At 53.9% G+C, this 226,934-nt stretch overlaps 8 protein-coding genes and 1 pseudogene across 25 annotated transcripts; 4 read left to right on the top strand and 5 right to left on the bottom strand.

Moving 5' to 3' along the window:
- The first annotated feature begins 7,173 nt into the window (after window positions 1–7,173).
- On the top strand, window positions 7,174–39,080 carry ANKLE2 (ankyrin repeat and LEM domain containing 2). Of its 2 annotated transcripts, none has more exons than XM_009004930.5 (13): window positions 7,174–7,388; window positions 13,987–14,454; window positions 19,447–19,653; window positions 22,624–22,817; window positions 22,919–23,107; window positions 24,178–24,300; window positions 26,325–26,391; window positions 30,455–30,627; window positions 32,010–32,116; window positions 32,969–33,156; window positions 36,823–37,420; window positions 38,282–38,413; window positions 38,770–39,080. In XM_009004930.5, the coding sequence occupies exons 1-13, from the start codon at window positions 7,208–7,210 to the stop codon at window positions 38,969–38,971; spliced, it is 2,829 nt and encodes a 942-aa protein (XP_009003178.2). In that variant the 5' UTR covers window positions 7,174–7,207; the 3' UTR covers window positions 38,972–39,080. The 2 variants fall into 2 exon arrangements, with proteins under 2 accessions (XP_009003178.2, XP_078193957.1); XM_078337831.1 differs by lacking the exon at window positions 7,174–7,388 and adding an exon at window positions 7,536–7,940.
- A 1,416-nt stretch (window positions 39,081–40,496) lies between these two features.
- On the bottom strand, window positions 40,497–62,786 carry PGAM5 (PGAM family member 5, mitochondrial serine/threonine protein phosphatase). Of its 6 annotated transcripts, none has more exons than XM_078337859.1 (6): window positions 62,563–62,786; window positions 49,626–49,804; window positions 46,998–47,123; window positions 46,785–46,873; window positions 46,494–46,624; window positions 40,497–43,583 (listed from the first exon to the last, which is right to left on the bottom strand). In XM_078337859.1, exons 1-6 carry the CDS (start codon window positions 62,751–62,753, stop codon window positions 43,472–43,474), a joined length of 828 nt encoding a protein of 275 aa, XP_078193985.1. In that variant the 5' UTR covers window positions 62,754–62,786; the 3' UTR covers window positions 40,497–43,471. The 6 variants fall into 6 exon arrangements, with proteins under 6 accessions (XP_078193985.1, XP_035114168.1, XP_017832010.1 ...); XM_035258277.3 differs by having other exon boundaries at window positions 42,541–43,583; window positions 46,494–46,627; XM_017976521.4 differs by lacking the exon at window positions 40,497–43,583 and adding an exon at window positions 43,585–44,893 and having other exon boundaries at window positions 46,494–46,627.
- LOC100410483 (uncharacterized) lies at window positions 62,220–72,848 on the top strand. The gene is made up of 2 exons (XM_078337862.1): window positions 62,220–62,969; window positions 68,950–72,848. Exons 1-2 carry the CDS (start codon window positions 62,752–62,754, stop codon window positions 69,206–69,208), a joined length of 477 nt encoding a protein of 158 aa, XP_078193988.1. The 5' UTR covers window positions 62,220–62,751; the 3' UTR covers window positions 69,209–72,848.
- Window positions 69,809–88,333, bottom strand: PXMP2 (peroxisomal membrane protein 2). Of its 4 annotated transcripts, XR_004729215.3 has the most exons (6): window positions 87,837–88,152; window positions 85,740–85,853; window positions 83,592–83,754; window positions 78,779–78,898; window positions 73,034–73,210; window positions 69,811–69,904 (listed from the first exon to the last, which is right to left on the bottom strand). XR_004729215.3 is itself a non-coding variant. In XM_035258279.3 (5 exons), the coding sequence occupies exons 1-5, from the start codon at window positions 87,956–87,958 to the stop codon at window positions 69,893–69,895; spliced, it is 531 nt and encodes a 176-aa protein (XP_035114170.1). In that variant the 5' UTR covers window positions 87,959–88,152; the 3' UTR covers window positions 69,809–69,892. The 4 variants fall into 4 exon arrangements, 3 of the variants coding, with proteins under 3 accessions (XP_035114170.1, XP_078193986.1, XP_035114169.1); XM_035258279.3 differs by lacking the exon at window positions 73,034–73,210 and having other exon boundaries at window positions 69,809–69,904; XM_035258278.3 differs by lacking the exon at window positions 69,811–69,904 and having other exon boundaries at window positions 72,976–73,210.
- On the top strand, window positions 88,280–144,902 carry POLE (DNA polymerase epsilon, catalytic subunit). Of its 5 annotated transcripts, none has more exons than XM_035258266.3 (49): window positions 88,280–88,370; window positions 90,980–91,121; window positions 91,587–91,667; window positions 92,075–92,119; window positions 92,254–92,346; window positions 92,624–92,778; window positions 94,835–94,976; window positions 95,110–95,190; window positions 95,883–95,990; window positions 96,835–96,945; window positions 97,212–97,297; window positions 97,512–97,631; window positions 99,187–99,319; window positions 99,545–99,658; window positions 99,986–100,198; window positions 100,490–100,597; window positions 101,828–101,956; window positions 102,030–102,132; window positions 102,222–102,368; window positions 103,072–103,217; window positions 105,817–105,965; window positions 107,522–107,614; window positions 107,801–107,945; window positions 110,168–110,325; window positions 110,678–110,873; window positions 112,282–112,496; window positions 114,414–114,516; window positions 114,934–115,014; window positions 115,103–115,225; window positions 120,069–120,281; window positions 120,446–120,655; window positions 120,888–121,031; window positions 125,316–125,456; window positions 125,714–125,867; window positions 125,944–126,050; window positions 126,235–126,411; window positions 126,502–126,725; window positions 126,873–127,093; window positions 127,416–127,620; window positions 129,920–130,093; window positions 131,027–131,152; window positions 133,088–133,220; window positions 134,792–134,981; window positions 136,492–136,623; window positions 136,771–136,964; window positions 142,412–142,612; window positions 142,960–143,085; window positions 143,725–143,814; window positions 143,909–144,902. In XM_035258266.3, the coding sequence occupies exons 1-49, from the start codon at window positions 88,309–88,311 to the stop codon at window positions 144,020–144,022; spliced, it is 6,858 nt and encodes a 2,285-aa protein (XP_035114157.3). In that variant the 5' UTR covers window positions 88,280–88,308; the 3' UTR covers window positions 144,023–144,902. The 5 variants fall into 5 exon arrangements, with proteins under 5 accessions (XP_035114157.3, XP_054095133.2, XP_035114158.3 ...); XM_054239158.2 differs by lacking the exon at window positions 88,280–88,370 and adding an exon at window positions 88,388–88,671; XM_035258267.3 differs by lacking the exon at window positions 88,280–88,370 and adding an exon at window positions 89,381–89,475.
- A 1,336-nt stretch (window positions 144,903–146,238) lies between these two features.
- P2RX2 (purinergic receptor P2X 2) lies at window positions 146,239–150,636 on the bottom strand. Of its 5 annotated transcripts, none has more exons than XM_035258275.3 (12): window positions 150,403–150,636; window positions 149,012–149,147; window positions 148,835–148,906; window positions 148,666–148,741; window positions 148,475–148,571; window positions 148,238–148,318; window positions 148,002–148,140; window positions 147,518–147,648; window positions 147,260–147,350; window positions 147,103–147,168; window positions 146,941–147,018; window positions 146,239–146,739 (listed from the first exon to the last, which is right to left on the bottom strand). In XM_035258275.3, the coding sequence occupies exons 1-12, from the start codon at window positions 150,573–150,575 to the stop codon at window positions 146,662–146,664; spliced, it is 1,218 nt and encodes a 405-aa protein (XP_035114166.2). In that variant the 5' UTR covers window positions 150,576–150,636; the 3' UTR covers window positions 146,239–146,661. The 5 variants fall into 5 exon arrangements, with proteins under 5 accessions (XP_035114166.2, XP_078193983.1, XP_078193980.1 ...); XM_078337857.1 differs by having other exon boundaries at window positions 146,455–146,644; XM_078337854.1 differs by having other exon boundaries at window positions 146,534–147,018.
- A 9,948-nt stretch (window positions 150,637–160,584) lies between these two features.
- On the bottom strand, window positions 160,585–161,546 carry LOC118144476 (small ribosomal subunit protein uS15 pseudogene; annotated as a pseudogene).
- An 815-nt stretch (window positions 161,547–162,361) lies between these two features.
- Window positions 162,362–164,267, top strand: LRCOL1 (leucine rich colipase like 1). Its single transcript, XM_078338172.1, is given in 7 exon segments — window positions 162,362–162,451; window positions 162,557–162,696; window positions 163,340–163,395; window positions 163,600–163,727; window positions 163,844–163,898; window positions 163,901–163,935; window positions 164,055–164,267. Coding segments are annotated over 7 exon segments (717 nt in total).
- A 14,982-nt stretch (window positions 164,268–179,249) lies between these two features.
- LOC118144403 (uncharacterized) lies at window positions 179,250–192,225 on the bottom strand. Its single transcript, XM_078338171.1, has 7 exons — window positions 192,195–192,225; window positions 188,881–189,094; window positions 188,006–188,410; window positions 181,564–186,964; window positions 179,921–179,976; window positions 179,477–179,626; window positions 179,250–179,362 (listed from the first exon to the last, which is right to left on the bottom strand). Exons 4-7 carry the CDS (start codon window positions 182,709–182,711, stop codon window positions 179,250–179,252), a joined length of 1,467 nt encoding a protein of 488 aa, XP_078194297.1. The 5' UTR covers window positions 182,712–186,964; window positions 188,006–188,410; window positions 188,881–189,094; window positions 192,195–192,225.
- Window positions 192,226–226,934: the final 34,709 nt, after the last annotated feature.

Raw genomic sequence — 226,934 nt, 5'->3', positions numbered from 1 at the left:
TGGTAGCTCATGCCTGTAATCCCCACTACTCAAGAGGCTGAGGCAGGAAAATCACTTGAACTCGGGGGACAGAGGTTGCAGTGAGCTGAGATTTTGCCACTGCACTCCAGCCTGGGTGACAGAGTGAGACTACATAAAAAAAAAATTAACAAGGTGTAGAGTTTTCAGTTTGCCGTTATTAGAGGCCACCATGGTTTAAAAAGGACAGAAAAGGGGCAGGAAGCAGTGGTTGCAGGGTTTGGCCTGCTGGGATTCATGTATTTTTTTCTAGTGACTGCATTAGCAGCTTCTGTACACAGGGAATTAATACACAGATCAGAATGAAAATTCCCTGACCACCTTCGTTTGTGGCTTTAACTTTCTGAAATATGAAATATTAAGGATATGATTTTTTTCTTTTTTGTTTATAGTAACCCTTCAGGGGACATGTTTGTATCTGAACTTTTTCCCTTTCTCCATGGAGTTGCTAAGTGTTTGCAGTTGCTGCACTGACGGGCTGACAGGTGGATTTTAAGCTGTGTCTGTTTGCTTAAGTAGCTCAGTGCTGCACGCTGCATCCTGCTACGGGGCTGAGCAGTGGGTCTCACGAGTGGTTTTGGCAGAGATGGATGGGTCACTACTTTTGGCTTAGAGGTAGCAGGTACTGTTGGGAATTTGGGTTGAGTGTACTACCAAGGATGTATGGCTGATGGGAGGCTCAGGATTTAAAAATCACTAAGTCACTGAGAAATCTGAGACCTCACGTAGTATTAGGAAGCAGGCTGGGTGGTGGCTCACGCCTGAAAACCCAGCAGTTTGGGAGTCACTTGAGGTCAGGAGTTTGAAACCAGCCTGGCTGATATGGTGAAACCCAATCTCTACTAAAAATACAAAAATTAGCTGGGCCTGGTGGTGAGCACCTGTAATCCCAGCTACTTGGGAGGCTGAGGCAGGCGAACTGCTTGAACCCCGGAGGTGGAGGTTGCAGTGAGTAGAGTTTGTGCCGTTGTACTCCCGCCTGGGTTACAGAGGAAGACAAAAAAAAAAAAAGAGGAAGCAATTACAGGGGACACTAAGATGATTGTTTACACTCCTGTCATGTAGTTTGGTGGGTAAACGTGATAGTTGCCGGCAGCGTCCCAAGCCTTTCCGAGATGAGGGGAATTCCAGCACTCGGGGGCATCCACAGTCAGAAGCGTTTGTTGGAACTCAGCTGCCTCTACACATGCTTCGTCTGAGGGTGAATGTTCCAGGTTGCGGTAAAAGGTGTGCTTGGACAGAGGCCTTTCTCCTGGACGCAGGGCGATGTGAAACTGCTGCTGAGCCGCCTCTGCCATTGTCTGCAGTGCCCTCTGTTCACTGTGTGGGGGGTGGGGGCGTCTACAGCCCTCCAGCTGGCTCCATTACCCGCTGGGAATGACCTTGGCAGTGTCCACGTCTCTAAGGTCTGACTGCAGCGGAAGTGAGGGCTGAAGGTGATGGAGCCTCTGGGAGACGTGAGGGCCGATCGTGGGTGCCTGAGGTAGCTGAGGGCTTGGGGACACCTCAGTTACTGATGAGGTGGGCACCTCCAGCCCCAAAAGCAGAGTATCCTCCAGAGCACCTGGGGAGCAGCTCCGGGGCACCACCGCGATGGTTGTCTCTGCAGCCCACGGCCCGGAGGTTTCTGCAGATTTGTGGGCTTTTCTACACACGGCGGGGATACCACCTTCACAGTGAAATACGCATATATATGTATATACACATTTTTTTTTTTGAGATGATTTCATGCTTGTTGCCCAGGCTGGAGTGCAGTGGCGTGATCTCAGCTCACTGCAACCTCTGCCTCTCAGGTTCAAGTGATTCTACTACCTCAGCCTCCCAAGCAGCTGGGATTACAGGTGCCCGCCACCACGCTCAGCTAATTTTGTATTTTTAGTAAAGATGGTTTCACTGTGTTGGTCAGGCTGGTCTCAAACTCTGACCTCAGGTGATTCACCTGCCTTGGCCTCCCAAAATGCTGGAATTACAGGCGTAAGCCACCGCGCCTGGCTGAAATATTTTTGGATGTCATGTCTAAATGCCCTGAATCCCAGAGAGGGTCAGTTCTCGTCTCCCTCACAGAGCCTCTCCCACAGCATTTCAATTGTTGCAAGATTCCTTCTGAACATTAAACATGCATTTCTGGAGACTAGATAGATATGTCAAGTGGATCTTCCCAAAAACTTTTAAAAATGCCCCCATCTTCACCCAGAAAGCCCTCCCGCCGCCACCTGCCTGTGTCGGGCAGTCCCTCTGGCTGGGCGTCTGACGGTCACGGCTGCAGCTCCCCTGGTGTCCCTCATTCCCTGCATCAGCCCAGGTCCTGCCTGGTTGTGGAGTGTGTGCCTTTCTACTTGGGGCCCGTGACCTCCTCCAGCTGAGGATCTCCGGCATCCCGCTGGTGCGGTCCCTGTGCCTGTACTTCCTCTGCTGAACCACCTGGACTGGGCTCTTTTCCTGACCAGACCCTACTGCATGTAACACAGGCCATTCCACAAACAGCCCTTGATAGCAGTCTTAATGGCCTTTAAAGTAAGGTAACCCAATTAATATTGAAAAAAGAAGAGGAAGGAAAAAATAGCTAATCCCTGTTAATCTAGGGCTTATTCCTGGGGCTGTTTTTCTCAGTAAGTGGGATAGTATCACATTGTTCCACCTACCTGGGTCTTTTATGAAGATAAAATTGAAATATAAGCTGGGTGCGGTGGCTCATGCTTGTAATCCCAGCACTTGTGAGGCTGAGGCGTGAGGATCGCTGGAGTGCAGGAGGTCAAGGCTGCAGTGAGCAGTGATCACGCCCATGAGACCCTGTGTCAGAAAAACAAAAAATCTATCGAAATTTGGCCTGTAAAGTGTAAATTCTAGAGCTGTGAAAGACTGCTGGAGATTTGGCTTCCTCCGTCTCACATTGCCCAGTTCACAGCAGTTACTGGGCAACTGGGATGCGTTCGCCTCTGGTCATTCCTCCTGTTACGGGAGCCTGCTCTCAGGTGCTATGAAGACTGAAGGTGCTGGCATGTGTGTCCGGGGGCATTTTACAGCCAGGCCTGGGGGCTAGCCTGTAGGCTTATTTTACAAGAACTCGCTGCCTCGACTCCACACCTTTCCAATGCGTTCCTCACGCTACAGCAGTGGCCTCCCTTGAAAACGCGGATCAGACCCTCTTACTCCTCCAGTTAAACCTTTCTGTGGCCGGTGGGAAGTTGGTCTCATGGTCAAATCCTCACCAACCGAAGTAGCAGTGCTTGCCACCCTCTGGGCAGACCTCCATCCTCATCTCCTGCCCTCCAGAATGTCTCGATTCCCCAAACAAGCAGGTTCTCACTCTTCTCTCACTGAAGGATGTTCGAGACAGGTGTGGATTAGACCTCCCCACTCAATCCCTGGGGCTCACACGGCCCCCTTGTGACCTGGGATCAGACATGAAGTGAAGTTAAGCTACACTTAGCAATAAAATCAGAACTGCTCTCAGAAAAGGCCGCTGATTCTAGTAAGTTTCATTTCGTTCATTCATTGGGAGTCTACTTCTATCTGCAGAAGTTTACATCTCAAATGTTTTCATTTTTACCTAAACAGCGGTCAGTATAGGGTTGGCAGCTGAACAGTGGAGTTTTTCTCCACGTTTTCCTGTGATTATTCTCTTCTCATTTAACTGAGTGTGAATGCATTAGATGGGGGTGAGGGCACAGCCCAGCAGGAGCCTAGCTGCTTTCCTGGATTCCACAGAAGTCCTGGTGTCATGATCTGCTCAGGCTGGTGGAATTGCTGCACCAGAGCCCTCAAGCATGAAAACAGGACTAACCAGGACAGCTTCACAGTGCGAGAACAAAAATGCCATCCATCCCTGCTGATCCTCAGCGTCCGCCTGCTGAGAACAGCTCTCCCGGTCCCACTTCCAGTCCCCCTCCAAGGTGAGAAGGGAGAGGAAGGACGGGGACGCACACTGTGGATGCTCCTGTAAGGTCAGCTTCGGGGCTGCATCCGTCACCGTCCGTCCACCCTCCATCGCCTTTGCTTAGTCACGTGGCCGCTGGATGTGTTCAGGGGATGGCAGCGTGTCCACTGCCCACTGGGAGGTTCTGTTATTAAGGCTGGAGTGTGGACACTGTGGCAGCAGTTGACCACAGCTGACCACTTTCCAAGTCAGTTCTCAGGTCTCCCAGAGCTACTTGGGTTTATGATTCAGATGACAAAGTCCCTATGATGGGCAGGAACCCTGCCACCCCTGTATAGCATGCATCTATGTAACACTTGAATTTAAGGTTTAAACTATCAAAGTAGTGTAAAAACTTGTGTATGGAGCGCTCTGTGGCAAGGACTTATGTAATTACCTTTTTATTTATGTATGTATATGTTTGTTTCTTTTTTAGACAGGGTCTCCCTCTGTCTCTCTCTCTCCCACGCTGGAGTGCAGTGGCGCAATCTTGGCTCACTGCAGCCTTGACCTCCCAGGCTCAAGTGATCCTCCCTCCACAAAGCATGTGCCACCACATCCAGCTAATTTTTTAATTTTTAGTACAGACAGTGTCTTGCCATGTTGCCCAGGCTGGTCTCCACCTCCTAGGCTCAAGTGATGCTCCATTCGCCTCCCAGGATGCTGGGATTATACGTATAAACCACCATGACCAGCCAGGTAGACACTATGATCATCCTCATTTTACCAGTAAGAAGCCTGAGGCTCAGGGAAGTAAGTAATTCACCCAGTTACCCAGAGGCAGGCAGCGGAGATGGCACATGTTCGTAGAAGTCAAAGCTGGGAGGTGCTGAGGACAGTACTAACCAAAAATGGCAGTGGCAAGCTTTCCCTCTAACAAGGTACTCCTTATTCTGTTTTTAAATTTAGGTAGATTTTTTTTTTTTTTGGAGACAGTCTCGCTCTTGTTGCCTAGGCTAGAGTGCAATTGCGCCATCTGGGCGCATCGCAACCTCCGCCTCCTTGGTTCAAGCGATTCTCCTACCTCAGCCTCCAAAGTAGCTGGGATTACAGGCATGCGCTACCATGCTTGGCTAATTTTGTATTTTTAGTAGAGACAGGGTTTCTCCATGTTATCAGGCTGATCTCGAACTCCTGACCTCAGGTGATCCGCCTCCGTTGGCCTCTCAAAGTGCTGGGATTACGGTGTGAGCCATCATGCCCAGCTAGGCAGATTTTACAGTTTAATAAATTTTTCTTCCCATTTATCAACCTTGTATCCAAAACTTTGATGAGTTTTGACAAATGTGTGCCCAGTTTATTATCAACCCACACAAGATATAGAGCATCTCCTTGAGAAAGCTCCTCATGCCCCTTTCCATGTAACCACCCCGTTAGAGTCAGCGGCCGTTCTGAGTTCTCTCACCATAAGCTTTCCTGTGCTTAAGACATAAATGGCAGCCGGATGGGATGGCTCATGTTTGTAATCCCAGCACTTTGGGAGGCCGGGTGGCAGGGGGAGGGGTGCATCACCAGAGGTCTGGAGTTCGAGACCAGCCCGGCCAATATGGCAAAACCCTGTCTCTACTCAAAATACAAAAATTAGCCAGGCGTGGTGGCATGCACCTATAATCCCAGCTACTTGGGAGGCTGAGGTAAGAGAACCACTTTAACCCCAGGGGAGCGGAGGTTGCAGTGAGGTGAGACCGTACCACTGCACTCCAGCCTGGGAAACACAGAGACTCCATCTCAAAAAAAAACAAAACAAAAAAACACAACCAAATGAAATTGTATAGTATGCATTCTTTTATATTTGGTTTCTTTTGCATGGTGTATTTTTGAGATTCAGCCATGTTGTTCCTGAATAGTATATGACTATGTGATGACAGCATGTGCCTATGACAATTTCACAATTTGTCTGTTTACCTACTGACATTCTTTTGGGGTGTTCCCAGTTTGAGGCTACCATATTTTGAACAAAGCTGCTATGAACAAATCTCTGTGGATTTCCAAGTTCGTTGCTCTAGGGTAAATCCCTAGGGCTGCACGGCTGTGCCACTGGAAGGTTGTCTCAATCCGTTTAGTCGTTGTGGCTGCTCTAATAAAATACTGTAAACTGGGAGATTACGATTAGCGGAGATCTCTCAGTTCTGCAGGCTTGGAAATGCAAAATCAGGTGCCTGCAGATTGAGTAGGTGGTGAGGACCCACTTCTAGTGTATCGAGGGGCCTTCCCGAGTCTCGCTCTGTCCCCAGGCTGGAGCGCAGTGGCGCGATCTTGGCTCACTGCAACCTCCGCCTCCCGGGTTCAAGCGATTCTCTCGCCTCAGCCTCCTAAGTAGCTGGGATTACAAGCGCGTGCCACCGCACCCGGCTAGTTTTTGTATTTTTAGTAGAGATGGGGTTTCGCCATGTTGCCCAGGCTGGTCTCGAACTCCTGACCTCCGGTGATCCGCCCGCCTCGGCCTCCCAAAGTGTTGGGGTTACAGGGTTTACATACAGTAAAATCCTCCTGCACCTTTTTTCGAGACAGGGTCTATTAGGTTGGTGCAAAAGTAACTGCGGCTTTTGCCATGACTTTAAAAATATTTGCCCAGGCTGGTCTCAAACTCCTAGGTCCAGGAGATCCGCCCGCCTGGACTCCCAAGGCGCTAGGACTCCGGACGTAGCCGCTGCGCCCGGCAAAATCCACGCTTTCGACAGCTTGGTGAAGAAACGTAAACTGGAAGCTCCAGCGGCCTCCCCCGCGCCGCGTCCTGCCGGTTCGCGTGGAAGTGAGAGGCGCCTCCTCACTCCTGCCCCGGGACTGGGCGGCGGCCGCAAGCGGTCCTCGGGCTCGGAGCACACGAACCTGGCGGCCGCACGCCCAGAAGGCCGCTCTGCTCTCGTAGCCACGGAGCGCCGCAGGGAGGCCAGGTCCAGGCCCCGAAGGCAGCGGACAACCACCGTCCCAATCCCAGCCCCGGCGGCCTCCGTGGCCCCCGCCCCCGCCTGCACTTTACGCTCCGCGCGACGCGCAGGTCCCAGGACCCCGCGTCGGGCTGCCCGCGACCCGCCTGCCACGCCCGCCCGTGCGCTCGCCTGTCCCCGCCCGCTTGGGTCCCCGAGCCGGGACCGCGCCCTAGCTGGGCCTCCGTGAGTGGGGCCGCTGCTCGTGTCCCCGCGCCGCCCGGGCTGCCCCTGCCGCCCCGAGCGCGGCGCCGTCAGGCAGGGCGCGGGCAGCCCGGCGCGGGGTCCTGGGACGGGCGCGGCGCGGGGCGCGGGCTCTGAGGCGGCTGTGGCCCGGGTGGTTGCGATGCTGTGGCCGCGGTTGGCGGCGGCCGAGTGGGCAGCTCTGGCCTGGGAGCTGCTGGGCGCCTCGGTGCTGCTGATCGCTGTGCGGTGGCTGGTGCGGCGGCTGGGCCCGCGGCCGGGGGTCCTGGGCCGCAGCGGGACCCCCGTCCCTCCGCCGCGCGCGGCCGCGGCCCTAGCCTCAGGTAAGGCCCGGGCAGTCGCTGGGCCCCGGCACCCCGGCCCGTTCCCCGCCCTGACCCTGTCCCCTGGCTCCGGCCCGGCCGCGCTCCTCCAGCTCCCAGCGCCGGCTGCAGTTGGGCGAGGCCACCGCGAGAACCGGAGCGCGGCGCGAGACGCTCGGGACCTGGCGGGAGGGTGGCCGGCCCGCGGACGCTCGGGAAAGGCCATTCCGACCGCGGAAAGGGCAGTTGGGGGGACCTGGCTTCCCGGGCTGGGGTCGGGGGATCGGGAGCAGCCTCCGGGGAGGGCTGCGAGGTAGCGGCGCGTCGGGGGCCAGGAGGCGGCGGGGCTCGGCGAGGCGTTGGCGTAGACGCTTGCCGTGGCAGATGGAGACCTGGGAGGGACGGCTCGGGTGGGGGTGGCCGGGGGAGGAAGCCCCTGGATCCCGGTTGTGTTTGGAGTGTGAAGCCACCGCAGTTACTCGCCACTGAACGTAAGGTAGAGACGTCAAGGCGAGTGTGACTTCGGCGTTTGCGGCTGGAGGACACGGAGACGTGGGTGTTCATTGCTTTGGGGTAGGCTGTCGGGTCTGGGGGTGTGGAGAGCAGAAGTGGGTTTGGGTCATTTTAAGTTTGAGGTAACTGATATTGTGAACTGTATATTACTCCATTTCTATTCCCTTTTCCCGGAGCACAACTCCTAAAGTCCCTGGAACCTCCAAACTGATGTCCTTTGTGGGCTGAGTGGACTGGTGGCTGGTCGCAGGAAAGACCAAGGCAGGGTTAGAGGTTTTGGGGACTTTCAGTCCCATCCCCAACCTCCGGGGAGGGCTGAAGGTGGAGCTGATCACCAATGGCTGATGAATCATGCCTGTGAAATGAAGATTCTGTAAAAACCAGAAAGGGCTGGGTTCAGGGAGCTTCCACATAGCACGCGGGGGTTCCTGGGGGCGGTGCCCGAGAGGCCCTGAATCTCCAAGCCCTTTCCCCCAGTTTTCCCTCACGCATCTCTCCACCTGTGTTCTATGTAACCCTTTATATTTTGCTGATTAGTGTAAGTAAATAAAACATGTCTGAGTTCGGGAGCCACTCTAGCAAATTAATGGAACTGGAGAAGGGGATTGTGGGGACCCCAGTTGTGCTCCGTCGGAAGCGCAGGTCAAAAAGCCTTGGCCCTGGGGGTGGGGGGCGGTCTTGTGGGGCTGAGCCCTTAACCTGTGGGGTCTGAGGCTGTCTCCAGGAAGATGCTCTCAGAAGAGATTACCGAATTAGAATGGAACTGGACATGCCGGGCGCGGTGGCTCACACCTGTAATCCCAGCACTTTGGGAGGCCGAGGCGGGTGGATCACGAGGTCTAGAGATGGAGACCATCCTGGTCAACAAGGTGAAACCCCGTCTCTACTAAAAATACAAAAAATTAGCTGGGCATGGTGGCACGTGCCTGTAATCCCAACTACTCAGGAGGCTGAGGCAGGAGAATTGCCTGAACCCAGGAGGCGGAGGTTGCGGTGAGCCAAGATCGTGCCATTGCACTCCAGCCTGGGTAACAAGAGCGAAACTCCATCTCAAAAAAAAAAAAAGAATGGAACTGCACAGACCACACCCAGCCTGTGTCCACAGCAGAACTGATCACCTCGTGATTTGTGGGGAGAAAACCCCACATATCTGGCGTCTGAAGCATGGTGCTAGACTCCAGTGGGGGACGCTGAGTTTGTTTTTACTCTGAATTGTCAGACTGTGAGTTGCTGGAGAGCAGTGCTTTCTGATGATTGAGTGGGGATTCCTGTACGATTGTGTGAGTTTGTGTCCTGGCCCTACCACTTATTTATTTATTTATTTTTGAGACCGAGTCTCGCTCTGTTGCCCAGGCTGGAGTGCAGTGGTGCGAACTTGACTCACTACAGCCTCCATCTCCCGGGCTCAAGTGATTCTCCTGCCTCAGCCTCCCGACTAGCTGGGACTATAGGTGCCTGCTGCCATGCCCGGCTAATTTTTGTAATTTTAGTAGAAACGGGGCTTCACCATGTTGGTCAGGCTGGTCTTGAACTCCTGACCTCAGGTGATCCTCCTCCCTCGGCCTCCCAAAGTGCTGGGATTACAGACATGAGCCACCACACCGGCCTTACCACTTATTGCTGTGGGTTTAATGTGTCTGTTTTTAGCCTGCTGGGTTAGGAATAGGGATGATGATGCTGCCTGGTCAGTAGGATACTTTGGGAGTTGGGCAAGTGCAGCACTTGGTATGTGTGAAGCACCACTAAGTGCTCTATTACTGTCACCAGTGGCATCCTCCAAGCAGAGCTCTGGACCAGTTGGCTGGGGGTGAGGCTGGTGTTCTGAGAATGGCTGAAATTAAAAACACTGATACTGTCACAAGTCAGCAGAGCTGTAGAGAAACTGGGTCTCATGCATTGCGGGTGGGCATGGTAAGTAGTGCAGCTACTCTGGAAGTCAGCCTGGCAGGTTTCTAGGAAGTTAACCCTGCCCTGCACTCCTGAGCTCTTAGACAAATTAAAACTATTTTCACACAAAAACCTAAGTTTGATGTTCATAGGCACTCTATTTGTAATTGCCAGAAAGTGAAATAACCCAAATGTCCCTCTAGGGGTGAATGGTTAAACGTACATGTTGATGCCACAGGGTGCCACACGTTAGCCATCCACTCTGCCACGTGGTGGATCTAAAGGGCATTATGCTGAATGGGAAAAGCCAATCTCAAAAGCTGTGTACTGTAAGATTCCATTTCTGTAACATTCTTAAAATGACACAGTTGTGGGATAGAGCAAATTCGTGGTTGCCAGAGGCTGGGGGTCATGGGGGAGATGGGACTTGTCTCTAGAACGGCAGAGGGAGGTCTTTGTGGCAGTGGGACCATTTTGTATTTGATTGTTACAGTGATTAATACAAGTCTGTACGTGTGATAAACTGCCATAGAATTATACACCAAGACACCTACACAAAGGCCTGCGGGGACTGGTGAGGTCCGAGGATGTTGTGTTGTGCTAGTGCCAGTTTCCTGGTTTTGGTAATGTTTTAGTTACATAAGATGTCAACCACTGGGGGAAGCTGGGCGGTGGGCTCACAGGATCTCTCTGTTCAGTTTTTGCAACATTTAGATGTTATAGACTTAGGTCTGTAATTATTGCCAAATGAGAAGTTAAATCCTGTGGGCCAGGCAGGGTGGCTGACACCTGTAATCCTAAACTTTTGGGAGGCCGAGGCAGGTGTATTGCCTGAGCTCAGGAGTTTGAGACCAGCCTGGGCAACACAGTGAAACCCGTCTCTACTAAAATAGAAAAAATTAGCTGGGTGTGGTGGCGAATGCCTATAGTCCCAGCTACTCGGGAGGCTGAGGCAGGAGAATCGCTTGAACTTGGAAGAGGGAGGTTGCAGTCGAGATTGCACCACTGTACTCCAGGCTGGGTGACAGAGAGAGACTCCGTCTCAAAAAAGAAAAAGAAATCTTGTGTATCAGGGCTTACATTCCCCAAATGTTAATGTCTTACCTAATCACGCCGCAGATGTGCAAACCAGGAAATAACATTAACGGACGGCCTGGCACCGTGATTCACGTGCCACCATGTCCGGCTAATGTTTGTGTTTTTAGTAGAGACGGGGTTTTACCATGTTGGTCAGGCTGGTTTCAAACTCCTTACCTCAAGTGATCCACCAGCCTTGGCCTCCCAAAGTGCTATGATTGCAGGTGTGAGTCACTGCACCTGGCTTTACTTATTTCTTGAGTATGTAAATCACGAACATGATTTTAAGAGTCAGAACCCTATAGAAACTTAAATTCAGAAGTATTACTCCCCCATCCCTCCTTCTTCTTCTTTTTTATTTTTTTTTGAGACAGGGTCTGATTCTGTCACCCAGGATGAACTGCAGGGGTGCTGTCTTGGCTCACTGTGGCCTCCATCTCCTAGACTCAAGTGATTCTCCTGGCTTAGCCCCCTGAGTAGCTGGGACCATAGGTACGCACCTTTGTGCTCAGCTAATTTTTTTGGTAGAGACCAGGTTTTACTATGTTGCCCACCCAGGCTGGTCTCAAACTTCTGAACTCAAGTGATCTGCGCACCTCAGCCTCCCACCATGCTGGAATGACAGGCTTGTGCCACAGCACCCGCCCCATCTCTTCTGCTCCATTTGTTTTATTCCGTTCTTGCCATCTGGTTCCCACCCAGTTTCCACTTTCTCCTCTCTTTGTGCACACATGAATAGACGTTTGCGTTTTGTATTAAGAGTGTTAGTAACAGCATACATTTTTTTATTCAAGCCGACTTTCTAACATGTTATGTGCTTACTCTGAAGGATTAATAAGTTTGTATCCCTTGACAGCATAGCAGCAGCTGCTAACATTTGTGGTCATTTGTCAGTGCCAGGCACAGTGTCATAGACCTCCTGCGTTATTTTATACAATTTTCACTATGCCCTAAGGAGGAGAGCTGTTAGTATGTCCATTTTATTTATTTTATTTTTTTGAGATGCAGTCTCACTCTGTCACCCAGGCTGGAGTGCAGTGGTGTGATCTTGGCTCACTGTAGCCTCTGCCTCCTGGGTTCAAGTGATACTTGGCCTCAGCCTCCCAAGTAGCTGGGAATACAGGCATCTACCACCACGCCTGGCTAATGTTTTTGTATATTTAGTAGAGATGGGATTTCGCCATGTTTGCCAGGCTGGTCTCAAACATCTGACCTCAGGTGATTCACCCTCCTTGCCTTCCCAAAGTGTTGGGATTACAGGCGTGAGCCACCCTGCCCAGCAATATGTCCATTTTATAGATGAGGAAACCGAGGTCTAAAGTTTTAAATAACTTGGCTAAGGCTGCACAATTAGTGATGCCAAATAATGTACTTTTTCTATTTAGGGCTTGCTTGGTTGCAGGGACAAAACCTCCCTCCAGTTAGCTCATGTTAAAAAGGTGGCATTAGGCTGGGTGTGATGGCTCATGCCTATAATCCCAACACTTTGGGAGGCTGAGGTGGATGGATCACCTGAGATCAGGAGTTGGAAACTAACCTGGCCAACATAGTGAAACCCTCTCTCTACTAAAAATACCAAAATTAGCCAGTCATGATGGCGGGTGCCTATAATCCCACCTATTTGGGAGGCCGAGGCAGGAGAATTGCTTGAACCCAAGAGGCAGAGGTTGTAGTTCCGCAACTACACTGAGTGGCAGAGTGAGACTCTGTCTCAACAAAAACCCAAAAAGGTGACATTAGAGTAAGGACAGAGTTCGTATGAAAAGTGGAACACTGCCTGGGACTGAGACAGACCCTCTCTGTTTATTCATAATTATTCTCCACTTGTCCGCAGCCCTCAAACTGTGCCCTGCACATGGCTTTGACCTACTGTGTGCCTGCTCCACTGTAGATTGCTAGAGCCCTTCACAGCAGTTCCTCAACACCACACTGTCTCTGCGTAGAGAACCTGGTGACATGCTTATGCCTGGGCAGAATTTTGGGATCACGAGGTTCCCTCTCCGGGGTCTTTCGCAGATTTCATTCATTGTTGAAAAGACCATCCCCTCTGCCAATAAATAACAGCATTTTAAAAATTTTCTTGGCCAGGTACGGTGGTTCACTCCTGTAATCCCAGCACTTTGGGAAGCCAAGGCGGGCGGATCAAGAGGTCAAGAAGACCGAGACCATCCTGGGCAGCATGGTGAAACCCTGTCTCTACTAAAAATACAAAAATTAGCTGGGCGTGGTAGCATGCGCCTGTAGTCCCAGCTACTTGGGAGGCTGAGGCAGAATTGCTTGAACTCGGGAGGTGGAGGTTGCAGTGAATTGAGATCGCGCCACTGCACTCCAGCCTGGCGTCTGATGACAGTGAGACTCTGTCTCAAAAAAAAAAAATGTTCTTGGAATTGCGCAGGTTAGGGGTTGGCATCATAAAAATGTTTTTTGCCGGGCATGGTGGCTTACGCCTCTAATCCCAACATTTTGGGAGGGGAAGGTGGGCAGATCACTTGAAGTCAGCGGTTTGAGACCAGCCTGGCCAACATGGTGAAATCCTGTCTCTACTAAAAATACAAAAATTAGCAGGGCATGGTGGTACACACCTGTAATCTCAGCTACTTGGGAGGCTGAGGCAGAATTGCTTGAACCGGGAGGTGGAGGTGGCAGTGAACCAAGGTCCTGCCACTGCACTCCAGACTTGGTGAAAGAGTGAGACTCCGTCTTAAAAAATAAAAGAAAGTTTTTTTTTTCTTAAGGGATGGAGTTTTGCTCTTGCTGACCAAGCTGGAGTGCAGTGGTGCGATCTCAACTCACTACAACCTCTGCCTCCCAGATTTAAGTGATTCTCCTGCCTCAGCCTCCCAAGTAGCTGGGACTACAGGCACGTGCCACCACACCCGTCTAACTTTTTGTATTTTCAGTAGAGATAGAGTTTCACCGTGTTAGCCAGGATTGTCTCTATCTCCTGACCTCGTGATCTGCCCACCTTGGCCTCCCAAAGTACTAGGTTTGTACTAGGCTTGAGCCACCGCGCCTGGCTGAGAACTTTTTGATGGAATACACAGAAATTGATACAAGAATAATGAACCCTAGTACCCATCACCAGCTTTAGCACGTGCTAGTGTTTTGTGACTCTGTTTGACTTTTGTTGTCTTGGCCCTAGGTGAAATGACAATGGATGCCGTCTTGGCTCAATTGAAACTTCTGAATCCAGATGACCTTAGAGAGGAAATCATCAAAGCTGGATTGAAATGTGGACCCATTACATCAACTACAAGGTTTATTTTTGAGAAAAAATTGGCTCAGGCTTTACTGGAGCAAGGAGGAAGGCTGTCTTCTTTTGACCACCATGAGGCAGCTGCCATAGCTCTCAGACAAGACACACAAAGGATTTTGAAGGCAGCTGAAGGGAACCCAACTGATCAGGCTGGTTTTTCTGAAGACAGAGATTTTGATTACAGTGTGGGCCTGAATCCTCCAGAGGAGGAAGCTCTGACGTCCAAGACCTGCTCGTTGCCCCCCAGCACTGTGGCGGGGGCCGGGACCCCCAGAGCTGGGGCGACTGAGTTTACGGAGCCTCCTCTGTACTATGGGGTGTGTCCAGTGTATGAGGACGTTCCAGCGAAAAATGGTAATGGGACCGTTGTCTAGTATTTCCTTGCACAGATGGCACATGCGGGGAGGGGCAGAATGAGGTTTCAAAATGGAAAAATAGAGATTAAAGAAAAGATCCAATCACCATAATCTCTTTGTCCCAGTCAACCACTGTTAACATTTTTATATAGAAGTTTTCTGAAATATTTGTGAATGTGTGTGAGAATTTTTTTTAAGAGACAGAGTCTTGCTTTGTTGTCCAGGCTGGAGCACGGAGGCATGATCTCAGCTCAAGCAGTTCTTCTGCCTCAGCCTCCCGAGTAGCTGGGACTACAGGCATGTGCCACCACGCCCGGCGAATTTTTATATTTTAGTAGAGACGGGGTTTCACCATATTGGCCAGGCTGGTCTTGAATTCCTGACCTCATGATCCACCCGCCTCAGTCTCCTGAAGTGCTGGGATTACAGGCATGAGCCACCGCGTGTGGCTCTACATGAGAACTTTTTTTTTTGAGATGGAGTTTCGCTCTTGTTACCCAGGCTGGAGTGCAATGGTGTGATCTCAGCTCACCACAACCTCCGCCTCCTGGGTTCAGGCAATTCTCCTGCCTCAGCCTCCCGAGCAGTTGGGATTACAGGCACACGCCACCATGCCCGGCTAATTTTTTGTATTTTTAGTAGAGACGGGGTTTCACCATGTTGACCAGGATGGTCTCGATCTCTTGACCTCGTGATCTACCTGTTTGGCCTCCCAATACATGAGAACTTTTAAAGTGTGTTAGGTAAATTGGATTCTGTGAGATGTCCTGGGCTTAGAGATATTACTATTCATATTAACTGACTGTGAGACGTCCTGGGCTTAGAGATATTACTATTCATATTAACTGACTGTGAGACGTCCTGGGCTTAGAGATATTACTATTCATATTAACTGACTGTGAGACGTCCTGGGCTTAGAGATATTACTATTCATATTAACTGACTGCTGCTGTTGGCTGGGAACTTTGTTATCTCTCCCTTTTTAAAATTCATTGTAACCTGAACACCTTTTATGATAATGAATGCAAATGGCCGGTGATTGTATAAGTAATTTTCAGCATCAAATAATCGTAATTTATTGTTTTTATTTATTCATTCATCTGAGACAGGGTCTCACTTTGTCACCTAGGCTGTAACGCAGTGGTGCAGTCATGGCTTACTGCAGCCTCAACCTCTCTGGGCTCAGGTGATCCTCCCAACTCAGCCTCCTGAGTAGCTGGGATCGCAGGCAGGCAGCCACTACACCCAGCTAATTGTTGTCTTTTTCATAGAGCTAGGGTTTCGCCATGTTGCCCAGGCTGCTCTCGAACTCCTGGCCTTGAGCAGTCCACCCATCTTGGCCTCCCAAACTGCCAAGATTATAGGCACACACCACCATGCCTAGCTAATTGGGTTGTTTTTATTTTTGAAACTGGGGTCTCACTCTCATCCAGGTTGGGTGCAGTGGTGTGATCTCAACTACTCACTGCAATGTCTGCCTCCCAGGCTCAAGTAATCCTCCCATGTCAGCCTCCTGAGTAGCTGGGATCGCAGGCATGGGCCAGTATGCTGGCCATTTTTGTGTGTTTGGTAGAGATGAGGTTTCCCCATGTTGCCCAATCTGGTCTCCAACTCCTGGGCTCAAGTGATCTGCCCACTGTGGCCACCCAAAATGCTGGGATTACAGGCATGAGCCACCTGGTTAATTTAAAATTTTTTGGGGGGGGATGAATGTTGCTCTTGACCCCCAGGCTGGAGTGAAATGGTGCATTTCAACTCACTGCAACCTCTGCTTGCCGGGTTCAAGCCTCAGCCTTCCAAGTAGCTGGGATTACAGGTGCCTGCTACCACACCTGGCTAATTTTTGTGTTTTTAGTAGAGACGGGGTTTCACCATGTTGGCCAGAATGGTCTTGTTCTCTTGACCTCGTAATCTGCCCACCTTGGCCACCCGAAGTGCTGGGATTATAGGCGTGAGCCACTGTGCCTGGCCATTTTTTTTTTTTTTTAAAGAGACTGGTCTTGAACTCCTGACTTAAAGCAGTTCTCCCATGTGAGCCTCCCAAAGTACTGCGATTACAGGTGTGACCCACTGTGACCAGCCCAAGAATTGTAATTTTAAACAAGATTTAGCACTGAAAAAAATGAGAACTCAATATCGATTGGAATGCCAGAAACCGCACACTGTCATTAGTAGTAGTAGTATTACTGTGATGTCATTTGTGGTGATGTCTGTGAACACCATGAATAGAATGGAATATTACTCTTCCATAAGATTTTTTTTTTTTTTTTTTTTTTTTGAGAGATGAGGTCCTGCTATGTTGCCCAGGCGGGAGTGCAGTGGCTGTTCACAGGTTTGATCCCACTGCTGATCAGCACGGGAGTTTTGACCTACTCCGTGTTCGACCTGGGTCAGTTCACCCCTCCTTAGGCAACCTGGTGGTCCCCTGCTCCCGGGGGGTCAGCATATTGATGCCAAACTTAGTGTGGACACTTGATCGGCATAGTACACTACAGACCAGAACTCCTGGGCTCAAGCATCCTCCAGCCAGCCTCCTGAGTAGCTGGGACTACAGGCACGTGCCACCACACCCAGCTCCATAAGATCCTTTTTTTTTTTCACTGATAAGGCTTATAAATTTTTATTATTATCATTATTTTTTTAGAGGCACTTTGGGAGGCAGAGGCAAGTGGATCATGAGGTCAGGAGTTCAAGACCATCCTGGCCAACATGGTGAAACCCCGTCACTACTAGAAATAGCACAAAATTAGGTGGGTGTGGTGGCATGTGCCTTTAGTCCCAGCTACTTGGGAGGCTGAGGCAGGAGAATTCCTTGAACCCTGGAGGCAGAGGTTGCAGTGAGCCGAGATCACGCCACTGCACTCCAACCTGGGTAACGGAGTGAGACACTGTCTCAAAAAAAAAAAAAAAAAAAAAAAAAAAAACTTTAGTAACACTGGGAAATGGTCATTGTTTCCACGCTTTCCACCAGAGTGTGCGTTGGTAAATGTTACCTTTCATCTTTTGAAGGGACGCCCGCCTTCCTGTGTGAGGTTGGTTACCTTTGTTCATGCCTTTAGTCTTTTGTGTCGGATGATTGCTTGGTCATATTACCATGGCCATTTTTATCCAGTAGTGGACAGTAACTATTCTTTTGTTATATTGCTTATAAATTTCTGTCTGCTGGCCAATTGTTTATATTTTATGTATTTATGATAGTCTCATACAAAACTTGATTGTGATAGTTTCACTACAGAGCTTTAATATTTTTGTAAAATATTATTATCTTATTTTAGATGGTTTCTTGGCACATTAAGAAAGCCATTCTCAGCCAGAATGGCTAATCTAATTAAAAATAATTGTGGCCAGGGACTCTGGCTCACGCCTGTAATCCCAGCACTTTGGGAGGCCTAGGTGGGTGGATCACCTGAGGTCGGGAGTTCAAGACCAGCCTGACCAGCATGGGGAAACCCTGTCTCTATTAAAATGCAAAAATCAGCTGAGCATGATGTGGCGGGTGCCTGTAATCCCGGCTACTCGGCAGGCTAAGACAGGAGAATCGCTTGAACCCAAGAGACGATAGTTGCAGTGAGCTGAGATTGCGCCACTGCACTCAAGCCTAGGAAACAGAGCGAGACACTTTCTCAAAGAAAAAAAAAGGCATTCCTGGGTGGGCGAGGTGGTTCACGTCTGTAATCCCAGCACTTTGGGAGGGTGAGGCAGGTGGATCACCTGAGGTTAGGCATTTAAGAGCAGCCTGTGCAACATGGTGAAACCCCGTCTCTAGTAAAAATACAAAAAATTAGTGGGGCATGGTAGTGAAGGCCTGTAATCTCAGCTGCCTGGGAGGCTGAGGCAGGAGAATCACTTGAATTTGGGAGGCGGAGGTTGCAGTGAGCAGAGATCACACCATTGTACCCCACCATGGGCAACAAGAGCAAAACTCCATCTCAAAAAAATAAAAAGGCATTTCCCATCCAAAATTATGTTTAAAATTCTCTTATGTTCTTGGCTGACATCTTCATAGTTTTGTTTTATTTTGTTTTGTTTTTAAGAGATGGGGTTTCACCTTGTTGGTCAGGCTGGTTTCGAACTCCGTACCTCGGGTGATCCACCCACTTCGGCCTCCCAAAATGCTGGGATTACAGGTGTGAACCGCTGCACCTTCATAGTTTTTTTTTTTTTTTTAACTTGCCTTTCAATTATTTATTTATTTATGTTTTTGAAATGAAGTTTCGCTCTTATCGCCCAGGCTGTAGTGCAGTGGCGTGATCTTGGCTCACTGCAACCTCTGCCTCCTAGGTTCAAGTGATTCTCCTGCCTCAGCTTCCCAAGTAGTTGGGGTTACAGCCATGCGCCACCACGCTCAGCTAGTTTTTGTATTTTTAATGGAGATGGGGTTTCACCATGTTGGCCAGGTTGGTCTTGAACTCCTGACCTCAGGTGATCCTCCCACCCTGGCCTCCCAAAGTGTTGGGATTACAGGTGTGAGCCACAGTCCCTGGCCTTAATTATTTTTAATTATATATATATATATATTCTCATGCCTCAGCCTCCCGAGTAGCTGGGATTACAGGCGTGCACCACCATGCCAAGCTAATTTTTTGTATTTTCAGTAGAGGCGGGGTTTCACCAGGATGACCAGGATGGTCTCGATGTCTTGACCTTGTGATCCACCCGCCTCGGCCTCCCAAAATGCTAGGATTACAGGCTTGAGCCACTGCGCCCGGCCAATTAGATCTTTATATGAAATTTATTTTTCAAGGTAGAATCTTGGGATGTATAATTGCATACGTGTCTATAATATGTATCATGTTATTCACGTGCCTCTACATACATGATCCAGCTTGTTTATTGTGTTATTTTGGCTAGCTAAGGCCCTTTTTCTTCAGGATTAAAGGTTTGAACTAAGCCTGGTGACTGGGTAGCAGACATGTGAGCTGATGATGAAAGGGCGTGACCTGCTACAGACACTCCTTTCTGATTTTCGTTTGTTACTTTTCCTACCCAGAAAGGATCCATGTTTACGTAAATAAAAAGGAAGCACTGCAAGCTGTCAAAATGATCAAAGGGTCCCGATTTAAAGCTTTTTCAACCAGAGAAGATGCTGAGAAATTTGCTAGAGGAATTTGTGATTATTTCCCTTCGCCAAGCAAAACATCCTTACCACTTTCTCCTGTGAAAACCTCACCACTCTCTAGCAGTGATGGGTCAAAAGGTAAATGATGCAGCAGTTCACGTCTTTTAGCCCACACTGTTTTGTGCCTTCTTACCTCCTCTGCTGTAACTTGTTTTCTCCATGAGGGTAGAGTCAGTGGGGTCTGAGCAGACCAGGAAGCCACTCTAGCTCGGATGCTGATGTGCCAGTATTTAGCATCTTGACTGTGGAGAAGTGCTGAAAAGGACGCTGCGGCCCATCCAACTGCCCTGTGTCTCTCCCTCCTGCCTGTTGGATGCTTTGTTCTTTTGTCTTTTTGTAAACAGACAGGGTCTTGTTCTTTTGCCAGCCTGGAGTGCACTCTTGTGCGCTCACTGCAGCCTTGAACTCCTGGGCTTAAGCAGTCCATGTGCTTCAGCCTCCCAAGTGGCTAAGAAATGGGTGTGCACCACCACACCCAGCAAATTAAATTTTTTTTTTTTTTGATGGAGTCTCACTCTGTTGCCCAGGCTGGAGTGCAGTGGCACGATCTTGACTCACTGCAACCTCTGCCTCCCGGGTTCAAGTAATTCTCCTGCCTCAGCTTCCTGAGTAGCTGGGATTACAGGTGCCCACCACTATGCCAAGCCAATTTTTGTATTTTTAGGAGAGACGGGTTTCACCTTGTTGACCAGGCTGGAATTAAAATTTTTTTTTTCTTTTTTGACTTCCATGAAGAGTGTGGAAGGGGACTCCAGAGAGCTGGAAATCCCCTCCTCCTTTTTTTTTTTTTAAATAAGAGTCTCGTTCTGTTGCCCAGGGTGGAGTGCAGTGGCACAATTTCAGCTCACTGCTGCCTACAACCTCTGCCTCCCAGGTTCAAGCGATTCTCCTGCCTCAGCCTCTTGAGTACTTGGGGCTGCAGGTGCACGCCACCATGCTCAGCTAATTTTTTGTATTTTTAGTAGAGATGGGGTTTCACTGTGTTAGGCTGGTCTTGAACTCCTGATCTTGTGATCCCCCCCACCTGTGCAGGGATTACAGGCATGAGCCACCATGCCTCGCCATGGAATTTAAAAATGCTTTATGGAGACAGGGTTTTGCCATGTTGCCCAGGCTGGTTGAATTGCTGGCATCAAGCAATTCATGTACTCACATGCCTCTACATTGCTATTGAGTCCTCCCGTCTCAGCCTCCCGAAGTGCTGAGATTACAGGCATGAGCCCCTACGCCTGGGCTCGGGTCTTTTTTGATACTGAGATCAGTCTACTTCCCCACCTGAAGCTATACCTACTTCTAGGACTGGGACATCTGCACAATCAGGCTCATCTGTAGGAGCGTCCAGCCGGAAGTCTGACCCATACCCACCTCCCAGCTGAGAACGAGGCTTTTGTTTGAAGGTGCGTGTTACAGATCATTGGCTTTCCCTTTTGTCTGGCCTCAGTTCCCCAGCTGAGTGTCTTCAAACAAAACCCTCGTTCTGAGCTGGGAGGTGGGTATGGGTCAGACTTCCGGCTCGACGCTCCTACAGATGAGCCTGATTGTGCAGATGCCCCAGTCCTGGAAGGAGGTATAACTTCAGGTGGGGAAGCTTCCTCAGAAGGAAATCACTTTAAGACATAAATCGGGCCGGGCATGGTGGCTCACATACCTGTAATCTCAGCACTTTGGGAGGCCGAAGCGGGCGGATCATGAGGTCCGGAGTTCGAGACCAGCCTGGCTAATATGGTGAAATCCCATCTCTACTAAAAATACAAAAATTAGCTGGGTGTGGTGGCAGGCACCTGTAATCCCAGCTACTTAGGAGGCTGAGGCAAGAGAACCGGTTGAAACCAGAAGACGGAAGTGCAGTGAGCCAATATAGCGCCACTGCACTTCCAGCCTGGGTGAAAGAGCAAACTCTGTCCCACCCCCCAAAAAAATAGCTGGGCATGGTGGCCTGCACCTGTAATCCCAGCTACTCAGGAGGCTGAGGCAGGAGAATTGCTCGAACCTGGGAGGCAGAGGTTCCAGTGAGCTGAGATTGTGCCATTGCACTCCAGCCTGGGCGACAGAGCGAGACTCCGTCTCAAAAAAACCAGACAGAAATCACTTGTGGAGCACTCGGCCTTTGCAGGGACCCTGTGCACACTGGAGGTCTCCTGGTGTGACTCGGCCTCTGCAGGGACACTGCACACATGTGACAAGTCTTGTGTGATTGCTGGTCTAATGCTGCAGCTGCCATTATTCCTTCTCTACCTACTGACCAAGCTTTCAAAGTTCACTGGCCGGGTGTGGTGACTCATGCCTGTAATTCTAACGCTTTTGGGAACTGAGGCAGAAGGATCTCTTGAAGCCAGGAGTTTGAGACCATTCTGGGCAACATAGTGAGACCCCATCTCTAAAAATACATACATATATATACACATATATAACCAGGTATGCTGGCATACAACTGTAGTCCCAGCTACTTGAGAGGCTGAGGTGGGAAGATCACTTGAGCCCAGGAGGGTCGAGGCTGCAGTGAGCTATGATCGTGCCACCACACTCCAGCCTTGGAGACAGAGCCAGACCCTGTCTCTGAAAAAAAAAAAAAATTCACCAAACTTTGCCTCATTCACACAGCCTTTCCTAGCAAGATAGCAGCCAGGTCTGGCTGCTCTCCCAGCTTGCTCTGCTCACAGGGGTGCGCTGACTGCCTTTGCGGGCTGGGGTTGGTGGCCATGAGCCCATCTCGTTATTTCTCACCTGTGCCTCCCCTCAGCTCACTGCAGCCTCTGCCTCCCGGGTTCAAGCAATTCTCCTGCCTCAGCCTCCCCAGTAGCTGGAATTAAGGCACTTAACACCACACCCTGCTAATTTTTGTATTTTTAGTAGAGATGGGGTTTCAGCACGTTGGCCACGCTGGTCTTGAACTCTTGACCTTGTGATCTGCCCGCCTCAACCTCAAAGTGTTGGGATTACAGGCATGAGCCAGCCCTGGAAGCTCTTTATCCCTCATTACAGGGTGTGTGGGTGATCAGTGACTTTTGGTGAAACTAATCATTCTTAAATTCTGTCTCTTACTGTCAGATGGTTTGTGCTTATCTGAATCAGAAACAGTCAACAAAGAGCGAGCCAACAGTTACAAAAATCCCCGCACGCAGGACCTCACTGCCAAGCTTCGGAAAGCTGTGGAGAAGGGAGAGGAGGACACCTTTTCTGATCTCATCTGGAGCAACCCCCGGTATCTGATTGGCTCAGGCGACAACCCAACCATCGTGCAGGTGGGTGTGCAGTGTCGCTGCTTCCTTCATGGCCATGGCACTTTCCACGGGGTGCGTCCACGAGACAGGGAGGAAGCTCAGAGCACATGGTTCTCTTTCAGGAAGGGTGTAGGTACAACGTGATGCATGTTGCCGCCAAGGAGGATCAGGCTTCCATCTGCCAGCTGACTCTGGACGTCCTGGAGAACCCTGACTTCATGAGGCTGATGTACCCCGATGATGACGAGGCCATGCTGCAGAAGCGCATCCGCTATGTTGTCGACCTCTACCTGAACACCCCCGACAAGATGGTGCGTGCCCACCCTCCACTCGCGCTTTTATGTTTTAACTTTGTAAAGTTTTTTTTTTAAAAGAATGCTTTATCGACAGGTGACTCATTAGAATGACTTTAAGGGAAAGATACATCAGTTACACCCCTGTGACTTGCCTTCTTGCCAAATCCCACAGGCTGATTTTAACCCTGGATGAAGGGTACCACGTGCTGGGGTTCCCTGGCCCCTGTGTCTTTGTCGTGTGTGGAATGTCGTCCCCAAGGGTGTCTAAACTGTCTGGGGACATGGTTGTCAGAGGACACACACACACTACTGAGCAGAAAACCTTGAGCTGAGCAGCTCTTCCCCCTGGGAGTGGCAGAGCCATGCACACGGCAAGCAAGTCCTCAGCATCCTGCCAAGAGCCTCTAAGGCACAGAGCTGCCCCTGCAGATCATGCCACCTGACACCCTGGCACACAGGGCCCTGGTGTAGGATACACGCTGCTGGGGTGTGACCGCTCACAAACAGGAAGGATCTTCGTAGCTCCTGAGGAAAGGTGGCAGCAATCCTATCCTGGCTGATGCCCACGCCCCACCCTCCACCTGACCTGTGGGGTTGTTTGATCTTAAGTGCACCTAACAGGCAGGTTGGAGTCACTGATGAGTGCCAGCCAGCCGGGCCAGGCCCACGCAGAGGCAGCACTGTGAAGGGGGACACCCCTCTTTTAAAGGTTACTAAAGACAGGCTTTTCCTTCTCTTGACCCATCCTACCCCCGGAAGCTTTTTCTTCACTATGGTTTATTTCACTGTTTGGGCATGTGTTATGTGACATTATAGTAGGCCCTGAAAGATTAAAACTACTGTTCACTGTTTGTGGAGAATGTAAGCTCCTCCAGGGCCTGATCACCCAGGTCCATGGCTGAGCTCAAGCCTTGGCATGAAGTGGGTATGTGCTAGAATGCCAATTATTTTTCCATTATACAAGCAGTGTCTTTTATGGCTGTTTTGTTTGTGAGTCTTTTTTAAAAAAATGCGTAAGTATTTTCAGCCTAGAGCCACCTTAGGAGACAAGTGTAAATAATTGTTTCCTCTGCACCTTTTTCCAGGGCTATGACACACCGTTGCACTTTGCTTGTAAGTTTGGAAATGCAGACGTGGTCAGTGTGCTTTCATCACATCATTTGACTGTAAAAAACCCAAGGAACAAATATGATAAAACACCTGAAGATGTAAGTACTTGTTAAGATGCAGTCACTCTCTAGACTTAGAGATCAAAATATGTAACTTTAGGCCGGGCGCAGTGGCTCAAGCCTGTAATCCCAGCACTTTGGGAGGCCGAGGCGGGTGGATCACGAGGTCAAGAGATCGAGACCATCCTGGTCAACATGGTGAAACCCCGTCTCTACTAAAAATGCAAAAAATTAGTTGGGCATGGTGACTGCACCATTGCACTCCAGCCTGGGTAACAAAGAGCGAAACTCCGTCTCAAAAAAAAAAAAAAGAAAAGGAAAAGAAAAGATGTAACTTTACAGTCTGTGGTCACAGACAGGCACAGTGAAGCCACATGGAGCTCTGTATGAGTTGTGTTTGCCCTACGGGCACACGTTAGAGTCCTGCTGTTGAGTAAGATGCATTTTGTGAAGATGATGCATCTGTAGAACCCGGAGGGGAGGAAGTCACACAGTTTGGTGATTTTATTTTTCTAAAACTGGCAGTCAGTTGCTCTGAACAGCTTACAGTCTTTTACCAAGTTCCCTCTCTGAACACATCAGTTGGCCAGAGTCAGAGAGAACCGAGGTGGTAATGGTGGTGCTGATGGTGATTTTGATGGTGATGATGGTGATGATGGTGATGGTGAGGATGAGGGTGCTGGTGATGGGGATGATGGTGGTGAGGATAATGGCGATGGTGGTGGTTGTGATGCTGATGAGGATGGTGGTGGTGCTGAAGGTAGTGACGGTGAAGATGATGGTGATGATGGGGATGATGATGGTGAGGAGGAGGGTGGTGGTGATGGTGGTGATGGGGATGATGATGGTGAGGAGGAGGGTGGTGGTGATGGTGGTGATGGGGATGATGATGGTGGGGATGGTGGTGCTGAAAGCAGCCAAATTGTATTCAGCTCAGTGTGTACTAGACGCTGTGCTAAGCTGCTCACGCACTTAAACTCACCTGACCCAGACAAGCCTTGTCAGTCAAGCATTATGAACTGAGCAAAGTGCACCTTACAGGGGGCAGATGTGTGCTTTATGCCCAGAAGGTGCAAGAGGGATCTGGACGCTCTGAGAACTGAAGGACGAGTTTGATTTGTTCTGTAGCACAGCTGTGAGCTGCTCACGGTCTCCCAACCTTTTAGAAAGAAAAGCTGTAAGGGTCTTCTGGTGGCAGTGTTCTCTCCCACACCCCCTCTGTAATTCCTGTTACTACATAGGCATAAGCAATACCCACTTGCTGTAGAAAAGTTAAAATACCACATGACCAGAAAGAATAAAATTCACCAGAAAATTCTACAGCTGAGAAATTGCCATTATTTTGCATGTATGTGATTCAGTTTTGTGTGTATATGTGTGTATCTGCCCTTCTTCAACATAAAAATGTTATTTAGTAACCAACTTAACATTCTTGGCATTTTAAAAAGCATTTGACTTTTTCAAGCTCACAACTAGTTACAGACTCAAAAATGTAATTGCATTGATAGTTTTAGTTAGTTTTTCTCAGAGGCTGGTTCCTTTCTTTCCTCTTATTTGAAGGTTGTTGGTTTTCCTATAGTTTCTAGCAAAAATGCTTATTGCTGCAATTCTCCAAGGGCCAAGAAAGCTGATTTCTGTCATCTATAGTTGCAAAAATATAACTTTTGTGTTTCGTGTTAGGAGCTCCGCCTTGACACAGCCTCACAACAGAAAGTTTATATATGACCAGGCTTCCTGTAAGCGAAACTCAGACAACTGAGGAAGTGCAGACGTGCTCACATGCTTCTGGTTTGACTGGATGGTGCACTTTTCAATTTCCTCTCCTCGCAGACCTTAGAAACTGTAGGGCAGCACGAAGAAAAGGGAAATATACGCAGAGTCCCACAGTGTTCTCTTACCTGTCCCCTGAGACTTTTAGAAATATTTTTTGTGTGAGCTTTATTAAATCTTTAGCATTAAGATACTATTCCACTTCACTGACTTTAGCTCACTTTCTAAAATCATTGTAATGATAAGGAAATGTTACGATAAGATAAGATTTAGACACTTTTTTTTTTCAATAGGTAATTTGTGAAAGAAGCAAAAACAAATCTGTGGAACTGAAGGAACGGATCAGAGAGTATTTGAAGGGTAAGATGGGGAGTCAGTGCCTGGATTTTGGGGTCCACGCTGGGAAGGGCCTTGGAGTGTTGTGGGAACGGAGCACAGCTTTCTTAGGAGCTCCCGGGCGTTTGCGGGCTTTCCTCGGAAGCCTCTTCTCGGACACCCTTTCTTTTTAGCTCTCCCAGCTCGCTTTCCACCTCTTTTCCTATTATCCCTTCTTTGAAGTCTTGTTATCTGTCCCTTGAGTTTTTTGCAAGAGAACTTTCTCTGAGGTTGTGTGTTGCTGACTGTGGCCACGGTCTCACCCCTGGATGTCTAGGGCTGTTTCGTGGCAGCTTCACTGTGATGACTTACTTCTCTTCAGGCGGAGCCTACGGTTGGCAAAGAACAGCTTAGGGAGAGGCAGGGCACATAGCTCCTCAGTTGGCTGGCTGGCTGGCTTGGGTTTTATGTGTGTGTGTGTGTCGGGTGGGGGTTGCTCCCTGTCACTCTCTTTGTTCTGACACTGTCTCCTTCCTCCTCCTGTCCCTCTTTGGTGCACTCCCAGGACGGCTCCTGCCTTGGCTCTGGACACACCCTGCCCACTCGCCTCTGGGAAGGAGGCCTTTGCTTTCTGGGCCGCCCTCCTCTGATCAGGAGCTTCCTGTCGGCCACTGTGTTGTGGTTTGTAGGCGCCAGGCATGTGAAAATGGCTGGTTTCAGGGAGGCTTTTCCCTGCCATCTTCCTGTTTTCGGTGAATTTTGGAAGATGACACTTCTAGAAGCGCCTTTTTTTTTTTTTTAAGTTAGAGTCTTGCTCCGTCACCAGGCTGGAGTGCAGTGGCGCAATCTCGGCTCACTGCAACCTCTGCCTCCTGGGTTCAACTGATTCTTCCGCCTCAGCCTCCTGAGTAGCTGGGACCACAGGCGTGTGCCACCACGCCTGGCTAATTTTTGTATTTTTAGTAGAGACGGGGTTTCACCATGTTGGCCAGGATGGCCTCCATCTTTTGACCTTGTGATCCGCCCACCTCAGCCTCACAAAGTGCTGGGATTACAGGAGTGAGCCACTGCGCCTGGCCAGGAGCGCCTCTTCTTTGCCATCTTAGCTTGAAGTCTGGTGCTTCTGCAGCAGGCACTGACATCCTCTCATTCTCCTGCCTGCTTTTCTCTCTCTCGGATTCCATTCCTGTCCAAAATTCAGTCTCTGTTTCAAGCAGGGTCTGCAGATAACTGGCCCAGCACCAATTTTATAAATACTGGCATGAAGCTGTGACCACCGTTTGAACACTGTCTGGGCTCTTTGCCAGCACACAGTGACTTGTGGCCCCTTGAGCCTGGTTATTTACTGTCTGACCTTGTGTAGAAGTCTACCACCCGGTCTCAGGTATCAGGAGCCTCTCCTTGTCCCCGGATCCCTTCCAGTCCTAAGTACAATTTGTGAATGATACTTCTTCAGCTTCTGTGGATGTGCACAGGAAATGTTCCGCACTTCATGCAGGGAATTGAATCCTGCTGGAAGTGGTGAGAGTTCCTCCTCAGAGCCATTGGGGTATTGCTCCACAGGCCCAGCTGGAACCTTTGGAAGCCCTCGGAACACACAGCTGTGTTGCCAGAATATCCTAAAGAACCAAGAGTCTGCTCTGTATTTGCAAACCATACTGTCAGGAATGCTTTACGGCATTGACATGTTAAACACTGCTTTGTGACGGTATTGAGGAAGCAGTTGTCTGAGAAGTCCTTGCCTGTCTGTGACAGTAGCACACTGTCACCTCTAGGTCTGCCCCGGCAGCTGTTTGCTGAGGAGAAGGCAGCACTGTGATGTTCGTGCTCCTGAGGGCTGAGCTACTCGGCCCTCCAGAGCTCCCGTACCTCCTTCCTGGTCCTTCTGAGGCTCATGCAAAGCCCAGGCATGGGCCAGCGCCCGTGGTTACGCTGTGGCCTCAGTCACATGCCACAGAGCCTGCTGCAGGCCTGGCTGCATTCTGTGTCCTGCCCAGTTCCTCAGAGACAGACCCATGCTTGTGTGAAGATGAGGAGGGACTCTAATGTGTTAGGAGGGAGGACCAGAGAGCCAGCCACAAAACCGTCCAGAGACCATGAGTCCAATCTGTAGACAGAAATTTTTAAAAGGGACTTCAATACGCCAAAAAAGTAAACAGTAGTTTTTTATGAGTAAATTACAGGTGAATTTAACCGTATACTTGCTGTCTACTGTGTACGGTATGTTTTCTTTTCATGTACCACTAAGAGAAGAAAAAACTGCCAGTTCCCTGTAAAAAGCCAGTGGACATACGAAGCATCCAGATATATGATGTTAAAATGTGAGATACAGTATTTGAATTGCCCTGATTTTCACTATGGAAAATTAGTACTCTTGAATGGAAATTATAGTACTCTTTTTAAACTTTACTTTTAGGTTCAGGGGTACGTGTGCAGGTTCCTTATTAGGTAACCTGCATGTCAGGGGTTTGACATGGGGATTATTTCCCAGGTGATAGCATAGTACCCAATAAGCAGCTTTTCCATTTTCCCCCTCCTCCTCCCTCCTCCCTCAGGCAGGCCCTGGTGACTGCTCCTCCTCCTTCGTGTCCATGTGTGCTCAGCGTTTAGTTCCTACTCATAAGTGAGAGCATGTGGTGTTTGGTTTTCTGTTCTATGTCAGTTCCTATAGAATAATGGCCTCCAGCTCCATCCACGTTGCTGCAAAGGACATGATCTTGTTCTTTTTTATGGCTACATAATATCCCATGGTATAGATGTACCACATTTTCTTTTATCTAATATACGTTGATGGCCATACAGTACTTTTATAACTAGAAAAAAATTAGAAGCATAAAAACTGTAATAAGCATTTAACATAAGAAATGCCCAGGCGTTCATGAGCAGCGTGACGACTTTAAAGGAAGCCTCTTGACGGTGGGTCTCCTGGGGCTAGGTCTGAAAGCAGGATGAGGTGGTGTGTGACCTCCACGCAGTCCTGCAGAATCTCATGACACTATCCCATAGGACTCTGCTGCGCCGTCCCATGGGACCTTAAGACGCTACTTTTCCTCATGCCTTCCATACCTCACACCCAAGTGCTGTGTGATTCCAGATCTGTTGAGAGATGTGTATTCAGTGATACAAACTGAAAAGTACAACAGAAGCAAGGAATTGAGAAGTAGAGGATGCTGGGCACAGTAGCTCACACCTGTGATCCCAGCACTTTTGGAGGCAGAGGTAGAATGATCACTTGCATCCTGGAGTTAGAGACCAGCCTGGGCAACATAGCAAGATCCTGTCTCTACAAAAAAGTACAAAATTAGCTGGGTATGGTGGCGCGTGCTTGTGGTCCCAGCTACTCAAGAGGCTGAGGTGGGAGGATTGAGGGAGTTTAAGGGCGTAGTGAGCCATGGTTGCCCCATAGCACTCCAGCCTGGGTGACAGTGAGATACCTGAAACTAAGAGGGAAAAAAAAGGAGAGATGGAATGAAATACAACTTTTTTTTTTGAGACAGAGTCTCTCTCGCCCAGGCTAGACTGCAGTGGCGCAATCTCAACTCACTGCAACCCGGGTTCAAGTGATTCTCCTACCTCAGCCTCCTGAGTAGCTGGGATTACAGGTACGCACCATCATGCCCAGCTAATTTTTATTTTGTTAGTAGAGACGGGGTTTCACCATGTTGGCCAGGCTGGTCTCGAACTCCTGATGTCAATTGATTCACCCACCTCAGCCTCCCAAAGAGTTGGAATGAATTACAGGGGTGAGCCACCACACTTGGCCAGAATGAAATATAACTTATTTTAAAAATGTATTAAGCTCTTGCTGTGTGCTAATCTTATTCCCTCAGGTCTGACCCCTCAGTCCTTTAACTACCTGGGGCTTCCTTTTCTTTTCTTCTTTCTTTTAGCAATGGAGGACAGTGAGGCTGGTTAGGTGAAGTCAGCTCTGGCACACGCTGGCCTCTGCCCTGTCCGTCGGTTGCAGACCTTGTGTGACTTGCTGTTTCCATGGCATCCATTTGCAGAGGCCGTGGCAGGGGCTTGTGTGATCCCTGTGCTGATCATCCAGACCTGACCTAGGGAGTGGGGGGTGGGGCCTACAGCCAGTGCCTGTCTCCTCCCGTAGGTCACTACTATGTGCCACTCCTGAGAGCAGAAGACACATCTTCTCCAGTCATTGGGGAGCTGTGGTCCCCAGATCAGACGGCTGAGGCCTCTCACGTCGGCCGTTACGGAGGCAGCCCCCGAGACCCTGTGCTGACCCTGAGAGCCTTCGCGGGGCCCCTGAGTCCAGCCAAGGTGAGCTGCTGTGGAAGCTTCTGGAAGCAGCGCCTAACTGTCCCTACGCTGCAGTGCTGGGTGTTCTAGCCTGTTGCTTTGTGCTTGGTCTCAGGGACTGTGTCCTGTGGAACTCCAAGGTTGTCCTCATCTCAAACCATCCAGCAGTGAGCTTGTGATGAGAACGTTTCCAGAGAAACGTGTGTTCTTGGGTGTATGGCCTGCTCGCCAGGGCCAATGTGCTGGGGCCACACATCTCAGCAAAGTCCTGTCCTAGGCGTGCGCTGCCCGTTCTTTCTGTATGGCTGGCCCTTCTCAGGGCTACTGGCTGGTCTAGCAAGGCTGCCCGCTGTGACTAGGAAACCTCCGTGCGCATGTTCACTTCCTGAGTCTCCGCAGCTGAGCTCCCACTGGCTTCCTCAGACAAAGTGCGTCAGTTCAATCCCTCTCCTGGAGGCTTCAGCCCCCTTGGGTTCCACTTATCCCTGATGTTCAAAGAAGTTCTTTTTTTTTTTTTGAGACGGAGTTTTTCGCCCTTGTTACCCAGGCTGGAGTGCAATGGCGCGATCTCGGCTCACCGCAACCTCCGCCTCCTGGGTTCAGGCAATTCTCCTGCCTCAGCCTCCCGAGTAGCTGGGATTACAGGCACGTGCCACCACGCCCGGCTAATTTTTTGTATTTTTAGTAGAGACGGGGTTTCTCCATGTTGACCAGGATGGTCTTGATCTCTTGACCTCATGATCCACACGCCTTGGCCTCCCAAAGTGCTGGGATTACAGGTTTGAGCCACTGCGCCTGGCCTCAAAGAAGTTCTTAATGGTGGTGGTGTGGGGTCAGAGCTTATACACATTTTTTTGTTTACAGTTGACAATTCTTTCTACTGTTGAAATATTTCATATACTGACTTATACATACAATATTGTGCTAAAAACTTTCTAAATAAGTTATTATGAGGAAAATGGCTTCAAAATTAGGTGGTATCAGGTAGGGTTAGGTCAGATCCATAAAACAAAATTTGAGGAAGCGTAACTCAGAAAGATCAACGTTGGTTTCTTCTCCTGTGATGGGAACAGTGTTAATTCTGCTGTCGGGTGGCAGCTCTAAGCTGTCGGCTGTCCTCAGGGCGAGGCCTCATGCTCGGGTCCCCCTGGTTCTGAACCTCACAGCCCAGACCAGGCTGCAGGAAGGAAGACTGCCTCCCCTCACCCAGGTCGGAGTGCAATCACATAGCCACTCTCAGCCATGCCACAGGTGGGCATGCAGCCCAGGGATCTGTTGGTGAAAGGAGAGGAGGAAGGGTGTCGGGAGACGGCAGCTGCTGCTGCGACCCTGTTGCTCTTCAGGCTTCCCCAGTGAAGGGCGCGATGCCTGTCATAGCTCAGTACATTTTGTTTTCCTCATAGGCGGAAGATTTTCGCAAACTCTGGAAAACTCCACCTCGAGAGAAAGCAGGCTTCCTTCACAACATCAAGAAATCAGACCCGGAAAGAGGCTTTGAGAGAGTGGGGAGGTACTGAAAGAGGCCGAGCTGTGGCGCCGTGGAGCGCACTGTTGGTTATGTTTTGATTAATGAGAGAAAATCACATTACAGCTTCAAAATGCCAATTCCCAGGAAGCCTTTCCTGGGAGAGCTGGTCGTTTTCACGAAGGTCCAGTTCCTTGCAGATGCTGGGCACATTGCAGTTTGTGCAGAATTAGAGCTTAAGCCGGTCTGGCCTCAGACCTGGAGCATGTCTGCAGCGCTGCCTTTCCCTTTTCAAAGTGCCATTCCTTGTTGATTTGGGGACATGTTTCTAAGGAACCTTGATATTTTATAGAAGGTACCATAGAATGGTACAGTTTCTTTGGGAATGAAAGGTCCACAGTCACAAAGCTAAATTAGTTGTAATCAAATAAAGCTTTGTGGAATTGTTAAGTATTTTCTCAAAATATGTGCCCAGCATCATGTGTACAACCAGAAACCAGGAAGAACCTCTAGGCTTTCCTGTGCCTGGCCATGACTAGCGCCACGGGGAAGCCCACAGCGCTGTTCCACGGACATGAACAAGCCTGTCTGGGTGAAGGTGAACTGTGTGGCCTCCCAGCACAAGGTTGCTGGTGGGAGGGTCCATGTAGGCAGAGGTCTCCTTTCGTCCTGCCACTGGTTCGCTGCTCGTGAGAACTCTGCGGGCTCCTGCTTACCCTATGAGGAGGAGTGCTGGTTCAGAAAATGCAAAGTATCGTTTCAGCTGCAGATTCGGGAATAAAGTTACAACCATGATTGCAGACATTTCTTTGGTACTTGAAGCATTAGTGGCTGTTTTCTGTGTAGTTGAGCCTTTTCTGGTTTTACAACTGGTTAATTGTGTTTTATTTCTTACAGGGAGCTAGCTCATGAGCTTGGGTATCCCTGGGTTGAATACTGGGAATTTCTGGGCTGTTTTGTTGATCTGTCTTCCCAGGAAGGCCTGCAAAGACTGGAAGATTATCTTACTCAGCAGGAAATAGGCAAAAAGGCTCAACAAGAAACAGGAGAAAGGGAAGCCTGCCGAGATAAAGCCACCACATCTGGTAAGTACACACAGGCACGGCCGTGGCAGCTGGGACTGGGCATCTGTGGCCGGGGTCCGACAGGAAGCGCACATCTGTTTCTTATCTCTGTCTGTGTTTTTAATGTAAAGGTGGGAACTGTTCCTTAGGTTTACGTTCAGTGGGGTATGCGTTGGGGGGGAGATATGAAAAATGTGGCATCGCTTGGAGCAGTATTGCTATTTCTGCTTGTGGTTTCAGTGCCCAGAATGTAATATTACTTCATTCTGTGCCATTTTCTCAAAACTCATAATAGCTGAACTACAGTGGCTGAGACTATAATATTGTAGGTTTGGTATAATTGTCAGGAAAAAGACAAGGAGGACTGCACACCAGAATACTGGTATATATCAGACACCACGGCACAAAGCACTTCACAAGGTGTATATGAGACGCCAGGACACAAAGCCCTTCACGAGGTGTGTATCAGACGCCAGGACGCAAAGCCCTTCATGAGGTGTGTATCAGACGCCAGGATGCAAAGCCCTTCACGGTGTGTATCAGACGCCAGGATGCAAAGCCCTTCACGAGGTGTATATGAGACGCCAGGACGCAAAGCCCTTCACGAGGTGTGTATCAGACGCCAGGACGCAAAGCCCTTCACAAGGTGTGTATCAGACGCCAGGACCCAAAGCCCTTCACGAGGTGTGTATCAGATGCCGGGACGCAAAGCCCTTCACAAGGTGTGTATCAGATGCCAGGACCCAAAGCCCTTCACGAGGTGTGTATCAGACGCCAGGACGCAAAGCCCTTCACGGTGTGTATGAGACGCCAGGACGCAAAGCCCTTCACGAGGTGTGTATGAGACACCCGGATTCGAAGCCCTTCACAAAGTGTGTATCAGATGCCAGGACGCAAAGCCCTTCACAAGGTGTATATGAGACACCAGGACGCAAAGCCCTTCACAAGGTGTGTATCAGACACCAGGACGCAAAGCCCTTCACAAGGTGTATATGAGACACCAGGACGCAAAGCCCTTCACAAGGTGTGTATCAGACACCAGGACGCAAAGCCCTTCACAAGGTGTATATGAGACACCAGGACGCAAAGCCCTTCACAAGGTGTATATGAGACGCCAGGACCCAAAGCCCTTCACAAGGTGTGTATGAGACGCCAGGACGCAAAGCCCTTCACAAGGTGTATATGAGACACCAGGACCCAAAGCCCTTCACAAGGTGTATATGAGAAGCCAGGACCCAAAGCCCTTCACGAGGTGTGTATCAGACGCCAGGATGCAAAGCCTTTCACAAGATTTATATCAGATGCCAGCATGCAAAGCCCTTCACAAGGTGTGTATGAGACACCCGGATTCGAAGCCCTTCACAAGGTGTGTATCAGACGCCAGGACGCAAAGCCCTTCACAAGGTGTGTATCAGACGCCAGGATGCAAAGCCCTTCACAAGGTTTATATCAGATGCCAGGACGCAAAGCCCTTCACAAGGTTTATATCAGATGCCAGGACGCAAAGCCCTTCACAAGGTTTATATCAGATGCCAGGACGCAAAGCCCTTCACAAGGTTTATATCAGATGCCAGGACGCAAAGCCCTTCACAAGGTTTATATCAGATGCCAGGACGCAAAGCCCTTCACAAGGTTTATATCAGATGCCAGGACGCAAAGCCCTTCACAAGGTGTGTATCAGACGCCAGGATCCAAAGCCCTTCACAAGGTGTGTATCAGACGCCAGGACGCAAAGTGCTCCCAAAGCACAGACACAGTGAATGGAAATATAACGATGGAAGAGATTACACAGAATATAAAAGTCATTCATAAAAACATGAATGGCCGAGTGCGATGGCTCATGCCTGTAATCTCAGCACTTTGGGAGGCCAAGGTGGGTAGATTACAAGGTCACACGTTCAAGACCAGCCCCATCTCTACTAAAAAATACAAAAATTAGCCAGGCGTGGTGACGGGTGCCAATAGTTCCAGCTACTTTGGAGGCTGTGGCAGGAGAATCGCTTAAACCTGGGAGATGGAGGTTGCAGTGAGCCGAGATCACACCCCTGTGCTCCAGCCTGGGCGACAGTGCAAGTCTGTCTGCAAAAGAAACAGAAAACATCACCGAAGGCCGGGTGTGGTGGCTCACACCTGTAATCCCAGCACCTTGGGAGGCCAATGTAGGGGGTTGCTGAAGCCCAGGAGTTCGACAGCAGCCTGAGCAACATAGTGAGACTCCGTCTCTATTTATTAAAAGCAAAAATTTTCTGATAACTAGAGATTTGAATTTGCCAAAATCAAAATTAAAGAAGATACTACATTTAAACGTGTGTGTGTGTGTGTGTGTTTTTAAGGCCAAAATAGGACCATTAGCCCGTAAGACACTTCATTTATAAAACAAACTCCCTGGAATGATAGGAAAAAAATGAGAATCTGGCCTTGCTGGGTTGTAGCTGACAGTGGTACATAACTAACTTCTGTAAAGTGGCCTCATTTACTCTGTTGTCTTGTGACTATTTAAATTTTAATTAGTAAATATTAAATAAAGTTGACTAATTTCAAAAGTAGCATGAGCCACAGTTAAAGTGTTCCGGATGCACCTGTGGCGCCGGGGTCACCGTCGTGAACACCAAACAGGGCAGTGCTGCTCTCAGGACCTCTCTTGTGTTGTGGTCACAGAATGAAGTGCAGCAGTGCTATTTCATGGAGTTGTTCTGGACAGGCTTCCAGGACCCTGCGGGGCACTGTGACACTCAGAGCCCCTGGGGTCCCAGTAGGTCAGAGCCGGAGGGTGGCTGGAAGTATACGGTGGTCATCTTGCCCATCACCTGGGCTGCCCTTGGCCTGTTCATTTCCCTGCCTTTGAAAGAAAAGCAGTCGGTCTGGCACCTTCCCCGCCCCTTCTGAAATAGGGTTTCACTGTGTGGCCCAAGCTGGAGAGTAGTGGCACGAGCACAGCACACTGCAGCCTCAACCTCCTGGGCTCAGGCCGTCCTACCACTTGAGCCTCCCAAATAGCTGAAACTACAGGTGCATACCACCATGCCAGCTCGTTTTTCTTTTTTTTTTTTTTTTTTGAGATGGAGTTTCGCTCTTGTTACCCAGGCTGGAGTGCAATGGCGCGATCTCTGCTCACCGCAACCACCGCCTCCTGGGTTCAGGCAATTCTCCTGCCTCAGCCTCCTGAGTAGCTGGGATTATAGGCATGCACCACCATGCCCAGCTAATTTTCTGTATTTTTAGTAGAGATAGGGTCTCACCATGTTGACCAGGATGGTCTCGATTTCTTGACGTCATGATCCACCCGCCTTGGCCTCCCAAAGGGCTGGGATTACAGGCTTGAGCCACCGTGCCTGGCCGTCGTTTTTCTATTTTTTTGTAGTGAATGGGGTTTCGCTATGTTGCCCAGGTGGTCTTGAACTACTGATCCAGCAACCCTCCTGCCATGGCCTCCCAGAGTGCTGGAATTATAGGCGAGAGCTGCTGCGCCAGGCCCCAGCAGCCTGATTCTGTCTGCAGGCTTCTGTTTGCCATTTTCCAGGGAGTTGTGCTGGTGGCTTTCTGTCTTAAGTCTGAAGAGGAGGTTCTGGATGTGGGGGTCACTGCTGAGGAGGTTCTGGATATGGGGGGGGGTCATGCTTGGAGCAGAGCAGCTCCGTGTCCTCCTATCATCCCCATCACTGACATGCTCCTTTTTTGTCCTCACAGGCAGCAATTCCATTTCTGTGAGGGCGTTTCTAGATGAAGATGACATGAGCTTGGAAGAAATAAAAAATCGGCAAAATACAGCTCGAAACAATGGCCAGCCCAGGTTGGGTGCTTTTGGAAACACGGGGTGCAGCGCCTTCCCCTTGGAGCAGGAGGCAGACCTCATAGAAACCTCAGAGCCAGGTGGTCTGCACAGCGGCAGAAATGGGTTCTGCCCTCCTCTGAGTCACAGCAAGACTATGGAGAGCAAGAAAGCAAAGGCACCCCGTGGGGAGGAAGCTCATTTGCCACCTGTCGCCGGTTTATCTGCTGAGTTTGATAAACTGACTTTGCAAAATCTAGGAAGTAGCGTTTCTAAGACACCAGATGAAAATATGAAAACTAAAGATAAGATCCCGACTTCAAGAATCGATGCAGTAGGAAGTGACTTGTTGGAGGTTGCTTCTCCTGCAGACCAACTCGGGAATGACCAGGGGAGGACAGAGTGGGAAACGTCAGCCAATATTGCTAGAATGTCCTTGGGCCCCAGCTGCCCCGGGCACGAGGATCAGCAGCTAGAGCCCACGAGAGAATCGGCCAGGCGGCTCTTCCTTTTTGGGTAACCGTGTGCATGCCTGCAGCACTGTTTTTAAACCTCTTCCTTTCCCACACACACTTTGTTTTTGGTTGAGAGGGAATCTCACTCAGTCACCCAGGCTGGAGTGCGGTGATGCCATCTCAGCTCCCTGCAACCTCCACCTCCCGGCTTCTAGCGATTCTCCTGCCTCAGCCTCCTGAGTAGCTGGGACTACAGGTGCCCACCACCATGCCTGGCTAATTTTTATACTTTTGGTAGAGACAGGCTGACCTCAGGTGATCTGCCCACCTCGGCCTCCCACAGTGCTGGGATGACAGGCCTGACCACAGCACCCAGTCCCCACATAAACCTCCGTGTGGACTTGACGTGTGCTTTCAGCTCACATGTTTGAGTTTGTAGCTTCTAGGTGTCCTTCAGGGTTTCCTTCCACTTGGACTGTGGCTGGTCCTAGTGTTTGCTGTTATTTGCTAGGGAAGTGCCTGCCACCAGTGTCATTGATCTGCTCTATGAATTAGATTATTTTAAGAAGAAAGCTGGCTGGTGTGGTGGCTCACGCCTGTAATCCCCGCACTTTGGGAGGCCAAGGTGGGCGGATCACTTGAAGTCAAGAGATCAAGACCATCCTGGTCAACATGGTGAAACCCCTGTCTCTACTAAAAATACAAAAATTAGCTGGGTATTGTGGCATGTGCCTGTAACTCTTAGCTACTCAGGAGGCTGAGGCAGAGAATCGCTTGAACCCGGGAGGCGGTGGTTGCAGTGAGCTGAGATGGCACCATCGCAACAGAGTGAGACTCCGTCTCAAAAAAAAAAATGTGATATTTTAGAATTCTTTATTTTTTTTACCAAAGATATTTGAGCTTCTTGTATTGTGCTTTCTAGAGAGGAGCCGTCAAAACTAGATCAGGATGTTTTTGCTGCTCTTGAATGTGTGGATGTCGACCCCCATCAGTTCCCGGCTGTGCACAGATGGAAGAGTGCTGTCCTGTGCTACTCACCCTCCAACAGACAGAGGTACATGGGACCCACCCAGAGAGCCGCGCCACTTCACACGAATGTATCAGTGGCTCTTGCCTAATGCTGCCAGGCCCATCAGCCAGGCTGTCGGTTTGCGTGTTGTGGCTCTGCACCCAGGACAGGTCTCGAGTTGGGTGGAAACTAGGACGGGTCTGCTGCTGAGAAGCTGAGGGCTGTGGGGGCGGAAACAGGATTTATACTCAGGGTCACACAAGACTCTCCTGGGAACCCCATGAGCTTGACTCTCCCAGTGCCGCGGTGCCGGGACTCTGCTGGGCCTCGACCCCCCACCGTTCTCACTGTTCATCTCCAGGCCTGCCTGTCTGCTGACTGTTCTTTCTTGCTTTCTGTAGTTGGCCCAGCCTCGCGCTAAAAGGAAAGTTCAAGTCTTGGCTGCCGGATGTCAGCGGACCTCACAGCTACAGTCCAGGGAGAAATGGTGCGGCCGGGAGCAGCCCCAGAAAGCCGGGCCCGGGCAGCCCTGGGCGCTACAGCCCCGCGCACGGGAGCCAGCTCCGTAGGATGACGCGCCTGGCCGAGCTCACTGCCCTGTAGGCTCACAGCTGGGGCTCCCTTCGGTCTTCATTTTTAAAGGAAGAAGGGTCATATGTTTATTGCTAAAATGTCACAAAGGAGTATATTCTGATTAAATTATTAATCCTCACTTTGAGGGTGTGAGAATTTTAGAAAATTTAAATGTTCTCTATAAAACTTAGATTTCTGATATTTTGGAAGAAGTTATAAGTTGCTGAAACTCAGATACCAGTTTTCTGGAAAATGTCAGTGTGGTAATGGTAGACTTCAGGGGGCAATTTCTAGGTCTGAAATGTAGCAGAGGAAACAGCAGGGAGGGCAGGCAGCCACGCACTCACTACAGTATCCCATACACTGTGGACGGGGAGGGGCTTGATGGAGGCCTTAGCACTGATGTCCCCGAAATACCTGAACTGTATGCCTCCTTGCCTTGTCTGATGGTAGCAGAGTCCCTGCTGGCTCGCCTGTGGGTCTCATGGGTTAGACAAAGTGAGAAGGTGGCTGGCAGAGAGCAGGGAGCCTGAGTGCACCTCAGAGTTGCAGTAACCGCAATATTTAAATCACTGATGAGAAGATAAAAATAGCTTCTCCTGGGAAGTCTTGTATCCCGTGGGAGTGATGCCAGCAGCCACACAAAGTTCCCAGCAGTGATACCCAAGTGTTTCTAGGTTTCATCAGCCCTTGAGCTTTCTCACCCACCTCGTTTAGATGCCAGTGGAGCAGTCATAAAACCCGTCGATTGTTTTGTGTGACATTTATCCTGAGGATCCGTTGAGCATAAATGATGATATGGTAAGGTTATCCTTTATTTTGGAGTTGGTTTCATTTGGGATTTTTGTTGCGTTACGGTACAGAAGCTAGAGGTTTGAGCCGCGTTTCAATTCCCGGCAGTGCTTATTGTAGCCTTCACCTAGACTTTCATGGAGGTCTGGTCAGAATGTGTGAGGAGCTGGGAACGCAGCAGCCGTGAGTGCCACCGAGGTGACCAGGAGGCACTAACGGGGGTCAGTGTCTTCCTGGGTGTTATGGACAGCCGCTCACACAGTGGTTACTCTGTGGACATTTCCAATGTTTAATCCAAAATGAAAGCCCACCAGTGCTTTTGCTAACTTCAGTGCCTTTTGTAAATCATTTTAAAATTTCCTGAACTTGCTGAGAATATATAGTGATATTAAGTAGGTGTAAGATTGTTTTGTTCATAAAAAATCTAAATTGAAACTTTCTTTAAAAAAAAAAAAAAAAAAAAGCTTGGCCAGGGGCAGTGGCTCACGCCTGTAATCGCAGCACTTTGGGAGGCCGAGGCGGGTGGATCACAAGGTCAGGAGTTTGAGACCAGCATGGCCAATATGGTGAAACCCCATCTCTATTAAAAAAAAAAAATTTAGCTGGGTGTGGTGGCGCATGCCTGTAGTCCCAAATACTCGGGAGGCAGAGGTTGCAGTGAACTGAGATTGCCCGACAGCCTTCCAGCCTGGCAACAGAGCGAGACTCCGTCTCAAAAAAAAAAGCTTATTTCTTTTACATGACAAAAGATAGGTCAGGAATATTGGAATCAAGATTTAAATGTTAAAATTCAAGTTTGTTACACAGGCTGTAGCATACAAGATCTAGATACCAGACAGAAACAACACATTTTGTTCTAAAAAGCAGCCTTTTCAAAAGCCATCTTGGTTCTCAAAAGAAATCAGATTGTGGATATTCATAGTGATGATGTGTTTTCTCTAAAATCTTACCATATTGTCTGTATATTGTTGTAAATTCTAATAGAAAGTAAAAGTTTCTTGCCCTCATTTTGTATGTAGACTGCTGCTGTGATTGCCCACGGCTTAGGCCGCCTGTGACTTTCTCTGTTTGTGGGAGGTGATTCTGGTCCCAGCAAAGGCATTCTTGTGTGTCCCAGGGGGTTTATGTCCTTTACGAAACACTTAAAGAAATGAATTACTTCTAAACCATGTGGTAATAATTCTAAGCTTTCAGAAGGATCCATCCCTCTCACCTGTGCCCGCCCGGGCACACTGCAGTATGTTGGTTACGTGGCGTGTCATCCCGGGCGCCCTCACATTTACCTGCTGTTTTTAGGCCCCTTTCTTGACTAGCTCAGTTGTGAAAGACTTTCTGGCATCAGTTAAAGGAGCAGAAGGAGCACAGATGTTATCGTGGCTCTCGGCAGCGGGAACCTTTGTGGCGTTAACAGTTGGTATGATGGTTTTGGTTTGAAAGCGTGATGCCCGGCACCCTGAGTGGGGCAGGTGGTGACAGCTGTGAGGGAGACTCCTGGTGAGTCTGCTGCTCGTTTCTAGGGTAAAAGCAACTATGGTGCCTCGTGCCAGCTGTGGGAGTGCCAGCAGTGCCATGGCAGGGACCACAGCCAGGTCCTCCTGAGTTATCTGGATGTTTCCAGAAGCCAGCAGCGCTTTGTCAGGGAAGGGCTGGGGCAGAACGAACCCTCACTGAGGCCAGGCTGTGTGCGTGTGCAGGGCGCAGGTGTCTGCTTGGCGTGGTTGGAAACCCCGTGACCACTCTAGCTGCTGATTGCCCTGCCGGTGCTCTTTTCTCAGCTGTCTTGAGAAAAGGCTGTGGATAAACATCAGCAGGACAGTCCCTGGCAGCTGGCTGCCATCTGGTGGCACGCCGTTCCCGCCGGTCTCAATCAGGCTTCTGATGTGCAGTTTCACTTTGGCCAGACTGAGGGTATTGTTACTTCTCCAACACTGGAGAAGTCTTCAGTCATTTGTCCCAGACTAGGGGACAGTTTCCATCATTGGCGTCCCTGGGCCCCTGTGACTGGCCCAGTCCAGATGCTCTCAGCCCTCCCCTCCTGCAGGCTCCCTCCACAAAGACGTTCACAACACACAACACGCACACTCACGTGCTGAGATCCCTGGGGGCTGCCCTGATGTCCGTCGGCTCCCCACTCCCTGGTCTCCCCAACTGCACCTGCCCTGAGTCTGGCATTCAGAAATTAGACCCCACCAGGTACTGGCCAAGCCAGAAGCCATCCTCTCACTTGGCTGAATCTACGTCTGTCCCAAATGCAGAAGACTGAAAAGGCCGTTGATGGAGGGACCACATGGAACAGCAGGTATTTGAGAATGGAAAAGCCTGCCAGGTGCAGTGGCTCATATGCTTGGGAGGCTGAGGTGGGCAGATCACTTGAGGCCAGGAGCTTGAGACTGGCCTGGCCAACATAATGAAACCCCATCTCTACTAAAAATACAAAAATTAGCCAGATGCAGTGATGCACACCCGTAGAACAAGCTGCTTGGGAGGCTGAGCCATGAGGATTGCTTTAGCCTCGAAAGCAGAGGTTGTAGTGAGCCAAGATTATGGCACTGCACTCCCACCTGGGTGACGGAGCTAGACTACGTCTCAAAAAAAAAAAAAAGCATGCTGGGAATTTGCACTAGAGAAAGAAACTGAAAATTATTTTAAATTTAACTTAGGTAATCATCTGTGGCCACACCACCCTGAACGCTCTCAATCTCTGATTTTGGCAGATAAGCAGCAGGGCAGGGCCTGGTTGGGGCGTGGATTGGAGGCTGCCTGGGAATACCAAGGGCTGTAGACTTGAAAAAGAAAAATACAGGTCGTCATTGCTATGTGCTCTTAAAAAATAATTAAACATTGGTTAATCCTTGATGAGCTTAACTTTTCAAAATCTGAAAGCCCATTTCACATCCTGGACTTTAAATCTGACTTAAGCAGCATAATCAGGTTTTCTTTCCTTCTGGGTCCCTGGTTTCTTGTAATCCATTTGAGAACTGCTCAGGTTCTCCCTCCTGCTCCCCCTTTGACCAGGTTGTCCATCCAGATCTTCACACCTGTGACGTGAGCGATGGCAGTGGCCGCAGGGTGGGTGGGGGGTGGCAGCCAGCTGCGTGTGGTCTTTTCCACATAGTGATGAGCTTTGCTGCCCAGCAAACCTGCTGGCCCAGCCCCTATCTGCAAGCTTTCCCCCTTTACAGAGGAGCCGGGGCCCTAAGCAAAACAAAGGCTCAGCCCTGCAGCGCGGCCCCATCCCTACAGGCCCAGTGTGGGGCCTGCATGCAGGCATGAGCCTTGCTCCCATCTGAGGTCCAACGTGAGTGTGCCTGGTATTTGTTTTTGGAGTTGGTGCGGCCCTGGCTTACCAGACTGTTTCTAGACAGCTGTGTACGGTTGCTGTGGCTGTCGGCTATCATCTCCACAGCCACCGGTCAGGGATTCAGAGGGCCCAGGCCGCTGGCAGAAGTCCTGTGAGCAGGCAGTTGGTGCGACGCAGGCAGAGGTTCAGCCAAGGGGAGGCAGGACTCTGTGCAAAGTGTTCCTTTGTCACACTGCATGTTTCCGTTTTTTTGAGATGGAAGTCTCGCTCTGTCACCCAGGCTGGAGTGCAATGGCAAGATTTCACTGCAACCTCCGCCTCTTGGGTTCAAGCAATTCTCCTGCCTCGGTCTCCTAAGTAGCTGGGATAGCACCATGCCCAGCTAGTTTCTGTATTTTTAGTAGAGACAGGGTTTCACCATGTTGGTTAGGCTGGTCTCAAACTCCTGACCTGGTGATCTGCCTGCCTTGGCCTCCTGTAGTGCTGGGATTATAGGAGTGAGCCACTGCACCCAGCCAGTTTCCCATTTTAACACAGTCGAAACTAGTCCTTTAAAAAAAAAAAAAAACAGTAAAATTTTATTATGTAATTATTTCCAAAGTGGACAGAGAAATAGATCAAATATCCCACTTGTATTGACTACAGAAAATACAACCACTTTATAGAAATTGTACAGCTTTTCCTGAATTAACAGAATACCTGGGATATACATGTTTAAGTATTTTAATCCTTAAGGTAAGACTGAGCTGTCAATTTGGAATATTTTACTGAATAAGGAAGACCCCCTGCTGGGCTATCTCCAGCGTGTCACCTCAACTTTGAGAGCAGCATGAAGGCCAAAGACCCGGCCACTCTTCCCTGTCCAGAGTCACTTGTGTAGCTGGCTAGTCCTTCAGCCCTGAAATGCCTAATCAAATTGGTGGGGTCAGATCCAACATCACCAGGAATCTGTAAATTTGGAGAAACTTTTTCCTGTCTCCCTTGGTTGCCCAGGCCGGAGTGCCGTGACACAATCACAGCTCACTGCAGCCTCCAACTCCCGGGCCCATGACCTGGACACCTCAGCCTCCCGTCACTGGGACTACAGAGGCCCACCACCACACCCAGCTCACTTTTGTACTGTTAGTAGAGGTGGGGTCTTGCTGTTGCCTTGTCCAGGCTGGTTTTGAACTCCTGGGCTCAAGTGATCCTCCCACCTTGGCCTCCCGAGCAGCTGGGAATACAGGTGTGCACCACTGTGCCCAGCCAGAAAAGCTTTAATTGACAAACATTTAAGTGACAGGAGGGTTTTAAGAAATTAAGAGGATGTATGAAGTGCAGTGAGTTGTGAACAGAACCCCAGTGCCCTCATCCGTGTGCCTTGGTTGCCTGTGCCTGTCCGGCTTTGCCAGCGGAGCATGGACCCTCAGCAAGGGTGGGCTGTGGCTGCCAACATGGTGGTCTGGTCCAGGCCTGACTTCTGTACGAGAGGCGTTCACCTTGAACCCCATGCCATGCTGGCAGGTCACGGCCAGGTGGAAAACCTTGCAGAGAAGTCAGGCCATCTGACCCAAACTCTCCCCTTTCCAGCCTGGCCAGAAGTCAGTCCCCAGGTGCAGCATCGTGGGTTTCTACTTCCTGCCGGCCTCCTCAGGAACAAGACGTGACCTCGGTGCAGCCGGTGCAGGGAGGGCAGAGGGACGGAGAGGCCGCAGCCTGACGGGCACCCTCAGGACCGGGTGATTTTGTCGGGGGGCATGAACCCTGTGTCCCCGAGGGTCCTGAGTGCAACTCGGCCGTTGGGTCGGATGACTAGGTGGGTGATGCTGCCGTTGTTGAGGGAGAGCCGGAGCCAGCCTTCCGGGGGGAACTGCAGTGCTCTGAGGAGGGAGAAAGCACGCTAGAACCAGGGGCTCTGTCCTATGCACGGGGGCTGAGCCCCTCAGTAACAAGTCTCAGGGCAGCCTCAGGGCTGGGGTGCGCATTAGCTTCTCGGGAAAGAGCTGCATGGGATCCACGTTAATCGAGCGGTCACACTTGGGGACCTGCCCTCTTAAGGACAAGGGCCCAACCCCAACTCAAGATTTGCACAAATCAGAAAACTACTTTCTTACAAATAAACAATTTAATTTCTGCTTTTTCCATATAAAAAAAGCAGGGGGCAGCCAGTTAGTGCAGCAGGTCCCTTCCTGGGAAAGCGAAGGACAGTAATGTGAGCCGCAGCCCGAGGTATCTTCACACACGTCTTAGGCACAGTCCGCATTTGCGGAAACGCTCCATGCTGGCATCACCGCCTCCAGCTGCCCACCACCCTCTGCCACAGTGGACGGCGAAGCCACCCTCACACTATGGCCTGCTGCTCTGCAGTGCTGGTGGCCGTGGGGTGACAGTGTCATGGGACACACAAGGTGGTGTTAGCAGCACAGAAACCACCCATGTGGCTCCTTCACACTCTCACACGTACACGAGGCAGTGGACGACCCACAGCAAACAGATGCTCACTTAGCACAGCAGCCCGAGACCACATCAACCGGAGGCTCCAAGCCAACTCCCAACCTCCTGGAGTTCCTGGGTGCTCCTGCCAGCCAGCCCCACCCCTGGTGAAAGGCCAAGGGGACAGGTGGGCAGAAACCAGGGCCTCAGGTGGCATCACTGACCAGTGGCATCCCGCCCCCACCGCAGGACTCGCCACACCTGAGGGGCCCTCACTGTGAAGCCCACACACATATTCCTGATGGATCTGGAGAGAGGCACATTTACTTCAAATTTGCATTTAGTGAGGTTTGGTCAACACTCTGACTGCTCCAAGTACGTAACCATAGAGCTGGCCCTGTTCCCGGAGGGGCCTCTAATGTGACTGCATAAGGAGCTCCTTAAAGTGGCTGATTGCGGAGCAGTGGCAAGGGACATGCGACCTGCTCCCATATCACCACTTCCGTGGTGTACCAGAGTGGGGGGCTGGGGGAGCAGCCTGAGCAGCAACGAGCCTCAGCCCTGGGCCTCAACCCAAAGGGAGTGGCCGTCCCGTGCCATCACACCAGCACACAGGTGGGAGCACCTACAGATGGGCAAGTGAACGAGACAGGATCCCCAGCCGGAGGCAGAGGAGGCTGAGTGTGGGGGGAAACGGGGTCTCCCGAGATGCTCAATTACAACCAGGTAAACAACCAGGGCCGTGCGGATGCCCAGCGCACGCCCTAGGCCCTAGCCGAGGCACCACAGGGTAGAAGCACACCTGCACCTTCCGCGTCTGCCCAAAACACATACTCATGAGAAACTCCAAATAACAGGCCTACTGCGTAAGTGCCCTGGACTCACTGGGAGCGGAAGCCTGTGGGCTGGAGGGGCCTCACTAGGGTGGCATAGGCAGCAGAGGGGCAGGGGAGGGGAGGCTCGCTCAGCTTTTCCATCCTTCCTCAGGCTTTCCTAGAGGTCTGAAATCACTTGAGGCCACACCCAGCCCAGCCGGCAGCTGCCCACCTGCACACAATGTAGCGGATGACGTTGGCGTGACAGATGAAGATCTCATAACTGTCCTCCTCCTGCCTGGCGTCTGCCCGGTGGATATAGTTCCGGAAGGCGGCCTCGATCCGGGCTCCATCTTCGTAATACTGCTGGGGGCAGAGTGGAGAACCGTCAGTGTGGAATACAGGGTAAGGCAGGGATCGGAAGGACGAAGCCCATCACTGCCCGGGAAGCATGGGACAGCTGGGCCTGTGGATGCTGAGCCCAGCAGAGCTGCAAAGCCAGGGGAGCTGGGGAGGTTTTTACCACAGCTTCTGGCTTCCAGTGAGACACAGGTGGGTCCGGCTCGATGGGGGCGCCTTCCCGTAGCAGGTCTGTGCTGACTTTGCAGACGCCTGGGGAGAAGCATGGGGGCTCTGAATGCAGCCATCATCATGCCCAGGCCCTGCCGGAGGAGCTGCCGTGACCACCCAGCGACCAGGAGCCCACTGCAGGCACAGGCCCCGCGCTGCAGCTCACCTGGCAGGTGCCGGCTGATGATGTCAGTGGTCTCTACAGCTCGGGTCATAGAGGAATGGACGATTTTATTAAACTTCAACCCCAGACTTGCGAGGCGGAGCCCAGTGAGTTCAGCCTGCTCCCGACCTGGAGGCAAAACACGCCTGAGAGGGATGCACACAGGCACACCCTCCTCTGCTCCACAGACAGGGCGACCAGTGCATCGGAGGGCTCCTGCCCTCCTGGGGCTTGGGCCTGAGGGGCCGGCCCTCAGAACAAGCAGCAAGATCGCAAGATCATCCAGTTGTCTTCACCCACCGTACAGGAAAAAAAAATGCAGAGGCCGGGCGTGGTGGCTCACGCCTGTAATCCCAGCACTTTGGGAGGCCGAGGCGGGTGGATCACGAGGTCTAGAGATGGAGACCATCCTGGTCAACATGGTGAAACCCCGTCTCTACTAAAAATACAAAAAATTAGCTGGGCATGGTGGCGCGTGCCTGTAATCCCAGCTACTCAGGAGGCTGAGGCGGGAGAATTGCCTGAACCCACTCCAGCCTGGGTAACAAGAGCAAAACTCCGTCTCAAAAAAAAAAAAAAAATGCATCGGATTCCATCAGTAGCAGCAGCGAGCAAACCAGGTGGCAGCCCAAAACCTGAGCCTCGGTGGCCCACCAGCCAAGCAACATTCAGAGGCCAGCACAGCGGAACCTGAGCACCCGCGCTGGTATGTGGGGGCCAACGCCAGTGCTGACGCCTTTTCTCTTGTGAACTTTGGCACCCAGGTGAAAACGTCCTCAGGAAGGCCGGGTCCACTCGGTGCAGCCGCACCTGCGTCCCCTTCACTTCCCATTTTCCACAAGCAGCCGGGACAGCTCTTGGGGCTGGGGGAGGCGTCTGCTGGAGGACAGGCCTATAAATGCTGTAATTTTTAATATGTGCCTGATGGACACTACCCCATTCAGAACTTGAAAACTCCACCTCAGCCCAGCGTGCGTTTCCTTTCCTAGGCATTTATCCTACAGCTCCGCCGGCACACAGACACAAGGACAAAGGCGGAAGGACCTCCTGGCGCTGTCTGCCAGCATCTGCCCGTGGGGACGGGCGGGATCCCTTCGCTGAGTCGCCCGCTCGGCAGCGTTAGGAGGCAGGTGCCAAATAGCAGGCCCGTGAGTGCAGAAGGGACGGTCTTTGGTAGCAGATCCAGGAGAGCAGCAGAGGGCACAAAGCCCCTGCTGGGATATGCACTCAATTTGGTCTCATGCAGACAAGATCTAACATTTGCTAAAAGGTAAGGACATTTGTTTTTTGAGACAGTCTCTCGCTCTGTCGCCCAGGCCAGAGTGCAATGGCATAATCTCGGCTCATTGCAACCTCCCCCTCCTGGCTTCAAGCGATTCTCCTGCCTGCCTCTCGAGTAGCTGGGATTACAGGCACGTACCACCATGCCTAGCTAATTTTTTGTATTTTCAGTAGAGCCGGGGTTTCACCATGTTGGTCAGCCTGGTCTCGAACACTTTACCTTGTGATCCACCGCGCCTGGCCTGACATTGCTGGAGTGCAATGGCGTGAACTCGGCTCACTGCAACCTCCACCTCCCAGGTTCAAGCAATTCTCTTGCCTGTGCCTCCCGAATAGCTGGGACTACAGGCATGCGCCATCACACCTGGCTAATTTTTGTACTTTAGTAGAGATGAGAGTTCACCATGTTGGCCAGGCTGGTTTCAAACTCCTGACCTCAGGCGATCTGCCTGCCTCGGCCTCCCAAAATGCTGGGATTTCAGGCGTGAACCCCACATTTTAAAAAGCTTGTCTTCTGTCCAAGTGCAGCTGACAGTTACTGGTAATGACAACGTTTGATTCAGGGGTGATGGTCTCGGACACAGGCTCCAGGAGGCCCCGTGCCCCAAGCACTTTCAAAAAGGCCGACCAGGGGATCTCTGGAGACCTGTGCCCAGTCACATAACCCAGGGGGTTCATGGAGGATCTGACCCCCCGCACATAACCAAGGGAGGGTCCGTGGAGGATCTGACCCCCCCACCCCACATAACCAAGGGGGTCCGTGGAGAATCTGACCCCCCCACCCCACATAACCAAGGGGGTCCGTGGAGGATCTGACCCCTCCCACAACCAACGGGGGGGTCCATGGAGGATCTGACCCCCCCCCACATAACCAAGGGGGTCCGTGGAGGATTGACCCCCCCCCACATAACCAAGGGGGTCTGTGGAGGATCTGACCCCTCCCACATAACCAAGGGGGTCCGTGGAGGATCTGAACCCCCCCCCCACATAACCAAGGGGGTACGTGGAGGATCTGACCCCTCCCACAGCCAAGGGGGTGGTCCACGGAGGATCTGACCCCCCCCCACATAACCAAGGGGGTCCGTGGAGGATCTGAACCCCCCCCCACATAACCAAGGGGGTCCGTGGAGGATCTGACCCCTCCCACAACCAAGGGGGTGGTCCATGGAGGATCTGACCCCCCCCACGTAACCAAGGGGGTCCGTGGAGGATCTGACGCTCCCCACATAACCAAGGGGGTCTGTGGAGGATCTGACCCCCCCCACATAACCAAGAGTGATCTTTGGAGGATCTGATTCCCCCCACTACATAACCAAGGGGGCTGTAGATTATCTGACTCCCTCCACATACCCAGCGGGGTCAGAGTGCGGTCCTTCTCCTGGGAACCATCCACATGGTACTGGGAGTGCCTAATGAGGAAGATGTGCCGTGTGGCCTTCGCTTTGTAGTGGTCCAGCTTAGACGCCAGCTCCTCTTCCCCAGATTCCACGTTCCTCTTCCGCAGGTTGATCAGAGACAGTGGTTCTCGCCTAATGTTGAAATACAAGATTCGTCCTTACGACCTCTGTTCCCAAATCACTTTTGAGTTTTTCTGACAAGATGTTATTTCCAAATTGTCAGACTACTTGGGAAGAGCCTGGAGAGAAGACAAGGCTCTTGGCGCAGCCCCAGGAAGGCGTCTCAAGGACACCACCTCTCTCCCCGACAAAGCTAGTTCCTGCCTGTTCTGAGTGAAAAAGCACTGAAGAATAAAACACCCAAGTCCTGTGCACCTTCTTCTCTAACAAAGGGAGGGAGACCGTGAACAGCAGGAGGAGACAGACCACCCAGAACGCAACCCCGGGCGTGGAGAACGCCAGGCCAGGAAAGAGGACAGGAGGCGGGAAGTGCCCACGGGGCCAGGATGGTCTCCCTGACCATGATGCGCCAGCACAAGCTAGAACCGTGATGCCCAACAGCAGCTACCAGCTATGCGGCTGTTTCAGTTCAAAATAAGCAAAATTAAGTAAAACACCATGTCCTCAGTCATACTAAGTACATTTTAGACACTCAGGGCTGAGTGCAGTGGCTCACACCTGTATTCCCAACGCTCTGGGAGGCTGAGGCGGGTGGATCACTTGCGGTCAGGAGTTTGAGACTATCCTGGCTGACATGGTAAAACCCCGTCACTACTAAAAATACAAAAATTAGCCAAGGCATGGTGGCGCGTGCCTGTATTCCCAGCTACTTGGAAGGCTGAGGCATGAGAATCCCTTGAACCCAGGAGGCAAAGGTTGCAGTGAGCCGTGATTGTGCCACTGCACTCCAGCCTGGGCAACAGAGTGAGACTCTGTCTCCACAAAATATAAAACAAACGCTCAGTAGCTACATGGGGTAGTGACTATCAAATCAGACAGTGAGAAGGAAACATTCCCATTACGAAGCCCTGTTCCAGAGCTGCTGGAATCTGAAAGAGCTGCTCAGCTGGGGGCCAGGGATCACCACCTCATGGCTCACACCTGGAATCCTAGCACTTTGGAAGACAAAGATGGGTGGATAGCTTGGGCCCAGGAGTTCAAGATCAGCCTGGGCAAGACAGGAAGACCCCGTCCCTACAAAAACAGGAAAATTAGCCAGGCAAGGTGGCCTGCAGCTGTAGTCCTAGCTACTCAGGCTGAGGTGAGAGTACTGCTTGAGCCTGGGAAGGAGCCATGATCTCACCATTGCACTGCACTGTGCTCCATCCTAGGAAACAGAGCAAGACCCTGTCTCAACGACCAAAAAAGTCCAATAGCACAGGTCACACCGGCGACAGCGGCGGAAAAGGAAGCTTTGGAAGGACACAGTGGTCACTCAAGGGCCATGGCCAGCCTGTCACAAACCAGGCCAAGACTCACACTGGCAGGTACGGGGGAGTCAGGCTGAGCCAGAGAAAACATTTGGGAGCTGTAGGCTCCGAGACAGGAAGCCCAGCACTGCATGGGGCTCTGGAACTTCCCAGCATGGGGAAGTGAGACGCAGGAGGAAACATGCTGTCTTCTAGCACCTTGCTGTAGTAGTTCGTGCCTTCTGTCCGTACGAGTCCTTCCCCAGCCCACAAAGCCCAGTTCACTTCTCCCCGGACGTGGCAAGCAAATACAGAATACCTGCTTCAGTGACAAAAGGCTGGGCTCAACTCCCGGTTCTACTTCAAGTTACGCGTTTATTTATTTTTGAGACAGGGTCTTGCTCTATCACCCAGGCTGGAGTGTGGTGGCACGATCTCGGCTCACTACAGCCTCAGCCTCCCAAGTAGCTGGGATTACAGGTGACTGCCACCATGCCTGGCTAGGTTTTGTATTTTTAGTAGAGACGGGGTTTTGCCATGTTGGCCAGGCTGGTCTTGAATTCCTGACCTCAAGTGATCCGCCTGCCTCAGCCTCCCAAAGTGCCGGGATTACAGGCGTGAGCCACCGTGCCCGGCCTACTTCAAGTTCTTTTTTTTTGAGATGGAGTCTCGTTCTGTCACCAGGCTGAGTGCAGTGATGGGATCCCAGGTAGCTGGGACTACGGGTGTGCACCACCATGCACAGCTAATTTTTGTATTTTTAGTAGAGATGGGGTTTCACCATGTTGGCCAGAATGGCCTTGATCTCTTGACTTTGTGATCCCCCCGCCTTGGCCTCCCAAAGTGCTGGGATTACAGGTGTGAGGCACCGCGCCCGGCCTCAAATTCTTTAACCTCAGAGTGAATCTGTTTCCTTAGAAATTCAGAATATTGTACTGATTTTTTAAAAAAGAATACAACTCCAGGCACGGTGGCTCATGCCTATAATCCCAGCACTTTGGGCGACAGAGGTAGGCGGATCACAAAGTTAGGAGTTTGAGACCAGCCTGGCCAATATGGTGAAACCCTGTCTCTACTAAAAATACAAAAGTTAGCCAGGCATGGTGGTGGGCACCTGTAGTACCAGCTACTCAGGAGGATGAGGCAGGAGAATTGCCTGAACCTGGGACATGGAGGCTGCAGTGAGCAGAGACTGCTCCACTGCACTCCAGCCTGGATGACAGAGCGAGACTCGGTCTCAAAAATAAATAAATAAATAAATAACTCCAGTGTAATCATGAGAAAAACATTAGACTTAATCTCAACTGAGGGACCTTCTACGAAATACCCAACCAGGAGGCCACGATCATCAGGAGTCTGAGAAACTGTCATAGCCATAATGTGCCTAAGGGCTGGGTGTGGTCGTTCACAAGTGTAATCACAGCACTTTGGGAGGCCGAGGTTGGCGGATCACGTGGTGAGGAGTTCCAGACCAGCCTGACTAACACGGTGGAACCCCATCTCTACTAAAAACACAAAAATTAGCCGGGTATGGTGGTGCCTGCCTGTAATCCCAGCTACTCAAGAGGCTGAGGCAGGATAGGAGGTGAAGGGTTCACCTCCCACTACACTCCAGCCTGCGTGACAGAGAGACTCCATCTCAAAAGAAAAAAAAAGGCCTAAGGAAGCATGAAAACTACTTGTTATATGGGTCCTGGAACAGAGGACAGTAGGTAAGAGCCGAGGAACTCTCAATGAAGCGGTGGCTCATTAGTTGTGATATTTATACTGAAGAGGGAGACCCAGGCATCTCAGACCAGCTTCTCCTTTTCATTCCTGAGACTGTAAACTTCCCCTTTTCATTCCTAAGATTGTAAACCAAAGCCCTTTTCACATGTAATTCCTGAGACTGTAAACTGAGACCCTTTTCACATGTAATTCCTGAGACTGTAAACCGAGACCCTTTTCATATGTTAAGCTATAAACCTAAGATTCTTTCACGTGTAACATCTAAAGTATAAGTCTATATAAAGACGGAGCCTTCCTTTGTTAGGGGAGCTTGGCTCTTAGGCACCTATGCCACCTGGCTCCTGGCCCAATAAACCCTCCTCCCTCCTGTATTCGGTGTCCCAGAGATCCGTTTCCTGCGGCCGCTCCTGCTACATTTTGGTGCATTGGCTGGGAAGTGAGTCTCAGATAGCAGACGGTGGGGAAAAGTCTCTTAGGTGGTTTCCCGAGCTCTGTGGGGCATCCCTTCAGGGGACTCCTGCTCGCTGGGGTGGCGCATCCTCAGAGCGCTCCCGGGCAGGTATTTGCCCGGTGGAAAAGCCTCGCCAGAGTGGAGCAGGGAGGCCCTGCACTGAGGATCAACCCGGTGGCTGAACACTGAGGAGGAACGATTATTTGAATTTGGTAAGATTGAACCCGGGAAAGCAGCCCACCCCATTTTGGGTGGAAGCGTGGCCTGATCACCCACGGGTGCCCAGATCGGCACTTTTGAAGGTAGCTCTCTCTGTAGCCAACCTTGGAAGCTTTTGCCTATGGTTTTGAATTGCAAGGAGAGCGATCAGATGTGTGTCTGTGTGTAGATGTGTCCGACTGGACTCATCAGTCGTGAGAGGTATCGGCCCGTTAGGAAGGGCCTCATGCGTCGAGCAATTTGTAAGAATTGGAGTCCACAGAATACTCCAAGTCCACAGAAGGCTGAGTGAAGAAGCCTGTGGGCATTGTGAAAGAACTGAAGTGAATGTAAGTCGGTGCTTCTGCTGTGAGTGAAGTGACAGGCTCCTAACTGTGGGAACTGTTTCTCTGAAGTGTTAATACGGGTCACTCCCATAGCCATCCCACCCCTTTAGAAACCATGCTGAAAACTTTCAAGAAGGGATTTGGTGGGAATTATAGAGTAACTATGACCCCAGAGAAATCAAGGCTTTATGTAGGGAAGACTGGCCAGCATTTAGGGTAGGTTTGCCCCCAGAGGGGACCCTAGACAGGCCCCTTGTCTCCAGAGTAAGGCATGAGGTTGTATATGGCAAGCTAGAACACCTCGATCAGTTTCCATACATAGACTCATGGGTGCAGTTAGTGTTACACCCTCCTAAGTGGCTAAGAGAGCAGGCAGCGACTGTTTTAGTAGCCAAGGGACAGACCGCTGGAAACCACCATCCCCCTCACCGCCAAGAAAAGCGGACTCCCAAGGCCCGGGCGAATTCAGTGCCAGAAACAATGACTCCCAAGGTTTTGGTCCACCCAGTGGCAGAAGACTTTTTGTCGATAATGCCTCCTGCTCCTTCTCAAGGACTCCCTGCCCCAGGGCCACAAGCCTCAGCATCCCCACCAGAGCTGCACACTCCTAAATCCTCCAGTGCAGACAAAAGAAAATGTAAAAAACTGTGCCCATTGCTGCCGGCTTCCCAGAGGGAACTCCCCCTCTGGCAGCTTGTCTGTGACCCAAGGCTGCGGTGCAGATGCCTTTGAGAGAGCAGCGGTACACGGGAGTGGACAAGGATGGCCACAAGGTAGAAAGGCGTGTTTTCACATACCTGCTGTTCACCTCGGCCGATCTTATCAATTGGAAAAATAACAACCCGTCTTATACCGAGAAACCCCAAGCTCTCATTGATCTACTGCAAACCGTTATTCAGGCTCATAACCCCATCTGGGCTGACTGCCATCAGCTGCTCATCCATCTTTTTAACACAGATGAAAGGCGGAGAATACTCCAAGTCGCTTCTAATTGGCTGGGGGACCATGCTCCTGCAGATTACCAGAACCCCCAAGAGTATGTCAGGGTCCAGTTACCAGGAACTGACCCCGCAGTGGGATCCAAACACCTTGGAGGGCATGCAAAGGCTAATCCGGTACAGAGAAGCCTTGCTCGAAGGAATTAAAAAAAAAAAAAAAGGGCCCAGAGAGTTACAAACATTAAACAGTAAGTCTCTGAGGTTCTTCAAGGATAAGAGGAAAGCCCTACCCAATTCTATGAGAGCCTGCGTGAAGCTTACCGCATGTACAGTCCTTTTGATCCTGAGAGCACGAAAATCAGCGTATGATAAATACGGCATTAGTCAGTCCGTGTGCAGAAGACATTAGACAAAAATTGCAGAAACCGGCGGGATTTGCATGGTGCTTGTAAACTGAGAAATGGTGAGCCAGAGGGAAAGTCATAAAAAAACAGAGCGCCAGGGTCGGTGAAACGCCGACTTGATAGCTCTCGGTATTAAAGGAGCGCCCCCAAGAGGGCGGGAAAAGGGGGGTTCCTGGAAAGCCCCACAGTCTGCCCGCCCGCGCCTGCAATGCAATCAGTGTGCATTTTGTCAAGAAATAGGACACTGGAAGAAAAAGAAATGTCCACAGTTAACCGAGGAACAGGACGATCCTAAGCAGGAGGATCCAGATGCGCGTGAAGGGGCTCTGTTCAATCTAATGGAAGGGCCAGTGGACGAACCGAGAGGGGGGCTGGACTCATATACCCCCAAAGAGCCCACGGTCCGGACGACAGCCCTGTAACCCCCATGGAAAGGAACAAGGCCAGTGTTGTTAAATCGATTAAGGTGTTCAGAGGACAGACTTTCTTGTACTTAATGAACTGCCCCTGCCCCCCTTATTGGGCAAAACCTGTCGTGCAAAGCGAGGGCCACTATCCCATTCGACAAAAGAGACTCCCTGCAGCTAAAACTGCCTCAGTTCAGGGTCATCCAGGCTCTCACTGTCCCTTGGGAAGGAGGGTGGAGCCTTCCTAGCCAGAAGCAGAGGACTGATTATCACCCAGGCCACGGCAGGGCTTGCGTGGCTTTGCACCCAACTCATACAGGCAGTTGGGATTACTGCCAGCAGAGGATGGTTGGTTCATTCAATTGGATTTAAAGAATACCTCCTTAGCATTGGACTGGCCTCGGAGGATCAAAAACTATTTGCATTTCAATGGGAGAAACCCAGAAGCAGGTGTAACCACTCAATACACCAGGAGCCAGCTTCCCAGGGGCTCAGAAACTCTCTCATCATTGTTAGGGAGGCATCAGCCTGTGACCATCCCCCCGGAAGCTTCTTGCTGGCATGCTGCCCCCGTATGCTGATAACCTTCTACTGGGACACCCCACGGCAGTCAGGTGCTTACTTCGGCACCAGGAGAACTGTGGGTACAACGTATCTAAAAGGAAAGCCCTAATTTGCCAAAAAGCAAATGCAGCATCTGAGGCTCGCCATCTGGAAGAGGAAACGCAGCCTAGAAGCAGAGAGGAAGCAGGCTGCCTGCAAAGTAACAGAACCTGAGACTAAAAAGCAGGTGAGAGAGCTCCTGGGAGCGGTTTTATAAATTGTGGATTTCCAAACTTTGCAGTACTGGCCAGACCCTTACACAAAGTGACAAAGTGCGGAGGGGAGAAGACAAAACACCCTTCAAATGGGGCAGAAGCTAAAAGTAAAACTTCTGTTAGCCCTGGCTTTGAGGTTAGCCAATTTTAACACAGCCTTTTCATGCTGTCAAAAAGAAAAAAAAGGAAAGAGAAAAATGGCAATCAAAAATTCTAGAACTCAACTCTAGGAAGAATTTAAATATCAAAGCACCCCACACAGCGGTGACCCTAATAAACACCAAAAAACCTGATTGGTAAGCCTGCCAAATACCAGGGCCCGCTATGTGCAGTGGCTGTACAAGCCATACATGAGACCACTCATTTAGGTCAAGAGTCACTTAAAAAGATGCTGGGTCAGTACCAGCTTTAACTAAAACTGCAGCACATGTCGGTAGCACAACGTGAGGCAGGGTCCCGACTATTCTCCCTAGCATTCGAGCTTATGAAGCAGCTCCGTTTAAAAATCTCCAGGTAAAATTTACTGACATGTCCAAGTGTGAGGAACATGAATATTTGTTAGTCCTGGTGTGCACGTGCTCTGGGTGGAACTAAAAGGGCCCATGAAGTGAGCTGTGTGCTGCTTCAAGACCTTATCCCTAGGTTTAAGCTGCCACTATGCATCAAATCAAACAATAAACCAGCATTTGTAAAAAGTTTAGTCCAAAAACAGTAGCCTTAAGTGTCACCTAAAAACTGCAGGCTGCCTACCTCAGAGTTCCGGAAAAGTGGGAAAATGAATCGGACCATCAAAAACAGCTTAGGGAAAGTGTGTCAGGAAACAAGATTAATGTAAGTGCAGGCAATTCCACTGGTGTAATTCAAAATTAAAGATACCCCTTTATAAAAAACAAAATATTCCCCTATAAAGTCTTATAGCACAGGCCCCCTCCCCTAATCTAGGCATCCTAGGAACTCCTCGGGAGTGAGAAAAAATTAAGTTAAAATGCTAGTTACTAGCCCTAGGAAAAATTGCTTAGAGTACTTCAATGTAAGTAAATAACGGTTCTGTAAGCCTTTTTCTCCCCAGTTCACCCTTTCTCACTAAGTAATCATCTATAAATAAAGGACAAAAGTACAGTCCCTCTAAAGCCACAAAGGAGAGGACCTCAGACCTAATCCTAACCAACCCCACAGCTATAAAGGTAAAGGGAATCCCAGCCTGAATCCACCACAGCCGTGTAAAAAACCAGCAACACCCGAAACTTGGACCAAGGCAAGGACTGCAGAATCACTGTAAAGAGGACAAGCCTTGCTCCGGCCACATCCTGGAGGCTGGCTGGTCCACGCACAGCTGAAGCATGAGGAGATTCATCGTGGGACTTGTTCTTCTTAATATTTGAACTTGTGCAGCAGGAACATTAATTTTTAAAAATGCCCTCAGTATGTACACCAGGTGGGGTGTACGAGTTACTGCCATCCTTTTGTCCTACAGTTCTTATAAATGTACATTTATGCAGGGACACAGAAGGGAACCTGCGTATATAATGGTATCAATATGAGGTGTGTAATCCAGAAAATGGACAGGTAGCCGTGTCATACGCATCATTATCTCTTTCTTCCTATTACCTGTTTAGGCAGGTGGGCTGTTAATGTATTCAGCTTACTCTGCAAAAAAAAAAAAGAAACCTAAAAATAGGAAAATGGACAAATAATCAGTGGCCACTGGAGAAAACTATTAAGTATTACGGGCAGAGGATGGCTCGCGGCGATACCAGACCCCTATTCACATGCTCAACCGATCATCCGGCTGCAGGCTGTTTTGAAAATACTCACTATTAGGCAAAGCTCTGTCCCTTTAGGCCAACAGCAAAAACTCAAATAAAACACGTGATTTATCAGAACCGACTGGCCCTAGATTATTTACTAGCAGCCAGAGGAGGAGTCTGTGGAAAATTCAATCTAACCAGCTGCTGTCTGCACATGATAACCAGGGGCAAGGCGTGGCCAAACTGGCACGCACACCTGGACAGGTGTGGCACGGATCTAACCCTGAGTCCTTATTCGAAGGCTGGTTCTCAGCTTTGGGAGGACTCGAAACCCTCATCATCCATGTTATAATAATAATAGGTGTCGTTTGTTGCTCCCTAGTCTACTCCCCGTGTCCTTCAAATAATTAGGGGCTTCATCACTACTGCAGTTAGCCAAAAATGACATCACAAGTGTATTATATAAAACATCAGTTTCTTCAAAAAATCTGGAAAGTGGAAATGAAAGTGAGACCTCTCACTGATATTATAAAATGCTGAGGGTCTCAGTGCGGGGGACGAGGAAGTGGCTTCTCAGGTCCACTTCCCCTTTGCCTGTCATGCTGCGTTTCAGCAGAAGAAAAGGTTGACCGACTGGCGCCTCCGGTTTTACCTTCCTATAGGTGACAGGCTAGGCCCTGGGGAAACTCTCCAGAAGGCACTATTTTTACTTAAAACAAGATCAAACCAGAAACCTTTTCACATGTGAGTCCTAAAACTGTAAACCGGAACCCTTTCCGGTATAATTCCTGAAACTATAAAGTAAAACCTTTTCACACGTTGAGTCCTAAAACTATGAACCTAAGATTCTTCCACGTGTAACATCTAAAGTATAAACCTATATAAAGGCTGAACCTCCCTTTGTTAAACAAGCTTGGCTGTTAGGCAGCTATGCTACCTTGCTCCCAGCTGAATAAACCTTCCTCCCGTAGTCGGTGTCCCAGAGATCCGTTTCCCACGGCCGCTCCTGCTACACAGTGATGCATCACATGTCGGCAACACAACCTGAGGCGGCGTCCAACTATTCCCCCTGGAATCAAGCTCACGGAGCAGCTCCGTTTGAAGACTTCCAGAGAGACTTTATTGAACTGTCCAAGTGTGGGGGACATAAGTATTTGTTGGTCCTGGTGTGCACATACTCTGGGTGGGACTGAAAGAGCCCATGAAGTCTTAACTAACCCGTGTGCTGCTTCGAGAGCTTATCCCCAGGTTTGGACTGCCGCTGCGCATGGAATCAGACAACGGACCAGCATTTGCGGCAGATTTAGTACGGAAAACAGCAACGGGCTTGGGTATCACCTGGGAACTGCACGCTGCCTACCGACCTCAGAGTTCTGGAAAAATGGAAAAAATGAACTGGACCATCAGAAACAGCTTAGGGAAAGTGTGTCAGGAAACAAGATTAGAGTGGGTGCAGGCACTTCCCTTGGTGTTATTCAAAATTAGAGGCACCCACTTTAGGAAAAACAGGATATTCCCCTTATGAAGTCTTATATCATAGGCACCCTCCCATACTCCAGGCACTCCCGGGAACTCCTCGGGAGTGGGGGGAGATTGAGTTAGGACGCCAGTTACGAGCTCTAGGGAAAATCGTCCAGGGTATTTCAATCTGGGTAAATGACATGTCCTGTAAGCTTATTCTCCCCAGCTCACCCTTTCTCACTAGGGAATCACGTGTGGATAAATGATGGGAGTACAGCCCCTCTAAAGACACAACGGAAAGCACCTCCGACCTAATCCTGACCAGTCCCACAGCGGTGAAGATAGAGGGACTCCCAGCCTGAATCCACCACAGCTGTGTAAAAACCAGCAACGGCTGAGACTTAGACCAAGGCAAGGACTGCAGAATCACCTTAAAAAGAACAAGCCTTGCTCCGGCCACATCCCGGAAGCTGGCTGGTGCACACATGGCTGAAGCATGAGCAGATTCATCGTGGGACTCGTTCTTCTTAATATTTTGACTTGTACAGTCGGAACATTAACTAATTTTTAAGAATGCCCCCAGTATGGCATTAAGCCCCATACCAGGTATGAGGTGTGGAATCCATGAGCCGGACAGGTAGCCGTGTCATAGGCAACATTAAGCCCTCTTTCTTCCTGTTACCTGTTAAGACAGTGAGCTGTTAGGGCATCCAGTCTACTCCGCTAGGGGACTGGACAGATGATGAGTGGCCACCGGAGAGAATTATTGAGTACTCTGGGCCGGCCACATGGGCTGAGGGTGGCTCAAAGGGATACCGGACCCCTATTTACATGCTCAACCGGATCATCCGGTTGCAAGCCGTTTTGGAAATACTAATGAAACGGGCAAAGCTGTCCCTCTTGGCCCAACAAGAAACTCAAATGAGAAACGCGATTTATCAGAACCGACTGGCCCTAGATTATTTGCTAGTGGCCAAAGGAGGAGTCTGTGGAAAATTCAATCTAACCAACTGCCACCTGCACATCGATGACCAGGGCAAGCAGTGGAGGATACTGTGCGAGACATCACCAAACTGGCTCACGTGCCTGTACAGGTGTGGCACGGATTTAACCCTGAGTCCTTATCTGGAGGTTTGTCTCATCCTTGGGAGGATTCAAAACCCTTTTATCATAATAATATAATAGCTGTTTGTTTGCTGCTCCCTTGTCTACTCCCCCTGTTCCTTCAGATGACTAGGGGATTCATCACTACTGTGGTTAACCAAAACATGACATCACAAGTGTATTATATGAAACATTATCAGTCGGTTTCTTCAGAAAATCTGGAAAGTGAGAATGAAAATGAGACCTCTCACTAATATTATAAGGTGGTGAGGGTCTCAAAGGTGGGGGGTGAAGAGGGAGACCCAGGCATCTCAGATCAACTTCCCCTTTCATTCCTAAGACTGTAAACTGAAACCTTTTCACATGTAATTCCTGAGACTGTAAACCAAGACCCCTTTCATATGTTAAGCTATAAACCTAAGATTCTTCCACGTGTAACATCTAAAGTATAAGCCTATATAAAGAGGGAGGCTTCCTTTGTTAGGGAGCTTGGCTGTTAGGCAACAATGCCACCCGGCTCCCAGCCCAATAAACCCTCCTTCCTCCTGTATTCAGTGTCCGAGAGATCCATTTCCCAAGGCCGCTCCTGCTACACTACCATACTTAGTGTAAGATGCTAATAACAGAAGAAACTAGGTATGAAATATAGAGGGAGAGGCCGGGTGCTGTGGCTCATACCTGTAATCCCAGCACTTTGGGAGGCTGAGATAGGTGGATCACCTGAGGTCAGGAGTTCAAGACCAGCCTGGCCAACTTGGTGAAACCCTGTCTCTTAAAAGAAAAAAAATATATATGGAAATATAGAGGGAGTCTATTATCTTTGCAACTTTTCTGTAACTGCAAAACTAACGTTTACTTTAAAAAAACTAAAGGTTAGCAAAAGAAAAAATCTTTGAAGCACCTAACTACAACCATTGCAGTTTGATTCTGTGCCCCTCTCAAAGTAGCAAGTATAATGAGTTAGCGCTGGGCAAACCATCCCTTCCTGTAGAGCAGTCCTGGCCAACAGAAACAATGCCAGCAACATGTGACATTATAAATTTTCCAACAGCAACATTAGCAAAGTAAACAGGTGAATTTCGATCACACTTTACACTCAATATGCTAAAAATACTATCATTTCAAAACATAATCAATATTAAAAACCTGCACTACTCTTGTTTTTTTTCTTTGAGACAGGCTCTGTGGCTCAGGCTGGAGTGAAGTGGCGGGATCTTGGCTCACACACTGCAGCCTGGGACTCCTGGACTCAAGGGATCCTCCTACCCCAGCCTCCCGAGGAGATGGGACCACAGGCGCGTGCCACCTCGCTCGGCTGTTTTTTTTTTTTTTTTTTTAAGAGATGGGGTCTCACTATGTTGCCCGGGCTGGTTTCAAATTCCTGGGCTCAAGGGATCCTCCGGCTTCGGCCTCCCAAAAGCTGGGATTACAGGCGTGGGCTACCGCACTCGGCCTTGCTTTGGTTGTTAAATTGAGGTAAACTAAGCATTGCCTTCAGGAATCGCACGAGCCATATTTCAAACGCTCAATAACCACACAAGGCTCAAGGGCGCGCTCCCGGAAAGGACCCTGGAGGAGGCCGGGCTTCCACCCCAGCCTCGCTCCGGCGACGGCACCCAGGGTGGACTCGCAGGGGAGAAGGGCGAGGACGCGGCGGAGCCCGGCCCCCACAAGCCGGCAGGAAGGGCCCGCCGCCCCCAGAACCCTCAGCGCAGAGCGGCCCCCGGAGGCGGCCCCAGCCTCGACCCGATCCCGACCCCGATCGCAACCTTATCTCCGGCCCCGACGGATCCTGACCCAGGTCCCGATCGCGATCCCAACGGTAACATCAGCCCTGAACCCATCCCGGCCCCGGCACCGACCAGCCCAGCACGCACCTGTCCCAGTTGGGGTCCCAGACGCCCGGGCTCGGCCGCGCGCCCCCCGCCCAGGCCGGCGGCTCAGCCGGACGTGGTTCCGCGTCCCCGCCCGCACGCGGCTTTCCTACCGCCACGGCCGAGAAGAGCACGGCCGCCGAGCCTCCTGCCAGCCCGCAGGCCGCCAGCTGCAGCGCCTGCCGGAACGCCATGCTGCCAGCTCCCGCGCGGGCGCTCACGGCCCCGACGGCGCGGCGCGAGGGACACGCTTCCCCGAGCCACCGCTTCCGAACGGCGGGGGGCGGAAGTCCCGCCTCCCGGGGCGTGGCGCGCGGTGCCGCCTTCCGGGAAAGGGGTGTTTTCACTGAGCCACGGCCCCGCCACCCTCCGGTCGGGTCACTTGTGCCCGCGAGCGTTTGGGGGTGCAGGTACGGACCGGGTTCTGGGGACGCGGGGCTTTCCAGAAGGTTCCGCACCGAAGTGCCTGCCCAGGCGGGAGGCTGGGTGCCGGGGTGGAGACGCGGAGAACCTGGGACCCTGGATTAAGGGACTGGGAAACCACCGCAGGTTTAAACAGGATTTGTTTGGTGGCGGAACATGAAATGAAGGTTTTCGTAGGCGCCCTTCCTGCGTGTACGGTTCAAGTGGCGTGAAGTGCTCGCAGGTTCTGCCGGGCTGTTCCTTTCCCAACCCCGGCCCAGCCCCGCCCTTTCCTGCGGGACTGTCCCTCTGCGGCCGGCGCGTTTCGCTTAGCAGTGTCCTCAGAGGGACCGCGTTCGAGCCTGGGTTTCCTTCCGGGGGATCAGCGCTCCCTGCGTGGACCGACCCCGCTGTCTTGTTGCCCCTCCTGGCCACGATGGCCTGCAGATCTCTCTGACTCATTCTTTTGTGTCTGTACCCCGAAATGGGGTTGCCGGACCATCTCTGCACATTTTCAACTTGGGAAATGACATGATCCGATTTAAGCTTTTTAAAAATCACGCTGGACGCAGTGGCTCACACCTGTAATCCCAGGACTTTGGGAGGCCGAGGCGGGTGGATCACGACGTTAAGAGTTCAAGACCAGCCTGGCCAACATGGTGAAACCCCGTCTCTACTAAAGATACAAAAATTAGCCAGGCGAGGTGGCGCGTGCCTGTGATCCCAGCTACTCGGGAGGCTGAGGCGGAGAACTGCTTAAACCTGGGAGGAGGAAGTTGCAGTGAGCCGAGATCGCGCCACTGAACTCCAGCCTGGGCGACAGAGCAAGACTCCATCTCAGACAAAAAAAAAGAAAAAATCACTTAGGGCCGGACATGGTGGCTCACGAATGTAATCCCTACACTTTTTTTTTTTTTTTGAGACGGAGTTTCGCTCGTTACCCAGGCTGGAGTGCAATGGCGTGATCTCGGCTCACCACAACCTCCACCCGCTGGGTTCAGGCAATTCTCCAGCCTCAGCCCCCTGAGTAGCTGGGATTACAGGCACACGCCACCATGCCCAGCTATTTTTTTTTTTTTTTGTATTTTTAGTAGAGACGGGGTTTCACCATGTTGACCAGGATGGTCTCAATCTCTTGACCTCATGATCCACCCGCCTCGGCCTCCCAAAGTGCTGGGATTACAGATGTGAGCCACTGCGCCCGGCCCCTAATCTCTACACTTTGAAAGGAGGCTGAGGCAGGTGGATCACCCGAGGTCAGAAGTTCGAGACTACCCTGGCCAACATGGTGAAACCCGGTTTCTACTAAAAATTACAAAATTAGCCAGGCGTGGGGACCGGAGCCTGTAATACTAGATACTCAGGAGGCTGAGGCAGGAGAATCGCTTGAACCTGGCAGGTGTAGGCTGCTGTGAGCTCAGATTATGCCACTGCACTCTAGTCTGGGCAACAGAGTGAGACTCTGTCTCAAAAAGAAAAAAATTAGCTGGGCATGGTGGCAGGCACCTCTAGTCCCAGCTGCTCTGGAGGCTGAGGCTGGAGGATCACCTCAGCCCAGGTGAAAGCTGCAGTGAGCCATGATGGCACCACTGCACTCTAGCTTGGTCAACAGTGTTAAGACCCTGTCTCAAAAAATGAAAATCACCTGGAGTTTGAAGACTAAGTTGGTATAAAATTAGCCAGGCATGGTAGCTCATGCCTGTAATCCCAGCTACTTGGGAGGCTGAGACAGGAGAATCACTTGAAACCACGAGGTAGAGGCTGCAGTGAGCCGATCGTGCCACTGCACTCCAACCTGGGCAACAGAGCGAGACTCTGTTTCAAAAGTAAAATTTAAACATTTTTACAAAATGTATTTTTTTAGAGACAGGGTGTCACTCTCCTGTCCAGGCTGGAGTGCAGTGGTGCAATCACAGCTCACTGAAGCCTCCAATTCCTGCGCTCAAGTGATTATCCTGCCTCAGCCTCTGGAGTAACTGGAACTACAGATGTGTGCCACCATACTTGGCTGATTTCTGTATTTTCTGTAGAGACGGGGGTCTGTGTTGCCCCGAAAAAAAGGGACCTTGAACTCCTGGGCTCAAGTGATCCTCCCACCTTGGCCTCCCTTGATAATGTGTGATCCTCAACAAACTGGGTCCCTGCTTGATTGGCCCACAGCGAAGGCACCACTTGACAAGTGCAGCCCACAATAAGCTTCCGAAGAATGTCTTAGTGACACTGATTTTTAAAAACAAATGAACCGGACCACGCATGGTGGCTGATGCCTGTAATCGCAGCACTTTGGGAGGCCAAGGCGGGTGGATCACGAGGTCAGGAGATCGAGACTATCCTGGCCAACATGGTGAAACCCCATCTCTACTAAAAATACAAAAATTAGCTGGGTGTGGTGGCACGTGCCTGTAATCCCAGCTACAGAGTGAGCAGAGGCGTGCCACCGCACTCTAGCCTGGTGACAGAGTGAGACTGTCTCAAAAATAAATAAATGAACCATCAAGCATCAAGAGACATTTACGGAAAACCTAATCAAGAAGACAGAGCCAGGCATAGGGGCACACCCCACAGTCCCAGCTATTGGGGAGGCGGAGGTGAGAACTGCTTGAGCCCAGGGCTTGTGAGCTATATTGTGCTTTGCTCATTGGGTATCCACAAGAATTTCAGCACCACTATAGTGACCTGGAGCAGCAGAGCACTAGCGTTAGGGTTAGCGTGGAAACGGAGCAGGTCAGAACTCCCATGTCGGTTAGTGAGAGCTGTGAATAGCTACGGCACTTCAGCCTGGGTAACACGGCAAGACCCTTTCTCTAAAAAGAAAGAGATCAAAATGAATAAATAAAAACCTAACTCAGAAAACAGAAACAGTATATGAGATACAAGACTTCCAAATTTACGTAACTAAATTTTTTTTTTTAAAGACAGAGTCTCACTCTGTTGCCTGGCTGGAGTGCAGTGGTGCCATCTCAGCTCACTGCAACCTCTGCCTCCCAGGTTCAAGTGATTCTCCTGCCTCAGCCTCCTGAGTAGCTGGGATTACAGGCACGTGCCACCATGCCTGGCTAATTTTTGTATTTTAGTAGAGAGGGGGTTTCACCATGTTGGCCAGGATGCTCTCAATCTCTTGACCTTGTGATCTACCTGCCTCAGTCTCCCAAAGTGCTGGGATTACAGGTATGAGCCACCACACCCGATCTGTAACTAAGATCTTAAAGGGTAATTGTACTTATGAAACAAGAATGGAATACTATCAAGGAGGAGTTGGCTGGGCATGGTGGCTCACACCTTTAATCCCAGCATTTTGGGAGGCTGAGGCAGGTGGATCACCTCAGGTCAGGAGTTGGGAGACCAAACTGGCCAACGTGGTGAAACCGTCTCTACTAAAAATACAATAATCAGCTGGGCATGGTGGTACATGCCTGTAATTCCAGCTACTCAGGAGGCTGAGGCAGAATTGCTTGAACCAAGACCCAGGAGGTGAGGTTGCAGTGAGCCAAGATCACACCACTGTACTCTAGCCTGGGCTGCAGAGACTCCGTCTAAAAGAAAAAAAAATTAGCTGGATGTGGTGGTGAGCACCTGTAGTCCCAGCTACTCAGGAGGCTGAGGCAGGAAAATCACTTGAACCCAGGAGGCAGAGGTTGCAATGGGCCAAGACTACACCACGGTACTCCAGCCCGGGTGTTAGAGTGAGACAGTCTTAAAAAAAAAAAAAAAGGCTGGGCGCAGTGGCTCACCTGTAATTCTAGCAGTTTGGAAGGCCAAGGAGGGCAGATCACCTGAGGTCAGAAGTTCAAGACCAGGCTGGCCAACATGGTGAAACCCTGTCTCTTCTTAAAAAATATAAAAATTAGCCTGGCAGGGTGATGTGCACCTGAAGTCCCAGCTACTTGGGAGGCTGAGGCAGGAGAATCACTTGAACCCGGGAGGTAGAAGTTGGAGTGACCTGAGATCATGCCACTGCACTCCAGCAAAAGAACACAGAAAAAAAAAAAATCAGCTGAAAGGTTGGGATATAAAACTGAGATTAGGGCGGGTGCAATGGCTCACTCCTGTAGTCACAGCACTTTGAGGGCCAAGGTGGGCAGGTCACCTGAGGTCAGGAGTTCAAGACCAGCCTAGACAACATGGTGAAACCCCATTTCTACTAAAATACAAGCTGGGTTGTAGTGGTGTGTGCCTGTAACCCCAGCTACTTGGGTGAACCCAGGAGGTGGATGTCCACTGCAGTGAGTGGAAATAGCACTGCTGCACTCCAGTCTAGGTGACAGAGCAAGACTGTCTCCAAAAAAAAAGGAGATTGTCCAGAAAATAAAAGGGAAAAAAAAATTAATGGGAGAGGAAAACTAGAACACAAATACAGGAGACCCATGAAGAGATAAGAAAATAATGAGAAAATTACCAAAGAAATGATGCAAGACAGTTTCCAGGAATTGAAGGAAATAGTTTTCAGGAAGAAGCAGCTTGTCAAGTGCCTCATCTAATGAATAAAAAAGAACCATGTGGAGACACATTATCCTGAAATTGCAGAACCCGAATGATAGAGATGATCCTTATGATCCTTCTGTCTTGACCTCCCAAAAGCTGGGATTACAGGCATGAGCCACCATGCTCCACGTGGGAGGCTGAGGCTGTGGTGAGCTGTGATTTCATCATTTGCACCCCGACCCGTGTGGGAAAAAAAGCATAGGTCTTTAAAATTGTAAGTGAAAAATGATGTAGAACATGTACACAGTACTGAAATTTAGGAAACAGTTTGAAATAATTGTGATTTGAAGAAAACAAAATTTTACAAACTTGGGCTTTTGTACATAAATCCTACCCTACTCCTACCTCAGCCAGCTTCAATTCAACTCACAGGAGGGCCTACAAGAAGCCATGCTTTGGAGATGCACACTAAGGGTCTTGCCTTCAAAAAGCACTCACTATTGAGGGAGAAAGAGAGAGGTGACTGCCCTGGTTCCTGCAAGGATACATGTGTGTACCAGGGAAGGCTCTGTGCTGCCTGGGGCAGCCACTCTGAGCCCACTGACTGCTTACCGCAGAAGATACTGCCTCGCTCACCAAACAGCCACTCCTGCCCCATTTCTAGACACTGCCTGGGTGCTGGGGGAAACAGAAATGCAAGAAAGGCTGCTCTGAAGATGCCCGCGCAGGCTGACTGCAGGAACGGCAACAGGCCCAGAACACGATTCCCACGTGGCTGCCAGCTGGCACAAAGCCTGAGGGAGGCTGCTGCATGCTGGGTAACACAGTCCAGTGAGCAACCGCACCCTTTTGTTGGCTGCTTTTTCTACAAGTTATGGAAGACCTTTGGGAGAATCCCCCTTGAGACACTAGGGCCGGGTGTAGTCCCAGAGTAGTTGCAGCAGGCCTTAGGGAGGGAGGAAGTCCAGAGGGAGGAGATGAGGGGGTAGAAGCGGAGGCTGGAGTGATACCAGGCCTCTAGAAGCCGAAGAGGAAGGACATGGGTTTTCCCCGGAGCCTCCTGCAGGAACAGCACGTTGCCATCTCCTGATTTTTTAAACTTTTTCTTGAGACGGAGTCTTGCTGTCACCAAGTGGAGTGCAATGGTGCCATCTCAGCTCACTGCAACCTCTGCCTCCCAGGTTCAAGTGATTCTCCCGCCTCAGCCTCCCCAGTAGCTGGGATTACAGGCACCTGCCACCACTCCTGGCTAATTTTTTTTGTATTTTTAGTAGAGATGGGGTTTCACCATGTTGTATTCCCAACTCCTGACCTCAAGTGACCTCCCCACCTCGGCCTCCCAAAGTGCTGGGATTACAGGCGTGAACCACTATGCCCAGCCTTTTTTTCCCCAAATAGACAGGGCCTTGCTCTGTCACCCAGACTGGAGTGCAGTGACACAGTCACAGCTCACTGCAGCCTCGATCTCCTGAACTCAAAGTGAGCCTCCTGCCTCAGCCTCTGAGTAGCTGGGACCACAGGTGCATGCCACCACATCCAGCTAGTTATTTTAAAATTTTTTTGTAGAAATAGGGTCTCCTGCTTCCTGAGGATCCATCAGAATGGCAGATGTAGAGCCAAAGCAGACCCTCTGCAAGTCCACCTGCCGGACACGCCCCAAGAGCAGCTGATGCTGCTGTACCGGGAGCACCAGCGGCAGCAGCTGAACCCGGGCCTGCGGGGAAAGCCACACTCACTGCTGAAGCACCGCAAGGCCAAGGAGGCACCGCCCATGGAGAAGCCGGAAGTGAAGAAGCACCTGTGGGACATCATCATCCTGCCTTAGATGGTGGGTGTCTACGACAGCAAGACCTTCAACCAGCTGGAGATCAAGCCGAAGATGATCAGCCACTACCTTGGTGGGCGAGCTCTCCATCACCTACAAGCCCAGGAAGCATGGCTGGCCTGGCATCAGGCCACCCACGCCTCCCACTTCATCCCCTCAAGTAGTGTCTCTGCTAACAGAGGCACACAGATCTCCAAAAAATAAAAAAAGAAAGAAATGCGGTCGCCCTAATTTATCCAGGCTGGTCTCAAACTCAAGTGACCTCCCCACCTCGGCCTCCCAAAGTGCTCGGACTGCAGGTGCAGGTGTGAGCCACTGTGCCCAGCTGCCCTGATTTTAGCCTCATGAAACCCATTCTGGACTTCTGACCACCAGAATCTTGATACTAAGCTTGTGTTGTTTTAGGCTGTTGAGTTTGTGGTAATTTATGTGTGCATTGTAGGGAATAAACATGCTGGGTGACAGCACAGCTCACATTCCCATCCCCCAGAAACCAATAGGGTCACAGTGCCAGAGAGCAAGAGATGCCACTGCCCTGGCCATTTCACAGGAACGACAGGGAAGGATGAATCCCCTGCCCTGGTCCCCTGCTTAGAAAACACGCAAACTTGCCTTGTGTTTCTCTAAGAATCCCGATCCTCAGTATCCCAGCAAGGTGAGGCTTGTCATTGTCACAGCTGGTGTTCATTTTCTGCCCTGAGGAAATCAGATGAAGAGGTCACCTTGCCACACCCACTTTCCCACACACTTGGGGCAGGGCCTCTGCTGTGCCAGGGGCTCTGGCCGAAGCAGCTGCAACTGTGTTGGCTCCTCCACTTGTGGCTGAGCTGAGTTGGACTTGGGGCTCTGGACCATCTTTAACTATGCGCAGCTTCTCTTCCAGGCAAAGAGCAATGCTGTATGAGCCATAGCTGCATGTTGCAGGCACTACATTTCTTAGTAATAAACCCTTTCCTCTGTCTCCAGAGACCATTTTTGTTCCTTGAAGTCTCTCAATTTCCATCTCATTTCAAAAAAAAAAAGGGGTCAAAGGATGGCGTGCTTGGAGGGAAGGAAGCCCTAGGGTGACACGTGGAGAATTCTGGTCCTCTGGAACTTGGTGCAGTTTTAGAAGCTGATGGAACACTAGGATTTGTTCAAGGCAGTCAGACCTACATACAGGAAGAAGTGCTTTTCTTCCTTGAACTATTTCCAGCTCATTTAACCACTCACAGTGGGTTTTCTAGTGACTGTTCAAGTAGTTGAGACTGAAAACTCCTGGTCTCTGCTCTCCCGTGTGTGTGCTGGCAGCACTGGGTAAAGGGCTGCTCAGCGAACTGACCAGATGCAGGCTGTGGTAGCCCACATACATGATGCAGAATCCTCCCCAGCGCATTCTCTTGACTTGCCGTGACACTCTGAGGCCATGGTGGTGAAGATGGTGGCTCTGGACCTGGCTTACTGCCTCTGAATCAGGACTCGTGTCTCTTGCTAGCTGAGGGGTCTTGCGCTCCCCATATGTGGAGCACAGAAAACAATGGCACCTCCCTCAGGGCTGATGCAGGATCAAATCATGCTAATTCCTCGAAGCTCTCAGAAGAGTTCCAGCACAAAGCAACCCTCAGCGACGTCAGTACTGTGATCTCTGGGGTCTAATCCAGAATCTGCTCTGAGCTCCAGATCCTTAATCCTCTGTCATGGCAGGGGGGTGGGACTCACTGGGAAACGGCAACTTAGAGGGACAGTCAGAATTGTCACCTTCTGCACCAACTGCAGGAGCATCTGTTACTTTTGCAAATGCCCTAAACTTCCTTTGGGAACAATCCCACCGTAAAGATTCGGAACTGAAAGAGCAGTTCTTTGAACACCCAAGGGCAAGCAGGACAGGAGCAGGTATTGGTGCTGCTGCCTTCACCACCGCATCCTTCACAGCACTGGGAGCTGGAAACAGTCTAGCCACTGACGGACGAACGGACACGCAAAATGCAGTCCATGCACATGGGAATGTTCAGCCTTTTCAGTTTTCAAATTAAATTTTTTTAGATGGAGTCTCGCTCTGTCACCCAGGCTGGAGTGCAGTGGTGTGATCTCGGCTAACTGCAACCTCTGCCTCCCAGGTTCAAGTGATTCTCCTGCCTCGGCCTCCTGAGTAGCTGGGATTACAGGCGCACACCACCATACCCAGCTACTTTTTTGTATTTTTAGTAGAGACAGGGTTTCACCATATTGGCCAGGCTGGTCTCGAACTCCTGACCCTGTGATTCTCCTACGTTGGCCTCCCAAAGTGCTAGGATTATAGGTGTGAGCCACTGTGCCTGGCCCTATTTTTATTTTATTTATTTATTTATTTATTTTGAGACAGAGTCTTGCTCTGTCGCCCAGGCTGGAGTGCAGTGGCACAATCTTGGCTCATTGCAACCTCTACTTCCAGGTTCAAGCTTTTCTCCTGCCTCAGCCTCCTGGGCAGCTGGGACTACAAGTGCACATCACCACGCCTGGCTAATTTTTGCATTTTTAATAGAGATGAGGATTCACTGTGTTGGCCAGGATGGTCTCAGTATCTTGACCTCACCTACCTTGGCCTCCCAAAGTGCTGGGATTATAGGCGTGAGCCACTGAGCCTGGCTTATTTTTATTTTTATTTTTTAAAGAATCTTAGGACAGTCAAAATTCAGCCTTTTTTTTTTTTTTTTTTTTTTTTTTTAATTCAGTCTTTTTTTTTTGGAGATGGAGTCTAGCACTGTCACCCAGGCTGTAGTGCAGTGGTGCCATCTCGGCTCACTGCAATCTCTGCCTCCTGGGTTTAAGCAATCCTCATGCTTCAGTCTCCTGAGTAGCTGGGACTACAGGCATGTGCCACCACACCCAGCTAATTTTTTTTGTATTTTTAGTAGAGACGGGGTTTCACCATTTTGGCCAGGATGGTCTCGATCTCCTGACCTCCTGATCTGCCTGCCTCAGCCTCCCAAAGTGCTGGGATTACAGGTGTTAGCCACGGCGCCCAGCCTAATTCAGCCTTTTTATAAAAGGAAAGAGCCCAGTGCAGTTGCTTCCACCTGTAATCCCAGCAGTTCAAATACCAGCCTGGGCAACACAGAAAGACTCCATCTCTCTAAATAATAATTGGCTGGGTGTAAGTGGGTGTGGTGGTAGGCACTTATAATCCTAGCTACTTGGGAGGCTGTAGCAGGAAGATGGCCCAGGAGTTTGTGTGTGTGTGTGTGTGTGTGTGTGTGTGTGTATGTGTATGCACAGAGATGTGTTTTTTTTTTTTCTTATAGAAATGAGGTCTCACTGTGTTGCTCAGGCTGGTCTCAAATTCCTGGCCTCAAGCAATCCTCCTGCCTTGGCTTTCTAAAGTACTGGGATTACAGGCATGAGCCACCATGACCAGCTACATGGTAAATTGTGTGTTTTATGTACTTTACCACATACAAAAAAGTTTTTTTTTTTTTAAAGATGGGGTTTCACCATGATGGCCAGGATGGTCTGGAACTCCTGACCTCAGGTGATCCACCCACCTCGGCCTCCCAAAGTGCTAGGATTACAGGTATGAGCCACTGTGCCCGGCCTACAAAAAAAATTTTTTTAAACATATGGCTATGCATTTCTTTCAAAGCAACAGCAACTGTTCTGAGATTAAACTCACTATTAAAGAACCTACATATTTTTGCATTTATTGTGACCCTAATTTGGTCCACAGTAATAACTGAAATTGTCTCTACTAAACTTTAAGTTTCTAGGGCAACACCAGCTGATGTCAGCTACTGCCTTTTTAAAACACAAGGTTCTGACAATAAGGGATTTCTATTTCTCCATCCATCATTTTAGGGCATCTTGAATCACCTGATTTAGTCAGTGGAGTCCTGACTGGGTTCGTTCTGCTCTCTCACTACGTGGGTGAGACCCCCTAGACCCACGTCCACAGTGCACCTGATGTTCTCCCAGTGGTCTTCACTTCCCCAGGGAGGCCAGGTAGGCATACCAGAACAGAGCCACCAGGTTGGCGAAGAGCACCCGGAACTGCCAAAGAGAAGAGTCAGACGCCACAGTCAGTGGCAGGCTGTGGCCACAGCTACCCAGCCTCAGTCGCCCAGAACAAAGTTCTTTCATTCACCCGTTTGTTGGTGGGTAGGTCCATCCACCATCCACTATTGCATTTACTGAGCCTTGAGTTTGTGCCACACACGGTGCTGGGCCCCAGCAGAGAGGGTGGAGAAGAAAAATGGTTCTACGGGCTACAGCGACCCAGGAACACAAAGCCAAGTCTCTCGCTTTTTTCCCCCTTCACGGCACACCTGAGCTCCTGGTTCAGCCTCCCTCACTCTAGGACCAGCCATCCTGCAGGTGGCTGCACCCTCCCCAGGGGACCCAGCTGATGAACAGAGGAGGGGCCCCTGACCTTCCCTCCACTCTAACCTGTCACTGTCTCACTGCCCTGCTTCGGTGACTCAGCAGCTTCACCCTCCCGAAGAATCCTCTGACCTGGTGCTGAGTCTCCCCATGGCACGTGGTGCCATCAAAGTAGAGCCCTGTCTGTCTGGTTAATCACTGTGTCCTAGAGCCTAGCAGCATGGTACAGTCACTGCTCAGTCAATGCTTGCTGAATGAATGCCACTGCCACATCCACACTCACCTGCAGCCACCCCCTAGCCACAGCCGCCCAGTACTCTGCCCCATGCTGCTCAGAGGCCTGGCTTCCCTGCCCCCCACCTTCCATCCCAGCTGCTTTCATGTGCCCGGTCAGTCTGTCTTCTCACCTGTCCCTACTTCCTTTATATTTCTGAGAACTGGTGGCCCATGGCTGTAGCTTCCTTAGCCTCCTGTTCTGTGGTCACTGTCCCTGGAAAACCCTTTATCCTTCCTGCCTTCTCACCTCCCCGGTGCTGACCACAGCTGGACAAGCCCCAGCGCCCTCTGCCCAGAAGTCTTGTCTCTCCAGTCAGTGTGCTCTCCCTTCCTCCACATGGCCAAACTTGCCCCTTCTGTATCCCCTCAACATACCGACCTGGCCTTCTCTCCCCTCAGTCCCTAGCAGAGAGGGGTGGAGGGGCCTCTCAAAATGCCCACTGGCCTCCTCTCCCCTCAGTCCCAGCCCCTGGGCCACCCGAGGAGAGGCAGGTAGGGGCTTGAGGCAGGATGTCCCACTCCCCTCTCCACTCAGCTGTCACCTTCTCTCTCCTCTCTCACCACAGAGGGCGGGGCCTCTATCCCAGGCGCTGCCGTGTGTGTGCTGGGAGCTCCCATCCACCTGCCTTCTGAGGGGACCCTGCAGAGCTGCTTTCTGGACGCACATTTGCCCATCCCACAAGTAGCCTCATGTCTGTACCCACCACAGCTGCGCATCGAGTATCAGAACCCCTTCTGCCACCCGGCCTTCTTCCATTGCTTCTCCCCACCTCCTCTCAAACTTTTAAAAATTTATTTATTTATTTTCACTTTATTTTTGAGACAGAGTCTCACTCTGCCAGCAGGCTGGAGTGCAGTGGTGCAATCTTGGCTCACTGCAACCTCCACCTCCCTGGTTCAAGCAATTCTCCTGCCCCAGCCTCTCGAGTAGCTGGGATTATAGGCGACCATCACTATGTCCAGCTAATTTTTGTTTTAGTAGAGATGATGTTTCACCACTTTGGTCAGGCTGCTCTCAAAATCCTGACCTTGTGATCCGCCTGCCTCAGCCTCCCAAAGTGCTGAATTACAGGTGTGAGCCACTGCACCCAGCCTAAAATTTATTTTCATAAAATAGAGATGGGAACGACTGAGTGCAGTGGCTCATGCCTGTAATCCCAGCACTTTAGGAGGCAGATCATGAGGTCAGGAGTTCAAGACCAGGCTGACCAAAATGGCGAAACCCCATCTCTACTAAAAATTCAAAAAATTAGCTGGGCGTGGTGATAGGCACCTGTAATCCCAGCTACTTGGGAGGCTGAGGCAGGAGAATCACTTGAACTGGGGAGGTGGAGGTTTGCAGTGGGCCAAGATCACACCATTGTACTCCAGCACAGGCAACAATGAGACTCTGTCTCAAAAAAAAAAAAAATAGAGATGGGGTTTTGCCATTTTGGTGATGTTGTCCAGGCTGGTCTCAAACTCCTGGTTTCGAGTGATCCTTTTGCCTTGGCCTCTCAAAGTTCTGGGATTACAGGCATGAGCCACCACACCTGGCCCTCACAAACTTAGAGCGTGTTTTAGACTTGTGATTTTTAAAATAATTCCCACCCACTCTTGAAAGCAACCTGGCGTCAGCCCCATGGAGCTGAAGTTGCTCTGGGAAGGGCCACTGTTAAAGCCAAAGGAAATTCTGTTCTTATTTTGCTTTAACTCCTGGCAGCTCTGGCTAGGGGTGAGCAGCACTTTGTCCTGGCAGTGTGCGCCCTGGTTGCCTGCTGCTTCCTGGTGTGTGTGTGTGTGTGTGTGTGGTGTGTGCAGTGTGTTTGGTATGTGTGGTGTGTACAGTGTGGTGTGTGCAGTGTTTGGTGTGTGTGGTATGTGCAGTTTGGTGTGTGCAGTGTGTGCTGTGTGCAGTGTGTTTGATGTGTGTGTGGTGTTTGCGGTGTGTGCAGTGTGTGTGGTGTGTGCAGTGTTTCGTGTGTGTGGTGTGTGCAGTGTTTGGTGTGTGCAGTGTGTGGTGTGTACAGTGTGCTTGGTGTGTGTGTGGTATGTGCAGTTTGGTGTGTGCAGTGTGTGGTGTGTGCAGTGTGTTTGATGTGTGTGTGGTGTGTGCAGTGTGTGTGGTGTGTGCAGTGTGTCTGGTGTATAGTGTTTTGGGGTGTGTAGGGTGTGTGCAGTGTTTGGTGTGTAGAGTGTGCTTGGTGTGTGTGTGGTGTATGCAGTGTGGTTCCTGTGTGTGTGGTATGTACAGTGTGTTTGGTGTGTGCAGTGTGTTTGGTGTGTGTGTGGTGTGTACAGTGTGTTTGGGAGGTGTGTGGTATGTGCAGTGTTTGCTGTCTGGTTTGTGCAGTGTGTGTGGTATGTGCAGTGTGTTTGGGGTGTGTGTGTGTGCAATATACAGTATGGTGTGTGTAGTGTGTTTGGTGCGTACTCTGTGGTGTGTGCAGTGTTTGGTGTGTGCATGTGGTGTGTGCAGTGTATTTGGTGTGTGTGTGCGCAGCGTGCTTGGGGTGTGTGTGTGCAATGTACAGTGTGTTTGGTGTGTGTGTGTGGTGAGTACTCTGTGGTGTGTGCAGTGTTTGGTGTGTGCGTGTGGTGTGTGCAGTGTTTGGTGTGTGCAGTGTGTTTGGTGTGTGTGATGTGTGCAGTGTTTGGTGTGTGCAGTGTACAGTGTGTTTGGTGTGTGTGGTATGTGTAGTGTTTGGTGCGTAGTGTGGTGTGTGCAGTGTACAGTGTGGTATGTGTAGTGTGCTTGGGGTGTGTGGTGTGTGTGCAATGTACAGTGTTTGGTGTGTGCATGTGCAATGTACAGTGTGTTTGGTGTGTGCATGTGCAATGTACAGTGTGTTTGGTGTGTGCATGTGCAATGTACAGTGTGTTTGGTGTGTGTAGTATGGTGTGTGTGTAGTGTGTCTGGTGTGTGCGTGTGCAACGTACAGTGTTTGGTGTGTGTGAAATGTAGTGTGTTTAGTGTGTGCAGTGTTTTGCATGTGGTATGTGTGTGCAATGTACGGTGTGTTTGGTGTGTGCAGTGTTTGGTGTGTGCGTGTGCAATGTACAGCGTTTGGTGTGTGTGTGTGTGCAATGTACAGTGTGTTTGTTGTATGTGTGCTGTGTGTGGTGTGTTTGTTGTGTGCGTTTTATGTGTGGTGTGTGCAGTGTGTCTGGTATGTGTGTGGTATGTGCAGTGTGTTTGCTATGTGCAGTGTGTGTGTGTGTATGGTGTGCAGTGTGCACGTGTGTGTGTGGTGTGCAATGTGCACACACTGGGCCACCTCCCTCCTGGGCAGGGCTCAGAGCTCGTGCTCATGCAGGAAGGCTCTCAGTAGCTGAGGTGCTGCCCCTGCAGGCCTGTCTAGGTCCTCCCTAGTGGCAGCTTGGGCTGATATGGCACCCACCTTTCCCAGAAGGGCCACCTGCCCTGTGCCTGGACTGTTCACACCAACCACATAGGCTTCACACAGCTGCTCTCCTTCTGGGGGTCTGAAGCTTTGGTGCAGAGATGCTCACCCACCAGCGCCAGTAAAACCCTGATGGGCTGCATGCCTTGTAGGGGAGGGAAGCATGTGGCCCCTGCAGGCTCTGCGAGGTCTCCTCCTGCAGCACCTGGGGGTGTCCTGCCATGCTGCAGGGGGTGCTGAGCCCCATCCTCTCAGCATGGGAGTGGTCCTGGGGACCCTGATTGTGCATAAAGACAGCTGATCCCAGTGGCAGAGCCTGGGGCTCTGGCCTTTGCTCCACCAGCGCAGAGCCAAGCCCCATTCCGACACCTTTGACTCAGCCCCCACAGCAGCTCCTTCATGCACAGGACAGCAGAAAGGCTCAGGTTCCCCAGAAGGCCTTCACTCCACACCTGGACAGGCTCATCCCTCACCCGGGTGTGGCTGCCATGGCTCCTGTGAGGCAGCCCTTCCAGGTCAGCGGTAGGACCCATGACTACATAGCACCTGTCTTCAGCCTCAGCTATAATTCATGAGCCCAAGGACCAGGAATGTTTTTTTTTTTTCCTTTTAACATCTTGTTTATTTTTTTGAGGCATGTTCTTACTCTGTTGTCCAGGCTAGAGTGCAGTGGTGCGATCTCAGCTCACTGCAACCTCCATCTCCTGCGTTCAAGTGATTCTTGTGCCTCAGCCACCTGAGTAGCTGGGACTACAGGTGTACACCCACCCAGCTAATTTTTGTATTTTTTTTTTTCTGAGACAGAGTCTTGCTCTGTTATCCAGGCTGGAGTGCAGTGGCTCAATCTCGGCTCACTGCAACCTCCATATACCGGGTTCAAGCGATTCTCCTGCCTCAGCCCCCCAAGTAGCTGGAATTACAGGCACCCACCACCACACCCAGCTGACTTTCTGTATTTTTAGTAGAGATGGGGTTTCACTGTGTTGGCCAGGATGGTCTTGATCTCTTGACCTCGTGATCTGCCCACCTTGGCCTTCCATAGTGATGGGATTACAGGTGTGAACCACTGCACGTGGCCCTTTTATTCCCCCCTAAGTATAACTAGAGTTTATTTGGGCCAAGTTTGAGGACTGCAACCCAGGAGCAGAGATTCACATTGCCTGACTGTACACTCCTGGGACTGGGAATGTTTCAAATGCTAGAAAACCCAAGGGCAGCCCTGGCATGGGGGCTTTTAATGAGAATTTGCTGAATGAACGGAAGAGGCAAAGACAACCACTTGGGACACCCTTGTGTGTTGCTTCCTGAATCCAGAACTATCAATGTTTCAGGGTCATGAGCAAAGCCCAAGGGCATTTGAGGAGTATAGACACAGGTGAAACCAAGTCTGGAGGAAAACTACAGAAGAAAAGAAAGAAAGAAAGAGAAAGAAAGGTAGGGAGGGGGAGAGAGAGAAAGAAAGAAAAAGGAAAGAGGGAAGGGAAGGGGAAGGGAGGGAAGGAAGGAGGAAAGAAGGAAGGGTGGAGGGAGGCCTGACAGAAAGTAATGTTTGGCGGTGGCTGAGCCCTGTGGCCCTCACCTGCAGAGGGACGTAGTTGACGTTGATGAACTGTACTGGCGTCCACACCTTCCAGTTCATCTTCAGGGCTGGCCAGAAGCCCCCCCTCATCTTGGTTGCGAATGCTGAGGCGTCTTTCCCCTGCAAAGGAGGAAAGTTAGGTGGTGAACATTCTCACTGCCCATCGGAATTGAATTCCAGGCACCAAAACCCTAACAGGATGATATTTAGACTGCTATTTGACTTTGTTCTGTTTATATGCAGACAGCAGACGCATTACTCAGCGTTGCAGCTCTCAGGAGCCAACCGGCGAGATAGAAAACAATCCGTGAGATGCCAGGCAGCAGCCTGCTCACGCTGGCTGTGGTGTGCCAGCCCATCATTCCTTTCGGACGACCAGAGGAGGTGATTCCCAAGGCTGGCCCTGGGCACCAGAACTGCTATCAGAGCTACGCGGACAGTTCTTCCCAAATAACTGCCAAAGTTATGTCTTTCTGATCAAAACTTGTTAGGAGTTATAAAAAAAAAAAAAAGGACCCCAGTAAGTTGATTCTAAATTGAGCTGGTGCATTAAAGACCTGAACCCATAAAGATCCTGGGAGCAACTCCTCTAGACGTCGGCCAAGAAAAAGAATTTGTGACCAAGTCCTCAAAAGCAAATGCAGTGAAACCAAAAATACACAAATGGGACTCATTAAACAAAGAAGCTTCTGCACAGCAAAAGAAACAATCAGCAATCTACAGCATGGGAAAAACATATGCAAATTACACACCCTACAAAGGGCTGGTACCCAGAATCCACAGGGAACTCAAAACAACTCAACAAGAAAGAAATGAATAAACCACATTTAAAAAGTGGGCAAAGGACATGAACATTTTTTTTTTTTTTTGAGACAGAGTCTTTTCCCGTCACCCAGGCTGGAGTGCAGTGGCACAATCGTGGCTCACAGCAACCACTGCCTCCTGGGTTCAAGCGATTCTCCTGCCTCAGCCTCCTGAGTAGCTGGGATTACAGGGGTATGCCACCATGCCTGGCTAATTTTTTGTATCTTTAGAAGAGACAGGGTTTCACCATGTTGGTTAGGCTGGTCTTGAACTCCTGACCTTGTGATCCCGCTTGCCTCAGCCTCTGAAAAGTGCTGGGATTACAGGTATGAACCACTGCACCCCGCCCGAACATTTTTCAAAAGAAGAAAAACAAGTGGCCAAAAAACATATGAAAAATGTTCAACATCACTAATCATCAGAGAAATGCAAATTAAAAACACAGAATATACCACTTCACACCAGTCAGAATGGCCATTATTAAAAAGTCAAGTGGCTGGGCGCAGTGGCTCACACCTGTAATCTCAGCACTTTGGCAGGCCGAGGAGGGTGGATCATGAGGTCAGCAGTTCAAGACCAGCCTGGCCAACATGTTGAAACACCATCTCTACTAAAAAATACAAAAATCAGGCAGGCATGGTAGCGCGTGCCTATAGTCCCAGCTACTTGGGAAGCTGAGGCAGGAGAATCGTTGAACCTACGGGGTAGAGGTTGCAGTGAGCTGAGATCACGCTGCTGCACTCCAGCCTGGGTGAAAGAGTAGGACTCTGTCTCAAAAACAAACAAACAAAAAACATAGATTCAACCAGAGGCCATTAAGCCAAGTGAAACAGCTCACAAATGGGAAGTCAAATGCTGCACGTTCTCACTTTGTTTTTTTCCAGACAGGGTCTTGCCGTCTCACTGCTACCCAGGCTGGAATGCAGTCCTATGATCTCAACTCACTTAGGCTCAACCTCCTGGGATCAGGCCTCAGTCTCAGCTTCCTCAGTAGCTGGGACTATAGGCATGTGCCACTGCAATGGTCTGAACATCTCAACATCCTGGGATCAAGTGACCTTGTCTCAGCTGATGTTCTCACTGTCAAGTGGGGGTTAAACAGAGGGCACACACGGACCAACAGAGGAAAATAACAGACACAGACTCCAAAAGGTGGTGGTGGGGGAAGGAGGGCTGGAATCACCATTGGGTACTACTTAGGTGATGGGACCTAAAAGCTCAGACTTCACCACAACGCAGTCACGTAAGAAATCTGCACTAACGGCCAGGCATGGTGGCTCGCATCTGTAATCCCAGCATTTTGCTGAGGCGGTGGATCACTAGGTCAGGAGTTCAAGACCAGCCTGGCTAACATGGTGAAACCCTGTCTCTACTAAAGATACAAAAAATTAGCCAGGTGTGGCTGCGTGCCCCTGTAATCCCAGCTACTCGGGAGGCTGAGATAGGAGAATCACTAGAGCCCAGGAGGTGGAGACTGCAGTGAGCTGAGATTGCGCCACCGCACTCCAGCCTGAAGACAGAGTGAGACTCTGGCTCAAGAAAAAAAAAAGAAATCTGCACACGTACTCTCTAAATATATACAAACTAAAAAAACAATTTTAAAGCAATGCTTAACTTTTTTCTTGTTTAAAGTAAGGGGAGAGCTGGGTGTGGTGGCTCATGCCTGTAATCCTCACGCCTGTAATGCCAAAGTAGGCATATCACTGGAGGCCAGGAGTTCAAGACCAGTCTGGCCAACACAGAGGAACCCCATCTCTATTAAAAATAAAAAAAATTAGCCAGGTGTGGTGGCAGGTGTCTATAGTCCCAGCTATTCAGGAGGCTGAGGCACAAAAATCACTTGAAGGTTGGGCATGGTCGCTCACGCCTGTAACCCCAACACTTTGGGAGGCTGAGGTGGGCGGATCACCTGAGGCCGGGAGTTTGAGACCAGCCTGATCAACATGGAGAAACCTCATCTCTACTAAAAAGACAAAATTAGCCGGTTGTGATGGTGTATGCCTGTTATCTCCTGAGGTGGGAGAATTGCTTGAACCCAGGCAGTGGAGGTGTGGTGAGCTGATATCATGCCATTGCACTCCAGCTTGGGCAACAAGAGTGAAACTCCATCTCAAAAAAATTTTAAAAAATCACTTGAGCCCAAGAGGCAGAGGTTGCAGTGAGGCTGAGATTGTGCCACTGCATTCCATCTCAAAAAAAAAAAAAAAGAACCGAGCAAAAGAACAAAGAGTCCAGGTAATGGCCTGTACAGATGGAAATGAGAGTAGTTCAGAATACTGGGGATTGTCCCATAAATGGTAATGAGAAAATCTGCTATGTAAGTAGAAAAATCAAGGCAGAAGTCTATCTCCTACTGTAAACAAATAAAACCATAAGGATACTGGAGAAAAGTATAGAAGAATATTTCTATTATCTTCCTGTAAGGAAAGGCATGTTTGAATATATGAACCTTTAGAACTTCTGTATGGAGAAGTGGTAAGTTAAAACAAATTACTTTCAGGGCAGAAGGTGACACAACCCAGCTGGTGCTCCTAGAGACAGTGAGGATTTGAAGGTGCTCATGAATGGGGAAGGCAGGATAGTCAGAACAGACGTGCCTGCTGAGTACAGGTGAGCACGCCTCCCGCGCGGTGGATTCTGACTGGGATTATGCCAGTAGGTTTACCTCCAGTCCCAGAACTCGCACAGGCTTCTGTGTTATCCTTAGGAGTCTTCGACTTCTTGTGCCACATATCTCCTTGACAGTTTAGTGAAGCCTGCGGCCCCCACCTTCTCAAAATCGTTTTATAATGCATAAAATAAAATACATAGGACTACAAAGGAACCAATAATACTGACATACAGTTATCAAAGTATTCAGAAAAAATTTTGACAGACTAATGTGTTTATTTCTATTTTTTAATTTTGTTTTTTGAACCAGGGTCTTGCTCTGTTGCCCAGGCTGGAGTGTAGTGGTGCGATCTCAGCTCACTGTAGCCTCTACCTCCTGGGCTCAAGAGATACTCTCACCTCAGCTTCCTGAATAGCTAGAACTACAGGTGCACACCATCACACTGGCTCATTTTTTATTTTTGGAGAGATGGGATTTCGCCATGTTGCCCAGGCTGGTCTCGAACTCCTGGCCTCAAGCTATCCACTGGCCTTGGCCTCCCAAAGTGCTGGGATTACAGGTATGCACCACCACACCCGGCCCTGTTCCTTCCTTCCTTCCCTTCTTCCTCCCTTCCTCCCTCCGTCCTTCCCTCCCGCCTTCCTTCCCTTCCTTCTTTCTTTTGAGACAGTCTTGCTCTGTCACCCAGGTTGGAGTGCAATGGCGCGATCTCAGCTCACTGCAACCTCCGCCTCCTGGGTTAAAGCGATTCTTCTGCCTCAGCCTCCCCAGTAGCTGGGATTACAGGTGTGCGCCACCATGCCCAGTTAATTTTTGTATTTTTTAGTAGAGACGGGATTTCACCATGTTGGCCAGGCTAGTCTTGAACTCTTGACCTCATGATCCACCCATCTCGGCCTCCCAAAGTGCTAGGATTACAGGTATGAGCCACAGCGCCCAGCCCGTTTCTTTCCTTACACAGTGACAAGACCTCTAATGGCAGGTCCAAGTAGTAAAGAGCATAACTGACATTTTGAGGTATCTGTTACAACTGATAATGTGATTTAGCTGGGTGTGGTGGCACACACATGTAGTCCCAGCTACTTGGGAGGCTGAGGAAAGAGGATCACTTGAACCCAGGAGTTTGAGTCTGCAACGAGTTATGATTGTGCTACTACACTGCAGCCTGGGTGACAGACTGAAACCCTGCCTTTAAATAAATAAAGTGACTCTACTGGGTACAAACAGGTCCTGCCAATACTAGACGTTTACTTCCTATATTCATAAAGGAAAATGCAAAATTTTAATTTGAGTGTAGTGAAAAGTCTGCAGACCCTCTGAATTCTGCCCAGGAATGTCAGGTGAAGAATCCCTGTGCTAAATGAAGACATGCAGTTAAGTGCTGTGGCAGACACCCACCTCCAGAAAGTTCATGATGAGGAAGAACAACATGAGGAAGGCTGGTGCAAAGATGAGGCGGTCCAGGAGGAGCCTTTTGAGCCCTGCCAGGGGGACCTCGGGAGGGATCCAGTGTTCCATGAAGAGGTAGAAGAAGTGACTCAGTGGCCCTGTGAAGAAGAACCTGAGGCCCCACAGGGTGTGAACCAGGCTGTGATTCTCTGGACATGCCCTTCTCTGGTCCAGCTTCACCCACAAATCCCAGGTCCTAAATCCTGCCTCCCTGATGTCCCTCAGTCCTGGCCACACAGGTCTGTATAGACAAGTCAGCTTCAGGGGCGCTCTGCTACCCTAACAGGCCAGAGCTGCTCCCACCGTGGGCCCTCTGCTCCCATCTGCACCCCGCCTTGCCTGGTGGCTCACTCCTCCTCACGCTGTCAGCTTCCAGGTGGCCCCAGCACACGTGCAGACCTGTGCTAGCAGTCTTTACTCCAGGCCCTGACTCACTGTCTGCCCAGCATCGTCCTAATCTCATCTGTTAGGTTGGTCTGTGCCTCTCTTCACCCTGAGAAGGCAGGCTCCATCTTCTGTCCACTGCAATGCCCACAACAGGGCCTGGCCTTCAGAAGGTCCTCCAAAATAAACCATTGGACATGTCCCTGTTTATAGAGCTTGTCATCAAACTCTCTAGACTAACGGGCAAGGGTAGGAGCTGGTGCTACACTTCGGCTTGCCTGCATTGCTGCTAGTCATTCCCGTGTGCTTGGGAGAGAATGGAACCCAGCTGCTACATCTGCTGGGACTGTAGTTCCAAAAAATTCAGCAACAAAAAGAGGGATCTTTCAACTTGTGACACTGACAGTCTTTGAACAAGTGGTTCTCAGTGTGTTTTTCCCACCTGGTCATAAGGTGCTGTGTGGATTCTCAGTGGGGAAGGGAAAACTGTGCTTAGATGAGGCCTGCTAGCTGATCTTGTTACCCGCCCTCTTGGGGGGATTACTGCTCTAAATACATTATGGAATAATCCATGATGATTCAAGTTATCAAGCTTGCAAGAATAAAAATGATCCTCATGAAGTCTGAATTTAAAAAAATCAGGCCGGGTGTGGTGGCTCACACCTGTAATCCTAGCATTTCAGGAGGCCGAGGCAAGCAGATCACAAGGTCTGGAGTTCAAGACCAGCCTGGCCAACATGGTGAAAACCCAAATCTACTAAAAACACAACAATTAGCTGGATGTGGTGGTGTGTGCCTGTAGTCCCAGCTACTAGGGAGGTTGAGGCTGACAAGGCAGAGGTTGCAGCGAGCCGAGATTGCGCCACTGCACTCCAACCTGGGCAACAGAGACTCTGTCCCAAGAAAAAAAAAAAAATCACTCTAGTTGCAAAATACTTCAAATAATCCATCTATGACACTATTGTTGGCCAAGATCTCAGGGTGGATTAAGGTAAAACTCTTGAATCACTGTGCTTTTGCAATTCAGACAGTGGTTCAGAAACTGGACATTTTTTGGGATACCTAAGCATTTCTTTTCTGGATATTTACACCATGAAAATAACAACAGAAACTAACTGGTCACATTGAGTCAGTTTTCCTCTTCCATGAGCCTGGTCTAGGATGCCTCCAGGGTTTTTGAATCCTGAAGTCTGACTTTAGGTTTGGATGAGTTACTTGCTCTCAGGTCTGCCTCTCAGCCAAATTAAGACAACCACCCCCATCCATGGAATTAAAAAGAAACATAATAAAATCACATATGGGAGGTTGAGGCAGGTGGATCACTTGAGGTCAGGAGTTCGAGACCAGCCTGGCCAACATGGTAAAACCCCATTTCTACTAAAAATACAAAAATTAGCTGGGTCTGGTGGCATGTGCCTATAATCCCAGCTATTCAGGAGGCTGAGGCAGGAGAATCTCTTGAACCCGAGAGGCAGAGGTTGCCGTGAGCCTGAGTGATAGAGTGAGACTCTGTCTCCAAAACAACAACAAGAAGAAAACCACATGTGTATATATACAAACTATATGAACCATTTGAATTTTTCCCCATAATTACTGCAATGTTTTAAAAAAAGTTATATTTCCAAATCAGAGTAGTCCAACCACTTGGTTTTGGTGCCCAGCTTAGCCGCACTCAGTGGCTACAGAATAAACTGACCCTTGTACAGCACTCACCCATAAACAGCATATCTCAGAGGCCCACTGACATCTAGACTTCGAGAGTTTTCTTTTTTCCGCTTCTTCTCCATCATCTGGGCCAGAAAGTTCCCAAGTGCTGACAAAATGCCACTGTGGAGAGGGAGGTCATCAGAAAACAGGAGTGACCAGCAGGAGGGTGTCCCTTTCCCACAGGTGAATGAGCAGGGCCGCTCTGAGGCCGTGCAGTAGATGGGCGGGCAGGAATCCTTGTTAAAGCGGCTGCAATGTATAGTTCCTGTGTCAAAAGGTGGAGACGGTGGACTTACACACACACAGGCAAGGACAGGGGTTGGTGGACTGATCAGTGTCAACATCCTGGCTGTGACGTTGTACTACAATTTTGCAGTTTGGGAGTAGGGAAGCTGTGTGGCTAGGAAAGGGTAACAGGCCAGCCCTATCGTGACACTGTTCTGTATTTTGACTGTGGGAGTCAACACATGAACCTACAGATGTGATAAAGCTGCACAGAACAGGTACGACTAGGAAAAGAATGAAGAAATCTGCATACGATCTGTGGACCATGTCCACGCCAATGCCCTGGCTGTGACACTGCACTAGTTTCACAAATTCTGACCAATGGGGGAACCTGGGAAGGTGTACAAGGGATCTCTCCAGATTTACCACAATAAAAATGTCCACAAAAAGGTGGAACAGACGCAGTGGCTCCCGCCAGGGCTTGGTTTGTATTTGCCTTCTGAGAGGATCTCTGGACGTTAAAATCCAAAATTTCTAGCACAGACAGACTCAGACGCGTGGATCCCTGGCGACTCCCTTCTCATCTCCTGCCCCTTGCTCAGGGTTCACGTTCTCCACACAGTCTCCCCTCCCTCGGGACTGTGAGTCCAGCCTACGCCCCTGTCTGTCTTTCCCCGCCTTCCCTTCAAAACCTAACAGAACCTTTGCCCAGCTGTGCCTGTGCCAGGAGAGCCTATGCTCGGCTTCTTTACAAGCCTGTTCAATGTCACCTTCTCAAAAAACAGCTCCCCCCGCCGCGTCTCCACCCTTGCCCCGCACACCCTTGCCCCGCACACCCGCTCCCCTGGCCGCGTCTCCACCCTTGCCCCGCACACCGGCTCCCCTGGCCGCGTCTCCACCCTTGCCCCGCACACCCGCTCCCCTGGCCGCGTCTCCACCCGCGCCCCGCACACCCGCTCCCCTGGCCGCGTCTCCACCCTTGCCCCGCACACCCTTGCCCCGCACACCCTTGCCCCGCACACCCGCTCCCCTGGCCGCGTCTCCACCCTTGCCCCGCACACCCGCTCCCCTGGCCGCGTCTCCACCCGCGCCCCGCACACCCTTGCCCCGCACACCCTTGCCCCGCACACCCTTGCCCCGCACACCCGCTCCCCTGGCCGCGTCTCCACCCTTGCCCCGCACACCCTTGCCCCGCACACCCTTGCCCCGCACACCCGCTCCCCTGGCCGCGTCTCCACCCTTGCCCCGCACACCCGCTCCCCTGGCCGCGTCTCCACCCGCGCCCCGCACACCCTTGCCCCGCACACCCTTGCCCCGCACACCCTTGCCCCGCACACCCGCTCCCCTGGCCGCGTCTCCACCCTTGCCCCGCACACCCTTGCCCCGCACACCCGCTCCCCTGGCCGCGTCTCCACCCGCGCCCCGCACACCCGCTCCCCTGGCCGCGTCTCCACCCGCGCCCCGCACACCCGCTCCCCGCACACCCGCGCCCCGCACACCCGCTCCCCGCACACCCGCTCCCCTGGCCGCGTCTCCACCCGCTCCCCGCACACCCGCTCCCCTGGCCGCGTCTCCACCCGCTCCCCTGGCCGTGTCATCCCCGGGCGCGCGGGGCCCCTGTCGGGTCCTTGGGTGAACTGAGCGCCGAGCCCCGGGGTCCCGGCGGGCCCTCCCCACGCTGGGAGGGCGGGATCCGCGAGGCGCCTCATGGCCGCTGACTGGGGACGCGGGCGACGCCGCGGGAAGTTCAGAGCCGGGTCGGAGGGCGCCCGCTGCGGCGGGTTCAGACCCCGGCGCGCCCGTCCAGGCCCCGCGCCGCTGCAGCCACCTGCGCCCGGGGCGGCGTCGGATTCCCGCGCAGGCCGCGCCCCCGCTCACCTGGTGGCCGCCTTGGTGAGCACCGGGTAGAGCCGCAGGAGGAGCAGGTACCGGGAGAGCGCCCGCCGCGGGAGCGTCCCAAGCCTGGCCTCGGCCCGCAGCCTGGACGCCGCCGGCGCCATCCCCACCCCAGCGCCGCGCCGCCGGGGACGCCGACTCTACCTCAGGCGGGCCGGTAGCAGAGCGCGAGGCGCGGGGCGCGGGCGGGGACGGCCTGATATTTCCGGCCCCACCACGGCCCGCAGAGCCGCCAGGTCCCGACCCCACGGTGCGTCCCGCACGCCTCCGCACTTTTCCCCGGTCCCTGCCGGCCACCTCCCCCGTCGGGCGCCTGCTCCCATTGGCGCGCTGCAGGGGGCGGGCGAGGGGCGGGGCACGCCTCTTGATTGACGGCGGCATTTTCGGCTCTCGCGAGACTGGTGGGAGCGCGCCAAATTTCTCCCGCGAAGCAGAGGTTGTCGCCGGCGGCTCCATGGCTCTCAAGAGCGGCGGGCGGCGGCGCGCGGACCCGGGCGTGGACGGCGAGGCCGGCAGGTGAGGGGCGCCCTCCTGAGGCCTTGGGGCCGGCCCTGCTGAGGGTGCGGTGGATCCGGGCGCGGGTGGCGCCGCCGAGGCGAGAGAGGCCGGGGTCCCGCAGCCGCCCCCTCTCGCCGCGCCTGACAGGGGTGGGGCGGCGCGCCCGGACCGCCGGCGGAGGGACCTGGGGCGAGTGGCGGCTCCGTGTGTGCAGCTTCTCCGCGGGGGAACGAGGCGCGCCGCGCGGTCTTCTTCCCCGGGCTTTTCGGGCCTCGCCTGGCGCGCAGCTGCGTTTGGGACCTGCCGCGCGGCGGGGGCGGTGCGAGCTGCGGGAGCGGGGCTGGGCCCTGCGGGGCGGACGCGCGGGGGGTGGGGGCCGGGCCGGGGACCCGGTCTGGAGGCCCAGCGCTGGGGGAGGCCGCGGCGGGCGGATCGCTTGAGCCTGGGATCCTGATCCAGCGAGACCCTTCCTCCTCTGTTTTATTATTTTATTCGTTTGGAGACGGTCCTGCCGTGTCGCCCAGGCTGGAGTGCGGAGGCGCCATCTCGGCTCCCTGCAGCCTCCGCTCCCGGGTTCCAGCGACTCTCCTGCCTCACTCAGTCTCCCGAGTAGCCGGGATGACAGGCGCGCGCCATCGCGCCGGCTACATTTTGTAGTTTTAGTAGAAACGGGGTTTCACCGTTTTGGCCAGGCTGGTCTCGAACTCCTGACCTCAGGTGATCCGCCCGCCTCGGCTTCCCAAAGTGCTGGGATTACAGGTGTGAGCCACCACGCCCGGCCCTTCTGTTCTAAAAAGAAGAAAAAGTAGCGAGGCTGGTGGCCTGCGCTTGAAGTCCTAGCTATTAATTCTCGGGAGGCCGAGGCCGGAGGTTCACCTGAGCCCCGCAGGTGGGCGCCGCTGTGAGCCGGGATCGCGCCACAGCCCTCCGGCCTGAGTGAGGGAGCCAGACCCCGTCTAAAAAAAAAATAGAAAACGGGTAAGATGCGGCCGCTCGGTGGCCGGAGCAAAAGGTAAACATGACAGAGGCCTGGCCTTCTGCCATAAGCAGAAAACGTGTAAGAATGCGAAGGTTTTTTGGACACTTAGCTGAACACAATTCTTCACGGAGGAGAAACCAAGTGGTGAGGGTCCCTAACTGCTGTTGTGCTAATCACCGTCTATCCTTAGCCCCGTTTGGTCCTCAGGCAAGCCCCGGAGAGGCAGGTGCCCTTAGTATGTATAATGTATGTGTGCTGGAACGTGGGGCTCAGGTTCAGGACGCAGGACGTGCCCACACCTACTCCACTCCATTGCCCTGCCCCAAGCTCAGTGACAGCCTCCAGGCGGGGGATAAGTATGAGTGCTGGCTTTTTTTTTTTTTTTTTTTTTTTTTTTTTTTTTTGAGACGGAGTTTCGCTGTTGTTACCCAGGCTGGAGTGCAATGGCACGATCTCGGCTCACCGCAACCTCCGCCCCCTGGGTTCAGGCAATTCTCCTGCCTCAGCCTCCCGAGCAGCTGGGATTACAGGCACGCACCACCGTGCCCAGCTAATTTTTTTGTAATTTTAGTAGAGACGGGGTTTCACCATGTTGACCCAGATGGTCTCGATCTGTTGACCTCGTGATCCACCCGCCTCGGCCTCCCAAAGTGCTGGGATTACAGGCTTGAGCCACCGCGCCCGGCCCGAGTGCTGCCTTTTAACTTGCATGCTTTACGTGGTTAACTCATCTCATCTTTAAAACAGCCCCAGGAGGTGAGTGTGCCACAGGAAGCAGTGGGTGGTAGATGTGCCTGCATTTCTTCTTCTGGGAAATGGGGACACCAGTGCCTCCCTCACAGGGGTTGTCATGAAAACTGAATGAGACTGTGTGTGGAGTACTGGCACGATGGACATAGTAACCAGTAAACCGCTGTCTGTCTGTGTGTTATCCCCATTTTTCTGATGTTTTACTGTTGCTGGTTTAAAAGTCAGATACACGGCTCAGACAAAACAGTTTTGGGAGGAAATATGCTCCCAGTGAGGAGTTTTCTAGTCCACTGAATCCAACATATATTAATAATATATAAATGTATATAATTATGATTACTGTTTATGTTAGTATTCTGGTTAGAAAGTTGAACAAGTTTTGAAGGGCCTGCCCTAATTGTATTTTTCCCATGAGTCCTTTCATTTTAATACGCCTTTTTACCAAACTCGGGGTTTTTCAGGAATACATATCTGAAACACACTAGGTGGGTTCAGTGTTGCAGAAGTAGGTGGGATTGGCCAGGCATGGTGGCTTTACCACCTGTAATCCTAGCACTTCGGGATTTACCCCTGTAATCCTTGCACTTTGGGATTCCGATATGGGCGGATCACCTGAGGTCAGGAGTTCAAGACCAGCCTGGCCAACATGGTGAAACCCCATCTCCACTAAAAAATACAAAAATGTCAGATGTGGTGGCGGGCACCTGTAATCCCAGCTACTTGGGAGGCCAAGGCAGAAGAAGCACTTGAACCTGGGAGGCAGAGGTTGCGGCAAGCCAAGACCGTGCCGCTGCACTCCAGCTTGGGTGACAGAGTAAGACTCTGTCTCAAAAAAAAAAAAAGAGAGAAGTAGGTGGCATTTCAAACTGTAACCACTGGGTTTCTTTCTTTCACTCAGGGATGATGGCCCCACTTCCTCAGTCTCCGCACTCAAGCGCCTGGAAAGGAGTCAGTGGACGGATAAGATGGATTTGCGGTTTGGTTTTGAGCGGCTGAAGGAGCCTGGTGAGAAGACAGGCTGGCTCATTAACATGCATCCTGTAAGCACTGGCGCTTTCCCTTGGTCCTTCTCCCTCCCAGGAGTGTGGCTGTATCCCTTCTTGTCATAGCATGGTCCTTGTCCAAAGCGGGACACTTTGGGGAACTTGTCTGGTGAAGCAGTAGGGAGATGTGATGGCTTCCAGCTCTCCTCCTTTCCTCTTTAACATCATTGAGGGCCATGAAAAAGTCACTGTGAGAAGCCGGAGGTGATGGCCCTCGCTTTTAGCCATCAGAATAAAGCTTTCAAGGATTATAAGGGGAAAATTCCAAGAAATCCCCATTTGGAGGCTCTTAACGACGTGGTTCTTGTGAATAAGGTGGTAGTGTTAATGTAGGGGTGGAATGAAGACCTAGATGAGGGGCTTTGTTTCTAAAGTGCTCAGTTTCCCAAAAGGTAGGAGGAAAAGGGTCCTTACACTGTGTAGAGGGCGATCTTGTGCCTATGTTGACCAATTCTCTTGTAGACCGAGATTTTAGATGAAGATAAACGCTTAGTCAGTGCAGTGGATTACTACTTCATTCAAGATGATGGAAGCAGATTTAAGGTAAGCCCAAGAAGCTAAAACCCACTTGCAGCAAGCAGCTGGATCCAAAATGAGGGGTGTTCATTTAGCTCTGTGACTGTCAGGGAGGTCGTGGGAGGTTTCTAGTACACAGCTGCCCATAGCCCACCAAAACTCAGGCCCCCGGAGGCCCCATCCTTCATCATTTAAGATGTCCTGAGAGAGATCAGTTTAGGAAGACTCTGAACGGTGAGCAGTATTGTGTCTTAGATTCTTGCCCCATGATAAGTGCACATCCTAACTTCCTGTTATGCTTTAAGAGCTACCAAGGTCAAGGCTACCCTGGCTCTAGGCTGTTCGTGGACTATAGGAGCAAGCAGTCTGTTTTCATTTTTCTCTCCTTTTTTTTTTTCTCTCATCATTCCTGGATGGGTTGGTGACTCTTACAGGTGGCCTTGCCCTATAAACCATATTTCTACATTGCAACCAGAAAGGTAAGTGTGTTGTATAGATTCAGGTCTGATGACCTGTGTGTGTCATTCTGTGGTGGGCTTTGCAACTGGGAAATAGTCAAGGAAGGAAATGTGTTTTACCAACGGAAAGCTTTTTTATTCTGATCCTCATTTAGGGTTGTGAGCGAGAAGTTTCATCTTTTCTTTCCAAGAAGTTTCAGGGCAAAATTGCAAAAGTGGAGACTGTCCCCAAAGAGGATCTGGATTTGGTGAGTATCACCCAGACTTTCCAGGGGTAAATGAGTCCAGGTTCCACATTGTCCATGGCAGGTGAGATTGGAAGAGGTGGAAATTCAGGTCATCTGTTGGGTGATGGGGCAGTATGGGGAGCATCTATAAAACTTCTTTCAAAGAGCTCTAGTGGTGTTAATTGGTACCACATGCAAAGTTGGACAAAGTGCCTGGGAGTCGTCAACTGTTTGACTTGTGTGTTTACCTTTGAGTGTTTGCCCTCTAAACAGTGAGCACAATCTCTTCACATTGTAGCCAAATCACTTGGTGGGTTTGAAGCGAAATTACATCAAACTGTCCTTCCACACTGTGGAGGATCTTGTCAAAGTGAGGAAGGAGATCTTCCCTGCAGTGAAGAAGAACAGGGAGCAGGATCATGCCAGTGACACGTACACAGCTATGCTTTCCAGGTAAACTTTGTTCTTGTGAGCAAAGTATCAGCTGGTTGAGAATGACAAGATGGGTAGGAGACAGGAACAATTAGCAATAAAGTTACCTTAATGGCTGGCTCTGTTTGATACGGAAAACTTGAGCAATTAGGTAGAGATTTCTATATGTTCTATGGTAAATAAATAGCTGCTTCGCCTATAATCCTAGCACTTTGGGAGGCCGAGGCGGGTGGATCACGAGGTCAGGATATCGAGACCATTCTGGTCAACATGATGAAAACCCGTCTCTACTAAAAATACAAAAAAAATTAGCTGGGTATGGTGGCGCGTGCCTGTAATCCCAGCTACTCAGGAGGCTGAGGCAGGAGAATTGCCTGAACCCAGGAGGCGGAGGTTGCGGTGAGCCGAGATGGCACCATTGCACTCCAGCCTGGGTAATGAGAGCGAAACTCTATCTCAAAATAAATAAACAAACAGCGGCTTCACAGGTTATGTTTTATTTTATGTGTTAGCTCTCTTTTCCCATGTAGGGGTGGGTTTAATGGCTCTAAAATTGAGTGCTTGTAACAGTAAAGTCATTTTACAGGGAAATGATCCTTCATCCTACTGCCCTAACACAATCCATCTATGAATTTCATTAAGTGCTAAGATTTACACAACACAGCTTCTCCAGAGAACCTTGGATATTGTCTATAGAAATGTAAGTTTAGAACACCAAATGCTGTTCGTCAAGTATTTGAGCATCAACAGTAATAGGATGCGAAGTAACAGATTAGCAAGAGAAAATCTTGAGTAATTAAGTTTGGATGACTTCAGAAGAACCTACCTTATCCTCTGACGAGAGAAGATCAATTTGGGATCCTGAACAGCTCTACAGTCCCTACTCTGATTCCACCTTCCCTGGCAATGCCATAAGTTACTTTTGAAATATTGGAAGGTGTAATCAGAGACTTGAGTCTTCAGAGTCCTGAGTCATATCTGAGACTCATCTGTCTTTTCCCCCTGAATAGGTCATTCAGTATTTGAGCTTATGAGCTGATAGTGGCTGCCAGGGTGGGCCACATCTTTGGATGTGGCAGAGACCCATGCATAGGCTGTACAGTGCCGAGGCCTGCTCTTCAGCCTGCATGAGGCAGCCTCCTCAGTAACAGGACCGTAGTCAGATGGTCATGCCTGGGTGCTCTCCTGACTGGCAGTACTTAATGTTTTCTTTCTTTTTTCTTCTATTATTTATTTCGAGACAGGGTTTTGCTCTGTTCCCCAGGCTGGAGTACAGTGGTGCAATCATAGCTCACTGTGGCCTTGAGCTCCTGGGCTCAAGCAATCCTTCCACCTCAGCGTCCTGAGTAGCTGGGATCACAGGTGTGTACCCCGTGCCTGGCTAATTATTATTATTATTGTTATTTTTTGTAGAGGTGAGTCTCCCTATGTTGCCCAGGCCTGTCTTGAACTCCTGGGATCCAGCAGTCCTCCTGCCTCCCAAAGTGCTGGGATTAGAGGCATAAGCCCCCATGCTTGGCCGTGTGTATATATTGTTTTTTTTTAGCTGGGGTGTAACTCACATCATATAAAATGCATACATCTTACACTGAATTTTCTCCTGTCTGTATAGTTATCACCCCAGCCATTCTTTTTTCTCTCTCTCTTTTTTTTTTGAGACAGTCTTGCTCTGTTGCCCAGGCTGGAGTGCAGTGGCGCAATCTCTGCTCACTGGAACCTCCGCCTTCCAGGTTCAAGTGATTCTTCTGTCTTAGCCTCCCAGGTAGCTGGGATTACAGGCGTGTACTGCCACACCTGGCTAATTTTTGTATTTTCAGTAGAGACAGGGTTTCATCGTGTTGGCCAGGCTGGTGTCGACCTCCTACCTCAGGTATCTGCCCTCCTTGGCCTCCCAAAGTTCTTTGATTGCAGATGTGAACCACCGCACCCAGCCCAACCCAAGCCATTCTTAAAGGAAGGACTGCCCTGGTCATTGAAACCACCTCAGTTTACCTTTTGTGTTTATTCACTTTGAACTCTGGCCTCACCTCTTCCAGGCTGTGGCAGTTGAGTTAGTTGCTCTCTTTTTAATTCCTAGTGTTCTGCAAAGGACCAGTGTCATTACTGATGAAGAGGAAGCCTCTAAGAAGATAGCTGATCAGTTGGACAACATTGTGGACATGCGCGAGTACGATGTCCCCTACCACATCCGCCTCTCCATTGACCTGAAGATACATGTGGTGAGTAGGGGGCGTGGTTGGGTTGCTGCTCATGAATTTCCTAACAGCCAGGAGATGATCACTATGGATGAATCCACAGAGGAAGAGACTTCCCTGGAGTATAACTCTAGTTAACACGCTGTGTGTTTTGCAGGCTCACTGGTACAATGTCAGATACCGAGGAAATGCTTTTCCAGTGGAAATCACCCGCCGAGATGACCTCGTTGAACGACCTGTACGTTTTGGCTTATATTACCTTCATCCTAAACTTCCTTGTTCTGTGGAGAGAATACTCTTCAGTGCAGAAAAGTGAATTTGACTCAGATATGTTTGCTGCTGTTTCCCGCAAATACTTTCTTAAAGGAATTAGAGTTTCATCAGAACATCATTTCGTTTTTTGTTGTATGTCACCGCATGACATCAGTATTTGAGCTAAGCAGGATTTGGACATTTGAGGGAAAGCTGGGACTTCCATTTGAGTCGTTGATAGTGAAGTGACATCGTAACAATGGATTTGTAACTAGAAGGCCTTGGTTTGAGTACAACTTTGTGATCTTGGGAAAGTTTCTGTATTCAGTTTTCTCTTTTCCAAAATGAAGATATCATCTCTGTGCCACAGTGACCTTTCAGGATTGTGGTAACATCAGAATGAGGTGATGCCTTTTAAAGAATTTGTCTACTGAAGTTCTGTAATTTTAGACTTGTCCTGTGATCAGCTGATCTTTTTGGTATGTAAGTTTTCATACCATAGAGAGTCGTGATACTCTTGATATAGGTTGGTCAGTCTCAAGGTCCCTGTCCCAGCTCTTTCAGAGCCCCTTGACTCTTTTAGCGACCAGAGGGAGGTGGAGCAGGCCAGGGGTGGGTGTTCAGGGAAACCTAATGGGGAGCTCAGAGCTTGGCTTTATGCTTATTTTGTCACCACAGGACCCTGTGGTTTTGGCATTTGACATTGAGACAACGAAACTGCCCCTCAAGTTTCCTGATGCTGAGACGGACCAGATTATGATGGTTTCCTACATGATCGACGGCCAGGTAAGCATGTGGCAGGCTCCTGGGGTGGGGGCCTTGTCTGCTCCCCAAACTAGAGCAGCATCTGCCCCACAGTTAGTGTTTGTTGAGTGAATAATAAGTTAGTGAGTCCAGGAATGGGAGCAAGGAAGCTGTTCCGACATCAAACTGTACCCTCTCCTTTCCAGTGGGACTCCAGACATGGAGGGTCTCTTCTTGGGAAGCTTAAGGCGCTTTCACGTTGCTGTGGACTTCTTTGTAGTGAGACTCTTGACAGAGTGTCTGGGCAGTGTGGGGAGGCCATGTCTGGGCTCTGCTGTGGACTTCTTTGTAGTGAGAGTCTCTAGGCAGAGTGTCTGGGCAGTGTGGGGAGGCCATGTCTGGGCTCTGCTGTGGACTTCTTTGTAGTGAGAGTCTCTAGGCAGAGTGTCTGGGCAGTGTGGGGAGGCCGTGTCTGGGCTCTGCTGTGGACTTCTTTGTAGTGAGACTCTTGACAGAGTGGGCAGTGTGGGGAGGCCATGTCTGGGCTCTGCTGTGGACTTCTTTGCAGTGAGAGTCTCTAGGCAGAGTGTCTGGGCAGTGTGGGGAGGCCATGTCTGGGCTCTGCTGTGGACTTCTTTGTAGTGAGAGTCTCTAGGCAGAGTGTCTGGGCAGTGTGGGGAGGCCATGTCTGGGCTCTGCTGTGGACTTCTTTGTAGTGAGAGTCTCTAGGCAGAGTGTCTGGGCAGTGTGGGGAGGCCATGTCTGGGCTCTGCTGTGGACTTCTTTGTAGTGAGAGTCTCTAGGCAGAGTGTCTGGGCAGTCTGGGGAGGCCGTGTCTTGGCTCTGCGGCCTCTGACTTGTGTTGATTGCTAATGAACTTCCCTAGGGCTACCTCATCACCAACAGGGAGATTGTTTCAGAAGATATTGAAGACTTTGAGTTCACCCCCAAGCCAGAATATGAAGGGCCCTTTTGTGTGTTCAATGAGCCTGATGAGGTGAGGAGGTAGCACTTGAGACACTGCCTGGTATTTTGGGAAGGAGGGGCATGCGGCTCTTCCAAGGCCTCAGGTATTCCGTTGGATCAGAACTATAGCTCCACGAGCTTTGTGCTTAGGCTGTGACCCTCTTTCCTGCCAGAGACTAGGGCGGGGGGAGGGAATAAGGGCCAACATGAGGCTGCTGCTTCTGAATTTTGGGAGAGGAATGTGGAAATAACTTGAAGACAAAGAGTAGACCTCGGACTGCTGTGACTTGGGTTTAGGCTCATCTGATCCAGAGGTGGTTTGAGCATGTCCAGGAGACCAGACCCACCGTTATGGTCACCTACAACGGGGACTTTTTTGACTGGTGAGTCTCTGTCTTCTCTGAGTAACTGGACAGCATTTGGGAGGGAGGGCATTGCCTGGTATGGATGGGCTTCCCATGCCGACTGAGAAGGTGGCTCCAGGTTCACTCTGTACCTCCCATGTCTGGTTTCCTCCCTGGGTCTGAGGGAGGAATGGAGGAAGGGGAATTAGAGTCTGACTTGCCCACTTGCTTATCTGTCCTCTTTTGAACCCAGGCCATTTGTGGAGGCCCGGGCAGCCGTCCACGGGCTGAGCATGCAGCAGGAGATAGGCTTCCAGAAGGACAGCCAGGGGGAGTACAAGGCACCCCAGTGCATCCACATGGACTGCCTCAGGTAGGGGCCACAGGGCAGCATGGCTCGTCACTGCCATCTGTGAGCAAGATCCAAAGTCCGCTTGCAGACTGTGCAGTTGACACATCTCTTATGGGAGGAGGGTGGCCTCTGAGAGGCCATTTCAGGTCACCAAGAGGACGGCAGCTGCAACCCTGCTGGGGCCCGGGATGGGCTGTCTTTGACTGTTGGCTGACAATTCGTCAGTGTCCAGGCACATGGAGTATCAGTCTCTGGGCTGGGGAGGCTGCTGGGAAGACACACTCAGCAGACAGGTCCCCAGCTAGGACCTCATGGAGGGACCTGCTCTGCCAGGCGAGGTTGGGATGTGGCAGCCAGGCTGTCCCACAGGACAAGCCCCACAGGACAAGCACAGATTCCAGATGAGCAGGGGTGTGCAGCCAAGAGGTGGAGACAATCACGGCTCCTGGGGGCTCTGGCATGTCTGGTTGCGAGGACAGGTGGATGTGGAATTTCCAAGAGAAGGAGGCTGGAAGGGAAGGGTCTCCATGGGCCTCTATACTGGTGGGAGGTGGATTCATCCTGACCATCACGGTGCCAGTAGAGCACTTGAAGCCTGAATGCGTTTCTATTTAGCTCTGATGTTTGGCTCTTAGGTTGGAGAGGGAGGCCAGGAGGCTGGGGCTGGTTTAGGGTGACAGTGTGACAGTCGTGATCCAAGGCAGGGGGTGAGTGGCCCGAGGATGCAGAGTCTGTCATGTGGGGCAGGGACAGAGGGAGGCCCAGGATTGCTGGTTCTCAGGAACAGTGTGGCACCTGGGGTTTTTGTGGCATGCGTGGAGATGGAATGTGTATAGAATGGGCTTGAGGTGAGAGGTGACCCTGCTACTGATATGCTAGCCTGGAAGTTCCACCCAGATAGGGGCCCTGAAGATCACCACGAGGCTTGGTTTGGGCTTGCACTGTGGATTGGGACTCACTGGCACGCACGTCTTGGTGAAAGCTTGGGTAGTGGATGAACTCTGAAGGCAAGAGGAGGAGGCCGCAGGGGCAGAGACTGGACGTGGCCCCCGAACAGCTGCCCCAGGGAAAGCATCTGTAGGGAGGAGGTGGAGACAGGTTCCGGGTAGAGTGTGGGGGCCTTCTTTTCTTCATTTTTATTTTGCATTTATTTTATTTTATTCTTCTTCACGTCTGATCACATGTTGCCTTCTATTAAAGGACGGTGGGCTTGAGTGTTTCGGTGCTGAAGGGACAGTGTGAGGAGAGAAGCTCAGTGTGGTTGACAACTAGGCCCCAAGGCTGCAGGCCTGAGGTTTTGGGGAGAGGCCATGGGCTCTGCCAAGGGTGGGAGGAAGGCGAGGGCCTGAAGGACCGGTCCTGGGGCTTCCTTGTGTCGTGGATAGGCCTTTGAGATTAACTAGATCTGCATGAAGGGTTTTCACGAGGGGCCTACACCATGTGCGTCCTTGGTGTGAGGCTCCTGGGTACCTGTTAGGACCTTGCATCCGTCTGTGTGGTGCCCAGTTTTGCTGGTTCTCAGGGGTTCCCTGGCTGCGTGTTAGAATCCTGGTTTCTGTTCTCATTCTCCTTCCAGGTGGGTGAAGAGGGACAGTTATCTTCCCGTGGGCAGCCATAACCTCAAGGCGGCTGCCAAGGCCAAGCTAGGCTATGATCCTGTGGAGCTGGACCCGGAGGACATGTGCCGGATGGCCACCGAGCAGCCCCAGGCACGTGAGCCACATCCCGGCTCCCCTTTCTGCCGTGTGTGTGCACGTGTGCCAGCCCACTCCACCCAGCAGGCTGCGCCTCCAGGACACACGTGTTTTGTCCTGTGCCCATCTCCTTGCTGTGTGTGCAGCAGGCTGGCCAGGCCAGGCTTTGCTTTCTGTGCTTCACACTTGACCGTGGGCTCCTGGCTTTGATGACTCTGTTCTCTGGCGTTCTCTCCTTAGACACTGGCCACATACTCCGTGTCAGATGCTGTCGCCACTTACTACCTGTACATGAAGTACGTCCACCCCTTTATCTTCGCTCTGTGCACCATTATTCCCATGGAGCCCGACGAGGTTAGTATCTCCTCTCCTCTCCTGTCAGCACCCTGGCCTCCTCAGCCCTTGCCCCACTGTGCATGCACCGGAGCTGAATGGAGCTGGGTGTCCCAGGAGTGCTGGTGCCAAAGGCAGCAGTAGAATTCTGGTGTGTGATGTCAGGGATGTCCTTTGGGAATTCTTGGGCCCTGGTGTGAGGAAGGAACCACAGGAGGCAGAATTTGCAGCCATTTACTACGAGATTTCCTCCTTTCATGCCGAAGTTCACTTTAGGTTCCTGGCCTTTGCCTGTGAATCAGGGCCTTTGGTGCAGCTTTTGGCTGGAACCTCTGGTTTCTCTTGTAGGTGCTGCGGAAAGGCTCTGGCACACTGTGTGAGGCCTTGCTGATGGTGCAGGCCTTCCACGCCAACATCATCTTCCCCAACAAGCAGGAGCAGGAGTTCAATAAGCTAACGGACGACGGACACGTGCTGGACTCCGAGACCTACGTGGGGGGCCACGTGGAGGCCCTCGAGTCTGGGGTCTTCCGCAGTGATATCCCTTGCCGGTTTAGGATGGTGTGCTTCTTCCCCGGATTCCGTTTCTTCTGTGGTGGGACCCAGAAGCCCCAGGGGCTTAAATAAAGCCCCTTCTCCCCATTCTATCCCATGGCCCCCTCACTGGGTGTGGCTTATCTGGCCCAGCTCCCCGCGGGGTTTCTTTAGGGCAGTGCACTGCAGAGTGCGCACATGAGTCCTTCCAGAGCTTTCTCAGGCACATCCGGCCGCTTGCAGCCACAGCGTCAGACCTGAGGTGGGCTAGTGGGGGTGTGTTCCCCTCTGACCTGTTGTCTCACCATTGTCTGCCAGAATCCCGCTGCCTTTGATTTCCTGCTGCAGCGGGTTGAGAAGACCTTGCGTCATGCCATTGAGGAAGAGGAGAAGGTGCCCGTGGAACAAGTCACCAACTTTCAAGAGGTAACCGTCCAGGAGGCAGGAAGAGCTAGTCTGTGTTCGTGCGCCTTCTTCACAAACCACATCTTTCAGCAGCACATTTGTTGTGCACCTGCTGCGAATGGTGCTGTGGACGGATGACACAGGGTCTCTGGTGGGACAGGGCAGTCATGGTTGTGACGTGCTGTGGACGGATGACACAGGATCTCTGGTGGGACAGGGCAGTCATGGTTGTGACGTGCTGTGGACGGATGACACAGGATCTCTGGTGGGACGGGACAGTCATGGTTGTGACGTGCGATGCTGTCTACCGAGGTCGGAGGGCTTCATGAGAAGGTGGGGTGTGAGCTGCTCCTGAAATGTGGTCACATGGCAGGTGGGCCCTGGTGAGATGTGTCCATGCCCCGTTTTAAGGCATTGGGACTTTATTTCGGAGGCATTGAAGGTTTTTAATTTTATTTACTTTTTGTTGTTGAGACTTAAAAATGACAGTACATTCCTGCAAATGACAGGATTAGTGACTAAAATCTGTTCACATAATGGTTGGAGAAAGCACCACTTAGGAAGTGTGTTATTTGACTGGAGAGGGAGGCACCAGTTTTTTTGTGTGGTCTGCGCTCCTCAGGATGTGGCGCATCTCATTTCTTTTGAGATGGAGTCTCACTATTGTCAGCCCGGGCTGGAGTGCAATGGCACGATCTCCGCTCACTGCAGCCTCTGCCTCCCGGGTTCCAGCAGTTCTCCTGCCTCAGCTTCCCGAGTAGCTGGCCTTGACCTCATGGGCTCAAGCAATTCTTCTACTCCAACCTTCCGAGTAGCTGGGACTACAGGTGCTACCATCACATACAGCTAATTTTTTATTTTTATTTTTGTAGAGATGGGGTCCCACTGTGTTGCTCAGGCTGGTCTCAAGCTCCTGGGCTCAAGTGGTCCTCTGGCCTTGGTCTCCCAAAGTGCTGGGTAAATTGTAGGCATGAGCCACTGCACCTAAAAAATCCTTGGCCTAAGGGATTTTTTTAATACTGAGGATAATTTGGTGTTCAAGTGATTTTCTTGTAAGACTCTACCAAATTTAATGTATTTCATAGAAGCAATGGCAGCCCTTCTTAACTTTTTTCTTGTGGTTAATTTTTGCTTTATTTAGATATTTTTCAGTGTTTTCTACTCCTGAATGTCTAACATAGGATCCGGTAAACTGTAGCACATGAGAGAAGCTTGGTCACCAGCCTCCACTGAGTTTCACTTTCTCTGCAGTTGTGTGATCAGATTAAGAGCAAGCTCGCCTCCCTGAAGGAGGTTCCCAACCGCATCGAGTGTCCACTCATCTACCACCTGGACGTGGGCGCCATGTACCCCAACATCATCCTGACCAACCGCCTGCAGGTGAGGCTTACTTCCTGCGTCAGAGATGGAGCTCTCTCTGCCCGAGCCCTAAGTGCTTTCTCACCCCTCGCAGCCCTCTGCGATGGTGGACGAAGCCACCTGTGCTGCCTGTGACTTCAATAAGCCTGGAGCGAACTGCCAGCGGAAGATGGCCTGGCAGTGGAGGGGCGAGTTCAGTGAGTGGCGGCCGCCTGGGTGGGCACTCAGTGGGAAACGGGTGCATCTGTGTCTCCTTTTGAACTTGCTCCCATTGGCTTCTTCCCAGTGCCGGCCAGCCGCAGCGAATACCACCGGATCCAGCACCAGCTGGAGTCAGAGAAGTTCCCCTCCTTGTTCCCAGAGGGGCCAGCTCGGGCCTTTCATGAACTGTCCCGTGAGGAGCAGGCGAAATATGAGAAGAGGAGGCTGGCGGGTGAGTGCCTGGGCGTGCTCGTGGCTGTCAGATGTGGCTCCTGCTCCCACTTTTTGTTCTCGCTGGACTGCATTGTTCATCCCAGCTGGGGTGCAGAGGTGTGGTCAGAGCAGACCAGAAGCCGCTCTGGGTCACTGTAAGCTGTGCTCTCGCTGCAGGGTCCTTGATTTGCTTCTCCTTCAGCAGGTGTTCGACACTGCTGTTCTGTGGTCTTGGTGTTCTTGGCCTATTGCTACACCTGGGCTGTCCTATTTCTTTCTTTTCTTTTTTTTAAACGGGGTCTCACTGTCACCTAGGCTGGAGTGCAGTGGTGCGATCTTGGCTCACTGCAGCCTTGACCTCCCAGGCTCCGGCAATCCTCCCATCTCAGCCTCCTAAGTAGCTGGGACTACAGGTGCGTGCCATCATGCCTGGCTTATTTTTTGTATTTTTTGTAGAGATGGGGTCTTAACCATGTTGTCCAGGCTGGTCTCAAACTTCTGGGCTCAAGTGGTTCACCTGCCTTGGCCTCCCAAAGTGCTGGGATTGCAGGTGTGAGCCACTGTGTCTGGTCACCTTTTTCAATATGAGGAACTAGCAGTGTATCTGAGCTGTTGCTCCTTTGTGGTAACATAGAAGTCATGTTCTTCAGCACCCCTGTACCCCAGCTCCCTCTGCTCTGGGAGACCTCACCCACCTGCTCCACCCTCTCCATTGTGCTTAGATTACTGCCGGAAAGCCTACAAGAAAATCCACATCACCAAGGTGGAAGAGCGCCTCACCACCATTTGCCAGCGGGAAAACTCCTTCTACGTGGACACCGTGCGTGCCTTCCGGGACAGGCGCTATGAGTTCAAAGGGCTCCACAAGGTGAGCTCTGAGGTGCTGCACGCTTTGGCCTCTGAGGGCAGTTTAGGTCAGCTTGTGAAGTACATTCTTGGCTCCCTGCCTGGGATCCTCTGAGCAGGCACTTGCACTTGGATGATAACATGCCGTTGTTTTTCACTTGGAAGAGGTGATGGTCATGAAGGACGCAGGCCATTCGTCTGCCCTGGTCCCAGGCCCCAGAAGGATCCTGAATGATGGTAATTCCTGAAGTGATTCTTTAGAGCAGGGGTCAGCAAGCTACAGCCGGCCACCGTTCGAGTAAATCACATCTTAGGGAACCCAATCGCCTTTGCCTATTGTTTGTCTCTTTTTGGCTATCATGGGAGGTGAGGAGTTCTGAGAAACTGTAAGGCCATCACACCTGTGGTCTTTACCATCCGGCCCTTTATTTTGCTGACCCCTGATTAGACCAAGTAGAGGGAATTTTAACTGACATATTTCAGCCTGTAGGAGCAAGGAAAATGCATAGCAACACCTCAGTTTTGATACCAGCGGGTCATTGTGTTGTATTTTTTTTTTTGAAATGGAGTCTTGCTCTGTTGCCCAGGCTGGAGTGCAATGGTGGGATGTCGGCTCACTGCAACCTCCACCTCCTGGGTTCAAGCAGTTCTTTGCCTCAGCTTCCTGAGTAGCTGAAATTATAGGTGCCCACCACCACACCTATCTTGGCCAGGCTGGTCTTGAACTCCTGACCTTGGCCTCCCAAAGTGCTGGGATTACAGGTGTGAGCCACTGCACCAGCCACAGGTTATTGTTTTATATCTGATCAGATTGAGTCATTTTTTTCTGAGAGACCTTCACTATAGACTCAGCACGGCCCCTGCTGTGTGGCCCCCGGCATCCTGCACTGCCCTGCTGAACTCACTGTCACATGTTCTTTTTTATAAATAGATATAGTGTGACATTTCGTGTTTTTTTTTTTTTTGGAGGGGGGATGGAGTCTCACTCTGTCACCCAGGTTGGAGTGCAGTGGCATGATATTGGCTCACTGCAACCTCTGCCTCCTAGGTTCAGGCGATTCTTCTGCCTCAGCCTTCCGAGTATAGCTGGGACTGCAGGCGCGTACCACCACCCCCAGCTAATTTTTGTGTGTTTTTAGTAGAGACGAGGTTTCACCATCTTGGCCAGGCTGGTCTCAAACTCCTGACCTTGTGATCTGCCCACCTCTGCCTCCCAAAGTGCTGGGATTACAGGTGTGAGTCACCGTGCCCGGCTGACATTGAGTGTTTTTAAGTGCTCAGTTCAGGGGCAGGAAGCATATTCACATTGTTGTACAACTGTCACCACCATCTTTCTCTAGAACTCTTCACCTTCTTCAATTGAAACTCTTGTCTGTATTAAGCAATGGCTCCCCACCTCCTCCCCCAGCCCCTGGCAACCCCCATTCTCCTTTTTGTCTCTGAATTCCACAACTCTAGGGATGTCCTGTAAGTGAGCCATGCAGTATTTTTTATCTTTGTGGCCTTTTCACTTACATGATGCTTTCTCTTTCTGAGACGGGATCTCTATCACCCCAGTTGCAGTACAGTGGTATGATCTTGGCTCACTGCAGTCTCTACCTCCCAGGCTCAAGTGATCCTCCCACCTCAGCCTCTCCAATAGCTGGACTACAGGCGTGCCACCACGCCCAGCTGGTTTTTGTAATTTTGGTAGAGACAGAGTTTTACCATGTTGCCTGGGCTGGTCTCAAACTCCTGAACTCAGGTCCTCTACCCACCTCAGCCTCCCACAGTACTGAGATCACAGGCATGAGCCGCTGCACCCAGCCTTAGCATGATGTTTTCAAGATGTATCCATGCTGCATTTCTGTAAATGGCTGAGTAACATTAATTGTGTGGATTTGTCACATTTTGTTTATCCCTTCGTTCATTGATGTTCACTTAGGTTGCTTCCCCCCTTTGGCTATTTTGAGTAATCCTGGTTTGAACATGGGATGCAAATATGTCTTCCCATCTCTGTGTTTGGTTATTTTGGATGTGGTACCCAGCAGTAGAGTAGTTAGATCGTATAATTCCACATTTAGCTTTTAAGGAGCTGCGGTACCATCTCACTTTATTTTAATTGAGCAATTGCTAAGTTACTTGTTCATCTGTCTTGCTCATCAAATAAACACCAAAGGTGTAGCAGTTGTGCCTCAGAGTACAGTGGAGTTCCCAGCACATAACAGGAACTCAGTAATTATCTTCATGAATTTGTTTTTGTTCTTTAAATACCAAGCCTTTGAAAACCTTTTCTCCTGTTGGGTGGGGAATTTGCTAAGACATCTGCGGTCTTAGCTGCATTTCTTTATTGATTGATTTTACCAGGGATCTCCTGAATAGCTCTTGTTTCCTAGAAAGTGTGCTGAAGTGTTTAGAGACATCAGGCCGTGAAATCTACAGTGTTCAAGTGATTCTGTCAACACAGAGACAGACAGAAGAAAGGAAATGTGACAGTTGGCCAGTCTAGGAGAAGAGTGTACAGTCTTCATTGTACTGGTTTTTAAGGTTTTCTATAGATTTGAAAATTTGCAAAATATTGAAAACCTGGACCATCGACTTTGTAGAATCTGTGGTGTGCTCCATGTTCATGTGCTTCTCAGGTGTGGAAAAAGAAGCTTTCCGCGGCTGTGGAGGTGGGCGACGCGGCCGAGGTGAAGCGCTGCAAGAACATGGAGGTGCTGTATGACTCGTTGCAGCTGGCCCACAAGTGCATCCTGAATTCCTTCTATGGCTACGTCATGCGCAAGGGGTAGGCGGGGCCCGGGGCTGGGAGAGGCTTACAGGAGGAGTGGGTGAGTCAGCATTCTGGGCGGCTTCAGCTGTAGGAGGCGGTGCTTGGAGGGCCCTTCATCCCATTCAAGGAATATTGGAGGAAGGAGGCTTTGGGCTTGGGGGGTTGCTGAGAGGTTGATGAGAGTTGGAGAAATGTTGGAGGAAGGAGGCTTTGGGCTGGGATGGGGCTGAGAGGTTGGGGAGAGTTGGAGAAATGGAGGAAGGAGGCTTTGGGCTGGGGTGGGGCTGGGAGGCTGGGGAGAGTTGGAGAAATGTTGGAGGAAGGAGGCTTTGGGCTGGGGGGAGCTGAGAGGTTGGGGAGAGTTGGAGAAATGTTGGAGGAAGGAGGCTTTGGGCCGGGATGGGGCTGGGAGGTTGGGGAGAGTTGGAGAAATGTTGGAGGAAGGAGGCTTTGGGCTGGGGGTGCTGAGAGGTTGAGGAGAGTTGGAGAAATGTTGGAGGAAGGAGGCTTTGGGCTGGGATGGGGCTGAGAGGTTGGGGAGAGTTGGAGAAATGGAGGAAGGAGGCTTTGGGCTGGGGGTGCTGGGAGGTTGGGGAGAGTTGGAGAAATGTTGGAGGAAGGAGGCTTTGGGCCGGGATGGGGCTGGGAGGTTGGGGAGAGTTGGAGAAATGTTGGAGGAAGGAGGCTTTGGGCCGGGATGGGGCTGGGAGGTTGGGGAGAGTTGGAGAAATGTTGGAGGAAGGAGGCTTTGGGCTGGGGGTGCTGAGAGGTTGAGGAGAGTTGGAGAAATGTTGGAGGAAGGAGGCTTTGGGCTGGGATGGGGCTGAGAGGTTGGGGAGAGTTGGAGAAATGGAGGAAGGAGGCTTTGGGCTGGGGGGTGCTGGGAGGTTGGGGAGAGTTGGAGAAATGTTGGAGGAAGGAGGCTTTGGGCTGGGGGGAGCTGAGAGGTTGGGGAGAGTGGGGTCCACTGACTTTGAGGGTCTGGGTGTCCGTGAGCCATGTGTGCTGTGGGATGTATGTTCAGTTGCCATTTTCCAGTGTGTTTATGTCTCACAGTGTGGATCCTCACTCGGGGACTTGGAGAGTGTCAGTCAGTTGCTTCACAGCATGTCTGTGTGTCAGGGAGGGGCAGAGAAGTGACTGCCAGGAGGGGAGGGTGGGACCCAGGCTGGAGGAAGGTGGGGCCTGGCAGGTGGGCCTCGGCTTTCTCTGAGAAGCTCAAGGTGAGTGTGGGGCTTGGGAGAAGGTGTGAAGATGGTAGAGAAGACATGAATGGGCCTGGGTGGTATTGAGAGTCCTGCTGAGGCAGGAGTCCTGAGCAGATGCAGTGGCGCACCCTGCACCCTTCCAGATCCTTCCTGAGCCATGCTGCCTACGAGTGGGGACAGAGAAGTGTCTTTGGGCAGAGCCAGATTCCACCTTAGTTTTGTCCTGGTTCACGCACATTTGGCTGCTTCCTTTATCTGTCCATGTCTTGTCTCTGCCTTCCTCCTCCCCACTCCTCACTGCCTCTCATACTCTCTGGAGGGAGCCACACCAACCCCACCCACCAGGCTGTGATGTCTTCTCAGGGCTCGCTGGTACTCCATGGAGATGGCCGGTATCGTCTGCTTCACCGGGGCCAACATCATCACCCAGGCGCGGGAGCTAATCGAGCAGATTGGGTGAGTGCGGAAGGGCAGCAGTGGGGCTGGGAGCAGATCCTGTGGGCAGGCGTGGTCAGGAAGGAGGGAGGGAAGGCTGGAAGGCACACAGTGGGTGGGAAGGAAGGAGAGAGGGAAGACTGGAGGCTGCACACTGGGCAGGAAGGAGAGGGGAATTCATGACCTTGCTCCTCTCTTTCTCTGAAGGAGGCCTTTGGAGCTGGACACAGATGGCATATGGTGTGTCCTGCCTAACAGCTTCCCAGAAAATTTTGTCTTCAAGACAACCAACGTGAAGAAGCCCAAGGTGACCATCTCCTACCCAGGTGCCATGTTGAACCTCATGGTCAAGGTGAGTCTGGGGCATGTGGTCCTGGACCACCGGCTGGCCTGATGCCAGTGCCCTGATGTCACTGACTCTGTAGCGCCTCACAGTGTACGTGCCTTCCTGGCACCCAGCACCGCCCACATTGCTTTTCTGTAGCCTGAAGACCATGGTCAGAAGGCATCAAGTGATTCTACTCCTTTCTCTCAGCATGTATCACCCAGACTTTTTTGCTTTTAGCTTTTTATTTTGAAATCAATTTAAACTTGCAGGAAGTCACAAAAATGGGACAGAGAATTTCTGTATTCCCTTCAACCTGCTTCCCCTAACACCAACCTCGCCTAAACCATGGTGTGCTTGTCAAAACTAAGAAATCTGCATTGGTGCCCCTGTAAGTGCACCACAGGCCTCACCTGGGTTTCCCGTGTTCCCAACACAGCCCCTCCTCTGTCCCTGGACCCCGGCAAGGACCCACGTGGCTCCGACTTGTCCTGTCCTGCTCCATGCTCACGTCACAGCCTCACACTTCAGTGCTGCTGGCCAGGCGGTGGTTGGCTGTGCCTCGATTTGGGGTTAGGTGTGATTTCTCTTGATTAGACTGAGGTGATTTGGGTTTTTGGAGTTACTCCACAGGGGCAACTGGGCACCTCCCCACGTTCTCGGGTGCATCGTGCTGGGTTTGTGGTTGTGTGCCTGTGGGGCACATTAGTGTCCTGTTTGAGGGGCTTCTGCAGGCCTTGCTGTGGCGTTCCTGTGCCCCCTCCTTCTGCGGCCCTTCAGTTGTAAAGACACACCTGATAGGGAGGAATAAGCATCCCTGGAGCAGCCTGTGTTTCTGGACATGCATTAGAGCCACTGCAGCAGCAAACACATAATGGTGGAGCGGGTGCTTTGAGACTGAGCGTCTGCAGTTGCCCCGTAAGCTTCTGCCCACGGTGTTAGCGTTGCTGGTGGGCTGCGCCTACAGCAGTTATGCCTGGGGTTGCCTGTGGTGGTTTTTCTCTGGCGGTTTCTGTTTCCTCTATTCCTTCTGCTGTATGGATTGAGATCCTGTAGGGAAGTGTTATCCTTCTCTCCCATTTGCTTTCATTGTCAGAGTGGACATCCCGGGGTTGTCGTTCATAGGACCAGAGGGGCTTGCTGCTGGGGCCTCCTCCTGGCTTGTCATGTGTTCTCGGGACCCGCCCTCTTCTGGTGTTTGTTTCTGGAGCACTTTCCTACTTCTTGGAGCTGTAAGATTCACCAGCCTCATCTTGTGTTTTCCCTGCTCAAACCTGGAATCAGCCAGTTCTCCAAGAAGAATGGTGTAAAACGCGAGATGGGGCGCCGCCTGGGCTCACTGTTCATGGGATGTCATAGCCTCCAGCCTCTCACAGTGGAGGGAGCCAGGAAATACGTCTCTAGTAACGCATGCACACAGAGCTGTTTGTTTCTGCGTCTGCCTGCCTGTCTGCATGGATGCGTTTAAACACGTAACGTGAGTCTGTGCCCCTTTCCTCGGTAGTGACTTCTTTCTCCTCAGTGATGAACCTGTCTCTGATTTCTCAGTACATGTATTTCTTCAATCCTAGTGTACATGTAAAGTAGTTTTAGAATTGCTGGCAGACTTGTGCGCTGTGAGAAATAGTTTCACCAGCGTTTGTAGACGGTTACTTTTGTTTTCAGCCTTATCCTGTCCAGTCAGCAGAGTTCACAGGGCAGCTCCTTCCTCTGTCGACGTGGTTCTTCTGTACGTCTGCGGTGCCGGTGGACTCATTTGGCCGTCTGCACCCTTCTCGGGATCCCGACACCCTGGTTGGATGGTTTTTCATTTGTACGCAGTGACGTTCACTCTGCGCACAGCCCTGTGGGTTTGGACAGGTGCATAGTGTTGTGCTGCTTGTGTGCACTACAGAGCAACACGGAACAGCTGCAATCCTTCGTCAGCAAACCCTCTCCCTACCCTGAAACCCTGGCAGCCCCCAGTGTGTGTTTTGTGCTCTGGTTTTGCTTTGTTGAAAATGCCATGTAAATGGAAGCATACGGCCTGTAACCTTTCGGGTCTGGCTTCTTGGACCTATGAAGTACACCTGAGTTCTACCACTTGGTTGTGTGCATCAAAATTTCCTTCCTTCCCACTGCCAAGTTGTGTCAGTTGTTTGGAAAAGCCTCAGTTTGCTGATCCATCCACTCCTGGAGGGACACCAGGTGGTTTCCAGGTTTGGGCCGACAGGAGTGAAGCTGCCCCCTCTTCGCTCTTTTTTTCTCAGGAAGGCTTCACCAATGACCAGTACCAGGAGCTGGCCGAGCCATCGTCACTCACGTACGTCACCCGCTCAGAGAACAGCATTTTTTTTGAGGTTGATGGGCCCTACCTTGCCATGATCCTTCCAGCCTCCAAGGAAGAAGGCAAGAAACTGAAGAAGAGGTGGGACTCTCACAGCTTTTGTGCTTTAGAAAGGTCATGGATCGAGATGAATTAGATTTGACAACCCAGAAAGGAGGGTGGATCAGGAGCCAAGGTAGAAACAGACATGGGTTCTTGTGGCCTTGCTGATTCCATTTGTACCAGCTCTGTCTGCCTCCTGCTTGTTCTGGCCCTGTGGCTACAGGCCCTTGTCATTTTCCTTTTAGAGAAGCATCGGCCTGAGGGAGAGATGTTTGCTGCCTGGTGGATGACAGGCTGAGGGTTGGAAAGGGAAGAGGAAGGCAGAGAGGATGAGCAGAGCTGGTGGCTCCCCAGTGCTCCTTCCCACTGCTGTGTTTGCCTTACCTTTCAGATATGCTGTGTTCAACGAAGATGGTTCCCTGGCTGAGCTCAAGGGCTTTGAGGTCAAACGCCGCGGGGAGCTGCAGCTGATTAAGATCTTCCAGTCCTCGGTGTTTGAGGCCTTCCTCAAGGGCAGCACGCTGGAGGAGGTGTATGCCTCTGTAGCCAAGGTGGCCGACTACTGGCTGGATGTGCTGTACAGCAAGGTAAGGGCCTACCCTGCCTCCTCACCTGCTCTGAGGGACAAAGGACCCTGCAAGAAGGGGGCTCCGTGCTTCCTGGGCTCCCAGAGACCAAGGTGACCGTTGAACTCAGGGCCAATCCTAATGAAATCCCAAGACCTCCTGAGCACAATTGCCCCTTGGAGTTCCCCTCAGCGTCTGTATCCAAGGACACAACTCCGTGAAGGAAATGTTTTTTTAAAGCGCGTGATAAACCGGGCATGGTGATATATTCCTATGGTCCCAGCTACCTGGGAGGCTTTGCTGGGAGGATCACTTGAGCCCAGGACGTGGAGGCCACAGTGAGCTGTGATTGCACCACTGCACTCCAGCCTGGAATATTTGCTTATTTCTATGTATTTTTTATATTTTTCAGGCTACATAACATTTGATCAGTTTACATACCTTAATTTACATAACTAGTCCACAATTATTTACTACCAGCTAGGTTTTACATTTTCATCATTATAAATGGTGTTGCATTGAATGTCTCGGGTGGAAGAAATGCTAGGACACTCTACAGTGCTTTCCTGGCTTGCTTTGCTGTGTGGGCTTCTGTTTCTTGGCATGTTGTCTTATATAGAGCGACACACGTGCAAGGGAGCGCTGGGGCCATCACACAGAATATTCCCGAGCCCAGCACCCTTTACAGGATGTGGGGGCCTGTGGTCAGGAGCACGTGTACAGAGCAGCAGCTCCAGCTGGATGTGGGTGCCACACTGTGGAACTGCTCAGGCTGTTCTTCAGCAGGCTGGAGTCTTCTCTTTCCTCTCTTCTGGCTCTTCCTGCCCCTTCTTTCTCCTCCTGTCAAGGAGAAACACGTCCTGTCTCAGGCAGAGCAGCTTTCTTTTCTGCAGCCGTGGCGCTCATCAGTGAATTCTTCTTGATGTTTTGTGCAGTTAAATAAAATAAAAGCTAGGCCAGGCATGGCAGTTCATGCCTGTAATCTCAGCACTTGGGAGGCCTAAACAGGCAGATAACTTGAGGTCAGGAGTTGGAGACCAGCCTGGCCAACATTACAAAACCCCTTCTTTACTAAAAATACAAAAATTAGCTGGATGTGGTGGCATGTGCCTGTAATTCCAGCTACTTGGGAGGCTGAGGCATAAGAATTTCTTGAACCTGGGAGGCGGGGTTTTAGTGAGCTGAGATTGCACTGCTGTACTCCAGTCTGGGTGACAGAATGAGACTCTGTCTCAAAAAATAATAATAAAAGCTAAAGTGCTGTGTGTGTTTTAAAGTACTGCCATGAAAGCATATGAGAGAGCTCTTTGTAACTGCAGCCTTCTACATCTCAGGCTAGAGGAGGGCATGGCCTACAGGAGCACATTCTGCGGTGAGCCCAAACTGTGCTCCTTGATTCCTGCAGTGTTTTACCATTGCCTTTCTCTAGGCAGCCAACATGCCTGACTCCGAGCTCTTTGAGCTCATCTCTGAGAACCGTTCCATGTCTCGGAAGCTGGAGGATTACGGGGAGCAGAAGTCCACGTCCATCAGCACAGCAAAGCGCCTGGCCGAGTTCCTGGGAGACCAGATGGTCAAGGATGCAGGGCTGAGCTGCCGCTACATCATCTCCCGCAAGCCCGAGGGCTCCCCTGTCACAGAGAGGTGAAGCCTTCCTTACAGATTTGGGCTGTGTTTCATACCAAGTTTGTGATGGCATAAGTGTCATCAACCAGAAATGGATAATTGTTATTTTATAGGCAATGAGATACACTATACCAGAGTTCAAAGGGTTGAATTGCAGCTACAGGTTATGGCGCTGACAGTTTGAAACCATCTTGGAGAAAAAAGCAAAAATCAGGTTGAAGAAAGACCCTTATCCCTCCATGTACATGAAACGTAAAAACATGGAAACTGTTCTTTTTTGTGTGGTCACATACACATAGGACCAGTACACATGCCTCCATGGGATTGATAAATACCCGAATAAGAGTTGTCTTTACTTCTATGTGTGGAAGGGACAGGTTGGGGCCATACAGAGCTTCACTCTAATATCTCACACTGGAAGTCAAAGTGGCCAAGTGTTGGAGCTTGATAGAGCTGAGTGGACACATAGAGTGCGTCCACTTTCAGTCTCCTTATATTTGCCGTGTTCACCACAGATGTTTCCTCCAGTGAAAGAGGCACTGACCGTTGCTAGTTGCTTTGCTATTGACATGAAAACAGGCTTATTCTTTCTAGAAAGCAGCCTAGTCTTCTGTGTGTTACTCAGCGGGGAACATGTAGACATGGTTGTGAACACGTGTGTGTTTACGTGTACGGATGCAAGTGGTTACTCAGTGAGAAATGTAGACATGTTTACATATGCACGTGCACATGTTTATACGCAGGCACATGGTTACTCATGAGGATCATGTAGACGTTTATACACATGCATGCATGTGTTTATATGCAAACACATGGTTACTCAGAGGGGAACATGTAGACATGTTTACACACAAATGCACATTTTATACACAGGCACACGGTTACTCATGAAGATCATGCAGATATGTTTATACACACATGCACATGTTTATACACAAACACATGGTTACTCAGGAACATGTAGACATGTTTACACACACATGCATGTGTTTATACACATGCACATGGTTACTCAGGAACATGTAGACATTTACACACATACATGCACGTTTATATGCAGGCACATGGTTACTCCAAGGAACATTAGACATGTTTACACACACACATGCATGTGTTTATACACAGGCACATGGTTACTCAGGAACATGTATACATGTTTACACACATGTATTTACATGCAGACACATGGTTACACATGGAGGGTAGACATGTTTATGCACATGCATGCACATATTTATACCAAGCACATGGTTACTCAGAGAGGAACATTAGACCATGTTTACACACACATGCATGTGTTTATACACAGGCACATGGTTACTCATGAGGAACTTGACATGTTTACACACATGTATTTACATGCAGACACATGGTTACACATGGAGGGTAGACATGTTTATGCACATGCATGCACATATACCAAGCACATGGTTACTCAGAGAGGAACATTAGACCATGTTTACACACGCATGCATGTGTTTATACACAGGCACATGGTTATTCATGAGGAACTTGTAGACATGTTTACACACACGTGCATGTTTATATGCAGGCACATGGTTACACATGAGGAACATGTAGACATGTTTACGTAGATACATGTACGTGTTTATACACATGCACATGGTTGCTCAGAGGAACATGTAGACATGTTTACACACACACCTGCCACACCTGCACGTTTTTATAGCAGGCACATGGTTACTCATGAGGAACACGTAGACATGTTTACACACATGCATGCATGTCTGTTACTTACTGAGGAACCCGTAGACGTGTTTGTGCGTTTGTATGCATGCAAATGTATACATTATATGAGGATGTTTGTGAACAGCTATTACAAGTCCTCATTTCCATGTTCATTTGATAAGAATTATGATCAGATTTTGGGTGATTTTTACTGTTCCTGAGCTGTGCACCTGTCTCCTCACCTAGGGCCATTCCACTTGCCATTTTCCAAGCAGAGCCCACAGTGAGGAAGCACTTTCTCCGGAAATGGCTCAAGAGCTCTTCCCTTCAAGACTTTGATATTCGGGCAGTGAGTGCCGCTTGTGTTTTCTACTCTTAAAATTAAGTGTACGAGGAGAGCTAGACAGAGCAGAATGTGTCTGAGTTGGATTATGTTTTTTGTCTGGAGTCTTCACTCTTGACTTCCTCCTTTCTGATAAGTAGTAGGTAAGCAACTAATAACCCTTTAAGGCAAAACTGAAAACATGAAGTACCTGGGGCCCTTTAGCTGTTCTATTAGATGGACTAAGGCCAGGGGTGTTGGCTCAGCCACTTACCAGCTCTGTGATCTGTTGGAGTCAGTTAAGCTTCCTGCCTCTGTCCTCTGCTGTGCAGTGGGCACCTTTCATCATAGAAGACACTGAGTGTTTAGCTCTGTGCTCAGCATAAGGTGAGCACATGGCTGCTGCCACCTGCTATTCTCTGTGCCCGTTTCCTGCACACGCAGATTCTGGATTGGGATTACTACATTGAGCGGCTGGGAAGTGCCATCCAGAAGATCATCACCATTCCTGCAGCCCTGCAGCAGGTGAGGGCGGGTTCAGCAGCATGGGCCCTGGGGCTAAAAACTGGAGTTAGATAAGGGTCTCTCCCTTACGGGTACTGGCCTCACACAGGTGAAGAATCCAGTGCCACGCGTCAAACACCCTGACTGGCTGCACAAAAAACTGCTGGAGAAGAATGATGTCTACAAGCAGAAGAAGATCAGCGAGCTCTTCACCCTGGAGGGCAGGAGACAGGTGATGGTAGGGCCCCTGAGGCCGAGCCGTCTGGGATCCCTGTGATACGCAGGACGCCCGTGTCCTTTTGTTGCTCTGTGTACTGTAGTGAAGCTTCTGTGCAAGCATCTAACGGATTTTTTCGGAAAACGTGCCCCTCGGCACTTTGCTCTCTAACTCTGAGTGTCACTCTTGTGAATAGGACACACGTCGTGAGCTTCAGGTGAAGGGGAGGAACTGTCTCCTTACATGAAAACATTGGGATATACTAGTTAGACTCAGTGCCTTGGGCAAATCACTGTCTCTTGGGGCCCCAGTTTTCTGAATGTGAAATGAAAATCTTTCCCATGGAAACACTTAGAAACACAGGACTCACCTGATAAGAAAAAGACACTCAGCTAGATTGTATTTAAAAATTTAACTGCCTTATTTCTAAGAGTTAATATACATATATATACATATCCCTCTCCACCACCGCTACCTGAGACGGGGTCTTGCTCTGTTGCCAAGGCTGGAGTGCAGTGGCACAATCTTGGCTCACTGCAACCTCTGCCTCCCAGGTTTAAGCAATTCTCCTGCCTCAGCTTCCAGTGTAGCTGGGATTATAGGCACGTGCCACCACGCCCAGCTAATTTTTTTTTTTTTTAATTTTTAATTTTTAGTAGAAATAGGGTTTTACCATGTTGGCCAGGCTGGTCTCGAATTTCTGACCTCAGGTGATCCACCTGCCTTGGCCTCCCAAAGTGCTGGTATTACAGGCATGAGCCACTGTGCTAAGCCAAGAATTCTATTTAAAAGACACAGAAAAAGTAAAAGGACTAAAAATATTTACATATACCAGGTAAATTTTAACCAAAAGAAAGCTGATGTGGCTGTGTTAATACCAGACAAAACAATCTTTAAGCCAAAAGCATTAGGAAACATCAAGATGGTTGTTAAATAATACTGAAAGTCACAATTCTCTGGATATATATGCTAATTATAACAATGCAGCCTTACATTAAATAATGTAAACGTTTACCTGATTCTAAGAATTTACCTCCAATCAGTTTGGGAGATGTTAACACTCCTCCCTCCCTCAATTGATAGTTGGGGCAGACCAAAAATCAGCAAAAATGCGTTTGGAATGACAACTAACTGGATTTAGTCACTAACCAGAATACATTCAGTGAACAAATGCACTCTTGCACTAAAATTAGAGAGTACCTGTCCTTTTTAAGGATGTGTCAAGGAATGACCATATATATACCACAAAGTAAGCTGCAGCCAATTCTGGGTAACTTAAATACAGAGTTTGGACATTTAAGAAAAAACACATGTATAAATAACTTGTGGATCAAAGTCATAGAACTTAGACAATACTTAGAACTAAATGTAAATACAGACACTATCCAACTTTGTAGTATGCAATTAAATAGGACTTGTGTGCACAATTATATATCTAAATGCATGTATTAGTAAAGAAAAACAAATAGAAAAATAGGTTTCCAACTGAAGAAGTTAGAGAACAGAGCCATCGGAGGAAGTAGACAGAAGTCATAAAGGTAACAGGCATGGTGGTGCACGGCTGTAGTCCTGGCTACTCGCAAGGCTGAGGCAGGAGGTTTGCTTGAGCCCAGGACTTTGAGGCCATAGTGGGCTATGATGGCATCTGTGAATAGGCACTTCACCCCACCCTAGGCAACACAGGGAGGGAGACCCCATCTCAAGAAAGAAAAGAAAGAAGTTACAAAGGTGAGCAAGAATGAGCGAAACAAGCAATATAACCAAAATGTTGTTCTTTGAAAAGACTTAGGAAATAGTCATATCTTTTTCTTTTCTTTTGAGACAGGGTCTCATTGTGTCACCCAGGCTGGAGTACGGTGGTGGGATCACGGCTCACTGCATCCTTGACCTCCTGGGCTCAGTTGATCACCTGCCTCAGCCTCCTGCGTAGCTGGGACTGTAGGCGTGTCCCACCACACCCAGCTAATTTTTGTATTTTTTTTGGTAGAGACAAGGTTTTGTCATGTTACCCAGGCTGGTCATATCTTTTTCAGGATAGAGTTTTTAAATTTTTATTTTAATGGAAACATACATTATTATAGATAAAGTATAAAAAAAAAAAAATGAAAGGATACCCATTTTTTCCTAAATTGGAAAACTTGGAACGGACAGTATCCTCAAGTAAGGTACTGACCTAAGAAGCAGTGAAAACCTGAATAGAACTTTAACCATTACAGAAATTGAATCATACTTAAAAAGAAACAAACACCAAACCCAAATGGTTTTCAAGAGGAATAAGAACAAAAACACTCCTTAGCTCGTTTGGTAACCTCCTGAGTAGCTGGGACTACAGGTATGCACCACCACACCTGGCCACTTTTTTTTTTTTGTAGAGATTGGATCTTGCTGTGTTGCTCAGGCTGATATTAGACTCTTGGGCTCAAGTGATCCTCCTGCCTGGGCCTCCAAAGCACTGGCATTACAGGTGTGAGCCACCATGCCTGGCCTATATACAACTTTAATGAACATATAAAAATTTACTTAAGTAATAAAAAGAGGTACCATCTTTACAGATGAAAGGACTCAGATTAAAATATGGCAGTTTGCCCCAAATTAATTCATAAAATTCAGTGTAATTCCAATAGAAAAATCTGCAAAAAGTTTTTTGGATAGAACTTGACAGACAAATCCTAAAATTCATAGAAAGAGTAAGGATAAGAATAACGAAAGAATTTTGAAGAACAAGGAGGGGATGTTTATCTTTCTATGTAACAAGACACACTATGTCATGGCATCTTTACAAGATGAGAGCAGTAGAGTTGATTGGGAGCCTAGGAACGGACCCTGCTGTAAGTAGGAAGTTGGTAGGTCACAGAGGAACCATTTTAGATTATTAGGGGGAGAGTAGACTGCAGTGAGTGATGCTGGTGAAAATGGTTTTTCATATTTGAAGAAGTTACAGTCTCATAGTATAAAACTAAGGCTAGATGTGATGGCTCATGCCTGTAATTGTAGTGCTTTGGGAGGCCAAGGAGGGAGGATCAGTTGAGCCCAGGAGTTCCAGACCAGCCTGGGCAACACAGGGAGACCTCATCTCTACCAAAAAAAAAAACCGAAAAAACTACACAACAAAATTAGGCATGGTTGTGCATGCCTGTAGTCCCAGCTACTTAGGAGGCTGAGGTGGGAGGATTACTTGAGCTTAGAAGGTTGCAGCTGCAATGAGCCAAGATGATGCCACTGCACTTCAGCCTGGGTGACAGAGGGAGATCCTGTGTCTTTAAAAAAGACGGCCGGGCACGATGGCTCACACCTGTAATCCCAGCACTTTGGGAGGCCAAGATGGGTCGATCACTTGAGGTCAGGAGTTCAAGACCAGCCTCGCCAACATGGTGAAACCCCGTCTCTACTAAAAATACCACAAAAAATTAGCTGGGCTTGGTGGCAGGTGCTTGTCATCCTAGCCTCTCAGGAGGCTGAGGCAGGAGAATTGCTTGAACCCGGGAGTGGAGGTTGCAGTGAGGGGAGATCCTGCCATTACACTCCAGGCTGGGCAACAGAGTGAGACTCCATCTCAAAAAATAAAAATAAAAATAGGCAGGGTGTGGTGGCTCACGCTTGTAATCCCAGCACTTTGGGAGGCTGAGGTGGGCGGATCACAAGGTCAGATCGAGACCATCCTGGCTAACATGGTGAAACCCCATCTCTACTCAAAATACAAAAATTACTGGGTGTGGTGGCATGTGCCTGTAGTCTCAGCTACTTGGGAGGCTTAGCTTAGGCAGGAAAATACCCTGAACCCAGGAGGTGGAGGGTGCAGTGAGCCAAGGTCGCACCACTGCACTCCAGCTTGGGTGACAGAGTGAGACTTCATCTCAAAAAAAATAAAAAAGGGGACCAGTTGTATACTCAGGTGTGTACTGCATGGTACTATTTAGGTTAGATTAAAACTTAACAGCTGTGGCATGTGTCTGTCAACATGTGGTAAAAATTTAAAGATGTGTGGGGGATGAGGGTGTAGGTGCAGATACAATTATTTGCAATATTTTCTTTCTTATGAAAAGAGCATTCTGGAGCAAACATGGGAAAATGCAAACATTTACTTATTCGTAGTCTTGAGTGACATTTATTTTTTGGTTTGATCTTTTCATTTTTTTTTTTTCTCTTTTGGAAACGGTCTCACTCTGTTACCCAGCCTCGAATGCAGTGGTATAACCTCGGCTCACTGCAACCTCCACCTCCTGGGCTCAATGATCTTCCCACCTCAGCCTCCCAAGTAGCTGGGACCACAGGTGTACACTACCACACCCGGCTAATTTTTCTATTTTTTATAGAGACGGGGTTTCACCATGTTGGCCAAGCTAGTCTCAAACTCCTGGGCTCAAGTGGTCCTCCCACCTCGGCCTCTTAAAGTGCTGGGATTACAGGTGCGAGCCACCGCACCTGGCCTTCACGATTAAAAATTAAATAAACTTGTGTAAATGAACTTCCCATTTCAGGTGATATATTAGATTTTGAGAAGTAGAATTTATGGGGATGAGGTCCTGAGATTTTTGTTTTTATGAGGCAATGTCTCACTCTTGCCCGGGCTGCTGTGCAGTGGTGTGATCATAGCTCACTGCAGCCTCCACCTCCTGGGTTCAAGTGATCCTCCTGCCTCAGCTTCCCAGGTAGCTGGGACTACAGGCACACTACCACACTTGGCTAATTTGTAATATATTTTGTAGAGGTAGGGTCTTGCTATTTTACCTAGGCTGGTCCCAAATTCCTGGCCCCAAGCAATTCTCCTGCCTTGGCCTCCCAAAGTGTTTGGATGAGGTGTGAGCCACCGTGCCCAGCCCATGATCCTGAGACTTAAGGCTTCATTGGGTCTTTCCAGGTTATGATGGCCCAGGCCCCAGGAGACAGTCTGAGGCCAAGTGCTCCCGACATGGAGGACTTTGGCCTGGTGAAGCCACCTCACCCACCAGCCCATATTGCTGTGAAGAGGAAGCGAGTCCTTTGGGAGAGCCAAGAGGAATCCCAGGACCTCACGCCAACTGTGCCCTGGCAGGAGATCTTGGGGCAGCCTCCTGCCCTGGGAACCACCCAGGTAAGGTACATGGCTGTGACACAGTCTGTCTATGAGGGCTCTGCTGCACAGCCCAGGGAGCCCGAGACGTGTCCTGACCCCTAGGGAGGATACTTTTGAGAAAGTTGCTGCAGGCATTCCTGTCTCACCACTTGCGCGTTGGCTGTGCTCACCGTCCGTCCCAGGAAGAGTGGCTTGTCTGGCTCCGGTTCCACAAGAAGAAGTGGCAGCTGCAGGCCCGGCAGCGCCTTGCCCGCAGGAAGAGGCAGCGTCTGGAGTCAGCAGAAGGCGTGCCGAGGCCTGGGGCCATCCGAGATGGGCCTGCCACTGGGCTGGGGAGCTTCTTGCGAAGAACTGCCCGTAGCATCCTGGACCTTCCATGGCAGATTGTGCAGGTGTAGACCTTGATCCAAGGGGGAGGACAGTGGTTCTGCCGAACCGCAGGGACGGGGTGTCCAGCTGGGCCTTGGGGTCCTGGATGGGAGGGTTAGAGCGGGCCTGGAGTTTCCTGCCCATCGTAGGGAGGCCTGAGGCCCTGTGCTGGGGGCTGGAAGCTACCTGGGAGGTGGCCCTGTCTGTGTGTTCAGCGGGTCCTGTGACGTGCCGTCTGTCTGCCTGGCCTTTCAGATCAGCGAGACCAGCCAACCCGGCCTGTTCAGGCTCTGGGCACTCATTGGCAGTGACTTGCACTGCATCAGGCTGAGCATCCCCCGTGTGTTCTACGTGAACCAGCGAGTTGCCAAAGCAGAGGAGGGTGCCTCGTATCGCAAGGTAGGGAGGCGGCTGGTGCTGGCCTCTGCAGTCATCTGCCTGGGCAGCTCTGAGGTGGCGTTCCACGATCTATGTGGCCTTCTGCCTCCATCTCCTCAGTACTTCATTGGGATGTTGTAGGAGTCCCTCAAAACCATGTGTGTGAGCACTGAGTGCAGAGCCTGGGGCAGAGTGAGTGCTGGGGATGGAGCTGCTGGGGTCCTTGTCATGAACAGCCTGTCTGCCTGCAAGGTCCACGAATGGCGTTGATTAGAGGTCGTGAACTCTGTCCCCACAGGCTCTTTGATTAACAGCTTTATTGGGATGTAAAGTTGCACGCCATCCAACTCACCCATGTACACTGCACAATTCAGTGGTTTTGATGGCATGACTATTGCCAATCGATTTTGACATTTTCTTTTTTTTTTTTAATTTTACTGTAATTCCCAGGATCCATGTGCAGAGCGTGCAGGCTTGTTACATAGGTGAACATGTGCCCTGGCGGTTTGCTGCTGACCCCGTCACCTAGGTATTAGGCCCTGTATACACTAGCCATTTGTCCTGATGCTCTCCCTCTCCTCGCCCCCCATTTTGACATTTTCATCACCCCAAAAAGAAACCTTGCATCCCTTAGCCGCCACCATCCTCCTAAAACCCTCAGCCATTGATCCACTTCCTGTCACCATGGGTTTGCCTGTTTGGGCATTAGATATAACGAACCCTACAGTAGATAGTTCCTTGTGCTGGCTCCTTCCACATGCAGAAAGTCTTCCAGGGTTTTCGTGTTGCCATGAGTGCTCCAAGGCTCTTAGGTGGCATCTCGGCCCGAACCCCACGTTCAGGATCAGCTCAGCACATTTCTCTAATAGATGCTGTGAATCACATAAGAAGTGACACATAGTTGGGGAGACGAGGTGTGCCTATTTATACCTAGAGGTGGTTTTCTGGAGAAGGTCAAACTCGATTCCAGCCAGGTGATTCAGTAGAATGTGCATCTGGAAAGTGGACGCAGAGCCAGGTGCGATGGTTCACACCCGTAATCCCAGCACTTGGGAGATTGAGGTTGGCGGACAGAAAAAGGAAAGTGGACGCAGAGTCGTGGGGACCAGAGAGAACAGGGGGCACTGTGGGATTTTCACAGGTCCTGGAGGTGCTGTGCTGTGCTGTGCTGTGTAGAAGCGTGCTTGCTTTTGGATGACTGCCAGCTCATCTCTGGAGGGAGGCTCTGGCGCCGTGTGAGCATTCTGTCCTGGTGTCTGACTGCACTGCGTCAGGAGCCATGTCTCACAGCGCACGGCGGGGCTCCAGGATGATACCTTCTCATTCTGTTCCCTGTGTCTTAGCTATTTCCTTTTACAGTGAAGAGCTTTGTGCACATCAGGTGGAAGTGAACTCTAGTTTAGTCCTTAAAAAGCAAGAGACAAGAGGTATAATATGCTGAGGTGTTTTTTTTAAAGCAAGATAAATGCTTTTTCCCCTTTAAATTAGTTTTAATTTTCAAGGTAGGGCATGGCAAATGGGTTTATTCCTTTCACTTTTTCTCTTTTTAAAGTATTACTATGGATTTGTGGATTTTTGTTGTTTATGTTTTTTGAGACAGTCTCACTGTCACCCAGGCTGGACTGCGGTGCTGTGGTCTTGCCTCGCTGCAGCCTGGTACTCGTGGGCTCAAGCGATCCTCCTGCCTCAGTGTTCAATGTTTAAGATCAACTGTAGCCAAATCCCACCCAACACACGTTAGGTCTGTCAGGGTACACGGTAGGCCCTCGCTTTATGTCGTTGATAGGTTCTTAAAATCTGCAACTTTAAGTGAAATGACTTTAAAATGATGTATAATGAGACAGATTTTTTTCTTCTTGGCAACATTACAATGAAACTGTGTTGGCCAGACGCAATGGTGCATGCCTATAACCCCAGCAATTTGGGAGGCTGAGGCCAGTGGATTGCTTGAGCTCAGGGGTTTGAGACTAGTGTGGGCAACATGGCAAAACCCCTTCTCTGTAGAATTGTCTTTTTTAAAAAAGGAAGAAACTACATTGAACAAAATGACGTTATTCGAGTACCTGCTATACATCGTTTCACTTAACATCGTAGTTTCCAAGAATCTATTGCTGTTAAATGAGGACTTACTGTAATTTACATATAGTTAAATGTGTAATTTACATATAGTTAAATGTGGAGTTGATTGGGTTTTTGGACACATGACTGTGCCTGTGTCGCCCACATCCCCACCCAAGTGCAGAACATTTCCATCACCCTAGAGGGTGCTCTTGTCTACTCCACCCAACCATCTGCTGACCTGGCTTCTGTATTTCTGTAACTTCGTGTGTGTGTGATTTTCTAGAACTTCGTATTAATGGCACCAGACAGTAGACTCTTCGGTGGTCAATATCTTTTTGAGGCTCAAATTATCCCACATTGGGCTGGCAGGATCCCTTCAAGTTGGCACCTGAGTCCTTTTGACATGCCCTGTTGGTTTTTGAACACTTCCTTGCTGTCTGGCCACTGAGAGATGCCAGGCTCATCTTGAACCTCCAGACATGGAAAATGCTGTTCCTCTAAAGAGCTGAGCCTTGTTGGGAGATTATGTTGAGAAACCCAGATTAGAGCTCAAGGGGTATCATTTCATCTAGATTCCTTCAGTGGAAGGTCAGGAAAGAAAAAGATACATATAAAGTATGTAATTACACTAGTTGCTCCAGTTCATATTTACCATAACATAGTTTTTCACTTTGATTTTTGTGTCAGTCTAATTTCATATTACTGGAAAAATCTAACCCTGCTGGTTCTCTTCTCCCTTGAGAATTATTCAGATTTTCCTGGTTGTTGTTATGCCAAGAAATGCTTTATTGCAACCTGGACGTTTTACATATTTGAGACTTGGATTTAAAAAAAAAAAAATCCTTTGGAGAGTATTGATTTTTTTGTTTGTTTGTTTTAGCAACAACTGATACGGTTAATTCCAGTGCCCAAGCTCTGCCTTGCCTCTTTTGTGCAAAGCCTCCAGCGTCAGCTCAGCCTCCAGAGCCTCTGCTGCACTGTTTTGGGTCACCTGTACAAGTGCAGCTTATAGTGAGCCTGGGACTTGTGCTGATTCATGCATGAAGCTAGGGTGCTCCTCTCCAGCTTTCCTCTCTGGGACTCCCCTATCCCCCCTCCATGCACAAAGCTAGGGTGCTCCTCTCCAGCTCTCCTCTCTGGGAGAATGCCAGCCCCTCATGCATGAAGCTAGGGTGCTCCTCTCCAGCTCTCCCCTCTGGGACTCCCCTATCCCCCCCATGCACAAAGCTAGGGTGCCCTCTCCAGCTCTCCTCTCCAGGAGAATCCCAGCCCCCCCATGCACAAAGCTAGGATGCCCTCTCCAGCTCTCCTCTCTGGGAGAATCCCAGCCCCCCCATGCACAAAGCTAGGGTGCCCTCTCCAGCTCTCCTCTCTGGGAGAATCCCAGCCCCCCCATGCACAAAGCTAGGTGCCCTCTCCAGCTCTCCTCTCTGGGAGAATCCCAGCCCCACCATGCACAAAGCCAGGGTTCCCCTTCCAGCTCTCCTCTTTGGGACTCCCCCAGCCCCATTTACTAAGCTAGGGTGCCCCTCTCCAGTTCTCCTCTCTGGGATTCCCCCAGCCCTCCATACACATCCCAGGGGTTCCTTTTTCATTCCTCTGACCAGAAAAATGTGGTTTATGTCCGTTTTCGCCACCTATACCCTCAGGTTAAACCCATGAGAGAATGAAGGAAGATGAACCGGGAAGCTCCCCAGACCAGTGTTGACTGCTATATTCCGAGAGTTCTCGTCTACTCTCATAGACTGCAGGTTGCTTTTCAAAATTGCGCCCAGAGACCAGCCATGGTGGCTCACATCTGCAGTTCCAGCAATTTGGGCGGCTGAGGTTGGGGGGTCGTTTGAGACCAGGCTGGGCCACATAGCAAGACCTCCTTTCTACAAAAAAACAAAAAAGTTAGCCATGTGTGGTGGGGCATTCCTGTTGTCCCAGCTACTCAGGAGGCTGATGCTGGAGGACCACTTGAGCCCTGGAGTTGGAGGCTGCAATGAGCTGTGATCACACTGCTGCACTCCAGCCTGGGCAACAGAGTGAGACCCTGTCTGTAAAAAAATAAATGACATAAAAATTACTTCCAGAGTCTTTAATTGTAATCATTGGGAGAAGTGGACTGTGGCATGGTGGGTGGACCCAATCATTAGGGGCTCTGGAAGTCCTAGGCCTCCGAACAGTCTGTGCATGTGTGTGCACCACAGACATTGCCACCTGCACCCTATGACGAGATCCTCGCTGTATTCTTGCCAGGTAAATCGGGTCCTTCCTCGCTCCAATGTGGTCTACAATCTCTATGAGTATTCAGTGCCGGAGGACATGTACCAGGAACACATCAATGAGATCAACACTGAGCTGTCAGCACCAGACATCGAGGGCGTATACGAGACTCAGGTGAGTCCCCAGCCACCCTCAGCTGGACTGGGGGAGGCTTTTTCAGGGTGGAATAGAGGAAAGAAACCTGGCCAGGGTGTGGGCTGAGGAACAGCAGCGATTGTGGACTTGTACCCACAGGTGAGGTGAATGTCGGCAGCGTGTCTGCCAAAGGTGGCCTATAGGCAATGGGCACAGCCACAACCCAGGCATGAATCAGGTGGGCAACTGGAGCCCCCCATCCAGTCCTTGCTGGCTTGTCTGCCTGCCTCTTCCAGGTTCCGTTACTGTTCCGGGCCCTGGTGCACCTGGGCTGTGTGTGTGTGGTCAATAAACAGCTGGTGAGGCACCTTTCAGGCTGGGAAGCAGAGACCTTTGCTCTTGAGCACCTGGAGATGCGCTCTCTGGCCCAGTTCAGCTACCTGGAACCAGGTATGACCTGCACCAGCCGCCCACCATGTGCCTGCCTCTCACACTTGTGGGGTAACAGTCTTGTTTCCTTCTGCAGGGAGTATCCGCCATATCTACCTGTACCACCACATGCAGGGCCACAAAGCGCTCTTCGGGATCTTCATCCCCTCACAGCACAGGGCGTCCGTGTTTGTGCTGGACACTGTGAGTCCCTGGGCCCTCCATGGCAGCACATTGGTTGGGGCAGGGTCTGGGGAAGGAGGATATCTTTGCCCATGAGTGTCTGTCCATTGAATTGGCAGTGCAGTGGCAGAGGCAGAGTCTGCCCCAGGGCTTCCCCCGCTTCCTCCCGTACAGGGTGAGGCCGACGTGGCTTGCATTTGTCTAGGTGCGCAGCAACCAGATGCCCAGCCTTGGTGCCCTGTACTCGGCGGAGCATGGCCTCCTCCTGGAGAAGGTGGGCCCTGAGCTCCTGCCGTCCCCAAAACATACCTTTGAAGTTCGGGCAGAAACCGACCTGAAGACCATCTGCAGAGCCATCCAGCGCTTCCTGCTTGCCTACAAGGTGAGGGTGGTTGAGATCTTGCTGTGTGAGCCCCCTCTCCTTTGACTCTGGGTCCATCTGGGTCTTTTCTTCCATTTTACCCTGACCCAGGAGGAGCGCCGGGGGCCCACACTCATTGCCGTTCAGTCCAACTGGGAGCTGAAGAGGCTGGCCAGGGAGATTCCTGTCTTGGAGGAATTCCCGCTGGTGCCTATCTGTGTGGCTGACAAGATCAACTATGGGGTTCTGGACTGGCAGCGGCATGGAGCCCGGCGCATGATCCGGCACTACCTGAACCTGGACACCTGCCTGTCGCAGGCCTTCGAAATGAGCAGGTGAGCACAGCACTGCCATCACGGGCAAGTGTCCCAGGAAGGGCCCTTGGTAGGGCACTTGGTAGGATGGTATGACAAGTGCCCTGCCTGTGTCACCGTCTCTGTGATACGGTGATGTTTCCCGGTGCTGACCTGTGCCCGGTACAGGTACTTCCACATTCCCATCGGAAACCTGCCAGAGGACATCTCCACCTTTGGCTCCGACCTCTTCTTTGCCCGCCACCTCCAGCGCCACAACCACCTGCTCTGGCTGTCCCCTACAGCCCGCCCTGACCTGGGTGGAAAGGAGGCTGATGACAACCGCCTTGTCATGGAGTTTGATGACCAAGCCACAGTTGAGATCAACAGTTCAGGCTGTTACTCCACAGGCAAGTGGGTAGGAGGACAAGGCCCAAGAAACCTGACTGGTGTTTCTGCCATTCTGTGACATCTTAAGGCAAGAGCGCCCAAGGATGGGCTCAGAGCTTGAACTCGCAGGTCAGAGCTGAGGCTGCAGGAGAGTGTCTTGGGGTCAAGGGCCAGGTGGGGCCTCCCGTGCCCTCAGGAATCTGAATAGCCTGGCAGATGTGAGGATGGGTGTAGGCAGGTTTGATGCTGGTTCCGGAGGTGGTGTTGGCTAGAGTCAGGCCTCGGGGACTGGTGGTGCTTGAGCTGGCAGGATGTTGGCTGAGCATGGCGTCTCCTCTGCAGTGTGTATGGAGCTGGATCTTCAGAACCTGGCCGTCAACACCATCCTCCAGTCTCACCACGTCAATGACATGGAGGGGGCCGACAGCATGGGCATCAGCTTCGACGTGATCCAGCAGGCCTCCCTGGAGGACATGATCACGGGCGGTCAGGCTGCCAGTGCCCCGGCCAGCTACGATGAGACAGCTCTGTGCTCTAACACCTTCAGGTGCCACCCTCTCCTGGAAGGAATGCTACTCATAGATGGTGGCTTATCCTTTGCCCCTAATTTGGAAAGCTAAGGTCTAAGACAGTGTTCCTTGGGCTTCCCTTAATCTTGGTGGCAGAGCCAGAAACCACCGTGGCGTTTCCCCTCTTCAGTCTATTGTCTTTACCACCATGTGGGTCTAGTCTGGTTCCAGGCAACTGTGCCAGGTGCTGCCTCTGACCTCCCTGTGGCCGGAGGTGCTTCACACAAAGAGTCTTTCTAACCGGGGCTGCTTCTCGAAGTAAACAAAGGTGCATCATGGGAATCTCCAGCTAGCTGTGCTGAGTGTGACGCATGAGGCATTGGCCCTGAGGTGTCAGGAGCCGTCAGTCTGCCGCTGAGGGGGTTGGGGGCAGCTTCGCGCCCTGCTCGCCCATGGTGGTTCATGCTGGGGAACGCTTGCTTTGCAGCAGAGGTGGGCCAAGCACTTCACTGCCTCATTCCCCACAGCAGTCCTGGGACGGGCAGCGGTTATTGTCCATTTTCAGATGAGGAAACTGAGGTCAGAGGGGCTGCCTTTGTGGTTCTGGTCATACCACAAATTAATGGAAGGGCTTGCGCTCAAAACCAAGTCTTTGTGATTCCGGATCCTGTCCTTAGCCGTAGTTTTAATGACTCCACACAAAAGGGGAGAGGGAACATGTCAGAGCTGGGAAGTGAGGCAGGGAGAAGACCGGTGGAAAGAGGCAAGGAGGCAGTCAGGAGCCTGGAGCAGGGTCTTGGCAGAAAGACAGGCAGCCCAGGCCTGAGAGGTAGAGGGAGTCTGACAGCAGGTGGCAGGAACCGCCGCTCTGAGGAACGTGGGCTTTGCAGAATTGTTGAGTCTGTGATGAAAGGGAGTTTGAGGAATAGGACTTGGACCTCTGTAGGTTCCATTGTGGCATTCTGTTGCTGACCCCATTGAAGTTCCCACTTCTGTAGGGTGACGTGCAGTTTTGGGACCCCCCCTTTAGCTGAATTGGGGTTTCACTACCAGAGCAGCTGGCATCTCTGCCCTAAGGGGAAGTGAAGGGGGCCGGAGAGGGCGTGTACAGTGCACTGCCCAGTGCCCAGTTGTCTTACCTGTGGCCGGGGCCCCCGCCACAGGAAACTTGTTCACACTGGCACACACCCTTGTGGCTTTTGTGTGAGCTGTGTCCAAGCCCCACCTGCCTGACCATTGCTCCACTGTAGGGCCCAGCCTTGTGTTCCCCCTAGTGTTGTAGGGAAGACCCAATACGGCCCCTGCTTCCTCAGTGGGAAGGCACCAAATCAGTAATCAGCTCAGTAGGGAACAGGTGCAAAGATGTGTTCCTTACAGCTTCTGCACAGGGAGGGTGCTGTGAGTGGGGAGGCCACCCTCTGTCCCTGGGTCATGAGAGGCAGAACCGAAGAGTCAGTCGGGGAGGGTGCCCAGGGCACTAGCCGAGTGAGGGAATGGGATGTGTGCCCGTTCAGTTCATGCACAAGCACCCTGAATGGTCCTTTTAAAGGTAGTGGTGGGAAGGCAGGGAGCCCAGCCTGCTAGGCAGGAGGGAGCCTCTAAATTCTTGTCTCTGGCCACTGGCTAGAGACATGTGGATGTGGATATGACGTGGACATGGTGTTCTTTTTTTTTTTGGAGACGGAGTCTCACTCTGTCCCCAAGGCTGGAGTGCAGTGGCACAATCTCGGTGTACTGCAGCCTCTGCCTCCCAGGTTCAAGCGATTCTCCTGTTTTAGCCTCCCAAGTAAAGTAGCTGGGATGGCAGACACATCCCAGCCCAGGTAATTTTTTGGTATTTTTAGTAGAGATGGGGTTTCACCATGTTGGCTAGGCTGCTCTGCAACTCGACCTGAGGTGATCTGCCCACCCTGGCCTCCCAAAGTGCTGGGTTACAGGTGTGAGCCACCACGCCTGGCCTAGTGTGGTGTTCTGATGTCTAGGCAGTGGCTTTGCTGTGTCCTTCCCGTTAGGGCTCTGCCCTGTCACACACTTGCTGCCCTCAGAGGGCCAGGGCCGTCTTGCCAGTCCATCTGTCCTGCTTCATAGCACACAGAGTTTGGGTTATGTTGAGGGATGTGGTGAAGCCTGAGCTAGTTTAAGGAATGACATGGAAAGAAACACATTAGACGTGAGGGTAAGGGATGGTGATGTAAGGTGGGGACAGTGAGAAGGGGCGGTGACCACAAGATTTGGACCCAGCTGTGTAGGGAAAACCTGTGCCCGTGACAGAGCGTCCAGCATGACGGCACTGTGGGAGGGCTGAGGGCATGAGGGTGTCCTGTACTTCTCTTCCAGAATCCTGAAGAGCATGGTGGTGGGCTGGGTGAAGGAGATCACCCAGTACCACAACATCTACGCAGACAACCAGGTGATGCACTTCTACCGCTGGCTTCGGTCACCGTCCTCTCTGCTGTACGACCCTGCCCTGCACCGCACGCTCCACAACATGATGAAGAAGCTCTTCCTGCAGTGAGTGTGCTTCACCTCTGGGCTGCCCACCGCATCCTCAGCTGGGCTCGTCCCTTAGTCCCCAAAACTAGAGACGTGGCCAGCCAGTGCCTCTGGGATAAGTAGTCTGTTTCTGGATTTGTGGAGCATAACAATCCAAAGGATCCCAGGGAAACACAGAGCTGCTGCTGCAGCTTTGCCTGTCATCCTGAAGAGAATGCTGGGCGGCACCTCGCTCCTGCCCCTTTCCTGCACAAGTCATGCTGCGGCTTATTGCTGTGTGCCTTGCTTGTTTTAGGGAAAATTGGAGATCTATGCCATATGAAAGAACATTTAGCCTCTTTCCAGCCTTGTGCTGTCGTTACAAATAGCAGATCAGTGAGAGGCTTCGTGCATGAGCTGATGCAGATAGATCCGTGCGGTGGTTTCTGTGGAGTAGCCCAGTTGCAGGCCTGACAGGTGTTATAACTGGGATGAATGCTGATTTGACGGACATCACCAAAGCGGTCCCACAGGGGCTCATGCTCACCAGTGTGGCTGGGGGTTATTACCCAGCTGCTAGGATAAAAGTGCTTCTTGGTGTGGTCTTAACTTAGGATCCTTGTCATGAATGAAGTCGAATTTTCTCATCTAGTTCTTTGTCTATTTCTCTGTAGTTTTGTTGGTTTTTCTCTTACTGAGCATCGAATAAGTTGTCTCCATACAAAAAGTTGCCATTTTTCTGTGATAAGAGTTTGTTAATTTTTTCCTCAGTTTTGGTTATCTTTTGCCTTCGTTTGTGGTGGATTTTTGCCATGCAGAAATCATTGCTCTTCATTGCTTCTGGGTTCTAGTGTGTCTTGGAGGCTTTTCCGCTTCAGGACCCTGAGGTCTCTTCCCTCGTGGATTTTTGAGTGCCCTCTGGCTCTGCATGGCTGTGGCGTCTCCACCACAGACTCTGAACTTGCTCCGCAGGCTCATCGCTGAGTTCAAGCGCCTGGGGTCATCAGTCATCTACGCCAACTTCAACCGCATCATCCTCTGTACAAAGAAGCGCCGTGTCGAAGACGCCATTGCCTACGTGGAGTACATCACCAGCAGGTGCGGCTGGCTGGTCCTGTGGCTTTGAGAGGGATGCTAAAAATGACCCCCTGCGGTGTCAGTGGTCCTCCTGGGTGGACCGGGAGGTGCTTAGAAGCACCATGGTGAATCGACGGCAGCATGCAAAGGGGGCTACCACCACCTGCATGCTGAGCAGATCAGAGGCCAGGCAGGTGTGGAGCTTGAGTTTAGCAAGTTCAGGAAGTGGCCTGCCTTTGCTAAGAAGGTTCCACAGAGTGTCTTTTTTTTTCCTCCCATGGGAGACACAGATTCAAGGTGCCCTGAATATATTCACCCCGTAAGTGTTGACATGTAAACCCTTCATAGGCGTCAGTGTTGGCAACTAGGAGTGTGTGGTTCCAGGGTGCTCAGGTGTGCACAGCTCTCAGCTGTCAGCCTGGTGTTGTGGTCTTGACTTCCTGCCTTCCAGGCTGTGTTCCTGAGGCTCCCTCATGGGCCTCGCTGTACTCCTCACACACTCAGCACTATTTAATCTAACTAGAAGACAAAGCAGCAGAGAAGTGTCCACTGGCTCCTTTGGTTCGATGGACAATAGGAAGCTCCCCTCCCACGTGCACTCACCCTGGGCATGAGTGCAGCCCTTTCCGAGCACAGAGAGGAGTTGCTTGTGGAGGCAGAGAGTCTGGAAGGGTCTGGTCTTCACATGGTTCCAGGGGCAGCATCCGGGGGTGCTGCAGAAAAGGCTGACACTAAGTTGATAATAGGTCTTATGACTGAGTAATAGGAAGATAGAGTTTATAAGACTGTCATTCCTAATCAAAACATATGCACTGGATTAATTTGAAACACAAAACCGCTGCTGACCTCCTGCAGACTAGTTGTGGCCTCTTGTGTCTATCTATCCAAGATGACCTCTGATGGTCAGTGGTCATGATGTGTGCCTGGCAGAGCTGGCTCCTGCTGGAAGTGTATTTCAGAACGTGGCTGAGATGATGGGAAGGGTGTGCCTCTCCTCCACATTGGCCTAGGCAGCTCCAGGGGCGCCCTTTGCCTGAGGAGTCCGGGGTTACTCATGTCGGGAACAGCTGCCATTCTGTTTCCCGACAGAATGAAGTGCAAAGTCAGAGAGAACCTCAGGTCCTCCTGTGGAGCTGCGATATGGGTTACTCAGCTGAATTTTAAAGTTGTTACTTAGGATGTCCTTCCTTCCTTCCTTCCTTTGTTTATTCTTACATTTTTTGTTTTTTGTTTGTTGGTTTTTTAAGAGATGGAGTCTTGCTCTGTCACCCAGGCTGGAGTGCAGTGGTGTAATCATGGCTCACTGCAGCCTCAGCCTCTGGGCTCAAGCTATCTGCCCACCTCAGCCCACTGAGTAAATGGGACTAGAGGTGCATGCCAGCAAGTCCAGCCAGTTTTTGTATTTTTTTGTAGAGACAGGGTTTTGCCACGTTGCCCAGGGCGATCTTGAACTCCTGAGCTCAGGCGATCCTCCTACCTCAGCCTCCCAAAGTGCTGGGATTATAGGCGTGAGCCACCGCACCCAGCCTGTTACTTTTGTTCTTTCCTTAATTGGAGGTAATGTGCACAGGAATGGGTCAGCTGTAGGGAGGCTTAACTGAGGAGTGACAAGGATAACGATAGCTTAGAAGAGCTTGGCAGTGGGAAGCGCTGTGGTTGGTTACCTGCAGCTGCAGGTCATCGGAGGCTGCAGAGCAGAGGTAGGGGCTGTCCCAAGCACAAGGAGGCACCCAGCTCCCTTTGTGGGGCCAGCTCCCAGGGTCCTGGCGGGGCCCCTTAGTTTTATGTTTATCACATTTCCCTAGGAAGCCTAAGGGATGATTTGATCTGAACTTTCAAATTCAATGTTAAGTAAGTAGAGGATAAGTAGACAGATACAAGGGGAAAAAAGGAACGTTGAGAGCAAGGTGGATTTCATGTAATGAATGAAATGTGTCTTCAATGCTTCCTCTGCAGCATCCATTCTAAGGAGATCTTCCATTCCTTGACGATTTCTTTCTCTCGATGCTGGGAATTTCTTCTCTGGATGGACCCATCTAACTATGGCGGAATCAAAGGAAAAGTTTCATCTCGTATTCACTGTGGACTGGTAAGAGCTGCAGTGTGGCACCCGAGCCAGCTTTGGGGGCCACATTCATTCCTGCAGCGAGTGCTGAGTGCTCAGGGCCCCAGCAGGCCTGGCTGTGCTGCAGCAGACACCGCAGCTGCGTCTTGCCCTCATGAACAAGCGAGGAGACCATATGCAGACAGGCACGCCAGTGTGGAGTGCAGCATCAGCCCTGGTGAAGGCTTGCCATGGGCAGGAGGGACGTAGAGGCCCGTGAGACGGTGACAGGGAAGCAGGGAGCTGATGGAGTGCACCGGAGTTGTGCAAGCTGAGGCGCCTCCAGTGGGTGGGGGGGCACCAGGGAGGCTGAGCACAGTGAGTGGGGGTCCTCCCTGATGCAGGCAGAGAGCTGGGGGGCACCAGGGAGGCTGAGCACAGTGAGTGGGGGTGCTCCCAGATGCAGGCAGAGAGCTGGCAGGTCCAGGCAACTTGGGCATGGCAGGTCAGGGCCTTGGTTTTCATGGGGATGGGAGGTTCTGTGTGTGTGATGTTGGAGCTGTCTTGGCCCCCATGTGGATAACCCATCCGAGGGCACAGGCAGGTAAAGCTAGTTAGTGCCTGTCCCAGGGAGACGCCGGGCAGCTGAGGTTGATGAGAAGGGCCTAGGTGGGCTTTGAGGTGGGGCCGAGGGGCCAGTGGATTGGATATGGGCAAATGCCCAAGTGTGGGCCAGGCTGTGGGTGAATGGAGGTGGCTGTCAGGAGCAGTGTGGGGAAGGAGTTATAACTGGCTGGGACTCATGGTCTTATGGTGTTTGCAAACTTGAGACATGGGTGGTCAGCTGATGCAGAAGTGGACAGAGAGTGGCTGGGTGGGTTTCGAGAGGCCTGTGTCCTCCACAGGGGTCCTCACAGAGGGCTGAGAGGAAGCTGCTAGGGCCAGGGCCTCAGACGTCGGAGGGAAAGCCCTTCCATAAGGAGGTGGGCGTTTCTCAGAGCTGGCAGGATGAAGCCAAGGCTGCCCAGGACCTGGATGGGAGTGATTCTGGTTGGAGTTGACTTGATTGGAGGGGTTCAGAAGAAAGTGGGAGGGCAGAAATGCAGGTGGTGTAGACAGCACTGAGGAAGGGATCAGCATGTGGTCACAGCAGGTGGCAGTGGGTGTCTGTGTCTACACAGATGTGGTCGGCGTCATGGCACGAACATGGGTTGCGCGGGAGGGCTGCCCACAGTGAGGCTGGGCCTGTGATGGGGTCGTGCCACCAGAAGATTGGTAGATTCAGAAGAAAGAACCATCACCAGGAATCTCTGGCTGTTTTTCTCATCCTGCGGGGTGGGAGTTCACTAATTTTCAAGTGAAACTTGAAAGAGCAGAATGAGGCTCACAGTCCCAGGTAATGAGCACTTCTGTGCACCAGGCACGTCTCACAAAGCGCTCTGTGCTGGGAGCCACCCTGCAGGATTCACGCAGGCTCCGGGAAACACAGCGACTGCGGGGAAGGCCTCTGTCAAATGGGGCAGATGGACCCAGGTTGGAGGAGCCTTCCCTGCGGCATCCTACCCCTCTACAGGCTGCAGAGGTGCAAACACAGCCACGTTGTCTCTGTGTTACAGCAAGACTCCCAGAAAGCAGGGGGAGCAGCGGATGAGCAGGAAGATGAGGATGAGGAGGAGGAAAGGGAAGGAGAGGAGGAGGATGCGGAGGAGTCTGATGTGGAGGATTTACTGGAAAACAGCTGGAACATTTTGCAGTTTTTGCCACAGGCAGCCTCTTGCCAGAGCTACTTTCTCATGATTGTTTCAGGTGAGCCCAAATCCCACGAGGGGAACTCACGGTTCATAGATGCGGCTCCTGTGCTGTGGCATCGAAAGAAGGGAGACAGTGGGAAAATCAGGTCAGGTGGAGTGTGTCCAGCAGTCGGGACTTTGTGAGCCAAGGTGCCTCCTCTTCCCTGCTCCAGCTGTGTTCCACTGGAGGACCCGGAGAGGGGTGACTGTCTTCACTTCATGGCTTACTCTCAGGAAACCCCCTGGGGATTGGCTGCTCCTGGCTGTGTCATTGAGGGATTTCCTAGCTCTGCTCCTGCAATCTGATTTTGTAACTCAGTCAAATACATTCCCGGGGAACACGTGTGTGCACGTTCAGTAACTGGAGGTAAACCCCTGAGTCAGCCACCCCCTGGCTGGTCTGTGAAGCCTACCTTTCTGGGGGGGAAATTCTTACGCCTTCCTTTGGGTCTGCAGGTTTAGTTTGCAAGTCAAGCAGTGCAGGTTAGTGTGCAGACGAAGTGTATAAAGGAAGCACTGTTTGTGGTTCAGAGCCTTAAGTTAAAACAGCAAGTCGTGATGTGTGCACACGGTCACAGAGGCTTTCATTGATGATAATTTTATATTTTTATCTACATGTCCTTGAGTCTCTAACTTTCTCAGTTCTCTTCTGCAACTTTCTTTTTTTGAAACAAAGTTTCACTCTTGTTGCCCAGGCTAGGGTGCAATGGTGTGATCTCAGCTCAGCAACCTCTGCCTCCCGGGTTCAAGTGATTCTCCTGACTCAGCCTCCCAAGTAGCTGGAATTACAGGCCTGTGCCACCACAGCCAGCTAATTTTGTATTTTTAGTAGAGATGGGGTTTCACCATGTTGTTGGTCAGGCTTGTCTTGAACTCCTGACCTAAGTCTCTTTTGAAAAGTTCTGGGTGGGCTGGGCACGGTGGCTCACGCCTGTCATCCCAGCACTTTGGGAGGGCAAGGCAGGCGGATCACCTCAGGTCAGGAGTTTGAGAGCAGCCTGGCCAACATGCTGAAACCCCGTCTCTACTGAAAATACAAAAATTAGCTGGGCGTGGTGGTACATGCCTGTAATTCCAGCTACTCGGGAGGCGGAAGTTGCAGTGAGCTGAGATGGCACCATTGCACTCCAGCCTGGGCGACAGGAGCAAATCTCCTTCTGAAAAAAGAAAAGTTACGTTCTGGGTGACAGGCTGGGAGGAGTTATTAGAGAAGCGTGCTAACACCAGGACCCAGCCTTCACTTGTATTGGGAGCTGTTTTTTGCATGCTACCCAGTGAGAGGGTTAATGTGCATAGCATTATTGATACAGTTTTTTCTCTGAGACTGAACTCGGGTATCAGCAAGTGCTCCTTCTCAGTTACACTTCTCTAATTGACTTCTAGCTCATCTAAAGGCTGCAAATAACATGAACAACAACATTTTAGCATCATCTGTCAGGCGGTCTGACCAGCCATGGGGTCCCCTCAGATTCTGGGGTGTTTGCAGCACCCTGACTCGGCCTGTGGTGTGTGTTGCCTCTCCACAGCGTACATTGTGGCCGTGTACCACTGCATGAAGGATGGGTTGAGGCGCAGTGCCCCAGGGAGTACCCCCGTGAGGAGGCGGGGGGCCAGCCAGCTCTCCCAGGAGGCCGAGGAGACAGCTGGAGCCCTTCCCGGTGAGCAGTCTTTTGCTTCTCAAGGCCACTGCTGTGTGCCAGTGACCTAGCACCTCTGTGTGCCGTGGGTGGTCCAGACAGACAGATGGGAGGTCCCCAGTGCCAGGCAGGCCCCAGATCCCTCCCTCAGCATCCTTATACTTTCAGGAATGATCACCTTCTCTCAGGATTATGTCGCAAATGAACTCACTCAGAGCTTCTTCACCATCACTCAGAAGATACAGAAGAAAGTCACAGGCTCTCGGAACTCTGCCGAGCTCTCGGAGATGTTTCCTGTCCTCCCTGGTTCCCACTTGCTGCTCAATAACCCTGCTCTGGAGTTCATCAAATACGTGTGCAAGGTGAGGGTGCCAGTGTGCTTGTGAGGTGAGGACATTAACATACGTGTGGAAGGTGAGAATGTTCATGTGTGGAAGGTGAGGCTGAACGTGCCAGTGTACGTGTGCAAGACACGGACACCAGCACACCTGTGCACGGTAAGGGTGTCAGTGAATGTGTGCAGGGTGAAGGCACATACATGTGCAGGGGCGGGGGCCAGCATGTGCAGGGTGACAGGCAGGTGTAAGTAAATATGCATTCCACCAACATTTCTCATGCCCCTGTCACATGCAGCCACAGTTGAGGCATTTGTGCTCAGGTCTGCCTGGTGGGGCCTCTCAGCTAACAGTAGACCCGAGAAGGGAGACAGCAGTTCAGAGGCTCAGGTGCTGTGGGGACGGAGCCTATAAGGCGCGCTGGGACCAGGGGCAGGAGGAGGAAGGACACAAAGGCCCTGGGGGGCGAGCTTGGTGTGTTGGTGAAGTCACAGCTGGGAGGATGGGTCACGGGAGACTAGTAGGCTGGACCAGGACCCAGAGCTGATGAGATGAGAGCTTGCTCGGATGCTGAGGCCTTTCTGGGAAAGGCAGACTGAGTCCAAGGAGGGATAATATTACCAGATAACCACCACGGGTGTCAGCCCTTACAGAGCAGAGCACTTCCCTGCCCATTTCCTCACTCAGCCTTCCCAGCAAACTACATGTCACCCACGGCTAAGGTTACGCTGGCGGCCTCAAGGTCTGGTTGTGGTGAAGCAGTGTTTTTAGCTCACCATTTTAATTCCTTTGTTGACTTTTACGCGTTTTAAATTTATTTTTATTAAGGTGTAATTTACATACAGTACAGTTCACTTTGTGGAGTGCCATTGTGTGAGTTTTTCATTCCTAGGTGAATGGAATTGGGCCACCGACAGCAGGATACTGGATAGTCACCACTGAAAACATTCCCCGTGCTGCCCTTGCGGGCTCAAGTCCTCCTCACTGGACATCCCCTTTAGCCACTGATGTGTCCTCTGTCCCTGCATTTTTTTTTTCTTCCAGAGCGTCACATAAGTAGAGACATACTAAACAGCCTTTGGGATCTGGCTTCTTAGCAACACATACTTGCGGTTGGTTCGTCCACAGTTGTGTGTATCAGCACTTCCTCCCTTTCTGTTGTGATGGTGTCCGTTGTGTGAGTGAAACACAGCTTGCTTTTCATTCACGAGTAAAGGACATTTGGTTTTTTTTCACGTTTTGGTGATTAATGGCAACGCTGCTATAAACATTCTTTAGGTGCAGATTTTGTGTGAACATAAATTTCAGTTCTCTGAGCGTTAAAACCCAGGAGGAGCATTGCTGGGTCATTTTTTAAGTGTGTGTTTAACTTGATAAGAAATTGCCAGACTCTTTAGAGACAGGATTTCACCATGTTGGCCAGTATGGTCTCTATCTCTTGACCTCAGGATCTGCCCGCCTCAGGCTCCCAAAGTGCTGGGATTACATACGTGAGCCACCACGTGTGGCCGCGAGTTAATTTTTATACAGTGTGCATGCTGTAGATCCGAGTCCATATTTCTGTATGGACTATCTGATTGCAGGCACATCCGTCTTACTGTGCTTCAAAGATGTTACATGTAGTTTTACAAACTGAAGTTTTGTGGAAATCCCATGCTGAGCAAGTCTCGTTTTTCCAACAGCATGTGCTCACTGTGTCTGTGTCACATTTGGGTAATTCTCAGGATATTTCAGACTTTTCCACTATTATTATATCATCCATGATGACCTTTGACGCTTCTGTGGCGATCGCTGTGGGGCGCCGTGAACCGTGCACATAGAAGACTGAACTTAATGTTGTGCGTGTCCTGACTGCTCCCCTCACTGGCCATTCCGCCATCTCTCTCCCTCTCCTTGCCTCCCCCATCCCGATGACACAACAGTATTGAAATTAGGTGAGTTAATAGCCCTGCAATGACCTCTAAGTGTTTAAGTGAAAGGAAGAGTCACGTGTCTGTCACTTTACATAAAAAGCTAGAAATGGTTAAGCTTAGTGAGGAAGGTGTCAGAAGTTGAGATAGGCTGAACGCTGGGCCACTCACACCAGTTAGCCCAGTCAACTGCAAACGAAAGGTTCTTGAAGGAAATTACGAGTGCCCCTCTAGTGAACACATGAATGATAAAGAAATGAAACAGCCTATTGCTGATACGGAGAAAGTTTCATCTGGATAGATCACACCAGATACAACATCCCCTTAAGCCAGAGCCTAATCCAGAGCAAGCCTCTCAGTCTGTCCAGTTCCATGAAGGCTGAGACGTGAGGAGGCTGGAGAAGGAAAGCTTGAAGCTGGCAGAGGTTGGTTCATGGGATTTAGTGAAAGAAGCTATTCCGGTAACTTTATAGAAGTGCAAATGAGGCAGCAAGTGCGGGTGGAGAGGCTGCAGCGAGTTCTCCAGGAGATCCATCTGGGATCACTGGCGAAGGTGGCTATACGAACAACATATTACCAGTGTAGACAAAACAGCCTTCTTTTGGAAGAAGATGCCATCTAGGACTTTCATAGCTAGAGAGGAGGCCTCAGAGCCTGGTTTCAGAGGACAGGCTGACTCTCTTGTTAGTGGCTAATGCAGCTGGTGACTTTAAGTCAAAGCCAGTGCTCATTGTCTTAAGGGCACTGTTGAGACCTGCAGCTGAGAAAACAATTCCTTTCAAAATAGTACTGCTTGTTGGCAGTGGATCTGGTCACCCAAGAGCTCTGATGGAGATGCACAGGAAGGTAAATGCTGCTTTCCTGCCTGCGGACACATCCATTCTGTAGCCCATGGAGCAAGGAGTAGTTTCGACTTTCAGGGTTTATTATTAAAAAATACGTTTCATGAGGCTACAGCTGCTATAGATATTGATTCTTCTGATGGATCTGGGCAAAGTAAATTGAAAACCTTTTGGAAGGATTCACCATTCTGGATGCCATTAAGAACATTTGTGATTGGCTGGGTGCAGTGGCTCACGCCTGTAATCCCAGCACTTTGGGAGGCCGAGGCAGGTGGATCACAAGGTCAAGAGATCGAGACCATCTTGGCCAACATGGTGAAACCCCATCTCTACTTAAAATAAAAAAAATTAGTTGGGTGTGGTGGTATGCGCCTATAGTCCCAGCTGCTCGGGAGGCTGAGGCAGGAGAATTGCTTGAACCCGGGAGGTGGAGTTTGCAGTGAGCCGAGATTGCGCCACTGCACTCCAGCCTGGACTCTGTCTCAAAAAAAAAAAAAAAATTTGTGATTAATGGGAGAAGGGGTCAAAATATCAACATTAACAGGAATGTGGAAGAGGTTGATTCTGACCCTCATGGATGACTTTGAAGGATTCAGGACTTTTATGGGAGACGTGACTGAATATGTGCTGGAAACAGCATGGGAACTAGAATTAGAGGTAGAGCCTGAAGACGGAACTGAATTGCTGCATTCTCAGGACAAAATTTAACAGATGAAGAGTTGCTTTTCATGGATGAGCAAAAAAGTTGGGTTTATTTTATTTTATTTTTGAGATGGACTCTTGCTCTGTCACGTAGGCTGAAATGCAGTGGCCTGGTCTCGGCTCACTGCAACCTCTGCCTCCTGGGTTCAAGCGACTCTCCTGCCTCAGCGTCCCAGGTAGCTGGGATTATAGGTGCCTGCCACAAGGCCCAGCTAACTTTTTCATTGTTAGTAGAGATGGGGTTTCTCCATATTGGCCAAGCTGGTCTCAAACTCCTGACTTCAGGTGATCCACCCGCCTGCACCTCCCAAAATGCTGGGATTACAGGCATGAGCTATCGCACCCAGCCCAGAAACGTAGTTTCTTGAGATGAAAGTGAACATTGTGGAAATGACAACAAAGGATTGAGAATATTCCGTAAGCTTAGTTGCCAAAGCAGCAGCGGGGTTTGAGAGGGCTGACTCCAGTTTTGAAAGAAGGTCTGCTGTGGGTAAAACGGCATCAGACGGCGTCACATGCTGTGGAGAAATCTTTCACGAAAGGAAGAGACAGTCAATGCAGTAAACTTCATTGTTGTCTTTTTAAGAAATTGCCACCCCAGCCCTCAGCACTATCACCCTTATCAGTCAGCAGGCATTTACATCGAGGCAAGACCCTCCATCAGCAAAAAATGACAGCTCGCTGAAGGCTCAGATGATGGTTAACATTTTTGAGCAATAAAACATTTCAAGTTAAGGTACATATGTTGTCTTTTAGACATAACACTGTTATTAATAGACTACAGTATAGAGCAAACCTAACTTTTGTCTGGGCATGGTGGCTCACACCTGTAATCCCAGCACTTTGGGAGGCCCAGGTGGGTAGACTGAGCCCAGCAGTTCAAGACCAGCCTGGGCAACATGGCGAAACCCATCTCTACAACGATCACAGAAATTACCTGGGCATGGTGGTGCATGCGTGATGCCCCAGCTACTGGGAAGGGTGAGGTAGGAGGATCGATTGAGCCCAAGAGGTTAATGCTGTAGTGAGCCATGATTGAACCTCTGCGGTCCATTCTGGGTGACAGAGCGAGATCCTGTTTCAAAATAAAACAAATTACATAGCTTTTTTGTTTTGTTTTGTTTTTTTGAGATGGAGTCTCACTGTGTCACCCATGCTGGAGTGTTGTGGTGCGATCTTGGCTCACTGCAACTTCCACCTCCTTGGATTCAAGCAATTCTTCTGCTCTAGCCTCCCCAGTAGCTGGGATTACAGGTACACACCTCCACACCCAGCTAATTTTTGCATTTTTAGTAGAGACAGGGTTTTACTATGTTGGCCAGGCTGGTCTTGAACTCCTGACCCCAGTTTGTCCACCTGCCTGGGCCTCCCAAAGTGCTGGGAGCCACCACAAATCACATAATGTCTGTATGCAGTGAGAAACCAAAAGATCTGTGTGATTTGCTTTATCGTGATATTTGCTCTGTCGAAGTTTGAAACCGAACTTGCACTATCTTTACGTTTGTATTCCAGAACCATTTGTTGAAAAAGACTATTTCTGTTGAATATTTTTGTACCTTTTTCCATAACTTAATGCCTTTATCTGTGTCGATCTATTTCTGGATCATGTATTTTTTTATATCCTAGGTTCAATTTGCTAATATTTCTTTGAGGATTTTTTGTCTGTGCTCAGTTATTGGTCTGTAGTTTCTTTGTGCGGTCTGGTTGTCGTATCAGGTGATGCTGGCCTCATAGAATGAGTTGGGGTGTGCTCGCCCTCTTCACTTTTCTGAAAGATACTGTGTTGAATCAGCAGCATTTCTTCCTTAAGTGTTTGGTAAATTCCCTGGGGAAGGCCAGTGGACAGAAGATGGAGAACTGCCAGTGTAGAGAAGCCAGCTCTCTGAGGCTTCTAAAGGGGCTAAGGAAGGGAGGAAAGGGCTCCAGGAAATCGTAGCCTGAGGTCCAGAGGGTTCTGGTCCAGACCAGTGGCAGGGAGGCCCTGGGAGCTGCTTCCTGATGTGGGCTGTGGTCTCCGCAGGTGCTGTCCCTGGACACCAACATCACAAACCAGGTGAATAAGCTGAACCGAGACCTGCTTCGCCTGGTGGATGTCGGTGAATTCTCCGAGGAGGCCCAGTTCAGAGACCCCTGCCGCTCCTACGTGCTCCCTGAGGTCATCTGCCGCAGCTGTAACTTCTGCCGCGACCTGGACCTGTGTAAAGACTCTTCTTTCTCAGAGGTGCGGCTGAGCTTCCTCGGGCCCTTCACGGGTAGAACAGGACATCTGAGGGCAGTTCGGTGTCTTGGGGCTCCTGCAGCCCCAGCTCTGTGGGTTACGCCTGCTGCCCTTCTGACTCACATGGATTGGCAACAGGCACCTTCTCAGGCCTCCCCCCACCATGTTTGGAATGTTGTCCTAGGAAAGGCTCAAGTGCAGGTGGGAGGCCAGGTCTGAGCGCGGGCAGCTGCACGCAGGAGACGCCCTCACCAGGCACTTCTCACAGCCCCTTCCTCTCCTGAGATGCTGCCCACAGCACTGTGGTCTGGAGGCCAGCCAGTGACCTCTCCTGCTCTTGGTCTGCCTAGGACGGGGTGGTCCTGCCTCAGTGGCTCTGCCCCAACTGTCAGGCGGCTTACGACTCCTCTGCCATTGAGATGGCGCTGGTAGAAGTCCTGCAGAAGAAGCTGATGGCCTTCACCCTGCAGGACCTGGTAAGCAGTGCCTGCTGCCCGCTGTGTGCCCCAGAGTCTGCAGAGGGGTTTCCATGTACTCCTGGGAGCCGAGTGTGCACAGGTCCTAAAGCATGCCCTGGTGTCCTCCAAGAGGCCTGCCTTGCAGACCAGTCTGCCCTGAGCCTGATGGACTGTTCTGTCCACACTGGTTGAGCATCTGCCTTGGGTCAAGAGTTGGCTTTGTGGGTGCTTTGTTCTAGTGGAAGGACACAAGACGCTCCTGAGTGTGAGGAGAAGTGAAGGAGGAAGAGGGAGATGCACAGCTCCGCGGGGCCACAGGAAGGTCTCGCTGAGGGGCATCCGAGCAGAGGCGGGGGGAACACGTCAAGCTGCAGTGGTCCAGGCCTGCAAGAGAGAGGGAGCGAGCAGGGCCTGGAGGGGGCCTCAGGGCTGGGTGTCTGGGTTGGGACGCCTACAACGAGGGTGGGTGTAGGGAAGGTGCTGGCAGGGTGGGATGTGGTTGTTCATTTTACTCATGAGGGCTGGTGTGTGCACAGTGGGGGCTGAAGTCTTACTGATGGGCCCACGAATGTGTCTCTCCTCTCAAGCCTGTGAAGAAGCATCAGGGGATCCGGCTGAGGTGGGAGGGCCAGCGCCCATCAGGCTGTTCCCTTTCAGGTCTGCCTGAAGTGCCGCGGGGTGAAGGAGACCCACATGCCTGTGTACTGCAGCTGCGCAGGAGACTTTGCCCTTACCATCCACACCAAGGTGGGCTCTCCCTCACTTGCCTCAGCTCAGCCCCGCCTCCTTGACCTCCTCTGTGGGTGGACTGGGGTCTCACTGCGTCTGTTTATTCCTGCAGGTCTTCATGGAACAGATCAGAATCTTCCAGAACATTGCCCAGCACTATGGCATGTCGTACCTCCTGGAGACCCTGGAGTGGCTGCTGCAGAAGAACCCACAGCTGGGCCATTAGCGGCCCCGGGCCCCGGGTGCCTCTATGTCCGTGCCAGGCCTCTTGATGCAGAGGCTGCATCCCCATGCTTCCGGTTACCAGACCACTGACCACCCTGACTGTCCAAACTTGTGACCACAGGCCAGGGAATGGGGAGGGAACCAAAGGAAACAATTCTCAGGGAACTCAGCTGTCACAGGAGCGAGCAGGAGCAGGATGTGGCCCTGGCCTCGCCAGAGCGTCCGCAGAAGCAGGCCACGAGCAAGGCTGCCAGAGCCCTGGGTGCCGTTTCTTGTTGACTGAATGCGTTTCCAGGCTTCTGTTGCTTCCTGCACCATACCTGGTGGGGCAGGAGAGTTCTCTGGGTGCGCCAGTTCTTTTTCCTAGGAGGAAAAGCCCCCGGAGCCTTCTGGCTACCTGAGATTGGGCTCTGAGAGGAGGTAGGTTCCCACGGCCATGGTGGGGCCGGAGTCTCACCTGTTTGCATGAAGTGGGCTGTCCCCACAGCCTTTCAGGAGCAGGGTGTGGGCTGGTTTCCCGGGGAGTCCGGACCCTGACCCATGAGAATCTGGACTTTGGCTTCGTGCCTTGCTCATTTGGAGCCAGCTCTAGAGGGAACCCTCCATCAGCCCTAGGAAAACAAGACCTCCGTGCCTCACTTTCGGCCAGATATGTCCCTTGTCCTTCACTTCTTGCACAGGACCAGCTGGAAGCAGAAAGGCCAGTTTCACAGGGCAGCAGACAAGTATGAAATGTAAACCAGAAACGCAGATATCCCAGACAAGAGCCTCACAGGAGAGAGGGCCCCACGTGCTCCCCAGGAGGCTTGCATTGTTGGCCCAGAGCTGGCCTTTGTCTCTGCCAGCTACACTCCCCATTTTAACTTGTATTTCACACCGAAGTTTCTTAAGGTTGTCACTGTGTATCTGTGCAGGGCGCCCAGACTGAGGGGATGGGTACCGCTGGGCGCGTTTGGCCTTTGGATGCCGCTCAGGCTGCCTGCCTGGAGAAACCTGATGCCTGCTCAGATGGACGAGTGCTGAGGCCTCCAGAGTAGAGATCAAATCAAATTAGGGCGAGCAGGGGAGGAGGGAGGCCGGCTGACTGGGCTTCATTCCTGGAAGCGAAGCGGGAGAACACTCGGGGGAATGAGGATTGATGGGGCCAGAGGACAGCCACTCATCCCCCAGGAAGGCCACCCAGCAGGACCAGGGGGTGCTCGGCATGGCTGTGGGCACTGGCCAGCCTGGGTTCACTCAGGCCAGCTGGGAGCTGGGGGCATTTGAGCAGTGGTGGAGGGCTCAGAAATGAGAAGCTTTGGCCTTGGTTCCCAAGCTGCGGCCCAACTGGAAGAGCCAGTTTCTCCAAAACTGGAGCCGGACATCTGTGAGCCACACAGCACATGTAGGCCATGGGGTGACCTGAGGCTGGGAGGCCACTAGTGAAGGGAAATAGGGCCTGGCTGTCCAGCGTCCGGTGAGAAGACTGTTCTCACTACCTGAACACAGCAGTGGGGTGAGGACTCCAGAGTTGTGCTGAGACCTCCAAACTCGGGCTTTCAGATAAGGCCAGGCCTGTCTTGCCTGCTCTTCTCTGCTCTTTAACCCTGGGGAGTGGCATTGCTTTCCTGAGGCTGGGTTTTCCTTCAGAAGGCAAGATGGCACCTGGCACAGGCAACTTCGTGATGCTCAGTTCTGGGTTCCTCCCAAGGCCCCCCCCAGTCTAACCACTGCAGCATCCGAGGATGCAGTAACCAGATTACCCACAGGCCCTGATCCAGTTAGAGCCAGCGCCCAGGCTGGTGTCCGTCCACCTCCGCCTGGCCTGCCTTCCCATCTCGGATCTTGCCCCCACCCAGTAGGAATGAATGCTGATCTGAGCACCGCTGCAGTCAGCTTCCCTTTTCCTTGTGTGCCGCTGTCACTGCCTCCCTCCCGTTTTCTCTTCCTGAGTCATGCTATCCTCCCACATTTTGAGATGAGGCGGCTCTGGTTTGGAGTCTGTAGTGGCCTGCCAGGTGAACGCAGGGACATGCCCTGGGTCCCAGTGCACTCCAAGCCTCAGCAGACCTGACTGGCCTGGCTGGCTGTGCAGACAGTGGGTTGTGGGGCAGGCAGACGTGCCCTGCACACCTCCCCGGCTGCTTAGTGGGGAGATGACCCAGACCAGGTCACTGCAGCCCAGCTCCCATATTCATGGGCTCAGGATGCTTCTACCCAAGGAACGAGGCCAGAAGGTTGTGCTTGCAAGTTTATTAAACTCTTTTAAGAGTATGATGTGACTTCTAAGGGAAGAGTCTGGGCAGAATCCAAAGTTACAAATGCTGGTGGGGTGAGATGAGGGTTTCTATGGCCTGAGACCAGGAGCAGAGCCCCTCAGAGCTCAGCTGCCTTGGGTCCCAGGTGGCTGTGAGAGGTGGTGGGAAGTGAGCAGCACTCTAGGGACTAGCTGGGGAGGGATCAGGGCTGATGCACCCGGGGGGGGGGGGGGCACAAGCCTGGGACCGGAGTGGGGTCCCGGCCCTTGCATGGGGATCCTGTGGTGTTCGGTTTCATGGAGATGTTCCGCTACCGAAGTGCCCTGGTCCACTGAGGGTCCCTAGCTGGGGACTGGCTGGCCCCACCAGGCCGGGTCTGCAGTGCACTGTGTCAGGAAGGCGCTCAGAGTTGGGCCAAACCTTTGGGGTCTGTGGGCATGGAGTCTTGTGGGGCAGGCTCGGAGACGGGAGTGTCCACCATCTGCTTGGATGGGGCAGAGATGGGGCAAGGCCGTGGGGGCGGGATGGCCAGGCCACACTCTGCCCCTTGCTGGCCCTCCTGACCTGATGGAGAGCTGGGGGGCTGATCCTCGGAGCAGTGGGCAGGCTGGGGAGGGGCCTGGCCCAAAACGCGGGCAAGGGTCAGAGGCCAGCTACCTGAGGGGCGGCTTGGCGCACACACCTTGTCAAATTTCTTATGGCTGTAGACCTTGTTTTTGTTCATGAATGTTAGCAAGATCCAGTCACACAGGAAGGAGCCCTGGGGCCAGCAGAGCAGAGACCAGGGTGTAAAGACCTGGTGGACCCCCCTGCACCCACTGGGACCCCAGAGTGGGTTCCTTACCACCCCGATGGAAGTCAGAGCTGTGGCCAGATTAATGATGGTGGGAATCAGGCTGAACTTCCCAGCCTAGAGAGAATGAGGGTGGTCAGAATGTCTGACAACCACTGATGGGGCTGGAGGGAGGGGTGGGGCGTGAGGAGCAGGGCTGGGCAGTCACCTGTCCGTGCACGATGACGTCAATGCGGATCCCGTAGGCCTTGATGAGCGTGCGGGTGGTGGTGCCATTGATCTTGTAGTACTTGGCAAACCTGGAACGGGAAGGCCGGGGAGCCCATGTCCAGGCTGCCTGGTCCTGTGTGGCACCAGCCAGAGCCCACTTATCCTTCACGCTCCAGGGCTGCCCCTTGGGTGCTGAGCCTCTCAGGACCCCACGGTGGCTATGACTCGGGGGACAGCAGTGTCCCGAGGACAGTACCTGAAGTTGTAGCCTGACGAGGCAGGCACGTGCTTGGGGTCCAGCCTCCGGAAGGAGTACCTGGGGTTGCACTCCGAGGCGGGCAGGTCCAGGTCACAGTCCCAGTTGATAATGACCCCGATGACACCACCCTACCAAGAAGGAGCCAGGGAAGGGGGTCAGGAAGGCACACAAGAGGCCCCTTGAGCCGGGATCAGTCCAGGCTGCATGTGAGGCATGCACTGAGGGGCCCACAGGGCAGCTTGGGGGTGCTGCTGGGTGTCCAGTGTCTGAGCTATAAGGGGTGCCAGTGGCCAGCCCTGTGGCCAGTGTCAATAATTCAGCAAGTGCCACACGGGACGGGTTGTGCTGATAGTGTTTCTTTCCTCTGCCTGGGCAGAGCCAGCTGGTCAGGAGGGAGAAGGGACTGTTCCCCCTGTACCTCAGGCCCTCCCTGCACAGGTGGGAGCCCGCCCTGGCCCCACCCCGCCTGCGCTTGCCCTGCCTTGTGTGCTAGCTCTGCGAAGCTCTCCCCAGCCTGCTCCACGATGAAGCCCAGCTTGAAGATGGGGCAGTAGAGGTCGGAGGCCTCGTGGAACGTGCAGCGCTTCAGGTACCCATCTGTGCGGTCGGCGATGTTGCCCCTGTGGAGGCAGCAGGAGGCAAGGCCTGCACCCCAAGTGCTCCATTCCCAGGAGGCAGCCCCCATGCTGGGCCATCACCACGCCCTGCGGCTCTTACTTGGAGAAGTGGAATTTGGGGTAGTGGATGCTGTTCTTGATGAGAATGGTGAAATTTGGGGCCATCGTACCCAGAAATTGGCTGAGAAGGCACAGACGGGCTGTTTAGTCCCCTCCTCCCCCAAGGCTGCCACCTGGCATTGGCCCCCCCCTCCCCAGCTCCTGTCACTCCTGCCCCGCCCATCTGGCCTCTGGTCAGAGGAAAAGGATCAGAGTGGAGGCTGGGCTGCAGGTGCACCTGACAGAGGCTCCATCTTCCACCGGGCACCAGCCGAACACCTCGCAGGTCTTGGAGGGCCCCTGGTAATAGGGCACACAGCGCCCGGTCCGCAGGCCTGTGGGGCAGAGGTCACTGAAGCTTCGTGGGGGCAAAGCCCTGCCCCACCTGCCCAGCCCAGCCCAGCGCAGCCGCAGCCGGCGCACACTGACCGTTTCCCAGCATGTCCAGCTCCCCAGCCACGCAGTCGGCGTCCGAGTGGCAGGTGGCATTGTGGACTCTTATGCTCTAGGGTGGAGGCGGCCCAGTCAGGGACTCTGCAAGGGTCAGCTAGCCCCACTAGCTGAGGCAGGGTCTTCCAGCGCCAAGGGCCCACCTCACCTCAGGGCAGGTTCCCTGGGTCTGGAATTGGGTGGCCTCGATCCTGGTGATGATGCTGAACACGCTGCCTCCCTGGGCTCAGAAAGAGTGGGGCGGTTGGCCAGGCGGCAGCTGATGGCCCTTGGCCCACTGGGGTGGGGTGCACGGCAGTGCGGGGGGCAAGGGGGCGGCCCGTACCTCGGGGGGCTTCACGTATTCCTCCACGTCCCACACTTTGCGCTCGGATGTGGTGATCCCCTTGACCTTGGTAATGATGGAGCTCTCAGGGCCCGTCTCGCTCTCCTGGTAGCTTTTCTGCACGATGAATACGTACCTGCGGGCAGGGGCGGCGCCGGCTCCGGAGGCTACCCCAGGAAGGCTGAGCCCGCCCGCCGGCACCGGGCCTCCCACGACCCGGGTCCGCTTGCGGGGCTATAGGAGCCTGCCCCGCGCCCCCAGTCCCAGCCCCGACCCCAGCCCCTGCCCCGCGCCCCCAGTCCCAGCCCGGATCCCAGCCCCTGCCCCGCGCCCCCAGTCCCAGCCCCGACCCCAGCCCCTGCCCCGCGCCCCCAGTCCCAGCCCGGATCCCAGCCCCTGCCCCGCGCCCCCAGTCCCAGCCCCGACCCCAGCCCCTGCCCCGCGCCCCGCGCCCCCAGTCCCAGCCCGGATCCCAGCCCCTGCCCCGCGCCCCGCTCCCCCAGTCCCAGCCCGGATCCCAGCCCCTGCCCCGCGCCCCCAGTCCCAGCCCCGACCCCAGCCCCTGCCCCGTGCCCCGAGTCCCAGCCCCGACCCCAGCCCCTGCCCCGCGCCCCCAGTCCCAGCCCCGACCCCAGCCCCTGCCCCGCGCCCCCAGTCCCAGCCCCGACCCCAGCCCCTGCCCCGTGCCCCGAGTCCCAGCCCCGACCCCAGCCCCTGCCCCGTGCCCCGAGTCCCAGCCCCGACCCCAGCCCCTGCCCCGCGCCCCCAGTCCCAGCCCCGACCCCAGCCCCTGCCCCGCGCCCCGAGTCCCAGCCCCGACCCCAGCCCCTGCCCCGCGCCCCCAGTCCCAGCCCGGATCCCAGCCCCTGCCCCGCGCCCCCAGTCCCAGCCCCGACCCCAGCCCCTGCCCCGCGCCCCGCGCCCCCAGTCCCAGCCCGGATCCCAGCCCCTGCCCCGCGCCCCCAGTCCCAGCCCCGACCCCAGCCCCTGCCCCGCGCCCCGCGCCCCCAGTCCCAGCCCCGACCCCAGCCCCTGCCCCGCGCCCCGCGCCCCCAGTCCCAGCCCCGACCCCAGCCCCTGCCCCGCGCCCCGCGCCCCCAGTCCCAGCCCCGACCCCAGCCCCTGCCCCGCGCCCCCAGTCCCAGCCCCGACCCCAGCCCCGACCCCAGCCCCTGCCCCGCGCCCCCAGTCACAGCCCCGACCCCAGCCCCTGCCCCGCGCCCCCAGTCCCAGCCCCGACCCCAGCCCCTGCCCCGCGCCCCCAGTCCCAGCCCGGACCCCAGCCCCTGCCCCGCGCCCCCAGTCCCAGCCCCGACCCCAGCCCCTGCCCCGCGCCCCCAGTCCCAGCCCCGACCCCAGCCCCTGCCCCGCGCCCCGCGCCCCGCGCGCACCACACGAAGTAGAGCAGGATGAGCAGCTGCACGGCGCGGTACAGGACGCCCAGGCGCCGGTTCCTCACCACGATCACCTTGGGCGTCTCGTAGTCCCAGAGGGCGGACCAGCAGCCCCGGGCCAGGCGCCGGGCGGTCGCCCCCGCGGGGGGCTTGGGCTGGGTGGCGGCCATGGCGCGGGCGGCCCCCACCTCCGGGAAGCCAAGGCTGGGCTGAGGGTCGGTCCCGCCGCTCACCGAGGGCGGGGGTCGCGGGGCGGGCGGGGAGCTGTGGCTCCGCCTCCAGGGCGCGGCCTTGTGCCTGCCCCGCCCCCCGCTCCTGCCCGGGCGCCCCGTCCCGCCCCGCAGGTGTCCCGGGGGTCCCGCGTGGGGCTCGGAGCCGGGGCTCCTGCCTCGCAGGGGCACAGCCGGGGGCACCGCAGCTCAGCCCCAGCCCGCGGTCCAGGTGGGGGCCGAGCGCGGAACCCGCGGCCTCGACGTTGGAGGATTGGGGATTCCCCGGGTGGGATCGAGGAATACGTGGAAAGTCCTGCCGGTCTCGGCGGCGCCCCCGCTCCGGTCCACGCCGGTTCCTGCCGCGGCTGCCGGGGCTTGGAGAGGAACCTGCGCTCCCATCTTTGCCCGCAGATCCCCGGCTTCCAGCTCCTGCCTCTGCCGTGGCCCCAGCCCTGAGCTGCAGAGGAATCCATGGCCCGCCCGTTTTTTCCTTTGCAAGACAGAGTTTTCTAACTTTTCATGTCTCCACTCGACCCACATTATTTAGAAGCAAATCCCAAACATCACAGTATTTCACAAAATAATCTTTATGGTGGTAAAATCATCGTCGGATGTAATTAACTATTTATTAAACAGTTTAGTGACATTCACAAAATTGTGCAACCACCACCTCCATTAGTCCCCAAACATTTTCCCCACCCCAAAATAAAGCCCCCATCCATTAAGCAATCACGACCCCTTCCACACCTTGTACTACATGAGCTTTCGTGTCTGGCTTCATTCACTCGGCATGTTTTCAAGCTTCACCCACACGGTAGCATGTGTCAGTGTGTCACTCCTCGTTTTGGCCAAGTGAAACGTAAGGCTGTACAAGGACATTTAGGTTGCTTTCCAAATAACTTATAAACACTGTGCTGCTATAAACATTGGTGTTAAGTATTTGTTTGAGCTGTTAAATTAACTCAAACTTGGCCTTGAGGCTGCCCCTGTACCTTGAGTTTTTAGGTAACAGCAAACTGTGACCTAATGTACCTCATAAACAAACTAAAAGCCTAACTTAGAAGTATATTTTGGAACAAATGGCAAGGTCTCAGCCAATGACAGGCTGCCAGCTGATCTGACCATGTATAGAAGGCAAACACCTCACGCTGTAACAAAATCCAGCTGATTGTGATATTTTTTTTAGTATCTCACTTCTGTGTTCTAACTCTGAGAACTCCCTGCCCACATTACAGAGTGGAGCTCTCAAACCTCCCCCATTGGTTCTGAGTGCTGCCCGATTCATGAGTTATCTTTTGCTCGATTAAACTCTGTTGGCTACGTACAGTGGCTCATGCCTGTAATCCCAGCACTTTGGGAAGCCAAGGTGGGTGAATCACTTGAGGTCAGGGGTTCAAGACCAGCCTGGCCAACATGGTGAAACCTCATCTCCAGTAAAAACACAAAAATTAGGCGTCACGGTACCTGTAATCCCAGCTACTCAGGAGGCTGAGGCAAGACAATCATTTGAATCCAGGAGGCAGAGGTTGCAGTGAGCCAAGATTGAGCCACTGTGCTCCCGCCTGGGTGACACACTGAGACTCCATCTAAAAATAAAAACAACTCTGTTTAGTTTGTCCAAAGTTTTTGTTTTGACAGCTTGGCCTCAGAAGTGGGATCTGATGTAGACCTCCAGCCACCTGCTAGGAACGCTGAATGGCTGCGAGGGCCCAAATGCTGACTGATCTCTCAAAGCAACCAGAGTCATGGGTGGGTTCTCGCTGCTGGATTTATGCTCTGAGCCCTCTGAATTTGAGCAATTCTTAGACTGGAATGGGTCCAGGACTGAATTGGATCCAAAAATTAACTGCATTGAATCCAGTTAGAGGCCTCCCGGAGGTCCCTTTTGGTAATGGGTTTGTCTGAAGCAAGGAGTCTGGGAGCCACCTTCTGGGACTCCTGCTAATTTTGTGTATAAGAACGATGGACCCAGAACTTGTGCATTTTTTAGAAAAATAGGTGAACCCCAAATTCAAAAAGACCCCTCCAGATTCTTGGAACCACACGCCTTTTGGAGACATTAAGGTACAGCTGACCAGGGAAGTTTTCCCCAGAGGCAGATGGCATCCTAAATGCTGACAGCTTTTCCAAGATCGTGGATCGACTTCTGCGCCATCGTGAAAGCCTTCGCCTCCCCCCACCCCTATTTCCTGCTGCCGGAATCTTTTCCTCTTCCTTCAAGAAATCCACAGGACCGTCACGTGTGGATGGCTTTTGCTAAGGGTTATGCTCTCGGACAAATCCAGAATGTGGTTGGGTTTGTGTGCTAATGCCAAAAAAAAAACCCAGGAAACACTGCCAGTGCCTGTTGTTTTTCCAGTGACAGTCACCCTGGAACTCCCGAGGCAGGGTGGGGAGAGCTCTCCGTCATGCTCTAGACACTCCTGCTCTCGCTTTCCCAGGTAATCCACACGCTACTCGGGCCTGCAGAAGGTATACGAGGCTTCCAGGCATCACGTACTCAAGGCCTGGGGATTCTCGTTGTGGGTGTGAGACGGTGCGTGTGTGATGTCACTGGATTACGTCCAGCGAGGTCCCTCTCCGTTAAATGTGGTTACACACCCTTGCAGCATGCCGTAAAGAGACTTCATCCCGTAAGTTTCCCGTGGGACCTGGTCCAGGAGCTGTTTGGGCACGTGGGTGAGAACGTGTCGCAGACTTCCGCTCCAGTGCCACCAGGTGGCCCTCTCTTCCAGCTCCAAGAGCCTCTGCCAGGTCCTCGGAGAGTCTGCTTTCTGGGTTCTGCCTGCTCGCTGGTTTGGATCTTGCGATGTGGTCTGGCTCCTCCTGCCTTCCAAACAGCTTCCCCTGCAGGTCCCACCCAGGATACCTCCCACAGTCAGAGGCCAGAACAGTCAGCAACAAAAATTAGCACCGGCCTTGAAATAAATGAAGATGAGTTAGTTTTCACTGAAGAAAGTGTCCAGTCGGATTCTTGAGGCCTCACGCGTGGTGTTAGTGAGGGGCTGGGTGTATGGAATTCAAAACAAATTCATAAGTTGGGGAAAATCCTGGGCTTTGTGGCCAACCCGACCTCCCAGGGTTTTTGCCCCCATAGAACTCCACGAGTTCACTCCTCGTGATTTAGACAGGTGGGAGTCACTCTCTGACAGGTGGATGAGAATATTTGTGTTCAACAAAAACTAGAGCATCGCACGGCTTTCAAGCTCCTCTTTGGCCCGTGCTGGGGGCTGTGATGGTACTGAACAAAAGCGAATGTCGTCCCTGTCTTTCCTCTGATTTTACTACGACTGAAAGCTTCTGAGACAGTCCCGGCTCTGTCACCCAGGCTGGAGTGCAGTGGCGCGATCCCGACTCACTGCGGCGTCTGCCTCCTGGGTTCAAGCGATCCTCCCTCCTCAGCCTCCTGAGTAGCTGGGATTTCAGGCACCTGCCACCACGCCTGACTACTTTTTTGTATTTAGTAGAGATGGGGTTTCATCATGTTGGCCAGGCTGATCTCGAATTCCTGACCCCAGCTGATTCGCCTGCCTCAGCCTCCCAAAGTGCTGGCATTACAGGCGTGAGCTACCAAGCCCGGCCCCTTGGCCCATTTTTAAATTGCATTGTTTGTTTTTCTGTTGTTGAATTGTAAGAATTAATATTTTGGGATACTAGACCTGCCTATCAGATACATGATTTGAAAATTTTCTCCCACTCAGTAGATTGTCTTTTCACTTTCTCGATAATGTCCTCTGATGTGTAAGTGTTTAATGTTAATGAAATCTAATTTGTCTGTTTTTTCCTTTGTTGAGAGAAACTGCAGAAGAAGTAAGCTCATCTCTCTATGCAGAAGGTATGATATTGTACATGCAAAACCCTAAGGAAGACACTGCAAGCTGTTGAGCTATTAGGTCAGTTATATTTTCTTTCTGTCCCTTTGTTCTCTCTCTCTCTCTCTTCCCCTTTCTCTTTTTCTTTCTTTTTCAAGACAGGGTCTCATTCCATTGTTGCAATGGTACCATCTTGGCTCACTGCAACCTCCGCTTCCTGGATTCAAGCTATCCTCCCACCTCAGCCTCCTGAGTGGCCGGGACTACAGGCACCACCACACCCAGCTACTTTCTCATTTTTGTATGTTCCGTAGAGACAGCGCTTGCCATGTCTTGAACGCCTGGACTCAAGCAATCCACCCTCCCTGGTCTCCCAAAGTGTTGGAATGACAGGTGTGAACCACCAGGCCTGGCCAAGTTCAATTATTTTAGATTCTTCCTGCAAATGGAATCATGTAGCATTTGTGTTTCTGTGCCTGGCTTGTCCCACGGCATACTGCCCTCAGGGGTCACGCACGGTGCTGCATATGGCAGCATTCTCTTCCTCTTTTATTTATTTTTTTATTTGAGACAAAGTCTCACTCTGTCTCCCATGCTGGAGTGCAGTGGCGCCATCTTGGCTCACTGCAAATTGCACCTCCCGGGTTCAAGAGATTCTCCTGCCTCAGCTTCCCAAGTAGCTGGGATTGAAGGCACATGCCACCACACCCGGCTAATTTTTGTATTTTTTAGTAGACACGGGGTTTCACCATGTTGGCCAGAATGGTCTTGAACTCCTGACCTCGTGATCCGCCTGCCTCGGCCTCCCAAAGTGCTGGGATTCCAGGGGTGAGCACCATGCGGGCTGCGCTCTCTTCTTTCTTAAGGCTGAATGGTATTTTGTTGTGTGGACACACTGCCCTTTATCCACCAATGGGCAGTTAGGTTGTTTCCCAAGAATCTACTTTCTGTTTTTATGGATTTGCCTGTTGTGGACATTTTCTATACATGAACAGATTTATTTGTTTAAAACCTTTCTCTCTAAAAAATTTTATAATGTATCTGAGATATAATTAACATATACAATTCATCCATTTAAAATGGACATTCATTGTTATTAACATAATTACAGGCTTGTGCAAACTCCACCATGATCTAAATTTAGGATATTTTCATCACTCCAAAAACCATGCTCCCGTCTCCTTCTCTCCCTGCCTTCCGCACCCTGCTCCTCTCCCTCCCCCCTTCCGCACTCTGCTTCTCGCCCCACGCGCTTTCCCGGGGTTAGGATGGCTGCTCACTCTTTGGCTTCCACTGGCCACTCGAGCGCACAGCCCTGGCTTAGGTAATTCTCCGTTTATTTCCTCCCACATGGATCCTGAGCTCTCTCTGGGACTCACTTTTGGCCGATAGAATGTGGTTGAGGTGATGCCGTGTGACCTCTGGGTAGCTCAGAAGAAGCCTTGCAGATCCTCCTGGGGCTCTTGCTCTGGGGAAGGGGTTAGCCACCCTGGGACCACCATGTTGCGAGGAAGCCTCTGCGAGCCACATGGGGGGCCATGTGAAGAGGAGAAGAGCTGATGGGCTCCAAGCTATTGGGCTCCCTCCAGGCACCAGATGCAGGAGTGAAGGAGACGCCCGTCGAGTCTTCAGATAATTTTCGGCAGCCTACCCACTCTACCTGAAAGCTGATGCCTGAGCAAGACGTGAGAACCGCCCTGCTGAGCACAGTCAACCCACAGATAAGAGCCACCATCACAAGTCATCTTTTTGGGCTACTGAGATTTGGGGTGCTTTGTTTTCTGGTGGTTTGCAGTGGAGATGCTACTCTAGACTGGACACATGTATCCCTCATTCCTGTCGCCAAAGCCGAGGGATTCCCTCTGGATTCCCACCCTTGCTCCCCACATTCACGCCCCTTGGCATCCCTACTGCTCTTCCCTGCCTTTTTCTCTCTGCTCCCTGTCCCCCCAGCCCTGCGTGACTCAGCCTCCCATCCCCTCCAGCTGCCAGGCCTGCACACTCTTGCCAGGGTCCTCTCACCTCCAGCCTCTCTGCTGGTTACAGAGGCCACCACACACTCAGGAGCTTCCCACCCCAGACCCCCTTAATGACCCCAGCATTAGGAAGGGCAGCATGCCTGGTGCTCATGCTCCAGGGCTGGCTCCTCCTACCCTCTCCAGTGTCCCTCTCCCCACCTCTGCTCCCCAGACACTGGGCTGTGCCCTGCCACCGCTCCTCCCCTGCCTGGCACTCTCCTCGCTCTCCCATCCCCCATGGGCTGTGCTCCTGGCCACAGGTGTTGTGCTGGTGTCTCTGAAGTCTCTCTGACACCCTGCTGCACAGTGTGCCCTGGCAGCTCCATCGTGCCCCAACGATGCCACATGCCCTGCGCAGTGTTTGCTCTCAGGCCCAGCTCTCGCACTGGACCAAGAACGCCAAGTTGATAGCGGGGCACAGCCTGCTCCCCCCAGCCTGCCACGGCACCGGGCACATGGCCAATCACAAATAAATAATGAGCAGACAGTCCATCCACATTTACTGCAAGAGCAGATGTGTGTGGAAATAAATGAAGACCACCCAGGTGAGAGCAAGGCCAGGCTCTGACCTCAGAGCCTGGGGGCCCCCACCCTGGGACTGGCAGGGGGCAGGCACAGGTCCCGAGATTGTTGTGGGGAGGGCAGGGTCCACTGATGGAAAGTGAGATGTCCTGTGGTTGGTGAGAGGGTATCTTTGGTGTCCTCTGGTTGGTCCTGAGTTGGAAGTGCGGGGGGAAACCAGGGCAGTCAAGCCCCAGCTGTCCCAGCATCTGGCTGCAGAGGCGGGTGGCAGTGTCCAGCTTCTCCTGTGGTCGGGAGTCAGTAGCCCTGTGGGCTTGGCCCCTGACCAGATGCCTACACACAGCCTCTCCCGCAGGGAGACGAGTCTTTCTCCTGGGACCGAAGGCGAAACAGGAAGGAGAAAGAAGAGACGGGGCTGCGACTGTGCCAGGGTGCTGCCGGGCTGCCCAGCCCCACTCTGTGTACACCTCTGCTTTGGGGCTGGCGTCTGGTCTGGGAGCTGCAGCCTGGCCGCCTCACCTCTGCACAGAGGAGCCGGTGGGACCTGAGGAAGGCAGGTAGGGCCGCCCAACGTGCCAGCAGCTGTCAGCCACCGGGGACGTTTTCAGCAAGGGATGCCCCGTCTCGTGAGCCACCCGCACACTGTTTTCTGGGTGTGGCTCCCGACAGGGCACACGCGGCCGAGAGCCCAGGGTCGACCCTGCAGCGCAGCTGGCTCTGCCCTCGGTCGGGGTGCGCTGTGGGGATGACCCCATCCACCAGGTGCCCGGCCCAGCCCTCCTGGGCCCCTGCAGAGGAGGGCAGAAGAGTCGGATCAGGGGTTCTAGCAGCAACCCCAGCGGCTTATCCTTAAGCATGAAGCTGTGGTTCTGCAGGTGATTCTTGGGGGTTTGTCATGTCTTTGACCAGGTTTAGCATCAAGCTTTCCACATAGCCGCTTGAGCTGCTGTGGAAACAAGCTAGATACTGACAACTGCAGGAAACTGAAGAAGTATCTGATTCCAGAGATTTCTAAGCAAAGGCCCTGGAATAGAGCCCCCCCACGTGTAAAACACTTGCAAATAATAAGCTTCCCCCCGGGGCAGCAGCACCTCCAGGACACTTGTGAGGTCTGCAACCTTTGCCTTTATCACCGGGAAATACACTTAACATAAAGTTGACCATTTTCACAATGTTTTCTTGAGACGGAGTCTCGCTCTGTCGCCCAGGCTGGAGTGCTGTGGTGCAATCTCTGCTCACTGCAACCTCCGCCTCCAGGGTTCAAGAGATTCTCCTGCCTCAGTCTCCTGAGTAGCTGGAATTACAGGCACCCACCACTATGCCCAGCTAATGTTTGTATTTTTAGTAGAGATGGGGTTTCACCGTGTTGGCCAGGATGGTCTCGAGCTCCTGACTTCAAGTGATCTGCCGGCCTCGGCCTCCCAAAGTGTTGGGGTTACAGGTGTGAGCCACTGTGCCCGGCCCCCCATTTTAATGATTTTTAAGTGCACTGTTCAGTGGCATGAAGCACATTTATACAGCTGTAGAACGGTCAACGCTTTCATCTCCAGAACTTGATGTCTCCCCAAACGTAGATTGGACCCCATTAAACACCACAACCCCACTCCAGCCCCACACACCCCATTAAACACCACTTCCCCCACTCCAGCCCCGCACACCCCATTAAACGCCACTCCCCCCACTGCAGCCCCGCACGCCCCATTAAACGCCACTCCCCCCACTGCAGCCCCACACGCCCCATTAAACACCACAACCCCACTCCATCCCCGCACACCCCATTAAACACCACTCCCCCCACCCCAGCCCCACACACCCCATTAAACACCACTCCCCCCACTGCAGCCCCGCACGCCCCATTAAACGCCACTCCCCCCACTGCAGCCCCGCACGTCCCATTAAACACCACTCCCCCCACCCCAGCCCCACACACCCCATTAAACACCACTCCCCCCACTGCAGCCCTGCACACCCCATTAAACACCGCTCCCCCCACTGCAGCCCCGCACGCCCCATTAAACACCACAACCCCACTCCAGCCCCGCACACCCCATTAAACACCACTCCCCCCACTGCAGCCCCGCACGCCCCATTAAACGCCACTCCCCCCACCCCAGCCCCACACACCCCATTAAACACCACTGCCCCCACTCCAGCCCCGGGCACCACCATTGCACTGCCTGTCTCTATGGGTTTGGCGACTCTAGGGACCCCACACGTGGGATCCAGTGGCATTTGAGCTTCTGTGAGGGGCTTGTTCCCTCAGCATCCGGCCCTTGGCCGACTGTGCCGCACCTGGGTCTGAGCTGCCGTCCATTTCCGGGCGACCGACGTCCCTCTGCACACACACATCCCGCTGTGTTCTTCACTCCTCCACCTTCGGGCCACTGTGAGTGGTGGTGACCTGTGACCTTTTAGACACCGGCCCTTCCCCGTGCAGGCTGCTGCCTGTTCCTGAGCTGAGCGGGGCCGTTTGATCTGTCGGGTACATCGTGCTCAGTTTGGAAACCAGGCCTGGGAACTTTTCAAGGCCGCGTGAAACGGGTTGAGAGCAGGACAGAACGTTTCCTGGTTCCAGGTACAGAAAGGATACTGCAAGTTTGAAGTTTAAAAATGTTCTGGTTGTGATTCCATTTTGCTTTTATGTAGTTACATGAAAAATTATGTTTAAAATTGGGCACAATGGCTCACACCTGCCGTTCCAGCTCCTCAGGAGGCCGAGTTGGGAGGATCACTTGAGCCCAGGAGGTTGAGGCTGTATGAGCTGTGGCTGTGACACTGTACTCCAGCCTGGGCAGCAGAGCGAGATCCCTTCTCTAAAGAAAGTGCCACTGATAGGTTTGCTCTGATGTCCATTCATCTGGAAAGCGCTGACATGACTCAGTTGTCTGGGGCTCCGGGATCAGGGACGAGGGGCACCCGAGACCTTTGACCTTTGACTTCCCGTGAGGGAAGTAAATCCATTCCTCTGCCCCTTCCGCTGCCCCTCCAGTTCCTGACCCTCTTCGGGGACTGCCGTGTGGTGCAGCCATGCTGGGGCTGGGCTGTCCCTGCAGTGGGCGCGGGGGGGTGAGCAGCCCAGGGATGGGGGTATATTTGGGTTCCTCTGGCTGGTCTTGAGTCGGAAGTGGGGTCACCAACTGAGTCCTGGCCACCTGGGGCTGGTGGAGACGTGCGGCCAGAGCCCCTCCTTTCCCCGTGGCCATCCACCACGAATGCACCAGGGCTCGTGTCTGCGTGTGGCCTGTGCAGTGTCTGTGTGTTCATTCTCGCAGGACAAAAGTGAGTCGTGAAGCCCAACGGTGACCTCCTGTTAAAAGAAAAACTTCAGACAAAATGATTTTAACAGTTTGAGCAAAGATCTGTGAATTGGGCAGCACCCAGAACTGCTTGCTGTGGTGGGGCAGTGCCGTCGGGCATGAGCTCACAGTGAGCATGGCCTGGCTGCTGACCGCCTCGTCCGATGCCCTCGTGGCTTCGGGGCTGGGCAGCAGGAGCCCCTCCAGGAGGACCCCAGTGCAAGGCTCCAGCTCCTGCTCACGGCAGGTGCTTATGTTCAAATTCATCAGGGCACCGTCGTCCGCTGGGAAAAGCTTTCTTCAAAATCCTTTTCTTTGTGGTTAAACAATTATTTTAGTGCTTGAGTACATAGATTTATGTGACCAGGGCAGAGGCTGCAGATGAGTCATATTTCCAGTCGGGAGGGAGGACTCGCTCAGTCTTATAATATTGAGCCAAACGGTGAATCCGACTATCAGAATCAGACAGAATTTCGCACCCTTATCCTTTCCGTTCCTCTCAAGATGCTTTTGAACGGCGGCTGCTTTCTTAGTTAAATGGTAGCGATCTTCGGGGAGGTCAGGGCCAGTCCCTTAGACTTCAGAATTCCTAAGATTGTGTCTGCCTGTGCACCTCTCAGGGTCACAACCATCTGTGAAGGAGTCAGGCCCGATTGTAAATCTGCTCCTTCACGTCGCGGATGTCAACTTCAGCCACGGGGGGACGCTGCGGCGACAGGGCAAAGCTGACTGGGACAGGCCCTTCCCGGGAGCAGGCATGCGACTCGCAAGGGCAGCGGTCAGGTGGCGAAAAAGGCCAAAATCCATCGTGTTAAAAAAAATCCATTTTCCACTCAGTACTAAAACGAAATGAGTGACTATGCGACGAAAAGCCAAGCAGGAACCTTAAATTGCCCTTTACTCAGTGAAATGAGCTGACCCGAAAAGACTGCAGACTGATTCTAACCAAACCGCGTCCTGGAAAAGGCAAAACTGTGCAGACAGTGAGAAGCTCGGCTGTCGTCAGCAGCCGGGGGAGGGAGGAGCGAATAGACGGGCACCGAGGATTTCTAGGGCATCAGATCCACTCTGCAGGATATTGAGATGGTTCCGGGAGAACACATTGACCCAGACCCAGAGCAGGCGCACCTGAGCCACCCCGCCCTGAGCCATGGACTCCCAGACCCGCAGCAGGCACACCTGAGCCTCCCACAGTGAGCCATGGACTCCCAGACCTGCAACAGGCACACCTGAGCCTCCCACAGGGAGCCGTGGACTCCCAGACCCACAGCCGGCACACCTGAGCCTCCCACAGGGAGCCGTGGACTCCCAGACCCACAGCAGGCACACCTGAGCCTCCCACAGTGAGCCATGGACTCCCAGACCCGCAACAGGCGCACCTGAGCCTCCCACAGGGAGCCGTGGACTCCCAGACCCACAGCAGGCACACCTGAGCCACCCCGCCCTGAGCCGTGGACTCCTAGACCCGAAGCAGGCACACTCGAGCCTCCCACAGTGAGCCGTGGACTCCCAGACCTGCAACAGGCACACCTGAGCCTCCCACAGTGAGCCATGGACTCCCAGACCTGCAACAGGCACACCTGAGCCACCCCGCCCTGAGCCGTGGACTCCCGGACCAGAAGCAGGCACACTCGAGTCTCCCACAGTGAGCTGTGGGCTCCGGGTGATGACAGCAAGTCCCTGCGTGTCTATCAATGGTGACAAATGCACCACACGAGTGTAGCATGTTTATAATAGGGGAAACTGAGGCAGGGGAAAGAAGGTGGGCATATGAGAATTCTATTTTCTGCACATTTTTTGTAAACCTAAAACTGCTCTAGAAAATAAAGTCCATTTTTTAAAAAAGTCTATCTTGCAAAAGAGCAGGAAGGGAAGGGAAGGGACCAGGGATGCCAGTGCCAGGTGCTGGGCAGGACAAGGCTGGCGTGGACACACTCCCACGGGACCCTGGGTCTCGGAGGCTGGCGTGGACACACTCCCACGGGACCCTGGGTCTCGGAGGCTGGCGTGGACACACTCCCACGGGACCCTGGGTCTCGGAGGCTGGGTGGACACACTCCCACGGGACCCTGGGTCTCTGCAGGCACACGTGCCCGATGGCCGGCCCAGTGTGGATGTTGCTGCTGCTGCTGGGGTCCTTGGCGGAGGACAGGCCGTGGAAGAAGCAGGTGTACCTGTCCCACAAGGTGGGTGCCAGCCTCCCCTGATGCCCCTACAGGCCCTGCACCCCGGGGCTGCCACCTTCTGTCAGTGGGCTCTCAAAGTCACATGAAGTGCCTTCCCGGGTGAAGGCCTCCCCGAAGCCACACTCACCTTCCTGGCCACACCCCCGCTGTGCTGTCCGAGCACACCTGAGGCTATGGGGTGGCACCAGCACGCAGAGCAGCCCTGGGGCCACAGCCGCCAGCCAGGCAGGAAGGAGCACGGCCATGTGGGAGCTGCACTTGTTTTTGAAAATGTGCCCGTTTTTCCTTTTTATTTTGTTAATTTATTAATTTTATTTTAGATGGAGCCTCACTCTGTCCCCCAGGCTGGAGTGCAGTGGCACAATCGCAGCTCACTGCAGCCTCCGTCTCCCACGTTCTTGAGTTCAAGCAATTCTCCCGCCTCAGCCTCCCGAGTAGCTGAGATGGCAGGCATGGGCCACCGCACCCAGCTACACTTCGTATTTTTAGTAGAGACGGGGTTTTGTCATGTTGGCCAGGCTGGTCTCAAACTCCTGACCTCCTGATCCGCCTGCATCAACCTCCCAAAATGCTGGGATTACAGGCATAAGCCACTGCGCCCGGCCAGAAAGTAAACCCATTTTAAATAAAATGTTGTTATTTATATTAACCGGCAATGGGATTACTGTCATTATCTTAAAATTCAGAATTAGGGTTGAAAGCGGTAATGTCAGTAGACACAGCCACGAGACCAGGGTCACACGCACGCGGCGCCTTCTCTGTATGTGGTTGGGGGGTGGGTACAAGCTGTGGTCGCAGGGGTAGGCCTGGCTCTCGGCTCGCCTCTGCTGGCTGTGCCACCCCAGGTGCCTTGCTCACCCTCTCTGAGCCTGTTTCTTCTCCTGTAAGATGCCGGGCACTGGGCTGCCCTAGAGCTTCACTCTGCTGCTGCGTCCCTGCCCTTGGTGCCTTGGTTTACCCTCATCCACGTGGCTCCTGGCAGGCCTTCCCTTTCTTGGCCCGGGCCCCCAGCACAGACCCTCCAGAGCCACCGAGGTCTGGGTTTGTTCCAGAAACTTCCCAAGGAACCCAAGTGTGAAGGATGGTGACACAGGGGAGCAGGGAAGGGGAGGCCCCTCCCGAGCGCCGCAGGTGAGTGAGCCAGTGAGTGGGCGTCAGGGAGGAATGCAGGAGCAACGAGGAGTGCCAGAGCACCTGCTGTACCACCGACAGCCTGGACCCCAGCAAGCACTGCAACCCCAAGACCATCCTACTGAGGTGCCTGCTCTGGCGGAAGGTGCATGGCGGGGGGTGGGGCGGAGGAGCGAGACCGCCGGTGACCCCTCCTTCCTGCCCTGGAAGAGCCAGGGAGTGGGTGGCGGGTGCAGGGACAAGTCATCTCCTGTCCTGTAGCCCAATGGGTACAGCTGCTTCCGCAGCAACTATAGTCCTCAGAAGTTCTGCATGCCCAGACCATCTTCCTTCAGTGCGTGCCCCGGCGCAAGGTGAGCTGCAGGCACCCGGGGTGGATGAGGGCAGGTGAGCTTCGGGCACCCGGGCAGATGGAGGCTGGGGGCACTGGAGACGGCTCCTCTCCACGGCTTCTGCCCACCGGCATCCTCAGCCAGACGGCGACTTCTGCAGCAGCCACAGCGACCGTAAGAGCCAGTGCTGCATCCAGCTGAGGGAGGACAGTCCCCACCGCTGCATCCGCTGCTCCGTGATCCTGGCCCGGTGCCTGCCCCTGCTGAGTCTGGGTGGGAGGCTCAGCTTCCTCCAGGGCACCACAGCGAAGTCACATGGAGCGCCAGCGACCAGGCCAGGACCACAGCCGTGAGAGGTGGGCTGTGAACCCACGGTGAGGGCAGAGCACCTGGGCACCCTCTTCGAGAGGCCTCACCTCACCGTCCATCTCATAAAGTGGGGGCCACAGAGAAGGCCCCTGGGCTGGGCACTGACTCTGTAGGGTGTGGGCACTGGGTTGGAGACAAGCAGAGCCTGGGGGGCCGTGGAAAGGGGACCTGGGACCAGCCCCCTGGAAACTGGGGTTGGATGTGTTGGAGGAGGACCGGCCCGGCTTCTCCTCTCCCTCCCCTGACCTTGGCTGAGCCTGACGGAAAATCCAGGAGATATGCGGTGTGGAGCCGTGGGGGCAGGGCAAGGCCAGGTTGCCAGTAGCGAAAACGCTGTGGGGGTGTGAGTGTGTTTGCTGGAGCCCAGAGCTCCCGTCTGGGGTGAAACGCCCCAGACCCTTTCTTTAGAGCTCTTGGGCCCCACCAGGCCCTGTTGTGGGTGCTGGGAGCAGCAGCAGGTGCATGGCAGAGGTGTCAGGCGTCCGTCTCGGGAGGGAGCTGAGTGAGGGTGTCAGCCTCCGGGTGCTGTCCGCCCCCACGGGGCTGGCACGGAGATGCTGTGGCCAGGTTCACTTCCTCTTCTGCGGCTGCTCCGGGCCCCGACCCCGACCGTTTCCTCGGCTCCGGCTTCTCATTAAGTGACTGAGCTGGAACCTGGGTGCGGGGAACCGGCCTGGGCCCTGGGAACCTCACGCTGGACCGCGTGTGCCGGGGGTGGTTCCCGTGGAAGCTTCGCTCGGGTTCGTGCTGCTCTTCCTGGGGCTCGGAAATGTGTGGAATTAAGCGGCGAAGAGCAGCCGGTGGCGCCATGTGTTCTGCAGCGCGGGGCCTGGTCAAGTGGGAATAAAGGCTCCCGGCTGGACGAGCGGGTGTGTCTCATCCCTCTGTGTTTTCTGAGTAATAAAGTCATAAAATCTGGAGGTCAGCTGCGTCCACCCTAGGGGCCGCCTGAAGCTCTGGGTGCCTGCTGGGCTCCAGCTGCCCCTCCTGGAACCAGCGGGTGACCCGTCACCTTTGATACCCTGTGCCCATGTTGTGTGGCATCTGCCCCCAACTGACTCTGACACACACACAGTTGATGTTTCTGTGGAGTTTGGGAAAATAAGATTTTTCACTATACTGGGTGCGTTCCCCATGTGCCTCCAGTGTCTCTGCGGGAGGAGGGGTGCCAGGAAGCTGGAGCTACCTGTGGGGAAGGTGAGTCAGGGAAGCTCTCCACACAGGACAGCTGGGCCTCTGCCTGAGAGGGATCTGTCCCTGCCCAGAAGTGCCTCCCCGGCTGTGCGGGCACAGACTCGGCCTCCTGGTGCTCCCCGGCCTGCCCTGTCCATCCTCTGCTAAGGCCATCCCGTTCCACAGCCCTGAGACAGCAGCACCTCGGGTGAACCACAGTGCCGGCTCTGCCCCCCGGGACCTGGGGTCGCAGCAAGTGTCCCAGGCCTGTGGAGCTGCTGCCCGCTGACCCATCCTCAGGCCACAGAGGATGCCGCAGCCATTTGTCCAGGGTCCCCACCGGGCCCCTGAGAGGACAGTGCAGGTTGACGGTGGTGGCCTCTGGGGAAGGACGTCCCCTTGTCCAGGAAGTCAGGGCCCCCACCCTCACTGCAGCAAGCACACCCGGGACCCTCTCCCAAAGGCAAGGCCACAGCCAGGCCGGGGAGGGCGCGGCTCCCACTCCACTGGAGGACGGGGCTGTGGGCTGTGGTGTGTGAGAATCCAGTCACCACGGCATCCCTGGGGACCAGGCAGGAGTGTCCAGAGGAGGGAACAGACTTGCTTCCCGATGTTTTCTCTCTTCTGCAGCTTAAGTTATATTTCACCCAGGGCCCGAGTTCACTGAGGAGCCCCGGCGTTTTCAAGGGGAGGACGTATTCACTGCGCTTCTCTGTAGCCAGGTCTGCTGTCTCCATCACCACCGACCGGCTGCGAGGACGGCTTGATTGTTCTCTACAAGGATGTCAGGCCAGCCTGGCAATTAAGGCCAGTGGGGGGCAGCTGGGCAGGCCTCCCAGGCAGGACCACCCTTGCAGCTGGGCCCCAGAGCCCGGGAAACCTGGTCAGCACCTCTGTCCTGGCTGCGCAGAGAGGCCCCCTTACCCGGGGACCTGAGTGTCCTAGCTGCCAGCTGCAAAGGACCCACTGGAGCTTAGCGACGGCTCCTCCATCCTCGATAGTGAGAAGGGCTCCTGGTTACGGGTGCCCCACAGCTTGCCAGGCTTTGAGCCCAGGGCAGGGGCCACCTCCAGGTAGGGGGTGCAGGTCCCGGGTTCCCAGGTCTGGAGGAACAGGTGAGGACACAGCGGGGGCCATCTCTGGAAACACGACTGACTGTGGATGTGCCGCCAGCCAGGGCTGTGTCCCATGAGGGTGACTGGACTGGATGTAGCCACTCCTGGCTCGGTGGGGATCTCCCCCAGGTCTCCCCATGGTGGTCCTGGGGTCAGAATCTTTAGGCAGTGGCTAACCCCCCAGTGCAGCGGCTCCAAGAACCAGGCAGAGGTCTTGGGTCGTTCAGGAGCCAGCCTCGGGGCTAAAGCCACGGTGTCCACAGAGTCGGTGTCCACGGTGTCCTCCACGGTCCACAGAGTCAGGGACGGCAGGACCCAGCTCTGTGGGACACATGGCAAAGCTGATGGGCACACATTTCAGCACCGCCCCGGCCTCGACCTGTTCCCTCCTCCCATGGCCCAGCGTCCTGCCCAGCTGGAGCCAGAACCAACGCCTGATGCTGACACCCACAGCGCCTTCCTGCTCTCAGGGCAAAGCCCGGGACGGGGCCTGCAGAGCCTGGGGGCCTGCCCAGCTTCCCCTCTGGCCCCCGCTGTGCTGCCCAAGCCGTAGCTGCAGACACCTGGAGCTCTCCCACCGCCAGCCCTTCCACCCCTGCTCCTCCTGGCTCTCCACGAGCTGGGATCTCGCTCCATGCGTCTGGTGTGATCTCATGCACACCTTTGCTTCCCGTCCACCCTGTCCACACAGGAATCTGAGGCAGCGGGGATGTGTCCTCTGGTTTTCAGCGACTTCCCCAGCAGCTGGAAGGGTTCCCGGCATGCACAGGCAGAGCACCCTCATGCAAAACTCCAAACTCAGAACGCTCCGAAATCCGAACCATTCTGAGCAGTGGCGTGAGCTCACAGGAAATGCCCCTCAGAAGATTTTGCATTTCAGAGTCTGGATTTTCAGATGAGGGTTGCTGAACTGAAGACGTACAGTTCAAGAATCTAAAATCAGAAAAGATTGCAGGTGTGGCGGCTCATGCCTGTAACCCAGCTCTTTGGGAAGCTGAGGTGGGAGGATCACTTAAGCCGTCAGGTCAAGGCTGCTGTGAGCTGTGATTGCACCACTGCACTCCAGCCTGGGCAACAGAGCAAGACCCTGTCTCAAAAAAGAAGAAAAGAAATGCAGAATCCTGGGCTCCCTAGACCTCCTGGTGAAGAGCCTTTATTCCAACAATACCCGCGGTGATTTACTGCATGCTAAGTGCTCAGGAGCCCGGTGCTACGAAGTGGGCCCTGGGGCAGGGGGTGTACATGGGGTGGGGTGTCTCCACAGTCCTCAAAAGAGAAACAGAACCAAGCACCAAGGGGGTCAGAGGTCAGCGACTCCTCGCACCCTCTGCAGCCTGAGAGTTGAGTAAGTGCCATGGCGGGTGTGAATTTCTCCAGATAGATTTTCTTGTCGATGTAAAGTTACCCAAATAAGCTCTAGACCCCATGGCATTCAGTGCTTGCTGAGGTCCCTTCAAAAGGGCATAATCCAGGGCCAGGCTTGGTGGCTCATGTGCATAATCCCAGCACTCTGGGAGGCGGAGAGAGCTGGACCATGAGGTCAGGAGTTCGAGAACAGCCTGGCCAGCATGGTGAAATCCCATCTCTACTAAAAATATAAAAAATTAGCAGGGCATGGTGGCTCATTCCTGTAGCTCCTGCTACTCAGGAGACTGAGGCAGGGGAAGTGCTTGACCCCGGAAGACGGAGGTTGCAGTGAGCCGAGATCGCATCATTGCACTCCAGCCTGGGCGACAGAGGGAGACGCCATCTCAAAATAATGTATTTTTTAAAAAGGCATAATTGAGCTGCCACATGGTAACTTTAAATGGGCCCCTCATTTTACCTGCAAACTGAAAGGGGATAACTCCAAGTCACTCTCTAACCCTTCCTTCCCTCCTCCACTGAATTTTCTTGCCCCAGGGAGAGGCACTGAACCCTCTCACACCTCAAACCAGGAAATCATTCCCCAGCCTGAGCCCACAGGGCGACTCCCCGCCCAGATGTTTTCTGTAGATGACTCGGCCTCTGGCTGAGCCCCCAGCCCTCCGCCGCTCACACACTCCCTTTCTTAAGGAAGAAGCAGGGTTTTGGGTCGCTGGCTGGCTGTGCCTTTTTAACCGAGGCACAAAAAGCAGAGCCAGAGTTAAGAGTCACGTGTTTCCACGACAGGAAAGTGGAGACGTGGTGTCAACAGGGCATTAGAGCTGCTTCAGGGGCAGATGTGTGGAAAGCAGTGAAATGGGAAAAAAAGCTCCATTTCAAGGTAAAGAGAATCAGCCACAGAGGAAAGGTAACGCATGCTAAGTGGGAATAAGCTCATAGAGATGGGGAATGGGTGTGTAGCCCACACACACGCTCTCTGAAGACTGTTCACTGGCCTCTGTCAGGGATTACGTGTTTGGCTGCAAAGCTAGAAACCCTCACAGTTAGGAGACTCCCAAAGTGCTGGGATTACAGGCGTGAGCCACCATGCCCAGCCTGAGATTTTTTCTAAGGAATTGGCCGTTTTGTTCTTGTTTAGAAGTGGAACCTCACCGTGTTGCCCAGGCTGGTCCTGCCCCATAATCACAATGTTCCAGTGCCTTCAGGTAAGACTGATCCAGCATCTCGGCGTTGCCACACTCTGGTGGCCTCACATGGTGCATCTGGTTCAGGCCGCAGAAGGGGCTGTGTCAGGTGACCGGCCAGGTAGACATCTGCTTCCTCCCTCTGCCTGGCTGTGTCCCGGTCAGTGCTGAGGTCAGAGTGGACCAACGTCTCGTCAATTGGGCTTTATGATTTTGGGGCTTTCCCAATGCTGGTTTTTGCCTTTGTGATGACTGAGAGAACAGTTTGAAGCAAATTAATAGGCAAAATATTGAAGGAGAAAACGTCCAACTTAACTATTTAAATCCCACCAGCAGAGTCAACGTTGGCATGCAAATGTGGATTGCTAACTTCATTTCTTTTTTTTTCTTTTTTGAGATGGAGTCTCGCTCTGTCACCCAGGCTGGAGTGCAATGGTGTGATCTTGGCTTACTCCACCTCCCAGGTTCAAGCAATTCTCCACCTCAACCTCCCGAGTAGCTGGGATTACAGGCGCCCACCACCATGCCTGGCTACTTTTTTGTATTTTTAGTAGAGACAGGGTTTCACCCTGTTGGCCAGGCTAATCTCAAACTCCTGACCTCAGGCGAACTACCTGCCTCAGCCTCCCAAAGTGCTGGGATTACAGGAGTGAACTGACACAACCGGCCAAGATTGCCAATTTGGGATAACTTTTTCAATTTATTAGGATAGCTCCTGCAGTTGCATTAATCCACGTCAGAGGAATCAGATGAGAAGACCCTAGAAATGGGGAGTGGGAATCCCCGAACAATCCCCAGGAGATCCCCAAATAGGAAAGTCCTGAGAAGTTTGAGATGCTCACTGGCATCCGGGAGAGGCGTTGAGTGGACAGGTGGGTGTGAGAGGCTGGAACCACAGAAGGCACCCAGGCCAGTGAGAGATAGGCGTGGAAGCCATGAGGCTGATGAGATGCTGGGTTGAGTGTGGACAGGGCAGAGGAGAGGCTGTGGGCACTGGATCCTGAGACTGTGAGATGCCAGGCTGAGTGTGGACAGGGCAGAGGAGAGGCTGTGGGCACTGGATCCTGAGACTGTGAGATGCCAGGCTGAGTGTGGACAGGGCAGAGGAGAGGCTGCAGGCACTGGACCCCAAGGTACCCCCTTAGGAGGCGTAGGGAGGAGAGAGAAGTAACAGCCATCAGCCCCGTAGCAGAAGGAAGATGAGGCGAGGATGGAGGGTGCCTGGAAGTCAGGGGAAGACACCGGTTCCAGGGGAAGGACTGGACAGGCGTGGAACTAGTTCACCCGAGTACTCCTGGCAGAGGCTGGCTGATATTGTTCCCTCTGGGCACACCTGGGACATCCTGTGGCATCTCCGCTGAGACAATCATGCAGTCAGGCTCCAGGAGGGAGCAGGCTCCTCTCAACAGCAACCCTCAGTTCTGGAAGAGCAGGAGGCCTGCAGATATAGGGCTGAGGGCCTCACAGGGTCATGGGGTGTCCCTTATGCTGTGCTGAGGCACAGGATCTGAGAAATGAAGAGACAGGACACAGAAGTACAAGGAAAATGCAGCTGGGCTTGGGGGGCCATGGCACCTATGAGCAGAGTCAGGCAAGGCCCCGAATGTCCAGAAGCCTGAGTATTTGTTGTGTATAGGTTAGGGGGCAGGGCAGTGAGTGAAGTCATCTTTAAGGATAGTGATAGGGTCATGAGCAATAAAACATGGGGTCCACCCCCTTTAGGTCACCTAGGCCAGGAGGTGGACAGTGTGCAGCAAGGGGTCCACCCCCTTCAGGTCACCTAGGCCAGTAGGTGGACAGTGTGCAGCAGGGGGTCCACCCCCATTAGGTCATTGAGGTAAGGGCAGTATGCAGCAAGGGGTCCACCCACATTAGGTCATTGAGGTAAGGGCCGTATGCAGCAAGGGGTCCACCCCCATTAGGTCACCGAGGCTTGAAGGTGGGTCGGGCGCAGTGAAGTGGATGCAGTGTGCAATGCTTCTATCTATGGGCAAGCTACTAAGAAGATTTAGAGGAGGATGCTTGAAGTCACACAGCAGTGACAGAGCTGTCAAGGTTACCGCCACCTTCTGGCAGCTTCCAGTGGGTTCTATAGGAAGATGCTTTTCGAGCAGCACAGTAGCAAGAGCTGATAGAGTTCACAGTCACCAAGGTGGATTGCCGGTCTGAGGGCGGCCTTCCGCAAGAACTGGAACAAGGTCCTACAACTCCTTTATCAGGAGGAGAGGCTCTCGCCCCAAGCCCGCCATACAGCGGGTGTCTTTACGATACTGAACGCGGCCGCCTGGGCCATGGATTCCTGTCCTGGTATAACTGTTTTCCCTTAAATCATGCTCTGCACTGTGTCTGCTCCAGGCATTCCTCCGACTGTGAACTAAGATGTAGTTATACATATATAGGTAAATAATTGAGTGGCAAGACTATAAACTGAGATATTCTTCAGATCTTAATTGTGCCAGGATTCTGCTTAGCTCTCCTTCCTTGGTGCCTATGTGGGGGGGTTACCCACATGCAGACACTTCGGGGAACCAAGCAGCAGTGGGAGGCTTGGCATCTCGCCTGGCTGGTACCGGATCCAGACCCTCTCGCTCCGCGAGCAGGGGCACAGGTCCCCCTGCAGACGGCCCGGCGTCCTCGCCGAAGCCAGTCCAGGCGCTGGGAGCCACCATTGGCCACGGGTCCACCGCACACCAGTGTCTGTGTCAAGGTCTTTCTGATGCCAGTTACGGAAACCAACTCCCAGAGGCTGGACCCAGAAGCAAGGGGACGAAGGACTTTTACACGCGGGAGCCCAGGCGCCTCGGGATGCACAGAGGAGCGTCCTCCCCGTGCGGCTCCCTCCCTCTGCCCCTCTCCATCTGTCCCTGCCTCTGTGTCTCCATCTCGTCTCTGTCTCTCCTGCTTCTCGGTCTCTCACCCCCTCCTTCTCACCCAGCCCTGTCTGCCGCAGGCCGCTCCACGCCCAGGACCCCCAAGCCCTCCGCGCCCCCTGCAGGTGCAGACTCGCCCCTCCCGCTGAGAGTCTGCACCTGCAGGGGGCGCGTCCCGCCAAAAATCCCGGGCGTGGCTTTCATTGGGCTAGCTTGCATCACGTGCTCACCCCTGAGCCAATCACGGGATCCAGGCAAAGACGAGAGCCAATCAGGAGCGTGGGGCGGGGAACAGGGCGGGGCGGGCGCGGGCAGGCCCCTCCCCTGAACAAGGCGGAGGGCAAAGGGCGGAGGGCAAAGGGCGGAGGGCAAAGGGCGGAGGGCGGGGGCAGCAGGCAGAGAAGGGGCTGGATCTCCCGTGGGACCGGAAGGGCTGCGTGGAGCCCAGGACAGGGCCAGTTTCACAAAGGGCGACACGAAGAGAGAATTGCCGCCCGGCTCTGCCGCAGTGCTGTGTGGCCTCGGGCAGGTCACTCAACCTCTCTGTGCCGGGTTCCCGCCTGTGAATCGGGCCTCCTGCGGCAGCTGCTACGTGGGGTTCACGCCGCAGTGTGCGCCCCTCAGAAGGGCGGCTGCACCTCTACGTTACCGTCGCAGCAGAGCCCTCCCGGAGCGAGGCGGCTGGACCCACAGAGTGAGGGGCTGCCCCCCAGAACGCACCTCCTGCCGTGGGGCACGGGGAGGGGCCGGGAGTTCCCCTTCCCGGGGCAGGAGCTGCCCACCCAGCCCCGGCTGCGGGTCCCAGGCCGGGACCTCCGCCCCCGCCTGATCTCCCAGCGGGGGCTCCTTCACGCCTAGTTGATTCGGTTGTGAAGGGATGAGAGCGGTCACTTCCCATCGCCAAGGCCGTGTCTGCGGCGCTGGATCCTGAAAGGGGAAGGCGGGGGCGGGGGCGTTAATAGACTCGGGAGCACTGTCCTGACAGACGCCTGGATTCTGCAGCCTGAGCACATGGCGGGCAGAGGAAATGAGATCCACGCGCTGTTAGCTGGGGCCGCCTCTCCGTGGCAAACGGTGATCTCCAGACTGAATGGAAATTGTGTGTGAAGACAAGGATGCACCGGAGCAGGCGCCTTGATCATCGGTGACAGAACACATTCTGGATGGGATTTCATCCAAGCCTCACCTAAGGCTCCCAGCACGCATTCCACCCCCTCAGTTACCGGAGAATTCTGGAGGCTGTGAAGACAGCTGTGGGTGGGCCCATTGGTCGTGGGTGCCTGGTGCTTGGCTGGACCCACTTTTATTTACATGTCAGCCCTGATCCAGGACACTGCTCAGGAGACCAGCCCCTCCCTCGGGGACAGGGCCCTAGGGGATCGTCAGCCTGTCCTCAGCAGGGCAGAGCTGTGCCCACCCCGCTGCAACCAGCTCCTCCACAGACGCCTCCTGTTGTGTTTCTTTTCACTGTTTCTGGGGGGCCTAGGAGTCAGTGTTGTGGGCATCACTGAGAAGCAGCCCTGGGCTCCACTCCCCTCACTGGAGCGGCAGAGCCCTCTTCATGCTTAGGAAGTGTATCAGTCAGGCTGGCCTTGGCTGGGCTGTGTAACAAACAGCCCCACACCATAGTAGCTAAGCAATTCACAGACACACTTCTTGCTCACGTGCGTGTCCAGCATGGGCCAGCAGGGGCCTTTGCTCTGTCATCACAGGAGGCGGGGACCCGGGTGTCCACACACATCCACAGTCCTCAAAGCAGGAAGTATTATGAACTTGTGTTTAAAGGCTAGAATTTCATTGGCCAAAGCAGGTCACATGGCCAGGCCTAGCTGGTAGAGACAGGGAAAGCTAATCCTAAATGTGTCTGGAAAAGGAGACCAGAATCTTGGTGGGCGGTTCCCCTGACTTCCACATCTGCCTCCTGGACTCATTGACTCTGTTCACCCCCTCATGGCTTCCCAGGTGAGACGATCCCAAATCACAGCCATGCTGGGTGTGCGTGACCCCAAACGCCTCTTCGCCAGGAGACTCATGGACTGAAGAGACGAACCATTGCCTCCCTCACGCTCGGCGCACAGCGGGCTGCAGGGAATGGACATGACAAGTCCTGTGGCAGGGAGAGAGAGGGGATATGGTGGCAGTCACTGGTCACAGAGGACCTGAAACCCCTGAAGGTATTGAGCACCCACCCTGGTGCCAATCATGCTCCTGCCTGACAGTCACTTCCTTTCCTCCGTCCTCCAAGGCCTGTGCCTCTGCCCTCCGGGAGGTTTCTGATTCCCTCGTGATCCTTCTTGGCCAATACACAGTGGGAACCAGGGAACGCGCCTTCCTTGGCCGGTCGGTCTTCGCCGCCCGCGTCCTGGCTGCAGGGGTTAGCGGAGATTTGCATTCATGCTCATGTTTCTCTTGTCATCTGAGTGGGGCCGTCCTGTCACCGTGACTCTCAGGATCCCAGCAGCCTTCTCATCTCTGACAGCCGGCTCCACCTGCAAAAGCCACAGCTGCGGCTCCTCCACCGCCATCCTCCCCAGCCACAGAGCCTTCTGCCCACGCTGGTGGCTCGGCTAAGTTTCAGGGATGCCATCCTCCTTTCTCCTTGTTCACTTTCCCCTGTGCTGCTTTGTCCAAGTGAAAAGCCCATGCCCGCGTCACACCTTCACCGCGAGACACCTCGCCCCTCTGGAGACGTGAACAGGGTCTGTGACACCAGGCCGGCATTAGACTCTTGTCAGAAGCTGCATTTTAATTATCGCTGGGGGGTCTGCAGTCAGCTGCTCTTCCAGCTTGCCGGGAGTGTAATATCTTGCAATCTCTTTATTCAGTCTTATGCCTGCTGGCAGGATGGACCATTCCTGTCTGGGTCTGACTCCTCAAAACCCCTCACCTAAGACCGGGCGCAGTGGCTCAAGCCTGTAATCCCAGCACTTTGGGAGGCCGAGGCGGGTGGATCACGAGGTCAACAGATCGAGACCATCCTGGTCAACAAGGTGAAACCCCGTCTCTACTAAAAATACAAAAAATTAACTGGGCATGGTGGCGCGTGCCTGTAATCCCAGCTACTCGGGAGGCTGAGGCAGGAGAATTGCCTGAACCCAGGAGGCGGAGGTTGCGGTGAGCTGAGATCGCACCATTGCACTCCAGCCTGGGTAACAAGAGCGAAACTCCATCTCAAAAAAAAACACCTCACCCAACATGGCCCACAGCTGCCCCTGAGTCTGCGCACATTCGATTTTCCAGCCTTTCCCTGGAGCTGCCGTTTCATTAGGATGATGGTCTAACTTCCAAGTGCTAAGTCCAGTCTGACAAGTGCCCACACACAGCATGTTCTAGCCTCTGCTCAGCCCTCTTTCTGACCTCCACGCCAGCAGGACCACGTGTCCTGGGTGCCCAGCGGCTGTGGCGGCCTCTCTGACCTCCACGCCAGCAGGACCACGTGTCCTGGGTGCCCAGCGGCTGTGGCAGTGCCCCCTTCTTGGTGCTAATTTCTGTGTTTTCAGGGTTGCTGAGTTCTGCTGCATGAACAAACAGTCCCCAAGCTTAGTGACCTTCAAAGGCTCATTTCTCACTCAAGCAGCTGCTCTCACATGTCCCCAGGGGACCTGCTCTGTTCTCACTGAGGGACATAGGCTGAGGGATGATCCGTTCCACACACCCTCCCGTGAGGACTTGGTCGGCCGGGAAAGGAAATGTGGGCAGCTGCTCACACTCCCACGGTGGCGCAGGCACAGGCTCACGTCCCCAGTGCCCTCCACTCCCTCGGTTTATTCCTTGAACACATATTTGCTGAAACTCTCTGTGTGTCAGACACCGCTCTAGGCCCCAGGGGTGCCGCCGGGGAGAAAAAAGTCACAAGCACAAAACTCCCTGCTCTTGTGGCCCATGTATCCCACAGCGGGGTGGCAGGGGAGGTCGACAGCCGGGAGGGTCTGATGCTGACGAATCCTGTCGAGACAAACAAGCAGGGTCAGCTGGACACGGGAGGAATGTGAGACTAAGCAGGGAGGCCAGGGAGGGGCTCACTGAGAAGGTGGTGTTGGAAGGAGGGAGGGAGCAAGCCCTTCACACATCTCAGGGAACAGCATCTCCAGCAGAGGGAACAGCCTATGCAAAGGCCCTGAGGCACACTCCGTGGGAATGTCCAGTAAACTGCCCCACATGGCTGGCAGCTAGGAAGCAAGGCAAGAACAGACCTCTGACCTGAGATGGGGCTGCCGTGGCTTGATGTGGGGCAGCCTTGATCTATGACCTGAGATGGTGGGTGGCTGGGGGTGAAGAATGGGGCAGGGGTGGGGAGCAGGCAGTGGCTGGGGGTGAAGAATGGGGCAGGGGTGGGGAGCAGGCAGTGGCTGGGGGTGAAGAATGGGGCAGGGGTGGGGAGCAGGCAGTGGCTGGGGGGTGATGAATGGGGCAGGGGTGGGGAGCAGGCAGTGGCTGGGGGTGATGAATGGGGTGAGGTGGGGAGCAGGCAGTGGATGGGGGTGAAGAATGGGGCAGGGGTGGGGAGCAGGCAGTGGCTGGGGGTGAAGAATGGGGCAGGGGTGGGGAGCAGGCAGTGGCTGGGGGTGATGAATGGGGCAGGGGTGGGGAGCAGGCAGTGGCTGGGGGTGATGAATGGGGTGGGGTGGGGAGCAGGCATTGGCTGGGGGTGATGAATGGGGTGGGGTGGGGAGCAGGCAGTGGATGGGGGTGAAGAATGGGGCAGGGGTGGGGAGCAGGCAGTGGCTGGGGTGGGGAGCAGGCAGTGGCTGGGGGTGAAGAATGGGGTGGGGTGGGGAGCAGGCAGTGGCTGGGGGTGATGAATAGGGCAGGGGTGGGGAGCAAGCAGTGGCTGGGGGTGAAGAATGGGGTGGGGTGGGGAGCAGGCAGTGGATGGGGGTGATGAATGGGGCAGGGGTGGGGAGCAGGCAGTGGCTGGGGGTGAAGAATGGGGCAGGGGTGGGGAGCAGGCAGTGGCTGGGGGTGAAGAATGGGGCAGGGGTGGGGAGCAGGCAGTGGCTGGGGGTGATGAATGGGGCAGGGGTGGGGAGCAGGCAGTGGCTGGGGGTGATGAATGGGGCAGGGGTGGGGAGCAGGCAGTGGCTGGGGGTGATGAATGGGGCGGGGTGGGGAGCAGGCAGTGGCTGGGGGTGATGAATGGGGCAGGGGTGGGGAGCAGGCAGTGGCTGGGGGTGATGAATGGGGTGGGGTGGGGAGCAGGCATTGGCTGGGGGTGATGAATGGGGTGGGGTGGGGAGCAGGCATTGGCTGGGGATGAAGAATGGGGCAGGGCTGGGGGGTGGCTGGGTGGCGGTGGGGGTGGTGCAGGGCCTGGGGAGCAGTTGGTGGGAAGGTGACCATGCAGGGCCTGGGGCTGCTGAAAGGCTTGGAGCCTGACGGGGGAGCTGCTAGGAGCCATGAGCAGGAAGTGCTGTGGGCGGATCTGGGTTTTAACAGTCACGCTGGCTGTGGGGGAGACTGCAGGGTGGGCCTGTGGCATCTGCTTCCTCCTGCCTCACAAATGGTCCACACGTGGCAGCTGAAAACAGCACGCACTTATCAGCTCCAGTGTTCCACGTATCCATGATTGGTGTGGCTTGGCTGGACCCCCAGGCTCAGAATCTCACAGGCCCAGCTGGGTTGGGGTCTCATCTGACAGCTCCACTGGGGAAGAACTGGCCTCCAAGCTCGGGTATATGGCTCTGGGCAGGATTCTGGTCTCTGGGGCCTCAGTTCCTTGCCAGCTTTTAGCTGGACGTCACCCTCCGCCTCTTGCCCCATGTGCAGGTTTCGGCACAGCCTCTGGCTTCACCAGACAGTGGGAGAGCGAGCAAGGGGGTGAGCAAGACGACACGGGGTTTTTCTGTGACCGGATTTAGAAGTGACACCCCACTGCTTTTGCCATTTTCTATTCATTCAAGATGAGCCACGCTCCCCTGACACATTCAAGCGTGGGAGTGCACAGTACAGCACAGCAGGGGCGCCACGGTCATGTAGGCTGTCCCACAGAGGGCGAGCTTGGCAGCTGCTGGCTACGGCACCAGTCCAGGCCTGAGGCAGCGGCGGCTTGGACCAGCGAGGCCAGGATGGAGGCCGGGGTGGAGGCCAGGGTGGAGGCCGGGGTGGAGGCTGTGAGCAGTGATCGGATGCTGGGTACTTGCTGAAGCTGCAGAAGAGAGGATCTGCCTCAGGCTGGGAGAAGAAGATCCACGCCTTCACCTTCAGCCTGAAGACCTGAGATGGGGCAGCCAAGACCTGAGATGGGGCAGCCATGACCCATGACCTGAGATGGGGCTGCTGTGACTTGACTTGGGGCAGCTGTGACCTATAACTTGAGATAGGGTTGCTGTGACCTATGACCTGAGACGGGGTAGCCGTGACCTATGACCTAGCATGGGGCTACCCAGCTCCACTCTTGGCAGGGACGTCCTATGCCCTGGGACCTTCCTCCCAGAAGAAGAGGAAGGTGAAGAGAGGGTTATAGGAAGCCCCAAGGCCCGGAAGCCTTGCATGCTGTGTAGACGGTCCTGCTGGGAGACACCCCTTGCCCAGCTCCAGCCACCCACCCAGAGCACAGCAGCTGTGCCTGTGGAGAGCTCACCACCGCTCGAAGGGCCTGCCCCTGCAGGGAGGCACTGCCAGCCCCAGCCGCCAACCCCCGACTAATCCGCTTTAAACCCACGGCGTGGTGCCGGCCTGTAAGCAGCTTTTCAGGTGAGAGAGGATGTCCCCTCCCAGCACGTTGCCCAGGAGACTGCGGGGCTGAGCTACGGGCTGAAGGCAGCAGCCGTGTTTATGTGTCCACATGTGATCACCCCACCCAGGCCCAGGAGGGATTCAGAGGCCGTGTCCCAAGGGCACAAATGCAAATGGGAAAATGCGGACGGGGACTGAATGCATCTCCAGCCTCCCCACATCCCTGACCTGCTCCTCTCGACAGGGGTCCCGGAAGGGAACGGAGCAGACGGACAGCCTGGGAAGGCACTGGCTCCAACAGAAACTAATCCAAGACCTCACCTGTTTCCACAGTGGCCCTGGGAAAGGAACCCTGTCTGAAACCTGCCTGCCAGCGCCACCTGAGAGCTGCCAGCGGCAGAGCCCACTGTCCTCCCTGACCACGCGGCCTCTTCCTGACTGTGGCGCAGACTGTGACTTGCCCACCTCCCCACCTCCTGCCCACCGCCCCCACCCCCCGTCCCATTTTCACACATGTGGGGTCTCCCAGCCTCAGGCCTCAGCTCAGACATCCTGAGGCCACTTCCCCTCTCCCAGAACTTGGGTCACTTCCTGAAATTCACGGGGAATTCGTTTCCTGGCCCATTGCCGTATCCCTCTCCAGGCTGGAAGGTCTGGAGTTCCCAGGCCTTGAATCTCCCCAGCAGCCCCCGTGGCCCTGCCCACAACAGGAAACCGTAGGAAGGCAGCAGAGCCTGGGGTGTTCCTGCAGGATGCTTGCCTGAGAGCAGGGCTCGGGCAGGACCCTAATGGGTGGCAGCCATTTGGCCACCTGCGTTCTCTGGGCCTAGGGGAGGTGCAGGTGTCAGGAACCTGCGGGGTGGGCTCTGGAGTTTCCTGGTTCCTGGGTGGCAGCCACCAGATGGCAGCGTGGGCTCATCCTGGCCCGGCCCCACCAGCACAGCTCCCAAGCTGGAGAGGACTGGGTGGGTGGCCAAGGACAGGGAGGTGCCCTCCCTCATCCTGAGCAGGTAGCCATGAGGCCTTGGCAGAACTCCCACCCTGGAACTGGGCAGCTGGAGCCAGGGGTAAGGCATGTGGAAGGGCCTTGGCTCTTGGGGCCAGGCACTCAACATACCTGAGCACACGTGGGCATGTCAGCACACGTGGGCATGTCAGCACACAACTATGCACACCTGGGCACACCTAAGCACACTGGCACACACCTGAGCATGTTGGCACACACCTGGGCACATTGGCGTGCACCTGGGCATACCTGAGCAGATGTCCACACACCCGAACACATCACACACCTGGGCACGCGGGATACACCTGGCCACATTGGCACACATCTGTGCACATCTGAGCACAGCTGCACACACTCGAACACCTGCGCACACCTATGTGCACACCTGCATACACCTGAACACACCTGACATGCTCCTCTTCCCTGTGTGAACTTGAGCCAGTTACCTAATTTTTTGGTGGCTGAGCTTCCTTATCTGTAAGGTGAGAGTGACAAGGCCCCCGCCAAGAGCTGTCATAAGAATGAAGTGAGGTGATCCCTGTAGGACACCAGGGTGGTTGCTGTGCCCAGGTGTGCAGCCACAGACAGGTGCACCTGTCATGGCCATGTGAGATCACAGAGAGGCAGGTCTGGGAAGGGGTTGCCAGCCCCAGGCCGGTGAGCAGCAGGTGGAACACCAGCTGCAGTGCAACGTGGGCGGTGGGGAGCAGTGGGGGATGGTGGGGAGCGGGGGCAGCTGTAGGGAGCAGTGGGGGCCGTGGGGATTGTCAGGGAGAGGTGGGGAGTGGCGGGTAGAGGCTGGGAGAAGCAGAGGGCATCGGGGGCAGCAGGGAAGGGGGCGGTGGGGAGCGGTGGAGGCTGTGGCGCAGCAGGCTTGAGCCCCATGGGGAGAGCCAGCATCCCACACATCTGGCACCTGCTTCCTGACCTGCAGGATGTGGACTCAGCCTTGCTTCACCTGCCGTTTTTTTAAAAAAAGCTGAAAGCGTGGATTTGGGGGCAAAGTTCCCACTTTGAGAAGCATTGTGCTGTTCAAATTTGCAAGCTGCCTGGGTGTTGGCCATGGCTCAAGAGCCCAGGGGCCACGTCAGCCTCAGCGTCAAGGTGGCTACAGGGTCCACACCTGCACCGCGTGTTCTCTGAGTCCTGGGTCCGCACCTGCACCGCGTGTTCCCTGAGTCCTGGGTCCACACCTGCACCGCGTGTTCCCTGAGTCCTGGGTTTACACCTGCACCGCGTGTTCTCTGAGTCCTGGGTTCACACCTGCACCGCGTGTTCCGTGAGTCCTGGGTCCACACCTGCACCGCGTGTTCTCTGAGTCCTGGGTCCACACCTGCACCGCGTGTTCACTGACTCCTGTGTCCACACCTGCACCGTGTGTTCCCTGAGTCCTGGGTTTACACCTGCACCGTGTGTTCCCTGAGTCCTGGGTCCACACCTGCACCGCGTGTTCCGTGAGTCCTGGGTCCACACCTGCACCGTGTGTTCCCTGAGTCCTGGGTCCACACCTGCACCGCGTGTTCTCTGAGTCCTGGGTTTACACCTGCACCGCGTGTTCTCTGAGTCCTGGGTTTACACCTGCACTGCGTGTTCCCTGAGTCCTGGGTCCGCACCTGCACCGCGTGTTCCCTGAGTCCTGTGTCTGCACCTGCACCGCGTGTTCCCTGAGTCCTGGGTCCGCACCTGCACCGCGTGTTCCCTGAGTCCTGTGTCCGCACCTGCACCGCGTGTTCCCTGAGTCCTGGGTCCACACCTGCACCGCGTGTTCTCTGAGTCCTGGGTTTACACCTGCACCGCATGTTCTCTGAGTCCTGGGTTTACACCTGCACCGGTTTTCTCTGAGTCCTGGGTTTACACCTGCACTGCGTGTTCCCTGAGTCCTGGGTCCGCACCTGCACCGCGTGTTCCCTGAGTCCTGGGTCCGCACCTGCACCGCGTGTTCCCTGAGTCCTGGGTCCGCACCTGCACCGCGTGTTCCCTGAGTCCTGGGTTTACACCTGCACCGCGTGGGTCCGCACCTGCACCGCGTGTTCCCTGAGTCCTGGGTCCGCACCTGCACCGTGTGTTCCCTGAGTCCTGGGTCCGCACCTGCACCGCGTGTTCCCTGAGTCCTGGGTCCGCACCTGCACCGCGTGTTCCCTGAGTCCTGGGTCCGCACCTGCACCGCGTGTTCCCTGAGTCCTGGGTCCGCACCTGCACCGCGTGTTCCCTGAGTCCTGGGTTTACACCTGCACCGCGTGTTCCCTGAGTCCTGGGTCCGCACCTGCACCGCGTGTTCCCTGAGTCCTGTGTCCACACCTGCACCGCGTGTTCCCTGAGTCCTGGGTCCGCACCTGCACTGCGTGTTCCGTGAGTCCTGTGTCCGCACCTGCACCGCGTGTTCCCTGAGTCCTGGGTTTATACCTGCACCGCGTGTTCTCTGAGTCCTGGGTTTACACCTGCACCGCGTGTTCCCTGAGTCCTGTGTCCACACCTGCACCGCGTGTTCTCTGAGTCCTGGGTCCACACCTGCACCGCGTGTTCTCTGAGTCCTGGGTCCGCACCTGCATCGCGTGTTCTGTGAGTCCTGGGTCCACACCTGCACCGCGTGTTCTCTGAGTCCTGGGTCCACACCTGCACCACGTGTTCTCTGAGTCCTGGGTCCGCACCTGCATCGCGTGTTCTGTGAGTCCTGGGTCCACACCTGCAACACGTGTTCTCTGAGTCCTGTGTCCACACCTGCACTGCGTGTTCTCTGAGTCCTGTGTCCACACCTGCACCGCGTGTTCTCTGAGTCCTGGGTCCACACCTGCACCACGTGTTCTCTGAGTCCTGGGTCCGCACCTGCATCGCGTGTTCTGTGAGTCCTGGGTCCACACCTGCACCACGTGTTCTCTGAGTCCTGTGTCCACACCTGCACTGCGTGTTCTCTGAGTCCTGGGTCCGCACCTGCACCGCGTGTTCCGTGAGTCCGGCGTCTATACCTGCATGCATGTTCTGTGAGAGTGCTGGTCTCCTGGAGGCCTGGGCTGCTCCCATGCATGTCCAGAGGAGGCATCATTCCCTGGCCTAACCATGTGACAACTGCAACAGCTCCTACCTGGCACACACACCTCCCGTGAGCCCGGCACCCACACCTCCTGCAGGCCTGGCACACCGGCAGGGGCTCCCCAGATGTGACGTGATCTGTGCTTAGGAGCCAGAGCCCTAGGTCCAGACTTGACTTCCGGTTGGAACTGGAAGAATCTAAACTATCTAATATGGCAGATTGTGCCCAAAATGGCCAAAACCGTATTCTGAGTCCCGTTTGTTCTCCCAGACCTTTGCCGTCCCCTGCCCCCTGAGAAGAGGAGCTCCGTTCCCCGTTGCTGGAATCACGGTTTATGGGGCAGTGGGGAGGAGAACAGGCAGGAGGCTGGGGCCGGCCCACCTGCTCTGCTCAGGGCTCTGGGCTCTTGTTTGCGGAGGCAGCCACCAGGCTGTGTGGAAGCCCAGACCACAAGGAGAATCCCTTCAGGTGTCCGGTCACAGCCCGGCCAGGGATCAGCTGGCCAGCAGGACCCACCAGAGCCTGAGCCCTCAGTGACCTCGGCTCCCAGCATCTGGGCAGCCCCGGCTCCTGCCAAGTGTAGCAGAGACAAGCCGCCCCCAGCGAACCGGCTGTGGATTCATGATAAAAATCAGTGCTGGGATCACTGCAGGTCACACAGTGTGGGGTGGTTCACTGTGAGCAGCAGGCAACGGGACAAGTGCCCAGCACCAGGCAACTCTGCACCGCTTGGCCTCCCCTGGCACTTTCACGCCTGTGACTGGGGCCGTCAGCTGCCCCCTCTCAGGAGCATTGGGAGGGTTCTGTGAGTAGGTACATATGTCGTGCTCGGTAGAATGGTGTTCCCAAATTGGGCGTCCGCCCAGAACCTCAGACTGCAGCTTATCTGGAAACAGGGCCTTTGCAGATGGACTTAGTTAAGAGGAGGCCTGGCCGACGAGGGTGGACCTTCAATCCAAAGACAGGTGTCCTTACAGGAAAGGAAAACACAGACTCAGGGGAGATGCAGGGGCGGGAGGCAGAGACTGCAGCGACGTGGCCACAGCCGGGACCTGGGTGCCGGCAGAGGCCGGAATGGGGAGGCAGGATCCTCCCCTGGAGCCTCAGCCCCGCCATGCCTGACTCCAGACTCCGGCCCCAGGCTGGGAGCCTGCGTTCCACTGCGCTGTGTCACCAGCATGCACCAGAACGACGCCTGTGACATTCTCCGCTGCCCATCCCGCACCCTCAAGAACTTGACACTCTGGAGTCTCACAGGGATGGAAAACCTAAAATTACACGGAAAGAAGACCCTCCTGCTGCAGGCCCACTACCTCCTAACAGGACGCCTGGAATGGAGTCTTCTAGAAAGCGCCTTTATCTTCAGTAGAGATGGTTGTTTCTCATGGGTTTTCCTAAAAGGAGGAGCTTCAGAGTGAGGAGACGTGGAGCTCCTGACCAGCCCTGAGCACACACAGCCACAGCTGGTTTCTCCAAGACGCCCAGCACAAAGGCCTGGGGACAGAAGCATAGCCACGGGGCACAGCTGTCCTGGAGACACCCACGGGAGCCACGGGGCACAGCTGTCCTGGAGACACCCACGGGAGCCACGGGGCACAGCTGTCCTGGAGACACCCACGGGAGCCACGGGGCACAGCTGTCCTGGAGACACCCACGGGAGCCACGGGGCACAGCTGTCCTGGAGACACCCACGGGAGCCATGGAGACACCCACAGGAGCCACGGGGCACAGCTGTCCTGGAGGCCCCCCATGGGAGCCATGGGGGCACAGCTGTCCTGGAGGCCCCTGGCAGCTCCGCACCTGCCTGTCCTGCTGCTGGGCTGCTGAGGGGCCTCAGTATTGGCTGCATTTAGAAAACCAGCAGCTCGGCCGGGCGCGGTGGCTCAAGCCTGTAATCCCAGCACTTTGGGAGGCCGAGGCGGGTGGATCACGAGGTCAAGAGATCGAGACCGTTCTGGTCAACATGGTGAAACCCCGTCTCCACTAAAAATGCAAAAAATTAGCTGGGCATGGTGGCCCGTGCCTGTAATCCCAGCTACTTGGGAGGCTGAGGCAGGAGAATTGCCTGAACGCAGGAGGCGGAGGTTGCGGTGAGCCGAGATCGCGCCATTGCACTCCAGCCTGGGTAACAAGAGCAAAACTCCGTCTCAAAAAAAAAAAAACAAACCAGCAGCTCAGAGGCCCCAAGGGAGATGCTGCCATGTGGGGCCCAAGAGGGCTGGGTGGCAGCTATTGGGCCTTTCTTCCAGGGCACAGCCTCTGCGCCTTCCCTCCGCCCCGCCGTGGGGAGCCTGGCCAATGGCATTTAACCTACTGCAGGCTGTGCCTCTTGTCCCCCCACCCCATCCAGAAACTATCCGTCCAGCAGAGATAAAGGCCTCCACAGAAGCTGGGAGCCGCGCCGTTCTCGGGTCACACCCGAGGGCTCACGAGTGTCTGTGGGTACTTGGGGTGCTGTGTGTACACACAGCTGAATGCCAATGCATGTGCCCATGTGAGCACACGCAACCACACAGATGCATGCACGTCCACGCGCATCTGTGACCCACACATGTGCACGGCTGCCCATGGACACGCAGAGGCAGGTGGGGCCTGTGCACCGGGGCCTGTCCTCACAGGAGGCTGGAAGCGTCACCGCATGTGACCTGAGGGCCCCGTGCTGTGACATCTGGGTCTGTGGCATGTGCATGTGTTTGCCAGGGTCACACATGTCTTCGTGTTCCTGTTTGCACAGTGGATATCTGTGTGTGCGTGTACCATCTGTCCATCATGTGTGTGCATGTGGTGTTTGCAAGGAAAGAATGTAAGATTGGGGAGCTGGAAAAGACACGCTGGTGCCTGGCTGGCTGTGGCTGCCTGTCCTTGGTGGCCCTAAGAAGCACTGGTGGCTGATGTGGCCTTGGCACAGCCCCTCCCCCACACTGGCTCCCAGGGGCCCAGGCAGGCACCGCTCACCAGGGCAGATGCTTCCTTGGGGTCCTGGCTTCCCCCGAGGGTGTGGCAGGCTGGGGTGGGAGCCCCTGGGCTCCTGTGGCTGCAGAGGGTCTCCCCGACACCCTGGCTAGGTGCTGGAGGGATTCCTGAACTTCCCCCGTCATCCTGGCCAGGCAGAGGCGTGAGAGGCAGACATCCCAGGGCAGGGACATGGCTGGAGTCAGACCCAGGCTGCTGCCGGCCGGTCGAGCAGGGTGTTGGCCTGTGGCTTCTGACTTGAGAGTCACTGGGCGACAATATCTCTGAGGCCACACCAGTCCCTGGAGATTGGAACAGGTGCCCTCCCAGGGTGGCCAGAGCCCAGGGAAGGACAGGGACGGCAGAAGGGACTGCAGAGAGTGCCCACAGGTGTGCAAGTGAGACCCCCTCACATATCAGGGCGCCCGTGGGTCATGAGTTGACCCTGGGGTGATGCTGGCACAGTGCCTGGGGCCACCAGGGCTGTGCTGAGCCAAAGACCCCAGCAGTGAGCCGAAGACCCCAGCAGCCCGCCATGAAGCTTGTGCACCACAGGCCCAGCCATGGGGCTGGTTCTGACCCAGGCCACGCCTGCCCACTCTGTGGCCTGTGTTCTCATTGGTACAACAGGGGCAACAGGACCCAGGGTGCACGTCCTGTTCCAGAAAGTTCCAGAGACGGCTGGTGCCCTGTTGCTGCTGTTTGGTCTACACTGAAAATCCACTGTGATTTTAGTCACCTTCACCCATGATCTCAGCCGGATCATCCAAAGAACCTGCCTCGGCTGCTCCTCCAGCACCTGCTGCCTCACTGGTGCTTCTGTGTGGTAGAGGCGGCTTCTGCCCCTGAACCTCATGAAGCCACCTCCACCAACTTCCAGCTTTTCTTCTGGAGCTTCCTGGCCTCTCTCAGCCTTCACAGAATAGAAGAGAGCTGGAGCCTTGGTCTGGATCAGGCTTTGGCTTGAGGAGACGCTATGGTCGGTTTGATCTCCTATCCTGACCCCTGCAGCTTCTTCCATGTTGGCAGCAAGGCTTTCCGCTTCTGTCTCATGCAGGTGTTCACTGGAGTGGCACTTACAATTTCCCTCAAGTTTTCCTTTATATTCAAAACTTGGCTAACTCTTTTGCACGGTGGCCTGGCTTTCAGCCTGTCCAGATTCTGACACGCCCTTCTCAGCAGGCTGAGCCATTTCTGACTTTTGATTTGAAGGAGAGAGCTGCAACTCGTCCTTCTCTTTGAGCATCTGAGGCTGTTGGAGGGTGTCCTGTGGCCTGACTTCTGTGCTGCTGTGTCTCAGGGACGGGAGAGGCCTGAAGAGAGGGAGAAGGATGGGGCATCGACTAGTGGGTGGAGAGTCAGAACGCACATCATGTATTGGTTAAGCTTGCCGTCTTATATGGGTACAGTTTGTGGCACCCCAAAACAATGATCATAGTAACATCAAAATTCACTGATCACAGATCACCTAACAGATATAATAAAGATGAAAATGTTTTGGCCAGGCACGACGGCTCACTCCTGTAATCCCAGCACTGTGGGAGGCTGAAGCCAGTGGATCACCTGAGGGCAGGAGTTTGAGAGCAGCCTGGCCAACATGATGAAACCCCATCTCTACTAAAAATACAAAAATTAGCCAGGTGTGATGGTGGATGCCTGCGATCCCAGCTACTCAAGGGGCTGAGGCAGGAGAATCACTTGAACCTGGGAGGCGGAGGTTGCTGCAGGCTGCGATGGTGACACTGCACTCCAGCCTGAGCCAGGTTGAGGCTGAGTGGGTGCTGCCTGCCTGCCTGCCCTCTCAGACTGTCTCTGGGACACCCCCAACCGCCGTGGGGGTCTCCGAAGCTTAGGCTGGAGGAGATGCCACATGAAGAAAGTAGAGGAAACAGAATTCCTGGAGAGAGAGCTGGTGCCTGAACATCCTACACTGGCAGCCTGGGAGTCAAGGGCCCAGAGGTCTCCTCCATCACCCTCCTCCAGGGCCCTCACCATCACCCTCCTCCAGGGCTCCTCCCCCATCACCCTCCTCCAGGGCTCCTCCCCCATCACCCTCCTCCAGGTCTCCTCCCCCATCACCCTCCTCCAGGGCTCCTCCCCCATCACCTTCCTCCAGTGCTCCTCCCTCATCACCCTCCTCCAGGGCTCCTCCCCCATCACCCTCCTCCAGGGTTCCTCCCGCATCACCTTCCTCCAGTGCTCCTCCCCCATCACCCTCCTCCAGGGCTCCTCCTCCATCACCCTCCTCCAGTGCTCCTCCCCCATCACCCCTCCTCCATCACCCTCCTCCAGGGCCACTTCAATCATCACAAAAACTTTCGCAGTCCAGGGTGGAAGCTCTGCTTCTGGCCCACCTGAGCCTCTGTGCTTCGTGGGCTGCACACCAGAGCTCCCTGGTCGCTTTGGGGTGGCAGGTGGGCTGGCCAGCAGGTGGTCTGATGGTGCCCCACATGTCCTGCTCTCTTCCTGCAGGGGAGCCACATGTGCGGGGGCCACTGAGTCTCTCGACACCCTGTGCTAGTGTCCTCCCAGCTACTGGTCTGCCTGCACCTGGTGGCCCCTGGGGGCTAGGGGCCCTGCACTGTGGGGAGGTGCCGTGTCCTATCTCTGGGCCCCCCTTGGCCCTGCCCACACCTCTGTGAATATTGGTCTGCTGATGTTCATGTGAATGGCTTCCTGCCGCTGCCCTTGGTGACAGAGAAATGCCGCCGAGTCTCCACCACTGACTGAAGGCAGCCTCGAGACTGGAGGTGCTGAAGCTACAGGCAAGAGGGCCTCATGTTGCCCCGTGTCCTAGAAACTAACGCCCATCGCCGCCCTCACTCCAGCCACCCGCTCACCCACACCGACGTGGTCCACAGTACTCACCCCATCGACCGCCCCAGCACCTGCACCGCCAGACACAACACTGCCACCCACCCAGACCAGCCCCACAGCACCCAGCAGCCCCACCGCCATCCCTGCCGCCAACACGGCCCTATGGCCAGCTCATCCTTCACACCGACAGAGGCTGAGCATGGGCCACAGGTGGGGCCTGGCCCAGTGCTGGGGGACCCGGAGTGAAGTAGACAGCCAGGGTCTCTGCTCAGATGGCTTCTGGTCCAGGTGAGAGGCTGTGTCAGATCAGCACACACGTGCAGCCTCGCCCATGCCGGCTGCAGAATGCATGGGGCCTGGTGTAAAACTATTCTAAAAGCAGCAAACAGTGTGTTCACAGGTGCTGACTTACTCCGTCCCTCCCTTCCTTTCTTCTTTCTCTTTTTGAGACAGGGTTTCCCTCTGTCACCCAGGCTGGAGTACAGCAGCGCGATCTCAGTTCAAAGGCGGAGGAGCCACGGTGAGCTCCAGCTCTGGAGCCTGGAGCAGGTGCAACGCTAGGTCCCTCTCCGCTATCCATGCACCCGGGAGGAGGCATCTCAGGCTCCAAGGAGCTCCCGGACCTGCTGTGGAAATGGAGAAGGTGGTGAGAACTCCATGGTCTGAAAGTGAGAGCTCATAGTATAATACACACTCAAAAATATAAAACTGCAAGCTATCACTTCCAACCGCAGAGATCCAATCACCTTTCCCATCCTTCCCATGGTGGAGGGTCACAAGGCCCTGAGGCTCACTGGGCATTTCCAGATTTGGGGATGGTGAATGCCGTCTTTACCCTCCTCTGCTAGGAATTGGACAGCCCGACTCCTCAAGCCAGTAGCCACCGTGCAAGGCAGTCACAGCGAGGGCCTCAGCACAGCACGGGGGGCACATGCCACCTTAGCACCTGTAAGCATGGATTGGGCCACAAGTACTTTATTTTTTAATGGCTTTAGTTTTATCAGAAATATACATCCACGTGGCTTAAAAAATCAGTCTTACAACAAGGCACAGTGGCTCACGCCTGTAATCCCAGCTCTTTGGGAGGCTGAGGTGGGAGGATCACCTGAGGTCAGGAGTTCAAGATCAGCCTGGCCAACATGGTGAAACCCCGTCTCTATTAAAAAAAAAAAAAAAATCAGCGGTGCACGGTGGGGGCGCCTGTAATCCCAGCTACCTGGGAGGCTGAGGCAGCAGAATCACTCATCTCCTCTCTGGTTCTCTTGGGTATTGGTGGACTTCATCCTCTCTGATCCTTGAGGGTATTCGTGGACTTCAGGAAAGGCAGGTGCAGCTCATGCGTTCGCTCCATTGTCTCTGGCCGAGGCTGAGGCACACATTCCTCCCGCTTCCCTCTGTGCTCCCAGGAAGGTGATGCCCCAACCCCAGCCTCAGAGGTGCGGATGCCAAACCCCACTTGCTCTTTGTGGCCAGTGCGGTTCCATTTTAACTTGGTCTGAATGAAGCAGAAATGGGAAGGAGCTGGCGTGTGCTCTAGACAGAAACCAGTTGGTTGGCACATGAGCCTTTGAGCCCCTGAGTCCACACTCTGGGAGTCTCAACACGCTGCAAGGACATCAGGCCGCAGCAGCTTTGGGGTCTGCAGTGCTCATCTCCCATGGACCCCAGGCTCCTGCAGGTAAAACCTGCCACTCCACGGCCAAGTGAGGACCTTCCTGTGGCCCACGTCTCTGTGTGACCTGGATGCTGTGGCTGCCACATTCTACTTATACATGTTTTAAAACCCACAGTGCCTTGTGAATATTTTGTTTAAACAGTCAATTATCTTTGAAGGATACTTAATCAATTTGTCAAATCCTCAATATTTAATTTGCCCACACTGTGGCTGTACCGGGGGCTGCTCATCTCTCCCTGTCCCATATGTGCTCGGCTCCTAACTGGAGGACACACCCGGGTCTGCAGCGGGTCCACTCACCACCCAGTTCCATGCGCTGGTTCTGCAAACACTTGCTCTGCCTTGTCTCTCAGAGAGGTTTCTGCTGAGAGGAGACTCAGGCTGACAGGGTTATTCTTTCTGGGCCGGGATGATGCTACTCCTGCGTGGGCTACTCAGGAGAAATGAGATGTGCATTTTACGCCGGTGACCCGGGAGGTGACCTTCTGTGGCCGGTGACCCGGGAGGTGACCTTCTGTGGCCGGTGACCCAGAATCGACCTTCTGTGGCTTTTGTGGCCTCTGTGCCATTTTCTTCATTGTCCCTGAGTTGGGGATTTTGAGTTTCTGTCATCTGTGGGTTCACAATTTGCATCAGATCTGGAAATCTTGGGGCTATGATTTCGTCATATTTTTTCGGTGCCTCTGCTGTCTGCTCTTCTTCAGGGACCCCTGTTCGGATTGCAGTTGTGTGGGGGACTCTGATTCTCACAGGGGTGCCGGGCCCCTGCAACCTGCAAGTCACGAAAGATGCTCTTTTAGCTTATTGTTAATTTTTCTGTTTTATATTGTATTGCATCTACTGTTCTGTCTTCAAGCTCATTCATCTTTTCTTCCACGTCTAACAGGTTCATCGCATCCACTGTAGCTTTAACTTGTAGAAGTTTGCTGTGCATATTTTTACGTGGTCCGTTTCTACTTAGCTCTTTGAACATATGGAATGCAGTTAGGATAACCCCGTGTCACCATCTGGCAATGGTAAGGATCGCATTCGTCCTGAGCAGGATTTCTTGGGTTTTTTCTCCCCATGTGGGTTCCTTTTCTCACGTCCCTGATGTAATCTTTGGTGAATATCTTTGTTATTGGGCGTGATGTTTGTGTTTATGTGGAAACGTTCTTGCAGCTTTCTCTGGCGTGCAGTTCCCTTCCTTGGACAAAGTTTTACCTCTTGGGTCTCATTTTTAAAAGTTGCCGTCGGGGATGACGGTTCTGTCCATTTTGTCCACACTAATCATCCCCCCTTGGTGAGGAAGACCCTGTGAGATGCCCCGTCACCCTCGGGAGGTCTGGGGGACGGGGCGGGCACTGTGAGATGCCCCGTCACCCTCGGGAGGTCTGGGGGGGGCGGGGCGGGCACTGTGAGATGCCCCCGTCACCCCGGGAGGTCTTGGGGGGGCGGGGCGGGCACTGTGAGATGCCCCCGTCACCCCGGGAGGTCTTGGGGGGGCGGGGCGGGCACTGTGAGATGCCCCCGTCACCCCGGGAGGTCTTGGGGGGGCGGGGCGGGCACTGTGAGATGCCCCCGTCACCCCGGGAGGTCTGGGGGGGGCGGGCACAGACACCCTGGACAGTCTTGCCCTGGCTCCGAGGCCTCCCCCCAAGCTGCATGGGTTAAGGTGTTCCGATCGCACCGTGGGCTCCCCGCGATCACCCGGGTCCCACGCAGCCCTCTCCCCTCCTACCCGGTCCTGGGAACCTGAACCCCCGGAGCCTCCCGGAGGCCTGTCTGACCCGCCCGCTCCTTCCGCCTGCAGCCTGGAGCAAGCAGGGGGCCCGCCGCCTCCGTCCTTGTCCCCCTCAAGGGCACTTGTCCTTTCCAGCCTGGCGCCCGACGTCCGGCCCCTCTGCCCGCGCCTCTCCTCCCGCCTCGTCTCTGAACCGCCGTCCGGTGGGAAGGTCTCTTCCTTCTCCAGCCCACATCCCCTCCCCCGACCTGCCCACGCTGCGTCTCGCCCGCCACGTCGGTGGTTGGATCAGTTTGGTATTTGGAAGCTTCTCTCATCTCTCACCGACCTGGCCTACGGCGGGCAGGCACGGAGCGTGCGCAGAAGGAAGGCGGGAACGGGGCTGGCCGGCACAGAGCCTGCGCGGAAGGAAGGCGGGAACGGGGCGCGGCAGGCACGGAGCCTGCGCAGAAGGAAGGCGGGAACGGGGCGCGGCAGGCACGGAGCCTGCGCGGAAGGAAGGCGGGAACGGGGCGCGGCAGGCACGGAGCCTGCGCGGAAGGAAGGCGGGAACGGGGCGCGGCAGGCACGGAGCCTGCGCAGAAGGAAGGCGGGAACGCGGCGCGGCAGGCACGGAGCCTGCGCAGAAGGAAGGCGGGAACGGGGCTGGCAGGCACGGAGTCTGCGCAGAAGGAAGGCGGGAACGGGGCGCGGCAGGCACGGAGCCTGCGCAGAAGGAAGGCGGGAACGCGGCGCGGCAGGCACGGAGCCTGCGCAGAAGGAAGGCGGGAACGGGGCGCGGCAGGCACGGAGCCTGCGCAGAAGGAAGGCGGGAACGCGGCGCGGCAGGCACGGAGCCTGCGCAGAAGGAAGGCGGGAAGGCGGCGCAGAAGGCGGGAACGGGGCGCGGAGACGGCAGTGGCGAGGAATTCCACGGCGGGAGAGACCAGCCCGACCCCCTCCCCTTGCCCTCGCCCCGACCCCCTCCCCGTGCCCTCGGCCCGACCCTCTCCCCGTGCCCTCGGCCCGACCCTCTCCCCGTGCCCTCGGCCCGACCCTCTCCCCGTGCCCTCGGCCCGACCCTCTCCCCGTGCCCTCGGCCCGACCCCCTCCCCGTGCCCTCGGCCCGGACCCCCTCCCCGTGCCCTCGGCCCGGACCCCCTCCCCGTGCCCTCGGCCCCGACCCCCTCCCCGTGCCCTCGGCCCGGACCCCCTCCCCGTGCCCTCGGCCCGGACCCCCTCCCCGTGCCCTCGGCCCGGACCCCCTCCCCGTGCCCTCGGCCCGGACCCCCTCCCCGTGCCCTCGGCCCCGACCCCCTCCCCGTGCCCTCGCCCCGACCCCCTCCCCGTGCCCTCGGCCCCGACCCCCTCCCCGTGCCCTCGGCCCCCAGCCGCCCGGTCCTTCCTGAGCGGACGCCGAACTAACTTTGACGGGAACTCAGTTTATAGTTGAAGTTCGAAACAAACGTGGCTACAGCCCCCCCCGAAACAGTCCCTCCCCGCTTGGGGACCAAGCCCCGCGTAAAACCCACGCGGAAGCCGCAGGATGAGGAACTCGGCTGCCCGGAGGCGCGACTCCTCCCGCTGCCCCGACAGCGCCGCCGCGGGTCGAAGATGGTCCCGGGATGTCTGCTGGGTGAGCGGGCGCCGCCCCGGCTTATCTTGTCTGCGGCCCCGGCCCCTGTCAACGCGGCCCCCCTCCAGCCCCCGCCCGCCGCGCCGTCTTTAAAACCCCGGCTTCCACGTGGTCACGGAGGCTGGTTCCAGCGGTAGCGAAACTCGTCTCCCACCCGGCCGGCCCCAGATAACTACGCTCGTTGTCGCAATTCTCCCTTCTTGATAAATCCGCTCTGTCGGGCAAGGAGGACCCGCTGGGTGGCCACAGTTTCAAGGCTGTAGACATAGAAATAGCCACGAAGTAAGTAGGTCCCAACCAGCACCGTCGCTGCTCAAACTCGGGCAGTCCCTGCACAGACCATGTGCCCATCAGCCAACAAGATGCAACAAAATGCTCTTTGTGTCACTTGTCTCCTGCTGCCTAATCAACCTCCCTGGGCTGCGGAGGCTGCAGCGAGCCGAGATTGTGCTGTTGCGCTCCAGCCTGGGAAACAAGAGAAAAACTCTGTCTCAAAAATAAAAAAATAAATAAACCTCCCAAATAGCAATCTACCACGAGTGCTCAGGGCTCCGGGGCTAACTGGGCTGTGCTGTATGGTTCCTTCCCCAGGGGTCTCCAGTGTGGTTGCAGCAGATGAAGACTAGAGCTGGAGGCTGGAGTTGGAGCTAGAGGCTAGAGCTGGAGGTTGGAGCTGGAGGCTGGAGTTGGAGCTAGAGGCTAGAGCTGGAGGCTGGAGCTGGAGGCTGGAGTTGGAGCTAGAGGCTAGAGCTGGAGGCTGGAGTTGGAGCTAGAGGCTAGAGCTGGAGGTTGGAGCTGGAGGCTGGAGTTGGAGCTAGAGGCTAGAGCTGGAGGTTGGAGCTGGAGGCTGGAGTTGGAGCTAGAGGCTAGAGCTGGAGGTTGGAGGCTGGAGTTGGAGCTAGAGGCTAGAGCTGGAGGCTGGAGGTGGAGCTGGAGCTAGAGGCTAGAGCTGGAGGCTGCAGCTGGAGGCTGGAGTTGGAGCTGGAGGCTGGAGTTGGAGCTAGAGGCTAGAGCTGGAGATTGGAGCTGGAGGTTGGAGCTGGGGGTTGGAGCTGGAGGCTGGAGCTGGAGGTTGGAACTGGAGGCTGGAGCTGGAGGTGGAGCTGAAGGTTGAAGCTAGAGGCTGCAGTTGGAGCTGGAGGTTGGAGCTGGAGGCTGGAGTTAGACCTGGAGGCTGGAGCTGGGAGTTGGAGCTGGAGGTTGAAGCTGGAGGCTGCAGTTGGAGCTGGAGGTTGGAGCTGGAGGCTGCAGTTGGAGCTGGAGGCTGCAGTTGGAGCTGGAGGTTGGAGCTGGAGGCTGGAGCTGGGAGTTGGAGCTGGAGCTGGGAGTTGGAGCTGGAGGCTGGAGTTAGACCTGGAGGCTGGAGCTGGAGGCTGGAGGGTGGAGACTGGAGCTGGAGGTGGACCTGCCCAGCATCTCTCTCTGAGTCAAGAGAGCCTCTCCATGCCCAGCTTGGACCCCCACACAGCATCTCCACTGAGGTCATCAAGCTTCCGAGGTCAAGCATTCAAGACCATCCTGGCTAACATGGTGAAACACCAACTCTACTAAAAACACAAAAATTAGGGCTGCGCGTGGTGGCTCAGGCCTGGAATCCCAGCTCTTTGGGAGGCCGAGGCGGGTAAATCACAAGGTCAGGAGACGGAGACCATCCTGGCTAACATGGTGAAACACCAACTCTACTAAAAACACAAAAATTAGGGCTGCGCGTGGTGGCTCAGGCCTGGAATCCCAGCTCTTTGGGAGGCCGAGGCGGGTGAATCACAAGGTCAGGAGACGGAGACCATCCTGGCTAACATGGTGAAACCCCATCTCTACTAAAAATACAAAATATTAGCTGGATGTGGTGGTGGGCACCTGTAGTCCCATCTACTTGTGAGGCTGAGGCAGGGGAATCGCTTGAACCCAGGAGGTCGGGGCTGGAGTGATCCAAGATGGCGCCACTGCACTCCAGCCTGGGCGACAGAGCAAGACTCACAGTGAGGGAGGGCGCCTGTTCTCCCATCCCGGCTGACGCAACGGACATAGGATTGGAGAAGCTGTAGGGCTGAGGGCCCCACAGGGTCGTGGGGTGAGCCTTATGCTGTGCTGAGGCACAGGATCCGAGAAATGAAGAGACAGGACACAGACGTACAAGGAAAACGCAGCTGGGCTCAGGGGGCCACGCCACCTATGAGCAGAGTCAGGCAAAGCCCCGAATGTCCAGAAGCGTGAGTATTTGTTGTGTGTAGGTTAGGGGGCAGGGCAGTGAGTGAAACCATCTTTAAGGATAGTGATAGGGTCGTGAGCAATAAAACATGGGGTCTGCCCTCATTAGGTCACCGAGGCCAGGAGGTGGACAGTGTGCAGCAAGGGGTCCACCCCCATTAGGTCACCAAGGCTTGAAGGTGGGCCATGCACAGTGAAGAAGGTGCAGTGTGCAATGCTTCTATCTATGGGCAAGCTACTAAGATTTATAGGATGCTTTAAGTCACACAGCAGTGACAGAGCTCTCAGGGTTACCACCACCTTCTGGCAGCTTCCAGTGGGTTCTATGGGAAGATGCTTTTCGAGCAGCACAGTAGCAAGAGCTGATAGAGTTCACAGTCACCAAGGTGGATTGCCGGTCTGAGGGCGGCCTTCCACAGGAACTGGAGCAAGGTCCTACAACTCCTTTATCAGGAGGAGAGGCTCTCGCCCCAGGCCTGCCATACAGCGGGTGTCTTTATGATACTGAACGCTGCCGCCTGGGCCATGGATTCTTGTCCTGGCATAAGTGTTTTCCCTTAAATCATGCTCTGCACTGTGTCTGCTCTAGGCATTCCTCCGATTATAAGCTGCTTATTCCTTAATTCATGCTCTGCACTGTGTCCACTCTAGGCATTCCTCCAATTATGAACCAAGATATAATTATAGGTATATATGTAGGGAAATATCTTTAGGCACTCATACTATCAACTATTATATGATTACATATAGAGGATTCTATAAAGGGATTCGTCAAGCCCTATTTCTATAAACTAATATATGATTATGTAAAGGATTATATAAAAGGAAATCGCTGCGTGGTAACACTATGAAGTGAGAGATTCCTCAAGCCCTAACTGTGCCAGGGTTCTGCCTATAGGGGGGTTACCCACGGAAGCCATCTCAGATGCCCAGTCCAATCAAGTCTCCAGGTGAATCCTGCCCCAGCTGCCGTCTGATTGCAGCCACATAAAAAGCCACCAGCAAAAACCGCCCAGCCAGGCCCAGTCAGCACACAGCCCGGTGGGGATAATTATGCATCGCTGCTTTAAGCCTCTAAGTTTTGCAATGTTTTCTCATAAGGCAATAAAGACCCAGAAAACAATGATGGTAAAAATAAATGCTAGGCCCGTGCTGTGGCTCACACCTGTAATCTCAGCACTTTGCAAAGCTGAGGCAGGCAGACCACGTGAGGGCAGGAGTTCGAGACCAGCTGGGCAACCTGGCAAAACCCCGTCCCTACTAAAATAAAATGAAACGAAACAAAACAAAATAAAATGAATGCTAATCTGGCCAAGAATGCTGGCTTTCGTGAAGATGGGGTCACGGACTGTGGTGGAACTCAGGTGTCTGCACCCATCCTTAGGTGCTCTCCTTCAGCAGGTCTGGGACGCAGCCCAGGAATTCCCGTTTCAAACGAGCCCCAGCGTGCGGCGGCTGCTGCTGCTCTGGGGTCTGAGGACCTTGTGACAAGCACAAAGACAAAACAGGCCTCAAAAGAAAATGATTTAAATGTCAAGCAATTAAGATAAGTGTGTATCGCAGTGGCTCAAGCCTGTAATCCCAGCACTTTGGGAGGCCGAGATGGGTGGATCACGAGGTTAAGAGATCGAGACCATTCTGGTCAACATGGTGAAACCCCGTCTCTACTAAAAATACAAAAAATTAGCTGGGCATGGTGGCGCGTGCCTGTAATCCCAGCTACTCGGGAGGTTGAGGCAGGAGAATTGCCTGAACCCAGGAGGCGGAGGTTGCGGTGAGCCGAGATTGCGCCATTGCACTCCAGCCTGGGTAACAAGAGCGAAACTCCGTCTCAAAAAAAAAAAAAAAGATAAGTGTGTAGGCCCAGGCGCAGAGGCTGATGCCTGTAATCCCAACACTGTGGGAGGTGGAGGAAGAGGTGGGCACTTGCTTGAACCCAGGAGTTAGAGACCAGCCTGGGCAACGCAGTGAGACTTCATCTTTAAAAAAAAAAAATGACGGGCCGGGCGCAGTGGCTCACGCCTATAATCCCAGCACTTTGGGAGGCCAAGGCTGGTGGATCACAAGGTCAAGAGCTCAAGACCATCCTGGTCAACGTGGTAAACCCCGTCTCTACTAAAAATACAAAAAATTAGCTGGGCACAGTGGCACGTGCCTATAATCCCAGCTACTCAGGAGGCTGAGGCAGGAGAATTGCCTGAACCCAGGAGGCAGAGGTTGTGGTGAGCCGAGATTGCACCATTGCACTCCAGCCTGGGTAACAAGAGCAAAACTCTGTCCCAGAAAAAAAAAAAAAAAAAAATACTGGACGATTTATTTTTATTTTATTTTATTATTTATTTTAATTTTTAATCTTTAAATGGAGTTTTGCTCTTGTTACCCAGGCTGGAGTGCAGTGGCATGATCTCAGCTCACTGCAATCTCCGCCTGCCTCAGCCTCGGAGTAGCTGGTATTACAGGGACCCAAAACCAAGCCCAGCAAATTTTTGTATTTTTAGTAGAGACGGGATTTCACCATGTTGGCCAGGATGGTCTCAAACTCCTGACATCAGGTGATTTGCCCGCCTTGACCTCCCAAAGGGATTACAGGCATGAGCCACCACAGTTCACCTAAAAATTTATTTTTTTTAAGGAAAGAGAACTGCTTAGGAAATTCAAGAAAAATTATTTTTTTGGTTGAAAAATTGCCTTTTGGATCAGGCTTTGAAAGTCACACATAGAAGCCTTATGTTGTGGCAATTCAGCCATGTTGTCTGAAAAGCAACTTCCAAAAATCCTGTGTGGATTCATCGTGTTTCTTTCTAAAAACGAAGTGTTGTAACTGACACTCCCCAGTTTCATAAAGACACAAAATGTGTTTTCTTACATACTGGTTTCGGACCTCAGGATGAAACCTCCGTCGATGTCTCTACTTCCTTCAGGTCTGTGGAAACGTTGTCACCTTCCCCACTCGTGGCAACCTCATTTTAAATCAGGTGTGGATGCAGCCGCCCCTCCTTGCACACCCCCTCCCCGAAACCCCTCCCTTTGATGAGTTTCACTGGAGTGATTTGCTTACCTGTGATGACAACTCCTGCCCCCCGCCCGTCTCCAGAACTGGGCCCCAGGAGGGCAGACAGCAGGTGTTTTGTACGCTGTTGCTTTGAAAGTGCTAAGAACTGTGTCTGGTACAGAGCAAATGCTCAATGAACATTTTTTTACAGTTTTGCTTTTCACATGTAAGCCATTGATCCTCCCGTGGCGCAGTCATCCCTCGAGATCCACCGGGATTGCTGTCGGGATCCCTCAGATCCTGAAATTGGCAGGTTCCCTAGTCCTGGTGTAAAATGGCCTAGTGTCTGCCTAGAACCTGCACGCCTCTTCCTGATGCTGTCAGTCACCTCTGGGTGGCGCCCAGTACCCGACGTGGTGCCAGTGCTTAGGGAATCTCGGCTGTACGGTGTTGTTTAGTGAATAGTGACAAGAAAAATGTCTGCGTATGTTTGGTACAGACACAGCTTTCACCCAAATATTTTGGATCAAAGTTTGGTGGAATCCATGGATACAGAACCCACGGATTCAGGAGGCCGACTGCGTTCCTTTCGTGCTAAACGTGCCACGTTGGCCATTTCGAGTGTACGATTTGGTGGCACTAATGACACTCGCGACATCATAAAGCCACCAGCTCCATCCCCTTCCAAAACTGCATCTCAAATGGAAACTACCCAGAGGGCAGCGACTCCCCTCCCCACGCCCCTCTGGGCCACCACCCCTATGCACTTCCAAAACCGCTTCTGCATCTCAAATGGAAACTACCCAGAGGGCAGCGACTCCCCTCCCCACGCCCCTCTGGGCCACCACCCCTATGCACTTCCAAAACCGCTTCTGCATCTCAAATGGAAACTACCCAGAGGGCAGTGACTCCCCTCCCCACGCCCCTCTGGGCCACCACCCCTATGCACTTCCAAAACCGCTTCTGCATCTCAAACGGAAACTACCCAGAGGGCAGTGATGCCCTCCGCACACCCGCCGGCCACCCTGATCTGCTGCCCATCCCCATGGATGAGCTGATTCTGGCCGCCCTATCGCTGGACTCATATGAAGTCTGTCCTTTGGCGTCTGCCTTATTTCAGGTGGACTCTGTGGGGCGTGAAGGCCCCGCTCCCTGAATGGGTAGAAGCCCAGACCTCCAGGTGGGTGGGGGTCGGCAGGCCAGGCCACTTGCACTCCAGGCGGTCTCCTGTGTGTCGGGGCTCCTGGGGCCGAGGGCTTCAGCTTGATGTCTTCTGGCCAATCAGACAAGCACCCCAGGCTCTTGGAATCCCCACGCCATGAGCTTCCAAAAATTAGAGTTTGCACGAAAACCTGGAGGGAGAAGAGGGCAACTGGAGGGTTCTCCTTGGATCCGTTCTGTGCTGGGGAAGCCCTGGGCCCCCACAGCCAACCTTCCCTCCCACCTCGCTGGCCGGAATCGGGTCCAATACCCCCTTTTAAAGCCATCGCCATCAAGGGACACAATTGCCATAGGTGGCTCAGCAGAACTGAGAGTGGAACGCCGGTCCCCAAGCCAGTGACACTGGAGGCCGCCCATGTGGACAGAGCAGGGAGAAGCAGGGAGGGGGAGGGCCGGGCTTCGTGGCCACTGCAGTCAGCCTACCAAGTCGGCCACTGCTGAACAAGGCCACTTTGTCACTGTGGAACTGGTCACCGCATCCACCTGGGGCTAACGGCTGGTTGGGAGGTGCAGGGGAGGCTCTGGAGAGCCAGAGGAGGGAAGCCAGGGGTCTCCGCAGGCAGGCCCATCACTCATCCCACGCTCATCTCCGCCAGGGGAGGAATTGTAAGCAGCAGAGATGAAAATCGGAGGGAACCAGGGCCACACGGGAGGGACCCAGCTACCAGAAGGAAGAGAACTCCGGCTGAGAGGAGGGACCCAGTTACTGGAGGGAAGAGACCTCTGGCGAGAAGCAGCCGGCACCACCCCACCCTTACGAAGGCCTCTCCTGTCCCGAGGAGCTTCTGGCCGTTTCTTTCCACACCTGTGGAGAGTAGATGGATTTTCCACTTGGCGGCTCCCAGGATGGCTGAGCCAGGCAGGGCACGTACTGGGAGCCCACCAAGCCTGCGCAGGGCTGCGGGAGGTTCAGGGGAGCACTGGTCTGAGCCAGCTGCTGCTGGAGATGCAGCCCTGTGCCCGGGGCCTGGACGGGCGGGGACCCTGCTGGGTGGTACAGGCTGCCTTCCCAGCAGAGGCGGGGCCCACATCCCTCCCCTGAAATCTGGGAGTGTTTGACCCAGGTCCTGGGGCCAGGCTGCCTCTGTGTGAGGATCCTGGGGCCACCCCCTCATGCTCTCTCCTCCTTCCGACACCTTGATAACTGGTTCCTGTGGTTCCAATTCCTCGAAAGGCCCCCATCTTTCTGACTGAGAGTCCAGAGGGCATGCCCTGCGCGTCCCTGGGCCTGTCTGATTACCACAGTCCCTGTCAGTCCCTCTTGCAGCCCGACGAGCCCAGGCAGGGCCCAGGCCTGGCTCCTCCAGGCTCCACCGACGACCGCCAGCCCTGGTCCCAGAAGCAGCCAGCTGGAGGTGGGGGCCGTGAACACTCAGGGTGGAGTTGCCAGCTGAGCCCTCCTAAGCTGCCTGGGAGAAGTGCTTTTCTGCCAGGAGCTCCGAGGAGGAAAATTGATTTCCTTGGTAATGAAGTGTTAACCCGTGGGGGGTGTTCGGAGCCGCTCCGAGCCAGCGGGAGGCCCCAGTTCATACAGGCGGATCTTCCAAGACCTGTCCCAGAGTCCCCACCCCAAGCTGCCTGGGTCTGGGCGGGCTGGGGAAACCGAGGGCACACAGACCTGCTTGGGGGGAGCTGAGCTGTGGGCGGGCAGCGGGCCTGGCTCCCCAGGCCAGGGGCTCGTAATCAGCTGGTGGCCTGCTCCCTGCGGTCCAGGAGAGGCGCACAGGCGGTCAGATCCTCCAAAACCAAACACAGCTGCTTCTGCTCGTCCTGGAAAGGTGATGAGAAGCCCTGGGAGGAGTCAGTGAAGTGCCTCGGAGCCTAGGAGCCCTTGGCCTGAGCCTGCTGCAGCTGATTTTCCGAGCAGGGCCATCTGAATGGGGGCGGCTTCTCCCAGGGCCCCCTCGGCTGATGTAGGGGCTCAGCCATCTTAGTCCTGGTGGCTGCACGCCTCCTTGATGAGGGTCATACCCCAGAGGGGAGGCCCAGGTGGCTTCAGCACAGATGTGACCACTCCTCCTGCCCCTCCTCAGCCTGCCCCATGGCAGCCCCCAGGAGCAACAGCCTTAAGTACCCCTCAGGAAGGCCCCCAGGGCCAGTGTCAGGAGCTGCCCAGGCTGAGCCCAGCATGCCTGCCCAGCTCCTGCAGGGAGGGGTCAGTCTTGTCGTGGCTGTGCTGGGTTTGCCAGTCCAGGCCTATGGGGAATCTTCCCACAAACAAGCCCAAGAGCCCCGGGGAGGCCAGAGCCCAGCTGAGCCCTGGGGACCGAGGAGGAGCAAGTGGACTTTTCAGAGACTCTGACCAGCTCAGGGCATCATGGAGGCACCGGGGCATCTTCTGCATGGCTGGGGGCATCCTCCCGGTCTCCCCTCCTGCTGTCACTGCCTGTGAAGCATCTAGCTGGGTTCTACGAGGGTGGAGACCCCTGAAGGACGCTGGGCTGTATGAGAGCAGAGACCACCCGAGGCTGCCTGTCTCTCTGAGGCTGCCCTCCTCTCTGTCCTCTCTGGTCCCCCTCACTCCCAGGCTGCAGCAGTCAAGGTCATCAGCAGAAAGCCTGATGCAAGTTCTTCCCTCCCAGATCTGACTCCCAGGCACCCTGAAGCTGCCTCAGGGAAACACGAGGTCTCCTCCTCCCTGGGGCCATCGCCCCTCAAGTCTCTGCCTTGGTTTCGTCTGACACCTTTGAACAGCCACTTTGTTCCTCTGGCCCAGCTTTGGAAACTGCCCCTGGGAGGCCGTCAGGATGTGCCCTTGGACCCTGCCGCCGGCTCTCAGAGCCCCGACTCACCTACCTTCATCAATCCCATCCATAAAGACCCTGTCTCCAAATGCGCCACATTCTGAGTTCCTCCTGGTGAATTCTGGGGACGCTCTTCACCCCAGTGCACCGTATCCCACAGAGCAAGACAACGTCCTGCTGGGGCAGCCTTTGTAGTTTTGCCCCCGCTGGCCCACCACATGTCCCGGCCACTGTGCCTCCGGGGGCCACAAACGCTGCAGCCCTCCATCCTAAGGCCTGGAGTTGGCTGCTTCTCCAACTGTGCCCCTCCCTGCACCCCAATACACTAGGATCACCCCACACCTCATCCTCCCTGCACCCCAATACACCGTGATTGCCCCACACCTCCTCCTCCTCCCTGAATCCCAATATACTACAATCACCCCACATCTCCTCATTCTCCTCCCAGCACCCCAATACACTAGGATCACCCCATGCCTCATTCTCCCTGCACCCCAATATGTCAGGATTGTCCTGCACCTCATTCTCCTCCCCACACTCCAGTACACCAGGATCGCCCGCACCTCCTCATTCTCCCCACTCCCCAATATGCCAGGATCATCCTGCACCTCATTCTCCTCCCCACACCCCAGTACGCCAGGATTGCCCTGCACCTCCTCATTCTCCTCCCCGCACCCTTGGCTGGCACTGACTGCCAGTGCCTCTGCCCGCTGTGCCTCCCGACCAGATGGCAAGTCCCCTGCCCCCGCCAGGGCTCCTCTTCGGTTCACGGCAATGTCCCTCGTGTCTGCAGCACCTCCCAGCTTGAGGTAGGCCCAGGTCCTGTCAGGGGAGGGGCAGCCTTCATGGCCCAGGGTCTCCCAGCTGTTCTCAGGGCAGGATCGCCAGTGGGGCTCCTGGTCACCTTCCTGGGCCAGCCTCTCCACGCACCCAGGAGCCAGAGGATGGCTGATGTCATCAAATTCCAGAATCCCTGCCCTGAGCCGAGAAACTGAGGCCTGCAGTTTGTGGGGCTGAGCTGACCCGGCTGACGCCTTTGGGACATTGTTACTCCTCACGGGGGAGGCTGATTGGAGCCGGGAGCTCTGCAGTGGCTCTGGGCTGGCTGCTCCGGAGGACACTGAACTCCAGTGGACCTCCCTGGCCCTGGGGAGCCGAGCCTCAGGGTTGGAGGCTGCTGGCATCGGTGCTTGGCCTGCACCTCGCTAGGACACGAGCAGTGGTGATCTTGCAAGGGCAGGGGAAACTCTTGACCAGCTAGCTTGGTCAGCCTCGATGGAGCGAGAGATGTCTGCTCAGAGCTTGGGGACATGGGACAGCTGTGGCCGGCTCTGCCCACCCAGGCCTCCTGGAAAGGCCCCTTCTGAGTTCCTGGGCCAGAAGGAGAAAGCTGGGTGGAGTCAGGGGGAATAGCTCTTGGCACCGAGGGGCAGCCAGTCACAGATCCCGAGGAGGGAGGGGTGGGTTAGGGTTAAGGTTAGGGTTAGGGTTAGCATTAGGGTTAGAGGTCATGAGTGGGGAGGGTGAGGGTTAGGGGTTAGGGTTAGATGTGATGAGTGTATGTTGGGAGGAGTTAGGGTTAGTGCTAGGATTAGGATCTGGGTTAGGGTTAGATGTGATGGGTGTTGGAGAGGTGGTCACATAAGGATTTGGCTTTTGCTCTGGGGAGGTGCTGCACTGGGCTGAACGGGACCCCAGCACTGGCCCTCCTCCTCTGACCCCACATTGTCTGGATGGCATTTAGACCCCTGACCCCCACCCCTGTGTCCTTAGGAGCCCCTCCCTCCACCCTGCACCCCTCCCTGAGTTTGCTCTTCTCTGGGGTGAAGGTGAGAGCTGCCCTTTGGCCTCCCAGCAGGTGGCTTGGAGAACAGGCAGGGCGAGGAAGTGAGTTCTGCCTTTCCCAGGGAGTCCGAGGCCAGAGGCGGCTCAGAGCCTGTACAGGGGACCGTTGCGGGAGGCTGCCGCCATCCCGGGCTCTCCTCCGTGCTAAACCAGCATCTGGAAGGCCAGCGGGAGCCGGCTGCAGATGGGGTGGGAGCCAGGGGCCCCAGTGGATCCTGGGTAAATGTGGGGGTCCATCACCCTCTGAGAGCAGAGTCCAGTGGGGACGACATGGGTCTGAGCTGGACCAAGGAGAGGCAGCAGGTCAGGGAGACCCCTGGTTTCCAAGGAGCAGACACTGCTGGTGGGCAGTGGGTGTTGATGGTGCAGCCTCCCAGCTTCCCTGCTTAGAGGCCCAGGCTGAGGAAAGTGGGAGTCCGGCCAGGGAAGCTGGGGTTGGGGTCACCAGGAGCAGCTGGAGCAGCAGCCCCCACCTCACAGCACGTGGACACACACTGGCAGAGGACCGTAGAAAGGTCTGTACCCACAGGCTATGCCCACCCACCACAGACCCTGTGTCAACTTGAGTGGGCATAAGTGTAGACATGTGGGTGAACGAGTGTGCATGTGGACATGTGTGCACATGTGCAGATGTATGTGTGCGTGTGGACGTGTCCCTGTGAGAATGTGGGTGTGTGTGCGGGTGTGCCTGTGGATGTGGGTGTGTGTGAGGGTGTGCATGTGGATGTGTTTGTGTGTGGGCATGTGTGTGTGTGTGAGAATGTGTGTGCAGGTGTGTGTGGATATGGGTGTGTACATGTGAATGTGTTCATGTGGACGTGTGTGGGTGGATGTATGTGTGTGCACGTGCAGACGTGTGTGGACGTGGGTGTCCACGTGTAGATGTGTGTGCATTTGAGAACCTGGGTGTGTGTGTGGGTATGCGTGTGGACATGGATGTGTGTGTGTGAGGGCATGTGTGTGGATGTGTTTGCATGTGGACGTGTGTGCGTGTGAGAATGTGTGTGTGGGTGTGTGGACACGGGTGTGTGTATGTGAATGTGTGCATGTGGACGTATGTGTGGTGTGCGTGTGGACGTATGTGTGGTGTGCGTGTGGACATGGGTGTGTGCGTGTGAGGATGTGTGTGGACATGTGTGTGCGTGTGGACATGTGTGTGGATGTGTGCACGTGCGGATGTGTGTGCATGAGAATGTGTGTGTGTGGGTGTGCATATGGATGAGGAAGGTGTGTGTGTGAGGCTGTGCGCTATCGGTGTGGGTGTATGAACGTGTGAGTTCAGTGTGCAGTCATCTTCCCCACCCCCCAGCAATCAGAGCCACCCTGGCATCTGGCTTTGACCTTAGGATGGGGTGTGACCTCGGGTGGCCATTGGCTCTCCCCTCACTGTGGAAGCCCTGGGGGCGCAGGGCCACAGGAGAGGAGCCGAGCAACTGCGGTGATAGCCCTGATGTGTGAGTGAGGCCAGGTGAGACCCTCTGCCTGGCTGAGCAGCCGATGACCGCCACTGAGGTGCCCCAGGGAGCCCAGCAGAGGGGCCTGGACAGCTACTCCCTGTGCCTGAGCTCCCAGACCCTCGGGCAAGCGCAGGTGCTCACAGCCTCGCAGCAGACGTAAGGTGCAGATGAGGGTCCCCAGTGCACTCACCTGCCAGAGATGGGGTGAGGGCCCCATGGGGTGAGGGGTCCATGGGGGCAGGAAGCCTAGTGTGGCCGGGGGTCCTGTGGGTGAGGGGTCTCCTGGGAGTGAGGAGCCGGCTCCTGCCCTTCCCTGGGCTGAGCAAGACCACCTGGCCAGGGCGAGGGGAGCTCCTGGTGCCGGTGCTGTCCAGAGGACATGGTGAGGCTGAATCGTGCCCCAGACCTGCCTCACCCCGGCCTCAGCACCCAAGCAGTTGCCCCTGGTAGCGAAGGGAGCTCGTGCCAGGTGGAGGTGAGGTGTGGCCACCCTGCTAATCCCCAGAGCCTGCGGCTATGTCGGATTACCGGGCGGGGGAGTTAACTTTGCAGATGAAAAATCTGCTAATCAGCTGACCTTCAAACGCAATTCCCCAGATTATCCGTTGGTCCAGCGTAATCTCAAGGGTCCTCGAAGCGGGAGGAGGAGGCAGGAGACAAGGCGGAGACACTGCAAGGAGACCTCACCACAGCCTCGGCTCTGAAGACGGAGGGAGGGCCTGGCCGTGGCGGGCAACAGCCGGGGCTGACGAGACAAAGCAGGCCCCAGCGGAATGGGCTGCGGTCCCCCCACCCCAGGCTTCCAGCCTCCAGAGCTGTGAGATGATAAATCTGTGCTGCGTTGGAAGTCACTCGTTCAGCGGCCACAGGAAGCTGTCACATGGCGAGGCGTTGGGAGAGGACTGTGTCAGCCTCCACGCCCACTCACAGTCCTTGCGCCTTCCTGAGCCCATTTCACCACTGGGAAGGGCTGGGAGGGCCAGTGGGTCTCACACAGGTGGTGCTTTGGGCCCAGGGGGCTGAGCTTGGAAGGCCGGATGGTGGGACAGGGCGGAGCTGGGAAGCGTGCCCTGTGACTCGAGGGTAGCTGCTCCTAGCACCCACAGACCCACTTGCAGGCTGCCTTTCCCCTGTAGCAGCAGGGTGGGCTCTTCCTCCTGGTTTGGGTGTGAGCCTGGTGCTGTTGCATTTTGGAGGGAAGAGTTGTGGAGCCATCCTGCGTGTGTGGGAAAGTTGGCAGGGTGCCTGGTACGGTGTCCAGACTGCGTCTGCTCCGGAAGACACACTCGCGTCCTGACCCAGGTACCTGTGAAAGTGACCTTATCACTGGGTAGAAACAAGCTGAGGTCACACTGGATTGTGTGGGTCCTGAATCCAAGGGCCAGTGTCCCTGCAAGAGGAGTGGACACAGAGGGAGGAGATGGCCAAGGTGTGAGGTCTGAGGCCGGGACCCAGCGAGCCAGCCAGAGGCCAAAGATGCCTGGAGCCCTGGGATCCGGGAGAGGCAGAAGAAGCCTGCCCTGGAGCCTCACAGGGAGCGTGGCCCCAAGAGTCTCGCCTGGATTTCAGGCTTCTTCCCTCAGAAACTCGAGAGAAAACTGTGTTGTTTTAAGCCCAGCGACTTTGTGGCTTCGGCCCCAGAAAGTGACATCCCCACCCCACAGGTGTCAATAAACCACGACCCCAGACCCTGCAGCCAGAGGCAGGTCCAGGCACCACCAGGTGTCTCCTGGGGGCAGGAGCACTGTGCTTGAGGCTGCCCTGGTCTGACGGGATCCCCACATCCACAGCATGGTCCCCACAGCACTGTGTGGGGCTCCCCTCCTCGGAGGAGGCAGGAGGCCAGGACCCATAGGAGGCACACACAGCAACCGCAGCCACCTGGCCTCCGTGGTGGAGGGCACAGCGGGGGCAGCCCTGCAGAAGGGACCGTGAGCCTGCAGGGAAGGCTCAAAATAGACCCATTTGTGTCTGCGGAGAGGGACTGTGTCCCTAACCCAGACAGGACTGAAACGGACAACGATGAGAGAATAAACATTAGGAGGAACAGAAGGAGAATGTTTCAGAGCAGTGTGTCAAAGGTCAGCAATGTGAAGCAGGAGAGGGCAGGGACCAGCAGGACGGGTGTCCCCAGGCAGCATCCAGACGGGAGGGAGAAACAGATGCCGGAAGCGGGGAGGCGGTGGGAATGCAAACATGAGGTGGGTGAGTGGATGGGTGGGTGGATGGGTGGGTGGATGGGTGGGTGGGTGGATGGGTGGGTGGGTGCATGGGTAGGTGAGTGGATGGGTGGTTGGATAGGCTGGTGGGTGGATGGGTAGGTGAGTGGATAGGTGGGTGGATAGGCTGGTGGGTGGATGGGTGGGTGGGTGCATGGATTGGTGGGCAGATGGATGAATGGGCAGGTGGGTGGATGGGCCGGTGGATGGGTGGGTGAGTGGATGGGTGGGTGGATGGGCGAGTGGATAGGCTGGTGGGTGGATGGGTGGGTGAATGGGTAGGCGGGTAGATGGGCTGATGGATGGACAGGTGGGTGGGTGCATGGATCGGTGGGTGGGTAGGTGGGTGGATGGGCAGGTGGGTGGACAGATGGCTGCAAAGCTTTGTATCTGAGTAGAGGGAGGTGAAGATGTGTACTGAAATCCCAGCCCCATGAATGCTGGCACGGACCGAATCAGTGATCATTTCCCGAACACACACAGCATTCACCGTGCTTCCGTGCTCCACTCCATGCTTATTTAATTTTAACTCATCTGATCTTTGCAGCATCCACGAGGGAGGTGCTGCTATTCTCCCGCTTTACAGATGAGGAGACTGAGGCAGAGCGGTCTGCCGGGGTCAGTGGCTGAATGCAGATATGAATGCCGCCGGCCCCCCTCAGCCCTGCACTGGCCTCAGGCCCCGGCCACGCTCTCCTGGGTTCACCCCCCGACAGTGGGCCCTCCATGGCACCAGCTCCCAGCTCGTCTTTCAGGGGTGGTGGTTCCTGAAAGCTGAGGCTTTTCTTTTTCAGGGACAGGGTCTTGCTCACCGGACTCTGGAACTCCTGGGCTCAAGCCGTCCTCCCGCGTCAGCTTCCAGAGGAGCTGGGACCACACACGCCACCATCACGCCCGGCCTGTGACTGCAGTTCTGTGTGTCTACTTCTGTTTCGCACTGCTCAGCACCCAAAGGCCTGTGTCTGCTGAACCTTTGGAAGGAACAGGACCTTGCTGTCCATTTATAAACTCAAAGCATGATCCTATCTATGTTAAAAAGCAGATTGGATAGGAGCAGACACAAGGAAAAGGCAGAGGCCGCAGCCAGCCCGTCGCGGCCCAGCGCTGTGGAAGCCGTGGGGAAGCGGGCGCTGGAAGAGCCGCAGGAAGCAGAACCTTAGAAGCTGCCAGCGTACTTCGGGTCTTAGATCTCCTGGAGACCCGCCCCTCAAAGGACCCGGGCCGAGTGCAGGTTTATCGGGTGTGATCTTAGGAGACGGCCATAGGAGGTGAGGAAGGCCAGGTGTGCAGAGCGCAGCTGACCCACCGGCGCAGCCAACCCACGGGATGCCCTGGGCCGAGACGCTGTCAGCACCGCCCCAGAATGCCACAGGAGCTCCCAGGCTGAAACCACCTGGGAGGGGCATGACTGTGTGCCGGCCAGCTGTCGGCTGTGGAGGGCAGTCCCTCTGTGGGGACGCAGCCAGGGACACCAGCAGCTACACTCCAGTGTTCCCAGCAGTGAGGAGGGTCTGGGGGGCACCAGTGCCCACAACACTCATGAACACAAAAGCCAACCGGAGAAAACTGAGTCTCCAGCAAAGATCCGAGAGCTGAGGCTGGAGCCTTCTCCACCTGGGTATACCCCTTTCCCCTGTCCTGCCGGGACCCTCCCTGGCCCTGTCCCCCAAGCTGGCCCACTGTCTCAACCCCATCCTAGGAGGACCCTCCTTGGCCCTGCCCCCGAGCTGGCCCACTGACTCACCCCCATCCTAGGAGGACCCTCCCCGGCCCTGCCCCCGAGCTGGCCCACTGACTCACCCCCATCCTAGGAGGACCCTCCCCGGCCCTGCCCCCGAGCTGGCCCACTGACTCACCCCCATCCTAGGAGGACCCTCCTCAGCTCTGCCCCCGAGCTGGCCCACTGACTCACCCCCATCCTAGGAGGACCCTCCCCGGCCCTGCCCCCGAGCTGGCCCACTGACTCACCCCCATCCTAGGAGGACCCTCCCCGGCCCTGCCCCCGAGCTGGCCCACTGACTCACCCCCATCCTAGGGGGACCCTCCCTGGCCCTGTCCCCCGAGCTGGCCCACTGACTCACCCCCATCCTAGGAGGACCCTCCCTGGCCCTGTCCCCCGAGCTGGCCCACTGTCTCACCCCCATCCCTGGAGGGCCCTCCTCAGCTCTGTCCCCCGAGCTGGCCCACTGACTCACCCCCATCCTAGGAGGACCCTCCCCGGCCCTGCCCCCGAGCTGGCCCACTGACTCACCCCCATCCTAGGAGGACCCTCCTCGGCCCTGTCCCCCGAGCTGGCCCACTGACTCACCCCCATCCTAGGAGGACCCTCCTCAGCTCTGTCCCCCGAGCTGGCCCACTGACTCACCCCCATCCTAGGAGGACCCTCCTCGGCTCTGCCCCCTGAGCTGGCCCACTGACTCACCCCCATCCTAGGAGGACCCTCCCCGGCCCTGCCCCCTGAGCTGGTCCACTGACTCACCCCCATCCTAGGAGGACCTTCCTCAGCTCTGTCCCCCGAGCTGGCCCACTGACTCACCCCCATCCTAGGAGGACCTTCCTCAGCTCTGTCCCCCGAGCTGGCCCACTGACTCACCCCCATCCTAGGAGGACCCTCCTCGGCTCTGCCCCCTGAGCTGGCCCACTGACTCACCCCCATCCCTGGAGGACCCTCCTCAGCTCTGCCCCCTGAGCTGGCCCACTGACTCACCCCCATCCTAGGAGGACCCTCCCCGGCCCTGCCCCCTGAGCTGGTCCACTGACTCACCCCCATCCTAGGAGGACCCTCCCTGGCCCTGTCCCCCGAGCTGGCCCACTGACTCACCCCCATCCTAGGAGGACCTTCCTCAGCTCTGCCCCCGAGCTGGCCCACTGACTCACCCCCATCCTAGGAGGACCCTCCCCGGCCCTGCCCCCTGAGCTGGCCCACTGTCTCACCCCTGCCCCAGGAGGACCCTCCCTGGCCCTGTCCCCCGAGCTGGCCCACTGACTCACCCCCATCCTAGGAGGACCCTCCCCGGCCCTGCCCCCTGAGCTGGTCCACTGACTCACCCCCATCCTAGGAGGACCCTCCCTGGCCCTGTCCCCCGAGCTGGCCCACTGACTCACCCCCATCCTAGGAGGACCTTCCTCAGCTCTGCCCCCGAGCTGGCCCACTGACTCACCCCCATCCTAGGAGGACCCTCCCCGGCCCTGCCCCCTGAGCTGGTCCACTGTCTCACCCCTGCCCCAGGAGGACCCTCCCCTGCTCTGCCCTCACGCTAGTCCACTGTCTCACCCCATCCCAGGAGGACCCTGCCCGGCCCTGTCCCCCACCCCACACTGGTCCACTGTCTCACCCCATCCCAGGAGGACCCTCCCCTGCTCTGCCCTCACGCTAGTCCACTGTCTCACCCCATCCCAGGAGGACCCTGCCCGGCCCTGTCCCCCACCCCACACTGGTCCACTGTCTCACCCCGTCCCAGGAGGACCGTCCCCGGCCCTGCCCCCCCCACCACTGTGTGGGCCCTATGCTCACCCACGTCTCATTTCGAAGCCCCCTGAGCTGGATCAAAGTAGCCTGTGTTGAGGAGGATTTGGGGGCTCGTGGCCCCCACTCCCGCTAGGCAGAGTTGCCAGATGCAATACAGGAGGACCAATTAAATCAGAACGTCAGAGAAACACGGTGATTTTCAGCATGAGTTCGTCCCAAACTCATGCCGGAAACTAAAAAGGTATCCGTCGCTGGCGGGGGCTGAGGAGAAGGGATGGAGAGTTACTGCTTGACGGCTGCAGGTTTCTCTTTGGGGCAATGAAAAGGTTCAGAAACAGCGGCGGCCGCAACAGAACCACAGTGCGATTGGGAGCGAGGCCGCTTTAGGCACGTTCACTATGGATGTGACAGCACATTTGATGCTGCATATATTTTACAACTGTTCGTAGTTTGTTGAGACGGAGTCTCGCTCCGTCACCCAGGCTGGAGTGCAGTGGCGCGATCTGGGCTCACTGCAACCTCCGCCTCCCGGGTTCAAGCGGTTCTCCTGCCTCAGCCTCCTGAGTAGCTGGGATTACAGGCATCCGCCACCACACCCGGCTAATTTTTGTATTTTTAGTAGAGATGGGGTTTCACCATGTCCAGGCTGGTCTCGATCTCCTGACCTTGTGATTCTCCCACCTCAGCCTCCCAAAGTGCTGGGATGACAGGCATGAGCCACGTCACCCAGCCAATTTTACAACTCTTAAAAATGCTCCCTAAAACCTCTGAATCTTACACTGTAAATGGGTGAGTTGTATACGTGCATTGTACGTATCTCACTAAAACTGCTGTTAGAGCCAATCAGAGCCCTTCCCTGGGACTTTGGAACCAAGTTGAGGAAGAAAGTTCACCTCGATCCAACAGGGGGCGCTGTGGGGCACGTCCCCACATTTCACACGGCCTGGGAGAGGGAGAGACAGAAGTCCCCACCGCAGGCCGGGCGCGGAGGCTCCCGCCTGTCACCCCAGCACCTTCAGAGGCCGAGGCAGGTGGATCACCTGAGGTCTGGAGTTCAAGACCAGCCTGGCCAACATGGTGAAACCCCATCCTTACTAAAAGTACAAAAATTAGCTGGGTGTGGTGGCAGATGCCTGTAATCCCAGCTACTGGGGAGGCTGAGGCAGGAGAATCGCTTGAATCCAGAAGGTGGAGGCTGCAGTGAGCCAAGACCATGCCTCTGCACTCCAGCCTGGGCGACAGAGTGAGGCTGTTCAAAATAAATAAATAAATAAAAAGAAACAAGTCCCAACCGCATGGAGCTTGTTTGCACCCCGCTACCGGCTGCTCCTGAGGCCCACCCACACCTGACCTCCCGAGGAATCCTTTGTTCAGTCTTCCTCCAACTGGACAACCTCCAGGGTCCTTGTAATTTGGCCCTTTTTCTGCCAAAGACAGTTGAAGTTAAAGTTGGGTGTCTGCCATTTGCACCAACACCAAAAAAAGAGAGAAAGAAAGAAAAAGGAACATTCAGAGACACGGGTGCCTAGAAGCTCGCTCACAACCTGAGACAAACTCTGAGTTCAGGGCAGCTCAGGAAATGTTTAAAGTATAAGCAAAGAAAAGGGCAGCTTGGTTCCTGACAGCTGCGGGTGCCAGACGCCTCAGGTCCGTCTCCTGCCCTGAGCAGGCAGTTCGTGGCCTCAGCCCTGACTGAGGGGCAACCAGGAGGCTGGGGAGGGAGCATCAGGCTTCAGGTGGAGGAGCTGGAGAATTGGGCCGTATCCCCCTTCTCTGGCTCCCTCGGGCTTCTGGTAGGTGACGGTGGCATTCCAGGCAGCATTCTTCCAGTAAGACGTGGTCTGCGGCGGAGAACTCATTTTACGCAGGAAGGGAGTGCAAAGAGCCATGCACCTGTGAAGTCCGTGGGCAGCGCCAGCTTCAGTGTGGCTGCATCCAGAGGCAACCGGTGTCCTTGGATTGCTGTCTGTCTGTGTCCTTCCTCACTGTCCTCCGTGCGAGCATCCGGAAACCCAGGCTTACACCTCCTGCCCCAAGACCTGTGAGAAGGAGGGAGCTTTATTCCACTGACTGCTGTCCGAGTCCTGGGTCGTGCCCCCAGACTGGGCTGATCACGGGGCAAAGAGGAATGCGGTGGTCCTGCCGGCAACGCCTGGGTGACACACTCACACCTCCCTAACTTCAGGGACTGAGCATAGGAGAGCAGCGTTTCTTGGAGGAAAACCGGGGCACTGCTGCCAAAGACAGGGCATGGTCACAGTGCTGCTGCCCACCACGCAGCCTCCCGATCCTCCTCTGTCCTGCCCAGAGAACCCGTTTTGTTCCAACAAGAGGCAGAAACCTCTTGGTCTCAGGAGAAACAGGCTCCATCCCCCAGTCTTGTGATGGGGTCTATCTGGGTTGAGACGGTCACAGTAAATCCATCCCCCTTGCCCGATTTCCACTTTCCCAGCCTCCTTCACAACAAGCAGTGCCATGAGACAGTCTTCTGGTCAATGAGATTTGAGAAGCCAGGTGGGAGTTCCTGGCTGCTATGCCACTGTTTGCTTGCCTCTGCACAGCGTTCTGGAATGGGGACATGATGCCTGGAGCTGCAGCAGCCTTGTTGTGTCAATAAGACATCAAGTAGGAGAAGCAAAAGCCAACACTACTGGTAATATTCCATTTCCTGATTGTCATGTTTGTAACATGTCATACACAACATTCTGTGAGAATTCAGGGAGTTTGTGGCTTTCTGTAAGTGTGTTACACTTCACCAAAACAGCTAAGTAAAAATCTAACACCCCGAGGATGGCAGCACAACCCCCTGAAAACATGGGTGAACTGATTAATCGGTCTCAAATACTGTAACTCCGAGCTTCTGATTAAGATAATAAAAAATCTTTGTCGCTTAATTATTAGGTTTTCTAATACTTGCAGCTGAGTACACTCTTGATTAACCCAAAGAATGACTGGAAGGTTAGTGGCAAAATACTAAGGTGTGCTCTTCAGGAAACCCCCGTGCCCCAAGGCTGACCCTGAAGAGCAGAGTGCCCTCTCCCTTCCTGCTGACGGGTGAACTGCCCAGCACGAGGACACAGTCCTGGGAGCCGTGCCTTCTCCGTCTCCAGCTTCAGCAGAGAACTTGCTATTGCTGGGCAGAAACCCCACTCCAGAAGTCTCTCAGCCTTAGTCTTTTTCCGGAGAGGCTGAGATGCAAAAGGTCCTCTGGCCGAGCACCAGAAGGTGAGCGCAGCTGTGGATGGGGATGCTGCCTGGGAATGGTAATGACGAGGTCCTTTCCTGGTGCCAGTTTTCTCTCCTGAGGGACTCTTCCTCCCACAGCCCCCTGCTCATGAAAGTATGGTTGAGTTCTCTTTGAGAAAGGGAATACAACAGGTTGGACATCAGCATTCTGATCACCCATAAATACCAGCCAGTGACCCACAGTGTGCCTGGGAAGAAACAGGGGACTTAACTAGGAATTTGAACTGGATTAAATAACACCATTATCACCATCAGCATCAGCATCATAATCACCACGATCACCATCATCACCACCATCATCATCATCACCACGATCACCACCATTACCATCATCACCATCACCATCATCACCACCATCACCATCATCATCACCACGATCACCACCATCATCATCATCACCACGATCACCACCATCACCATCACCATCATCACCACCATCATCATCATCACCACAATCACCACCATCACCATCACCATCATCACCACCATCATCATCATCACCACAATCACCACCATCACCATCACCATCATCACCACCACCATTACTATTGTCACCACCGTTATAATCCCCACTACCATGTCCATCACCAACCCCACTGCTACCACCAGCATCATCACATCGTAATCATCTTCATCATTGCCATCATCACTAGTGTGACCATTATCCTGCACCCTGTTCCCAGTTGGGCTCAGCAACAGAAGCCCCAGAGCAGGTTCCAGGGCCCCTGCAGCCCCCTCTCCCTGGAGAACCGCCTTCCTCTCCACTTCCTATCTGCATCCCTTTTGTGGCTGCCTCTCTTAGCTGTGTTCTGGCACTGCTGACCTCTCCCCTGCCCTTCCTGGCTTCTGGGTGCTGGTGGCTGCCCACAGTGCACATCCCTCTTGGGCTCCTGCCCTGCCTGCCCTGGGGAAGTCAGGCCTCATGAGCCCCTTCACAGCCTGCGCCTGTTTCCTGCAGAGACCTCCACTAGAATGGACCTAGTGAACATACACAGAACGGGCGGGCCTAGGGAACACACAGAACGGGCGGGCCTAGCGAACACACAGAACGGGCGGGCCTAGCGAACACGCACAGAACGGGCGGGCCTAGCGAACACGCACAGAACGGGCGGGCCTAGGGAACACACAGAACGGGCGGGCCTAGGGAACACACAGAACGGGCGGGCCTAGGGAACACACAGAACGGGCGGGCCTAGGGAACACACAGAACGGGCGGGCCTAGGGAACACACAGAACGGGCGGGCCTAGGGAACACACAGAACGGGCGGGCCTAGGGAACACACAGAACGGGCGGGCCTAGCGAACACACAGAACGGGCGGGCCTAGGGAACACACAGAACGGGCGGGCCTAGCGAACACACACAGAACGGGCGGGCCTAGCGAACACGCACAGAACGGGCGGGCCTAGCGAACACACAGAACGGGCGGGCCTAGCGAACACGCACAGAACGGGCGGGCCTAGGGAGCACACAGAACGGGCGGGCCTAGGGAACACGCACAGAACGGGCGGGCCTAGCGAACACACAGAACGGGCGGGCCTAGCGAACACGCACAGAACGGGCGGGCCTAGGGAACACGCACAGAACGGGCGGGCCTAGCGAACACACAGAACGGGCGGGCCTAGCGAACACACAGAACGAGCGGGCCTAGGGAACACACAGAACGGGCGGGCCTAGGGAACACACAGAACGGGCGGGCCTAGCGAACACACAGAACGGGCGGGCCTGGCGAACACACACAGAACGGGCGGGCCTAGGGAACACACAGAACGGGCGGGCCTAGCGAACACACAGAACGGGCGGGCCTGGTGAACACACACAGAACGGGCGGGCCTGGCGAACACACAGAACGGGCGGGCCTAGGGAACACACAGAACGGGCGGGCCTAGGGAACATGCACAGAACGGGCGGGCCTAGCGAACACACAGAACGGGCGGGCCTAGGGAACACACAGAACGGGCGGGCCTAGCGAACACACAGAACGGGCGGGCCTAGGGAACACACAGAACGGGCGGGCCTAGGGAACACGCACAGAACGGGCGGGCCTAGGGAACACGCACAGAACGGGCGGGCCTAGGGAACACACAGAACGGGCGGGCCTAGGGAACACGCACAGAACGGGCGGGCCTGGCGAACACGCACAGAACGGGCGGGCCTAGGGAACACACAGAACGGGCGGGCCTAGGGAGCACACAGAACGGGCGGGCATAGGGAGCACACAGAACGGGCGGGCCTAGGGAGCACACAGAACGGGCGGGCATAGGGAGCACACAGAACGGGCGGGCCTAGGGAGCACACAGAACGGGCGGGCCTAGCGAACACGCACAGAACGGGCGGGCCTAGGGAACACACAGAACGGGCGGGCCTAGGGAGCACACAGAACGGGCGGGCCTAGGGAACACACAGAACGGGCGGGCCTAGGGAACACACAGAACGGGCGGGCCTAGGGAACACACAGAACGGGCGGGCCTAGGGAACACACAGAACGGGCGGGCCTAGGGAGCACACAGAACGGGCGGGCATAGGGAACACACAGAACGGGCGGGCCTAGGGAGCACACAGAACGGGCGGGCCTAGCGAACACGCACAGAACGGGCGGGCCTAGGGAGCACACAGAACGGGCGGGCCTAGCGAACTCACAGAACGGGCGGGCCTAGGGAACACACAGAACGGGCGGGCCTAGGGAGCACACAGAACGGGCGGGCCTAGGGAGCACACAGAACGGGCGGGCCTAGCGAACTCACAGAACGGGCGGGCCTAGGGAGCACACAGAACGGGCGGGCCTAGGGAACACACAGAACGGGCGGGCCTAGCGAACTCACAGAACGGGCGGGCCTAGGGAGCACACAGAACGGGCGGGCCTAGGGAACACACAGAACGGGCGGGCCTAGGGAGCACACAGAACGGGCGGGCCTAGCGAACACACACAGAACGGGCGGGCCTAGCGAACACGCACAGAACGGGCGGGCCTAGCGAACACACAGAACGGGCGGGCCTATCGAACACGCACAGAACGGGCGGGCCTAGGGAGCACACAGAACGGGCGGGCCTAGGGAACACACAGAACGGGCGGGCCTAGGGAACACACAGAACGGGCGGGCCTAGGGAACACACAGAACGGGCGGGCCTAGCGAACTCACAGAACGGGCGGGCCTAGCGAACACACAGAACGGGCGGGCCTAGCGAACTCACAGAACGGGCGGGCCTAGCGAACTCACAGAACGGGCGGGCCTAGGGAACACACACAGAACGGGCGGGCCTAGGGAACGCACAGAACGGGCGGGCCTAGCGAACGCACAGAACGGGCGGGCCTAGGGAACGCACAGAACGGGCGGGCCTAGGGAACGCACAGAACGGGCGGGCGTAGGGAGCACACAGAACGGGCGGGCCTAGCGAACACGCACAGAACGGGCGGGCCTAGGGAACACACAGAACGGGCGGGCCTAGCGAACGCACAGAACGGGCGGGCCTAGGGAACACGCACAGAACGGGCGGGCCTAGGGAACACGCACAGAACGGGCGGGCCTAGCGAACACGCACAGAACGGGCGGGCCTAGGGAACACAAAGAACGGGCGGGCCTAGGGAACACACAGAACGGGCGGGCCTAGGGAACACACAGAACGGGCGGGCCTAGGGAACACACAGAACGGGCGGGCCTAGGGAACACACAGAACGGGCGGGCCTAGGGAACACACAGAACGGGCGGGCCTAGCGAACACACAGAACGGGCGGGCCTAGGGAACACACAGAACGGGCGGGCCTAGGGAACACGCACAGAACGGGCGGGCCTAGGGAACACGCACAGAACGGGCGGGCCTAGGGAACACACAGAACGGGCGGGCCTAGGGAACACGCACAGAACGGGCGGGCCTGGCGAACACGCACAGAACGGGCGGGCCTAGGGAACACACAGAACGGGCGGGCCTAGGGAGCACACAGAACGGGCGGGCCTAGGGAACACACAGAACGGGCGGGCCTAGGGAGCACACAGAACGGGCGGGCGTAGGGAACACACAGAACGGGCGGGCCTAGCGAACACACACAGAACGGGCGGGCCTAGCGAACACGCACAGAACGGGCGGGCCTAGCGAACACACAGAACGGGCGGGCCTAGCGAACACACAGAACGGGCGGGCCTAGCGAACTCACAGAACGGGCGGGCCTAGGGAACACACAGAACGGGCGGGCCTAGGGAGCACACAGAACGGGCGGGCCTAGGGAACACACAGAACGGGCAGGCCTAGCGAACACACAGAACGGGCGGGCCTAGGGAACACGCACAGAACGGGCGGGCGTAGGGAACACACAGAACGGGCGGGCCTAGGGAACACACAGAACGGGCGGGCCTGGCGAACACACACAGAACGGGCGGGCCTGGCGAACACACAGAACGGGCGGGCCTAGGGAACACACAGAACGGGCGGGCCTAGGGAACACACAGAACGGGCGGGCCTAGCGAACACACAGAACGGGCGGGCCTAGGGAACACACAGAACGGGCGGGCCTAGCGAACACACACAGAACGGGCGGGCCTAGCGAACACGCACAGAACGGGCGGGCCTAGCGAACACACAGAACGGGCGGGCCTAGGGAACACACAGAACGGGCGGGCCTAGCGAACACACAGAACGGGCGGGCCTAGGGAGCACACAGAACGGGCGGGCCTAGCGAACACGCACAGAACGGGCGGGCCTAGGGAGCACACAGAACGGGCGGGCCTAGGGAACACGCACAGAACGGGCGGGCCTAGCGAACACACAGAACGGGCGGGCCTAGCGAACACGCACAGAACGGGCGGGCCTAGGGAACACGCACAGAACGGGCGGGCCTAGCGAACACACAGAACGGGCGGGCCTAGCGAACACACAGAACGAGCGGGCCTAGGGAACACACAGAACGGGCGGGCCTAGCGAACACACACAGAACGGGCGGGCCTAGCGAACACACACAGAACGGGCGGGCCTAGCGAACACACACAGAACGGGCGGGCCTAGGGAACACACAGAACGGGCGGGCCTAGGGAACACACAGAACGGGCGGGCCTAGGGAACACACAGAACGGGCGGGCCTAGCGAACACACAGAACGGGCGGGCCTGGCGAACACACACAGAACGGGCGGGCCTGGCGAACACACAGAACGGGCGGGCCTGGCGAACACACACAGAACGGGCGGGCCTGGCGAACACACAGAACGGGCGGGCCTAGGGAACACACAGAACGGGCGGGCCTAGGGAACATGCACAGAACGGGCGGGCCTAGGGAACATGCACAGAACGGGCGGGCCTAGGGAACACACAGAACGGGCGGGCCTAGCGAACACACAGAACGGGCGGGCCTAGCGAACACACAGAACGGGCGGGCCTAGGGAACACACAGAACGGGCGGGCCTAGGGAACACACAGAACGGGCGGGCCTAGCGAACACACAGAACGGGCGGGCCTAGGGAACACACAGAACGGGCGGACCTAGGGAACACACAGAACGGGCGGGCCTAGGGAACACACAGAACGGGCGGGCCTAGCGAACACACAGAACGGGCGGGCCTAGCGAACACACAGAACGGGCGGGCCTAGGGAACACACAGAAAGGGCGGGCCTAGCGAACACACAGAACGGGCGGGCCTAGGGAACACACAGAACGGGCGGGCCTAGGGAACACACAGAACGGGCGGGCCTAGGGAACACACAGAACGGGCGGGCCTAGGGAACACACAGAACGGGCGGGCCTAGCGAACACACAGAACGGGCGGGCCTAGGGAACACACACAGAACGGGCGGGCCTAGCGAACACACAGAACGGGCGGGCCTAGGGAACACACACAGAACGGGCGGGCCTAGGGAACACACAGAAAGGGCGGGCCTAGGGAACACACAGAACGGGCGGGCCTAGGGAACACACAGAACGGGCGGGCCTAGCGAACACACAGAACGGGCGGGCCTAGCGAACACACAGAACGGGCGGGCCTAGGGAACACACAGAAAGGGCGGGCCTAGGGAACACACAGAACGGGCGGGCCTAGCGAACACACAGAACGGGCGGGCCTAGCGAACACACAGAACGGGCGGGCCTAGGGAACACACAGAACGGGCGGGCCTAGGGAACACACAGAACGGGCGGGCATAGGGAACACACACAGAACGGGCGGGCCTAGCGAACTCACAGAACGGGCGGGCCTAGCGAACACACAGAACGGGCGGGCCTAGCGAACTCACAGAACGGGCGGGCCTAGCGAACACACAGAACGGGCGGGCCTAGGGAGCACACAGAACGGGCGGGCCTAGCGAACACACAGAACGGGCGGGCCTAGGGAGCACACAGAACGGGCGGGCCTAGGGAGCACACACAGAACGGGCAGGCCCAGGCTGCATCTCCAGGCAGCCCAGAGCAGCGGCCCTGCAGGTGCTCACAGAGGCAGGGGTGACCCAACATCCCCGGATGGGAAGCAGGCCGTGTGTGTAGCCGGTGTTCACAGAAGAGGGCTGAGGCAGCCCGCTCCCCGTGCAGCCTGACGGGCCCAGCCCCCGCGTGGACCTGAGTGTCTCGGGGGTAGGGGTGGTGAGCATCCATGTCTGGGTGCGGGTCGGGGAGGGACAATGCAGGCTGTTCTGGGGACAGGCCAGGGAGAGGCAGCCCACAGGAAGAGCTTGCACACCTGGCTCTCAGGGGCAGGGCCCTAGGGCAGGAGCTGCCTTGCAGGGGAGACCAAGGCAAGGGCCCATCCTCTGGGCCCCCTGGGGTGCTTGCTGCTCCCGTTGAATTCATCTGTGCTCAGATGAGTGTTCTGACAGGAAATGCAGGTTCCGTCGTACGGGAGAGCTGCTCCCTCCCTGGCAGGGGCACCCTGTGTGCACAGAGCCTGAGCCCTCCCTTCACTAGTGGAGCTTTCTTGGAGCTGAGCCCGGAGGAGAGACCCTGCCAGGCATCATATTGTATCAGATGCCAGGGAGTGAAGGGCACTGACACCCCCAACACAGGCCTGGTGTGAAGGACGGAGGCACAGGGCCACCCAGGGGTCTTTCCTCCCCAGGCCAACCTCCGTTCTGTGCCCTGGCGGTGACTCTCAGACCCTCGAGGGCCACCCTCCAGCTTGCTGTAGGATCTGGTCATGGAAGGCTATGTGGGGAGCCTGGAGCCAAGGAGAGGGAGGTCAGAGGTCAGAGGACTCATTCCCCAACTCCCGAGGATTTGAGCTCACCACAGCCCCTCCAGGCACCCGCTCCGCCCTCTGTCCCCTGGGGTCTCAGTGTCCTCATCGTCCCCTCATCTGGCCCACCCCTCTAGGAGTCTCCCCAGGAAGGACAGAATGGAAAATGCAGTGAGGGAGAGTCCAGGCACCGCAGCTTCCCTGGGTCTCTGCCGCCCCATCTCAGCCTCCTCCTCCTCCTCCCTCTCCATCTCCACCTGATGCTTTTCTGCAACCTTTTATTTCTCTTTGCCATCTCTTCTGTCTATCACTCTCTTTTCTTTGTGTCTCTGTTCCTCTCTTCTCCCTGCGTCAGTTTCCTGGGGCTGCCTGTGCCTGGGGTCACCTGTGAGCAGGGACACCTGTTCTGGGGACACCCTGACTCAGTCGTGAGCACCTCCAGGCCAGCGATGCTGGAAGGTCAGGGCTTCCTCTATGGCACAGTGGAAGGAGGACGCTGGGCGGGGACAGGCCCAAGGACCGAGGCTGGGATTGGAGCTTTGCCAGAGCCCAGGGCAGCTCCAGGCCCAGGCTCCTCCCTAAGAGCAGCTGGCAATTCATTCTCGCCTCCGGGTAACGCGGTCACAAAACAAATCCTTCCACACAGGGGCTGTCACCGTAGTAAATGAAATAAAAAGACAACCAACCCAGCCAAATACGGGCAAGGACTTGAGCCAGCATTTCCCAAAGTTGATACGCGAACAGCCATGAGCACAAGGAGAGACAGACATTGTTAGCCATAAAAGCAATGCACACCCAGACCAGAGAGAGAGGGAGAGCACATCCACTTGGATGGCTGTTTTCTAGGAAACTGTTGGCGAGGACGCAGAGAAATTGGAATTCTTAGACACTGCTGGCAAGAACGTGAAATGGTGCGGTCACTGTGTTAAACAGCCTGGTGGCTCCTCAGCACGTTAACGTAAAGTCATCATGTGACCCAGCAGTTCCGCTCCTTGGCATATGCTCAAGAGTGCACAGGAACATTTATCTGGCATTATTCATAATAACCAAATAGCAGAAGCAACCCAAATGACCATCAACTGATGAATGGGCTTTTTAGCGGTATATTCATACGACAGACTATTATCCAGCAATGAAAAGGAATCAGGGCTGGGCGCAGTGGCTCAAGATCCCAACACTTTGGGAGGCCAAGGCAGGTGGATCGTCTGAGGTCAGGAGTTCAAGACCAGCGTGGGCAACATGGCAAAACTCTGTCGTCTCTCCTAAAAATACAAAAAAAATTAGCCAGGCATGATAGTGCAAACCTGTAGTCCCAGCTACTTGGGAGGCTGAGGCAGGAGAATTGCTTGAATCTGGGAGGCAGAGGTTGCAGTGAGCCAAGATCACGCCACTGCACTCCGCCTGGGTGACAGAGCAAGACTGCCTCAAAATAAAAATAAAAATGAAAACGAAGTACTGATATAGACGACAACATGGGTGAAGTCAAACATCACGCTGAGCGAAAGAGGCAGGCACAGAAGACCTCACGCAGGTGTGTGAAACGCCCACCACAGGTAGAGCCACAGAGAGACGCAGGTGAGTGACCAGGGCCGGGGCCAGGGCTGGGTGGCAGGAGTAGGGGAGGGACGGCTAGTGGGTCCGACGGTCTGAGGTTTCTTTCTGGGAGGATGAAAGTGATCTGAAATTAGAGGGAGGTGACGGTTACACATCTGTAAATATTCTAAAAGCCGCGAAGCTGCTCACTTTCAGTCCACAAGTGAACCTCACGCTATGTAAATTATACCTCAATGGCATTGTTCAGAAAAAGATTAAATGAATAGTGCTTCTCAGACACATAGTCGGATGCCTGCTGTGTGTGTTGATTCCCTCACTCTTCCAGTCAGCACTGATTATGCACCTGCTGTGTGCATACACTGTCCCAGACACAAGGGACCCAGCATCAAAGAACAAGACAGACTCCTGCTCCCAGAAGTGTGCAGCTCAGTGAGGAAAACAGACAACAAACAAGAACATTTAAAATGTCCACGCCGGGTGCGGCGGCTCCCGCCTGTAACCCCAGCACTTTGGGAGGCTGAGGCGGGAGGATCACTAGGTCAGGGGTTCGAGACCAGCCTGAGCAGCATGATGAAACCCTGTCGCTACTAAAAATATAAAAATTAGCCAGGCGTAGTGGCGCATGCCTATAATCCCAGCTACCTGGGAGGCTGAGGCAGGAGAATCGCTTGAACCCAGGAGGCGGAGGTTGCGATGAGCTGAGATTGTGCCATTGCACTCCAGCATGAGCAACAAGAGTGAAACTCCATCTCAAAAAGTTAAATAAATAAAATACAATACATATGATAAGTCAGGGTGACTCATGCTACAGAGAAACAGTAAGGAGGGGGTGGGGAAGCAGGCTTGGGGCACGGAGGGGGTGCAGGAAGGGTCCCTGAGCACAGTCACAGCCAAGTGACTTCCGGCAAAGGTGCCAGGGGCACACGACGGGGAAGGGGGGTCCTCAGTAGGTGGTGCTGGGAAACGTGGAGGAGAATGAGAGGGCCCCCATCCCACACCACCTATGAAAACCAACTCAATGGATTAAAGAGTTAAACGTAAGATCCGACACCATAAAACTCTCAGAGGAAAATGTACAAGGACAGCTTCTTGACATTGGTCTGGGCAATGATTTTTTAAAAAATATGACCCCATGGCCAGGCGCGGTGGCTCACGCCTGTAATCCTAGCACTTTGGAAGGCCAAGGTGGGTGATCACCTGAGATCAGGAGTTCAAGACCAGCCTGGCCATCATGGTGAAACCCCATCTTTAAAAAAAATAAAATAAAATAAAACATGACCCCAAAACACGGGCAACAAAAGCAGAAACAGGTGAGGGTGCAGCAAACCAGAAAGCGTCTGCACGGCGAGGAAACAGCCACGGAGTGAAAAGGCAACACAGCGTGGGGAGGGGGGAAACAGCCACGGAGCGAAAAGGCAACACTGCGGGGGGGGAGGGGGAGACATCCACAGAGCGAAAAGGCAACATGGGGGGGAAACAGCCACGGAGTGAAAAGGCAACATGGCGGGGGGAGGGGGGAAACAGCCACGGAGTGAAAAGGCAACATGGGGGGGAAATACGCAGAGTGAAAAGGCAACATGGGGGGGAACAGCCACGGAGTGAAAAGGCAACACGGCGGGGGCGGGGGCAACACGGGCGGGGGGAGGGGGGAACAGCCACGGAGGGAAAAGGCAACATGGGGGGGAAATACGCAGAGTGAAAAGGCAACATGGGGGGGGACATCCGCGGAGTGAAAAGGCAACATGGGGGGGGACATCCGCGGAGTGAAAAGGCAACATGGGGGGGACATCCACTGAGTGAAAAGGCAACATGGGGGGAGGAATACGCAGAGTGAAAAGGCAACATGGGGGGGGGACATCCACGGAGTGAAAAGGCAACATGGGGGGGAAATAAAAGGCAACGTGGGGGGGGACATCCATGGAGTGAAAAGGCAACATGGGGGGGACATCCATGGAGTGAAAAGGCCACCCACGGTGAGGGGCAGTACTTACAAACCATGTATCTAATGAGGAGTTAATTTGCAAATTGTAGAAGGAACTCAACTCAGTAACAAGAAAACAACTCCATGTAAAATGTGCAAGGGATCTGAAGCTGCATGTCTCAAAGGCAAACAGGTAGTGGCCGACGTGTGTGTGAAATGATGTCCAACATCGCTAATCCTCAGGAAAATCAAAACCACCTGAGGTACAAGCGGGCACCGTTAGGGTGACTGTCACCAGAACGCAAAAGAGAGACCAGCGGGCACCGTTAGGGTGACTGTCACCAGAAGGCAAAAGAGAGACCAGCGGGCACCGTTAGGGTGACTGTCACCAGAAAGCGAAAGAGACCAGCGGGCACCGTTAGGGTGACTGTCATCAGAACGCAAAAGACAGACCAGCGGGCACCGTTAGGGTGACTGTCACCAGAAAGCGAAAGAGACCAGCGGGCACCGTTAGGGTGACTGTCACCAGAACGCAAAAGACAGACCAGCGGGCACCGTTAGGGTGACTGTCACCAGAACGCAAAAGACAGACCAGCGGGCACCGTTAGGGTGACTGTCACCAGAACGCAAAAGAGAGACCAGCGGGCACCGTTAGGGTGACTGTCACCAGAACGCAAAAGACAGACCAGCGGGCACCGTTAGGGTGACTCATCAGAACGCAAAAGACAGACCAGCGGGCACCGTTAGGGTGACTGTCATCAGAACGCAAAAGAGAGACCAGCGGGCACCGTTAGGGTGACTGTCACCAGAACGCAAAAGAGACCAGCGGGCACCGTTAGGGTGACTGTCACCAGAACGCAAAAGACAGACCAGCGGGCACCGTTAGGGTGACTCATCAGAACGCAAAAGACAGACCAGCGGGCACCGTTAGGGTGACTCATCAGAACGCAAAAGACAGACCAGCGGGCACCGTTAGGGTGACTCATCAGAACGCAAAAGACAGACCAGCGGGCACCGTTAGGGTGACTGTCACCAGAACGCAAAAGAGAGACCAGCGGGCACCGTTAGGGTGACTGTCACCAGAACGCAAAAGACAGACCAGCGGGCACCGTTAGGGTGACTCATCAGAACGCAAAAGACAGACCAGCGGGCACCGTTAGGGTGACTGTCATCAGAACGCAAAAGAGAGACCAGCGGGCACCGTTAGGGTGACTGTCACCAGAACGCAAAAGACAGACCAGCGGGCACCGTTAGGGTGACTCATCAGAACGCAAAAGACAGACCAGCGGGCACCGTTAGGGTGACTGTCACCAGAACGCAAAAGACAGACCAGCGGGCACCGTTAGGGTGACTCATCAGAACGCAAAAGACAGACCAGCGGGCACCGTTAGGGTGACTGTCACCAGAACGCAAAAGACAGACCAGCGGGCAC

The sequence above is a fragment of the Callithrix jacchus genome, chromosome 9 (assembly GCF_049354715.1).
Source record: "Callithrix jacchus isolate 240 chromosome 9, calJac240_pri, whole genome shotgun sequence".
In the NCBI taxonomy this organism is placed as follows: domain Eukaryota; kingdom Metazoa; phylum Chordata; class Mammalia; order Primates; family Cebidae; genus Callithrix; species Callithrix jacchus.
Note: the sequence above shows the minus strand (reverse complement) of the source record. Positions and strands in the feature narration are given on the sequence as shown.

Bases quoted from the DNA above. Each gene is read 5' to 3' on its own strand.
- ANKLE2 (XM_009004930.5), top strand. From the start codon at position 7,208: ATGCTGTGGCCGCGGTTGGCGGCGGCCGAGTGGGCAGCTCTGGCCTGG. The intron at 26,392-30,454 runs GTAAGATGGGGA...CTCCTCCCGTAG, and splicing joins GATCAGAGAGTATTTGAAGG to GTCACTACTATGTGCCACTC. The intron at 30,628-32,009 runs GTGAGCTGCTGT...TTTTCCTCATAG, and splicing joins GGCCCCTGAGTCCAGCCAAG to GCGGAAGATTTTCGCAAACT.
- LOC100410483 (XM_078337862.1), top strand. From the start codon at position 62,752: ATGCTGCCAGCTCCCGCGCGGGCGCTCACGGCCCCGACGGCGCGGCGC. The intron at 62,970-68,949 runs GTACGGACCGGG...ATTTTTTTGTAG, and splicing joins GCGAGCGTTTGGGGGTGCAG to AAATAGGGTCTCCTGCTTCC.
- PGAM5 (XM_017976521.4), bottom strand. From the start codon at position 62,753: ATGGCGTTCCGGCAGGCGCTGCAGCTGGCGGCCTGCGGGCTGGCAGGA. The intron at 46,874-46,997 runs GTGAGCTGCAGC...GCTTCTCCCCAG, and splicing joins CATCAGCCGGCACCTGCCAG to GCGTCTGCAAAGTCAGCACA. The intron at 44,894-46,493 runs GTGGGCAGCTGC...CTCCCTCCTCAG, and splicing joins ATCCGCTACATTGTGTGCAG to AGCACTGCAGTTCCCCCCGG.
- POLE (XM_035258266.3), top strand. From the start codon at position 88,309: ATGGCTCTCAAGAGCGGCGGGCGGCGGCGCGCGGACCCGGGCGTGGAC. The intron at 105,966-107,521 runs GTAGGCGGGGCC...ATGTCTTCTCAG, and splicing joins GGCTACGTCATGCGCAAGGG to GGCTCGCTGGTACTCCATGG. The intron at 114,517-114,933 runs GTGAGTGCCGCT...CTGCACACGCAG, and splicing joins AAGACTTTGATATTCGGGCA to ATTCTGGATTGGGATTACTA.
- PXMP2 (XM_078337860.1), bottom strand. From the start codon at position 88,310: ATGGAGCCGCCGGCGACAACCTCTGCTTCGCGGGAGAAATTTGGCGCG. The intron at 85,854-87,836 runs GTGAGCGGGGGC...CCCTCTCCACAG, and splicing joins CTCACCAAGGCGGCCACCAG to TGGCATTTTGTCAGCACTTG. The intron at 78,899-85,739 runs GTGAGTGCTGTA...CCTCCTTTGCAG, and splicing joins CTGAGATATGCTGTTTATGG to GGGAAAGACGCCTCAGCATT.
- P2RX2 (XM_078337853.1), bottom strand. From the start codon at position 150,575: ATGGCCGCCACCCAGCCCAAGCCCCCCGCGGGGGCGACCGCCCGGCGC. The intron at 148,572-148,665 runs GTCAGTGTGCGC...TCTGCCCCACAG, and splicing joins GCTGGACATGCTGGGAAACG to GCCTGCGGACCGGGCGCTGT. The intron at 147,169-147,259 runs GTGACTGCCCAG...CATTCTCTCTAG, and splicing joins ACGTCATCGTGCACGGACAG to GCTGGGAAGTTCAGCCTGAT.
- LOC118144403 (XM_078338171.1), bottom strand. From the start codon at position 182,711: ATGATGCCTCCTCTGGACATGCATGGGAGCAGCCCAGGCCTCCAGGAG. The intron at 179,627-179,920 runs GTATGCCCAGGT...CCACCCACCCAG, and splicing joins GTGTGTGGACATCTGCTCAG to TCCTCTCCAGCTTGGGAGCT. The intron at 179,363-179,476 runs GTGGCCAAATGG...TGTTGTGGGCAG, and splicing joins CCTAGGCCCAGAGAACGCAG to GGCCACGGGGGCTGCTGGGG.